At 43.1% G+C, this 258890-nt stretch overlaps 1 protein-coding gene across 2 annotated transcripts; it reads right to left on the bottom strand.

The window, feature by feature from the left end:
- Positions 1-15672: 15672 nt before the first annotated feature.
- On the bottom strand, positions 15673-188221 carry tenm4 (teneurin transmembrane protein 4). Of its 2 annotated transcripts, XM_030109049.1 has the most exons (33): positions 188128-188221; positions 147975-148264; positions 145990-146262; positions 118561-118782; positions 107005-107254; positions 104437-104511; positions 104126-104212; positions 102988-103223; positions 95697-95861; positions 92109-92323; positions 90833-91043; positions 86806-86907; positions 85775-85969; positions 84038-84238; positions 80008-80193; positions 76400-76426; positions 73780-73926; positions 72250-72466; positions 67625-67744; positions 63014-63275; positions 60733-61000; positions 60497-60640; positions 56753-57002; positions 56353-56373; positions 52167-52399; positions 50223-50377; positions 42789-43666; positions 37525-37697; positions 31717-31952; positions 27016-27312; positions 24451-26065; positions 21373-21515; positions 15673-17231 (listed from the first exon to the last, which is right to left on the bottom strand). In XM_030109049.1, the coding sequence occupies exons 2-33, from the start codon at positions 148198-148200 to the stop codon at positions 16473-16475; spliced, it is 8589 nt and encodes a 2862-aa protein (XP_029964909.1). In that variant the 5' UTR covers positions 148201-148264; positions 188128-188221; the 3' UTR covers positions 15673-16472. The 2 variants fall into 2 exon arrangements, with proteins under 2 accessions (XP_029964909.1, XP_029964910.1); XM_030109050.1 differs by lacking the exons at positions 56353-56373; positions 188128-188221 and having other exon boundaries at positions 147975-148255.
- Between the last annotated feature and the right edge of the window lie 70669 nt (positions 188222-258890).

Raw genomic sequence — 258890 nt, 5'->3', positions numbered from 1 at the left:
GAATGATGCCTTTCTTTTTCCTTTTTTTTTTTAAAATCCTTTTCTTCTTTCATTCAACATTTCGTGTGTCTACAGAGCACCGTGCAGTGTCTGGGTTTTTTTTTTTTTCCGTTAAGCCACATCAAAGACAATTTTAATGCCCGTCACTTTGTGAGCTACTCTTCTCCGAACTTCTTTTCAACTTATCTGAAAAAAAAGAGCAAGAGAGAGAAAGAGGGAGAGAGAGAGAGAGAGAGAGAGACTCACAGTTGTGAAATTTCTGTTGCTAATTCTGGGTCAGACTTGACAAACTCCCGTGGAGCTGAGCTGGATCTTCCTCCTGGCGTTTGAACATCTTCATAATTTACCCCTGAAAGGTTGGGGACGGAGGTGCGCTGCCGCGAGGTTTTGTTTCAACGACTGACCCATCAAATCCTGCAGCAGTTCCAGATGTGTCAAACTTTCACTCGTCTCGTCTTCCCTGACAGCTTTGGGAGGATATTTTCTCCAGTTTTGCATTCGAAAGGAGATTCCCCCGGTGTGAGGAGAAGACAGAAGAAAGCGACAGGAGAGTCGCACCATTAGGAGAATTCACATCATAACAGTTTGAACCTCAAAAAGTCTCCAGTTTACCACTTGAACCTCCTCTTTTATTTCACTGGAAGCAGTCAAAGCCCAGCCTCTCCTGAGGTGGCTAAGAATAGATGATGAAAAATAGAAAAGCTGAGAGGTAATTTCAGACTATTGTACTCTATTACATAGTGTTCTCCTTCACACACGGGCCGGAGCCAGATGAAACGATTCATTCTCATCCACGCTCGGGTCTTTAGGCCCGAGGCAGCATCACCCGTCAGTGTCGGCCGGAGGAGGATACAGCGTGGGCTCTGCTTCATTTCCCCAGGTTCTCTCATTTAGCTCCCCGTGAGGACGCGGCTCCCTCTTCCTCATTTACACCACATCATTTGCGCAAATGATCCCAAATGCGAACTCTTAATTATGATGCTGGAATTGCAGTTTTATTGATGTCATCCCAGATAAAACCTCAGATTTGTTTGACCTGCTTTCGGGAACCATATTATACATGAAAAGCACAATAACATGAAAAGCTTCTGTTGCAGATTTACATCCTGTGTTCATTTTGTTAAACTGTGCTGAACTCTTGAAGTCATTAGGTTGTCCTTACGCATATAAAAAAAACAAGCAGATCACAGATATTGGGTCAAAATTATAAGTAGGGAAAAGTTTTTAAGTAAAAAACAATGCAATATTGTGGTTGACCATGTTAGTATCATCAGGATCGATAGGGGATAAATAATGTTGAGAAACGGGGTTCAGCTAAACTCCTGATTTCTCCTGCTGATGCATCCCCCAAAGCCCTCCAGAGGAGTCCTGACCCACACTTTGAGAACCAATGGTGGGTGGAATTGCAGTTTGCAACAGTTTTGGGCATTAATATAACATTATACTATTGTCTTATTTTCAGATTTATCTGTTATTCTTACAATGACATTAAAGCGACACTTGATAACTTTTCAACCTTAATATTTTAATATCTTTTGTGATGATATATCGACTTACAACTAGTTGAATGACTCCTCTGTCACTGGCTGAGGGCGTCAGTGTTGCTTTCACTTGGACTAAGCAACTAATGAGGAGGGTGGTAGGAACCCTGCACACTAAAAAACTCCAAATGTGCGGACTGCTTTACGGCATGGTCTCCGAGGGGGGGAAAAGCGGTACAAAAACAAAGTTACGTTTACCAAAGTTAAACGTTTATTTTCAGCATCATGATATAACATTGTTTAGCCACCATTAGATTCATTACCTCGTCGCTATCCGTCCTTCACACAGCCACTGGAAACAAACGTAGGCGAGTTCAGTCCGACAGCATGCCACCGGGAGCAGCATTTTACTGCCTCATGGGAACTGTGGTATTCGTTCAGGCAAAACACTACCGCTTGTGTCCACTGGCGCTGCCAAAATCAACGAAAACTGAAAGTTCCTTAGTGTCGCTTTAAATTAAAAAAAAAAAAAATTGAAAATTGTGTTCGGTCACTGTTTTCATGGCAGCATCACTGATATATCAGCTCAGGTCTCAGTTTTGTGTTGCAAATCTTAAAAAAAAAGTGGGAAAATGTTGGAGCCTCTTGCAGGCACCCCATGCGTTTGTGGGATCTGGATTAGAATCCCACTGAATAGAGATCCTGATCATATCTATTAATCTGGGAGAGCATGACAGAACAGAACAGGTATCAAATGAGGGTTAAGTGGAGGGTAACACTGAAAATCACACACAATTCAGACAAAATTAAGATAATGAAATAGGCTAAATCACGAGTGGTACAGTTCTGACAGATGCAGAGCAGAGAAATCCTGTGTTACAGATCGATGGATACATCAATCAATCAACCGGCTGATTGATAGATCGATGGTTGTGTTTAACTATAGCAGTTTGTTTGTGTGTGAAACAGACACACAGTGTGTACAGTATGAAGCTCAGGTCAGGACCTGATCTGGATGAAACAAGTTCTTCACCGAGGAATAAACCAGAGATTAAGATTATATATTTTGTTAATCTCCTTGGGGAAATTATTCCTCTGCATTCAATCCACCCTCTTCATATGTAATCTGCACAACATTCAGGCATTCATGTAAATATTGTGAAAAGACATCTTAAGTTAATCATCAGATGAACTGCGAAGAGTAGTGTAATGCGCTCATGTCGACATACAACAGGAAGAAAAACAATCTTTGAGACGATTTTGAAAAAAAAAAAAACCCACTGATTTGATACTTCACTGATCAAATCTTTAATCCTCTGGTGTGCAGATAAAGCTGAAAGAATAACTTGATCTTACTGAGATCTGTTTGTAATATTCTGTTATGAAGGAGGCCAGAACATCAGAAACACATGTGAGACTCCACTTGACTCTACTTACTGCACCTTAAAGACGACCGCGGACTGAAGTCACCAGAGTATTGGCAGGCCTGGTGTTCCAGCTGTCAGACCGGATCAGATCAGCTCGTACGACTGTAACAAAGTGAGCGCAGTCCAGTTTGGGTTGTTCTCCACCAATGTCACTAACCTTGCTCTCTCTTTCTTGTGTTGTTTTTTTTTTCTTTTTGCTGTTCTGTAACAGCTTCACAATCCATACTGTACAGTAATTTGCAATTACCGGTTAATTGGTGAGTCTCCGGACCCAATTCTGCTCAGTGGCTCCTTGTTTAACAAGCAGGCTGCTTCCCAGGCCAAACACAATGTCCTATTTGAAGAAACCCAATGAAATGATCAACAATCCGCTAACAGCAAACACCAAATGAGCAGTGGAAGCTGTTCTTTCTTCCTTTTTTTTCTTCTTCTTGTGTGGGAGCAATTAGATGGCTGTTTCATTAATCTTCCTGGCAATGCACAAAGGACTGACAAGAAGTGAATGATAAGCTGATTCATGCCTACAAATAGTGACTGAGAAATAGTTTTGTATTATGAGTCACTGTTAAATTAGTCTGAACTTCAGTTTTCCTCGGGAAGACGCTCTGAAATCTAGAAGTTTCTGGTTCACAGATAAATGGACTGATGGTCAGAAAGTGAACCAATAAAATGGACGAGACAAACTACCAAGACAAAGACAGCTTTTTTTAGATACAGCCCAATTGTGAAGTCAATTAAAGACAGACATGTTTGATGGAGTTAGTATCAGGAGTTAGTTCAGGTGAAAGAATGAGTGTAGTTTTAGTGTATAATTTGGAAGTTTAACATCATTATTTATGTAGATGAGAATATCGTTCATCGTTTATTCTCGAAGGTGAGCGGACTGGAGTAAATGGCGTAATACCCCTGGGTCAGCTCGCTGTCTTTGCCCAGGGCACTTTCAAAAAGTCACATTATAACACTTGGGCTCACACGGTAACACATCCGCGTGTCCTTGCTGTGTCCTCCTGTCCTGCTCCGGACACCTGAAATCATATACTTTATCATAACACGGCGGCCAGGCTGTCTCCTTCCACTCCTCACTGAGGCATTAATCCCTTTTAGTGGATGAGAGCAACTGCTCTCCCAGCATATGTCCAATCATAAATCTATGACTAATTATTTTAGTTTATCCAGACACAGCAACCCTCTAATTAGCCAAACAATGGATGGCAATGTCGCCGGTTTCCATGTGGGCTTTTGGAGTTAGACTCTCTGCATCAAAACTGAAGATGTGCTTGTTTCGCCGCAGTATTCCTTATTTTTCTGAATATTTATGAAGGCGGTGGTGTGTGTCCATATGCTGTTAATTATACACCAGTTAAGGCCATCCTGAAGTATCCGCTAAACCTGAGGGGGCATCTTTCTGCATTACAGGAAAGGTGTTTGTTTCCTAAATAAGCATTAATCCATCCAGCGCGCAGCACAGCATCTCATTTGTGTGTCAGATTTATTCCTGCTTCAAACACCTTAGTCGGAGAGCAACACAAAACCTTGAAACATCATCACTTTTGTTGTTGTTTGATGAAACCAAACACATGGAGAGTTGGTGCGGTTGCTGCATAATGACACCAGGTCTGCAGAGAAAACTATCGTCTACGTTATTTCTTTATAGATCCAGTCATTTAGGTGACGGGTTAGGTTCAGGCTGCACGGTATATCACTAATTTATCATGACCTCTCCTTATGCACATATGAATTTTAAATATGAAATACAAGTATAACACTTATAGTCCACAAAAAATTATGCAAGTAAATGATTAACCCTTTCATGCGTGGAGGTTACAGCAGAGTGAAGCTCTTCAAAAGCGATTTGCTTGTATATGCATGAATTTCCATGCTGTTGTATTATCTCATGTGCCGACTAACAGTTCCAGTAGACACTCTTTGCAATGGGGGGGAAAAAAAAGAGAATTCAATTTACTTATTGATTAAAAAAAACCCATCTTTGCCGGTTAGGAAAATTATCAAACGTTCATGTAACAACGATTTCTTTTTCACAGAGTGTAAGCAATTATGATTTAGTGGACATGATAAAACAATGCTATATAAAAGATGGATTGAAAAAAAGTGCAGTTCAAACCTTGTTTTTTTTTATTCTTAGTAATGAGTGAAAAAAAAATACTGTAAATCCAGAGGGAGATGATCATGATTTATGTATGAAAGAGTAGAAAAAATGCATTCATTCCATCGAAGAAAGAAAAACAAAACCCTTTGATCAAGAGAAAGAACACTGTTGTCTAGAAGAACAGATCTCAAAGCAGTTGGTTTAAGGCAAACACAAGTAAAAATGGTAAACTTTTATTCTGCCTTGGAGGTTAGTTCACACAGGGAGGGGTATTTCAGAGAACAACTTGTGCAGCTCATTCTTCTAAATTTAACATCACCTCTGAAATGAAGTCTGCTTTCAAATCAGTTCAGTTTAATTTAAATGACACCAACAACAGAATCATTATCTCAATAATCAAACTGTTCTGAGGCCACATTTACACAGCTTTTACAAGATAAAACAGAAAATCTTTGTTACGTTAGGGGTCTAATCACACACGACCCCGTGTGGAATGACCCCCAGTCCATGTTCCCCTGGGATTTAGTGGTTTTATAGTTGACTTCAACTTAGTCGTCTGTCCATATGAATGTTCGTGTAGTGTACCCGCATAAACATACACGGTTTTCAAAATGTTTCCTTGTAAAATGCAGAAGTTTTCTGAAAATAAAACAGCAAAACAAAACATTCTCATTTGAAAAGTTGTATAAACAGGGCCCGAGGGGGCCAATAGGGGGAAGAAAGACAGCTACAGGCTTCTAAATGTTTATATTGTACTGTTTTATGTACATAGATATACATGGTTGTTTTACAAAAATGCACAGTACCAACTACAGCGTTCTTTCTGTTTCCATGTCAATAAATGTGTTAATATTGCTGTCTGATTGGAAATGACTCAGTTTCTCATCTCTGTTTTTGTGCAAACAGGACCTCGGGGTGTTTGCGATGCTATATTTCACATGTCATATATTTTCTCAGTATTATGCAGCCCTGTTATACTGTGTGTCCCACTTTTAAATCAACATTGTTAACAAGTTGCAGTGAAAAGATGAACCAAATGTGGCAGCAGCTCATATGTGAACTCTTCTCTGCTTTAAGATTGTGTTTTGTCTGGATGTGCTTATTTCTGACAGCACCATTCATTCCCAGTAAAACCTATTTTTGTTACTGGGGCATCGCTTATCAAAACTGACTATCACTGTTTTTTTTATTTACAAAAGCTTGTGTGGGAAGGCAAAATTGGGATCGCTGCACCGGCAGCATAATAAGCAAGAATAAATACAACATTCCTCATGTGCATAAGTGTTGTATTATAGACACTTGCGAGAGGAGAATGACAAAAAGTAAACCTGCATCAATCACTGGTGTAAGATGTCTCAGCAATAAACAAAGAATTTGCGCACACGAGAGTAAATAAGACTTCACATAAGAAGGAATCAAGCAGCAACAATTTTTATCAGCACTGCATTCAAAGGAGTTTCGGTGGGTGAAACCATTCAAAGAAAAACAAGTTGCTCGGTGAAATGTGCTAAAAATTCCTCCATAACTTTAAAGCATTGAGACTGGCAGGCTTATTTGTATGGGTAAATGAAATGAGAGGCCAGCCGTGTCACAATCCAAATGCACAACGTGGAAAAGAAATTCCCCAAGGCTGATCTACATAATAGTATTCGTAATGGGCCCAAAGGTTCTGTAACCAAAATAATTCTGTCAGACTGACTTGGGGCTTTGTATTTCAAACTGAAAATACACACAGCAGCAGATTCAAAAGAGCACAAAGGAAACAGTCTGCGTCTCCTGTGGTATTTTAAAAGAGACATTTACCATGGATTTCTGCTCTCCGGGTGAAAATGTAAAGCAATCTCCAATCACCGCCTCCATAATATTCACACAATCCCCTCTCTGCATTTTCCCAGCAGCTCAGAAATGTTGGTTTGACTTTTAACTCGAGAAATATCTGTAGGTCGGTGTGGTACAACACATATAAATGACATCAAGACTGGATGTAATCAGTGCCAGTGGTAATAATAAGAATATATCTGTGGCAGAGAATGCTTTGGGGGTTTTTTCACTCCGGGGACATTACCTGATTTCACACATAAGGGCAGGTAATGTAGCACAATTATGCAATTTGACAAAAGCTGTTATACCTGCACACCTGCAAAACTTCCCAAACTAGCACAAACAGTCTTAGGGCCCATTTACACAATGTTTTCAAGAGAAAATGCAAAACTTTGGTTATATTTGGAGTGTCTATTTAGACAACAACACACTGAAAATGCAACTTTTTGCCAAGGTGATGCTTTTCAAAAGCGCTCCAAATTGGCAAAAACACAACTTTCTGGAAAAATTCGGCCTCAGTTTCTGTGTAGACGGTGGAAACACTAATAATGCTTACTTTTAGGAATTTTAACAAGTAGCATGTTTTCACTGACTTTTTGTGCATGGAAGATGTACGTCAGGGATTTTTAACATGATGACCAAACCTGCTCTGGTTATCACGTCACGGCCGGGACAAACAGGCAATTCAACGTTTCAGTGGTTCGTTGTTTATCAAGGGACTATTAAGCATGTAATGAATGGACTTCACAGAATACTGCCGCATATTACTGCATGTGACGTGATCCCCAAGAGGCTTTCAGAACGGCACAGCTTTCAGTTCACCCATAAAATCCCCAAATTACAGGCTCTGCTTTTCAGAGAAAACTAAAAAAAACACACACACACACGTACACACATTTTTTTATTGTGACATAAGTGTTGGTTCTTTTTCATTTCTTTAGCTTTTATCTTTGTAGCTACAAATACTGTTATTTTTGTTTTGCAAGACTTGAAAAGAGAACCTCTCTTTCTGAGATATTTTGAAATGATTGATTTTGAAAAGGGGATTCATTTATGGCATAATTTCAATTTAATAAACCCCAAACATGATAAAGTGGCATCAACTTACCTTTATTAAGTTGCAGGCAATATTCCAAAGCAACAGATCTGTCAAATATTTTAATTCCCAGTGTGTGTCACTCAGCATCGTGTCATCTGCATAGTGTTGAGTTGATGACTCCAGCTCTCCGTGGGTTAACCCTGGATACATATCAGATGGATGGAAGTTCACCCCATCTTACTTTTTCATGTCTATTTTGTTGCTGCTTCTATTCTTTGTTATTAGCTGAGGAATTTTATTTTCAACAACAGAAAAAAAAGTTCTGCATTAGAAAGAAGTTTCAGGAAACCTGAATCGAACCCATCTGAGGCAGACACCCTCACTTCAACATACAGTATGTTCTGCTCACAGTGAATACTGCGATCATTACCACATTCATCCTTAATTTTCCACTCACTTAATTACCGATGGCGTGCTAAATTATGCTAACGATACGTGACGAATACAAAGGGGAACTCATGATGAGCTACAACTGCACAATCAACCTGTCAATCAATTTGAGAGTAATCGCACTACCTCTTTAAAGAGGGGACTGGTAACTCATTGATTCAGTAAGTTGAAAAGCAATGAGTGGTTCTGAAACATTCTCTATTAACTGTATGGATTAAAAAATAAAAGCCAGATTGTGCATTTCTGTAACAGAAACATCTTCTTCCTTATATTCACCGATGTTGCAGTACCCTGATGAATTTTTGAGAAATTAAACCACCAAAACATAACCGGCAGATAGACTTGCTGTTATAGTGACAGTTAACTCTTTAATTACTGAAGCTTTTTTTTTTCTGGTTTGCTAATTTTTCAGTCCGTTGCTCAGGGAATATTGTTGGGATTGAAAACAAATGGCCATCCATACTGAATTAGACCCTGTTTACTTGACAATGACAGAAAAAAAACGCATCATTTTTACATTTTTGTTTCAGAAAAATTTAGCATTTCCAAGGCAACGTTTTGAAAACAGGGAGTCTTAAAGGGGCTGTATCATGCTTTTTTAGCTCGTCCAAACCCTAGCTTTGGCATTAACATGGTAATAGTTTATTTTTGGTGCTAAGGAAAAGTCATTTTGTGTGAAATAAAAGGGCATCTTCTCCATGTGACGTCAATATGGGAAACAGACCGTTTTCATGGGTGAGGGAGGGGCTGCCTCTCTGAGCAGCAGAAAAACGAGGAAAGCTCAAACACAGGCACGAAGGAAAAAAAAAACACTCTGGAGGTGTTTCTGATGAGTGCATAACTTTATAACAAGGTTAAAACATACAAAAAGTGAGTTTTGCATGAAACAGCCCCTTTAACACTCTGAAGGCCGCCATTGTTACTGTCCATCTACTTGCAGATTTGCAGAAAAAACTATTCACCACGGCCTTGATGTGCATGTGACCACTAAAGCCTTTGTTGCAGTGTGGTGATCCTTTAACGTGACATTTCCACCTAACCCATGAAATAAGAACATTAAACTTTCATCCTCTATTCACCCAACAAAGAGCTCCAGTCATGCAGATGACAATAATAAGTGACACACGTTTGGCATGAAAACATTTGTGAGAAATCATTTGTTTTGGAATGCTGCCTGCAGTTTCATGATGTTAAAATGAATCAAAATCTGACCAGCAGTTTATTTGCATGAGATGTTGTGAAAGCTCCATGACATGGAGCCACTGGAGACTCTGGAGAGCTGCAGGAACAGATAAAACACACATCCCGCTTAATCCGGTGACCAAAAGAGATTTCAGAGTCTATAGGCGGAAGTATTCAACACATAAAACAAGGAGGGAGTCTGAATATGCTAATACCTATATAACCTTTTGACCGGAGGAAAGCAGACCAATTTAAGGAATATGTAACCTTTTCCACCGCTTCATATATTTTTAATGCCGATAAATGTTTTTGCTGCAGCTGAAAGTTATTAAATATACATATGAATAGTTTCAGCCCTGATAAAAGATTATCTGTGAAGAGGATGGACCTTCTGTACAACCTTTATGGTCTCTCTTTGAATGTGTTTGTGATTACCATGCAGACGGATGTTTTCAGACGCCTTGCTACACAGAAACTGTACAAATAACAGCATTTGAAGACACTTTGACCGGTCATCACTGGTTATTTTACCATTCAGATGAATTGATGACGTGCAGTGTCTTGTGGAGATGAAGTGCGACACGACAAGCTGTCCTGAATTATTACCTGTTCTCTAACCTTTCCGTGCCACGAGGCCCTCGGTTTGAATCCGTTCTGATCCTGTGCTGTGGACGGATTCGACCTCGGGCATAATTAGCCTAATAAAAGCATTAGATATGCTGTCAATATGATTTGCATAATGTGCAGAGGCAGCCTCGTCGTCATTGCTGAATGCGAGCCGTGCCCGAGTGACTTAAAAATGCTGCAGTGACATTTCTCTGTGTTCTTTGTTCACACCTGTCAGGGGAAATGTGATGATGGGAGACGGCAGCTGCAGCTGCGGCTTTTCCACCTCCGGTGAGTCCAACAAGTCCACCCGGACCCCGGCTGGAGGCCAGTGTGCATGAAACACACACACACACACACACACACACACACACACACACACACACACACACACACACACACACACACACACACACACACGTCATGTTTTCAAGGGCGCTGCATTAACATGACGACTCCTTTTATACAACCTCACCTGCGGCCAACATTAATACACATCTTCAACTACCGTATTTTCCAGACGACGAGTCCCTCCTTTTTGGATGTGTGGCTGCTTATTTGATTCATCCTCTGAATTATTTCTTAAAATTAAAAAGGTACATACAATCATGCTGCATGTTACAGTAAAACAACAGAATGCTGGTACAGTGACAAAAAACTGTTTTCTACTTATTTATTGGCTCATTTTTAATTGTCTCACAGCAAGTTAAAAAAAAAAAAAAACAAAACAATGAAATATTCCCTCACACATGAAGCATGGCTTTGATTGTGTTGCACTACTAAGTCTGGAATAAAATGCTGAAACAGGGCTCAGAAACAGGAAAGACGCAGAGAGTGATGCTTTTTTCCAAGAAGAATCTTATTTTTGAACCAAACCCCTGATACCCGATCAATGTAAAATATATGGGCCCCGAGCCAGTACCCACCGATCTGATCAGGACAGAGAGAACCTGAAAATGTTGAGGTAAGCTGACAAAACACACACACACACAAACACACAAACACACACACAAACACTAATTAAGAGTTTCAGTTGAAAAAGTTTTCCGGAGACGTGTCAGCAGATGAAAGCAGATGCAGTCTGGTGTTGGATGACTCCCAGTAAGAAACCAGATTGTGAATTCTGCTTTAATAAGCCTCCTCATCACAGATTATTATTTTGTTAACGTCTCCCTCCAAAAAAAAAAACAGTCTCACCATGTTAGTCAGTTACAGGGCGAAGCTGTCAGGGTGTGTTGTTCTACAACTGAGCACTGCAGCCTTTTTCACACGGCTCTTAAGTCCAGTTTTTTTTTTTTTTTTTATTGGAAAATAATGCCTCTCATATTACCAGCATGCAGCATTGTGCCGCTTAAGGTGCCAGTGCTGCACATTTTCCATCATCTCCTTTTGCAGGTCAGCCGGCGTGAGAGACGGCGCCGGCCTGCGCGCGACCCAGAGAAATACGACACTTCCAGAAGCATCGCCGCCGTTTCATTCGCATCGCATCGAGCTCGCTCGTCATCCCAGCCAGAGGGCTAAACCTTGAAGGAAAACTCCGCCGCGCCCCTCTACGGCCAGTTGGTTCACCATCCCCTGCCCCATTAGCTTTTACGATCGGCCCGCCATTTGCATAACCGGCGGAGAGGGCAACGCGGACCTGAGTGATTAGAGGAGTGTGTGAGGCCGGGCCGATGCGTCCGGGCTCACGGCAGATGTGGACCATCATACCAAACAGCAATTTTATGGAGTTTGGGGAAAAACCGAACAAGCATAACCAGTCGTGGCGCGGCGGCGCGTTTTTTAGGAAAGCACGCTGCTGATTTTCAGGGAAATAAAAGCAGCTGGTTGTAATTACAGTCGCTGAGATTGACAGAGGGAGCCGAACAAGAGACAGCAGGTGTTTCATTTTGAGCGGTTATTTTCGGACTACGTTAGCGGATGCGTTCAGGGGCGAGGACGGCCGGGCCTCGGCAGAAATCAGCATTTTGGGAAGGTTTTAACCAGGACTTGGGCTGAGAGCCGTTAACGTTTCCAGAGTGAGGGAACAGATGAAGTGTGAAAGCTTTGAAGATATCGCTCCGCATCAGGCTCAACACCGGTAATGAGAAATAACTCATGCAGGATTCTGTACGGGGAAGTTTTAGCTTTATTTCACAAGTACCATTCAGCAGCGGCGGACAGTCAATCAGGCTGCTTTTGATGAACCATCCTGGAGAAATTAGGCTAAAAGCAGAATGTTCAACGCAGACATCTTCGAGGAATTTATCAAATCTGTAGGCAATCGTTATTAGTAGGTGAAAAGGGAATTAGATTCTGAAAGCCTGAAATCAATTCCTGCAGACTTAACTGTCAGACATACAAAGAAAAAAAAAATTTAAGTGTGAGAAAAATGAAAAAAGAAAAGTCAGGTGGATTTTTTTTTCTTCTTCTTTTGAATCAAACCTTCCTCAAGATCATCTTAGTTCATATTCAGCCCAATTTCATGCAAACAGTTACTACTCTACTACATGAGGAGCTCTGGACTCTTTGTGTTTCATAATAACATGGAGACTTGTGTTTTAGCTTTTTCTCCTGGAACTGTGTTGTTTCAAAGCATCTACTTCAAAATACTTTCACAAAGCTCGACAAAGCAAAACACACAGTGGGTGCATGTTTTCAGTCGTATATGGAGGGTTTTTCGTAAATAATTCATGGCATTGAATGACAGCAGTGCTCAGTAGTGTGTATGAAGGGGAAAAACAGTTGCATAACTTTCCTAATAGAAAAATCCAGAAGAGAATTTATGGTGTGTACAGAAATTTGTAGAAAAATATGATTTTAGATCATAAAATATCCTCCAACGACACCCCAGGGCAGAAATGTGCAATTCTCAAGTATTTCAGCAAATGCTCTGTGAAGGGTGTTTTTCTTGTTAAATCTCTTCTCCTTCTGTTTTTTTTCCCACAGTGATTCTTGGTGTGTTGCTATGAGCGTGTTGAATATTATTGAAAATTTCAGTTTTATATTTTCTCTGATTGACTGCAGAAGCCATCAAGGTCTCATCGCAGTGTGAAGGGTGACAGAAATGTGTGTTCTGCTACATATGAAGCTAAAACTCCCTCGCCCTCGTCACCGTGATGCGCTGTGGCGTCCTCCTCTCCGCTATAGGGGCTCAGCTGAAGTTTCTGTTATTCTCATTCTATGGAAATACGACAGTCCTCCAGGCTAAAGGACACGTTGCATCTGTGCAGCAGCTGAATTCAGCCTCTCTGCACGCAGGACTTCCTCTGCTCACTGTAGAGAAATCCTCTTTAGCAGGGGCGTGCGGGGCTCGGGGCTCGAGCTGTCTCAAGGAAATTGAGAGCCGCGGATTTGAAAATTCCTTTTGTGTCGCGGCGCTAGCTGAAACAAACCGCCCAACGTGATTGTTTCCTGTGATACCCGGTGCAGAGAGATCGCTCTCTTTAATGCAGAGAGGGAAAGTGGTCTGCTCCAGTAAAAACAGGCTCTCTTTGGGTTTCTGAGCTCTGCAGTGAGTGTGAGAGTTGCCGGTTCCCTCGCCGCCGCCGCCGCCGCCACATCCCGCCGGCTAACAGGATTAGCCCCAGAGCTGCACTTGTTTCACCAGAGTTATCAAGTTTAAAAACAGTCTCCTGCTGGCTTTTCCAACATCAAAGAGTTCATCCTCAACTCTGACAGGTTCATTAACGGTGAAGTTTTGCACAGCATCCCTCGACGCTCGCAGATCTTCTGACAGCCGAATATATTCGCCGTGGAGACGGTTTTTCATGGAGCGACTGTCCTCGATGTGAGGATGGTTTCTCCACATGTTCACTAAGTCTGAACAGGCGGTAGATCATGTCTGACTGAATAACGGCGCCGTTAACATCATCAAAGTTATTACGAGTTGTTTTTAATCCAGATGAGATGAGACATTTCCTGCCTCATCTTTATTGATCAATTGAGTTTTTTGAAAAGTTCCACCTTGGGAGATGTTTAAAAAAAATGCATTTTTGCTCTATTCTCAAATTATAACTAATTTTTCTTACTAGTTGATTATAACTGAAATATTCAGAGATTATTAAAGGATTCTCAATCTGCTCAAGGATGCAGAAAATATAAAACAAAAGACAAAGCGTAAACACAAAATATTCCCTTTATTTTTTTTCTACCTTAAGACTACACAGGGTCACCAATGTAGCTCTAAGAGGTATCTACATTTGCATTTTATTTACAGCTTAACCGGATGTCTTCATATGTACACAGTCGAAGAGAAGCGCTAAAAACACAGTGTTGAGAACAAACCCAAACTCAAAATGAGTTCAAAACTTTAGAAAAAAGATACAGTCTCATGACGCAACAGTTCTCAGTGCAATATTCCACAATGCAAATATCCTTCATTCATATTATGTAGAACATACATCTTTTTTTTTTTCCTTTTTCTTTTTGGGAAACAAAATGTCACTGAATCAACCGGCATCAGAAAAGAAACAACAACAACAAAAAAAACATAAACAAAAACAAAACCATGTTTTTTATCGTTTGTACAGATTGAGACGCTCGGTCGTGCCCCCACCGGCTCTACACACACAAACAAGTTCATGTTTGATGAAAAAGAACAAAACAAAATTATAAAGTCAGGAGTGTTCAGTGGCTTGGCATAGTTCAGAACGTCAGGTCAATCTCACCAAATCTAAAACGGTCTCGACTGCTCGTGAGTTTTAGCATCTCTGTGGGATCCAGGGAGGGAGGAGTCGGGGTGGGGGGGTGGGGGGGCTAGAAAACGTCCACGTGGGTCACTTCCGAGTCGGCGTGTGTACACGACCTTTAGTCTGTAAACGGGAACTAGTACACCTGCAGGTCTGATGCGTTTCAGCCAGCCGGGGGACCGAGCCGAGCCCCGTTCCGCGGAATGAAAGCACTTTCCATGCCGACCTGCGGGCAGCCCTGAGGGCGAAGGCAATTTGTATCTTTCATCTCACCCGCAACACGACGCGGAGCCGGGCCGTCTCGTGCTGAACGCAGCTCAGATCAGCGGCGGGCCCGCTCCGTCTCGCCCTCTCTGCCGTCTCGCGTCTTAAGAATGTTCTGGTCCCGGAGCCGGGCTGGACCGGAGGAATACTGACTCACAGACAAACACTGCCTCTCGTATGCAGTTCAGACAGGTAGAACGCAGGCGGTCTAATGAAAAACACAGTCATTGATTTAACTAAACCACCTTTCAGAGTTTATTCCATGTGTTCAAACACCCTTAAGCATTGTTCAAGTACAACAATTAACAATAAAAGGGACAATATTTCACATTTTTTTTTAAATTCACATTTGTTATACTGTTAATTCATATAGCTATTTATAAAACAAAACTAAAATAGAATTCAAAACCATTCCTGTAAAATACCTTTTGATGTTTAATACAGACATTAGAACTCCACAGGGTTTTCTTACAGGGTGGCTCTTCACTCTTTTCAGGATCGAGTTGTTTGACCACAGTCAAATTAAAAAGGAGGGAAAAAAAAGAATTTGTGTCTTATTCTCTGTATGGAAATCAATCCAGATTTAAAAAAAAAAAACAACAAAACAAAACAACAACACACACACCTAATAAAAGAAGTGACCTCAAATCCCTCGGTTGGCTTCACCCCCCTCAAATTTAAGCTTAATTAAGCAGTTTTGCTAATTTGGTGGTTGATGAGGAAAGGCCGACATGCACAGTCAGGGTGCACTGAAGCCTTCCAAGCTCAGACCACAAATGAGCATCAAGCCTCCTCGTCAAGAAAAATACAAGACATCACACAAATGAAGGTGCTTTGACAAGTTCAGCTGGGGTTTTGATGAAGGGGGCTACCGCCAACAGAAATCTCTCTCATTATTTATGGATGACTGGGGCTATGAGGGTTTCAAGTATAAAAAAGAAGTGATTAAAAGAGAAGGAATCTCCTTGGCTGAGGCGCAGAAAAAGGCAGAATGAAGCGAGCTTGTGAATAACAATCTGCAAGTCTGGCAGCAGAGTTAGCCAGTGAACATAATGCATTACCGATACTCCTCTTGGATTCCTTTGAACAGAATCACCAACAGGGATGAGGAAATGGAGTCACAAAAATGAGTCAAAGACATCGCAGATTTCCATCCTCTAGCAGTCGCACTTGGAGGGCAAAGACTGTTAAAGAATCTTCAAAAGGAGAAGGGCACTCGTCTATGAATACAGTGCAACTGATTGCAACCTTTCTGTTTTCTCTCGCTTTGTTTTTTTCCTCTTTACAGTATATTTAAAAACTAAGCTGAGCACAGTCAAAAGGAAAAACAAACAAAAACAAAAAGTGGTCATGTACACAACTGTCTTTGGCAAGAAGTCCCGTGTCCCACATGTGAGTCTGTCAGCGCAGAGCCTCGTGTTCATGTCACCTTCGGCCCATTTCGCTCTGTCTCATGAAGTGGATGTTGTTGACACTGTCCGCCAGCTCGGGGTACTGGTCCACCGAGACCACGTAGTATCCGTCGTAGCCTTGCACCTTCCCCGAGCCGAGGAGCTGCTGCTTCTCCCCCTCGGTCCAGGTGCGCGAGCCCTCCTCGCCGTCCCTCAGTCTCTGGCGCTCCCGGGCCCAGGCCTGGGCCACGGCTCTCTGCCGGGCCAGCTCCAGCACCCGGGCCTTCTCCTCGTCCACGCTGCCGCCGTAGCGCGTGTTCAGGCACAGCGCGCCATACTGCAGCTGGATGTCCGTGATGCGCCTAGTCCTGCCGTTGAGGACGGCGTTGACCTGGGACACCGTCACGTTGACGCCGTTCTCCAGCGTGCGACGGCCCACCGTCATGCCGATGAGGGCCAGGTCGCCCTCCACCGAGCCCAGCTTGACGAAGTAGTGGGTATCCATCCCGGTGATGGTGAAGTGCAGGTTCTCCAGGTAGACGGCGTCGTTCAGGACGGCCGCCATGCGGCGCCCGTCCTCGTTGGCCAGGCTGATGATGTCCGTGCTGATGCGTCCCTCTCGGATGGCGAACTTCACCCCCTTGCCGAAGATGGAGCCGCCCGAGGCGAAGATCTTCTTGTCCTCGGTCTGGGGGCATCCCGCACTTTTGGCTCTGTAGATCTGGCCGAAGCGTTCGAGCTTGACGAAAGCCTTCAGCTGCCGCTGGACTTCACACTGGACGCCCAGCAGAGACTGCAAAGCAAAGACAACACTGTTTAGCTGGGAAGCGTCTCTCTGCTTGTTGTCTTAGTGGGAAAATCGATTCAAGCTCCATCACTTGCTATGAAATCGGTGTTCCCAGTATTTATTAAATTTTCAGTTCTGATAGCTTGATGCTTTAGATTGTATCTGTTATCCGGGCTCCACAGCTTTCTGCTTTCAGTTAAAAACATTTCCTCATTAACATTTCAAACATTTCAGAGTCAAAGCTAACTGATGTTCTCTGGATTATATATGAGTGAGTGAGAAAGATTTGACACTGAAAAAAAAAAAAAAAAGCAAAAGCAAACATCATCCTTCTGTATGACACAATGAAGCATCTTTAAAAGTTTTATATATATTCACAACTCAAACAGTAATCCCTTTTTTCCCCACAAAAGACAGTACAGCAAATATGAAGATTCCCTTGATCGCATGCTTGCTTTTTTGATTAGACGTCTTTATTGTGTTACACAGGGAAATAATGACGAAATTGCTTCTGTTATCCACGGCAAACAAGAAATCAGGGCTGCTTTGAAGCTGAGAATGTATCACACGTAGTCAAGGTAGGGGCAGAGGTGTTTGTCAGCAAATGCAAATCTCTGTGATCATTTGTGACAGGCCTGATATTTGAAAAAAGGCTAAGATTGCCGTCTTCTGACAGCCATGCTGTGTGAAATATGAAGCAGGACTCTCTTGGTTCCCAGTGTTTGTCTCTCAGACCTTCGGGGACCGGAGCTCTGTATAGACACCACACACCCATCGGCCAAAATTAAGACTTTGTCGGTAACACTACTTGACAAGAGCTGTTCCCCGGGAAGAGAGAGGGACGTTAAAACGGGGGGAGAATGATATGAAATGGAGGCGGGCCAGCGTCCGCAGCGAGGCCGTCGCCCCGGCCGCTCTGAGCAGCGACGAAAAGGCGAAGAAGACGGTGCCTTCCTGCCGTCGTGCCTGTGAGCATCCTGATGAGTTTTTGTCAACCAAAGTCTTCCCGACAGTTTTCTAATTTTATCCTGTGTTGGGGGGCGGCTCGGGGCTGGGGGGGGGGGTTGGATGGGGCTGGGTGGTGCCGGGTGGTGCGCAGCAGGGGGGCGCTGACCGGCACACGCCTAACTCCTCAACCTGACGTCAGGATCGTGGAGAACGGGGGCGGTCGGCGGCGCTGCCGGGGCCTCGGGACACTTCACACCATTCCGCTCCATGTTTGTTTACGGAGCCAGCGCGCGACCCGATCAGCTGTTCCAGAGGTCGTGGGGGGACGGGGGTGGCGGTGGCATGTTCTCCACAGCTTCCTGTGGCACTCCCACAGAAGCACCGTTCACGTCGCGCCGGCTGCAATCAGCCTCCGGCACAACCCGGAATGAGAGATCAAGCCTCGCGCAGCAAAGACCTCATCCGTCTGGCCCCTCTCGGCATTTTTCAATCTGTGTGTGGATTCAACAACTTGGCGAAATGGGGGCTTAAGTGGACAGAGATAGAAAAGGCAAGGCACACTTTTCCTCCAGAATGAAATGAAGAAAAAAAAAAAAGCCAGCCAGTCGTACAGGATATACCACATGTAGTTTTAAAGTTAGATTTATGCTTCAAAGAATCCAGCACTTAATTGGGCTGTCTGGCCATCTGTGGCGAAGATCAACGTGGCATCTACCATCTCAGCACCGCTTTTTAAAGCCAGAAGTGGAGAGATGAATATCACAGTTTGGCTCAAAGACAGGACACCCACTAATTATCTCAATCTTCCTGTACATATCATTTACAGTACACACTCCAGAGGTGTGCTGCCAGCTCACACACATGAAAAACTAAAAAAAACACACCTTCAAATCTAGGCTAACCTTGCTATTTAAAGCCTCAATTACAGGAGTTTTCAGATGAATTACAATCCATCGTCGGCATTCTTGAATGTATAATTGAGTGGTTGAGGTTGTAGATGAAACGTTCCCTTTGAGTGGCATTATTACTCAAATGGACCTACTTATATTTAGTGCTTCAGAGTGAAGCAATCACAGACAAACTGAATATAGCCTCAAACTCATTTCATCTAAGCATAATTCAATTCCCATGCAGTGTGCTTGCAAGAAACTACTGAAAAATCTAAAAACCCAGACATGAAGGGATAAACGCGAACTTATAGTGTCAAGTTTTAACATTAACCTCTTCAAAATGAGAAGTAACGGAACTAAAATCTTACTCATCACACAAATTATATTCTGAATAATTTCGTTGGTTGAGGAGGCCAGGTGATGGTAGATAAGGAATTAAATTTATTACTTTAAGATAATATTACTCAGGTAAACGAAAAATGTGGATAGAATAATCCCCTCGTCTTCAGAATTGTACTCAAGTAAATCTAAAATGTATGTTGCACTGAAACTACTCTCACAAATATAACTTATCATAAAAATCCCATAATATACATGAAAGTGAGTAAATTTGACGCATTAATACAAATCATTGAAAGAATTTCCTCTGGAATTAATAAAGTAGCTCTACTCTATTGTGTTCTATTCCATCTTTGATACTGAGTAACTTGACTTTAATTACATTCAACGTCACCTAACAGGTGCATACTAGCTTATTGTTTTTTTTTTTGTTTTTTTTTTGGTAACCAAATCCCTGCCTTTGCATGCATAATGAGGATTTGATAATAAAATTAGTCTTGAAAATACAGCGTTGAAGCACGGCTGCACAGTGCAGAGTTCAGCATTCCTTCACTAACAGTGAGAACATCCCCGGTTTGAATCCGAGGGGCCTTTCTGTGCTGCGTGTGCATGTTTTACTTGTGTTGTTTTTTTTTTTTTTTCCTCCAGGCACTCTGGATTCTTTTCACGGTGTAAAAACATGCCTATGAAGTTAATTGGCGTCTGTAAATTGCTGCGCTGCATGTGAGACTGTGTGTGTGTGCATTTGCTGGGGCGACCTGTTCAGACTCTACCCTGCCTTCTGTCATCCTCAGTTGGATGAAGCAGTAGAAACAACCACGACCACCACCCTACACCTCCAATCACACCTACAGCTGGAAGCCAAAAGCCAATAAACCACTTCAATCATGTCTTTGAACTGTAGGGGGATGCTCATGTACCTGGAATAAAACTCCCGCACATACATAAAAATATACAAAGGCTTACACTGAGAATCCTATCAGCACATTCATTTATTTTCTATAATGCTTCACGGCAGGAGACCAGTCCATCACAGGGCAACCACAGGGAGACAAACAACCGCACACACTCACAATCACACCTGCCGGCAATTTGGAGTCGCCAATTAACCTTCGACGCATGTATCTGGACTGAAAAACCAGAGAGATGGAATAAAGCCCATGTTCAGAGAGAACATGCAAACAGGGAGACCCGGCCTGGACTTGAACCCTCGGCGTTCTCGCTGTGAGGCGAGAGCGCTCACTCAGCCCCAACCCTGGATATCCTTGCTGTAAATCATCAATGCCAAACACGGCCCCGCTGTGCCGCGCCTGCACTTCATCATATTATAGCAGCGTTTCCCTCCCCGGCCTCTGCGCTCACGATGCTCTCCTGGTGGGCATTTGTGCTTAATGCGGGTGGAAGGTCGGATCAGAGGTCACGGATGCCATTTTACATATTATTCCCAGCAACTTTCATCCCTGCAGATAGATGAGAACACACTTTCACCGTGACAAATACCCACTATGTTTAGATGGCAGCCAGAGTGTCAGGAAACATGAATCTGGCCTCTGATGGATGGCATTCACCAGCCGGGCCGTAACCAAACCCAGGAAAACAACAGTGGCCTCTTCAATAATTCAGGTGAGTTGGAGGCAACTTAAAAGGTCTGATAAAAGCGAGAATCAGAGCATGTCTACTACTTCTCAGACCTTGGCTAACAGTGTAAAGCTGAGATGAAATCAATGACCAGTGGTGGAGGGAATGGAGAGTGAATTTCCCTAATGGCAGGACATTTACAAGAGCTGTTTAGCCTGACCCCATTCCCCAAGATGAGCCCCAGCTCACTGCGCCATGTTTAGGCCTGATAGTTGGCAGCTCCTCTGGGAGTCAGCCCACACAAAAGCCCGCCTATTTGCTAATGACGTTGGATGAAAGAGGCTCAGAGAGAGGGAAGATGATCCGCGGCGAGATGAGGAGAGAGCGGCTACCTTGGTGCTGTCCCACTCCTGCGTCTTGATCTGGGTGCGCACCAGCTCGTAGGACGGCTCCATGGTCTCGGTGTTCGGCTTGCGGTAGCCGGGGATGACGTTGTACAGCTGGAAGCCGAAGGTCACCAGCCAGCTGTTGACATCTGCAAAGGGGCGGAGACGGAAGGCGGCGGTGAGGACGCAGGCATGCCCGTGCTTTACGTCAGCGATACACGCAATTAATATTCTCGACGGCTGACACCCAGCGGTCAAGTGGCTGTCTCCTCGACACCCTCCTCACTCAGTCTGAGCACTTTATTTGTTTTGGGGAAGTGGACAAGCTATTCCAAACACTCGAGATGACGCTGATGAATCATGTCCACTCCTGCAGGTGCCACGCTAATGACACACAGCTGGGTCCAACCGGCGCCAAGTGACATCTGAGGGGAGCGTCTGCTGCGCTGATAATTATATACTATTATTTCATGTCATTTCAAGACAGCTAAGACTCCACAATGAGATATTTTGAAGTCTCGCTGCAATATTGGGCAATATTTTTTTTCCTAATGAGATGCTGGGAAGGAGGAAAATGTCTGAGGTTTGAATCTATGCAATCATGCTAATGTGCTTCGTCAAACGGCAGCCACACCGCGGTTATAGGTGCCGCCGCTTCCCCGGTAATAGGTTGTCAATTATTCCAGCTATCACAGAGAAGGTGGCAAAGCACAGGCTGTTGAATCTGAGCCGTTTGTGTCTTGTTGCTTTCAGTGCATATTTGTTACAGACGGCAGAATCACTGCTGTGACACTTGAGGTTCAAGTTTTTCACAGATTGGCAACGCCACATTGTGGCACCTGACAAAGCTTTTTTAAATAAGAATTTGTTTGAGGACAATGAAAGGACCCCGCTAATTTAGTGAGAGGAATGTAAATGTCAGAGTCATCAATCACAGTTGAGGCAGAGCCACTACAGTACATCTAGCTAAGAGTCTGTTTAGCATTCAAATGCCAGTCAGCCCCCGATGGTGGACTGAGAAGCTGAGGGCCCTCTCTATTGGCAGCCAGCTAAATGGATTTGTTGCACAAAAAAACAAAACAAGTAGCAGGCTGCATTCCACCTAAACAGAAAAGTGACTGCTTACAATACTGTCTCAAAGTGGCGAAAATAAAGGAAATCTGCCAACGTGAGCATTACTGAGTCGATAGGATGCAGACTCAACACATGCTGGAGCTGATTGGTGTAACCGCCGTGTATCCATGGAGTATCTTTAACGGTGCTGTTTTGCTTCCAGCTAAAGGGACTGGCACAAGCAGCCCTCGCCATGGTTTCTATGGATCCATTGTGCTGCGATCTCCGCTGAGGTGCTCTCACTGCCATTCACCTCCTCCTCCCCGCCGCAGAACACACCGGAGGTTTCTGAAAAGGGACCCCGGGCGATGAAAAAAAAACGGGACGGGGCTTTGCCGTGCGGCATTGTTCCCTTTGAAACGCCGTTCGAAACGGCGGCCGCAGGGCACGTGCACATTCACGTACGCACGCGTGCACGCACGCCAGCGACGCGACCTCGGTGTCGCGGTGAGGAAGCTCTCAAAAACCTCCCGAGCACACGGCCTTTCCGTTTAATGAGGGAAGGGTCTGTTCCTCCAAACGTCGCTTGATATTTAGAGTAAAAACACAACAAATATGATTTAAAAAAAGGAAGTATTGTTTTCTGCAAGCAATAAAGGAAAAGGAGGTCAGAATTTGAGGCCTTTCTGCGGTGTGTTGAGGTTTGGTGAACATGAGCTGATTGAGTGCGACTCAGTATTTTCAGATGTGATTTACTATAATGGTCGAAATACAAGACAGCCTTTTTTTTTTTTTCTGGAAATAGTTTTGGAAAAGTGGGCTCATTTTATATTCTGAGTCTTAGTCAGCACACAGTGTTTTGCTGAGTCCTGTATAATAACAGAGCGATTGCCTCAGAAAGGAGAAGAGCGGGCCGGGTGTGATCTGAAGACCGAGCCAAACGTCAGGTACACAGAATGAACGGAGATTTAGTGATCGCACCAGAGGGACGCTGCTGTTATTAACAAACCATTCAGAGGACGAGGCGCTGCAGGAGGAGCAGGCGAAAACCACAGCAGGAGATGCAAATATCTGACAGCTACGAAAAATCAAGTTTATTTGTATGCATCTGTAATTTCTTTTGAAAAACGTGTGATCAATGAATGGTACAGTATCAGCTGCAGATGCACATTTATTCCAATCTAACTTTGACAAATCGATGGCAGCCACAGATTACATGATTTATAGCTGCGCAGAATTTTGAGATATGTGTTGCTTTTACAATTTTTCTATATTTTAAGAAAAATTACAAAAACCTTGGCTTGTCACGCACAAAAAGTCCAAAACGCTGGTGTTTGGACCTGTAGCTGACTTACGCCCAGAATAATACAATCAATACAATTAATGACATTGTACCAATTTTCATTCCTATCACATCCACCATGAGTGCATAAACTACATTTATCTCATTTAAAGAAATACTAAAGGATATTAAATTTTGTTTACAGTTCTGACTTTTGCACAGGAGAAAATGAGTGTGTTTTTATCCATTTTATCTTGTATCTACTGCCTTATAAAAAATATCACGGGAGTTAAAAAGCCTGATTTGCTAAAGCCTTGAAACGGCTTTCAATACAATCAGCGGGTGAAAGCATTAAGGTTAAGCTCCTTCCAGGATTAAGAGCGTTTCTCTTGGAATTATCTTTTCAAACAATCATAAAAAAATATATATATTTTCTTCTGATGAAAGAGAAATTAATAATTACAGCATCTTCCTGTGCTCCTTCAGGTAAAGTAATAGAGACTAAAGGTGTGAAATGTGGCCTTGACAAGTTTACAGCCTGCTCCATTGCAGAGGATGACAGCTGTGGTTTTACAGGTGTCTATAAATGTTTCTTTTAATTCTTTTGCCATGACTCGGGGTTCTCACTGGAATACTTTGTAATTAGACTGAGGACAAGCTGCTGCCTGCTGTTTAGAAGGTTAGGCGGATTCATTTTGTTTTATTCAATATGAAATAATTATCTCTGTGAGGAGAAGGAGAGAACGTACCTGTCATGTAGCACTTTATTTCCTCGTTATTGCTGAGCGGGTTGTTGTTCTTGAACATGTAGAGGTTGAACGGCACGATGTGGTTGCTGTTGAGGCGTTTCCAGATCTCGTGGTCGGGCGTCGTCCAGCGGCCCGCCAGGACGTCGTAATCCCGCCTGCCCATGTGGACCAGCCGGCTGAGCGGCTCGTAGAGGCCTCCTTGGTAGCCAATGATGAGCTGGAAGCTGGGGTTGGTGTCCAGGTAAACCTCCCCGAACGCCGTGTGGAGGATCTGCTTGATCATGAGGCCGGAGCCGCTGAACACAGCCAGCGGCGTTCCGATGTTGTCGCAGGCCACGTAGAACTCGTCGCCGCTGCTCAGCTCCATGGCGAACAGGTGTCCCTGCAGGTCGTAGTACAACGACGTGATCTCGGAGCTGGAGTGGTTGTACATGTGGGTGACCCGAGTGGGGCTGGATAAGTCGGCATAGAAGAACTGCAGGTGATGGCCCGAGCTGCTCCTGCTCGACACCCTCCGGCCCAGCCCGTCGTAGCGGTACTTGATGCTCCAGCCGCTCACCTTGTTGTAGACTTTAACGAGCAGGCCGGCTGAGTTGTACTCGAAGTATTCGTTGGCCCGCTGCTTGAGGAAGCCGTCCTCGTCCATCCTGTACTGGGCGTCTCCCAGGCGGGTGATGCGGTCGCGCATGTCGTACCGCAGAGGAGTGAGCCTCGCGCTGTTCCCGGGGCTGAGGAGGTGCAGGTTGCCGTTCAGGTCGTAGCTGTACCTCCACAGGGGCTTGTCGTTGATGGAGACCACCTGGAGCTGGCCGTCGGCGTCGTACTCGTACATGTAGCGCGTGGTGTTGGCATACGGCCCCACCTTCAGCTCCTTGGCCACCACCCGGCCCATGTTGTCGTACTGCACCATCATCCAGTACATGAGCGAGCGGAAGATCTCGTACTGGACCTCCTTCACCCGTCCGTAGGCGTCAAAGTGCTTGGTGTGGGTCATCACCGCCGTGGTGATTATCTGATTGATGTCGTAATAGATGACTCCAAACTTCCCAAACTGCTCCGTCTTGCCGGACACGTCGTCGTAGCGGTACAGGTCGATGGGCAGCGGCGTTTCATTGATGACGGCCTGCATGCTGGTGACGCGGAAACTGTTGTCGTACACGTAGTCGAAGCGGGCGTTGACCATCCCCTCTTCGCTGAACCTAAAGATCTGCCTGTCGATCAGGGGGCCGATCTGCCGGTAGCGGATGGTGCAGGTGAAGCCCTCGCTCTGCAGGTTGACGGTCTTCAGCATGCCGGCCACCTCGTCGTAGGAGAACCCGATGCGGGTGGTGTCGTAGAGGATCTCCAGCAGCTTGGCCAGCTTCCCGTATTTGTAGATGACCCTGCGGCCCGTGCCCAGGTAGGTGGTCTGCAGCAGCTGGCCGTTCTCGCTGTAGTCCTGCAGCACCGAGGCGTTGCCTTCGGGGGGGCGGTACGTGTTCCGGTAGTAGCCAATGGAGCGGGAGGTCTCCAGGGTCTGCCGGGCCACGTTGGGCATGGTCACAGAGTACAGTCGGTCGTTTTTGTCGAATTCAAAGATGTACTGTCTCTGGCTGGAAAGCAGCAGCACCATGGACTGTAAAATAAGCAAAAAAACATCCCTTTAAAAACATCATGTCAGATATATTTAATGCTACTTCAGCACAAAACAATACAAAAAAAAAAGTACTTTGAACTATAAACAAGCTCTTTCCATTACATAAGCATTTATAAAACACACATTCTATGTAACTGATGCCCACATAATTAAATGAATCCAAATAATCTAGTTGTTCTGTTCAGCGTTGTGTAGGATGGGACTGGACGCAGCGCCGAGACGGTATACCACGAGAGGAGAGCCGAAAAGTCAGAAGCAATAACGGATTCTGCAAGCGAGTGTGAGTCAGACTGGATCTAATTTCCATCATGAAAGTGGAGTTGTTGGTATTCCTCTCACGTCAAGATTTCCTTAAGAGATGATTTCACAAACAAGCTGTTTCTCATTTCTTATTTGTGAGATCGTTTGATCCACACAGTATGAAGAGAACTCAATTTTTCACAACTCAGCGGATAGAACGTTTCCATCGGTGCCCGTTTTTGGGGCGGATGAACGACGGTCTCAGGTTGCCGGATCATCATGACGGGCTGCATCTTGGCTCTCCGAGGTTTCCAAAAGACCATTAACAGGGTGACTGGCTGCTGTTTCCATAAGACATGTCAGCAGAAAGAGAATAACAGCTCCTCACCCCCCTTCCAAACAATCCTTCCTTCAATTAGCGAGCAGAAAGTGACATTTCACTTTGTGCTTCTCATCAGAGCTATTTCAGCTTGAACTTTGCTGTCAGACTACAGTAACAAAGTATAGCGTCTGCAGCGCAGCAGACACTTTTAATTACATTTTGGCTGATATCTACGCTTGAGACTGATAATGCAGCAGGAAGGCTCCAGAAGTTTTAACAACTCAAGCTGAAAATCTCCCCTCAAGTTTCTCATACGAACGCACCTCCCCGGTTTATCTATACGACGGGAATCAACAACAGCGGCTACCTTCTCCAGGTAGGTGTAGCTCCAGGATTTGCCGTCGGCAAACATCTGGGAGGTGATCCTGCCGTTCTGGTCGTACTCCATCCGGACGGACATGGTGCCTCTCTGGATGCCGGCCACGTGCCCCCCGGGGGAGTACGTGACGTTGACGCCGTTGAGGCGGCTGCTGGGCGCCCACAGCGTCGGCCGGCCCGCGTGGTCGTAGTGGATCCGCAGCGTGAACTTCCGGTGGTCGTCGTACACCTTCTCGGTGCGGGTGATCCGATCGAAGTCCAGGGACAACAGATTCCTGTTATGGACCTGGGGGAGAAGGAACGGAGGGAGTCAGGAACATTCAATGTGACCGGAGCAACTCAGCCGAGCGGAAACAAACACGGTGGGAAGGATAGGGAGCAACCTGCGCTCGACTCCACTGAGGTGGGAGACCTTTAATCACAAAGTGATTATTTTATATTCTTCTCTTCATGGCTTTTAATTATAGCAGCGGCGCTCTATCTCAGGACTGCAGGAACCATTGAAGTGATGAAATTGTGGGAATTACCACATTTCTTTGTTTGTGAGAAATTTCTGCAGAGTCTTGGTATGAGTATGCCCATTCATCCAAGAAGCATTAAGAGTCACATTGATCATTAAATTCATTTTTACTGCTTACCGAAAAGAATCGCTAAATGCAGATGACTCTCATTTTATTTAGCCATTTCAGTAAATTGGAAACGAGGAAAAAAAAAAAAAAAAAAAAGCAGGTCTTCACTAAGGAGACTGTTTCTTTTTTCACATCCATGGGGCTGAAAACTCCTATGCAAAAACCAGATGATCAATCTTAGAGCTTTTTTTTATATTGTCTATAGGTTTTGCAAGCAGAAGACCGAGGTTTGAGGTTTTGAGTTTAAATTAAGTAGACAAGAGCTCAGACTGCAGGTCAAAATAAATCAGAAAAATTAATCCTTAAGCACCATCTGGGGAAATTTGAGAAACTGGGGCTTTAGAGCTATAATTAAAACCACCCTTTCAATCAGCATTGTTTGCCTTGCTTTTTTTCCCCCTATTATTAATAAGAGTTTCTCTTGAGGTGTGCTATCATTCTGAAGCTCCAGAAAGCTGCTTCTTTCTGTAAAGGCTGGAAACTCTGGCAAGGTGAGAAAACCTCACTTTTTCAGTCTCACATTAAGTAAAGCATGCTTAGGCCTCTCATCTGTGAAGGGACAATTACACTCCAGGCAATTAATGTCACTGATACCGAACTGAGAGGATTACTGTGACTGAAAACCAACAGACTCGTGAGGGTGGGGGCCGGGGGGGGCAAATCTCTGGACACTAGGAGCAGCATGGCTGAATCTGAGACGCAGGGCCGAAGGGAGCAGATGGGAGTCGTTCTCTGGACCCCTCCTCCTTTTCCAGTAAGCCACACAGTGGGTGTTTTTGACTTTCACTTCATTACAGGCTCCACCATGCAACATGAATCTAATAAACTCATCAAATCAAGTCAAGTTCAAGTCACACAAGTTAGAAAATACTGTTAAACCTGTTTTATTTAAGAAGAGACTAATTGCCCCGATTGCAAAATTTGTCCAATTTTACGGTTAAGTTGCTGCTTGTAATTATTGTTGATGCGTATTTGATGTTTTTTCTTAAGTGAGCTGACCTCGAGTGATGATGGTAATTTTTGGTTATTATTATGTAACAATCTGAAACCATTTATTTATGTGTCAAGGTAGTGGTGATAACTCACTAACTCACTCATTTTATTGGATATTAAGTGTCTGTAGGCCGGAGCTTCAGTCCCACGATGAGCCCTGTGATGTCTGTCTATATTTTCCAGATAAAGTCTCAATCCAATGTCGGATTATCTCGATTCAGGACACCACGACAAGAGGTGTCTGTGAGACTCTGACTGTGCAATGAAAGATCATTGTTTGTAAGATACAACAACTCAGACTACAGGGGAAGGTCAACAGCAGGTGCTGTCAAACGTGTGGCCCGTGGGCAAGAAGGGAGAGTTAAATTTGGCCAGAGACCAGGGGTGTCACTTATTTTCTTTCAACTTTGATTTCCGATTACACAGATCACGATCAGTCACGAAGCTTGAAGACATGATAGAGGCTGAGAATGGATCGGCAAGGGAGGAGGAGAAGAGGACGGCCATTGAGGAGACATCGTATTGCGAGAAAATAATGGAGAAAAAGCCAAAAAGAGAAGAAGCCCTGAGCGATCCTGCACATCCTCACACTGCATTCAGTGTTTCTGACACTTTCACAGGCAGGAGAGACTTGTACTCTTTCCACAAAAGTCCTTTATTGCAGAAAGTACTTTCTCATAGACTGCTGTTGTCAAGAGTAAAAGAAGGATCCTACAGCGGTGATCCTAAGATCCCCCGAGAATGGAAACCCATTCAAGGGGAATGATTTCAAATTGGACATCATCGCTAAAAGAAATTTCTTCTTAGAAAGTAGGTGTAGGAACAGAACGGCGTTTGTTAGAGAGCGCCGGACTTACCGTTTTAAACTGATCGCCACATAAAACGCCAGCACAACAACGTCTCGACTCACAACTCTCAATCGATATCAAAGACTATGGTGTCAAATGACAATCTCAATCTGTCTTTTCACAGCCGAAAAAGCCTTTTCATCGGTTCTCATGATTAATTCAATTCAGCTACAGTTTTCTTCAATGACACAAGTTTGTTCTCACTTTGCAATCAAAGGAAACAGCTTTGTTTTCAAACCGCGTCTCTTTTGAACGAACACATAGAGAAATGCTAATAGGGTGACGGTGTCTGCGTCTGTTCTTTTTCCGAGGTGAAGCGGGAAAAGAGTGGCGCGTTATCCACAAGGGTCTCTAATTACTGTACATTAACAAACTCCTCCGACGACAGGGAGGCTTGGTTTTCGTGTAACGGAACAGAGTCTGGGTGAGTCAGCAGCGTAAATCATGAACGCTGCGAGCGGCTGGGAGGGCGGGGCCCGGCGAGCAGAAAACCACAGTGAAAGAGGGAAAGTGAGGACTTGTGTAGCCTCAGGACAAAACAAAACAAACCCGAGCGCGTGACGTTCCGCCGAGCGACACGCGCCGTCAGAAAAACAAACCGAAACACAAACAGCGATACTTTTCTCCATCGTCTCTGCTTACAGCGCAACGCGAGACGGATCTGTGAAGTCAGAGCCGCGCCGCCGCCCCCCTCCCCCCGCCGACCGTGTGCTGCCGCACACTCGCCCAGCCACCCACGTAATATCACTTGACATGTCACTCAAGGTCGCTCAATGATTCCAGCTCCGTTCATCCCCTCTGTTCTTGCCATTAGGCTGCTCCCATTTCCCATCTCACCCCTGGGGCCGTTGTCTGTAACGCACATTAGAAGCTCTCACTTCCAAAGGGACGGCGAAGCCATTAAATGAGCAGCCCATGACAGACAAAGTGGCACCTCCCTATTAGCTGCGTTTCATCGCAGGGAGCGTCGTGGACGACTTTTTTTGAAATTACCATTTGCTGTTCAATACCAAAGAAAAAAAACAACGCACGGAGCTCAATGGGGACAGACAGCACGCACATCAGGCAGACGGCTGACGGAGGAAACCCTGAGTGGACGTTACGTAACCAGTGGGGCCAGTTGAAAGGGGCCTGGTAATTTGCAAAATACAATTTAAAACATTCAATCACTGAGCATAATTTGAACGTATAAATCCATCTGATAAAGAAAATAAAACCTGTAATATTGTGGCTGCTGGATTTACTGTTGAGTCAGACTGTTGGACACTACATGACTCAAAAAAAAACCCCCAAAAAAACTTGTAATTAAAACTATGAAGCACAGTTTTTGGGGTTGTAGCACTCAGAGTAGCAGCGTGATTAAACATTTACACTGTGTGGTGTGTCAGTGGGGAGCTGCTGAGGTTCGGTCACAAGATTCAGTTTTAATAAGCATCAAGGATAAAAAGTCTCAACATCATTTATGAGGAGAAGTTCAAATATTGGTCACTTTGAAGAACTACAGTTTAAAAAAAAATGGTGTCAAGTTTATTTTTTGGTGGGTTTTCTTGAAATTTGCTGTAAAGTATGTTGTTATTTAATGTGCTGGTCATGTCTCAGTTGGTAAAGCATGGAAGTAATTCCAAAGCCGGGGTCCGGACCCCTGAAGGGAGCGGTGCCAAATCCTCATTGGGAGATGACAAAGCCCTCTCGATTTTAAATGATATATTATCTTTTTTATGCTTTAACAATAGACAAGTTCACATTTATATCATCCTTGTCACAAAACTACTTTGTCAAAAGTGTGCCTTTTATGTAGAAATATAAAGATAAACGTGTCTGTGATGTACACAAAGGAAAGCTCGCAAAGTCAGGAGCGGGAGAAGAAACGGCAGCGCTCCAAGTTAAAGAAAAAGATGATTTCAAGTTCGCTTAGTTATATCATAATGTAGAATATGGCTTCATTGAAGCGACAAACTAAATTCCAGCTGAAATGATCTTCCGTGGAGACAAACTGGGGAAACTGAAGTTTGAAACATGTGAGCTGAAGCTGCACCGAGACGGTGTGTAAACCCAAAGAGACGAAGATGTACGGATGGATGACGACAAAGTTTTGGGAATCACAAACCAAGGGCAAAACCCTTAAATCCCTCAGGTCGTCTGCAGTGGCAGAGAAACGTCAGCGAACGCTGAGGTGGTGGAAGTGCGCTCTACAGCACCTGTAGTTGAAAACACGCTCACCCGTAACCTGCGCCCGTACACCGTGACCTGGCCCCGGGCCTGCTCCTTCCTCTGCCGCCACTCCACCAGGTTGAGGCCGTTGTCGATGGCCAGCGTGACGTTCCTCTTGCTCACGGTGGGGTTGACGGTGCCGGCCAGCAGGTGGGGCTCGGTGTACAGCGACACCTCCATGCCGTTGGCCAGGACCAGCCGCAGCGAGCCATCCAGACCGATGAAGTAGCTGTTTCGAACTTGATCTGTGTAGGCAGCGAAGCCACAGTGGAGAAAAAAAAAACAAAAAAAAAACAAGGATGATTAGGATAAGAGGAAGCGAGAGGAAAACAATCAGAGCTTCCTGTAGCTGATGCAAGAGCGCTAAATCTAATATTCATCTCACAGAGACGTAAACATAATGACCTAAAATGGCTGCTCAGCAAAAAGGAAGCCTTTAGCAGCAGTATTTAACCGAACCGCTGCGATAATGTCGGGTCTGTGACAACAAAGATCAATAGTGAGAGGTTTCACTGCGCCAGTAAAGTAAAGTTTTACAGCTGTTGCAGCAGCCTGGAGGATATGGAGGAATGAAAACTATCAAAGCTGCTCGCTTGCCTGAGGCCACAGGAAAGGCAGAGTGAAACACACACACACGTACACGCGCACGCACACACACACACACACACACACACACACACACACACACACACACACACACACACACACACACACACACACACACACACACTGCACTGCGTTACTTGTAGGGACTCAGTGACAAACCTTGATTGCTAACTTTAACATAAACTTGTTTACAGCCTCATCTTTAAAACTAACACTTAAATAACTTTAAATACATTTGCACATTTTTTGTGGTCGGTCCAGTATTTCGGTCAGCAAATGAAGGGTCCAGTAAAGCCCATAACAATAGGATAAAATTGATACAAACACACACACACAAACATGTATAACCTTGGCAATTACCCTAACTTCAGTCTAATCCTGTCATCTGCAGTGTAATCCAGATCATGTCTCGGTTATAAAGTCAATTTTTTTTTGTCTTGTTTTAATGATGGACACTATTTTCTGGTCCTCAAAAGTCTAGATATTGAGAATTTGTTAACAGATTTCAGTCCTCACTAAAGCAATGATTCGCACTGAAATACACAATACATACACAATCCTGATACACACACACACACACACACACACACACCCACACGCATGCACGCACATCCACGCAAAGCAGAAACACTTCTCCACGACTTCAAAGCACATCACATCGACTCAGATTTATTTCCAGAGCATAAAACTGCTCCTCACGCCATACGATCGCCTCTTTCCTGCAGCACGGATAGCATGACTCTAACGTTTTGGTAAAGATTCTCCTTTGTCTGCATAAGAAAGAATCACATCTCTGTGAAATAATTGTGCAAACAGTCCTTACAGCATTAGAAAAGCCTTTCCTCCTCATACGCATTCATGCAGCGGGGATAAATCTGAGCCTGTCTGCTGTTCTCCCCAGGTGACAACCGCCTGTGTTCCAGCTCCAGACTGGTGACTAATGTTTCCACCGAGCATCTCAAACACTTTTTATCAGAGGAAGCCTCCTCCTTGCCTTCTGTCAGCTGACTGACAGGCAGGCAGGATGAGCTTCATTCTCAGTGAGAACAATGTAAAATTAAAGGTCTCTAAACCTCTACATCAGCTGACTAACAGTCTGAATATAAATATTGTTATTTTTAAGCGCTGGTGAAAACACAGCAGACAGATCTGTCATGGCGGACGGATAACAATAAACATAATGTGGCGATACGGAGTGTTGCGTCCGTCTTCTGCACAAAGCGCCGCGGGGCGAGCGGTGCATTAGTAGGAAGAGAAATGGGCCGAGGAGGCAGGCCTGACCTTGCACTGGCCCTTACCTCTCTCCATCATGCAGACACTTCGGGGGTTGACCGCAGACCTCTGGGGCAGACCCCACTGAAAGCAGGCCTCTGAGACCAGAGCGGGGCCGGAAAATACTGCTGAAGTGTGGAGTTTACACTAATGCATTCATACAGTTCATCAGGACGCCGGCCTGCTGGACTGTGACATTTAAAGGAGGCTGAGAGCTGCTGAAAACCACATACAGCCCAAAAAAAAAACAAACACGCGTGATTAACGGGACACGGTTCAGCTTTCTCAGCAGTTCCAAAACATGTTCAGGAAATTAAAAAAGACGGAAGAGATCCAGTTTGTTAATTATAAGTATTTTATGCAATGATGCTTTTGTGTAATTTCCCGTTCTGCATAGAGCAAAGAAAATCCGCAGCACTCCGTCCCTGTACCTGTTGGCAGCAATTAAACTGGGTCCAAAACGAGAAAATGCAGCTATATTTACAATCTATACAGTATTTCGCACCTGATTCATACTGTAACTGTAGGGTTTGTCTCGATCTGTTTGCGTCCTGAACTTGGTAAACAGGTTTAATTGAAGGGGAGGAAAACAGAGAGGAATCCGTGACATTAGTGCAGTCATGTGTTATGTGATCGCCCGGTTGCCAGCTTACAAAGCAGACAATGCTGAATTAATTACCAGTCGGGTTCCTGGCGCCACTTTTCTCACAGGCTGACGTCTAAGACAAGGTCACGACGTGGAGGTGACCACGCCGGTAAATAACAGCGGGAAACCAGAGATTGTCATCTACTCCTGTCGCTTCGCAGTGAGTCAGTGGTCTCAGGAAGCCGGGGGAGGGGGAGGGGGGGCGGACATCCCAATCTAAATCCAATCAGGTCTTTAGACTCCGGAAAAGGTCAGAATTATCAATGAGTAATCAATGAAGCAATCCGTTAGACCAAAACAGGATATTAGAATTCTTGGATGTTGATATTAAAAAGAAAAAAAAAAAAAGAAGAGAGAGAGAGAAAAAGCATCTTTCCCACAAGATTTCTCAAACCTGAAGGATCTTGTACTTGACCAGAGGCACTGTATTTTATGATTTATTTTTACGACAGAAAATCAATATTTCTTTCATTTCTTGGAAATGGGAGCAGGTCTACACCTCTTATTGAAAACAGAGGAGCAACAAATACTACTGTTAGTAGTTTTATAATTTCATAGGTGGAAACCTGATGCCTCTGAACCCCAGACGCAGCCATGCAGGTGGGTTTGATTTTATTGACCCGGACTTTGATTGATCTGTATCTGATACGTTTCACACTCCGCCGCTGTGAGATGAGGGCAAACTGCACTTCGACTGCCCGAGAAAAATCACACGAGGAAAAGGTATTTTTCAAGAAGCATGCTGGATCATTTCTAGTATTAATTACTCATGGTTTCTACATGAGAGTTCCTGAGTAGTGTTAGCCGAAGCTGTCGGTGTCAGGAGCCCCGGGCTGCTTCCTCCTCTGCTCCCATTACAAGCAGCTGCAGCCCAGAAAAAAAAGGCTTCTTTCAAAGTGACAGTCCAGGAAAATGTCTGAACTGCCTTTTGTCTCGGGCCCTATGTGGCACCAGACTGCCGCAGGGTTTCTGAAAACGGGCTGTAGTCCGTATAAAGCACAGCTTCCCAAAAATCAAACGGGCTCAAGCAAGGCTTGTTTAACCTTTTTAAATGAGGAAACTCCATTTTACTGATAATCAAGTCAATGACTGGAAGCAAACAGAAGTCCGATTAAGGTCATGTTTACACGACAACATTTCGAGTGAAAACTAAACATTAGAAACATCAACAATGGCTAGCGAGCAGACATTCATATGGACAGAAAACCAAGTTGGATTGCTTTTGTTGACGGTCAACAAACTACAAGTCCCAGCAGAATCTGGAATGGGAGTCAAAACATCGTTCTTGTCCTTCTACTGAGCATGTGCAGAAGAACTATTTAGTACGACAGTGGTCAAAGTGTCGTTTTTGCTCGTCTACATGGCAACAGTGTCTGAGCGTTGTTGAAAAATTCCACTTTGGGAGCTGTTTTCAAAAAGTCGCATTCTCAGGTCCTCCGAACACCGATGTTGTGCAAAATGGACTAAAGTTTTGTGCCACTACTGTGTAAATAGTCTTGTTGAAATGCTTTCTCTCTTTTGGGGAAATTCACTGATTCCACACTGATCAATCCTAATTCCAGGATGTGGAGGAGCAGCCACACTAACAAGGAAACATCATCAATAAGATGATCCTAATGATATTTCACCTTTGCACGAGTCATTCTGCTGAAACAAACACTTTACAATTTACATTTTACCACAGACCTTCTATGCTATTATCCCCTTTATATTTTCAATAACACTAGTTTTCATTAACATTCATTCATAAATCAATAATATAGAACTCAAAGCACTCCACAGTTAAGTCTTTTGATGTTAAAGTCTGTCAGAAACATGCTTTTTTCACTATTTTAGCGTTGAGGATAATCCGTCACATGACGCAAAATGCAAAAGAGAGAGCTCAGTATTTAAAGCAGCATCGCTTCTTCACACAGAGAGTGAAGGAGACTGTTTGAGGACATGTTGGAGGACTGAGCTCTGATATTCAGTCTCCTCTCATAGACCTGGAGATGAGACCAGGACTGTTCTGAGAGGGACGCAGACCATCACTTCCAGGACCCCTGATTCTTCTTAATGCTGGCGGCGGCTCTTACTGAACGCTCGCTGTGTGTGTGTGTGTGTGTGTGTGTGTGTGTGTGTGTGTGTGTGTGTGTGTGTGTGGGGGGGGGGGGGGGGGGGGGGGGGGGTTGTTTTCTCTGCTGTTGAATAAATTTGGAGCCCTGCTCCTGGTAATACATGATGGATTGGTACCTCTAATTTCCTCCTGTCTGAAACTTCAGCACAGTCCTGGTTATTGACATAAATCATGGACGTGGCTGTCCTCTGAAGTCATGTCACTGTGCTCTTAGTGAAATATATTTTACACTAGAAAAACCAATCACACTGATGGCAACAGTCAAGCTAATAGAAGAAGAAAAACCCTGCCTTCTATGTTATGCCTGGAGAAGTGAAGGCTTTTACCAACTTTAGCAGAAATAAAATCACTGTGGAAGACATGATTTTTCAGATTGGAAATTGTTTAAAAGGGATTTCAGGTGTTTCATGAAGGGTTTTTAGAAAGTGCATCAATGTATGACAGGGAGGTCGAACTCATTTTCTTTGGGGGCCACAGCCAGTGCAATTTGCTCTCAAGCTGACCAGACCAATAAAAAAATAAGCATCCTAATCTAGGAATAACTAGAATTCGAAATCTCTGTGTTACAATGCAACAAAGTAAAAATATATCATTACAAAGATCACATTTCAAGAACTACCCTTTAACAACACATGAAAAATGTGAAATGAGAATAAAAAAATGTGCAACTCCGACAGTTTTCTGCCTCAGTTCACCCTGTGATCTACAACTCACAGATCACAGAGGATTTGTAGTTGACTCTTCAAACCATTCAGCCACATGTAGCTGGATTTTAAAAATATAGTAGGCCAGCTCATATCATGATCACAATAATTAGTCCGGTTGATATTGTCCATCCATCCAGAAAAGTTACATTGCAGCCATTTCCGTCTCGACTTTGTGCTTTCAAAAACTTTTTCACTTGCACTTGAAAACATGCAAACGGAGGGGCCTTATGCTCAAATTTAACTTGTATCAGAGGACCAAAACAAAGAAAAATTGTGAATTTTCATTCCACCGGTTGAGCCCAAATGAGTCAAAATGGGACTCAGAGTTAAAATGAGTTTGAAGCCCTGCTCTGAATCACCCATAAATAAATAGCGGGCTTCATTGTCGAGGCTCTCAGCTCTTCACCCGACACAACTTACTTCACACAAATCAGCCTCTCCACTCGCCAGCTACACAAAAAGACACTCACCCTGCATAAGTGTGTAGAAGGTGCCAGAGGCTGACAGGTTGGTGGTGACGGTGATATCCTCCTTGTTGGAGCCCTCCGTCTGGATGCGGACCGAGCTGTCTGCGTCCGTGCGGTAGCTGCTCACTCGGCCCGTGGGGTAAGTGACGTTCGTCAGGCGGCCGTAGCTGTCATACCTACAAAGAAACACACAACAGCGTGAAGCAGAGGACGCAGGACGAGGCACGCCGTCCCAACGTGTGTGTGCCTGTGAGCTGGAGCTTTGACATAAAAAAAAAATAAATGTTGTGACGCTGAAATTTACCGAGCCTTGTGGAGAATTGTTAAATCACAAGAAAGCGAGTCATAATCATAAATGCAGGTCAGGGATGCATAAATGCATGTAGGTACATAAATGTGAGTAATGAGCTGCTCTGTCATTTCAGATTTGCAGTGATTATGAGTTGCTCTCAGTAAATAAAGTGTGAGAGGATAAACTGTTCCGGGGGTAATTACAGGTAGAGATTGGGAGATTTTTTTTTTTTTTTTTTTTTTTCCAGGAGAGTGTGATATTTCCTCCTCAGTGTCACAAATTGTAAAGACGTGTCAACACAGGCAGTAAACACAGCCGCAAATCCATCAGCGGCGGCAGCCCGCAGTAATAAAACTCCAAACTCTCAGATTTAATCACCGTGGCACAATCAACACAACTTTCCAAAAGTGTGAAATGTTTGCTCAAGTTCTCTTTTCATGAATTAAAAGTTGGACAAGGTGAGCAGGTTTGAAGTCTTTGAGCTTTTTAAGCACTGCTGACGGAAATGTCTTTAAGTCCCTGAGTGCCTTTCAATATACAGAGTAAGAAAAACTTCAAAAGAATGAGAATAGACACACATATACATTTGGAAAAACTACTTATTAGCTAAAAAGATCAGTGATATGACCTAATCTCATTATACAGTGTATGAAATTGGGCGAGTTCTTGGACAGATGAAGCGTCTATGGAGCCTAAAAATCAGTCAGTTCATCACACACAGAGACGCGAGTGGCCAGATTGTTTCGTTTTGCTCAGAGAGCACATCAGCATCCAACAATTTGAAATCACCCCGATTGCCGGGTGTTTGAGAACGGGAGTGAGTGAACGGTACATTACTTAGAATGAAGACTTCTCTCTGTGAACTGAATACAGATTGGAAAGCCCTCTTCGATGTTGCTGCCTGCCATAATAAAGCCTCTAATAAATGAGATGGCGGGTGCTGGTTTACAGATATTTCCTCGGTGCTGCCATCTCGAATATCCAATATGGAAAGGAAGAGTGGGAGAGGAATCATCTCCTGCAGATAAATGTTATCTGATCTCGGCTGTACGAGGCACCGGGATTCATACTGTAGATGCATTTCAACGTTAAGTCCTCCACTTCAGGAAATGGCAGAGTCATTTATATCTACGCCTTTGATTTCTTTTGATAGTCTTAATTTCTTTCTCAAAAACATTGCGCTCATCGTGCAATCAGCGGCGAGAGCGATCCGTGTGGCGCGCTGTCAGCACAGTCGCACTCTGAACCGGTCGACACGGAGCTCCTGCTTGTCCTCAACGTCGCACCAAAGACTAAATCCACATGACAGAAATCTAATCCCAGGGCTGTGCTACGGCTTGATCACTGACCCAAACTCTCTCGGTCTCAATTAGAGCCTGAAGCGAGTTCCATTCCTTGAGCCTCGGCGCTGAGCCCTAATGGCTCCGGCCCGCTTCGGCTCAGCTGCTTATTAGCTTGCTTTCTGCGGACATGAGGGGGGCAGGCGGGGGCAGAGGACCAGCTTCCCCCTGGACGACCACCAGTCTGTTCGGATCGCGTCACCTTTGTGACACATGCACGCTCCGTGACCTTTCAAGCCGCGGCCCGACAATAGGCCCGGCAATTCGTATTAGCATCACCTGATTTCTACAGTATTTTCATATTTTCTCTGCTGCCTGAAGCTTTCCGATCCAATGCCACTGATTCCTTTGTTGGTCCAATAAAATCCTCCCAGGATCCTTTGTTTAAACCTTGCTGTACTGATAATAGGCCAGACGTAGGTGCCTTTCAGAATTCAATTCAGCAAACATAAAGACGCATCGTGACAAGAGACATAAAAGGAGCGAAGCAATGCTTACAATACATTCCTGTGCGTTTTTTTTGTCCTTTGTTCTCGAGTCAATTGTTGTGTCGTTGTTGTACCATTCAAACACATTTTCATCTATAGACCACAAGACGTGAGTGCACACATAATTAATATGGCTGAAATGTTGAGCAGTGCACTTTGTTGGGCAGAGATAAATGGAGGTTCTGACGATAACAAATTACGGTTTTGACCCTCGGGTGTTGGAGTGACCTTCAAAGCTAATTATTCCAGAAAAACAAACACTCCAAATGAAACACGGACCAAATGATTTGCTGTCGGTAATGTGAGATGATTGCTTAATTTGAAAGGGATATTTTTTCCCCCCCCCATTATACCTTTCAATGCATCAATGTTTTATGATCAACAGTGTTATGTTGATATTGTTTTAATCCCCCAGGAGTCAAAAGAGAAGTTCATTTGATAAAATATAGACATATTTAAATCACATGTCTCCTATTAATTTAATTTTTTTTAATGTGGGAAGACAACAATAACACTTCAAATAAAGGTATACGGATCAGGGTTTGGGTGGAATGATTTTGTGCTTCAGGATGTGTTGACATGGGTTTTAAATTTGTGACTGTAACTTTATGTAAAATGTGCGGCTGCTGACCAGGACCTTTTCATCTCAGTGAGGCTTTTCAGAGAAATTCAAGGGTAAATCATGAATACATTCTAAAGGCTCATTTGTGCAATCTTATGCACACACAAGCAGTTACACCTCAAATGGTGTGATTATAAATGCTTCGATATTTTCACACATTGAGTGAAAGGGAGCGAGCCACTGGAAATCAGAGGGTGTCATTTCGAAACAACATAAAGAACAAATATACCAAGTAGAGAGAAGAACAATAATCCCTAGAATGGTCAGCACAGCTGAGGAGGTGGCATTAATGTTGAGAAGAAGGAACAATCAGAAAACGATCACAGGTGTGTGAAGCATGTCACACAGGCTGCCTCTCTGCCGTTTCTGGTATTCACCTCTAATTTCAACACTATGTATAATGTTCAGTCTATATGTGGAAGCTTCCAGGAGATGGACAGAAAAAAAGACGGACTGAATGCAGGGCACCGACGGAGAGCTCTGTCCGGGTCCCAGGAGAATCAGGACACTGGAGTCAGCCATTGTTGTTACTGAGCGCGTGCAGCAGATCTGTTTACGACGACCACGGTGTGCAGGAACAGCAGCAGCTTCTGCAAAGGGACGGAGTCCGAGCATTCCCAGGAAGCTTCATTATCGCCCGTCTATATGACGGTGGAGCCGAGGCGTTTTTGAAAAGCTGAGTTTTCAGTGACTCCAAGCACTGTTGCCGTGGAAACGGACACCCAAAACTCAACAGCAGCTTCGAGGTTCCACTGGAGACCACTGTCGTGTAAACAAGGTTGTAGAGAATCACTGAAGCTTCAGATCTAACATTAATTAACAAATTGAGGTTGATGTGTTTCTTCCTCGGGATTTCCTGCCATAACGCTGTTCTTCACAGTTGATGGAATTACAGTAATATGTAGGAAAAACACGATGGAGGATTCTACCTAAAACTGTTGCATTATTTTTATAAGAATGTAAATGATGCCATGGTTATTACTTTATTATATATTTTTTCTTTTATATACTTATCATCTATTGTTTGTATCATATTCTTTTGTTGCTCTTCTATTTTTTTACCGTCCACTTGCTGCAGTAACAACATACATGTCCTCATTGTTGGACAAAAAAAGGAATATCTCATCTTTAAATCTGTTGTACTTACAAGCCTATGCATATTATTAAAATCTGTTTATACCTCTATAAAAACAAATTAAATATATTATGTTTAGAACAGAAATATATATATATATATATATACACACACACACACACACACACACACACACACACACACACACACACACACACAGACACACACACACACACACACACCCTCCTTTACAACAGCCAGATGAGCCTCCTTTACAAACTAAACATATTCAAGATTTTTTCTTACATGAGGGTCACAATCTTTCATTTTAACAGATTATTAACAATAGCTCCTTTGTCTTGTTGAAAACCTACATGGAGATTTCATGCAAGGCTGTATTATACACACCTTAAAGCCTGTTTGTTTCCCTGGTACACAGCCTCTGTGTTTCTATATAGGTAAGAGTATTTTCAAACCTCATAATAAAAGCAGCCATTTTACAGACATTCGGAGAGAAATAATTCAAAATTCCAACCACCCACTGAATCTGTTGAGGCCGCAGGCAATTCACTCCACCTTGAGAGATGCCTATGCATGGCTGCTTTAGTGCCATTTCCACTGCATCGTTTTTTCAGCACAACCGTCTCAGATGACAAGCAAATCAAACACAGGTGATAAATGTCTGCTCACATTAAACACAGCGTCTGATTATGTGTCAGAGTTATATTCCTCCAGCGAGGTGTAACAGATGTCTGGCCAGCCAATCTGCTTAATCACACTTTTTGGAGTGACACGCAGTTAGCACGGTATCCCTTGGTACGTCGCATTAAGCGAAGGGACAGATTGCGCCACGCGCGAATCACAAGGACGTGAAATCCTAACCTGGAACGCCGAAGAGAGTGTTTTCAGCGGCCTCCCCCCCCCCTCGCTATACGTGTGGTTCAACCCAATCAATTACTACCTCTGGCTATTCTATTAGACCTATATTGCAGCGCCTCGCTGACGTCCTGTGGGTAAAATGTGCTTGCCTGCAGATATATGTTCTCCCTGCACCCAACGAATCCAAACCGGCAATGGCCTGCAGTCTGTCACTTTAAGCAAGGGTGCAGATGACTAACATATCATCCAGTAATCCTATTTGGTATGATAACAGCAAATAGGATTACAGCCATGCTTCCACAGGTCGTGTATTGTGAGTGACATAGACATCCAGACATAAGGAGAGAGCTTATATGCCAATATACTAAACTCAGATGACAGAGAGCTCCAAAGTCTTGAATGCTGTTCAGCTTCTGGAGAGCTTCAAGTTCAGATACTAGAGATGACTTTGAAGAAACTATAAATCGGATTTCAGAGATTTAACAGATTTGAGTTGTCCCTTGGGGTAAAGAAGTAGTCAGCTCAAGAGGCATCTAACATTTAAGGTAGAAAGATTAAAAGAGAGACTTACTCAAAGAAGGTTGTCCATCCGTTTTCATCTGTCTTGGTCGCCAGCAGTCCCGAGCTTCCGTGGTAGGTCATGACGGCCAGCTCCTGACCCTGGGCAGCCACGGTTTTCAGGGCGTTGTTGGTGCCGATAGTGAACCAGAACGTCTGTCCGTCGGGGACCATCAGCCACAGAGGCATTCCTGTCGTGTCTCGCCTTATTGTCACCATGTTTTTGTTCTTGTCGGTGATGCTGCTCAGGTCTCCCACCCCCGTGTAGGTTAGATTGTAGAGGTGGTCTCCCGTCGTCAGACTCTGAGTGAAAATGTGGCTGCCGTTGGAATCAAACAGATACAGCTCATCGTTAATGGGAGAGGACACCTCATACATGCTGAGCGGATTGAGATAGGGTTTGTTTTTGCGCACATAGCGGATGCGAATATTGCCCAGATCTGCGATATAAAGCTCTCCATCTGGACACACAGCCAAAGAGGAGGGGGCTTTCAGCTTGGCGTCCTTGGCATAGCCCTCATCTCCAGAGTAACAATCACAGTTGGCATCGTTCTTGCAGTCACAGCCACTCGGTGCCCCTGCGACGAGGGAGATCTCTCCATTGGTGGACACCTGCCGTACTCGGTTTATTTTCTTTTCATCTGACTCAGCGATGTACAAAATGCCCGTGTGCGACACGGCCAGGGCGTTCGCAGACTCCAGGGTGGCGTGGACCGCCACTTTGCTCATGAGGAAATGGTCGATGCCGGGCACCTGGCAGTGCATCGGCCGGCCGGCGACGATCCGGACCTGGTGGTTCTCTGAGATCTGAAGGACGACATTGTTGTCCAGGACGTACAGGGAGTTGTCCATGGGGCTCACCGCCAGATCCGTGGGCCACTCCAGGCGCACCTAGGAGGAATAGAAAACAGAAAAATATCAGCTTCAGGTCACAAAAACAGACCATCCTCCTATTGATCGGCAGAGTTTTCACTTCATCAGAGGGACAAAGTGACCAAACAGAAGAATCCTTTAAAACTACTTATAAAGACACACTGCGGGAAAGGAGGAGCTGAAAGCAGAGCGATTTATTATCTGATAAGGAGGAAAAAAATAACAGCTGGCACACCGTTATGAGCAGGAACAAAGACATAATTTTTTAGATCAAAGATGATAACAATAGTGGTAAGAAGGGCAACAGGAGGGGAGATGATTCAAATGATCAGATTAACCGAGAAAAGTACACTGCAATGGATCATAAGAAAAGTGGACACCTAAGGACAAAGCTCCTGCATCCTTCACCTCTGCGGAGCCGCTGTTTTCCCTGCTTTGGGTTATTAATTTTGTAATGACAAGAGATTGCATGAGTCCTTGAAAAGAAACTGGAGCACACTTCCCAAATGAAAGCCGAGTCTGTCTCTGGCCGCCTAAATTATGACTTATTGTTCTGCTAACAATGTATCAGGCTTTTAACAAATTGGAATGATTGGCTTCATCCAATTTACCGGTCTCCCTCTCACTTATGATCCCAGTGGGATCTCTTAGAAACATAATATGAAGTGCCATATTTCAATAGAAGCCTTGGAGCTTCAACAAAGGAGACTGATTACAGCCTGGACCAGATTACAAAGACATGATGGGAATTTGGGCAACTTTATAGATGGGAGAAGCCTCAGCATTGTTTTGGATATTTTTTCCTACTAGTTGAAAATATTTTTAAAAAGGAGATAATTTTTCATAATGACCTGGAAATGCAAATTGCATGCAGTTTTACTAGAACAGCCACCGCAACATCTCCTGGGAATCATGTAATAAATTTGTGTATTAAAAGAAAGTTATTGAAATGAAATAAAATATAATAGTAAAACGAATAAATAGAACACTAAAGTTTTGCTGAAAATTGACGCTTTGAGTGCAGTGTGTGAGTGTATCACAGAAAAACCCAACAGCAGATGGTAAATTGACTTCAGTTGTATAGCATGATTTCACCACTTTAGCAGGCTCAGAGCACTTTACACAGTTCATCACATTCACACACACACACACACACACACACACACACACACACACACACACACACACACACACACACGTGCGCCAGTGGTGACAGAGCTGCTGCAATGTGCCACAGCGCAGTACAGAAGACGAAGAATGTGCTGATGGACTGCATCTGATGCTTTCCTGCCACAGTGTGTGTGTTTTTGCATGGACGCACTAACTACTCATAGCAAAAACTTATTTAGACTTTATGCAACAACGCTGTAGAAGAAACCGAAGCACGTCATGTGTTATTGCTTCCCCTCTGTTTATGAGACAGTATTTTGCCAAAAGCATTCGCTCACCTGCCTTCACATGCATATCAACTTGAGTGATATCCCATTCTTGAACCTTCTTGAGGATTTATTATGATGTCGGTCCACCCTTTGGAGCTAGAACAGCTTGTGTTTATGGGCATTTTGGACCATTTATGATTGCAGACACTGATGTGGGATGAGAACACCTGGCTTGTATTCTAATTCATCCCAAAGGTGTTCTGTTGGCCAGTCAAACTGGATCATCCAGGTCTTTATGGACCTTTCTTTATGCACTGGAGGAGTGTAACTGGTCCCTCCAGAGAACACGTGTCCACTGCTCTAGAGTCTAGTGGCGGTGTGCTTTACACCACTGCATCCAACGCTTTGCATTGCTTCAGATGATGTATGGCTTGGATACAGCTGCTGGGCCACGGAAACCCTTCATGAAGCTTTCTACACACAGTTCTGGAGCTCCCCTGAAACGCGTGACAGAAAGTTGTCGACTTCTGAGCACTATCTGTCTCAGCTGACTTCGCTGTATAATTTCTCATGGCCGACCACTGAGTGGCTGAGCTGCTGCTGTTCCTCATTGCTCCAACTTATTATAGTACTAACTAAGGACAATTGACCGTGAGGAAATTCCCTGGCCGGACTCACATAACAGGTGACATCCTAGCATTATACCATGCTGGAATCCACTGAGCTCCTTCTTTCACAAATATTAGAAAAAATAGTCTGCATGCCTACATGCTTGGTTTTATACATCAGTGGCCTTGAAGTGATTAGAACACCTGAATTCAATGATTAAGAGAGCTGAGGAAATACCTCTGGCAATGTAGTGTATGCATGTGTTCTTAAACTTGAGTCCCAGCTACATTTCAGACAACTTTCATAAAAGAAGGCTTTGAATGATTTCAATCAGTAGAACAGTACTGACGGAGTGGGAAGGGTGTGGGTGGGTGGCGAGGTGTTTCATGACTTTTGATGGATGCTCTTCTTCCTCCTCTCTGAAAACCCCTGCTCTCTGCGAGATTCTTCAGTAATGCCACTCTCCACGATGCTACAAGAGCATAAAGCAGCAGGTTAGCAGCAACTAACAGCTTTCAGGTTGAAGACTACCAACCATAATAAGTTTTTTAAATACCTGTTATCTGCACTTTTTACTTTTCTAATTTCCATGTTCATGCTGATGCAACAATTCATTTAAGACTAACCGGGGGCTCCGTGGAGATAATTATGCTTCTGCAAGGTTTGTACTGGTCATATTCTCAAATCCCAACCTTTCTTTACAAGTGAAGTGTTCACCTTTGACTGAGAAACAGATCTGCGCGCCGCGCACGGCTCGCATCCCATAAAACCTCCCATCATCCCCCACAAAACGGAGGAGGTTTACATAACAGGATCTATCTTTTGTGGGCACATACAACAAACAGGAGACTGGCGGTGGATACATGTCATCTCTCAGTGAGCAGAAAATGCATTTACTTGGGTAATGAAGGGGAGACTTTCAATTTCTTAAAACCTATTTCTTGTCAACACTGGTGGTTAAATATTTCATGAGCCAGAGTGTGGAGCGGCTCGGGGGAGCTGCCTGTGAGGAGGTTTTCACGCCACTCTGACTGATGAGGGGGTTATTTCTCGAGCTGCTGTCCCACATGCTGTAACCCGATCATACCCTCCTCTTCATACGGTGGGGCGTCTGTCGGTGGTGGCAAGTTTGACACCAGAAAAAGAAAAAAAAAAAAAAAAAGACTCAAAATGGGCTCATGGGCTGAGGAAGCGAGCCACGGATCTGCACCAGCACAATCCCAACTCTATTTATAAATGCATGTATATGAAGCATCATGGCATTTTTCATTAGCAATTTCCTCACTTTTCATGTGAATCAGCAGGACGCCTGCCTGGAGAAAAGTAATATGTCATTATTTGAAGTTCCCCTCAGATTTGAATTGAATGTCACAGTCAGAAACTCGATAAAGCTTTCTGAAGCCCCTAACACCCTTGAAATATGCTCAAGTGATCTTGTTTTAAGACATGGGTTCCCTCTGTTTTAAGTCTGAGCTCAGCAGGGAGCATGGAGATTTCCAGACTTGAGGCAGAAAATGGAGTCGATTTCTGAAAGCAGAGACAAAGCAAAACCCCCAGCCTTGGCATAAACAAATTAAAAGATTCTTAAATGAGGTCAAGCTTTTGTCCTTTTGAGTGATAATGCAAAGATAAAAGAAAGGTTGCAGAGCTGTGCTTCAAGTTATGAGCTGATTTTAGCTGCGGAGTGCTCAAGGCACAGAGGAGGCAAAGACAGAAAGCCGGCATTTTCTTTCTTCCCTAAAACAGGTGTGGTACGGCAAAAGTAATGACCAGTGTGATGAGGCTTCTCCAGAGGAGCTCCACTTCTAAGTGAGGGGTTGGGGAGTGTTTGAAGTAGGAAGCTATGTGCTCCGAATGAATTTTTAATGGATGCTTTTTACTGTCTGAGTGTCTCTGGCAATGCTTGTGTGATTTGTCATCATTCTGGAGCTGCAGTCAGACTGCCTGTGTCCTCGTGCCCGTGCAGCTCGGATGACGAGCAGCTATAGGCGCCCGTGTGCGAGGAGCTGAGGGAGCGGTGAGCAGGGGGGTCATGGGGGGGGGGGGGGGGGGCAGTGTTCCCCCGAGGCTGGAAAAATGGGCAGCTGGAGGCTTCCGCTTCCTCCAATGAATACATCATCTCGCGCAGGCAGAAAAGCTTGCGAGGTCCCCGTCAGGACCCGTTTGGCGGTCGTACTCGACAGCATACACAATGGAGCAAGTAACAGAGCAGCGTATGCACGGAGAGCATGGCCGAGACATCAATCTCATCTTATGATCAAGCTCAGAATATCCTCTATTCATCGGGCTGAGACTGAAATGATTCTAAATAGAGCCCAGACACTGCAGCAGCAGGTATGACAGAGAGGAAAAGCCTGCCGTGCCTCCACCGCTCGCCCAGAGCCAGGGCCAGAGTCAGCACAGCCACGTCCGAAGGGAGCCACTGAGCTGGAGACTGATGTGACCTCAGTGCGGCGTCCTTGCCTGGGGAAGGGGGGGGGGGGGGGGGGTGTCTGCTACACGTGCACGTGTACAAGTGCTCATGTGCATCAGTGAACATGTGTGCATGAATCCAGAGCCTGCGAGGGGGCAAAGGTCGTCCTCGTCACACCCCTACAGCTATGGGTCAATGGCTCTCTGCATTTGGGGACTTGTGGCCACTTGACACAGACATGAAAGTTCCCGGGACTGCAGCGCCCCCTCTGTTCGCAGCAGTGGTGTGTTTCCTGTTCCAGTATGGAATGGAAGGATTGCAATTAGCTGCTCTTTTGCATCTCCTATTTGTACTTGCTTATTAGGTGGAAGAAAAATCAAATGCATTCTGGAATGATCAAAGCCATCCCAGAGAGGCTCAACCCAGGGTCTGCAAGTCATTTCCACTAAATGAGACACGCTCAGTGTTTTGCTAGGTTAACCAAAGCCGCAGATTATGATTGCATGTATGAAGGTAAACGGTTTTAATTGAAATGTGTTTGAATGTCTGTGGTGGTTCAGCTCCTGGAAGAACTCGCTTTCTCCTCCTGACAATTTGGCAGAATATACGTTACAGTCTGTCTTCCTTTTGTTATTGAAATTAAAATTAAAGAATCTCCAAACCGCTGACGTCGCTCCTCTGGTCTACCCACTGCTGACATTGCTGACGGATGACGCCACGGGTTGCACCGGGGATCTTTACTCTGTGCAGTATCGAACTAGATGCTGGTATTGGTATGGGTTCAACCCATCTGAATTTATTTTTAACTACCTTTTAACTTCCAGTCATTTGTGTGTGTTGTTTCTGAATGTTTTGTCATGTATTTTAATTGTGCTCCATCAGAATTGTGTAATTATATGATTTTTTTTTTGCCACCCAGCTGCAAATTAACAAGTGAAAAGACTGATGACAACTATTTACAAACAAATCATAGATATACCCTGGCAAGTCATTCCTGTCCCCCGCGGGGTTTCTAAAACCTCTCAAGTCAAGAACAATTTATGCAGAGTGAATGAGTGCGATCATGATTTCGGATTGCTGCTGACATCTCAGTTGTGACTGGAAGAGCAAATGACTTCCCTGGAACGCAATGCACAGTTTACATTTAATCTGCATTCTCGCTGTTATCGTGGTGTGTCTCAGTGAGAATAATCCAAGTCCAGGCTAAGGAGCCATTCTGGTTGAACTGAACTGAACAGCTGAACAACCAATAAAGTGATATGAAAATAACAGATGCTTTTAAACTTGTGTTGAAAAAAAAATGCAGAATGTGACTTGGTTGAATAAATGTCATTTTAAGTTACATTCATGCAACATTGTTGTACAAACAAGGGAAAGACGATCACTCTGAGTGCCGATAGGACCACCAAAACATAAGAAATGCTAATGCTTATCTATGTATGCAGAGTTATGAGCCTGGTCTCATTGCAAAATGTGCTTTCCTATAATGTGCTTCCATATAATGGACATTGTAAAAGTACATTGTACTTTTCAGTCTCTCTTTGCACCTTGGTACAAAATAATCCGTAAACTGATCGGGGACCCAAGGCCGAGGTTTTAGTCCAGACCTTGTGTGAGAAGTTTATAAACTCTCCCTGTGCCTGTGTGGTTCGTCTCCGGGATGGTCCGACAACTGGAAAAAAACATGCATTTCACTCCCAAAGCTCGCTGAGACTGAACTCGGTCCCTGTGACCCCAGCTCGGATAAAGCAGGTTTGCCAAATCAATGGATATTTCTTTAAACCGCTGTGCTTAGAAAAATCTAAATAAGTTTCCCTCTGGGTCTCGGGAGGATAAAATCTGCTGACATGGGCTTAAGTGAGCATAAAAACTGTGTTCAGCCTGAAAACTGACAGTGGGATCGCAGAAAGACTGTGAAAATGCCCGCGAGCGCTATCTGCAGCCTTCTTCATTTGTATCCTTTGTGAATCTTAATCGTTTGAGAAAGTCCTGTGAATATCAAGCGAAAGCCCAACAAAGGGTCACTGCATCCGAGCCGGGAGCGGGCAGATATCGCAGCAAAGGCTTCACAGGAGGGCGCAAGCATCCTGCCGATCGGGGTCATTCAAGGAGACCGGCGCGGGCGGAGAGGCGGCGAAGCACCCGCCAGCTGCGCAGGTCGCCGGGGTCATACCTGAGAGATGTCCATCACGGCGTCGCAGCTCAGGGGTCGGGCGGATGCCAGGTCATTGAAGCCCAGGAGGGTAGAGATGATGCCGTTCTGATCAATCCTGCGGATCATGGTGCCGTCAACAAAGAAGATTACGCCGTACTTATCCACGGTAATGCCTGCAGGTATTGAAGAGCGGAAAATATTCATCAGTTATTCTGTTTATCTGCAGCCTAATGTGAGGACAGAGCGCCACTAAATGACAATTAGGAGGTATTCCCTGCAATAAAATTACAGACTAATTATGGCAATGAAAACCGATTGATTTTTTTAATCAATATTTGCGAACAATAGAAGCATCAAAATAGATGAGGAGCAGCTGAGTATTGATTTCATCAATACAGTCTTTCTTGCTCACTCTGAAAAAAAATGAAGCGTGCTACGCTAATCTTAGCAACACGTAGCTTTGTGTTGATTCAATTACCTCAGAGTTAAACAACCAGTATGAAAGCAGCTCCTTTCCGCAGGAGTGAGGACAGATAGCTTTGTTTTCTTTGCATAACTCGAGCACACATGTGCACATTTCTGAGGGACAGTGTTATTTCAGTGCATGTGACTCATCATGTCATCCCTGCGGAGGACAAAAGCAAGCATGGGATCTAATGACTAATGCATCATCCCAACATGAAGGCAGGAAGAAGAAAAAAATCCCAGAAAATACAAAAGAAAGAAGAAAGACTGCAAAAACAAAAGAAATTATTCTGAATATCATATATTGACAACAGTAAAACGACATTCTGACGACATGTTGAGCTGGTTCGGTCTTTCAAAACTAGGTTTGATGCTCATCAATCTACAGATCAGAGAGAATAAAAGCCCTGAGTTGGTCAGGTTTACAATAACTGCACACCAACAGAAATGGGTTACAATTTCTGAGTTTAGTTCCCCTCAAACATTGAAGACATCTCGATATGCAGAGCACAAATTGATTTTAACATAATCAGTCTTATTTTGTTTGGAAGTAGGACCGACCACCCTTTTCCTCATGCTTGCACACATTCATCTGTAAAATCAGTGTCCTTGTTTACCAGTCCTTTTCACAGGACTCACAAGCAGTAGCAGGAATTCATTGAGGGAAAGGTTAAGTTTTTTAAAGATTCACTGATGTTGTGTGAGATTGTAATAACTGTGATCCTGAAATAGTAAATAGTGTTAATAGTTGTAAGAAAACGGATACAGAAATGGCCGACACATTAAATATTGTCTGTAATTACGCGGTGATCCTGCAAGTGCAATGTATTTATATGGGTGCAGAGCATTATTCGTCTCTTTCTGGCTGTTTTTGAATATTTTAGAAAGCATAAACTGTCTAGATCAGGGGTCTGCAACCTACGGCTCTGGAGCCACATGTGGCTCTTTAGTCCCTTTGTAGCGGCTCCATGAAGCTTTAACAACGTGAAATGTGAATAAACATTTAACTTATTTTTATTACAGTGACATGTCACAGTACTTTCCAAAATGATTAGTCACTCTTGGTTCAAAAGGAATCCAAAAAAGGTACAAGCAAAATTGGGAAAAATTACTGAAACCACAAGAAATGAAGGGAAAAAATTTATAGAACAGCTGAAAAAAAACCCTGAAATGTTTAGAATTCCTTAAAAAAGAAAATTAAATATGGTTGGAAAAAGCATGACAAACTGTTTAAAAAGAGGTAAAATAATTAAAACTGCTAAAATTTCAAAATTGTCAGCAAAACCTTCAAAAAGAGAAATGAAACTATTAAAACCAGCTACCAAAATAGGTTAAACGTAATAAAATGTTCACTATTCTGTACAGTTAAAACTTCACAAATGCATCATAATAAGACATAGTTTTTGTATGTGCATCAAAACTATTTATGAAACTTCACATAATAGGAAACATATTTGGAAATACGAGCAATGACTGGCAACAGCATCCATGCTTGACCTCTGGGGTTGGTGAGCGTGGCCTCCGCGGCCTTCCCTCCGTCCCCACAGCGGGTGTCGTCGTACGGCAGACACTGGTCGCCGGTGCCCGCCACCAGCTCCAGGTTCTTGGCCACATCCTTCACGACGCTGAGGGACTTGACCCTGAACACCTTCCTGCTGCTGGTGTCCGAGAGGTAGACGGCGTTGTTGACGGGGCTGGTGGCCAGGTAGTACTTGAGCGCGGGGCTGTTGCTGAGCGAAGGGAAAAGAAAGGAAGAAGCTGCAGTCAATAACGCCGGAACGGCTACAGCGCTTTCAATAAGAGACATTGTGTAACACAATTAAAATGGATTCAAAAGCCATTTAGAGAGTCAATTGGGTACAATTATAGTTTAAACCCAGGACATGGAAAAAGAAAAATAGAATGAGATTAAACATGACAAAGTAAAATGAGATTAAACCTGACATAATGGTGGAGCTCAGAACTCATCTACAACACAGGCAGCTCAGTTAGAGAAGCGTGTTGACAAAAGAGTCTGCAAACATACAGTGTACAGCAATCAGTGGAAACATTAAAACCCCTGACAGGTTAAATGAAGGGCGCTGATGATCTTGTCAAGAGGTGCAATTTCTCAGGCGGCAACAACGTTTGATTCGTGAAGACGAAAATAAATAAATAAATAAATAAACGTGACAATGACAGGATTGTGACTTTTAGCTGGCTTAATGGCTGGTCTTTGTACTCTGTGGTTAGAGAGTGGTCTTGGGTTAAATCAGGGGGGCTGAAGGCGACAATAGCAAAAAAAAAAAAAAAAAAAAAAAAAAGTTAAAAAAAAAAAAAACCCACCACACTGTTGGCTGTGATTGAAACGTGTCAGAACAAACAATGAGCTGCAGCCTGACGTGTCGCTGCAGGCTGATCTCAGTCCATACTCACTCCAGCCCAACAATACAGGCTCTGCAGCGGTCATGTGAGCACTGAAGCTGGACAATGGAGCGATGGCGTGAGTCGACAAACACGGGAAAATACAATGGGCCTGGTCGATAAAAGGTTTGAAAATAGAAAAAAAGTGATACATACGCACAGTGTGATGGGATCTACTAATATGGCAAAAATAACACACACAGTTGTGGTGTGCTTGTTGTTATGAATTTGAAATAGCGCGTCTCCTGGATCGCGCCAAACACTGGGAGAGTGTGGCGAGAAGCATTTCTTCAACTGGCTCAACGCGAATTTTGTTAGCAGATTTTATTAGCAGATTTTATTATACCTTATCATTTGCCACTGAATTCATCTTCAAGTTTGCGACCGATAATCTCAATTTTTCAATTTGAGATTTCTCTCCTGTAACGCTCCAGTGTGTTTGATAACTGTCTCCTGGGAGCAGTTTTTAAATACATTCTTTTTCTGTAAATAGTCCCCTCAACAAAAGTTTTGTTCTTTAAACTTTAAAAACCTTCAAAACTTAAGTTTCCATCATTTGTCTACTGAAAAGGAAAAGAAAAGAGAACGTAACGTCCTTGGTAATGTCCTACAGGGAATTAAATCCTTTAAAAAAAAAAAACACACACATTCAAGGTGCTGACTTGACCTCCAGTTTCCACAGATCATAGAACGGTCTGGTCAAAAAGGTCTGATCCAAAGAGGTCCCACTAAAAGGATCTGCTGCAGAGACCTTCAGAGGTCCAGTAGAGTTCATGACTCAGTGGGTCTGGGCTGGTCTGACTGCAGCAGCAACACCTGCAGAATACTAAACAACTGGTCTTATTGCTCTGGCTGAAACGAAGATGCACTTGTAAAGATAAAACTCTCAAATGACAGTGAGTGACATGCAGTCCGTGGAAAAGAAAGCAGGACCAGACTCTAAAAGCTTTCTGGGTGTTTGAGTTAGACATCTCATTAGTGACCCAAGAAAATATAAATGAAACTATCTGCACAAAGAGAGTAACCTCGTTATTGCTAGAAGAAGTACAAATAACTGTGTTTGCTTTTTCTCTTGGGACTTTTCAGAAAAATAACACAAATGCAAAGCTGAACCAGGGATGCAAACACATTATGGCACCATCACAGAAAAAGATATCCTATTATAGTCGCACTAAAGTCAACAAAGTAATCCTTCATATCCACAGGAGGTGGCCCAGGCTGACAGACAGACAATAGAGCCAAATATAACCAATCCTGCTGCGGCGGGACGCATGCAATCTATTGGTAGACTCAAGTCAGGGTAGGTGTCAGAAAACAAAGATAGCTCTCTGCAACGGCGAACAAACGAAGTGACAAAGAGGACGATTTCCATTAAAAATCTGCTTTATAAACCGCATTAAAGCTGCTGCTGAAACTCCAAAGCGAGACAGATTGTAAGTAAGTCCATGACACTGGGCTATAGACTGCTGTATGGTAGAAACCTTATATGCAGGACTGGCCTTATTTTAAAACTAACCTGACAGGCTCAGCTGTGCTTCCATGTATATAGGACAGCGGAGAAAGGGTGTGTGTCGAAAAGGTCTTTTCCCGACGGGCTCATCCTGGGTAGTCTCCCTCAACAACTTCCACTGCTGAAATTCACCTTCATCTTGACTACCGATACACATTTTGTCCTTTTTTTCTTCAAAAAATATTGTCCAGTTTATCCTCTAATTCACGCAAAAGTGAGCTAAATACTCTGAAATTAAAGATCACAGACTTTCTGACAGCCGGTTAGAGGAAGAAAAACAAAGGCTGGGTTTTGAAATGCAGCGGCTGACGCCACCTTTCACATGAGCCGAGTTCTTAGGGCACGACGCAGCACAGTTCTGCCAGACCTGATAAACATTATGGAAAAACCTGTCAGCAGGGTGTCATTCAAAGTGGATTAAGACTGTATTTCAACTTTAACCTTGAGGGCTCCTGTGAGGGCTCCGCGGTCAGCGTGACAGTGCCAAAGCTCACATTTTTAAAATACAACACCAAAGACAAGCGGCTGGGTGAAATTGTCATCTCCGGTACGTAATTTTAAATGACAATTGACCTTCAATGAATCAGCGGTGACAGGACAGCGCGGCGGACCTCGGGCGTGGATGTCGCGGTGCGCCTGCTGACCGGCGTGACTGATAGACACGCCGCTCTGCGGCGCGTTCCAGGTGCGACTGTGCAGCCGGGAAAAATAACTGCCGCTCTCGAGTAGGTCAGTAGTAAATCTCAATACCTGGGATCTGCTTTGCATTCTATCTGCCGCGTGCAATCAGTTGATACCTTATCAGCTCCTAGTTGCATGTAGAACAGCGTTAGTCCCCCGTAGTATTTGAAACTGCGAGGCGTTTTTTCTTCCTCCCCCCGACCTTGAGCAATGGCCGCAAACTCCATCTATATTCACTGACAACATCTAGTTTGTAGAAGATAATTGGATTTTGCTGCATGCTGTCGTGAAAATGGTAGGAGCGGATGGGGACATCCTTAGTAGGGGGTCAATGAACATTGCGGCGAGATCACCCACCTCCCTGTCCTATCGCCGGCTCACACATGAACAGGAGGCAGCCACCCGTTTTATACAGACACATGCTGTGTTTTCCCGGATAAATCTCCTTTTTAATATGCAAATGTGTTTGGAATACAGACACCAAAGGGACGGGGCTTTGACGTTAGTCTCGCTCTCGCAAACAGAGCATGCGTGTGCATGGGATGGGCAGGTTAGTGTGTAAAAGCATAATGACATTTCTCTGGCGCACTGAGAAAATACAGCAGCAGAGAGAGAGAAGGGGGGGGGGGGAGGAAAAAAAAAGCTGAGTTTTCTGTTAGTGTGGTCAGTCTGGAGAACAAGGGCAAGTGACCAGCATTACAAGGCTTTTCAGCCTCCCTTTGACTACACGCTTTCTCGCTAAAGTCATGACCCTGCGATAGAAAATCAATCGATAGCCCCTCGCCTGAGACACGACATCTAAAGACAGCAACACACGCAAAGCCAGTCTTCTCTGTCCACCTCCTGCACTGGAAAAATAACTCTTTATGTTTCAAACTGCATGTCAAATGTAAAGCGTTTTACTATTTTAGTATCTTATTCAACACACTTACAGCTCACCAGACAAATCACAACATATTGCTGAAGCACAGTCACATTTACATTTAACAGCAGGCTATATGTTATCTATAAATGCATGTCAGAATTTATTCAGCAGTATTATAAATGTTCCCTTTTCAACATGTGTGAAGCGAGTACTGTTTGGCTTACCTATGCCTGGAGTCTTTATTTCTGTCAAAGTTTGCCAAATGCAGCAAAAATGTAAGAAAAGGAGGAAGAGAAAGAAGAAAGAGTTGTTAGTTGATAGTTAAAAGGAAACTGAAAAGTGGTAAAGAGAATGGGACAAAGGCAAATTATAAAAAAATATATGTTACGTGCAATTTAAACTCGAAGCTCATCTCCTCTCACGTTACTAAAGAATCAATCTTTTCTGCAGGAACTTCTGGCAAGAAGTCCATTAGTTGGCTTGGAGCTCCTCTGAGAGCTGAACTCCAGCTGATCCAGGTGAAAGTGTGAGACAGGACCATCAATCCTCTGCCTTTAAGGTCTACCTCCATCCACCTCGGTGCTTTACGACCTGCGTGCCGGCGCCGGCAGGCCTCTCTGTTACCTGAGCTCCAGCACGCTGGTGACGTTCCCCGTGGTGAAGATCCTCCTCACGTAGTTGAAGTCGCCCACGTACAGACTTCCGTCGGAGCCACAGGCCAGAGCCACGGGAGCCATCAGCTTGTTTCCGTCGGCGAGGCCATTACAGCTGGGGCAGGAGATGCTGCGCCGGCGCCCGTTCCCCATCACGCTGCCGATTACAGGGGGCTGCTGGGAGATGAAGACGTTCTCTCCGTTGCCCATGTGGAGAATACCTAAAGAGGGGGGAAGGAGACAAGGCAACACCTGCAACTTGTTTCGGATGATCGGATGTTGAAGACTGTTTAGCATACATAGTGAGAGCAAAGCCATGTGGTCAAGTAGTGCCTGAAAGCAGCGGAGTGTCTCCAAATAAGTCCCACAATTTCAGGAGGAATTCATCCATGCCGGCTTCTCTCCCCAAAATAAAAAGCAGGATAGGAAACATAATTGCAGAGCACCTCAACTATGAATATACAACATTGGAAATTTGCTTCTCACATTGAATTCAAACGGAGGAGGGAACAGTAAAATGCGAAAAGGCATGCACAAACATGCCCATCGATATAACTTACATTACTGTTCACAGAAAACATGCAGAAACCCAATTCTGATGCCCATTTCACTGTACTTTACACCCGAAGGTGGAATTATGTTGAGGCTGCTGTATTCATTTTCAATCAAAGTTGCTTAGTTTTGTGAAAATATATATTTTCATCACACATATTCGGTGCAGCTACAAGGAAACATTTTGAACATTAAATTTAAAGGTTATTATGTCGCTATTTTACCAGTTTGACTCTACCAAGATGGAGTAAAGCTGCATGTGGCCCATGAACTAAAATGAGTTTAACACCTGTGATCAGGTAGGTTCACTGTTCTGAAATAATGATAATATTAACACTACTAAGAAACCAGCAATGGTGTTGAATATTATTTCTAACACAAATACACTGTGCATATGTATCTCTTTTTATTTTTTACCAGACAGATTCACACCCCAGTTTCACTTGTACGTTAACTGTACGTTGTTTTTATATCAATTTTTTGATTCGGTAGAAGACACTGGAATACACTGGGATTAAACAAAATCAAACACAAGCTTCACACAGACTCCCCTCAGACTGTGGGTAAAGCGTAAAGTCTTCTCCCACAATGCAGCCTGCGTGTTGATACACACCGACAATCAAGACAACCTCCGTCAGCTCATCATCCAATTCAATCAGGACGATCTGTTCATCTGAGCCATGCTCATAGTCATGCCCCTGCATTTATGTTCATTCATGGTACTTTATGTTCTTGATTGCCTTCCTTTCCTCGATACGGTTAAATTCACCATTTGCGATCCCTCTTTGTTCCCAACGGCGTTTTCACCTCAACATTTTCAGAGCAAATCAGCCTCTGCTTTCTCCTCGAGACTCATTCCCTTCAAACCTCTGCTCTGTCACCACCTCCGCCTTTTTCGTGTTTATTGATTTTATTTCCGAATACAGAGCACTGTAAACACCGTTGATGCTGCTTTCTTTATTTTCAGATGGTGAGACACTGTGTGTGCATATATACTTGTTCCGATGTTCTTATTTGTGCCTCCTCGTTGCCTTTTGGACAGATTGTCATTGAATTTACCTCACAAGTAAAATATGGTTTCTAAATAAATAAATAAATAAAGTGATTTCCTGGTGACCTGTCCAGGGTTTATCTGCTGGATGAAGATGGATGAACGGCTTGAAATCAACATGCGGTGGTCTTTCCTCCTGTCTAATGAGATCCGTAAAACAATCACTCCAGTGTTTAAAAGAACCCATATCCGGCGTGAATGCTGTTGAAATGACCTTGATTCTCCAGTCACCCGTGAAACCAATAGCTCATTGATTTTCGGAAATTGGTCGCGGGCCGGCCGTTGCTCATGTCTCTTCTAAAAGATTCAGCCTCGTCTTCACAGTGGCCCGCTCCCTCTTAAGGAGGCATTTCACAGGCGGAATTCACCAGAATCTGCAGCGCCACACAGAGACAAGCCCGCTGTTGATTTAAAATAGGTTTCTGTGTGTTCCTCCATTAACTGGAGCCATGAATACCACTCTGTGTGTTTCTGTGCTTGCATTAAGCAGCAGATGAAAACACAGGCACAATTTCACGTCGAAATGGGAAACGAAGAACCCTTTGGCACGAGAGGAATCTTGTGGAGTTAGAAAATTACCACACAAACACAATAAAGAAAAAAAAAAAAATGACTGGCCTGTTTTGTAATATCACTGCAGTATAGTTCAAGTTCATGTTTTAACACTCACACTTTCACTGATTCACTGCTGAAGGTTTTCAGATATGGAAATGTGAAGGTGTTCCTGCGGCCCAATCGATATAATCATATTTGAAATTCAGCATCTGGCATGTCTGCGGCAGTTTTTTTCTGCATGTGACGCGACTTCGGTGACCTGACTTCTTTGCAACATTTGGCGTATCAGAAGCGATCAGGCAAGCGTCCCCTTCCCCGGGACGAGATTTAATCTCGGAGACCGCGGCTGCTGGGAGTCGCAAGGCTGACAGCAATTAAATTATAAGGATGAATCTCAAAAAAAATATTGGCCGTGGAGAAGACACGGAGGAGCCAACGGGTGTGGCGGGCTGGAGGAACTGAGGGCGGGTAGCAGCTTTCCGGCTCCTCCGGACTCCAGATTCAGACTCAACAGGTTCATGGTGACAGATCAAAGTGCCACCTTCAGGACCACCATCAAGTATGGCTCGTCTCCTCTGATGAGCCCTTCCAGACGCAAACAGACTGCGAACCTCATCGCGTGACAGCTGCTGCCCAAACTTTCAGGAGTAATTCGCTGGAAATGAGAAAATTGACCCCCTCTCAACCAAAAACGGTTGGTAGTGATGAGGAAAAGAAAGAAAGAAAAAAAAAACAACCTGTCAGATCTATCTAGGGCTTCACGCCACTGCTAGACTGAAAACGCCTGAAAAAGCGAGGAGGAGACTCGTGGTAGTGTTACGCTGAGTACATCATCAAAGGCGCAGGGGTAAACACGAGGCACAGATCTATGGTTTCCGGCACATTCAAAAGGATCTCTGCAGAACGTAATGAGGAGGGGGAGACAATTCAAAAGGTTCAACTTTATGGAACCAAAAACAATAGCTTGTTAAATACGATGCCTGTTTCCAATGTAAACAACTCATTAGAATTTCCTGAATAACAATGCAGTCACCTTCTTTATGAAGCTTTTTTTTTTTTTTTCTTCTTGTTAATCAGATGGCACAAAGTGTGCAAAGCTGCTTAAATCAGCACAGTGGGGCTTAAAAAGCTGGGTTTATTGTAAATATGAGAACATCTGCTTTGAAAGTGTAAAGGCTCCTATGGACTTTAACATTACCGGCCTTCTAGGTTACACTGAATGTGGGGTGACGAGCGCCTAATCGTGCTTTTGAGCAAAGTTTCTCAACCTTCTTCTTGAAGGACCTAAATTTTTACCATTGTAAACCTTAATTGAAATGAAATTGTACATAGAGTGGACACCTTCACTTATTTATTTTTTTTTTCAAATCAGATTCAATAAGTTTTCCACAAATAACCAAATGAATCACACGACCATCCCACCTGACTGTGTCTGGAGTTGAAATGAAAATAGATTGTGACATAAAACTGCATTCATAGTAGGTGTTACTAACAGACAAAGTGCTAGGAATAGGATCTTTTTTTAAAAAAAAAAAAAGGAAATGCAAGTTGACTCACCACTCTGGATATTTAAAGCGTGGTGCTTGTCTATAGTCCACCCTCCCAGTTTGGAGGCCGTGGTTTCGTAGCCTTGCAGAACAGCCGTCCTCTTCTCCCACAGAATGAGGTCTGGACATGACTCATACTCGAAGCCCACTGAAACTAGAAAAGACAGCAAGCGCTCGCAGGAGGGAACCGCGCGTGGAGAGAAATACGCGCTATATGTGACACAGATTGTGGTGTTCAACACTTACTGAACGCTTCTGACAGGCCGTAGACCTTCTGGCTGTACACGTCAGTCTTGTCCCACACGAAGTCGTAGGCCAGGTTGGGAGCCGCGGGGAACCACTTCCTGAAGAGCCGGCCCTCCACGGCCACCATGAGGTGCACCTTCATCAGATTGAAGGGGATGGTGGAGTGGGTGAGGGTCACCCTCAGGATTGATTTGTAACCGGGCGTCCTGCTGCTTAAATAGCCCAGCTTCATGTCCGTCCCCGGGATGGGAACCTCCTCCTGCAGAGACTGTGGACACGGTGAGAAAACACATGAATGGCGGGGACACCGGACTCCGTCGTACCTGACAGGATGGAAATCTATTTTCTTAAGTGGTTGAGGTCTAGGATTAATAACATACCTCCTCTGTATGCTGTTTGTTTCACACACATAATCAATTCGTCAGGCCGCCGGTCAGAGGCCACTGCTGCCTTTGTCACATAGCTTTTATAGCCTTGCCCGCAAGCCAATGTATAGACCCAGGGGGCGATTTGAAACTCTAATTAGAGCACAATTACGCTCCTGCGTCACATGGCATGTGTTGAAGGATTTATTCATTATCGACTCCGATGTGTATTTTTCATAATTGATTTAATAATAGCAAGTCCTTCATTAGGACAATAGTCTTCCAGGCAATCCATATGACAAAGGCCCTGGGGTCCAGAGCCCGCACGGTCTAATATTATGCCAAGCAATAAAAGTTAGTTTGGTATGAGACTATGCTGCTGTCTGAGGATATTTCTACTGAGGTCAGGTGGAAGCTCTTGGTGAAATAACATTGGATTAACACTGGATCAGTAGGACGAAGGGTTTGATTGACCAACTCCTCTCTGCTATAATTAAATCAGCCTTTGTTACTTGTCTCCACAGCAGAGAAACAAGATGTAGAGTCACAATTAGAGCAGGTACTCAGGGCGACATTGGTCAGAGGACGTGTCGCCGATGTATTTATTTTTAAAATGTACACACGCTGCAGCTGTTCGTGGCGGACTGATCAGAATACCTCCCGACGAGCGTCGACGGGATGTTCTCCCTGTATGGTTCTCACAGGGCTCAAGGAACAGCAAAGACAAAGGGACTAAAAATAGTCCCAACTGCCTAAATTCACTAATATGCCATCAATCTTACGCAGCGGACTGGGAGGTAAAGCGATGAGGGAAGGGCACCGGGAAAACGGCGTGACACACGGCGGCGTAGCGTTCGGCACACACAGCTGCCCAGGTGTGCGTTTGCACCAACATGACAGGTACAGACGGGCACGCGGCGTGTTTACCCTCCAGAGGTAATGATGGCGAGGTAAAATCCCTTCAAGAGTGACATTTTATTTTTTTTAACTCCACGTCCTTGAAATCAAGCCGTAATAAAGCAAGGCTTCTGACTGCGCTCAGTTCCTCCGTCGCCAATCACAGCTGGAGATATTTCACGCACAGCAGCGATTCGCTGAGGGCAGACTGACTGACAGGTTGAACCCTGTCGCTGTGGCGTTACCAGCCAGGCAGCACTGGTATCCTCTCTCAACACGCAGCACACTAGTGATTAAATGAAAGGTGAAATATTCATGACGATGTTAGCAAAGATCCAAGGTCACCATGAACCCAGACGAGGAAATGAATAAATCCATCGGCGGCCTCTTCATTTTTATTCCACAACAAGTAATACCTTAGGGTTTAATGTCTTGTTTCCAAATTTCTATAGTGTTGTTAATGGATTTTGAGATCCATGGACCATTCTAAGTAGCTCTAGTGTTAAAAAACTGTGCCTACTGTAGATCCTCTGCAGTATAGCGAGTGTCAAACATAAGGCTTGTGGGCCAAAATCGGCCCGGAAGAGGCTCTAATCCAGCCCTTTCTCAACCATAGTTTTCATTTTAAATATGAAATTACTCTGAGGAAAAGGTGCGTTCTGCAAAATGCTGATCAGAAGTGAAAAGTGGGGCACAAAGATCTCTGCAGGGAATTGTAAAATCCGATTAAGTCACAAACACCAACCAAAAACCTCGACATTGATTTTGGCGTTGAAGACAGTCATCATCACTCTCCAGGGTGACAACACAATGCACACTGTAAATCGCCCAAAATCTACACACCAATTATACACTAAAGAACAAAAAAAAAAAACATCCATGAGCCGGTGGCACTATCACTTGTACATGAGGAATGGTCCTTGCAGTCTCTGCCATCTGTTTGTCATGAATCACACTGTACGTGGGTGAGAACCACGTGGAAACAGCCTGTCGGAGGGCTTGGGAGGGCAGACAGTCACCTGGATCTCCGGCACCACGGTTCCTCTCTCGGTGCAGGAGCCGGCGAAGGCGGTGAGCGGCGCCGGCGACACCACGGGCACGGGCCGGCTGAAGCTGCTCAGGTCGCAGCTGGGGATGTCGTTCTCCTCGTGCCGCATGACGATGGTGTCCATGACGAAGAAGCGTCCCCACGGCAGCCAGAGCGTGTGCTCCTGCGTGATGAATGGGGCGCGCTCGAAGTGCAGGGCGATGGCGATGCCCCCGTTGGTCACCAGGTCGAAGCTGGAACACAGACGCGCGGCGTCAGAGACGATGAATTGATTCACGCACCTTGAAGATGGATTATAGATTTCAGCCAAAATGCCCATCGGCAATTCAACTAATTGCGAATACAGAGACAGATTCTTGTTTTAATAAATGGTGACTTTTCAAAAAAAGGAATTGTTTTTATTACACTGCATTATCATCCAAGCACATAATAGCATTATTGATCACAGTGCTAAAAGCGCTATTCGACAGTATCTGAATATTTTATTTGAAAAATGCAGGATATGAGAAATGAGGCATGACTCTTTCACCTCCCTCTGCTTGCAATGCACCGCTGCTGTCCTCACATTTGTATGAGAGAGAGAGAGAGAGGCTTGTGCTGCAGGATGGAGGCAGCCGCCACTTCTTTATTGATCGCCCCCAGAAGAAGGCTGTCCACTCTAACATCAGTCTAAAAGCCCTGCAATGCAATCCCATCCACTGTTGCATTAAAAGGGGCCTGAGCCGCCGGCGTGGCCCGAGTGTGTATCAGTAAACAGGCTGCACTCTGGCGGTGTCATTATCTCTCACTGCTGCATGGTGACAACAGCATGCCCGCACCTGCGCCGGACGTCTGCGGCGCCTGTCGGATCTCGCTAAGAGCCAATTAGCACCCGGTCACCTGCTGGCCCCTGGGACCGGGCCGCATCCTCACTCCGGACGCAACTTTTCCAAATTACAGGTAAAAGAAGTAGGTCTAAAGCGCGCCCTCCAAACGAGGCAGTCTCCCTTTTGGTTTAAACGGCTACATTAGGGCTTTGCTTCTCCTCTCAAGGTAAGCACCCGATTGGCGGCGGTGACGAACAATGGCTCGCACCCCCCGCAGTGCTTCGCCCCCGGCTGCATTTCTGCAGAGTGCTTTTTCTCCAGCGGTCCAGAGGCTGCAGGAGCAGAGATGTTAGAGCGGCGTTCCCGGGCAGCCGCGATCTGTCAGAGCCCATGCAGCTGCAGCCGGGCGGCTTGCATGACACCTGGCAGGCTCAGGCAACGCACGCTGAAAACACCGCCGGACAGAAACCCACGGGCAGCGCAGCCAATCGATGAAGGGATTCACTGCCTGTTATCAATCATGACAACAGCCTTAAGCCATGTGACAAAACTTATTAAGCTACCTATAACAGCCTTGCTTGCTTGTGCCCTCAGGAAATGCATCAGGCTCAGAGAGTTAACCTTGCCAATGAATCTGGCACGGCTAATACAAATTATACACAATCATTTGCCAGCTAATGTATATTTATAATGAAGTGGGTGATGGCTACCTGGTGTTAAAGACAGTCAAGGACACAATAAAAAGGAAAATTAAAAAGGGACAGAAAAGAAAAAAAAAATCACTATTTCTTTTATGTTTGATCCCAAGAGAAAATGTTTTAACAAATTGTCCAGTTATTACACGTGCACTGGATTTCCAGTACATCCCAGAGAGGTGCTTCAAGCATCTAATAATGTAATGAGCTGCAATCCATTACCACACTTGGTTTAGAATTTCTGAAATGCTCAAAAGCAAATGAGTGTGTGTCAGTGCTCAGCTAATCAACGTTTTGTCACACAGCTGTAAAGAAAAACCAGTGTAGCCCCCGTTGTTTGGGCCCGAAAACTTCCCAAGATAGTGGAAAAGGTAATTTGAAAAACTAAGCCCTTGGACAATAAAGAACACATCATAAAAATGAGTTGAGACAGCTTTCCCATTTCTAAGTGGCTGAACAGGTGCATTTCTGATTTCACGCTGCACTGAGTCTGTTTACAGTGATTGCAGGGGAGTTGCAGGAGACTGGGCATGTTTACAGGGGAACCTGGGAGATGGAGTGGTGTTTACACATATGCTGGAAGGGAGAAAAGAGTATAGAGCTTTGCAAAGAAAGAAAGGAAAAAAAAAAACAGAGTGATGCATAAGAAAAATGGGACAAGCATAAATGAGGAAAGGATAGAGATGAGGGAAGTCAGTGCAGTGGAAAGGACATGAGACCTGGACTCAAGGAAGGGAAAGCACAGAAAATAAGTAAAAGAGAAGTGCCCAGAAAGGAAAGGCTTAAGGGCAGAGGGAGATTAGAGGAGGAAGAGCGTGAAGGGATAGAGAGCAGAGGAAATAAGTGAAGAAGGTGAAGATGATGAGGTGGAGATGAGAGATTTTTGTAAAAGTGGGAAGAAGAGAAGAATGACAAGGAGATGGAGGGAGCGAGGGGGGAACGAGATCAAACCGGCGGCAAAGACGCCAGCCTTTGGAGTGTCAGTGACTGATAAAAGTGTCAGGGGGAAGTGGGGCTTGGAGAGCAAACACCAATTCCTGCTGTGCTGCGATAGAGGGGGTTGCTTTGCCACGAGGCCCCACTAACACTCCGACTATGAGACAAACAGGGGAACTGAGGGCTGTGCGCACGCACCGTGTGTTTGTGCAGTATCATCCACAGAAAAACAGAAATCAGGAGGAAAAAAAAAAATTATTGGAGCTTTTTCCTCCCAGGTCTTTCGCTTTCACTCCAAGAAACATATTCAAATCAGTCTGAGGCTTTTGTCTGGATTTCTGGGTGAAATTCTCCTGATGCCAAAGCAGCTTGAACAGACTCGTACAAAGAAAACCACACAGAGAGCTGAGATGTTTTCCACTTCCCTATTTAGAACAAATCATCGCAGCGACTTATCTCCCTCCAAAGGAACCCGAGTGATGCTGTAACAAAACCGAACGACGACGGACAATGATTTTTCACTTCCAGTTACTCGAGAGAGCAGATAATATGTTGACAACAGAAGTCTGCAGTGGCGGTCGGTGTCAAACAGAAAACAACCACAAAACTAATTACAGACATCGTCAGGAGTCTTTTTTTCAGTCCTGACTCCTGACATAAAAGAAGAAAAACCCTGAGACTTAGGAAATAAGGAGAGGACATTAGCAGAATAAGTTAATTCCAGGTCTGAGACCTAAACTTAAATGTGTGGCTTCATTCTCTATATCTTTAATGGTCTAATAAATAATGTCCATCTGCACTGTGTTTTATAGCAACAGTGAGATGCTTTGAATTGGCATATTTTATTTATTCCCCTCCCTGCTGCTACTGAAGCATAACTTATGAGTGTACCAGAAGGGCTTTGTTTGATTTCTCTGGGAATTGAGCCGAGAACTCCAAAATTGGACCAAATGAAAGCACAAAGCAGATCAATGGCGGCACAGTTTGCTGTGGCAACGGCGTTCACCATCATTAACAACCCCCCCCCCCCCCCCCACATCAATATAATGCAGCTAAAGCAGATCATTTGACATTACTAGACATATCACTGTCATGCCTCTGTTCAATACACACATTCATTTGAGAGTTCCAGTAAAAAGGAGAGGTGGGTTAAATTTTAGGAGAAAACATTAGTGTAAGGTTGAAATGAGATTAAGGCAGCAGTTTCAAATTTACAGCAAACTGTGATATCATTGGAGGACATCTTAAATGTCTGACTACTACTACTACTAAAAAAAAAGCACATTAAATTCTTAAAATCTGTTTTTTCATGTCAAATATTGTATCATAATAACACAAAACTGCACACAGTCGGTGCAAATGTTTTTGTAAAATAAATCAATCAAAATAAATTAATCTCTTCTGAAAAGATATTAAGCTTATGCTCATAATTGTCTTCATATTCAACAACAACAACAAAAAAAAGAAAAGAATAAACATCATGATTAGACTGCCTGTGCCAATAGTGTTAAAATAACAACAACTGCTCTTCTCCTTTTGCTTCTTGCAGGGCATAAAATTACAAAAGGAAAAGAGAAACAAGATTGCTCGGTATTTTTTGACATGAAGTGGCCTCGACTTTATTCTGCTAATGTCCTGTTCCTGTTACAGCCTCGGATTCGTTCCAGGATTCGGTCGTTTGAATTCATTCTGCAGGAACGGAATGTAAGTGGATGCAATGACCCTGTAAAGCAGGGGTGTCAAACATAAGGCCCATGGGTCAAAACCAGCCCTCAAGAGACTCTAATCTGGTCTGCTAAACCAACCAAGCATTTTTTTTTTTCGAAAAATTCAGAGAAACCATAGATTTTTGGTGAATTCACAAACACGTTTAATGCAACAGCTACATGTATTTTGTATTTTAGCACCTCATGGTATCATTAAAAACATGCATCTTCATGTTGAGATTGTAGCCATTTTCATCTCATATATTTTGCAACACAAAAAAATGAATAAATAAAACTTTAAAACTCTTTTTTACTGGTCTGGATCATGATGACAGTGGGCTGAATGAGGCCCTGAATTAAAACATGTTTAGCGTCCCTGCAGTAAATCATGAAACAAACAAACAAACAAAAAAAACCATACGCATCTCTTGACTCTTACCTTCCGTCCTGCCTGGTGACGGTGTGACCGTAAGACGGGTTGTTGATGAAACTGATGTTGACTCCGACCAGCGGCGTTCCATCGGAGGTCACCACTTGTCCACGAATGACACAAGCATGGCTGCACAGGAGAGAGAACCAGCGACACAAAGATGAGCGCTGCATTTATATCGACCGGGTTATCGGACAAGAAAATGGCAACAAAGCATACATCTGGCGCAAAATCAGACAGAAGGCAAAGAACTAAATACAGGAACACATCCGTGTTATTCCAGCACCCCGCAACTCAAACTTGGACAAAGCAGAAGAAGAAAGTGGAAACATAAGACGAACCAATATCACTCAAACTTAAAATTTCCTCTTCTGTTGACTCAAGTTTCCGACAAAGTGGGATTTATAGCAGGCCGACTTATTAGATAACACTGGACTGTACAGGAACACCTATAGGCAATTCAATGTACACAGCAATAACAGAAATAAGAAAAAGCCGTGCATCTTTCTTTCCAACAGGGGAAATTCAGCCAGATCAGTGGAGCGGGGAAAATATACAGTAAGTATGGATGTTATCAAGAGCAAATGCTGTACACATTCATATGAACCAGATATAACTGCAACAGCACAAACTAACACCTCCTCGGTTGTCTCTTAGGGGGTTTTCCGCCCAGAATGGACGGATAATGAGATAAGGAAGCTTTACTTTGCCTTTTGCTCTAATTAAAAAAAGAAGGATTTATCTTTTCCATTAAAGAATGCAAGAGAGAGAAATAATAGGACTGCAGATCGGAGGACTTGCTTGGCTGATTATCAAGACCTCAACAGATTTCCAGACTGACATCAGGTCTCCAGAAGGTGCATAAATTAGATCTGATCATCAGTCCCTACCAATCAATAGTGGGAAAGCATCCAAATTCACCTTCTAATCTGAGTGAACTGATGAGATGGGACCTTGCTGTAGCACGTCTCCCCCGCCGACTCCTGCCCTCGTCATTATCAGGGCCCGGCTCATGGTCAGCCGTTGTTTCTGTGGTCGTCTGCAAAAATTGGTCCCCTAACAAATGCCTTCCTGCCACTTCTTCATTAGACCATGGCTATTTTTAATACTTTTGGGTCTTAAACACCGCCATGCTCTGGAAACAATTAACACCAGCGTGTTAGCGGCTGCCCTCAACATGTCCTTACCACAGGCAAGATCATTCACCCTACACTATCCCCGTCCCCAGAAACCCAGTTTTATGTTAATTAGGCCAAGTCTCCTTCACAAGACCTTGGCTGTCCACTACTGCACTGTAAACAAGCTCTGAATCTCGAGGCCTACAACCGAACATCTACCTGGATGCTTTTCCAGAGAATTACACGTCCAGGTGAACCCAGAATTTGCCTGGCTGTCTGTGAGTCGTCATTCAGGCCAAAGGTTTATTTTAGAGCCTTGTTTGATGAAGCAATTATCCACATTTTCCTCAGATGGAGCTGTGAAAGTGGAACTATCTCCTTCCCGCCTGTGTTAGCCACATGGGGAGACGGCTCCTCGCCATCAAGACAAATGATTTAAATATTGACATCAAACAGCAGAAAAGGAAGGAAGAATGAAGAATTCACAGCAGAAAGTTTTGCTCCGGATGAGATTTCACTCTTCCAAGGAGATCTGGAAAGTGGAAAAGGGACTTGACAATATTTCTAACCTCGAGTTTATCATGCATCATCTGCGGAGGGGACAGGGAGGACATGTTGTGAAAAATAAACAGGTGAAGCCCCTGAACTCGGTGTGAAACCGTCTCTGGGCCTGTTCCTTTCATTTTGTGAATAATAAGACGTCGGCAGCTCCGGTGTCAGAGTGGACTTTGTCATTGATGTTAGTGTCACCCATTGTATATGCACCTTTGACACAAACAGACCTTGAACCGACTCCACAACTGAGAACAAAGCACCAAACTTTTATATATCAGGAGATAAAACTTACTTTTTCAGATGTGGCATGACAAAAGTTTTATTCAGTCGAGGGTTGTGGAGATGATCCCAACACAAACACCTCCTGTACATTCACACCTCGGAGTCATCAGTTAATCTCACATACTTTCAGGCAACATCTACAAGTTTTCAAGTGAAAATGTAACACTTGTGCTGTGTTTTGGGTGTCTGTTTACACACCAACGGTGCTCGGAGCCACTGAAAATGCAACTTTTTGAAAACACTCCATGTTGACAGCGGGAATGCTGCTACTGAGCACACGAATCATGGCTGTGAAAAATGATTCTTGAATTGAAGCTATTTAAATATGCAGGTTTGCTGTCACTGGCCAATCAGCAGCCGGTAGCGTTGTCGCTCCTCCTTATGAACGGAGGGGTTATGAAATATGGTAACAGTTGGGTACGGTAGAATAGTACAACGTTCTAACCAGAGGAATTGGCTTCAATTTTAGAAAGTATCCTGTTACCACCACCAGAAGAAAAAAACACTGAAAAACCTGCAGTGCATCCCCACATAAATTCTTCATCCAGATTAAAAAAGGAAGAAGAAAAAAAACATGCCAGACTTAAGTATAGAGAACTTGCACAGACCGAGGCTAATAAATAGCACCATTACCAGAGAAGCTACAAAAACATCATTACCCACGCAAATGACTTGATTATAGGGATGAAACCCTGCTGCAATGTAAGCATGTCACTGCAGCCCCTGATTCTCCGTCTGTACGTTACCCAGCATGCCAAAGAGGGGGAGCTCTCTAAATATACAATGCTGCTAAAAGGGGCAGGGCACACCAAGAGGAAAACAAACAGGAGATTTTCTGACATTAATGGCCTAACACTGATAAAAGAGCTTTAAATAAAATAATAAAAGCACACGCCTGTAAATGAAGCGAATGGCTTCTGCCTTGCTATTATAAGCCAGCTATCAATCTTTGCCCAAATTGTTCAGCGGACAAAGTCCCTGTTTGCTATTCCGGTCAGCACCCACTGCCGGGGCCTCGGCGGTCTCTTGTATTATGTGTCACGGCGGAGAATCAAGAGGTTTTATGCAGTGGCAGATGCTTTATTCAGTGGCACCTTTGCAGCTTTTTGTGGTGGGAAACATCTGAAATAGCAATCCAACATGTCTACTAGCATGAGGAAGTGGTTAGCGGATCGATACTGAGATGATCAGGTGACCGGGGGAAGCATATCAGAGAGGGGGATGCTGGGGCCTCGCCTGTGAGGCTCGTCTGAAGCCCAGAACCTCTTGTCATAACTGCTCGCATCTGTCAGTGGGTGGGGGAATGAATACCAGGCATGAATAATAGATTATCACTGATATTTTTAGGTGAGCCGAGGCCTCCAATCTTGCAGCTCATCGGCGGATTCTTCATTTTACTTATTTATGGTGGCATCTTGTGAGAGAGACAAGAGTATTACTCAACCCTCCACGTCTCTTGCTGTGTCCAGTGAAGACCTGGCAAAATGTTGAGTGGTTCTTGAAAGACCAGAAAAAAAAAAATGTCAATGAGGGAAAATGTCACAGTGCTTCTCTCAAGTATCGGCTGACACAGCCACAAGAAGTTCAAAAAACCAGACGTACTGTGCACTTGACCACAGCGCCTATAGATTTCTTTCTTTTTCCGATGATGAGCTGATGTCTGAACTAAATGAAACACCGATAACTCAATAAGAAGAGACGGCCATGCGCAAATTTAGCAGTGTACGGACGTTAATGGTCTGGTGTAAAATGAACAGCGCTGTCTGATGGCATTTTCTGTCATAAAAAGATGCAACGACCCAAAGGAGCATCGTTCTTCACATTATTTTAAGAGAAATAAACAAAAATATCCTCGGTTGTTTTGTCTGTTGTCTCCTACGTCACATCAGCAGAGAGAGAGCCATGATGGGAGCGGTACACAGAACGGGAGATGCAAATAAGTGACACAGCTTCAAAAGCGATTAAAGATGAAAAGGAGAAACAAAGGGAAACAGAAGCTAAGGGAAATCTTCTGGGACTTTCCGCTGCTATTCTGTCTGATATGAAAGCATCTCAGATTCCGCGGCCGGGGTGTCATGGGCTCTGCCTTTGGGAGTGGGCCTCAGATGCATTACAGTAAAAGTAATCACAATACATGAATATGAGATGCCCCTCTTCCTCGGGAAAGCTCCTTGCTTTCCGCCACATTCTGTGTGTGTCCATCATCATCTGTCCATCATCTTTTTAGCTGTGCGCACCGTCAGTCGCTGCCAATTTCAGCCTCCGTTGCCTTAACTGCTTCCCCTCTCTTCCGCGCACGTTTTGGTGGAGATTAGAAAAAGCAAACACTTTGCATTTGCTCTGATCTGTCAGTGTAACAAGCACAGAACTGCGATTTGAAGTGGCCTACTTTAAGAATAAAACTCCACTGATCGATTGGCGCTCGCATCTAAAATGTCATTTCCCAAAAGAGAGGTGTTTGCTAAGTTACAGTAAAATGCAGCAATTTCACAGTGGAGCGTTGAGTTCAATAGAGCAGGTATTAAAAACACAACCAATCCAATTGGAACATCTGAATAATGGAAACGCATGAGAGACAAAGAGCAATGCAGAGAAAATAAGAAGCCACTCTCAATCATTACGCCAGATGAAAAACACGCCGGTCGGAATCGGGTGGCGGTAATACGCAACGTCACTCACTTGCCATCGAAGGGGTTGGCTCCGGGGATGACGTGGGTGCTGTCTCTGCCCACCAGAAATCGCACCCGATCGTAGAAGGTCTGCAGGTTGCTCTGGGAAGTGGACATCTGTGTCTCCTGGATGATGTCCAGAGGGTCCGGGGAGCCCACACACAAAGAGGTGGTGTGACAGGTTGCCTGTAGACAGCAGTCTGGATCCATGCAGTCCACCAGGCCATCTGACAAGGTCAGACAAGACACACACACACACACACACTAAACCACTGCCTCATTACACAACAGCTTGGATACACCTCTGGCAAAAAAAAAAGAAAAAAAAAAACTTCTGAAGTTTTCTGCACTTTTGAAACTATTCAGTGGAAATTCTCTTGACAAATAATATCACACATAATTTTTTTTTTGGCAATTCACTTACAGAAAGCTGTAATAAACAAAAGAAGAAAACAAAATCACATTAACATTCAGTGTGGTCACTCCTCATATTTATTACCAGTTTAAAGTACGGTGTGGCAGGTATTGTTCCAAGCAATTTCTCACACTTATGTCTTAACTGTTGTCTGCTCAAACGCTCCAGATTCCCGTTGAACAAACCGCCATGTGCTGAATTTTGGCTCGTCAAGCGAGTCAGGTCAGAGCACCTTCTGCTGTTTTTCTTGCATTTCTTTTGCGCATATGTGAGCAGATCACGTCAGAAACTTGGCTTTTTGGCTGCTGGAAATCCGTTGGGTACACCGCCGAGTCCCACTGATTATTCAGTTTGACCTCTGTTGTCTTTTAGCCACTTCATGTATACATCTCATATTGGGAGAATATTTGAACATCCTATACTGTGCTCTTGGTCCTCTAGCTGTAATTTAGAAAAATAACGCTGGGCAGAAAGAGCTGCTGTGCAATGCACTTTACTCTGCTGAAGTGGGTCATTGGACTCCCTACCCTTTGCTTTCAGAGGCCTATCTGGCCAGATGGGTGATAAAAATAAACCCCGCTGTCAGGAGTCAGTCAAATCCCCAGCAGCACCCTGCCTTTGCCATTGAGAGTCGTCCCTGTACAGTGATGGGGAGACAAACAGTTCCTGCATAAATAAGGGATGCTAGCACATAGCCAAAGCCCCGAATAAGGTCTGGAAGAAAGGAAGTCACGTCTTCCTACTTGGCCCCGAGAGTGGTGCAGCCCTCTGGCTGGCTCTGTGTGTGTGCGCCTGGCTCAGCTCAGGGCTAGTTAGAGGGCAGAGCAGAGACTTCCTCCTGGGGCCAGTGAAAGTCCAAAGCCTTAGGCCAGGTACTCTGCTTTATAATGAAGAAGGGAAAAAAAAAAGAAAAAAGACTACGTGCAGGTGACTGGCCAAGAGCCATTACTCATCCTCACCTGTTTAAGAGTACAACAGAGTCTGGAAAGGCTACAGCAGGTACTGTGTATTCTCAAAAAATACAAAAAACAAAGGTGGCAGTTTTTACAGTCAAATCATGTCTGGATAAGAGTCCCTGTTGATGCCCGGCAGTGTCGGAAGACGTGTTGTTGTTTGTGATTTTACCTCCATCGTTGTCCTTGACATCACTGCAGGCGGTTTCCATGGAGGTATCACAGCCAGTGCCCCTCCAGCCCAGCTGGCACACACAGTACCAGCCATTGTTACCCAGAGTGCACCTACCATTTCCATTGCACAGGCCGGGGCAGCCCTCTGTGTAACAGAAAAGGACAAAGACAAAGGTCGGCGCGGAGAATGAGAGACGGCAGTTTTTCCATTGGGTGTAGAGATAAACTGGGAATGTTCCAAACACCAACAGTACAACGACATCGAAGATGTGAGCTTGTTGATGGGAATGGTATGCTGCTAATATTTTCTCTGGAAGCAACGGAATCAAATCATGTAAAGATTTTAAATGGGCGAGGGCGGCGTTAATGACCCTCGGATGATGTTGATTAATTTGATACACCCTTTGTGAAGCTTCTAATATCCCTTTGCAGTAAAATCAGATAAAAGGGATCTTCAGAATCAATATTCACTCATTACAACAGCAGATTGGCCTCTTGTATGTCCAAGACACTACAGCTGGACCCTGAAAGCAGCGCACGGCGATGTTTTGGCCTTTTTGCACGTAGCTGGATGCGTTTTATATGATTCTGGATATTGACCATAATTATGATGGCAGTTTTGCTGCTACTCTCTTCTGCAAAGCTTTACCGATTGAAAAAGAGTGGATTATTATTATTATTTGATGCATTTTCTCCCAGACTTCTTGTTGCAGTCAGAGTCATTATTCTAAAAGAGAAAACTGTAAGCTCTGTCATTAAAGAAAACAGACTAGAAGAACAGAGTACAGAGAGTGCTGAGCGGAGCCGGGCCACGTTGTCCAGGAGCGCCGGGCTTCTCCTGAGCACGGGACCCCGGGGGGAGCGAAAGGAGGCCGGAGCAGAACGACAGGTGGAACATTTCACCGCTTCTCCAGACAACGGGGCTTCACGAGGAGGCGTAGATCAGAGGATTATCTCACCCATCCCTCTTCTGCCGGTTTGACATTTATCGGGCACCTTATGATTCGTATCCTCCTCGCCGAGGCGGAGGGCGAAAATCTCCAGCTATCAAATGCACAAGTCTGTCACAGTCTGTGTTGATAGCAAGCCGCCTCAAAAGAGAAAATGCTAAGCTGACCCACTTTGTCAACTACAGAGAGTGGGGCAACTGTTTCTACTGTACGCTCTAACATCACACAGGGAGAAGAGGAGCGGCGAGGAGGAGGAGCGAGCAAACAATCTGAAGCCAGACAGGTGTGGAAGGATGGGAAACAGGAACCATTTGGTGGACTAAACCGTGATGAGGAAGAAACAAGAGAAGTATTTAGGAGGATGAAAGGTAGAGGCAGTGCCAAAAATAGATGAGTGTTGTGGATCACGTGGCGAGCTGAGTCAGTTGCATTGTGCTTTTTGCTGCGGCGGGAGCAGGAACACAGCCCCAGATCAATGAACGCAGTCACACACCAATACTTCAAGTTAATCCGAATAAAAACGCTCAAAAAAGACTTTTTTAAAGGCTCGAGCACATCATCCTGAAAAATGTATTTTGTTTAGGCTTTAAGTTTAAGGAATCCATTTCAAAAGATTTCAATATATTTTTCAAAAGGAAAAAAAAAACTGCATCCTCAGTTGCAGCACTGACTGCCATGCAAACATTAGAAAAATAGCTAAATGAGCAACAATTTAACAATCCGATCATATTTCTGAGCAGTAGTTTATGAAATTACACTCTGATCTCTAATATCTTGTTGGAAAAGGGTTTCGGTGCCACAGGCCAGTGCCAGAAGACAGTGCCTCGTCTATTAGACAGTGCTGAGCATTAGTCATTCTTTTATTGAGCAAATGGACGAAACGACGACGGTTAGACCAGTGGAGACGGACGATTAGTAAGCTCAGAATGTTTATTACGGGGATAAATAAAGATCCACTCTCTCTTGGCACCGGTCCAACTTAATTGGCATCCCTTTCAGAACGGAGCCCTGCTGCGCGCCGCCCGAGCCCGCCTGAGACGGCTCCCAACGCCGGGCTGCGAGTGTTCGGAGGACTCCTCTGGCAGCCGCTCTCGTGCCAGGTGGTCCATTACCAAGGACACAGCGAGAGCGAGAGAGAGAGAGAGAGAGAGAGCGAGAGAGAGAGACAGAGAGAACGAGCGCTGGAGGCGGAGAGGCAGGGTCGCAGCGGAGCCTCCGCCCCCTGCCTGCCCCGCACCAACCAGACCATGAACTCTTTTAATTAGAGAGGATGCGGCCTCAGCACCTATCGGGCCCCGCTCGCAGCTGCACACTCATCCATAATGCATGGCACAGGTTATGAAGCCCCCCCCTGCCCCCCCCCCCCTTCCAAGATCACCCACTATTGAGAAAGCAAGGATGCACACAAGCTAAAATATCCGGCACGTAAAGACAACTTGACTCACCAGGTGCGAAAGTGCTAAGTGGAGATTACTGTGTGACAATATGGCAAAAAGTTGATGGGAGGTGGAGGGTCTTCGGAAATGACTCGTTCGGGGGCAACAGGAGGTGCAGTGTGCTGGCATATGCCGATGGGGGAGGAGCATGGTGTGTGTGCATGACTCGTTAATGCTGAGCTGGAGGTACAATGAGAAGAGGGCAAAATAGAAGGAAGGAGGAATGCCATACCTTTCACTACCTTATCCAGATAGTGAGCTTGGGAGATAAAAGACAGGACATATAAGGGAGGTTTGAACAGCGCCACTTCCGTGACAGGACAGCAAGGCAATGTGTTAGTTTACAATACAAAAAGTAATTAAATAAACCAAGGTGGGGGGGGGGAGAAAAATGTAGTCATGAAGCATTACCGGCATGCATTACAAGCAACGGAACAAACACGATCCAGCACAGAGGAAAGGGACTGAGATGGGGGGAAGAAAAGAGGGAGGTTGGAGAGAACAGATGAAGACAATGACAGAGAAGTATTGAAGAAAAAGAAAAGTATAATGTTCAGAAAGGACATTTCAATCTGTCCCTATTTATTAACTGTCAGGATGGGCAGTCTGCCTCCGGGGAGTGTTTCCAAAGCAACATGATTGATGCACATATGACCGCCCTTAAATCTCTTAAGCAGCATCGCACAGGAGGTCAGGATGTTCGGCAAAAAGCTCTTCTAGTCTGGAAACGCCTCTATCGACGGCAGGGTCACCCGAGGCTCCACCGCCGGTGGCGAGGACAAAGCGGATCGCCAGCGCCCCCGCTCCACGGCGTGGGGGGCGCAGAGCTCTCAATAATGAAAATTGATTTAAATTGAGATCTTTGCCTTCTTAATGGATGACACTGAGGAATTTTCTTGTCGAGTGGGGATCTCAATATGGCACTTATAAAAGTCCCATCAATAATGTAAGGCCGGCATATAAAACATTCACAAACTGAGTCAGGGCTCCGTACTCATGCAGATCTGCTCAAAGAATGGTGTAAGGAGAATTATCTTCATTGATTTGAATGTGGAATAAAGCTCACACCTTGGTATTCTTGTATTTTCTTCAATTTTTCATTCGAGTCAATTGTGTGGGAGTTAGAGCTTCGCCCGCTGAAACGCTGAAGCGGAGGAGGAAGAGATGGCAATCGCATTCCCACTTCCTCTCTGATGCTTGAATGATCATAAATAAGTGAGCTGCTGTGGGCCACTGTCGGCGGAGAAAAATGTGGATCTCCTACTTAAATTACTTGTACTATTGTAATGGTTAAAAGAAAGTGGAGACAGGAAACTGGACCATGTAGAACTTCTCTTGAACCAGTTTTCTGCTGATAGATTTCACAGTTTCTGAATAACCTTAAATTTACCAGTATGAGAAGATAGTATCACAAAACCAGCAACAGATAGCTGAATTGAGTAATCAAGTTTTCCTGACAATTAAGTGAAAAGAAAAGAAAAAAAAAGGGAAAATGGGAGAGTATTGATGGAAACACGGAGTGAAGAAGCTGCGATTTAGCGAAGCAGGCGTCATGTAGCATGTCCTCTGATGTTTGGAGGAGGTTTGACAGCACTGACATCAAATTTCATCGGGCGAACTGCAATCAAACAAATGTCTTTAATGAGGCTGTGTTGCACTCACACGGTGAAACTGTCAAACCTCAGAACATCCATCGCCGTTAATGGGAAACATTTCCATGCCGTCCTTTTAGCATTTCAAACAGAGGAAATCGGTTCCGCGCCGAGGTCAACTACAGCTTAGCTGTGATCACAAGTGTCCTGAATGATAAATGGACTTTGGTAATTTCCCCCCATGTTTAAGGCCTCGTTTACACGACGTCCTCAAGTGAAAATGCAAATCTTGTTTCTTCACACGAGAACAGTGTTTGGAGCCACTCAAAACGCAACTTTGTGAAGTCGGCTCCCAAGCATTTCACAAACGACTCTGTCTCCTTATAAATGAGAGAGAAAAGCTACTTTATGAAAACTGGGTGCCAGAAAAAAAATGTACATCTGAATCGGAATCAAGATTCTGAATCGATCCCAAATGTTCAAGCATCGATATCCAAGCCACGCCTGCTCTATGCCTTCAGCCCGAGTAGATTTTTGTTTGTTTCTTGATCATCCTGATTACTCCCTCTGTCATCAGATTCAAATATCCAGCCAGTTTACAAGTCTGAAATTCACTCAGAGGTCCCCCAAGCCCGCCCTCTGAAAAACCTGATTGACATCCATAGACGTCCACGGCAGTGTTAGAGGTCAATGTAATTTAAACATTTCAGATGTTCTCATATATTTATTTTTTAATCTACTGATAAGTGGTTGTTTCTGTTTACTTTTGTGAACAGAAGCTGATCAGTTTATTCATTGTTTTTAGGAAATGATAAATGAGAGTTCAGTTTCCGTTAGTTGTAAGAAATCTGAGACGTTCACATCATTTGTTGAAGTTACTCGTCGAGTCTCAAATGTTAAACTTTGCAGCCACAGAAACTTGAAAATGTTCCCTCTTTGTCATAAGACTGCCTCTCTGTCTTCACAATTTCAGAATCACTTGATTAAGCTTCTAAAGCTGCAACTTCCAGTTTTGTTAAAAGTAACAGAACCATCTTTCAGAGCTCTTCCCAGCTTTCAGAGAAATGTAGTAAATCCTTTGTTACTAAAAGAGCATTGATTATGAATCGATTGAATTGAGTCTTGATACCTAATAAAATCATCACCTTACGAGTCGGAACTGAATCGTGAGTTGTTAGGAGAGATTTTCGTATCCCTACTGAAATCGTTGAGGCTGAATCTCTGTGGGCTGTGAAAGCGCTGCTCCTATGCATGTGCACCGCGGCACAAGTAAAAGCTTCTTCTGTACATGTGAGAGTCGATGGACAGTAACGGCGTCTTCCCCCAGAGAGTCAGGACTCTCCTGGGATTTGGTGGTTTTAGAGTTGAGAGTCACCCAGAATAACAATCCAACCCGGCCATCTGTCCACAGGAATGTAAACACCAGAATTACTAAACTGATGTGTTTTCACTTGAGACATCGTCGTGTAAACGTGGCCTTAAAAACGGCAGGAACACCGCTACTGTGGTAAATACAAACACTTCAGATAATGAAACTAAAATATGCTGCATGTGGTGTGACGCTGAGGAAACTCCTTCAGCTTCACTCTGTTTAAAGACGTCCGGCAGTCTGAGAAGATCTCCGAATTATCAACCGTCTAAGCACCGCTGACATACTCTGCTGAAGGATTCCCTCTACAAAACACACAGCACTTACAGAGTTTAGTCTCTGGCAACACAATGGAAATCCATTCACAATCGCAATCTTTTTTTTTTTTTTTTTTTTATGTGGATTTCAAGAACATGCTTGACTTTTACTCAAGGTCTGGAACAGCTAACTCTTGCAGGTGTTTATAGGTGAGCTGTTGTGGGGCTAAAAGCGGTGGTTGACCTGCTCACAATGACTCGCATGTCTGCGATTGAAATTAAAAGTAAATGTGAGGGGGACGAAAGAAAAAAAAATGAAGAAGAGGATGAGCAAAATGAAAGGACACCTTAGCACATTCCCACATTAAAATGCATGAAGGCAAGCCTCAGATCCTTGAGTAAACCTGTTCATGCTTTACCGAGTTGCACAAATTCAATTAAGCATGCTTTTCTCCCGTCTTCTCCGACTGGACCCTTCCCCTCACAACCCAGAGCTTCAGACACGGGCAAGCAGAATGTCAGCCTTTGCCTTTTGTTGGCCCCCTGAACCCCCCCCCCTCCCTCCCTCCCAAGCACACACACGGTCCCCCCGCCCCGACCCGGACCTCTCCTTCCGTCCTACCGATGGTGCAGTGCTCGCCGTTCCACCCGGGACTGCATTCGCATTTGCCGTCCCTGCAAGTGCCGTGCTCGTTGCAGCGTGGGTGACACGCCCTCTGGTCACACCCGGCGCCCATCCAGCCGTCGTCGCAGCGGCAGGTGCCCGAGACACAAATGCCATGGCCACCACAGTCCGCTGCACAAATCTCTGTGGGAGACAGGGACAGAGAAAGAGACAAAAAAAAAAAAAGAAAGAAGAGACAGAAAGGAAGGGAAGGGGGATGGAAAGGGGAGACGAGGAGTGGATGGGACACGGCAACAGGGGTGAAAAAAAAGGCAAATCCAGAAGTTATTGTCAAGGGAAGGCGGACACGCTCCACTACCTTGTCTGATGGCAGCTGAAAAGAAATTCCTGCACCTCATAAGGGGCAATCCTTTTTGACAATACAAATCTAATAAGTCCATTACCAAGAACAGACAAGGATTGTGGCGGCCTTAGCCGACTTATTCTTCCCCCTGCCTCCTCCCCTCTTTGAAAATTCGACCCTTTGTGCCGGAGAGGGGGTAAAGAGGAGAGAATACACAGCTGGAGCTGCTTGTCGGAGCGGCCGTAATACCAACACCACCAATTCCGATTAAACTGTAAAGTGTTGTTTTCCTTCCCCCGGTGTACAGAGGCGCTCCTGGCTTTGACACATGCTCCGTTATACGTTACAAGCAGGAGGTAATGCTCAAAAGAATCGGCGAGAGAAAGCATAGGGTGCCAATACGTGTTTTTATTCCCTCTAAGTGCTGTGCACCGGAGGAAGGAGGACATTCATGAAGCCGAGGCGAGTGAGAGACGCCATTGTGCGGCGGCTGAAAGACCTCCCTGACTGGGTGTGATAGACCCCGGGACATTAGCCCCCGTCTCATGAACTCCAGGGACAGTGCGACATGCCGAAAAGCTGAAAGAAATTAAACGCTGACAGATTACTTATGAATCTCATTCAATGTTAACCTCTTCATTAACTATTCTGTAATAAAAGGGAGCTTAGCAGTGTTGGGCAACAATGAACAATAGTCATGTACTCTTGGCTTATTAGCCAGGCCAATTCAAATGTAACCACAGGGGACAAAGGGAGGTAAAAATCTGTTTAATAAGTCAATTACTGCCTTCACGGCGCTTATTTTGTCATCGGTACAAATTTACAAATTAAAAAATCTGAGTGGTGTTCTTCAGCCGCAAACTATAACATGATATTAACAGCTTGAAAAGCTTAAAAAATAAAATTTAAAAAAAAATCCCTCGTCCTTGCTAATTGCAGTGCAGCAGTAACTATGGAAATAGTCATTTTCCATGTGAATTTTGATTTAAAGTTACGGTACATCAGCAGCATATAAATGAGGGCTCTCCACATAGAAAAACAGACTAAAACCATTCAGCGAGCAGGAAAAAAGGAGTTTTTAGGCCGGCTCTGTGCACAGTGCACACTCTAGCTGTGTTTTCTGCATCCTCTAAAGACAATACTGCTCTCAAATCAGAGCTGCTAATGAATTATGGGAGTTATGAACATCCAGTGTCGAGAGGGAGAAAGCAAGAGGAGGAGGAAGGGATGGCAGCAGTTCGTCTTCAGAGTTATTAGAATGCACAGTGGTCAGAGGAAACGGACTCAAACGGACTGCGAGACAACTGTTCACTTGGAAAAAAACAAAACAAAAAGGAGAAGCCTTTAACGTGATAAAGATGCAATTACAGCCTGCAGGCAAACCCTCATTATCCCCGGCCAGAGGAGTCCGCAGTGAGAAATACCGCCATTCCCATGATGGCCGTTACCATTTGCACTAAAGGACCGTGTAAACAAACTTTCCTCTGGGTGAGAGAATGGCAAAAATGGCATAAAAAACACACATATTAAAGGACATAAAACCTCAGGCATTGTTTTATGGCTGGTAACAGCATTACTGCCAACTGTGCAGCACCTAGCCCGCACTGTCCCAAAGCCACACGAGAAAATTAGTTTGTGACTTTAAAGCATCGAGGAAAGAAAGGGATTAAAGAATGGTGAAAGATATATGGAAAGCTTTCCGTCTTTTTCCTCTCCTCTCGGCGAGCGAGGTTATAGGCTGCTCGCTGCACCACCTCACCGCCAAGCTTAGCGTGATATTAGACCACAGAAAGCCCGACAATGAACAGGATAAAGGAGGATAAAAAGCCAACTCATCACCATTTACAGAGCTTGTTTTCCGCAGAGCAAACCCAAACTAACTGCCCATTTCCCCCAAAATCCTGTGGATTACCTAATAGGTCATTGTGTCTGCCTGGAATATAAAGAGATTCGTGGATCAGAGCGACCGCCGCACTAAAATCTCACATTTCAGAAATATCTTGTGAGAATACAAATGATGTTGTCTGGACGGACTCCGATGAAGACTCTCCAATTGTCTACAACAGCGGCGCTGATGCGCTGATGATCAACACATCATACATGCTCAGACTGAGCCAAATGAAGCTTTAATCTGCTGCAGCGTCCCCACAAAGAGCAAATACACTTTCATATAGTGCAGTCATACGTGTGGAAAATTGCAGAATTTGTCAGTTGGCTTGCAGTGTAAAGAAAAAAAGGGTCTTTTTGCTTTTGCATCTGCCAACATGGCAATTCGGAGACTTGAGATAGCTTCATTTGACAGCTTTTTAGCAATCTACCGCTGAGTTCCCTGAGCTTTTTTTTCACTAAAATACTTTGCTAGTGAGCGTGAGCAGACGAGCTGCTGTCAGAGCTCAACCTGGATTGGAGTTTTTCAGGCTTAGAGCCTTAAGAAGGTATATTATGAGTGTAAAACTATATCTTTATGCTAAGCCAGGAGAAAAAAAAAAAAAAAAAAAAAGCATACCCCATGGACGAAGTACGCAACAGGGTACTGAGGAGCATTCAGCCAGCAGGGAACAAAAAAACACTATCATAATGGTGAATCAATCAGAAGTCAAGAAGGGAAAATTAATTTGCATTGAAGCATCTCTCTTTGTATGTTTTCTTTTCAAATTGAATCTCATTTTAAAGACAGATACTCGGCGAGCTGTGGACCTCCAGCTGACCAGCGACTAGAGAAATCCAGGTTTCACAGGAGACAGTTGCTTTTGAGGAAAATCACAAATATTTACCTCGGTCAGGAGCTCGGCAATTACCAAAAGTTAGATTGCATCGCACAGTGAATTGCATTTGAACACAACAGTGCGGAAATTATTAGAGATGATCTGATAGGAATGTCAAGGTTATTACAGGGTGCTATTGTTTACCGTCACTTTTGATGTAATAAAGTCCTGAATGTTGATGGGCGAAGGAATTATAGCGGTTATTGTTAAATATTCGCTGTGGGGGAGATTATATGACAAACATGTTATTACAACTATCAGATTTTCATCTTAGCACAGCGATTATTAAACGGGAAGAAGGCTTGACGCATGTGTTTGGACTGTGTGAGGAAGCATGGAGAGAACATGCAAACTCCACACTGAGGCGCCTGAAATCTGGACTCCAACCAGGGATCTGTGGCTGTGAGGGAGCGGACCTATCCTCTACACCACTGCATCATGCTTACCTAACGAAATTAATTTATTGCCTCTTTTACCCACTGCACTCATGAGTGCAAAATAAAATGGCCAGAATTCTGCCTAATAAAGCATAATATGTGGGTGACTGAATTTAATTTGTTAAATCATCCTCCACTCACAGATTGCAAATACTTTCCTTTCTGAGTTAACTGGAGCCATTTTTGTGGGGGGAAAAAAAAAAAAGTATTTCAGAATATTTTTTTGGTGCCAAATCTCTGTAATACATTTTACACACATTTATCCAGTTAATTAAGCAAAAGGGAAATTTTGTTTTGTTTCTGATGTTAGTGCAGGATGGCTTTTCTATTGCAGAGCCTGTTCTATAAATGCATAATTTCTTTCTTTTTTCTTCCTCTCTCTCTCTCTCTCTCTCTTTCTCTACTGAATCAGAGCAGAATCAACACTGGCCGGTGAAAAGGAATCACGCCAATGTTTACTCTCATCTTGGGGAAGTGCTCACCTGTAGAGCAGTCATGGCCCGTCCAGTTGGGATCACAGCTGCAGGTCCCTGTGTCTGCCAGGAACGCTCCGTGTCCAGAGCACTGATCCATGCAGGAGGCCCTGGGACTCTCGCATCCAGGCCCGCCCCACCCCACAAAGCAGTGGCACTCTCCCTGGACGCACACCCCTCGGCCGGAGCACGTCGGATCCAGGCAGTCCACTAAAAGGTGTTCCAAAGGAGGAGAAAAAAAAAAAAACAACTGTGAGATGCACCAGTCACCTGCTGTTTTCCCCTCGCTCGCTCGCTTGCTCGCTCAGAGGCAACCCGGCGTCTCTATTTCAGCCTGAGCGGAATGACAACTGCAGTGGGCTGCGGCTGAGCTGCAGCCGGCTCTGGCCCGAGTACGGTGGAGGTACAGGAGGGAGCGTGCAAGAAAATGATGCAAAGAGGCCCTCTCTTCTTCTAAAAGCGGAGACAAGACTTGCAAAGAAGGAAATTATCAGGCGGTTTTCACACTGAGGCATTATGGCACAAACCTGCAGGTACTACCCACGCTTCTGCTGGCATTCTTCCATCATATCACAGAGAAAAAAATACACCCCAAAGAGGATAGGTCGCTTAGCAGAAGCATGCTCCTTTTTAACAAAAGCCGCAATGAAGCGCAGTTCAAAGCTGTATGCAAAACCTGCATTAACAAAATGCAGAGGAAGGGTAAAAAACAGAAAAGCCTGGGGCAACAGTCAGACAAGAAAGCTGAACTCTAAAGTTTAAAGACAATTTGAAGATCACTGCTTTGCACTGGCTTCCATCCTTTCTGTGCATTTGATCAGTGCAACCTGTATCAGCTCAGTTAGCGCGCAAAACCTGAATACTGCCTCGCTCTACAGCTTCTCTTCTGCTGAGGCACGAGTCCTCCCAGTCAAGTTAAATTCGTGCATGTAAACACAATATTATCATTCTTGGTACACACAGATGGCAAACGGGCGCCGCGCAGGAGCAAAGCCTCGCCACCAAGAGCAGGGGGCCAGCTCCCCTCTACCATGACATAAATGGGCATAAAGGCCGTTATAGTGAGACAAACAGGATCTCTCAGCTTTTAGCAGATGGTTTGGGCACAAGGCACAAAGATCAGAGGCTAACTGACAAGAAACTCTCTCCTGGCAATTAATCATTGTGGCTGAAGGTCACATGGAAGAAAGGTAAAAATGTTAAAGGGCCTTCGTCCACATTCCCCTCCACTCCTTATGGCTAACGCTTCACCTAAAATAGAATGGGGGCCTACGGATGTCACAAGCCCCCATTTATCAAACTCCCAGGGTCCATTTTTCATCTTGAAATGAGAGCCTTCAAGAGCTGACAAACACAATGGCTCCTTCAATCTTATCTGGTCGGGCCTTATCCGGCTACGACTCAATGCGGAGTTCCTAATAGATTAACACTGGACTTTGTGCCTGACTTTCTGAAAATAAATGGACTGTTTCCATTAACTTAATGCCTTATATCCATGATTTATGCAGGAAAAGTCACCGAGGATGCTTCTCGTGAAGTGTTACGGCCATAACGCTCTTTATGGAGGATGTCCTGTCTTTACAATAAGACAGACTGTGAGCCACAGCAGCTTAATAGCTGCACCCATTATGAGTACACTTTTAAAATGTCAGCCCACTAACAAAATAATATGGTGGCTACAGCAGCCATATTATACGGCACTTTATTGCTTGAGGATACATTAGATCGACTTAATAAACCAATCACCTTCTTCGCAGTTTTCCCCCTTGTAGCCGGGGTTGCAGATGCAGGTTCCCACGATGCACGTCCCGTGGCTGCTGCAGGTGACGTCGATGCACTGGTTGGTGGGAACGTCGCACTCCGAGCCCTTCCAGCCGCTGTGGCACATGCAGCGACCTTTAAGGTATTGACCGTTCCCGCTGCACAGCACCGGACAGGCGGCTTTGAAAAGAGCAGACGGCATACATCCATGTGAATGGACCCCTCCAACCACGGCTTCAAAGGACAGCGAGCATCTGTTAAACCCTCGATCTGTCAATGAGCTCCAGTTGAAAGCTTCCCTTTCTTCTGTGCAATATCTAGCAAACGCTATTGTATTTTGGCACCTAGAGAAGATGTGACCTAAATTCTAATAAAATCTAGCACAAAAAAAAAAAAAAAAAATCTAACATCTCAACAAAGGCTGCTAAAAAAAAAAAATAAAAATAAAAAGAGGGAGTTGAGAGAGTTGAATAAAAGTGTCAAGTGTGGTGCCGATCAACACATGGATAGCAGATGGTGGTACAGTATGTGTAAAGATGGAACCAAAACAAACTAGCAATGTTCTCCACACTGCTTAAACTTGTTTTTTTTTGGTTTTTTTTTAATGTGATTTTAATATGAGATGAAAAAACTGGAATATTGGTTTTAATTGCAGGAATCATAATGTTTTTGTTTTCTTCTTAAAAATCCAACAGTATTTATGGAGTGATTTTAAATGGAAAAAAACCACACTTAATAACACACAATAAAAAAAAATGAGTAGAAACTATCCATCCATCCATCCATCCATCCATCCATCCATCCATCCATCGACATTGCTAATCATTACACCACCCTACTGTCTCTTCAACTCTCTAATTTAATTAAAAAAAAATTAATCTAGCAAAAAGCCATTGCATGATTAAAACTGCTTTGTTCTGGTCATGTGGTGAATCTAATTTTGTCAACACCCCTAAATCTTATGCATCTGAATGGCGGAGATTATTGAAGGCATTACGAGTGCGGCGGTGACTCACCTCGCCCACAGTCAGGTCCTTTGAATCCTAAAAAGCAATGACAGGTTCCAGCGACACAGTCACCGTTCCCGAAGCAGTTACTGGGACAGTCGTCAATAGATTCTGCAAGAGAGCAAAGAGAGGAGAGCTTCCTGAGCAAAAACAAAAACAAATCAAACTATCTTCCTCTTCGGGTTGATTATTATCCCGTCTGGTAATGACAATGATAAGCTTCAATCACGTCAACATTTCTATTTCGCTGAAAAACATTTTTGAGTGTGACTAACATATCGCTCAAATGTCATAATAGACGAAACAAGTAAACAAGTTCTGATTACCCAGGCTTCCTCCCCAAAAACATTGCAGTGATAAAATCTGCAGAATGGACGGGATACTGGAAGCCGCACGCTTGAGTCAACTAATAAATCTGGTTCCACTCTTTCATGGCACGACTCAAACAGACCAAGTGCACGAGTCCCGGGAGCCATGCGCAATGCTACTGCTTCGTACTGTCTGCTATATGCACTCACAAGATATAAATTAATGTACATTATCTCTACAGATGATCAAGCAGGTACTTTGAAAACAGCTTGTTTCTCTGTAAAAAAAAGAAAAGAAAAGAAAAGAAAAAAGCAGGACACAGAAACACAAATCAAGCAGTGTGTAATTTACCAGAGACCCACAATAATTCACGCTGATCCAAAAGGGTGTTTTCTGCTGCCATGTCTAGGCTATGTGAGCTGTGGAGAACATTCAACACGGGCAATCACAGAACACACTGTTGTTGTCTTTAAGCCCGTCATTGAGCAGGAAGGTTCCTGTGTCGCGACTGCGACCCCTTAAACAAAGCCTGCAGGAGACCTTACACACTTTCAAAATTGCAGAATAGCAAAAGGAAATTTTGAATCTGAAGTAGTCCTGATCGAAAGATCTTATGATAACAATAATAATAATAATAATAATAATAATAATAATAATAATAATAATAACAATAATAATAATAATAATAATAATAAAAAAGACACTCTTTTCAACGCTGAGAGAAAATTGCTATTAAAAGCATCATTATACAGCACGGCGTTGATTGGGTCTGATCTCGGTAATTGCTAGTGTGGCCTTAATATATAATTTCCCACGGTTTCCTAAATGCTGGGCATTATGGTGTGACGTAAACAATCACAGAGCATGCACTCTCGTTCACCCTCCATCATTTCCTCTATTGATTCCTCAAATTGAATCAAATAAATTGGTGGGTGAAAAAAAATATCGTTCTACTCTGCTAACGTGCTTTAATGCTTTTAAAAATAAGTACGACTGACCACTGATCTCCAAGGACGGCAGGATAACCCTGAAACCCGACGCTCAGTGAATTAAGGCTGAAATGGTGCTGAAAATATTCAATCTTGTCCGCTGCCTTGAGGCTGCAGGAACTCTCAGGCAAAACTTACTGAACAAAGAATCTCTTGTGCTCCACAAAGGGCTCGAAATGTGAGCCGTGGATTCAGCTTCCCTTTACTCTAGAGAGTCAATCATCACTGAGGATGCAATGCAAGACAGAGAGGAGGAAAAAAAAGACAAAGAGAGAGAGTGAGGGGGTGTTTAGGCAGCGAGCGGAGAAATGCTGCTGATGTTTTCTCTGCTCCAGGCTTGCCTTTGCCATGTTGGGTTAGCGAGGAGGTGCAGGGGAGACTGTCCTCTGGCGTGGTGGAGGCAATCAGCACTTCGGTGGGCTTTATGGCAGCTTTCAACAGGAACATCTCGCTATAGGAGATGGCCTCGGCTCGGTTTTTTATTTTCCCTTTTTTGCTTTAAGCTAGGGAGCAGTACGTGCGAAGCGCGGTGGTTTATGGCGAGGAGAACGGGATGTGGCCTCCGTGCACGCCCGTCATTACAAATCCCCACCCAGAGTTACAATTATGCGGGAGCGATTCCTTGCCGCTCGTGGATGTGAGGACACAAAGGCCCGAGTGAGGTTGTAATTTACTGCACGCCGAGAAAGCCTCCACTGCTGCCGTAATAAGCTGACAGGTGTTCTACATCAATGTGGGTCTAAGTGAGGTTACCTTTATCTTTATCTATGAAGGACTTCTCTCTGGCGCACAACAAACCGTCAATCAAACGTGTTTAATTGAGTAATCATGAACTGCGTCGGAGCGCCGATGCAGTTTAGCCGACTGCACACCGACCATGTCTATCCGGCAGCGAATCCTCCGAGAGCAGGGAGGGGAGGCCATGAATATCTCTTAGCCGCACACTCGACATAGGGCAACGCATAAATCATGGATTCAAGCAGAGCTTCATTGAAATTCATTACCCTTCATATCAGGGGAGCTAACTATTGTGCGAGTCTCTCCAGTCGGTGAGGACAGAGCAGTGTGCAGTCGGCAGGTTTAATCAGCGGCTTGCCGCGCTCTCCCCGGATCTGGACGCCGCTGAATGATGGGTGATTGTGTACAGAAAGAAGCCCCGCTTCAGACCGAGATGGGATATAGAGTAAGATGTTGGTGCTGGGCCTGCGCCTCACGACGCTCTGCGGCCCCGCAGAAGAAGCTGGGTCTGGGTGGAGGCGTGCTTGGCATCGGGCATCAGGGACAAATGGCTTCATGCTCCAGAGGCTTGAGATACAAAACATTCACTAGGACACATTTCACATCGCCATGGAGTCTCAGCCAAGTAATGAGGACCAACCCAGACTAAAGACAAGAACGCTCTGTTCACATAAGCATATCGCAACAAGAAAGGCTCTCGCTGCCTGCAAACAGCGAGCTCACATGAAGCAAAATAAGACATTTTTCTGACTCCGCCTGTCAGAAGCACTGAGGTCAGTAATCCTACTGTAAATGTCTCTTAAACAATGTTGCTTGTGTTTCTCCGTACGTCTGTTCTGGATATCGCGCACATATATTTCTATACCTGCGCTGCTCTGTTTGAAGGTCAACTCCATCCTTCCACGGCTCAATACAATCCAGGCAGTTGGTGAGATTCAATTTCTGCTGAAGGGCACTTAACTGGTGACCCATTTTCCAAAAGGCCCCTCTGCCTCCCTCTGAGCTTCTGTGAGCAGATCAGCTCCGATACAAACGAACAGAGGCAGAATTCTGGCTTTAACTGTGCCCCCGCCCCATCCGCTGCACAGAATATCTTATCTGCCTGTGTTCTCTCTGATGCAAACCACAGGAGGGCTTCATGCGCGCCCAGTCAAGAAGAAATAAGCAAAAGTAAACACGCCGCCTGACTCCCCCTCCCTGTGTCATATCATATATTAAGTATTGAATTACAGCTGTTGTTGGCACAGCAGGGGGGAGGGGAGGGGAGTGGGGGGCAGAGTGCATCTCTTGCCTGTCTCCACTTGGTGTTACACTGGTGTTCAGGACAGCTTCTCATCGATCTGCCGCCTGGCACGGCCCCTGTCACAGATGGACTCTGGCCCAGGAGCTTTTAATTAAAGAGCATGTGAGAACAGCTCCCAGCTGCCATCCCTGTGAAAGCCGACACCTCGGGCCCTCTCACACCTTGCTTGATACAGCAGCGCTAATCAAAGGCGCTTTGGGGAGAACAAAGAGGGGCGTACAAAACGGAGTCGCCTCCTCAAAGACGGACGCCAGCCCGAGACACGGACGTCGTGCCACGCCGAGTTACAGTCGGAGGGAGGGAGACATCCTTCCAACTTTGATATATGGAAAGTAGATGGAAATTGGAGCAAATCGTGATCAAAAATGGCACTAGCAGGAGGGTACAATCATACTTTGAATTGTATGCAAATGGTTCCCAGAAGCTGGACCCCTGATTCGCTTGGAAGACACTCAGGCTAATGAGGATATTATGATCTCTCAATGCCCTACTCAGGGGCATGGCAGGATAGCACTGCTGTCCTGATTTTTGTTATATTCAGCTTCACCTTGATTAACCTGCACTTTCCTAGGCTATTGAAATCTAGCAGTATCTCTGACTCATGCCCCAACTCTGAGCTGTTTGCCGTCGAGTGCTCCTGGTTGGTATTATAAGGATTACGGATCGGCATTACAGGTCTGGGCGGCAGAGCGCTCACCTATGGCGGTGGTGAAGAAGGAGACCGTTTCCGTCTCCTTCCCGTCGTTGTAGATGGCCAGGTGCCAGATTCCGGAGTCCATGTACTGGATGAAGCCCGTGTCGTGCGTGGTGATGGGGACCAGGCTGCGCTGCATGGCCGCCGGGCCCTCCAGGCCGTGGACGTCTTGAGCCAGGAGCCGCCGCCCGTCCAGGAGCTCCACAAAGTCAAACTGCGGACAGGAGCGCAGAAAGTGAGAAAGAGTGACGGACGGACCGCAGACGCGCCATTAGAGTGACACATGAGACTGGAGTGCTTTCAGCCCTCTTTATAGCGGAGCATCGTTTGGTCTGCATGAATAACTCATCATTCCAGAGCAGCTTGAGTTAAGTCTCGACTTCTGATCACTTCATAAGTCCAGGCATCTTATATGAAAGCCTTGTTTAATGCTATTAAAATGAAAGGAGGGAAGCTGCGCAAATAAATGTAAAGTTACTGTTTACCGAATAACATCTGCACCAATTTGCTTTATATCAGTAGCGAGCGAGCGAGTCGGTGAACAGCGATGAGAGGACATTTCATTTTCATCCACATTCGGACGGGGAGTTTAGACTCATCTGCCACTCTGTGTGTAATCAGTCCCAGCAAGAAAACTCCACTGTAGATTATTTCCTTTGAAGTAAAAATAGAGGATGGAGCAAGTTTGATCTTCTGAGTGAAAAATAAATACCGCCGAAGATTACTGCAACCCAAAAAGCAGACTGTGAGCTACAGTAGCGTTTACAGCTGAAATCTACAGTCTGTGAAGGAAGCAGTCACATATGATTAATAGCACGATAGAGCTCGTTCTGTGCTGCACATAGATGGGGAAATTAGTGCAAAGAAAAATCTCCTTTTCTTGGCCCCTGAGCTCCATATCTTTGTGTGATTCATCGATGGTATTGAACCTGTAAGAAATTTGCCATAAATCCTCTGTGCAACAGAGAAAGTCATTCATAATACAATGGAGAAATTTATGAATTGGTCTGTATTCACAACACGTTCCATATGTGGTTAGATATATTTTTTTAAACAATGCCCCAATTTAGATTCTGTGGCGGAGCAAGAAAGGGGGAGGAGAAAAAAAAAGCTGAAAAGCTCACATACAATGCAGAAAATTATTATAGATGGCTTTGCAGGTTTACAATTTCAGCTTAGTTTGAAGCAGAAAACATTCAGAAAGGCCAAATGAAAGCAGCAGAACAATCAGACTTTCAGCCGACACCAAAAAATACGGGACAATTTAAATATCACCAACCTGTGTGTGTGACGGAGGAAGGCCTCTCCTTCCGTAGATCCCCACTAAGGCATCTTTGCTGAGCGACACATTAAACTTCAGGTACATGGGATGATCAATGAAGACCTGGGATCTCCAGAAGACACCGGGAGGAATCTGCTGCGCGACCTTGCGCCCCACGTCAATCTCGCCCATATCTATATAGCTGTCATCTGGGAACAAGCTGTCCAATTTGCCTGCATCGCACACAAAGTAAATCGGTCACAGAGATCACGCCATTAATCCAGCATGTGGAGGGCAGAGGGAGTCAGTCCGCTGAAGCATGATAGTCTGACCATATCACAGATATTCAATCACGCCGCTGACAGCCAGAGAGGAAAATATAATGAATGATCCCTCTGACCACGGCCAGTAATTCCAGTCCCAATTCTGCTGCAGGAGTGAGGAGGAGCTGGGTGACGGGAAGTTCAAGACAATGTCGTGATGCATTCAAAACATGTCCTCGCACCTTTAAGGGAAAGCTTGAAACCCACGTCTGTAGCTTGAATTTTAATAACAAAAGGCTATTTTAGCAGTCTTTACAATCATTTTTTATTCAATATTTTTGGTTTATGGTGAGCTCTGTGTCATTTTTGACGCAACTTGTTCCTATTACGGTAGTTTAGCATTTTTATTGTTTCATGTATTACTTGGCAGGACAATTATTAAATATGATTATTGAATATTAGAGGAGGGGTGGGATTAAATAGGCTTTGCTTCTCCCTTCCCAGTTTCGGACATGCTGAATTAGATATGTGTGTGATATGTGTATGTATGAAAATCTATGTTGACACAGGTCCGTATGTACTTGGATATTAATTATTTATTTTGTGGAAATTTGGATGTTGTTTGTTGTATGTTTATTCACTCATATACATTATTTATGAGGGATTTGTGTATGTGTGTGTGTGTGTGTGTGTGTGTGTGTGTGTGTGTGTGTGTGTGTGTGTGTGTTGCAGGCACACGTGTGTACACAGGTGTAAATACATTGATAAATTCAAATTAGTATATACTGTTTGAGCTTTTGTATCTGCATTTTGTGCATGATTTTACATGGAATAATAAAAAATTATTTTCCTCACTTAAACAAATCCATATTGAATTTACTATTAGCATAGCTTGAAATGTTTTTTTTTCTCCATCTTTATTATAATTCTGTATCTTTGTTCCCTCCGTCTCACTTCTTTGATCTTGACAAAATGTTACCAGTGAATAATTTCAGATATCAGATGTTAGAAAGCAACGGTTTCTAACATGGCATAACACTGTTATGGCACTACTTTTTGCAGTGACCCACTATTTGAAAAAAAAAAACTATGTAGTTACAATTACTTCAGTCTATGTGAGGCGGTTTGCTCTGTCTGTGGAGGTGAACTGTTGAAAAGCTGCGAGAAACCCTGAGTTCCCAGCAGGATTACGGATCCTTAAGTTTCATTCAATTAATACTATTAGGGAATTTAAAAAGAAATCCCTTTCTGTTTGTTCATCTATCTAATCAGTCTTTTAAGAACAGGTGTTATTTAGAGGTTTTGTGAGTGAAGTGAGACATGCCACTCTGAAGACTGACATTTATGATTGAAAATCTACTCGCACATGTGCAGAAGGACTATTTACTACAGCCATAGTGGCTCCAGTGTTTTCAGAAAGCTGCTCTGAGCGCTGTTGTCGTGTAAACGGACCCCTGAAACGCGTCTTCACTTGAAAACATTGTATCAACTGAGCCTGAAAGTAGCTGCTTTCACTGATTCAGATATTGGACAGACTGCGCTGCCAGTTCAGCTGATTCATCAATACAGATACATGCACACTAGAAAGACATCCTGGACATGACAGCTTAGAGTAAGGCAAGCAGCTAGTTTGAGTTTAGAGTGTTAAATAAAAGGAGTAACTAGAACAGATTTTTAGTGTCTTCTCCAACACCGTCTGTGTAGAACTACGACCTCCATGAAAGATCGACTGATTGATCGATAGATAAATAAACATCTGTGGGATCAAAACCTTAAAGATTATAAAAAAAGGAATATGAAATAAAAAGATCTTAACAGATGGAATTAAAAATCATAAAACACACTTTGATACCAGGCAGCACAGAAAATTTTAAAAATGTAACATGAGTAAATATTTGGAAACACTGAACATATGGCGTGGACGAGGCACAGAAAGCACCTGCGAGAATTCAACGCTTCCAATACAGTGATAGAGAGAAGTAGAAGCAATAAAGTGAAAATTGTAGGTATAGTAGAGATGGCTCGTCTAATGCTACCACCGGCTCAGGTATTAACACAGCCAGTGCTAAAATTGTCCATATGCTCCATAACACAACTCGCATTGGACTCAGTGGAAATGGCAACATCTGTTTGCCCATGTAAATGAGCTAATTTCAGCGGCAATGTCTGCGAAGGCAGACGTCCATACAAACCACCCCCAGGACTGAGCGGCAGACACAGCTTTAGGTTACACGTGGCACAGCAGATGGAAGTCTCCTCAAAAGTCCATCAGCGCCGATGGGTTTTATCAGAGCAGACAGGACACACTCCCCCGTCTCCTCACACACGGCTGCAGCGCACAGGCTCCGTCTCCACATGTTGGGGTGTGAGTGTATTTTTACGCGGCACTTTAGCTGTACACTCATTCGGCTGTGTAAATAAATCATAAGCCCAAACCAGTGATAATGGGCCTCATGGTTAAATAAATGTTCCTTCTTCTGAGAGTGAAACTGCGATATAATGCTCAGATGAGAAGACGCGAGTCAGAAATGTTAGTCATTGTCGACACTGTACACATTTGCATTCGCTTGATAAAACATAAGAAAGCCGTGTATTGTTTCTGGTGACAGCGCCGCAAAATGAAACTTATTCAGAAAACTATGGCTATTGATTTCCTATCAGCCACAGCGGGCGCGCAGGGCCTCCGCTCCGCTGTAGCCACGCTTGTTGTTGGCTAAATACACTTTCTTGCTGTCTGGTAAATGAAAAAGACAACTCCTGGATTCATCTATATGGTAATAACCCCATCTTCCACCTATTGTCGCCCGCCAGTGGTAAATCACATGGCCCATTTGTTGAAGATTGGAGCGCAGCAAACTTTCCTTGAGTTGAGCAGTTGGTAGCGTGGGGCGAGCACATGCTTTCTGCGGCTGCCAGGAAAAGGCAGCCCAAGCCAGGAGATGAAAGGATCACATCCGTTCTGAAGGGGGACAGAGTGGCTAATCCCCCTGCAGCCCCTGGATACTCAGTCCCTTAAGCTGTCCTATTTTCTCCCTCCAGGAACAAATAACACTTTCCCCACTTACAACAACTTTCAAAGGATTACAATGCAGATCTCTTTGAATACCACGGAGACACGCGGACACAATGTGCAACCAGATGACAGAATAATAACAAACTCGCATGAGCTCCGAAATGTCATCTGTAAACTTGAAGATTTGAGAAACTTTCTCGGTTCTTCAGTTTTGCCTGTTTTTTTTTTTTTTTTTCCTTAGGAGAAAGTCATGCAAATCGCCCCGAACAAGAAGAAGACGGTTTGTTTACTGATTTCAAGTATGAATAATGCGATAAAATTTACACTTACTGTCGTCCTTTCCTCTCCGGTCGGGTATTTCCAGGCCCGTGTTGCCCAGAGGGGGCAAACTCAGGTCTGTGGGGAACGGTAGGCCACTGGTATTGTCCTCTGATAGCTGGTACATCTGTCTCTGCGTGGGCTGCAGGTGCCAGTTTAATCCGAAAAGGTGCATGGCTGAAATATTAAACACAGGATAATGTCGGCATCAGTGTCAGAAGATTCCAATTCAAAGACAACGTCATCACAGATACTTTGACATGATATGGCTCGTGGGAACCTTTAGCTGTCCCGGCTGGCCTGTATGGGGTCAATCACTGCAATTACACAAGTAATACAATTAAGGCTGATCCCATGAAGAAAAAGCATCCGATCATATCGGAGGAGTGGCGTAACCTGGTTTATGATCTGTGTACGAACCGTGTAAAGCAAGGGTGTCAAAAATAAAAATAAGAATGCAAAAATAGCTCTAGGAGAAGTGTTTTTTGTGTATTTTTCACTGGGAAATATCATTAAAACTGGCTTTGTGCTGAGATTGTATCCATTTTTTGAGGTAATTGCACAGCTTTGTGAAAATATAGACATATTCATCATTTATACTCTGCACCACAACAACGAAAGGCTTTAGAGTTTCAATTCTAAAGTTATTATTGCACTCCAGTCCATTACCAGTCCGACCCACTCAAGATGAAACTGGGCTGTAAGTGGTCCCTGAAATGAAATGTGTCTGACACCCCCGATGGAAACGGTACATCAAATCACCTCCAGCTGTCTGTGTTTTGTAGGCATGTTTGCTTCATAAATGTCCATCATGCTTGGTGTGCAGAGAAAAATGTGTAGATTCCAATATACCATCATAAGCACGGTACCATCTACTGTGCTTGAAGAGTCAAAATGTGCAAAGGAACACTGACTGGACCGTCTGCGCGAGTCCAGATTTTCCATGCCCCCACCCAGAAGAATGACTCAACCAATCCCCGTTCTGATGGAACAATCAAATTGTTGCATGTTTGGAGGGTCATTATTCTGAGAAGGCAGCTGCGGAATGGAGAAACAGAAAATAGATGGACGAAGGAACAATACATGGTTTAATGGTTAATGGCATTTTTCCCAAAAGTGCTGAGCAGAAGGTTTACAAGACGGATGCTGTTCTGACCCCACGGGACAACATCTGTCTCGCCGTGCCAACGTCGGCACCGACCATCCTCAGCGTCTTGTCACGGTACCGGCACCCATTACCTTTACACTCCCCTCCAAAAAGTAGGGAACAAAACACACACAAAAAAACCCCACATCAGCAGGGAGACGCCAGGGGTGTTTCAATGTGACCGCAGCGGACGGAGCACACGGATATTTCACAAGGTCGACAAAAGAAATGTCCTCTGGAACAATGGCAGCAGAGCGCAGGACAGAGGAGGAGGGGCTGACCATGACAGATCACCAATAAGAGAATGGACAAGACGAGCTTAGCAAGGCAAAAGCCAACTCAGAAGTCAACAGTCAGCAGAAAAGGCCCAGAAACTCAATACAGTCATTTTATTGTTTTGTTGGGTCACTTACGCTCCTGGAGCAAACAGCCATGCGGTTTAATGAAAAACAGTGAAATGATGAGTCTTAAGCTAAAGCCGGGAAGGCAGCGTCTGCATTTTAATGAAGCTGTTCAGGTCGACGTTTCAGCAATTAGTCACGCGACAAATATTTTTGTCAGGACTAAATATAGGAAGAAGCTAAAACTGGGATGGAGACGTCTGGGAAGCAACTCGGGACCTGTTTGCAACAATTTCAAGTCAAATCGCATAGCCTTGTTTGCCTTTTGAGTGTCCGTTTGCATGACTGCCGTGCTTGGAGTTTTTTGAAAACAGCCTCCCAAGGTGGAATATTTTAAAAAATGACACTTTCTGAATATCAGTTTGCAAAATGTTGTCTTGTAAATGTGAAACTTTCCTTAAGAGAAGTTTTTTTTTTCACTTGAAGCAGGGCATAAGCACAGTTAAAAAAAAAGACATATTAAAAGTGTTCATCAAATCAGAGCTTATACGTTTCTGCGCTTCAGCTGTTTGAATGTATTTTTTTCATGAGTTTACTGAAGCACCTCGGAACAGAAACAGGAGTGGAATAAAAACCTGGAGGCTGACGATGTGCCGATTCCCAAACTACTCATCAAAAAGGATAAAATGACAGCAGCAGTCGTCCTTATAGTATAATTTAGTTCACTCTCTAACAAGAAACACCACTTTAGCCCAGCGTCTATCATAACTGTGGCCGTAAACAAAGAGAATCCAGCTCGGTGCTCTTTCAAACACACTATTATAAACTTCACTAAAAGAAACCGTGAGTATGAGAGTACAATTAAGTCTTTTAAGACATAATTTGCCCACAATTATGAAGGAGTTCATGAATGTGAAAAGTGTTATTTCCATGCGTTTTTTTTTTTTTTTAAAAGAACAGATTGATTTACAGCCTGATATTTTGACAAGGCTGTGGCGAGATAAAAGATGAGTGTCGTATTAAAAGATAAAACACCAAACTGGAGAGGCTGATTTGCTTCATTAAGCCTCGGATTTTAAATGTTAAACTCCTGTACTTTGACACGTTTCTGTTTACTTGTCGACGCTCAGCCTTTAACTAGAAACGGGATGCGAGGAACCTCTTCAGCGCTCCATCTGAGTGGATCCTGGAAGGATCACAGGACAGACACTGAGGCCCCATTTACACGGCATTTATACAAATGTGTGAAATATGATGAGTTTAATGCAATTCTGTTTAATTTTCACAAATCTTGAGGCACAGAAATATTCTTTAAAATTTTGGCAATTTCAATCATTTCTACAGATTTCCCTGTCAAAGTTGAATGCTTTCATGACGGAAACTAGATCTGTTCAAATATTTAGATGGCTTCACAAGGCAAACACTCCTTTACATGATGAAAGTTCAACTGGGATACCAGCATCTGTTGTGCGCCTGTCCGGTGTTGTTGAAGTGACTGTGTCAGTGGAAGGCTACCAGAGAAGAGACAGATGGCTTTGTTTGTCGTTTCGTAAGCTCCAGAAAGGCATTCCTTTTGATTTGTAGCTCCACGTTGACTGGCAAAATGGAAAAAGAGCCCGTGTATGCAGCCGAACGATCGTAAAGTCACCAGGCAGAGTGGCGTTCCAAGTGTCCTAGTAATCACGTCTTTGTGAGCCCCGTTCTTCATCCCGCCCGTCCCTCAGGCCGCCAGTGGAAAACGCTTCAGGAGTCCTCCCCCCACCCGTCCTTAAAGATTTACTCCAGCGCCTCTGTGGTATCTGCGATATGCAGAGCGCTGGAGCCCGGCCAAAGACGACTCTCCTAATTTTGTTTTGCTTCCTTTTCAAACTTTGTAAACACTGCAATGACACTCAGATGGCTGCTGCAATTGGCTGCAAAATGAAGACAGGTTGTAGGAATAACAAGGTACTTCTAATGAGATGGCCACTGGCAGTGACAAGCTGTGTGTGTGTGTGTGTGTGTGTGTGTTCCAGAGATTCCACTGACCTGTCAAGACTACTGCACTTTATTGCATTGCCCATTTTGTCCTGGGCACATGTTGTGCACTCCTTTCACTTATCTCTTGGCAGGAAGTAGGGTCACGCCATGTGCCAATTAGGGAACAGAGGTACTGTAGGAAGAAGACTTCTCGGCCAAACCGAGGAAGTCGCAGCTTATTGCTGTGGGTCATCTGAAGCCGCTATAACCGCCTCTGCCATCTGATCGGGGCCCTTTCCAGCTACGGCATGCTTCAAGGGAACCCATGATGAGACGGACTATTCACTTAATATCACTGGTCAAAATCCTAAAATACTGGCAGCATGGGAAAACAGAGCACAATGGAAGATATGTTTTGAACAGAATATTGTGTAAATCATTGCAGTCACTGTTCTCCAATGCCATGTTATTAAAATCATAGTTTCTCAAAATATATGTATAAAAAAAAAAAAACCGGTATAACACTACACATACTGAGGACTTGCATCTTTAAAGTCCGAAAACTGCAGTAACTCCACGATCATCAGCAACAGTCTGAGGAATCAGATGATTATAGGTTTTACTGGGAAGAACAATGTAATCTACCTGCTGTTGCTACATTACAGCAAACCCACGCTTCAGGTTTCAATTCAAAGTGTCCAAAATGAGTCATAATACATAACTCTAGCCAAATTTAATCCATGCTTAAATTATATCTTATTTCTGCTGCTGTTGAATGCATAATTAATTAAAAAAAAACAAAAAACTAATTCATTAATAAATTAAAAAAACGTGCTGTTTATAAGACACACACTGCCCAATGCTGCTACTGAATCTTTTTAATCTGGATCAATGGTGCAGTGATGTTGCTACATGTATTCCTTTGATGGCGGTGTGTTCATATTCATATACATACATACAGTATATAAATATGCAAGCTTCATCTCAGTGCTTCGGCTGCTTGGATACTGTTTACCATGGAGATCCATTAATTCTACAATATAAGTCATTATTCCTCATTGTGGCCTTCATTGTTTATCAGAGCACTCAATCATTGAGATTTTAATTCAGATGGAAATGCCTAACAAGCTTCCTCTCCTTTTGTTTTTTTTATTTCGTTCATAAGAAAAATGTTGTATGTTAATATATTTGCTCTGTGTTCTAATCACATGATTCTGTCCAGAAGTCATCTTAAAAAGGGGAAATTAGGGTTTTAGATAAGCTTAATCCATTACGTAAACTTTCTTATGTGTGTTTCTGTGTATCTACAATATGTTTGTAACTTACTGGGATTGTTTCCACCTTCTCCATGGAGAAGGAGCAACAATACCCCAAACACTGAACAACAGGCAAGGCAGACAAAGAGCTGAAAGTGTTAGGTTGTGAAATAAAGACAAGCAGGTAAGATCAGGTCAGAGCGTTTCTGGGTTGGATGATCCTGAACTGGAAATCTGTTCTGCAGCCCAACCTCATTGTCCTTGGCTGGATACCCAGGGTGAGTGGAAGTGAGCACAGGAGGATACTGATGACCTTAAAATGAGGAACATACAACAAAATGTGCTAATGAGATGGCCACCGCAGAGAAAATAGTGCCGTCTTAAACTCTAACCTTTTCACGCTTCAAAATGTGCCCATTTCCACAGCTGTGCAGACGTAAGACGGAGCAGCGAGTCAAAACATCTGTCACCAGGCTAAATTGGGCTCATTAGACATCTCACCCAGTGTTCCCAATTACAGGCCTCAATAATTAATTGCACTTGAAATTAAATGTATTTTCTCATCAGATTTTAATTAAATATGGCTCTCCTTCTTGATTGGAAGCTCCGATCTCGGGGTGAGGTTTGGTCTCCAGCATGTTTACTTGCGGTGCATCGGGAGATGGTCTTAGCGTTGCAGGGTATAATTACAAAGTCTGATTAAGCGCCATCGGGCTGATGAGTCTCTTTGGCGTTTGGCCAGGGCGGCAGTAGAAAGACGCACGCTGTAGCTCCACTTCAGGCGCCAAACCGCACCGTCAGTGCCAGCGCCAACTTCAACCACAACTTTATCACAGTCATTTACTCAAAACTGCTGCGTCCACCGATAATCGACAGAAACCAGTTGATCTTTTTTTTCTTTTTTTAATGAAGAATCAGCTCTGCGCCGAATTTCAAATGAAACTATTTAAATTGTTCTGGTGACAAAAAAAAAAGAATAATCAGACTTAACTTCATTTAGCCTGGAGGAGAAGCAGAAATGATAGCTTCTGTGATTGGTACAGCCTAATGCATATCTATAACAAATGTCCTCAATGAAGAATTAATTTATCTCCGTGATGAAGGCCATGCAGGGAGATCGGGCTTTTCTTTCATTGACTTCATGCAAATGAAGTACAATGTTCCCACCATCCTTCTATTTGAATTATTTCTTCTTCTGCATGAGGCTCAATCCGACTGTGCAGCCATTTATATGTTAAGCAGGTATTCAGAGTCAATCAGATGTATATAATATGTTAAATATATAATATAGAAATGCTTATCAATCTCATCTCTGAACTATTACAATGGATCAGTCTGAACTTCTATTACAAAAAAGAAAGAGGTGCCGCTGGTTTTATTCATGTAGATCCTCCAAATCCTTGATAGTGTCAATATAAGAGCTCCTGATATGAGCTGATACGCAGTTTATGACAGCGAGGGAATTTTCTGCTTACTGTTTTAGTTTTTTTTTTAATCTCTTCCTTGAATGCATTGTTCCATCAGAATCTGTCTATCAGAATCACTAAACGTATTCACATTCAGAGCAATGCAGTGAACATGTGATTTATTTTCTCCAACTATCTGCTTTGAGACCTTGAATCTTCCAAAACACGTCCAACCGGAGGTGCAGTCTTAACATTTGCTGCTGTTCCTGCTAAGAGCTGATCAGTTATTCTCACAAAGGCACATTATTACAGTGATTCTGTCCATAAATGTGCATTTCACCGTGCTACCGGCTGAAATGTTGGAGAGTCTGAGAGGAATTTTCTGCTCTGCAAACAATGAATTTTACAACGCTGGCAAGAGCAACAGCTTGCCTGGAATACGTACAAGATGAACTGAACAGAGACGCCCAGCGTGGCCAAACAGGGCAGAAACAAATCCGAGCAAAACCCAAGTAAGACCGCAGCTTTGGGAGCAGAGTTTAATATGTCCCTGAGAAATATGGAGCAACATCACAACGTCGGTCGCTCACGGATTTCGGCTTTTTAACTCTTTATTTCTGACTCTTTATCAAAATGCTTTCCAGCCGCATTCGACATCGATCAGGCAGATGAATAGAAGACAGTATTTCACATATGAATATCAATTCCTCGGGGGCTGACAGCAGTATCAAATGAGCAGAACTGATTTAATATCAGGACTTAACTGATCGTCCTTGCCCAGCTGGGACCTGCGAAGGCAAGTCGGGGAACCTTAAATCAAATAAGATGAATCCTCTAAATACGCGGCCCGCTCTCGTGTGATTTCTGATGTCTTTTTAATTTATTTCCAGTCCATCCAGAGGAGCCAGACTGGATTTCCCATCTGCAGATTTCACCGACGTAATCTATAAATGATAATGTTGCTTTGGACGGATTGTCTGGGCGAGGAGTCAATCTGCGACTCCCTGTGCGACTCCGCTCGGATGAGGTGCACAAGGACAGATCCAGCGCTGTTAGAGCGGATGATGGAAGCAACACAGTGGCACAAGGATTGACTGCGTGCCTGCATCTAAACGGTGGGAGGGGCTGGTGGGGGGCTGGTGGTGGTGGTGGTGGTGGTGGTGGTGGTGGGGGGTGTCGTCGGAGGTGACTCACCGATGAAGTAGGCTAGCAGCAGCAGCAGCGTGACTGAGATGAGGATGGCACTGAGGGCAGCACATTTCCAGTTGCAGTGCTTGTAGGGCTTCTTCAGGCTGAAGGCAGGTCGGGAGAAGGTGTTTCGGGGCAAAGGCCGCGGGGGAGGCGAGTACACCGTGCTGGAGGTCAGGGGGTATCCCGGCGAAGTTGTGCAATACATCGGTGACGTTCCGCCTGGCTTGAAGAGGAAGTGCCTGGAAAAAGTACATTTTCTTGTTAGCGCCGACGGAAGCAGTGACTTCCCAGGCAGGTCTGAGGTTATTATCGTGTGGGTTACTGTCTAATGAAGTGCAGTCCCTTCCACTGGTAGCTGATTCCACAACGCCGCCGCAGTCATGCTTTTGCTGGATTAGTGAGAATACTAAAGCACACTGTGTGGAAGGAGTGGAAACTGTGAATCAATATTAAATCTAATTTACACGAGTAGTGATTGCAGCTGGCTCTTGTTTATATATTCATGCCAGTGTGAGAGGAGTAATTCCCCGGAACCATGTGTCAAGGCTGTCCGGAGGAGACGCGGAGTTCATAACGCTGCGGCGTGGAGTGCAGCAGATTTATTCGTCCTTGAAGAACATGGCCGGCTCCCTCAGAAAACATGTGTCGGGCTACATGTCCAAGAGCCGTATGATCAGCCCATCAGAGAGTCAGCGGCGGCGACACTGTTGTCAAGGCCGTTTTACTGACAAGTTTACAAGAAGCTCCCGAGCGACAGTGACATGAACGTGATTGAATGTCATATTACAATGTATGATGCGGAAAGTCACCAAGACCATATTTTATTTATAAATATCAGGACAAATCTGTGACAAAGCCAAGATGGGAAATATATGTGGCGTCATAAAAGCGGTCAGGTTAAACATTATTTCAAACAGAATACAGCCCAACAGTGCGACTGGATGCAAATTGTTAGTCATATTAAACGGGAAGGGGACGAATACAGCGAGGACTCTAGCAGTGCAAGAGACATACACCCATGATTGACAAGTGTTTCACAACAGAGGATGTGAGATGGAAAAATAGCGCAAGGCATCAATTGTTGTCATGGCAAAGCAGATTCTGACAGAGGCCTGAGCCAGATAGCAAACATGCAACATACCCGTCGTCGTGGCGCGCCGATGCCAGAATGTCCATCTCAATGAGGTTGTCCTGTAAAGTCTCTAGGAATGTCTGCTTTGCTATGTTTCTACACACAGGTGGAAAGATGGATATGAGGCTGGTGTGAGATGTGCGTGCAAACCAACAAGGCAATGCCAGTTACAGAACGTGAATCGACACAGAACGCACAGATGAGGGTCGGAGATGGGACGGCATGGGGCGAGGAGGGAACCAAGGCCCTTATGGAACTACTTCTACGAAGGTGTGAGACAAATACGCTCTTTACTTCTCCTGGTTTGGACACTGGCATACCTGGTTTTGTACGAGCCCTGCCCTTCTCTGCAAGCGTCTTGCTCCTCTCTGATAAACATTAGAGTATTCTGGCTCCTTTAAGGTTGTGATTGGAAGAAAACAATGCATCACTGACATGTTAGAATTTTAACTTCAGACAAAGAACTAGCTCTTCACACTGGATCGTTTCTGGATTCACACAGATGAAACACATCGTCTACAGGCCTCATTTCTCCCATTCAGCACTGCCCGACAATGAGAGCTCTGTTCCATAAGGCACATAATTGCAGCAATGCAATGGAGAAATGCACGATCCACATGCAACGGGCAGGCTGAACACGTTCGGTGGTACAAGAGAAAAGCCTTGTTTTTGATCTCTGCCCCTTCGAGGCCAGGCAGCCAAGCCGGCTCCTGCCCTCTCAGGTCTGCTCTGCGCGGGGGAAGAATGCACGTTTTTAATGAAGAAGAAGAAGAAGAAGGAGAAGAAGAGTCGCTTGGCAGAATCTCTGAAGGGAAACGGTGAAGCTGGCCTGGGCCAGCCGACCGCTGGCACGTCTCCAGAGGCAGAGTTTAGATCCACCAGCGCAGGATTTATCGCCGGCCATTTGTTTCAGGAAACGTGACAAGAGGGCAACGTTGTGATCGTATTCAGAAAGTGAAAAACTTACTGAATTTTCCAGAGTTCATGTGAATATTAGGAAGAATTTCACATGTTTTATTTCTCTCCCTCTTTTTATTAAACCTTAAAAATTATTCCAAAAGACTGGCTGTCGGGGTATTCTGGCTTCTTTTCACCGTTTTCTTCTCATTGGGGAAAACCTGTGCAGAATTAACCGGAGCTGGATGAGGCATAATCATCCATTATACAACTAAGTGCTCGACCAGATGAAACTGATTCTCAAAAAAACAAAAACTGAGAAGGAGACAATCATTCTCTTCATGATTAGTTATTTAAGCATGTCAAATCAGCAATCACTCACTTCTCTGTCAACATCAGGATTAATTAGACTGTTTAATACAGATGATTTCTGTTTATCATCACCAAAATCCATCAGATCATTTTGTTTTCTAATTTAAATCAGTAAATTATTGTATGTGATATGACACAGTGAATAAAAATGCACATATGTCAGCCTAAAAAACATGTTTCTGAGTCTAAGAGGATTTTTTTTTTTTTTTAGCTCAGCCTTCAGATGAAATGTGACCTTCATGGAAACGGTGAACTGAGGGCAGAAACGCTGACACACTTGATCTGAGGTGGCTGAATTTAAGCTGACCAACCTAAGTGACATCAGTCTGAGGAGTGCTTAAGGAGCGGCCTAACGAGACGGCGATCGATCACCGTCCCGGCGCTGAAGCTGCAGCGCGGCGCCGCCTGTGCGTCACACATGACGGGGAATCACCTGTCAGAGGGTCGGAGCTGCGTCAGGGAGCCTCTCGCTCTGCATAATGCAGAAGATACTACAGAAATTGTCTTTATCTGACTTCAAATTGGCAAAATTTGCTTTCATTTTGGGCAATTCGTGATAATCTATTTCCAACATGGGAAACTGATGTCAAGCGAACTATTTCCACTCATTTTCAAGCAAGGACGAAGGTCAATTAACCAGACTGGCGCTCATTACAATACTGGAAAACTAAATGTGTAAATAATCAAATGCAGCTATTTTAATAGAGTGAGTGCAGTTTGTTTGTTTACAGTGAGCTCTTTAAGTTAAATTAAAAGCTCTACTTCATTGTTAAATAGTCCATTACACTCTGGCTCTCTGGTTAACAGGATTATATTATTGTGGCCCTCACTGTGATCGAAATAGAAAATCTGTAATATACAGAACAGACCAGACTGCGGTGTAGCGGTTCACACTCTCGCCTCACAAAGCCGATATCTATAACTACTAATTACGGAGCATGCTCTATTCTTCTCGGACTGAACTATTTTGACTCATTCGTTCATTTAATTCACATCGAACTGAATTGAGAAATTTTCAAGTTGTCTAAAAATGAAGGCTCCAAAATCTATTCAAGGAAAAATCTCAGCAGGTGATTCTGCATTGCGGTGAAGTTCGTTTTCCGACCACACGAATACACGTGAATGTGAACCTTGGTTTCACATCACCTCAATAAGAGCAGCCAGAAGAAACAGCAGCAGATATTCATTTTTGTTACAATAACACTTGACAGATCTACTTCACACGAGGGCTTCCTATTGCGAAATGTGCCAGAGAACCGGATTCTGATTAACCTGAAATAAATAAAACTCAGGACTGAAGTGGAGGAGCCATGAAGCCTGCTCGCAGGAGCCGGGATGCAATCTTGCGCTATCCAAAGTGATTATAATTACTCCGCTGTTTAAACTCGATAGCTTCCACTGCTAATATTAGACAAACATCCAAAAGCAGCACTTTTCTCTTGTTTGCCACAAAATCATGCTCATCACAAACGCGGGCCTTTGCCCTCCGGCAGGATATTTCCCATTTTATTGCTTTGCTTCTTGATAGCACCGTGATAATTTACGTATAGAGCAAACAGCATGAAGACTTCAGCCGCAGCGCAGCGTGGAGGGCGGCGCCGTGCGGCGCGGCGCCGTACCTGGTTTCCAGAGGGATGTTGCTGTTGAGGAGCCAGTTGTCCTGCGCGCTGCCGGAGTCCGGGCCGCTGGCGGGACCCTCGGGGGGCGCCGAGCTGTCCGTGGGCGCGGGGCTGGGGTTGCTCCGCGGCGTGTAGTTGCCCCTGTTCAAGGAGTTAATGGAGGCTGCATGGTGCTGATGGTTGGGCGAGTGGGAGTGGGAGAGGGGAAGAGGAGGCGTCCGCAGCCTGGAGTGATTTTGAAAAACACCGTCTGAAAGTGGAAAACAAGACAGAAGTGTAAGAGATGTTCTGCTGTTCGGAGGCACTTTTGGATCTGGGTCACGGGGGTGGCAAACATTAGGCTCGTGGGCCGAACCTGGCACGTAGGATCAAATCCAGCCAATAGGACGACGCTGCTAAGTCAAATGGCAGAAACTGCAGGATCCAAGTCAGTAACAGCTACTGAGAGCGTTCCACTGGGGATCGCATCCACAGAAACTACAGCAGGATGTCTAATTCCATCAACGTTCACGTCAAAACCTGCCCAGAAACTGTGCAGTCTGAGGAGCAACAACTTTTTAAAAGCACTATTCTAAAGCAAGGGTGTCGAACATAAGGTTTGTGGGCCAACATCGGTCCTTAAGAGGTTCTAATCCCGCCTGCCAAACCATAAAGCAAACTTTATTTATTTATTTTTTTTTCCTCCAAAATATTTAATTATTTACTTATTTTGAGTAGCAGACGTAACTCAAGACTGAGATCCCAGCTGAGATATCCTTATGAAAGCGAGCGGCTCAAAGCCATGCTGTCAGGATGAGTTTGTAAAAACATGCAAAGCACAACAGTTTGTTGGACATGTCACTGCATTTTGCACCAGATGGTTTCATTAAATTGGCCTGATTATAGTCGTTTTCGGTGATAATTGCTTGATTTTGTGAAAATAAAGACATTTTCATCACATATACTCTACATCACAACAAAGACAAATGTCAAAGTTCAAATTTAGAGGTTATTATAACAGCATTTAACTCATCCAGCCCACTCAAAATGGCAATGGGGTGAACTAAGATGTATTTGACAATCACTGCGGGAAGAATATTTCAGATCGCAATTAAATATAAATAAATCAATACAAATCTGACATTTTATTAGAAATAAGAAGACGCTATTATGTGTTAAGTGAGCATATCTGCCACTGTCTGGCCTCACCGAAGTGCTTGGAGAACATTTCTCTACAGCCTCATCAAAGACACACACTTTGTTTACCAGTACAGCAAAACCACAGCACATCCATTCAAGATACTTATAAAAAAAAGAAAAAAGTTTATGAAAGTAGGAGAAGAAGGAGGGGGGTGTTTTTGTACGTCGGTGCGAGCTCAGAAATGCTACCTCTTATTTACTGCTTCGTGGTGTTATTTTCACTCAGTGATCTACGACATGTTGACGCCTGATTAGCCGTAGTTTCGCCGGCAGCAAGTAAATTAACACCTAAGCTAACAACTCTTTTCGCTGACAAGCTACAAAGACCTTTCATGACCCGGTTCCTCAAAAAAAAAAAAAAAAAAAAAGAAAAAAAAAAAAAACCCTCTCTTCTGCTCATTATTTCTCCTTCCTCATCTCTATCAGAGTGCGCTCTCTGCCTCCCGCTGACGCCGGTGACAGTTTGCTGGGATCAGACGCTGGCTCCAGAGTAAACAGATGCTCCGGCCTCCTCCTGGAGCTCATCAATGCTCCGGGACTTTCTGGACATTTATTAACCGGGGGAAGGTTGTTGCTTTTAAAATATACAAGAGCTGGCTTCGCTCTCGACTTCACTCTCATAACCGCCGCAGCTCAGTGGAAGGAAATTTGAGAAGTGAAACATAATCAGGAGTATATTACCCACTCGCATGACGTTATGAGAAATTCGGCGGACAACCTGATTAGGAGTGATTGTAGCAATCATGCGGAACTCCAGAGCTTTTACATAAAAATATCCATTCGTTCATCCATCCATCTTCCAAACGGACTCTGCATAGTTCGAGGTAGTGAAGGGGCAGAGGCTGACGCGTGCAAGGCAGAATACAACTCGGAGTAACTAGGTAGATAAATTGTTAGCAGTCGTCTTGCTAAACCAACATTATTTGGGAGGATGTTTATAGGTGATGAACACATAAAGTAAACTGAGGGCCCTTAATTTTAACATCTTCAATAAAAATGCACCATTTATTGCTTTAATTTCAGATAAGTTTTGCATTTACACAACAACGTTCAGAAAACGATGTCCATTTATGCAGAAATAGCAGGCTGCCATTCATTGTTGTTATTGTCCGTCTACTCGCATGTGCAGAAGAGCTTCTACTACGACTTCGGTGAGCAGGAGCAGCATTTCAACGTTTTCCTCCGTTTACACAGAAACCCAGACAGGGCTTTGTCGAAAAGTTGTGCCTTAAACAAACACCCAAAGTACAACAAAATGTTTCAGTTTCACTTGAAACCAGCCTAAGCTACTAAGAATGATGGGTACTATTCAAGTTCAGGCTAGTTTGACATTAATTAAAGATGGCTTTCACAATAAACCTCATTTCAATATGAGAAACATCCATCTTGGAAAAACAACACACAGCCACGCCCTTGGCCCAAACTTTCCCTTTTCCCATCCTTTACCAGCTCTGCTGTCACTTTGCGTCAGATGGATTTAAAACTCTCAGATATGAAGTCTCAAAGAAAAGATTGTCCCCCGTGGTCCTGAACTCAACCATTTGATGCTCGGTGCACTTCATAAAGATGGAGGACCGATGTCTTTGTGCACTCTGTATCCATTTATTTCCACATCTGCGAAGCCATTCATCAATCAATGAACTCCTGGCTTTACACAGAGTGGCTTTCCTTTATAGCGGCGAGGCTCCTTTATTTCACAGATATCCACAATGCTAAATTGCTAATTTACAAGCACTCAGAGTCAAATGCAGACACACACACACACACACACACACAGGGCTTATTTAGTCTAATCAGCTCTTTCATCAAAGCGATACCCACTCATGCCCGTCAAGAAGCTCAGAGTCACTCCACATATTTTCGGGGTGAAGAACATGAAGCTCCCACATCTACATGTGTCAGTCAGGCAGGTTTGGCAGCTGAAAGCACAGCAGCTTTAAAAAGCACCGGAGCATGTTGGAAGTGGAAAGACGGCCCTTTTGTGTTCACAGGTACTCCGCTAATGATCAGCCCCAGAAAGGGGAAAAAATCAAGACAGAAATGTATTTCATCTCTCCTTCTCCAAAGACTCCGGCGTGTGCCGAGCGGCGAGCGCGCTCATTTTATACACACCGACTTTCACAATGTTTCAGCCATGTGCTTCGGTTTATATTCTGCACAACTCATTAACCAGAGACACACACACACACAAAAAAAGAGGCACGTTTTCATCTTCAGTCCTAATTTCGAATCTGGCTCGCCGCCACATCATTCACATATTTAGTAGGAGGAGCCAACCAAAGAAATCATTTAGTCTCTTCTCCCTTTTGGAAAGACTGTAATATCATGCATTCGCCGCACCGACAGATGGTTCATGAAACTAAATTCCACAGTTCTGCACAATGCTACCCTCATAATTATCTGGGAGGAGAGAAGAACCCCAGTCCACATCAGCAGCGGCGGCGGCGGCGGGCGACCAGAGACCGACCCCATCCTGGAAGCCATTAATAAGGTTATGCTAATTTCACATGGAGACAGAAAAGACACACACAGAAAATAGATCACGAGGACAAATGCGTCGCAACACCAGAACAAATTTACTGCAAACAAACACGGTGACGACTGGTCCAATGCAAAGCAACAGGTCTTTGCTAATTTTGTTTTTTTTTTTTACTATGGAATCCATAGTTTTTTTATTAACTTTGTTTATCCATAGTATGGATAAACAAAGTTAATAAAAAAACTTGCACCTTTTACCTGAGCAGAGGTGCCGCTACGTTATGAAAGGCCCGTCATACAAGACAGCATTTCATGTGAAATTGCTTCAATTTAGCGTTTTCGCTTAAGAAAATTTTGCACTTTTAGACTGAAATGTTCTGAAAATGACGTCCTTCTACATGGAAACAGCAGAAACACTGAGAGCATGTTTGGCCACTAGTGGGTGCTGTTGGGTGTTTTTTGCAATGACGCACACACACATGCTAACAGAGAAGAACATGCTAACAACAGAAGCACACAGACATTCGTAAGGACAGACGATAACGTTGGATTGTTATTGTTGGAAACTAGCTACTAAAAAACTATCAAATTCAGGAGAAAATGGACTGGGAGTCATGACAAACAAAGTTGATATTGTCTATATTCTCTATTTACTACGACCACGGTGCTCATGCACAGCAGCAGCAGCAGCGTTTTCAACAAGTTGTGTTCCTGTTCTCCCCACAATGGACAATAAAATCATTTTAAACGTGCCGCCTGATCGTACGCACACTCGCCTCTGCGCGAGCCGGAATCCCCTGACAGCAAGGTGAGTAATCAGTGTTATTTTAGTGAAGACGAGCAGAAGGACGAAGCTCCGCCGTGGTTGTGAGACAAAGTACAGGGCAGCACGACCCCCACAGATGTGGTGATTCAGCAACAATTATTCACTGCTATCCAAAAGGATGAAGAGAGGGAAGAAATAAATGGTTTTCCATTGACCTGCTCTGCACAACAAAATTGCCACAAAAAAAAAAAGAAAAAAAAAAGGAGGAGATTCATTTGTTATCGGAGGGACAGAGAAGGGCGGCCGGGCTTCAATAGCCAAAACATTCACATGGCATTCAAACAGAAACCCCGAAGATCCCCATTCAGTCTGGGAATGTGGACTTTTCATTTTTCTTCCTAACAGATGTATGCGCTGGTTCAGGCCTCCCGATGCTTTTCCAGACAAGTAATTAAGGCAGATTCACTTCATTAGCTTGGACCTCACATCCTCACCGCGCAAAATAACAGGAGTGTCTGTCTGATTGTGAGAAGTCATAATGACTGCATGACAATTTGTGACGAACGGCTTCAACAGACTCAGGCTAACCATGAAATGACAAATCAGGTTTAACTTCGCATCTTTAAAAAAATTTAAATTAACAACAAAAAGGAAGAAGTCCTGAAAATCCTTTCCGCCGGTAAAAACAGAGCAGAGGATTCAAATTGTACCTTGACACACAAAAAAGAACATTTTCTTGTGAATTACTGAAATTACTCGAATGACTACAATCTGCCACGCTGATGATTCGTGTCTCGCTGCGTCTTCTTTCTGAGAGCTCCCTGTTTAAGGATTCTTGCTAAATCTTCCCAGTGCATTTATGAAAACTGCATTGAGGACTGTTCATGGAAATAAAGAAATGATGATGAAAAAAAATAGAATGTGCCTTTTATTTAGGAATTACCATATTTTACCTGCTCAACTGTGGACACGGTATTACAGTGGTTTGCACTTTCCCCTCACAAGCATCCCTGGTTTAAGCCCAGGATATATGTTTGCATGTTCTTCTTACTTGAGCATTGTTTTCTCTGGATGTGTGTGTGTTTAATGATTAAAATAATGATTAAAAAAAAGGATTATAAAGTCGGATAAAGCTCTATAGAAGATGTATGATAGACGAAACTTTGTCAATATGTTTAGTGATATAAGCTGGTTACTAAATTACTTCACTTTAAATGTAAAATTAGTGACCATGAAAGCTACAACCTTTTTGTTGTGTCAAACTGTTCAAGCACAGTTTTAATTCCTCATAAAAAAAAAAAAAAAAACACTTATAGGAACAATTGATAAGAAACAGTTAGTTTTACGTAGCTTTTCTTTTCTGCTTTGCCAGTTGAGATGACCACCGAAAAGGAGGACGATGTTGAAAGTCTCAGCTGGTGTATTTTCCACCTGACTAAAAATCGGCAACAGTCGTCGTCATGGAAACAGCTCGCTGAACAGTGGCGCGGCAGTAAATAATCACTCTTTAACTCACCAAATGCATATTTCATTGACTACTCCGCTGGCAGATGGGTGCATTTGTAAGTGTGTGTATAATCATTATTTTTTTTTTTTGGGGGGGGGGCACAACAAATGTGATGCCAAAAAGATTCTGACACTGACAAGTGACAAGTTCAGATTTTGAACTAATTGTGTCGTCTGTGTTTGGAAAACAGCTTCTGTCCATCAATCTGAAATGTTGAATCTGGATAACAGTGGATGAAGACTGGAGCTCAGTGCTGACGGCTCCAGTTCATACAGGAGTGATGATAAAACTAATGATGAAACGCAATGTAGCTCAGGTCGGATCAGTAACACAATAATCTTTAAATTTTAACTTCAATGCTTTCTTTGCTGTGGCGCAGAGTGTATGTGATGAAAATGTTGGTATTTTCACAAAACCTACAATCTCTACAATCTCCACATAAAGCCAATTTTAATGAAAATGTCTGCTGCAAAATATAATGAAATGTCCCCAAAGAAACTTCTCTAGTGGCAATTTTCACAATTTGCTTGGTGGTTTGTCGGACAGGATTGGACGCCCTTTGTGGACTACTTTTGGTCCAGGGGTCTTATGTTTGCCACCCCTGCTATTGACAAGAGGAATCTTGAAAACCAATGCAGGCATAGGAAGAACGTGCCAACTTCAAACTTCAAGCCCTGGAATCTTTTTGATCCCCCCTCCACCCCCCAGACACTACAGACAGTGTTAATCACTGATGCAGTGTTCCACCCCTTATGGTGAGTTTGGATTTCCGTCCATCCATTTTCTGGAGTCCCTCCCAGCTCATATTGGGAGAAAGGCAGCGCAGCACGGACGGTTCGCCAGTTCATTTCAGGGCTGAATGCACAACTTCCCAGAAACACACAAACACACACACACGCGCGCACACACACTCCGATAGAACCATTTTAAAGTTGCCTGTTAACTTAACAAGCATGTTTGGAGAAAATGCAAATCCTGAAAAAAACAAAAACAAAAAAAAAAAACAGCCTCGATTGAATTTGTTTTGCAGTAAATTCCAAATATGGACCATAACGCACAGCCATTTAAAAAAAAAGTTTAAGTGGGAGGAAGCCGGTTTGCACATGCGAGCTGTGTGTCCGACTTCATTCAGCACTCAGACAGCTTCTATTTTTGAACAAGGCCAGTGGATAAAATCCACAGCGCTGATGGTCACACCTGATGAAATAAAGTGATATGACATGCCCCGGACACCCGATCAGTGCAGCGAGCTGTGAACTATTCGATACAGAATTAATCAAAAGCTATCCAGTGCCCACATAAATCATTAAATCTTGCTTACTGCTACATCCCCTATGGCTAATCACAGGAGCAAAATTTCCAGTTGAGTACCATTTGTCTATAAAAATACAAATAGAATTTGTCATGGAGGCAGTGAAGCTGCACTCTTTCCTGGCTCTGTGAAGCCGCTTGTCTCTCCTGGCCCTGCCGTTTCGCACACCATTAGAAAAGCCTGCAGATAAGAGACGTGCGGGAATTGGAGCCGTCTCTCCTGGACCCATCTGAGAGGTAACAGGTACCACTAATAACACATGTTGGGCACAACGCTCGGCTCTCCACCGGTTGTCTCTCCGGGGGGAAGAAAACGGGGGAAACACCTCCTGGCATGTGGATATGGCTTCACCTTCATTAACCAACTGGAGGGGGGAAAAGAAATAATGTGCCATTTCATAGGAATATAGCATCCTGCCAGCAGCTTTTCACCCAGAACACCAAATGAGGTATGAAACTAGAAAACAAGCCCGTGTCTATAAATATATGCATGCACACATAGTTTCCGTCTGTGAGAGTATAAGCCACAGTGAAGGTGTATTTAAACATTTGAACATAAACAACATAATGAAAAATTAATCAATTTCTCAGGTTTACCACAGTCTGCAGCCTCGTCTATTAGGACCACTCCTGGCATATGCTCCTCTCTCCCTCTTTCTGAGATCTAATGGATTTTCTGTCATTCTTTGAGCTGCCGGTGCAAGAACAAGACAAGTGGTTATGCATGCTCTGTTCTGTGTGTCACTCCGCCGCGTATCCATCAAGAGGTTGAAGATTTTGTTAGCGGGCACAGATGGCCTCCAATTATCATACAATGAAAGTGATGCATCTCAATTCATGTCAATGGAGAGAAGATATGTAGGTATGCAAAATGCATTACCCTTGGTCTCTGTGCGCCGGCAAACAGCGGGCTGAGAGGAACCGGACAAATCGTCTGTCGACTCCACTTCACTGATAACTCCACGTAAACACTGATTCCCTCTGATATGTCGACTCCGAACCGGAATCTCACGTGCTCGCTGAGAGGGGGCAGAGCATGCCAACGCCATGTGCTGCTCATTAAATTATAATCCAGTAGCCTCGGATACTTCCATCCCTCATGGTGTCTGTGGTTAAATTACTTTCTGGCGTGACCTCTTTTAACCACATTTCCCCGATCCCTCCCCGGCGCAGGGGGATGATTAAGCGCTTCAAATGAAGACTTGTTCGCATTCATCGGCGGCCGCGTCCCCGGGCCTTCGGCGGGGGCTCGGCATTCCTGCTTGGTCAGCTGTGAGGTGGTGGTGGTGGTGGTGCGCTGCCCTCTTTCACCGCGGGACCCCCGCCTGCACTGAAAGCCAACACCGGCCCACCCCATGCTGCTTTGCATTAAGAGATGCTAATGCCGGGAGGCTGCGGTGTCTCGGGTCCCGCGGCACAGCGTGGCAGCGGGCCCTCGCTGGCAGCCTCCCCAGGAAGGAGGCCCTCGGAGAAAGCCCCGGGGCCACGCTGAAACACATGCTGCACAAAAGGACTGCAGGCTCCGGCGAGCAGCCCCATCATCGGCTTTGGAGAAACCATTGCTCAGTGTTCCTGGAGATGAAAACCAGACCCCCGCACCCCCCTCCTCTTTAAAATAAACAGCGCAGCCTGGGAGGTTACTAATGTGAATAACGACACGCTGCTGAGAGCGCTTACTTGTTGGAAATCCAGCAGAACATTTTAAGTCCTGTATGTGGGCTCGGAGACGACCTTGAGCAAATGTAATCTGAAGCGATAAAAATACCACCTGTTTTCCAGAGCAACAGATACACCCAGCCAATTATTTAAGGCCTACACGTTTTCTCTGGTTTGTTTACCCACAATGAAAAAAGTACATCTTTCCTGCGCTGTGTCAACTTCAATTTCGTGTATTTCCTCAATAGCTGACCTGCATGTCAAAGACACGTTGATTTGAATCCCAGTCATTTTTGCCATGGCGGCTTTTAAATTGCCTCTTTTTGCTCAGGTAATTCCCAACGGAGGCCCGGAATACATACTCAGTTCACGTTAAGATCAACTTATTTTCCCCTTATGTACAATTTCCAAACGCTACAATTCATTTTCCTGATGTCTGACTAAAAGGACTGATCTTCGGTTCCTCCTTCGTTCTGCGCCACGCCACCCTGTCGCGGCTCAGATCAGCTTTGCCGTCTTGTAAAGACGGGATTTGAGAAGCTCTCGCTAACTCTTCCACTAAACACTGAACAGGTTTCAAAAAAGTCTCTTAATTCTGCTGTAACCAGCCTGAGTTGACATAACTATTTAGTTAGATGTAATATCTGCCACCGCTGAGACAACGCCGTGTTTTTTAGAGGAGATATAAAAAGTTATCCAGTTTTTAATTGAGCACAAAAACCTGACAGCTTAAATAAATTTGCACGGTTTTGACTGCTCCTTGCTGGACTCTGTGATTGGGAACAGGGACACTTATTCATTTCATTCTTTCCAGTGTGATTTTGGTGTATTGTGAGGGATTTCATCTTAATTTTAGATTTCGGGAACACCAATGCAATTTTGTTGCAATGCTGGCAAATGTCGTGCATTGACAATAAAACGATGTGAATAATTTCCATGATCAGGAATCCTTTGGTAGTGTTATTCAGATAGGGGGGGGGGAAAGCCAGAACAGGGACTTGAGTGTGACACAGCCTGAGGACAGCCAAGGCGCTAATATAAGGGAGATATCACTTCAAAGTTCCAGACCCCTCGCTGACGGCCCGGGGCCGACCTAAACGACGCACCTATGCAAATCAGTGTCATTGTTATGAGACAAATCTGCTGCGGTAAAGGCCGTTGTGGCCCCCGCCCGTGTCCCCTGAAGCACCGCCGCGTCACCGCCGGGTGACCACAGAGCTGCGAGGGAGGAATTAGTGTGGAGGTCGGCCGAGGGATTAATAACTCACTCTGCAGGCAGCCGGGGCACTTCTGAGTTTGATGTAACTCCACCCTTTGGGTAGTTAACTTGTAGGCTCGATCAATTATTTAGATCTTTTTATTTTGGTTTGGCTTGGCTGCACCGGTGGCTCAGCAGCAAGTGGCTGCAGCTGTGGAGATAGCGCGCATAACCACATCCAAACGCCATAAGACACCTCATTCTGCATGCAAATGCAGGCTTGTGGGCGATATGCATCACATAAATCACGAAGTTGGAATGACAACATTTCATACTTTCACACAGATGAATCATAAACAAGGAAATATAACTTGCCACACTTCCAAGTGTGATACTTTGCGACCATAATAGTAAATCTGTTTTCCTGCCTTGAGGAAACACTTGAGATGGTCTTATGCCCATGCATTTTTCATATGCATGAGCACAAGTGTTAGTGCTCTTATAAACAGAGTACACTGAATTAGTGAGTATGAAGGCCTTCCAAGCCAGTAATGAATACACAAGAGTCTCTGAATCCGCCGCTATCAGGACAGACATACAATATATCAGCAGCACAATTCCACCCAGCAGACCGGCTGAGCTCTCCTGTTTACCACACACAGCTCTCTGCAAACAAAACACACTCCACAATAATTATATAACTGAGTTAAATGCACACAGAATTCATAACAGATCCTGACTGCAACTCCTGCACATGTTTTTCAGGCTCTCAGTCTTTCTTTCTTTTTTTTTTTTTTTGTCGACTGTCAACGCCATGTTAGCAGTCTGAGCACAAATGTCATCCTGTCAGTCTGGATGAGGAGTCAGTCAACAGCAGGAGACGCCGCGTTTCATGAGGAACAAGTGGCTGGCATTTATTAATGAGAAAGCACCAAGTGAATCTTCAAACCTAATCAGACTCAACAACATGTGCTTGAGCTTTGACCAAAGTTCAGACGCGTGTTTGTTGGCGGTGTTTTGGCTGTGTTCGCGCTGGCCTGTGACGATGCCGCACTGCACCCGCTTCTAAACACTTTTCCTTCTTATTTCCAATCAGACTTGCATGCAGGCTGCTGTTTCTGGAACTTCTACAGAGAGTTCGTGGTGGACGATACTCCCACCATCAAGCATTGAAATTGAAGAGAAATATCAGTGACAAATATCTCCTGCTGAACCAAAAGCGTCCGTCTCTTTGAGCGAGGCTCTGAACTTTGCAGACCTTGCTTCAGAGAGTTCTGTACATTTCTTCGGGCTACATATCGACTCAAAGTTTCTGCACTCCCTCACACTGTTCAGGAAAAAAAAAAAAAAAAAGGGACATATTCTTGCCGGTAGCCATCTGCGTGACCTATAGCACAACACATCCGAGAGCAGGGGAAAGCTAACCTCTAGAAAGCAGCAGTAGTTTGAAAACCAACTCACCATCAGCAGTCGCAGTGGCAGGAGCATACAGGTTCCCTGAGCCAGTTTTAACTAAGAATGAATTGGGGCCAAACTCATCCTCAGAGTCAGAGTCCTGGGCTGGCTGAGCCGCACAGTTACCTAGCAACCCTCCCTGGCTCTCATTGGCTGCAATGCAAGGGGGAGGGTATGGGAGCTGCTCAACAGGGGAGGAGGAGGCGGATGAACAATGCAGCGGAGGACCTGTGGACCACAAACAGAGACAACACATGGAGGGGGGGGATGAAACACGCCCAAACACAAGCAACATCACACACACGCGCACGCACACACACACATGCACATATGCAAGACTTAACTCTGACACTTCAAAAACAAACAGGGACACATCTGCCTTTGTCTCCGCCACCTCGCCCCAGCTGGTGGGAACAATACAAACAACTGAAACGACTTTGAGACAGAATCTACACAAAAAAAAACAAAAAATAACAAAAAAAAAAAAAAAAAACAGAAAGGTAAAACGCCTGGCAAAGGTTTAGAGGACTGAAAACAACAAAACCTTTTCAGATGGATTTCCAATGTGAAATAAAGGGGGGGACAATTTGAGGTTTTTAATGCTCACAATTGAAAAGCAAACAAATGAAACAATAGTTAATCCGTCAGTGTTTGTATATATCACATCATGGATTAGGATCAGAGCATGAGCATAGGATATCAGATATATTCAAAACTACTTTATACACACTCCGGATCAAAGACCTTGTCATGTTTTATCATCCATATTAAGAATATCTGCACCGGGCTGAGCTCTATGCTTATGAATTGTATATAACCCTAAGGCAGCCACCCAATGGCCCTTCTTCCTCTCTATGTTGATAGTAGCAGTTTTGTTGTGTGTTTATTCTTTCTTCTGCATGTAAACATGCGGGTGTGTCAAACATGTGGCTCGTGGCCCGTGAGACGACTTTACAAAGAGTTATAGGGCACATTTAGAAGACAATGTTTCCAGTGAAAATGCATCGTCACCGGAGCGTTTCTAAAATGTTGCATTTTCAGCGGCTCACAGCAGCGTCGTAATGTAAACAGACACCCAAAACGCATGGAAAGGTTTGCATTTTCACTGAAACGGAGCCTAAATCACAAAGACCAGCGATGCTGCGGTGAAAAGTGACCCTCCTGTTCTGGAAGCAGCAGCGAAGCCATGCTGTGAGGGTTAATTTGTAAAAACATGCGAGCTGAATGGTGCCGGCAGCATGTGTCCAGACAATAGGAATGTTCCTCTGTGAGGAGAAAAGGGAAGTCAAGTCATTTATTGCATTTTTTTTTTTTTTTATTATCAAATGAGAAAAAAGAAAAATCCAAGAATGAAGGACATTGCTTTTGAACATCTTACTTTATTTTGCACCTGGAGGCATTGTTAAAGACTGGACATTGTTAAAATTTCAGTAATTTATCTGAATCATCCGTTTGAGTCTGGCTTGAAAATAGGAAAATGCTGGATGTCCCCAATGGATATATAGCACTTTCCCAGTCCAATACTTATGCTGCTGTTGTTAAATTGCAAACATAGAATAAAAAAAAAAAAAAAAATGAACAAAGTTTTTTTTTTAAATCTACATTAAATTTCTTGTAATCTACACTGAATTTTATTTTGAAAAACATTTAATTTATTTATTTCTTGCACTGAACTCCATCACACGCCTTTTTTTTTTCTTTCTTTCTTTTTTCATACACCGTCCTGCCACTCTGTGGAAAAATTGAATTGCTTAAAATTGGTCCGTGGTGTAAAAAATGTTCGGGAGCAGCTCAAGGCTAAAATCTGGGACCACGTCTGGAAAGTCAAGGTAGAGCCGTCCTTCCAGACCGCTGACATGTTGTACTAATGCGGTTTATTTGTCCATTTCGTCCTGACTCAGTGGACGGGAGCTGATGTGAAAGACGATCGGCGACGTGACCGGTTCAGAAATCACTAACAGCCCCGATCCGACCAGGACATCCCTCGCACTCACAGCTTTTTACAGAGCTGTTGCTATTCGTAGTTCAATATGCTTTCATTGAACTGGTCCGACTCAAACATGTCAAACTGGGCTGCGTGTGACCTCTGAACTCAACCGAGTCAAAGCTAGCTTTATTTTCAGTTCTACTGAACAAACAAGACACACAGTGGAATCAAACTTTTATCTCACCCGGATAAACAAAAACAGACTGTAGACAAAATATATCACCTACAATAAAATAAAAAAATAAGAAAATAGAGACAAAGGGCAAGAAAAAGAGTGCAACAATAATTTAAAATAGAAGTTAATAAACCATGCAGTACATAATACAGAGTAGCCTCAAAACAGGTGTGGCTGTTCATGGACCTGAATGTGTGTAGGATCTCGCTGAGGTTAGATGATGAACGCTTCCTGAAGCAGTCTATTAAAGTGAATAATGTTACAAGCTTCTAGTTTTCATATTTGTCATATTTTAGTAATATTCATAAATGGAAACTCAATAAGCAGGAATCAATCCTTACAATTATTATTATTTTCCATTGTGATCACTGATTCCTCCTTCTCTAACCCTTTAATGCAGAAAGTCTGGCATTGGTTTAGCGCCAAAGCTCTTTTTTGTTAATTAATTTGTCTCTATTACACTTAAAATAGTCTTAGAATTAAAAATGTGTGGTTCATAGCTTTACAACTTCTTTTTTTTTTTTTTAATCATGATTTATTTGCAAAAATCAAAAGGGACACAGTAAAAGGCGTAATCCTGACTCCCAGACTCCTGCTGGCCCTGCGGCTCCATGGCACCCCCCGGGGGACCCGCGGGGCCCGCCCCACACTTTAAAACCCGCCGCTCTGATGTACAAACCGACCTCTCGCACACCAACATCACACAGTATCTTCTCCTTCCAAGGCTTACTGGCTCCAGTCCCATGCTGTCTGCGAACGTTAAATCACGGCACACAGCTCCTATTAATGTGTGATTAACTCGTGACGCCGCTCTGCACCGCGCCGAACATTCGCTGCTTAAGTAACGTGACTGCGGCGCGCCGAGCCATCAGTCTGGAGCGCTCCCCCCATTTTCCCATCAGTACCTCAGTCCTGATGTCGAAATTCCTGCTGACCCGACCGTCATTCATCAGGAGAGATGAATTTCCTCTCGCTCAGTAATGATCCCTGAAGAGTATTAAAGCACGACTCACTGACTCGCATCTAATTAGGGGACAATTAGCGATATTAACATATCAGGCTCGGCCCCTACACAGGCAGTAAATGTCCACCGTCCCAGAGAGTCACAGTTTGTGCTTCACACACACTTCACGCCGCACACTCCATTTCTCCCCCAGCCCTCCGACGCCGGCGCGGTAATGGGCGCGGAGGCGCAGTGGCCCTGCTGCGGGTTAACGACCCCGACACGGCCGCGCTCCGGCGTACGGGAGCGGAGGACTGCATTATCGCAGCCGTTCCCAGGGATCCATCTGAGACCAGAGGCAGTCGGAGCATCCAGACAACAAAGCCGTGCCGCCGCCGCTCGTCCGGCTGATGGACGACGGGCGAGAAGACGAGCTCCTTCCTCGCAGAGAGACCTCATCAGATTAAGAGTCCTCTAAAACCGGTCAAAGTCAGAACCTAAATGAGGTCGGGAAGGTCGCGTTCGGCCGCCGTCAGTCTTCCACACGCACCGCTCGAGATGCCCACAGAAAAAAAAAAACTTTCTGGAGCCGCCGGAGCTGATTGCCTTCGCCTTCACTCACTAAATAACGGCGGCGGACGGGGGACTTTTACTTAGCAGCCCTTGGACCATGGCGTCCCGCTCCAGCTTCTGACAGCTGCAGGAAGTGCCACTCAGAGAGCCGCTAACACACATCTCCATCCACCGTGTTCGAGCGCCTAATCAACTCATTAGCAAGCCAATTACAAGAATGGACAAATAAATTGGACGCCGTGATCTGTAGGTAAGGATATTTGTTAATGATTTCGTAGCATTTAGTGTTTTCCTCCCCAGAGACAAAAGGCTGAACACGTCTTTTAATAGGTTCTGTAATGTACTTTGTCCCCATTCAAAGACCAAAAACTAATCTAAGAGTTTGATCCAACACGCAAGTACAGCAAACAGAAAAGAAACACTTGTTAAAATGACACATTTCCAGTTATAAAAGACAAGTGAAGTGGCTCAGACAACAAGAAACTTCAAAGAAGTAAAGTTTACATCAAAGCTGCAGTTCAAAGAATGACATTTATTTTCAAAGGATGGAGAGGAAGCAAGCGGACGTGCGACTCGGATGACAGACGGAAGCCGAACAGCAGGAGGAACATGCAAATGTGGGCGGACAGCCATGCATCAATTCGATTTTTTTTTTTTTTTATTTCCAACTCACTCACCCATTTGCAATAAATAAGCAAGTAGGTGCACGAAGCAAAGCTGAGAGAAGGACACATGAAAGACGGCGGGCACGCGCTGACCTCTCTCCAGCATGTAATCATTTAGCTGCACATTATTTCACAAGTGATCATGAAACTGTGCATCGGCTGCTGGAACTCCGATTACACATAATGACAAAGTGCACGTCATTTTCTTCTCTTGTTGAGGTCAGATCTTTACGAGTACTGTGAATAATGATTGCATCTTTCAGGTCCTGCTGGAAAATATGGAAAATATATATTTTATCATGATTCGCAGAGTTTTACGTCACAGATACGTCTGAAATACTGTCAAGTTTAGAGATCATAGTGTTTTCAGGTAAGTGTGGAGAACTTTGCTGCATTCAGGTGGGCGACTCTGGGTGTCAGAGAGGTGAATATATGGTGCAAGTATGATTTGTATGCTGTGTTTAATGTAACACAGGGGTGTCAAACACCTTTTAGTTCAGGGGCCACATTCAGCCAAACATACCGACATACTTTCATGTTTCTTTTTGTTGTGGCGCAGTCGTGATGAAAATGTTGGTATTTTCGCAAACTACCAAGTCTCCCGCAGGCCGGCTTTGGCCCACGGGCCTTATGTTTGACATCCCTGATGACACGCGTTAATCTGATCATAGTTAAGGAGACAAATCAGAGTCAGTCTGCGTTTCCAAGCTCTGCACACAGATGATTCTGAGAGGGTGACAGGTGTCCGGGGCGAACCGCATCAAGGTCTGCATTAAACCACCCTGATTAAAGGAAGACGGGGTTAATATTTGGAAAAAGGTTTTGCATGTCAAACCTTTTGATTCTGTTGAAGATGTAAATCTTATTATTTTACAGAATAAATGTCCTTGACCCAATCTACTGCTGCTCGTGTGTGTAGGTAAGGTTAATTATGAAGAGGCTGGGTTAAATGCAGAGAAACAATTTGTTGAAAGATATCGACTTAACACTGGTATACAAGGACAAAGGGGCAAGCGCGGCTAACGCTGTAACTTTGCCACACTTAAAAAAAAACACCTATAGTAGCAGTAGTACTAGGAAAACACTTTTTCAGACCAAATTCCACAAAAAAAGAAAGTCTGTCTAAAATTTTCACAAACATGGTCAATAGAGAGAAAAAAAAAACTTTAATGCCCCGTTTACAAACCGTCAGATTGCTGTCGTGTGAACTTGTGCACAAGTTTTTCAACCAAACCAAAAATGCACCAATGAGGCTCTTGCTGTCCTCTCCTTGCCCTGAGTCTGCATCCACTGCAGGTTTTCTCCAGTTTAAAGGGAATTCTTTGTGTTTTCTCCATATTTCAAAGTCAAGTGTCCCATTCTGTAATTGGCGCCGCATCTTGAAAATTAAATTCAAGTGAATTGTTTTTGCCGCCGCGCTGAAGATTAACTGTGTGTTCTCAGAGGCAAAAATAAAATAAACCAGGCTTCTACTTTAATTAAAGGTCTGCTTTAATTAATGATCCTGGCAATTATGCCAAGTGATCCGGATCGAACGGGCTCGCCGCGCTGCACCAGGGGCCAACAGGTGCAGCCTGCGTCCAGCCCGGCGCCCATGGAGGACCTTCCATCTGCGACTTTCACGCTTTCGCATGACTTGGGCCTGGAGTGAAAGCGTGCAACACCTGTCTGCTATTTTTGACTGTTCCTGTTGTGTCGGGCCGCTTGATTTATGTCTCTTAATATTGCTTACACAAAACCTGAGGACGCCCGCTGCGGTTCGTTGTTGGACATTTTTTAATTAATTGTCTCCGTTTTGACCGCTTCTCTGTTTACCCATTAAAACCCGGGGCAGCGTTTACATGTATTCATTTATAATTGTTTGTGTGCTTTGCCCTTTCCAGATTAATGCATGGTGATTTCGCTTCCTCCCGTTAGTAATTATTCAGGTAACAATGCATTTCATTGGATGAGAGTCTTTTGACAGATAACATCATCTGAAGGCCGATTTATCTATGACGGAGGGAAATAAAATGCGGTGCGTGTTGTCTCTGGTTTTAATTGGAAAATTCTAGAAAAAAGCAATGTGACATTATCTATTGCTATCTGCTGCACACACACACACACACACACACACACACACACACACACACACACACACACACACACACACACACACACACACACACACAGTGCAGATGTGTTTCCATAAACATGAATAAAAAGGTAAACGGAGAGAGATTGCTCATTACTGAGGTGGACAACGTGCCATGTCTTCTTTGAGACAGTGACCCTTCAAACAGCGGGATTCAAACCTTCCACCAATAGACCTCAATCTGGGATGTCAAATATGTGAAGGACACTAAGGGTCTGTTTACAGGATACACATTTCAAGGGAAAACACAAAAATTCTGTTGCAATTTGTGTGTTTGACGACAGTGACAATGGTATTTCAAAGCCACTGAAAACAGTTTTTTGGAAACTGCTCCCAAGGTGGAACTTTTTGAAAACGCTCTTGCTCCATTGCCATGTAGACGGGCGAAGACGGCACTTTCTTCTGCACATGCGTGAAGACAAAAACAACAATGGCGGCCTCCAGAGTGGCATAACTCAAAGCCCATGTTGTAAAGTTATAGTCTATATTGGTAGTTCTAAATCTGAGAACCACTGTGTAACCTGGTTGTCCGTCCATATGAATCTACTTGCCATCGTTAGTGTTTTTGAATGTGTGTGTATCCAATTTACAAAAAAATCCAACAACTTATCAACTCGTGGCCTGGTATGACAACCGCCAAAACACTGCTGTGTCAGCGTGAAACGTCTTCACTGGCAACATCACGTAAACAGGGTCTGAAATCAAGAAGCATTACCTGATCACAAACATTTCCAGAGGTAGCTATGTGAAGGATCTGGATTAAGTAATACTATGATGTGAAAAAGAAAAAAAAGTCATCCAGTCTCTTAGCATTGTTTTCACTCGATACGCTGTCGTGTAAAAAGGGCATAAAGCTAGAAATACTAAAAGTATGCCATAAAAAGAGGAATTCATCAAACAAACCTCATCTTCTCTGGACTGAAACTGCTCTGTAGTCAGATGAAGCTACATTTTTAATTTATTGGGGAAGCCACAGATGTGACGTCCAGTAAACTAACGGGTGAAGAGACTTCCCAGCTGGGTTTTTTTTCAAGGACGCGGTTCAAAGCTCCTCCGATGGAACGGGGGCTGCATTAGCGGCTCCGGCGTGGGCAGCTCGCACATCTGGAGAGACACCGTCCACGCTAAAAACACCTGCTCCCGTCGAGGAAACAAACCTTTCAGGGACATCTGAGTGCAGCCGGACGGTCTTTGTGTGAGTGTTGTGTGTCCGTTCAGAAACCTGCGTGGGAGACGCTCGTTTGGATGTTCATGCGGAAACTGTACAGCGGAGCCGGATCAGAATAATCAATGTATGTGCATGCAGGGGAGGCTGAGGAAGGTATTATCACTGAGCAAACAAGCACGTTTAAAAAAGTTTATTTAGGCAAGTTTTTCTGGCAAACAATGTTAAATTAAAAAAAAAAAGGTAAATAAAGGATATAATCCAAAATGTGGAGAAGAAAATCGAGTGAGAAAAGTCAACATCCACCCTGAGAGTTTTGATTTTTAATTCCCTCCCTCTCTCCAAACCAAACTAATCTTCCTGATTTGTAAAACCTCTCATTTTCTACACACAGAAAACGAGACAAATTCAAGAAGATGAACAGCAGGATTAATAGATGTGCCGGTGAAGCAGACGTGTGACAAGAAGAACGATGTCTGCGGGAGGACTACAGCTGCGGGCAGCATCTATACATAAAGCAGCATGTTTGCAGTTAAGCAGTGGAGGATTAAAAAAAAGCCCAACATCTTGGCGCCTGGACTGACGGCCCGGGACGGGAGCATGACTCAGAGTCTTCATCACGGTCCAGTCGCAGCTCTGCAACCCGGCGTGACGGTATCTGCACTCCGATGGGAAACCCTGCGCTCGCGGACTGACTCGGGCAGCCGTGTGGTAGCGCATGAAGAGGTGTGCGAGAGGTTGGCGGCGTGTCGCTGGCGGATCGGGGGAAACGTTGCGTAATTTTCGCTCGTGGGTGGAGTGGGATCGGGTTCAAGATGCCATGGCACGAATAAAAGCTTTTGTCTAAATTTTTCTGCTGGATTTTACTCGAATGCTGCGCTCCTTCGTGGCCTTGTGCTGTTACTGTGCTTGAATACTGGAGGTCAAACTGACATGGAGAGCTCTATTTGTCTGTTGGCATGTACTCTGAGTGGAGTTGTACCCTCCATGACACTCCCGGTTCTGTAACTTGCCTGTTGGCTGTTGTGCAGTACAGAAGAAAAAAAAAAGGCAGTGACAATAAAAGGTAAATAAAAGGTAATAATGAATAAAAACTGCCGAAGAACTAGCTTTACATGCAACTGGGTATTAAAGTGACATTTTCAAGGGACTAGAAAGTTGACAGAGGAGTGGAGTCTCAATTCCCGGAAGGTTTTTGCCAATACCATTTAGTGATTACGCTGGAAATCCCACTATCTACAGCGCATAATATCATCAAACAGTTTAGAGAGTGTCTGTGCACGCGGGACGGCGTGAGCGGTTAATATTGGATGCTCGATGCACAGCCGTAATTCTCCACTGTAAACACTGCACGGGCTCAGGAGCACATCCATAAATCACCGCGCCTTTTGCACCATTAATTAAAAATCATATACACCTTTTAAGCATGTTTGCCAGTCTGCTTCACTTTCATTGTACATTCTTCAATCAGCAGAGATCTAATTACCCAGACTCCTTTTTTTTTTTTTTTCTTTCCTTCAACTTTGATTATGAGAGCGATGCCAGGAGGGCACGCTACAGATTAGCAGCTTTCGTGTATGAAGGCCGCTCTTTTCAGCCGATTAACTCTCTTCGGAGCCATCTGAAGGCGGCAGGTATGTGCACAGTCTAATTTGAGTGGCACATATTGTGCTGGTGCGATTGTGCACGTTTACGATTCAAAGGAAAACGAAAATCTGCCCAGGACGTGTTGGATCCGACCCATTGTTGTTGTTAATCCTACACGGACCATCCTCTGGAAAAACTAAACTGTGGCACGCACCTGAGTGAGCATCTTCAAAAAGTTGCACTTTCAGTGGTTCTGAGCGCTGCTGTCGTGTAAACGGACGCCCGACATACAAAAGCTTTTTCTCACTTGAATTCATTGCCATGTAAATGGGCCCAGAGCCATGAGAATGAATATCCACACTGTCGCGCCTGCAGTGTTACTTAAAAGCATTAAGGAGACACATTGAATCAGTTCAAAGTGGAAACAGCTAATTTTATGAATGAGTCTATTATGCCAACTCAAATAAAATTAATGGTCAATTGATGGGGCTTTATTTGCCGACGGAGTACTTTGGCCAACATTGCACCTTAATTGGATGTTTAACAGCTTTTAAAGCACCCGAGAATCATCAATTTGCTTTTTGGGGTTTGGAGTTTGTGTTTTTTTTTTTTTTTTTTCCATGAAATAATCCCCTGTTTTAGGCATAAACAGTCAGAAAAACAAGAAAGAGGCCAGATGTGCTGTTTGGATTATTTCTAAGTGTTTGGAAACGTCCCAGCCCTGACTGGTTCAGCGTGCCCTCCTGTGAACTCTACCACTGGCTCTTGGTTTGAAATGACTTTCGAAGGCTGTGAAAAGGTGGCGTTAATCCTGCCTTTGTGTCACTGACAGTCTTAGAAACTCAGCGTCTGTGTGAGTGAAGGCGGTAAGTCCCTGTCGAGACGCGTTTGCCGCGTTGCGTGAGGCGAGAAAACAACATCATTCAGCAGGTTTGGGACAAGAGGCTGAATCAGAACTTACAGCACTTTCTCAAAAATCAAAGAGGAAACAGATCAGATCAATGCCACAGCTGATAACTGATGTTAACACAGTTCATCAAATGAATCTTTTCCTCTTCAGTGTCTAATCATCTCGATGATTTTGTGACTCAACAATCCAAACAAGCAAAAGATCAGTGAAAACAACGCATTTTGCAAAAGGGAGCCACAAATGATGATAAAATGGAAGTGAAGATGAGGAAGCAGGTCCTTCATATCAACATGGACGAGATACTGACAGCGTTAGTCAAATTAATTCAAGTTTCTCTGTTTTGACTTTGCGTTGAAGTTATTGTTGTGCGTGCTGCTCAGGTAATAATTAAACTTATCAGAACTCTCCAGGCAAAACAACAAAATGACTTAATTCTTTTTTTTTTTTAATTTCCCAAATCAACATAACATTATGCTTATTGCACAGCCGCCAGCCAGAAACTCACATTTTACGGAGATAATGCTTGATGGGTGATCTTATTTCAGTGCAAAAAATAATAATTAGAAGTGAAGACGGTGTGAAGCTTAAAATGAAAACTCTGATAAAGGCTTCATCCTGAATGAGTGTGAAGCTGTCTGACACTCCCGTCTGCCATCTTTTTAGTATTTTTAATCTTTTAATCTCGACCAGGGGTGTCAAACACGTCTTAGTTCAGGGGCCACAAACAACCCGATTTCATCTTGAGTGGGTGAAATAGTAACGTGCTAACCTTTAAATTTAAACTTGAAAAACATTTTGGGAGTGTGGCGCTGACTATATGTGATGACATTTTTTTAATTTTAGCAAAACCAAAGGATTACTACTAACACAATGTCATGAATAAAAGCTTTTTCCTGGTTTTTTCTCCTGAATCTTATTCAATTTAGACTATTGTGCTCCTTCATGGTCTGATTGCTTAAGGAAATTCCACAGAGTTCTGCGCCCGACTCCTAAGAAATGCACACTGTAAAATTCAAACAGAGGAAGTGGGAAACGAGCTTTTATGAACCGACATAGGAAAACTAATAAATACTTCTTTGGCTGTACCGTTTACCTGCGAGGAATCAATATCATAATAAGAGGGTGAACGTAATGTATGATTGAAGACAAATTGTAAAGACCCATAAATGCTTTTTTTATAGACAAGGCCTGGCCATTACTGAGAAAATGGAAATTATATTTGCTCGTAATAAAAAAGTATTACCACAGAAGGCACAATTCCATTTAAAGCTGACCCGCTACTTTTCCAGCAGCACTTTAAACCCAGCATCCATTACTTACAACTCCTGCGTGCTCCGGAGGAGTCTTCCAACGCCAATTTATAAACTGATAGCAAGAATAAACTCAAAATCAAGCAAAAAAATCTTTGGCCATAAACACTGCACTGCCTCCAGCGATGGTAGAAATTGGTGATTTATATCAAATTAGCAAATGTCATAATTTCCATAAGCATGTTTTCAGGCCACGGACCTAAAACAGATCAAACATCTCGCCTTCACTCCTCATTAAATTACACACTCGCAGTGATGCTCTCATTCAGTGTTAATCTATTCAGCAGCATGGAGGGAAGGAGGGAAAAACCGCATCCAAGATTTAAGAAAAAATATTTTAAAGTCAGCAAGAGTGCAGAAGCAGACAGCAGAGCAAAGACAACCGCTGGCATCCCAAGGTTTTACCTCGGAAGATGAAAAGGAGGCCAGAGCGGCTGGGACTGAGATGGCACTTCTTCTCCGGGTGATTATAAGCACGGGCTTTCTCCCCGGTCTTCCTCCACACACATCCCCGCCTGGCTCCTGCCACTCGCATCCATCCAGTCCACTCTACTCTGCGCTGGAGAGACAGCGTGCCCCGCCGTCCGGCCCAAACACACCATCTGTTTCGACTTTTGTGTGACAAACATGAGTGAATCAGACTGGAAAAGCAAAAAAAATGTAAATCCTAAACGAACGGAGTGGAAAATTTCCCTCTGTTTGAAGGTTAACTTTAGTGCTCGGCGAGCTTCGATCCAACATTCGTGGATACGACGCAAAAGAAAATCTTAATCGAGTCAAGACTTCTTGGTTCTCAGGACTTAAGCCTGTCTCTTTGTTGGACTTTGTCTCGCTCCTATTTGGCCTGGATGTTCTGAAGCGGTTGGGTAAATCCCTCCAACACAGCCCCGATCGAGCGTCCCTTTGTTCCCAGATGAGAAGTAAACGCTCCAATCTCCCCACCTTTCACTGTTAACAACATCCTGCGGACGTGTGATGGCTGTTTTAAGGCCCGCCCGGCCAGCGCCGGCGTTCGTAGCACACAAAGTGACAGGACGTCTTCCCTCGCCTCCACCAGAAAGCGCCGTTAAAGCGGGCTCATGAATGCATCCGCCGAGCCCTCTGCGGAGGACTGCCGACTTCAAAGACGAGCACGCGATAATCTGCTCTAAATGGATGTTTCTGGGCCTCTATCATAGCTCCATCATCAACTGAGCCGACTTAAACCGTGGCTGGAAAAAAAAAAAAACAATGCTAATAGTGGATAATTATCAGCTTTTACTGGGTCTGCACCGGCTGCTCCATTCCCTCCACCATCACACACACAGAGCCTGGTGAATAAACACAATGGCATGAATAAATAATGACCCCACAATCCTCTTAAGGTCCCCGAATAGTGAGGGTGGAAAAAAAAAAAAAGAAGAAAAAGACAAAAGTTTACTTTTGGTGTTTGAGAGCAAGCGGAGCCTGAAATTGTAAGCGACTCATTAGGGCTACATGTGGCTTGCCCGGGGCCTTGCTGAACAAAGATGGCACCATCCCCATCCTGTCACTCCTCGGCAACATTCCGGGCCTGGCCTACTAAAATTCTGAAACATACCCTTAAGAAACAGCTACATTCCCAATGAGAGACAGTAAAGAGCTTAAGCACTGTCTCGACTAAACAAAAACACTCACATCCATCAAACTTTCTTCCGGGACTCTCGTCGACGGAGAGAAAACACCTTCCGAACGCCGTGTGTGGAAATCCGAGTAATGTGCATGGTAAAAGAGCACGCCCCTGTCGCACCGCGATTTCCTCCTCTGCAGATATAGCTTACATTAAACCCCACTGTTTTTCATTTCAGACACTTTGCCAGTGTTGAAGAATTGATTTGTGAGTGTGTGTGTGTGTGCGTGTCTGCAGATCCCACTGAGTGCATGACAGTTCAAAAGGCGATCTAAAATACATGCTGTCAAGGGGCCCGCGTTCCTACACTAAGTGCTTATATAATTCATAGCACGGTATAACTTAAACCACCCGGAGTCAGCAACACGGCCAATTAGGTTTGTTTAGAAGAAGTTCCAGCAGCTCCAGAGTAAAGCGAGGCTGGTGTGGAGTGAATCACTCCAACAGGTAATCCCGATCCCGGCGTGAAGCGTTTAGGAGCACCTCATCACTCCATTTCCTGAAATAAATCCCAAGTATGTGTTCAACACTGAGGTAGGGCAAAAAAATGTAATAACAAAAGATAACATGTGCAGACAGAATACACTCTTTTTTTTGAGGGAAATTGTTGAGGCTTTTGGTCGGAAAGCCCATTTGTACTCCGAATTTTCTAGCGAGACGATGAATAGAAATGAAGTTGCCCGGGGTAGATGGAGCCCCAGTAACTGCAGATAGGCAACAACATGAACACTGTGATTATCCTTTAATACGCCGTCGAACCAGTTGAAGCTCTGTATGAGACTTTCAGATATATCTTTTCTTACGGCTGAATGCCGAACAATAACTCTTTCACATGCTAATTTTAATATTGGTAACTTCAGTCCAAGAATGAATACTCGTCCACATGCTGGGTTTTTTTCTTTACTCCAACCTGATTTTTTTTAAGGTTTAAAGCTATCTTGCAAAGAGAACGTTTCACAATATAACATCTCCGACATGATAATCAAATGTTCTCTTTGGATTGTGGAGAAAAGCGATGTGGACGCAGGTTAAAAAATGCTAATGCCAACCTCTGCACCACTGCGCCACGCAGTGTGTAACACTCCTCTATCCGCCCATCTTCTGGAGCCAATTTATTCAAATTAGAGTCGCAGGGACCGGAGTCTCTTCCAGCCTGCAGTGAGCGGAGTGCAGGATGCCCCCCGGAGAGGTTTGGGAGTCTGTCACAGGATTAACACACCTACATATCCGACGGGCGCCGTGTGATCTGCCCGGTTCGGCGGGGAGATAGGCAACCTTCCTGTTCTGCTTAACCAGTTTTGCCAAAACGGATCTTCTCTTCACTGCAATTTTAGTATAAACCTCTCCAGCAGACCAAACAAATCACAACAAATCAATGTGATTTAAAATCTAAACGCAGCAGATTTATTATCTCTCCTGCACTGAGAGAGGAATAAACATGACTAACCATCCATGCACTCGCATGTCTTCGCTGATCATCCACATGTGTTGATCGGCGCAAGTTAAAGGCTTCCCAAACATCATCCTTAATGTCTCCGGACCAGCTTTGAATCTGTAACTAACACGGCAGATGGTTATAATTCAGTTGGTATCTGACCCGGGAACTGAAGTGTCAAGCATCGAATAAGCGATGCCTGCAGTTTAGTGCAGCCACTCAGACATTAGGTGGAACCGGGGTCACGGGGGTCGTCGCCCACATACGAAAACAAATCCTTTCACCAACTATATAAACAAAGTGAAGCACAACACGCTTCTTTGTCCATGCTTCCCAGGTTCAATTCTGCAAAAGAAAAAAAAAAAAGAAAAGAAAGAAAGAAAGTCTGCTGACTGCAATCTCCGCCGTGCACCAGCTGTCTTCTGTGAGGTCGGAGAACCGATGTATTTTTAATGTAACTGTTTATCAGGCTGCTGACTGACATAAGACAATTTATTTCCTACTTCCCGAATTAAGCTGTCCGACTTGACATTTTGAAAACAACTGCCTCGGGGTGCCATCCCAGGCTCGGCGCTCGCCGGGGAAATGTTTCCGTCTGTCCTGAACTGTATTTCCCTTTGGCACAAAATGAAAAACTAAAACTATTACATTCCCCGACTACTGTAAACAACTGTTAGTAATAATGCGGCTTAAATTGTCAAGAAGTGCCTCTGCACCAAAAAATTAGGTAATCCACACACAGCAGGCGCGGCGGTGTAAAGACAGGCAGAACTCAGCCCTGTGTGACCCGCAGCAGAAACTGGCAATTCATACAGCTGTGATAAGACCGGTGTTTCCAGTGTGACAGCAGTACTTTAGGGGGATCCTCTGAAGGAAGAGAACGCAGGGGAAAAAAAAAGTCAAGCTTATATCCTGAAATATTTTCTTCTGAATTCACAGGCTGTGAAATTTCACTGTGTCTAGCCATTTTCACTCGGGGGGAGGGGGGGATAAGAAAAAAAAGAGAGAAAGCAGGAAAAACCTGAGCTGGCCAGCGAGGTCCTGACGCCTGTGAAAATTCAATGACTAAAGCTTGTTTTGAATCACACTGCATTCATAAACTCCTGGAACAAAAGCGGAGGCTTTGTCAGTAATTAAATGTTGAGCGATCGCCACAGATTGGGTTACCAAACACATGATCCTGTTTTTTTTTTGCACACAGTTCAAAGCACACAGTGACATCTGCTCCTCAAACTGATATTTTTCAGGTCCGTGAAAAGCTTTGACTTCTAATGTGATCTACTAATTATTATCATTATTTTTTAAAGGACAAGCACAAGTACCAGTGCTGACACCAGGACTTATCAAACACCATAAAGCGTGCATGCTATGATAGGTAAAGGTGATGCATTGCTCTGAACTCCCTCTGCACTGCCTCTGTGTCGACGCTACTGGCTTCTCCAACAGCCTCACAGTCTACAGTATGCAAAGGGAAGTGTGTAGCGTCTATCGAAGCACTGTAGGCTGCAGACTGTAGGGATGGAGCGTGTGTGTTTAGCATATGGCATCGCTGTGGTGTGAGCCCCGAAACACTTTAGCATGTAGATATGTAACACAGCTGCTGATACTCATTACTGGTACCAGTATTAATGCATCTCCAGCTCACGTTTCAAACTGCACATGCAAAGCAATACATTAACAGCCAATGTGTACAGGAACGTGTGAAAAAGTATCAAGAACTTCTTGGAAAGATCAAATTTCGCACACATTCTAATTAAATCAGAGTCCTGGCAAACGCTTATCACAGAACTGGGAGCGTTAGGATTAATTACGTCGCCCCTACAGGCTGTATCGTTACATGCATGATGGTCTGACACACAGATCAAAGGTGCAGCTGCCAGGTTTTCTGAAGGAACGAGCACAAAAGGCTGCACAGTTGCTCTCAGTGGTCTTTGTCGTCCACAGCACATAGCGACCGATGTACCACTGCGTCTTCGACACTAAAAGGTTTGTTTCATGTTCGGTGTGGAGGCTTTCATGAGGCCATACTTCACACCAGATGGTTATCCACCAGCAAAGCACTTCAAACCCAACAGCTATCCGCTGAGGTTATCTCCACTGGCGAAAGCTGCAGCGAGGAGGTTTGAACTCGGAGTTCAAATCATGCGATCCGTTGGAAAAAAAAAAAAAAAATCCTAGTCTTGGTGAATCTCCATTTCAAGGCCCCAATTACACAACATTTCTAGGTGAAAAACGCAAAGAAGGTTTTGAATTTTCACGACACTGAAAACAAAACTTTTTGAAAATGCTCCGACTACATCGTCATAAAAACAGAGAAAATGCTACTTTTCTGAAAAGCTAAGACTGCACATGCACAATGCGACCGTAATAAATAGCTCTGCACATGCACGAGTAGATGGAAAATAACATTATCCTCCAGTGTCATGACTTCCAGTCCATATTCTTCTGGAACTTGGTAGTTTTGCAGCTGACAGTCAATGGAATAACAATCCAACTCAGTCCTCAAACTTCAACCCAGATCTCGATCGGACGAATGAAGCCAGACTTTTCCCTGAATACTGCCATGTTTCTCCGTTTGCATAGCTGCAGGATAAGATTGTAAAACCAGAATTATTAAAAAAAACAACAACACAATTTTCATATCAAATCATTAGTTGCCAACACACTTTCTAGCTGTCAGGAAGCAGGGAAAGTTACAGGAATGACAACAGAGAAAAGAGAAAGAGTGAGTTTGGACTCTTATTGTGGTATGTTTAGTATTTAGTACAGGCTGGTTGCATGTGTATGCATAAAAAAAAAAAAGAAAGTGTATTGCTGAATGTAGGATGAGCCGCTCTTCTTTGAGCTCGAAGCAGAAGTGATCACGATCCTGTGCACATCGCCAGAGCCAAGCGAGCCACCAGAGGCAGATTAAAACGTGAGCGACACACCCTGGAAGCCTTGTGAAGCACCACTGTCTGTCATGTAGTCGATGCGGCAAAATTACAAATGCTTTGAAATGCTTTTGAAGTTAACAAAAACCACCTGAAGCGTGGCCTGCAGTTGAAGGTGAAGTTTGATGACTGCTCAACTTTCATTTTAAATGCGCAACTGGCAATTTTTTTTTATTTCTATTTTAATGCTAGGTGTTAATGAGTGAAGGCTTTGACAGAGCAGCAGTGCAGCATGACAGTCTGTACAGGAGCGTACGAAAGGCAGTGCGGTTCAGGGTGACGGGACCACGGACTCACATCACCACAAGCTCTGCGGCTGGATTTGTATCGTAAACTTACAGGTAGCAAAGGTGACTGCTAATGAGAAAAATCTCAGCGTGGAGGTTTAATTATTTTTATCTCGTGCTATGGCAACCGCATGTTATGATCTCTGCTTCCTCAGCCTCAACAGCAGCCGCTAATTGCTTTCACTAAAGATAATCGCTCGTTCAGAGCTATCAGGGATATTTTTGCGGGACTAGTAAACAATGTCAGCTGCTGGAAAATAGGAAGGAAGCAGAACATTTTGCATCTCGAAATTATATATATATTTTTAAAAACTTTATAAGAAAAGGTGCTAAATAAGAGGGATGGTTCTCGGCTGAATCTGGCTGATGTGCTTCAAAAGGTCTGCACGTGCGCTAATACAGACCCAGAATACTGAATGAGGGCATGGCTACTCGCTTGCCATTTTAAGCAGGACGGCTACACCCGGAGACCAATATAAATATAACATGAGCATAGATAATTGACCATGTTAAATGGATACAGCGAAGAGAGGGACAGAAGTTGTAAGACTAGGTTGAGATGATCCTCAGCAGAGAAGGGCTCATCTGGCTCGGTGGCGCGCTTGGAGCTGCAGCGAGGCCCCGGAGCCTCGGCGGTAAGATGGGCCCTGATGCGCTGTTGGTTTACACTGTCAGAGGCACTGGCGGGGAGCGGGGTATGCAACTCCGCAGATAACAGCCCAAAACTGTCCACAAGGGCCTCTAAAACCCAGCAAATTAGCCTGCAAATGAGCCAGAGAATATCTCTGCTAATCCACGATCTGAGCAGCGCCTGTGCCAAAAAAGTAAACAAATAAATAACTTCACAAGAAATACTGGGGGTGGAAATCACTACGGCTGCGAGCTGGGAAACCACTGGTGATTTCTTTGAAGCATCATTTTGCCTGATACTCAGCTGCGAGGATTGCTGCGTCCGCTGCAGAGCGAGCCTCCATGTTGTGCTCGGTGAGAAGGCGGTGAAATTACAGAAAACACAGCGCCTCCCCACAGTCGACGATCACAGTCTCCATCACACACGCCAAAAAGGCAGCGAGGCACCGAAACACCATTGTTTGACAAAAGTGATTATGCTTTCTGTTTGCAGGAAAAGTGCAGGAAAACTGACAATAGCTGATCCTGACAAAATGTCATAATTGATGGAAAAAGTGTGCAGAATTTGTGAAATCCACCCCTGTCATCACAATGTGTGCCACTATTCATAATGACACAAAGCATCTTTTACTTCTATTTCGGCGCACAAGATTAACACAACTCATTAAAAAAACACAAATGTATCAACAAATCCTGCTGCACGTAATGAAACTAGTGCAGGAGACAATGTGAACATTGTCAAACACACCATACATGCAGCAGACCACATCCAGACTAACCTACTTTTTCTGGAATCAATGCAGCATGTAGACAGATCGTAAAATTCAATAGCATAGAAGTGTTCGATCGAAATCCATTGTGGGATTATAGAACTTGTAAAAGCTGGAAATATTGACTTACGTTTGATAAGAGTCTTGCTAGTTCGATCAGACTGGATAAAAGTGGCTTAAATTGTACTCTATTTTAATCGACCATGTTTACACTGATTTTTAAAGAAAACACTTTTTTTTTTTAATAACAAATGTCTTAAGAGTGGCAGACACAGCACAACAGTGAGACCCGAGCGGAGATATCAGTGATGCTGCCATGAAAGCCTAAAAACTAACATTAACCTTAAAGAGACGCTGTCAGGGTGAGTTTGGAGAAACCTTTTCATGGACATTTCACTTCATTTTGCTTCAGAAAGTTTCATTTAAATTGGCTTCATATTAAGATTCTCCTCATTTTCATTAGTAAAATATAGAAATCATGTGTAGCCTGCACCACTATCTTAAAGGTTATCATGTCACTATTTCACAGGCACGGCCTTTTCTTGGCGAAATTGAGCTGCCCGTAGCCCCTGAGCTAAAACGAGACTGACACCCCTGTCGTGGAGTTTTTAAAGGGTTCAATCTTCACAATGGAAAAAAAAAATTGAAGTTAATTTTAAAGCACTTTGCACATTTTGGTTTGGAAATGATCTGTACCAATAAAGTTCCTTCAATTGAAAGTTATCTGTAGGGAAGCACAACAGCAGGTGTGGGAGAAAGCACGAGCGATGTGAGCGATCTGGAGAATCTTAGAATGACAAAAGTGAGACAGTTACTGCGGACGAGGTTCACGGCCTTTATACGTCATTTCAGGATGAATTAAGCCTTATGGCATTTAAATACTCATATCAGTGCTCAGTGTTGGTAAAAGGTTAATACTTGTTCTTGTCCTTTAAAGAAGTGGTGTCTGTGCATCTCTCATTATCTTTAATATATAGTTTTCTTTAGTCTTGACCCTGTGAATGCGCTTCGATCTGGATTCTTTCTTCAGTGTCTCCAAACTATCACAGTTTAAATCAGTGCGGCAGTTGTTTACAAACAGCACACGACGCTGCGGTATGACTGTGCATATTCTGTGCATATATTTTAGATTTGAGCCTTTTATGCTTCTTGTCAAATTTATTACAGTACATGTACAGTAATATAGCCGAAACTTTATGGCTGAACATTAAGTACTAAAATTTAAATGACTGATCTTACAGTGTATTCTGGAGCGTGCGCACACACACACACACACACACACACACACACACACACACACACACACACAGAATAAAAAGCCAGGCCAGTGATTAATAGTAAAACCCCGCAGGGCAGCAGCACAAGGTAAAAAAGAGCCGCTCCATATAGTCTGTTCAAACATTCAAGGTAAGCTGTCTCTCTCAAAATGTGCCACTTCATTTTGTAATTATTCAGTGCCGCGCACACACACACACACACACACACACACACACACACACACACACACACACACATCCAGTCCACCAGAAGGTGATTCATGACCGCTTCATTCAGTAGAAACACACAAAACAGCTCCGGTGCGACAACTAGCTAAACACATCTCCACCGAAACCTTAAAAAATTAAAACAAGAAATGATTTAAGAACCATATTAAACGATTCATGAATGTAAAAAGGTTAATTTGCATGCAGCTGCAAATTTTTATCAATCTTCAAACCAATTATTCTTTAAATCCCCATGATTCTCTTTCCTTTATTTCATGTGCACATTCATGTTGATGCACGTGCGCAAATAAGCCACTTCTCTGACAATGAGAAACCTAATATCTGTGGTCCCACTGCACTCTTATAATGCTGTGAAACAAGCTCTAATGAATCCGGCCCTGTAACACCGAATATAAAAACATCTAATTGGAAGTGTGAAGCCACCTCACACCAGCGGCTCCTAACATGGCGGCGAAGCTCCAGAGACTCGCTTCAAAGTTACCGCGCATGTCAAATGTGGCCGGTGCATCAAAGACCGTCTCCAGGGCGTGGCCGTCTGCATCGGGGTTTGGGTCTGCACGATCTGCGAGGTGCAGAGATTAAGGTGACACTCGCTTCTGTACTGCAGTTGAAATGTGCTCCGTGTTCTGGGTCTATTTATAGAAAGAAAAAAAAAGCTATCATTATACAGTAGCTACATTTCTGATGTGTCTTCTTTTATTGTTTCATCTGCTGGAAAGCATCAAGGGTCCAGGGAATAACAATAACGGAGAATATTAGGTCATACTAGACGACAGTGAGCCGTACACAGTAAAGATCTGATTTAAACGTGATTTATGGAGATATTACGTGATTCAAGTGATCATGTAAACAGTATAATGTGAGAGGCTTCAGCTGGACATCACTTGACCACACAAACTAACATCATACTGCATTAATGACTGATGCGTTAAATAAGAAAGTAGAGTTCATTAAACCAACAGAGTTTTACACACAGTGGGAAAGTGTCCCGAACATGGTAGTTTAAAGCCTCTTTCAACACCTGGATCAGGGACGGGTTGAAGTTCTCCCTCCTGAAGCCGGATTCTCTGAGAGTTCAGCTTTTCCGAGCCCGACAGCCTTTCGGGGGCTGCGACTCGTTTCCACGAGGAACTCCTGTCCCTGGCAGACAGTAGTGCTGCGTTCAAAGACTGCGTGACTGAGCGCCACCCTGCAGCTCTTAACCTCAATCTTTCAGCGGTTCAAAGTTCCTGCGCAGCCCTGAACTTCCCACAAAGCGCCTCCTACGAGGAGACGGGGACTAAATCATTGTCATTGTGGAGTTTGCACTTAAGAGGTTTTTTTAGGTCGTAGTTTGTTTTAACGATCGTCATTATCTGAATTCCTCTCAATACGTTTTTGCGGGTATTATTTTCATTTTTCAGACTGGTTTCAGATTTTTTTCAAACATATTGCCATGCAATTCAGTCCTATTTATGTGCATTTACATCATGGACAACAATTATTCTTAAAGGATTCATTTAATTTTAAATACTGTAATAACTTCTTAAATTGGCTACATATTTTATTACATTATTGGCTATTATTAGATTGTTTTGAGGCACATCACGGATAACTCATCAGAGATGAGGAAGTAATGCAAATCCATGCAGAAAAGCCCCCGTGCTAAACATCATGACAAATATATTTAATATTCTCGCTGTGAGGAGAGAGAACTAACCACTATGCAACTGTACATTTCACCTCTCTTCTAATCTTTAGTTGAAATGCTAATTATTACTATATCCCAATTCAAACTAAACATAGTTTAAGCAGTAATTGGGGGGAAAAGATAAAGAAGCCCAGTACTTGTTTACACATAATGAGTTTTGCTTCATTTATGTTTCTTCCTAAGTCTGCAAGTTCTGTTTTTGAGCCTACTGAATAAAAAAAAAAAACCACACAATTCCCCACAGTTTAGCTTGTTTATATGAAGCGTGGGGTATTTTTAACTTAAAGCTACCTTCTTTTTTCTTCTTATAATAAAGTAACAAAAGTTTAATGCTCTTGAAGTGCTTCTTCAAGCGCTTCTTCTTCTTCTTCTTCTTCTTCTTCTAATTCTGTATCCAGTAAAAGTTTTATGCATCTCCTCTGCAGCAACAGCCGCATCAGTTTATCATCTCCAGTTATACTGAAGAGAGGAGTGTCTCACTCATTCAGCCGTCAGCTACATGCAAACCTCAACCAAACCTGGAATACGTTCCCTGTAAATAATATAAAGATAAGCAATCTTTAATGTTCTTCGCGATGCAAAACCGGCCAAATTTTGTTATCTTCTGCACGACAATGCAGAAACATGATGAATCCACATCAGAGGCCACTTTTCTCCTGCCAGTAAAAATGGTTTTTACCCCAGCTGAGTGCATGATCGCATCATCACATTAGCCTAAACGCATTTAGAAGGTGAAAAAAAAAAAAAAAAAAAGAGGAAGGTGATTGATGACTCGACTTTAATCATGCCGAACAAAAACCAGAAGTGAATTAAGAAACATCATTTATCTTCAAACGGCTTTCCGTGCTTGCCACTTCAAATCGTTCACAGAGGAGACTGAAAAGTGCGTCGATGTGGGAAAGACGTGAGGAAAAAGACTGAAGGCTGTTCCATTACAAACACGCTACTGAGATATACCCGACAATTATTTATTTCATATTATTGTATTTTCTACAACTCTCAGTAAATCGAGGAAAATATTCCCCTAAATTAAACCAAAAAAAAATAAATTGTTTGTAGGCTCATCATACTATGTCGGCTTTAATGAAATTCCCTTTCAGTGACCAAAAGGCAGCTCTCTTCAGCTCGGCAGACACAGATTTGACTGGCACTCAAACGAGAACATGCCACATTGGTCCTTGCATCATTTCTTGGGGCTCCTCTGAGACTTTTCGATTCGTACCTGAGGGTTTATTGAGCACTTCTGCTGCACAGATGTGTCCATCACTCACTGGATGCAAACGTGCTCGGCGTGCTCAACTGGACTCTGGAAACGTGCTGCGATCGTTGCAAAGGTATATACAATAAATAAATCTTTAGTATCTATTTATCTGAGGTGACGCCTGCGGTCAGAGTGAGTTCCCACTCTCAACTCTCAACATTCTGTTTTGCTGAATTAGCTAAAAGTTACTGTAAAGTAGCTGAAAAACAGATATGCAACAATACTGATTTTTTTAAAGTAAAAGTCCTTTAACCTTTAGCTACTTGCTCCAGCTAGCTGTTAATGATCGTACCAGTCCTACTTTAATCATGTTGAGCCTGTAATGCCACTGGTGTGTGAACTCTTTAGCATGTAGCATATAGCATGTTGCATGACTCGACACGAAGCTAATGAGGAACATCAGGCTAACTCTGCTAATATCTCTGCTGATTACGTTTCTGGTATCTTTCTTCATATTTTAACAGAACATAATTTACAGGCCGTCTTACTTTCGTCATTTTACATAATATCCTACCAAAAACTCAAATGTTCCTGGGCCAAAATAGTGTCTGTGTGGAGAAATTCAAATGAAATGAAAAGAAAAGAAAAAGCCCGGGACGACTGAGTGATTCGGAATGTTTGTGTGAATCATCAGATTACTAGTGACGGTGCAGCCGAGAGGCCGTGGAGGGACTTTGACTGCAAGATTTCACTGGAGTTCCTGGAGGCTTTGCCCTGAAGCGATGCCTACAGCTAGCAGAATCTGAGTAATGAGCATTATGATTTTCAAAAATAATAATAATGGATACCACACATATGAGTTTCCCTCCACACTGTAGGCTTAAAGCTGAAAGGAAAAATCGGTCATTGTGAAACTAACATGTAAAAAAAGTCTTTGTTTTACATATATGTGTGTGTGTGTGTGTGTGTGTGTGTGTGTGTGTGTGTGCGCAGAATCAGTCGAAAATTAACCACCCACTGGAACTAATTACATTTTCTCCTAAGGAAAATACAACATCATTCACACAAGTGCTTTTCTATCAAGAAGAAAAACACGTGAACCTCAGTCACATTATTGTCCTCTGCAGGTCTTGAAACACATGAACTGCCCCCGCCGCCTCCCCCCCCCCAACCCCCAGCAGGCGTCTGCGGCCATCTCCGCTGCCGGTTCTCATGGTTACGGAAATGTAATAGCCCGGCCATGACAGTGGGGGGACGTTGGGATTAGAGCTCACATCTGGATAAGCTGTTATTGGGTAAAAACCAAGAACAGCAACCTTCTCCTGAACCCAGCGGTGCGGCCGGCCTCCGTGCTGCTCGGGCTCTGTAGGGCGTGCAATGACTCAGCGGCCGCGAGCGGCTGGAAGTATCCTCAAGGGGCTCCCCAGGGACTGGAAGCAGCATGTGTGGGATACGCACAGGTACCTGAACAGGCTGCCTGCTGCTCCACGGATGTACGCGTGTGTGCGTGTGTGTGTGTGTAGTCGCAAGTGTCGTCTTCCAATCCAAAACATGACAAAAACACCATAACTGAAAGGGATCCGTCTGCAGTGTGACTCTCATTTGTCCTGTTTTTAATTATCATTTAGATCACAGCACTGGCGCGATGACTCCCAATCACAGCGTACAGAAAAATGTTTCAAAATTGCTGATCGCCTATTTGCATGCATCAAAACCAGGGTCAAGCAAGTCACATGTGAGTTGGTTTGGAAGGGGGGGGGGGGGACTGCCCAGCGGCGTGAATACATTAAAGCAGAGTAAATGGTTTGTTGATTCAAAGAGATTAAAGCACACACAAGCAGGCCTGCTCGATGGATTTTAATTAACTTGCCATATATAAATTGTATGTTATCAGGCATTACTGAATTAAATGCTGAATACAAGTGCTCTTTCTGCTTGGGTGAGTGGAATAAAAAGCTACTTAGAATCTCGATTGGGTCTCGCAGATGCATGATGCTGCAGCTACGGGTGCTCTGAATATATTCCAGCATACCAACACCCCCCCGTCCCCACCCTCGCTCCCTCCATCTTCCATCCTCCTCCTGCTGAACAGCCATCCAAGGAGATTCTCTTTAATTATGTACAATACAGCCAAATTCAAGTCCCCTGGCATCTCAGATGATCAAGCAGAGGGATGCCACGTTCTCTCCCTGAGTCATTCGGGCAAATGGATTCCACTTCCAAGAGTCATTTCTGTCAGTTATAATAAGAAACTAATACATAATGTGACACACTCTGAAATGCAAAACTATTCACGGGGTTCTCTGCGAGGCTGCGCGGGGGCAATTAGAATTTCGCCGCGAGGCCCTTGATGAGTTCCCGCATCTGTGAAGCATTCTGGGAAAAGTCTGATCAATCTGCCAGTTAAAACGCGAAATTTACGTTGAACCTCGCGACGCGCAAAGCAACTTAAATTTCACCACGTAGCACCTCTGCTTCGGGAAATTTAAATAATTCGTTTTGGCAGAAAGTGAAGTAAACAAATGCAGAGGGCGGTTGATATTACAGACACAAACAGGGTTATGAGCGTTAAAGAAACCCGTCGACTAGTTTTAGCCTCCACGCTGTGCTAAATTTACACCGAGAGCTGCTTCTTCTTCTTCTTTCTCCAGAGTCATACATGCACACTGGAGGATTGGAAAATACATTCTGGGATTTAAATATCAATGCATGTCTTCACAAAACATGCAGATATGTAAAATCTTAAATAAATGTAGCTAAGAAGTCTATTTCTAATGTAAAAGCACATAATACTGAGAAAACCTTTGAACGTTTAACTTCAAATACATTACAAAATATTTTTTTGGACTTTATACACCCAAAATATTAGGTGGCTTTCGTTACACGTATCTGTGAATCTTTATCTGATGTATAAATTCTTTTTTAGCTCAAAATCTCTGCAGCCAGAGCTCACCATCATTTTCAGACAGTCACATCTGAAGAGGTGAATAAATGTGATCGAAATATGCCGAAACTACCCGGTTTTCCATCAGTCCGTGTTGTAACACAAAGCAGAAGGTAGCTGCACGGATTCGAAGGTGTTGAAGCTGCAATAACTGTTTTTATGAGCTGATACATGCATATGATCACGTCTATTTGTGCGTGCACTGGATAAAGTATTTGTGAGGGAAAGCATTCTTATAAATATATGTGATTTATTTTTTTATTTAATCATTCTGTTGGCGTATCTTTCAGCTGTCATCCAGCAAACAGGGGTTTCAAATAAACACAAAAAGACTTCCCACGATATCAAGATTCAAAAAGCCCTAATCTGCAGTGTGACAGGGATCCTGCTATTGTCCCCTGGCCTTTTCTGGAAAACACACATCCGCACCATGTCCACCAGGGACAACATACAAACAGCTGGCTGATGTCCAAGCACTTATGGATCCTAAAAGGTGACTGTACACCGTTTTAATGATGGTGATTTGAACACAGCAACTCAAAAAGAAAAGCGGAAAATGTTCCAGGAGTGAACTGCAGAGGTGGCGGCCAGCGGTCTGGCTGTGCTGCTGCTTTCTTCAAGAAGTCAAGCAATGTTTATGTGTCAGTGCCAAATATTCAAAATACGCATAAAAGGGTTGCAACTTTAACTTAGGCAACGTTTAACAGGGTTTCGACGGTTTTTCTGTTTCCGTTTCAGGAAAGTAGTTAGCACATCGGGCCACTAGTGGGGGCTGTTGTTTGTTTTTGTGAATGAAACCACACACACAAACACACACATGCTGCAGAAATCATTACACCATAAACCCTGACAGTGGCTAGTACACACACGCATGTCAAAAGGCGACCAACTGGAATTGCTGTTTTGTTTTTCTTAAAAAGTAAAAAAGGGAGCAGCGCCTCACCGTTCTCCGTGTTCTCGTGCTCGGTGTCGGTGAGCGTCAGATTGGAGTTGGCCCTGCTGGAGAGGCACGAGCTGCGGCCCGACTTGGTGTTGCTGCGGCCCCATAGCCGCACGGCGTGCTCCGGGGACATGATGCCGTCCATCTCCGTGTCGGCGTCCGAGCCCACGCTGACGGAGTAGTCGCGGTGCGGCAGGCCCAGGTCGGTCCTGTACGTGGCCACGTGCGACGGGAGGCCGTCTCCGAAGCCCAGGTCTCGGAGGGAAAACTCCGCTCCTTCCAAACGCGGCAAAAACACAAAATCCATGTCATTAAAAATGGCACTGCAGCGCAGCTTGACATCATGAACTGCAGATGAAAAAGAAACCGCTCACAGAAACACACATTAAGCTGCAGGTACATCCAGTAACAATAGAATTAATAAATCACATGCCTGATTCTCAGATAATTACTGCATCTTTAAACGTATTGCTTCGGCCAAACACAGGAGCCCCTTGCTGGCTGTGCTCAGCAATTTGGTGAAAATTAGCAATTGATTGCAATTACTTCTCAAATAAGTGCTTCACCAGCTTCTGCAAACAGGGAGCAATTAGATAGTGGAAAAATAAATTTTTCAATACGTTTAATTGTCTCCCTCAATGTTCATATAAATGCGCACGGAGCTGTATTATTTCAGGATAACTGTGACACATTAGCTGAGCTGTCACGACTCTGTGTGTCAGTCTAATGACTGACTCACTCATTAAGGTCAGCTGAAATTAGATCTGCTGGTTTGGACGAAGTGCGCCACAATCTGGGAGCTTCCTGTCTGCATGTGTCAGACCGCCGCTTCTTCCAAGTCCCATTCGTTTTGAATCATTCCTCTGTGAAGCCGGGTGTGCATGACAAGCACGTCGGCTCCAACCTCAACATCTAAAACACTCTGTGCTGCATTTTATTATATGAAAGTCAAGTTCTGATTAGATTACAGCAGAATGCTGGGGGTGTGAGCGTTACAGGTAGGAGATCTTTCACACAGCTGTCAGGAAAACAGAATCGCACCTGGATGAGAGAGTGAACAGAAGTTTAGAGAAACTGTAACAGATGGTTAGCTTAAATGGGGAAACTGGCACATGGGCAGAACAACTATTTATGAAATATGACGTTTCATGGCGTTTGCAAGTTCTACCTTGGCGGTTGTTTTCAATAAGTTGTGTTTTTGTGGCTCCAAGAACTGCCGTCATGCAAACCGACTCTCCAAATATTTTAAATTTGGAGAAAAAAAAAATGCATATAAAATCCATTTTACAACTGGCTCCTACAATAACAAAAAAGGCCAGGGGGTCCTGGAGGGACTCATTATTTGTTCATTCATAACACCCAGGGCCGTTTCCAAATGCCAAATTATTATATTCAAATGCCATTTTACAATAAACACAGACAGGTAACTAAAAATTACAACCAGGGGTTGTGAGACTCGATATGAATAAACTAAACTGGACCATTTGAGAAACTGAGTGAATTCTACCTGCTGGAGAAAATATATCAGAAATAATTCAAGGAGGATGATGTTTTCCTCCTTCAGTGCACTTCTGGGCGATGTCTGCACCATGAAAAATTCATTTTTCAGTCAGATTCGACACCTATGTTTCAGCTGGATTTAAAGGCGCCTCGCCTCTGCCGTCACATTCGGTCTGAACCTTGATAATCAATAATGCATGTGAGGGAACAGGTGAGAGGGCGCATGTTTTCCATGCAGTTTTTAACACGGCGGTGATGAGTTCGATCCCCGGCCACTGTCTCTTTAATAGCCGGGTTATGAGGAATGACCGCTAATGTGACTGATATGAATAACCAAGAGGCTCCTCATTAAAAGGCAGTGGCATATTCCTTAAGAGCAGGCAGCAACACGACCTTTGACTGATAATCAGCTGCTGCTAATCTATTATTGGAGGAAGAGACACGTCTAATGACATTAATGAGATTTTCTTCCCGCCGCGCGGCCTCACCTTGCCGACCGAACTCGTCCACTTCGTGATGAACCATTTCCTTGACACGGCTCCCGTACGCCATCCTGGAGTCGTGGTCGAAGACCTTGAGTGTTTCGCTGGAGCTGTAGGACTTGGGGTTGGGCTTGCCATCCTCGCTGTCTGCCGAGGAGCTGGTGTAGCGGCGCTCGGTGTCCTGCCGAGCGGCGGTGAGGGAGCGGTAGGGCCGGCGTTCCTTCACTTCCATGGCTGACTCCACGCTGCTTTCGAAATCAAAGGTGGCGAACAGGTCCAGTTTATTTTGAGGAGCTCTGTTGAAGGAAAAACACAAGAAAGGACACTTAACGCTGGAAGAAGGTGACTGGAGAGCATCGATTGGCACAGGAGGAGATCCCAGCTCAGTACGGCGGCTTTCTTGTCTTGCCCTCAAACTCACCTAAAAGCCGTCATGTCAGGGTGAGTTTCGACTAACGTGCATAAAGAAATGAGGCAAATGGGTTCACTGTATTTTGCAGCAGAAGGTATTATTAAAATTGCCTTCACGGTGAGATTGTTGTCATTTCTGGTAGTAATTATTTGGTTTAATGAAAATATAGACATTCTCATCATGCACACTATGTGCCAGAATAAACTTGTGGTGAAACTTCTGATGGCCATTATGGAACGCTGAGATCCTCCACAAACAAGAAAATGCTGCATTAACAACCACACATATCTGAACGTTACAGGAAATCAATCTGAATTGGCAACAAATAAACGCAACTCTTGTGATGATATTGAAACCAGTCAGAAATAATGAAGTCTGCGAGCAAAAGTGGTGGAGACCAGTTAAGGAAATTTCTTCTCTGAACAATAACGGCAGCGTCTCCGCTGACGGCGGAGCCGATTCACATCAACATTTCCAACAAAGTGAAAACAGAAGCAATCATCAACAACTTAAGTCTTTTCAGGCTCCGTGACTCACATTAAACACTGTACATTATCCCTGTGCATCTGAGACACGGTCATCTATATTCATGAAGGAAACTGAGCTAAATTGAGAGCGAGTGTTATTTGAGCCTCTGATTTCCAGTTAATACATCAGCTTCCACACATGTGTGTAATGTCATGTTTAAAATCCTCATTATACACAAAGTGTTAGTAGGTCAGGCCCACAGTGACTAACTCCACATTTGCCCTTTAATGCAATTTAGAAAAACAAATCTGCACTCAAGTGCATGTTTTTTAACTGTTGAACATGCAAACTCCACAGGAACACCACCAAGATGCTCAGACTGGAACCCAGGACTGAGTGCTAACATTAGTATGATTGTATTTCACAGTATCTGAAGCCCAGGCTGAGCTAGAAACGTTCTAAAATGTAGAAAATGAACCTAATTCTGAGGATTAAAGCCACATGAAGATTAAAGTAAAAAAAAAAAAAACAACAACAAAAAAAACACACACACGAAGTTGAACATTTTAAATTAAAATCCCTCATATTAACAGAGCAACACACTCAACCGAGCCTGTAAAAATACATAAAATGCAAATGCGTGTTCCCAGTCATCGTATGCATGGCTCAGCACACACTGAGAGCTCAGAGCACCGCCTGGACCAGATTTAATAAAATATGCCGCAACAAATCTTGCACCTATAAAGTTTACAGCGCAGGGTCTCCCCACAAATATTCCATTTTATGTGCCGCGCAGAAACGCTGGGTCACCGGCATCTGTAAAAGTGGCAGGTGTCCTTCCCTGAATTGTGTTGTTTATAAGTTACAAATCATCACCAGTTGGAAACTGATGTGCCAAACAAATCCAGGACTGCTCCGGACCAGCAGAGATGATTAAAATCTGCAGCATAAAACCACAACTGCCGAACAGCTCGCCAGGCACAAGATCAATAGCGGGAGGAGGAACTTTTAGCGGTTTATTTTCATGCCTCCAAGGACAAAATATTAAAGTGAAAAAAAATGAAGATAAAAGCAGAAGACTCTGCTCTCAGTGAAATAAGACACGGATTGGCGCTTATTTTACAGTAGCTCCAGGATGATGATGCTTTTCAAGCAGCTCATTGGCGGCGACCACGTGGCGTGAAGCTTTTGAGCTGGATTAACAAATGTCAATGCGCACGCGAACTTTATTGAATGCTTGGCCACTGTTTACTTAAAAGCTCAAGTGCTCAACATGGGAAATTAGATGAAGCAATTTAATATATTATCCCGCTTCTTTCCAAATGCGGTTCAGTGATGATATACTGATCACGTGACCACAGGGGCAGGAGTCAAGGAGACGGCTTTTCCTGTTGCACCGTTCGCCTGAAAATGTTCGTCTGGACAAGAGAACAATAAAATAAAAGAGATGAGAACTACTCCGGGCACATCGGAGAGTTTTTACTGACAGTATGTCCGCTGTTCAGACCAGGATTTCTCCTCAAGATAAGCTCTTTATGAATACTGTATGAAGATTTGTGCCAGACAGAACAGTAAACAATAATCCTCAGTGAACTAAATTTGCCCCGTCCCCTACAAAAATGTTTTATTTAAGCCACCATTGTTGGGTTGGGGGGTCTCTTTTTGTACGTATTGACAGCTGAAAAGATCCCAGTGATTAATGACTTGAGGCCTCAATACCAGGACCTCCGCCACACGGGGAGGCGGAGAGGAGGGGAGGGGGTCGGGGGGACACTCCATCTGCAGCCACAAGAGCACTTCAGCTGCTCCATAGATTTCACATGCAGCTTGTATGAGTTGCATTTTTTTTATTTTAACTCAAGATCCTTGATGCTATGCAAATGTGAGAGGCAGCTTTCTAAAGTTTGGAGAATGTCCTGTAAAAATGCATTGTTTATGTTTTGGGCTCTGCGCCTTTATCCATCCCTCCCCTGCAAAGCTCTCTCCTCCTTACTATTCATCAGCCAGTGTGCACTGAGATGTACTTCGGAGACCATGGGAAACCCAGTGGAGTTCTTCAAAGAGGCCACAGGCCATCCAGAGCGACAGATGATACGGGATGCAAATGCTCTCATGTCGAGGAATCATATTCTCCGTGAGTGCTGCAGTCAAATCGTCCTCAGAAACACACTGGAACTCTGAACAGCTCCATCTGACATTATCATTGTGTTTCTGTTTTTTGTTTGTAACTGAGAGCAGTGCAGTTTCCTGAGCCTCTGTTTGAGTCTAAATTCCAGTGAGACGGAGCCATAACGAAGGAAATGCCACCAATGCATTATTTTAATGTACAGTAAAGAGAACATTTTACTAAACCACCACGTTTCATCGCTCGCTGAGTAACGTGAGCAATAGGTGATGGGAGGATTATTTTAAAAGTGCCACTATCATTATGGTGAGACACCGGGGACTGGGAGAAGTGCCTCGAAGCACTCAACGATAAGGCTAATGAGGTCACGTTCACAAAGACTCCGTCGGAAAACTTATTTACAAAGACCGGTGAAAAATAGCTGCGGTGAATGGAGATCTGGAGGCAGACGGAGATAAGGAGCCTGCTTTTATTTCAAAGACAAAGTTGGGCTGCGGAGCTCGAGCAGTGCCAAAAAGATGCTAACTGGATATCTATGCAATGATCCAAAATCAATCCAGGTCTCTCCGGACAGACAAAAGAAATTATGGATGGTCTGTTTTTTTCTCTTTAAAGCAATTGCAGACTCCACATTTTTCAATTACATTGTCTCCAATTGGCCGCTGTGGATTCAGGTTTGTCTGTGGCTGTAGAGCAAATGCAGAACAGCTGTGAGCTCCGCAGCGAAACAATGAGTTGTCAATACGCCGCTTCGGATAAAGTGAGATAATTGTGTGCTTGTATGTGGAGAAAGAGGCTGCAGGCTTACAAATATCATGAATAATCACTAAATAAACATCTCCTGACCCACTGTGCTGCGAGGTGTCTACAGTGCATCCAAGATCACAATCAATAAATGTCATCAATAGGTCATCTTAGGTTGAAATCAAGAGCTTCTGAGCGGCTGAAAAAAAGTTAAATTAGCTTTAATTGAAACTTGAGTCAAGCAGATGCATATACTTTATATGCAACTCTGGAATCATTACAGATGGAAAGGTCAAACAGCTTGTCTGTTATTGACGGTTGGTTCTTTACTAAGCTGTGTGGTCAAGATAGCTCTGCTCACCAAGAACGGCTGAAACCACTTCAATATAGTGGACAAAACGCAGAGCTCATGCAGCAGCAGTGAAGGAACTGAGAGCGGAAAGCACCCGGCCCATTAACTGCCTTCTCAATGAGCTACCATTTAGATAAAACCTGCAGTTTTAACGCAGACTGGGGCTTCTGTTACAGCCTGTTAAAGGAATTCTGCTTATCATCAACACAGGACATGATTTACATCATCTGACATGATGACGTAGTCTCAACATCTTCAAGTTGTTTAATTTCTCAAACATTCAAACATTTCCAAACTAGATGAGAGTGAAGTACATCTATGATTGCCTCAGCTAAAAGCAGGGATTGATGTAAAATTTTGTAATATGTTTCCCGAATACCCTCCAGCGTATTTTATCGTCCCAAATTTGAGATTTTCAATATGACATGAGCAGTTCCTGAACTTCAAACCCTCTCCGCTATCTCTAATTTGCTCATTTCAGGGAAGCCAAACTCTCACCAACATACCAAAGTAAGTTCCAGACACTTTATTGGTCATTTTATGTCGCCGTTAGCGAGCAGGCCAGCAGACGGCTGAAGTTTCAACACAAACTTGACAATATTCACACGGACACCCAAGAAATAAAACACTTTGTTTCACGCAGCTCAAAGCCAGCCTTCTTCTTGAGGGACCTAGATTTTTCCCATTATAAACCTCGGCGACCTCCCAGCCCCACTGCACCTTGGACTGTTCAAAAAACAGAGGAATGAATCTCATAAACACACTATATGCATATAAATGCAGCGTCTTTGTTACATTCTGAGACAATGAGCTCCTTCACTGTTATGAAGAACTATATTATGTCATTTACTGAACAAAATCAATTAATGTTATGTGCAAGTGTAACTAATTTTAACTTGTTTGATATTGTGAAGATATCATTTAAAAAAATATATACAAATAATTTTGGTCCCACAATTGAACCCTGTGGAACTCCACAGTTTACGTTTCCACAGTGTGACTCAGCATCACTGGTGACAATATACTGGAAACGGTTATTCAAATAACTTAAAAGCCATTGTTGAGATGTTCCTCTCATTCCATAATGTTCTCGTTTGTGCAATAGTAGAGAATTATCAATTGTGTCAAATACTTTATACAAGTCAATTAAAAAAACAAAAAAACAAAAAAAACACCTTAATATCCAGAACACATATTGATAATCGCCCAGTAACTTGTATTTTTCAATGAAATTATCCAGACTGGTTCCAAAACAATTTCAGGTATTGTTGGAAACTGAGGTATCAAAGAACACTAAGACATTATGTAAATCTTTAAACAGTCAAAGAACACTTCGACAGATAAATAGTTCTAATGTAAGATTCCTCATTGACTTGGTAACAGGACCTTTCAGAAGCGTCCACCAGAGAAGGCCACGGGGCCGCGGGTTTGGAACTAATGTCTCGTGCCTTCCTAAAATCTATCCATCCATCCTGTTAAAACAAGACACCCGCAGAGCGCACAGCGGGTTTCAGAGGTCGTTGCACAAAAAAAAAAAAAAAAAACACTTGTTGAGGTTTTTGCAGAGCAGTTACTGTGACCGTTGCTCTCGTGTCAGGAGTTAAATATGGGATCTAAATAGGTGGGAGGCATTTGGGGTACAATATAAATGCAAATGGCTCTGTACTATCCATCAAACAATTAGCAGTGTGCTGAGAATTGCTATTCAGCGCCGGTGCATATAAATCTAACCTTCTCTCTGCACAGCCCTGTTTTCCATTATAATTAACTGCTTGCTGCTCTTTACATGTTGTGGATTGCTTTCATGCAGAACCCTGAACTCAATGCGGAATCACAGAAAAACGACAAAGCAGCACACATCCACAAACTCTGCCAAAAACCCTTGCGGATAATCTGAAGTGATTACAGATTACTTGTCTGTGAAATCACTTAATTAATAAGGAACAATGAGACATAATGTGTAACTAATGAGTGATGGCAGTTTTTATAGAAACGTCAGCTTGTAATGCACATAAGCTTCATATTTTGTTGCTACGACAACAAATGTAATGAATACTATAGAAACAGCAGGTTAAAAAAAGGAGTAAGAATGCTTTTAGGTATTTTATACATATATACTTTCAATATATTTTTCTCTTCTGTTGTTTTAATGATCCGGACTTGGATACACGGAGTCACAAAAGGCTGAAACCCAGAGGAAATTTGGGCCAATATCAAGAACATTGTCTGCGAGCCCCATTGAGGGCGAGTAAGGCTCCACACAGGCACCACTTATTTCTTTTCTGGAAATGTTCACATGCCTCTCCTCTATAGAACCCCCCCACCCGCCCTCAGTCAACAGAAAGGTGTGTTTTCAATAGGAGGAGAAAGACCGGGGTCGATCGGTGGAAGGGGGGGGGGCTGAATAGCTTGCCAAACAAATCTGAATTTAGGAGCACTAATGCGAGCTGGGGAGGAGAGGAGGAGGGGGAGGCGAGCGGCCACGGTGGGGTATCTCAGCAGCCGCCTCCTTCCGGGATCAAAAGCGAGCCCCGCCAGCGCATAAAACAGAATGCGTAAAAGCCTTAACATAAACAAAAGTAGCCTGGGACCACTGCTGCAGCACGCTCCCCGCTACTAATCACTCTCAGCAATTCAGGGCTGGGTCCTGACAGGGCGGGCGGGCGGGCGGTGGAATCATGCTTTTAAACCAGGCTGGTAAATAACAGGCAGAGGCGGTCTATTCATTCTCTCTCCGTACTGACATACACCGCTGACCTTGGCAAAATACAGCATGTGAAGATTGATCCAGGGTTACATTCCCTAAAACGAATTAATAGAAATAAGTCGCACGTGCTTGTAAGCAGTCGCCGCAGTCCCGATGAAGTGGAAATAAATGTCCGCTGAAAGAAGGACCTCTCCACTTGGGTGGAAGCCGTTTGCTGGTGACCTGCCTCTCATTAGTCTGCTCATTATCCCGCAGAGGCTTTACCTGAATGAGATTTATAGCGCGGCCTGCAGTGAAACCAAACCTAACGCCAGCTCAGGAATAATCAACTTAATGTAAACATGCTACTACAGTCAGACTCCCAGCTACAAATATTTGAGGTTTGCAGCTGGAGCCCGAGGCCGGTCTGCAGGACCAAAAACCCTCCGAATAAATGATGCACCAAACAAAAATATTTTAAGTGCTGCTTCCATGCCTCGAGGCTTAGTGGCACACCGGAATTACAAAAACACCTGTTCTACCGAGTCGAAATGTTTGAGCTTCGTATGGCAGGCTGTGAGATGTTCTCCTGTGAGAGCGCAGACGCTATCTCTAACACGAATTATAGGGAGTGCTGCTCAAAGCTTTAAGGATTTACATATATAAAAAAAAAATATGGATGGGGAAAAAAAACTCTGCAACATCTGTTACGTCTCTAATATTCTAATAACTGTCAGATCTTGTAAACATCTCTGAGAAAGCTTTGCTAGTTGCTGCAAGAGATCATTTTCAAACACGGTTTATATATGTTGTCATGGAGCAATAGTGGTTAGCACGCCTTTCTCACTACAAAACTAAACTGAAGTCCGGGCCCCTGAGGCCACTGTCTGTGGAGTTTGCATGTTCTTCCTGCAGATATATGGGTTTTCTGCAGGGACTCAGGATTCCAACTATGCATGCTAGTTAAATTATGACTCTATAATTGTTGTAAATGTGAGTGCATTTTGACATTGTTAATGCTTTCAGTGTATTGTTCACTGTGGACATGCGTGTGGTTTCACTACAAGCATGCTAACTATATCGTTTTCAGCATTTCTGCTGTTTCCGTGTTAATAAACGATGCTTTTTAAGTAGAAGCGTTAGGTAAACGAGGCATCAGTTTGGGCATGGGGACCTTTCTATATGGAGTTCGCATGTTTTTCTCTGCAGGATATCCAGTTTCCTCAACAAAAAAAAGTACCTGAAGTTAATTGGTGACTGTAAAATGGCACCTCGCTGGGACGTCAGTGTGTTTGGTGGTTTGTTCTTCTCTGTTTGTTCTGTCATGGACTGACAGGATGTCCTTGTGTCCCCTGCCTTCATCCACAGTAAGCTGGAAACAGCTTTAGTTTCCTGCTACCTTAAATTGAATATATGAGATGGATTGACTCCTGCTATACTGAGTCTTTTCCAACTTTGTCTCGACTACAAAAATCATCAAAGAGTTGCGTTCGGTAGACGATCTTCTTTTATTTATGGAAGCAAGGAAGGGCTCCAATAACGTTTCTCTTTCGCCAGTATCAACTGGTTTTCTAAAACACGTACAGGTATGAGTTTGTAAACATGTCTGAATGTTCCTATTAGCGTCACAAAAACCTCTCCGGTGATTTACCCACAATTTCAACAAATGGGACTCGCCTTGGTCTTGTTACAAAAATACCCGATTGCACTGTCACAACCTGTTTTTTTTGTTTTTACTGGCCTCAGAAGTAATCATGCAATTGATGTTGCCACTTAACAGAGGAGACAAAACGAGGTGAAAGCTAATGTTTATTGTTTTTCCCCAGCACTTTATTAGTTTTCCATCCAACCCTGAACGTAGACTGCCTGGGTAATTCGAAAGGGGCTGAGGAGTACTAAAGCCACGGAAATGAAAGCAGGTGACTTCCACATTATCTTGATAGAGTGGAAATCTCCAGTTTCTTGGGAATCAAATATTTACACAGTGAGTCAGAGATGTTGTTACACCTTCACGCCACTAATGATCCTGCAGTTAGTGCAGCCAATGCATGAATAATATTTGGGAGTGTAACACTGACTTAAGTGTAAATCCCATTAATCCAGTTAATATATACAGATTTACACACCAGAATCGGAATAAATACAGGAATCTTTGAGAAGAATGGCAGATCGCTGATATTAATGCGATGTGAATTGAAAGGTGTTTGTTCTAATCTTAAACAGCCAAGAGCGAAGAAACGAAGGCAAAAAATTCAGCTTCACGGACATCGCTGAAAATGATAGAGTTAGCCTGTCGGGCCACTGGTGGGTGCTGTTGGTTGTTTTTGTAATACATACGTATTTGTCCTGTGAACGGTGAAGAGACAGAGCTACAAAAATTCAGCTTTCCAGAGCAAATCGTGCCTGAGAATCAAGGCCTATTCTGGGTGACTCATGGCTTCAGAGTTTGTCCCAAAATTTGTCTCAAGCCACCTTTTTTGTTTGGACTTTAAAATCCCATTTCAAGATGCAAACAACCATGCAAATCACTTCCATTTCTAAAGGCCAGAGCGAAGCGAGTGCAGCTGAAGTCTGCACACATCAAAACACACAGCACGCTGTCACACGCCGCCCGAAACTCCCTGCACAAGTGGCTCCGCCGCACCAGCTATGAATGAAGTAATTACCAGTTGTAATCAGATCATCTAATCCATGCTTTTCTTCAAAGCGTGATCCCCTCCGTCGAGCTGCCCTTTGGAAATCCAATGAGCCGCCTTCCCACCCCCCGTTTGGTGGCAGGTTAGGAAAGACAAGGCTCATAAATGGCCGGCACGTTGAGCATTAAAGTGCGGCTCCGACTGGAAGAACTCCCCTCAAAGAGACTGCTAGATAGTGCCCTTGTACTACTGGGTACCAATTACAACCCTCTCACAATGGGGGTCTGAAGATTTCCCCGCGATAACTCGTGCGGGCTCAGAGTGAGGGAGCGCACTGCCAAGATCACAGCCTCGGTAAAAAGGTCTTCCAGTCTGCGATCACCGCTGTCACCGACCACGCTCCCACCTCGGGGTACAACCAGTTCCTTTTTTTTCCTTCTGTGAAACATCACCTCACACAGAATTTCTGAGTGAGATTAAAAACCCAGAAATTAGCTTGAATAGCGGTGATTAGGCCGATGTCCATCAAATCACACTGAGTTAACTGAAGCAAATTACACCAAGAGCAGCAGATTTGTACACAGTGCATATACAAATACGTGAATAAATACCATAATCAAATCCCCCCTCCGTGATTGAAGTAAAGTACTGAACAGTAGGGAAACACTTTATACAGTAAAAGCCTCAATCAATCACATAAACTGGAGTAATTAGGTTTCCTCACAGCGGCAATAATATGGATCTGAGAAGCGCTTTGCTAAAACGAATCAGCTCACATTTTGGGCCGGAGAAGAGGCGGACACAGGAAGCATGTGATAAAACCTGATGCTCAACAAGCAGCGAGGACGACTGCGCAGAGACCATAAAACCGGCGGCTGTTCGATACCAACTGTAACAAAAAATCAGCACACGCAGCAAAGCTCGGCGAAGGGGTTCCTGCATGGTAATGATCTTACTCTAAGTGCTTAACTGAGTCATCTCCGCAAGCCCCGCTCTGACAACCACACACCTCCCACATCTCCCGTCCCAGCAGCCTCTGGGTGGGGCTAATCACTCCGGAGCTTCATCATCGACCGGATGACAGCTCCGGCTATAAAGATGCAATGTTTCAGAAGGCGTGGCTGCTGCAGTGGCCGGCTGTAAACACCGAGTGCCTGCCTCCCAAAGTTGAGAAGAGAACAGAGCATTACTCCACTGCATGAAAAAAAAAAGAAAAAATGTGCCTCTTTAAAAAGCAAGAAGAAAGAAAAAAAAATCTGCCATCCTCACAGTGCAGACAAAAATCCTAAGAGGATTGTCCCCGGGCGCTAAGGGTTGGTGTATGCTGATTTGCCCCTAACTGATTATGACATGAAATGGCTGACGGGTAGCTTGGCAGTGCTGCGTTGACCTGCACAATTCCCCCTTCCCCTGCCTCCGAGGCACCAGAGGTCTGCACTCTCTGATCCCAACGGCTGAACATTAGACAGTGCTGAGGCTTGCAAAAAAAAAAAAAAAACCTCGTGAACAAACGTCTGTGCTTTTTCTCTTTTAGAGTCATCTACCATCGGCTGCTAAAGCGGCTTTTACTCCCCAGTGGGAGCCCGGAGTAACATGTTACTCAAACACAAGTCAAAAATATGTAACCACACGTTGTATTTATTTAATTTCTTTTTATGTCGTCTGGACTGTTTATGCATGGTAGGGAAATGCCCTTTCATCTATCAGGCCAAGGCACTGCATCCTCCTATATATAAATTTAATCCTCCAAGTAAATTAGGATTGATCACCACAGCTCCAGGCCACAATCAGCATCCGTGATCTAATCAGCGCTCGGCCCGAGACAGAAAAGGATACTTCCATAAATAAAAACCATATGAGAGCCAGCAAGTGCCTATAACACCGGGGGTAAATTTGATTACCCTCTCTCCCTCTCCACAGGTGAGCTTTTAGCTCTGCACCTCCGAACGCTGCCGGCCTGACATAATGTTCATCCTCCGTGTTGTTTTCCTTCCAGGAGCGGGCTTTACATCATACTTGCATCAGCGGATGTGAGCAGCGGCGTGCTGCAGCCACCGCCAGGCAGGCAGTGCCCATGGAAGCCCGGCTGCTCGGCGATCCCGGGGAGACGGAGTCTGTCGGAGGCGCCTCGCCCGGCGACACCCAGGGTAATAAATTAACGGGAATTAACACGTCATCCTCCGCGCCAAGCCGCGCCGCGCTGCTCTCACAACACGCAGCTTAATGGAGCTATTAACCAAACGGAGGACATCCACTGCAGCGGCGAGTCAGAAACATAGAAAGGCAGGTTTTCAACCAGTTCCATGTTCAGGTTTTTTATTTTTTTTTTTGTCTGATAACTGAAGCCACACTTCAGACAGAAAATCTATGCAAACACTGAGCGCTGCAGAAAGACGGCGTGCTCCGAAAGCCACCCACAGGCCGCCGCCCCCCTCCATCACCTGTTTGGGGAGGCCTCTGAGATGTGTCACTACGGCTATTAAAAGGCACGATCCCCTGTTGATGCCTGTCACTGATAGCAGGGGATGTTTAGCGGACGATTCAAGCATGGCAGTTGCATCGTTACATCTGGGGCGTCCAGCCGGTTCGGCTGACAGCGTGGCTCACAGCAGCAGGCCGTTTTCCTTCTGACCAGTGCCACTCATCGCACAGGTAATTGAGAGGAGAATGCTATATTTAGATTGAAACTTTGTGAATAAACCAAAACGTAGCGAACGTAAAGAATTATACAGACGACACAACCAACAATCCCCGCTGCCTTTATCTCCTTGCTATTAGGATTGCAATATCATTTCTTCTTCCTGAGCTTCATCTTTCCTTTTTCCCCCGACTTTTTGCATATTTTGCCTGCATCAAGAACAAAGACCTCTGGAGCCCCGATGAAATTTTTATGAGCGAGAAAGCACGAAACCTGAAAAGCATAAAACTATGAAATTTCAATGAGGAAAACCTCACTGAAAGAAAAGTTAATGCATAACGCTGGAAAGTTGTTGCAATATGAAAAACGTAATTCGCGACATCACTTGGCGCACAGCGTGGAGAAAAATCAATCACCTGAACAAAGCTGTTGTCTTCCGACATATTTCCTTTTAAATCTCACTTAATTCAAGATGTTTTGAACGAAATAGAATATGTGTATTTTGTTTTAATGCTGTTCTACCTGATATTTATCTGACAGTCTTGTTGTCAGGGCAAACATTTTACTCATATATTTATACATGTGCATTGTGGGCCATTTTTCTAACACAGTTTACAGTCGAGACGTTTAGCAAAGCATTACAAGACCACAATTAAAAGAGAATCATCTCCATCGCATAAGCATTACTGCGAGAAATAGCCGGGCAGACGTGGCTCTGAACACACTGCCAACCTCGGCCGAGCTTGAAGGGATTCCAACCACTGCTGCCAGTCAGACCTCATCTCATTTGTGGATTGTTTAGTGGTGATTGACCGCCATTAAAATCAACTCTTTCCAAAGTGAAGTACATACAATAACTGATTCAAGCACTGGAAAATATCAGCATATGAAAGATCTGCGACTTTCATCTCTATTTCAAAACATGAGTCAAGGGTCAGATTAGATTTCATCTAATATCAACTGAATACACAACAACCACTGAAGAGGCATTTTCTGTGCATGTCTGGTGTCGGAGCCAAGCAGGGATAAATGATGGGGGGGGGTGGAGGAATATGACTGAATGCACAGTATAAAACACGACTTTTAAAACATACACGACATACAACATTTTTTCCTCTTTAAAGAAACATATCAGGAGTTTATTCACCATGAAAGTGATTTAAATTAAATTTGGTCTTTTTTTAACACGAGCAAAATTTAAATATAGTACTTGTCTTCTTCCATGTTAAAAAAAAAATGGAGCAGGAGGAAGTTCATGCTAATCTATGAGTCAATGTTAAGGTTAGTTGTGTTAAATCACGGTCAGTTTAAGGCACTTTAAATTATGATCACTTCAGTTATGTTAAGTTACGATAAGCCATGTTACGTTAAGTTATATTAAGATGAGTTAACAAAAATCACATTAAGTTAAACTGCCTTAAGTTACATCACGTTAAGTTACAGAAAGCTAAATTGTGTTACGTTACGGGAAGCTAAGATGAGTCAGGTTAAATCAGGTTATGTTACAGTATGATGCCTTGTGCTACATTACACTAACTAATGCAATAAGTTAACTAGATATATTAATATAGGTTAAAATACGTGAAGCTGCAGTAAGTTACCTTACGTTACCTTATGCTAAGCTATGTGAAGTTAAGCTAGGCTAAGTTAAGTTAGGTTTAGTTTATTTAGCGAGAAGCAATGTGCTAAGATGTGCTAACCTCGAAACAGAAAGCAGCCACATAGAATAATCAAATATCTGTTCAGAAATCCAAGTGAAAGGTTAAAGTTCAAGTAAGTTCTCAAGTGAATACATCAACTTCATTCTGGATGTGAAGTCTGTCAGTTAAAAAATGCTTTGTTTTTTCTGTCTAGATCAAACCAGAAGTGTTTTAGAGAACAACAACTTCACTGTTCTCTCCAAACTTTCTCACAGCAAACTGAGGAGCGTCGTAAAATTTTCCTTTTTTTGCAAAGGTAGAAAGCAGCGCGGCTTTGAGGTTCAGGAGAGGGGAAGACCTGCTCAAGTACGCCCATTGTCTCCCGTTTAAGTGGGGTCAAGACAGACCATGTTGAGTCAGGAGCATGAGGCCTCGCAAGCATACCATGCTACATCTCTCCAGCACAAAGACCAGCTTTATCCCCCGTGCACTCAGGGTGCGCTCTCTCCTCAAGCCTCTTGTGAGGTGGACTTTCTTAAAGTTTAATGGGAAAGTTGGTGCAGAGTGGAGGACCTAAACTGCAGCTCCGGCGGCGGATCCGACACGGCGTGCCGAGGACGCGGCGCTGTGGAGGCGGGCGGGAGGAAGGAGCGAATAAAAATACTGAACAAATAACACTTAATTGAGGTCAGTGTGATTGAGCGCTGCGAGGCTGAGATGGCTTCAGCATAGGTTCCAGATGGCAGGCTGTTATTTCAATGTGCCCTGCTAATACTGCAGGATTCGACGCCGGTAACCTGAGTGTCCCCGGGGCCCCCCGGCACCTCCGCCGCACTGAAATCAGTTCCAAGCTCCCTCCGCTGCTTCTCTGCAGGTTTACTCAACTTTGAAAAGGGGGTGTGTTTGGATATGGGAGTGGAGGAGGGGTGTGTGTGTGTGTGTGTGTGTGTGCGTTCTTGTATTTCTATCCTTGTCGGGGCCAAATGTCCCCACAAGGATAGCAAAACGTGAAACGACGTGCCTTGTGGGGACCTTTTTCCGGTCCTAAGTAGGAGAAACAGTGTTTTCTTGACCATGTTGTTGTTACTGAAAAAAGTAAAAGTGCAAAAACATTTCTTTAGGGTTAGGCTTTGTTTTAGTGTGGGTTAGGGTTAGGGTAAGGGTCAGGGTTAGGGGCTAGACATGAATGGGAGTCAATGGACGGTCCCCACAAGGATAGAAATACAAGACTGAGCGTGTGTGTGTGTGTGTGTGTGTGTGTGTGTGTGTGTGTGTGTGTGTGTGTGTGTGTGTGTGTGTGTGCGTGTGTGTGGCTGGGGGTGGTGCAGTCCTGCTGGAACAAAGCACGTTAACACCATCGCTGTGTTTAACAAGTTTGGAAACAAGCAGGGGTTTCCTTCAAATCCTCACTGGTCGGAGTTTCACCGCTTCCTGAGAGCAACAGAGAGAGAAAAATCCCCCCAGTTTCTTTCTTTCTTTCTCGTCCGTGCTGCCTCGCACCAAACTGACAAACCGGGCTCTGTCATTTAGTTTTCCAAGACATGCCATGTGTCAATATCACTCATTGCTAATTCCATAGGAAATTAGGAAGAGAAGCACAAATCGATGACGGTCGTCCTTGAAAAATGCCTGTAGAGCCTTTAAATCCATGCAGGGTTTTTTTTTTTTTTCCCCCGCAGCTTTAAGACAAAAGGACATGTGAGAGTTGACGCCACTGCTGAGACCTGGTGCAACATTACGCTTGTGTTTTCTCTCACCTCAGTTAAAGCTGAGCGAAAAAAAAAAAAAAAAAGCTAAAAAAATAAAACTCATATCCATAATGTAAATCTTTGTGTAACTTAGATCCACCCCACTGTACAAAGTAGGATCTGTTATAAAGAATAATATATATTAGAGACAGCACCTTTTTAATTTGTTCGGGAATGGTTTAGGATTTACACGGTAAGTTTTTGAAAATGAAACACTGAAAACCATGCAGTTGTCATGTTTGGTCACTAGTGGGTGCTGCTGTGTGCTTTTGCTGTGAAACCACACACACGCACACAGAGAACAAAATGCAATGAACATCAACAATTGCTATCATCCATCCAATCATGCATGTGCAGAACAAGGAGTTGCTATGGTGCACGATCAGTAGCAATAATTGCCCGCCATTTCCATGGCGACGAGTCTGGTCATTTTCAGTTTCCAGCGGCCATTGTCTTGTAAACTGACCACTGAAGACAACGAAAGTTCTTTTGTTTTCATTGTCCTGTAAACAGGGCCTGAATTGGATGAAACGGTGCAAATGATGGATCAATTATCTACCGATCCACTGCCCATGTGGAAACGTGGATCTTGTCCACATATCATTATGTCAATTTAAATCAGAAATAAACCAATTTCTAGCATACAAACTCAACAGAAATGACTGTAACTGTCCAAACCCTACCCCGGATAAAGAGGTATTGAATGTGGTTGGAACTCTGTTATATATACATTTAAATTCAACCTTTGTTTGTTTTTTTTCTTTCTTTTTACACATTTTCTCCTTTTACACTGCTATATTCTCTTTTCAGTCTCTCTCTTTTCTAATGTTGTCTCTGGAGTTGCTGCAACATCTCCGCAGCGGGGATCAATAAAGTGTAGCTTTTCTTTGTCACAAGGTTCATGTTCAATCCGAGAGGCAAAATGAGATGTAACAAAACACCTTTTCAAACCTTTTATGTCTAAAAGCAAGATATTAGGCCAAGCAGAAGAAGAAATGCGTCTATACAGAGCATTTCACATATCAGTGTCCTAAAGTGCACAGCGTTTACATTCAGGACAAAACACAATGAAAGAGGCATAATACCAAATCCAGGTGATTGACTGAAGAGAGAAGATTGACTGGAGGAGGTCAGAAAAATAAACACATGCTTGATTGTGCAATGCTGTGCAAGGAAAAGTGAGAATTTACAGCGTAACCTGAATCAAAGAGGGAGCCGCTGAAGAGATTTGAGTATGAAATCTGAGCCGAGGCAAAGAAATGAACCTCAGTGAGCTTTTTAGTTCCCGACGCAAAGATGTATTTCAATGACAAAGCGGAGAGTGAAGTTTTATAGACAATGGCGACCACTACTTCACAGCAGTTGGCTTCTTCTGCGCTCCAGTCAAATGCCGCTAATCTTTCTCTTTAATCTCGGCCGGTCATTTGTGCTTCGACTTCCAACGCAGGAAAAAAACAGAATGAAAATTATCTCCTCAAATCCAGATTTGGAGTCCGGACTAATCTGCTTTTATCCGGTGTGAAAAATCACAGGATGATCTCGGGCAAAGCGCTCACACACAAAGGCTGAACCGGGGTTTTGTAGATCAAGAAAGAGGATTCATTCAGATAAAAGGACGCTAACCAAGCCCGGCACAGATAGAAAAGAAGGTTTTTTAAAAAAAAAAAACACGCAACAGGCTTATTTCAGCCCTCTTACTCTGTAGCAGTAATATTAAACAATAATCCTGAATGCTGAAAAATAACATTTGCATTGCATCTAATCTTGGGGTAAAACTGAACCGTTTTACATTACATTGTGAATAATGTGTGTTGCTTTGGTTTTTTTTTTGTACATTCTGGTCAGTATTTACTGCACAACCATCCATTTGCGAGTGGGTGTCGAGCACAATCCCACATATATTTAGATTCAAAGTTCTCCTAAGAATCAATACAGACAAACATTTAAACCGTGGTTCCACTCAGTTGGAGGTGAAAATGGAACTCTTTCGTTTCACTTTACACCACTCGGTTGCTCGGAGACACTGAAGATGCAATTTTCGTGAAAACGGCTCCCGAAGTTTAACTTTTTAGCTGTTTATAGCTGTTTAGTAGTTTTTCGTTGAGTCACGCGCAACAGCAATCCATAATAGCGACAACAACAGGTTTCCATCTGAAACGCCATGTGAGCAGGTTTTAAATGCATCTCGGTCCGACTGTCCATTTCAATCTTACGTTTCCCCTCTCCTCTTTAAGTCATGTTTTTGTGCTAAAAAATGGTTCATTTATGATTCAAATTGACATTTGCGGTTGAGATCCTGCACGCTGTTCTAAAGCCATCCATCAATCGATTAAACCCAGTAAATCATTGGCGGTTCAAGAGGCCATAATAGGGCAAACACACACACACACACTCGCATTCACACATTCAGGTAAGTCTTCAATTAACCTCAAACACGTGTTTTTGGACTTCAGGAGTGCCTGGAGAAGAAAAAATCACACATACACACTCACACACTCCATAGACAGGTTTCTAAAGAAGGTTTTATTGAGTTTTTATGCTATAAAATGATTTATTCATAGACTGAATTAAGTTATTGATGAGTAAAAGAGCACTACTCATATGCATGGTTAATTGGTTTTGTACATCACTGAGTGATGCCTCCAAATTGATGAGATGCAGTGAAAAGGGAGGAAAAAAAATCTTTACCTAGAATTACTCTTTTATGTTTCATTTCTTACTCAATTTTTAGTCTTTTCAGTGAAAAACTTATAAACATGGATTGATGTCGACCCGCAGACCAAACATCAAGTCCTTGAACCGACGTCGCCTCATAAAAATAAATCAGTAAAGTCGGGTGTTACGATCTTGTCCGCTGACAACAATAAATAATGGCGGCTGCGGGGCGAGCCGTGCAGCTGCAGCTTTTCCTCTCGCCCGGCGCAACGGCAGCCGTCCCTCTCATGATCTGAACCACAAAATCTCCCTCAGTGTTCCCTCTCGTGTGGAGACACACGCAGGAGCAGCCGCGCACGTTCCGGACCGCCGCGAAGGTGGCGGGCAAGAACGGAGAAAGGCTTGAAAGGGAAATACAGGTAACTAATGGCGGTGAGTCACAGCCGCACTATCGCCGCCTGCAGAAGTTCCATCCCAGCCTTTTCATCCCTCCTCCTATCTCACTCTCCTTTTCCACTTTGCACATTTTATTAGCACATATTTCTGAGGCCCATTCTTTGGAACAGCATCTATATAGTGCTGTGAACAACACATCTTTATGAGAGATTTACATGGTTTAGTGCCATCTGCTCTTTATTGTTTCTGGGAGTACGCCACATTTTAAGACTTCTGGAATATACTGACCTTGGGTTACTGCAGTGGAGGCAAAAAGATGAACCATCAATTTACCGCTCACAGCTCCAACAATTAGAAACAGGATTCACAGAGAATCATACATTAAAATCTAATTCCCTGATCTGGATGATGCAGTTTTATTCATTTCAATTACACTTCACTTGTTTTTGTCTTTCTCTTATTTTTTTCCTCTTCCTCTCTCGTGTCTTTTATTTCATGTATTCACACCCCGCAGTGGCACAGTCACAATAAACCTCGGCTCTTTCATTTAAAGCCTGATGGAGAGTATTCATACCTGCCACAGTTTTGTAAGTGTCACATTAAATCAAACGCATCTGGAGAAGACATGTTTGAGATCGCTTTATTATAATTCTGGTTCACGTTTGAGGTGATTCAATTTAAGAAATGTTAATAAAAATGTCAAATATGTAATGCATGAATACTGAAATTCAATTTTTTTTCCTCCTTTTTTTTTCACTTGAAGCAACTGATTATAGTTTTTATTCAAATAAAAACTAGAAAGTTTCTCATTTTTCTGGAAGGCAGCGCTTCTCTTTGGCCCATGCAGTGACTGCAAATGTCCAAGTTTGCTCCTCAGAATGTTACAAACAAGCTGGGCGAAGCCAGAGAAGGGGAAAAAAGGAAATCTCTCTGCTTTCAAATGAGGCCAGAAAGAAAGAATGTATTTCCACCAAGTTGTCATTTTACACAACGCTGCGTTGAACAAAGAGAAGCTGAGCAATAGAGACACAAGGCAGTGTGTGGGTGGCACAGTGGGCAAGGCGGGAGAGGCAGCGATGAGCCACAGCTCCTTTACTCCTGATTAAAACTGGTATTTTTTTTTAATTTAATACTGAAAAATTAAGGGACAAAACTGCAGAAATGACTTCTTTACTCTCCAATCTTTGGGCGGATCATAAACAAGCAGCCTCTCCACGGCAGCTCCATAGATTACACAGTCATGTTTATGTTTTGGCAGCGGCGTGACATTTTGACTGCGCAGCTCTCAAACCGGCTTCTATCGGACATATTTTTGGGAGCAGACAGCTTCTGAAGCCTGTTGTTCTGCGAAAATACCCTGCAAGCAGGAGCAGCTGAATATGCAGCGACTTTAACAGCAGATTTAACACCTAAAAAAAAAAAAAAAAAAGAAAAAAAAAGAAGGAAAAAGAAAAGAACAATGCAACATGGGAGTCAACTGAGATCAAGAGCTGGTAACGTACACAACTCACCAGGTTCCACTGAGGCGATGCATAAATCGCAGGAGGCGCGGAACCAGCAAGCAGGGAGGGCAAAATGACATTTTAGCTTGATAAGAATAAAAGGCAAAAAAAAAAAAAAAAAAGCTTTACATCAACATTCATAAAGTGATATCAATACACAGCTTTTACACAAAGACTGGAGGTCTTCCGTCTCCTCTCAGCAGAGCTGCAGGTCTCCTCTACTCCGCATCGCCACTTTATGATTTAGGCTGATAGGTCGCATGTTTTTCTGCATAAAAGGAGGGAGAAAAAAAAAAAAAAAAAACTTTCTGCAGCTTTAAAGCAGGTGCTTCGAACTGGAAAAGGCTGCGAGGGCGCTCGGGAGAGTCAGTGGGTTTGAAGTGCGCGGAGCGACTGTGTTGATCTGCAGTGCTAATGCATGCACACTGTGGCGAGGCCATTACTTATTCAACACTGCACATGTACTACATATCAGAACGACGGCAAGTAGTTGAGCCGGGGATTGGGATATGTGAAAATGCAAGCTGGCTGTGAAATTAAGAATATGCTCTGTGATCCAAGAACACACTGCATCATTGTGGAAAAGGTCAAGCGCCCATAGACGGAAGGATCGAATGATTTCTCCGCTCAGTCACTTTCCACACCAGTAATGCACAGCTTATTATTATTTTCTCACCAAAAGGCGTTCATTTATTCAACACAAACACAATTATTTACATCCTTCTCACAGCTCTGAGCGAGATTTATCAAAACAATACATGCTTAGCATGAACAATTAAATCATAGAGAAGTAAATCTATGCAGCACATGCAGATAGAGTGGCTGTGAGTGAAGGCAGGAGCAGCCATGAAGGACATACTGAGACAGAAATCTGCATGAACCTATAGCGTATGAATAGTTATGCAATGCAGATGTAAATAAGATTTCTATTAGAAATGCCTGAGTTCCAGTTAGATCCCCGTGCCGATCAGAGGCGTCTCCGTGGCACAGGGCCGACACTTCTCCTGCTTCCCAAAAGGACTTTGGTTTTTCTTCTTCTGCACCTCGAACAAGGCTCTGTCGCTTCAAAACAAGGAGGTCCCTGGATTGAAACTTGGAGCTGATGGAGTTTGCATGTTTTCCCTTTACAAAACTACTAAGTGATATAGGCGTCAACCAGATCGTCTAAAACAAAGAGTTACTGTATGTATAGTTAGATGCATGTAACCAGATCACCAGTCGACTACATCTTAAGACAATAGCACTGTTTGTGTTTGCATTCCCACTAAGAAAAGAAGAAAAAAAATCTGCTCAGCTTTGGTTGCTTTTATTGTTCTGAGAGCTATTTTCTCAGCTGGACCCCCAACAGCCCCAGTTTCAGATTTTATCAAGAGATATTTTGTTTTGTTTTGTTTTACTTTCTTTTCAGGTCTTTTTTCTCCCCTCCTTGTTGTTTATTTCATGGCAATGACTTTGTAAAAATAACATCAAGCCCACATATTGCATTTTTCTTTCTTTCGGCCAAATTCTGATCTCTCCTGTAATGCTGTGATACGCTTGTTTATTTTCTCCATATTTTTCACATATATCCAAGCAATAGCAGGAACGGCTCATTCTGCTGGCAGTTGATGTCAGGCACGTTATCGTTCTTAGTTGTTTAGCCTCAATACTCCAGCAAACTGAAAGTAATCTCTTCTGATGGATGTTCGATGAGTCATTGGCAACATGACTGGAAAAACCTAAAGCACTAATATTTCTCTATTCTCACTTGTAAGATGGATGTTTTTTAAGTGACCGCAGCGGCACGCCTCTGATTTTGGAGGTGGGGGACATTTGAAACCTTTACAAGACGACAAATAATATTTAAGTTAGGCTTTCTGAAACTATCAATCATTCATGGAGACGTCTGTCTACAGGTTCAGCTCAAGTTTGACACTAAAACAAATAAAAGAAAAGGTTATTTTTCATCTCTCCTTTTGCTTTTTGCCTGAAAAAATGTAAGTAGTGCAGTGTGATGCTGAAGTACAATTTATCATATCACATCCAGATGCAAATCTTTTAAATCGAGCCGCCTGAGAAGCAATCCCGGCCACTTTCTACTTTTAATGAATTGTTTCATACTGTTTGTTCAGTGAGATACAACAAGTTTTGGGATAAAACCAATTCTGGTATGACTGCGTCTGTCAAATCCACTTTAATTCCCCTTATTCATCACAAGATGCAGGCAGAACTGTATTCAAACTGTTGATGTGAAAATACAGAAGAAACAGCTCAGATTTCACTACATAATGCTCCTTCCTTCGCAGCGTCTTCTCATCAAACTTAGCAATTTAGACACAAGCGGCTGAAAATTAAAAAAAAATAAATAAATAAAAAGCAACATTGATTGCCTGTTACTGTGTTTTTATTCATTTTCACTAAAAACTTGCTGGTTGAGACCCTCAGGCTTGTTTGTATTAAGTCTCGCTCCAACTCCATCATGTCTTAGTCAAGACAGCGAAGTACAAATTAGACACAAACCGTTTCTAAGCTGCCCTTTTCTCTGCTTCCAGCCGGATCTCTAATAATCCAACTTTTAGTTTTGACACACACAGAAACGCTGCACCTCACTGGAATTAAAACAATGCCACTGTGCTTTTCCAGCCCAAACAGATCACAGTGAATGAAATTAATTTGAATCTATAAAATTAACTGATCTGTTTCTTATTTAAAGGTACGACTTGTTCTCCTCAATAAAACATCACAAGGAAAAAAAAGAAATACTTCAGTGAACGTTTCCAACAAAGCAGAAAGCGATGCAGCAGCATAAATCTGTTGCATTTTTAATACGAGGCGAGGCTCTCACTTCGATCTGCTTGGCTCTGCTGGTTTGTTTTCTTTCTTTCTTTTTTAATTTTCTCCCCACATCAGAACTTGGCAGCCGCAGATTGAAAAGCGGCTGATGATGTGCGACTGTACGGTTGTTGTTTGAACGCCGGCGTAACGCAGTGGATGTCCACAGTGGCGGGGCCGGCCCCTCTGAAGCGCCACATAATGACCCCGGCTCGGGAGAGGGGCCGGGCGGTGACGGGCAGCGAGGACGCCACGGGGGGCGGGCTGGCATGCCGCGATCAGCGTGTGGTCAAATTGCGTCTTTGGACCTCCCATTTTGATCCGTCGTCTCGTGGGGGTTTATTTTTATTTTAATCCTGTATTTTCAATTTCACAGATCATGGCGACAGCTTTTCACCGCTCTGCGGTTTGACCTTTGACCCGTCGTGAAGCGTTTGTGTCGAAGCTGCTCAGTCCACTTTGGTCCAGAGCTTCAAAAAAATATGAAATTATGATTCATTTATAAGTTGCGTCTTCTTAGTCAAATGTATAAATACAGATGGAAACCAGTTTTAGACAGTCCAAGAGTCACAGTCATAACAAGTCGAGTTTCTGAGATATTTATTTACTCAGTAAATAAAGAGGCCCGCTGAGCGACGGGGAGGTGATCTGAATCCGCCTCTCTGCCTTCGGACTCCTACTGGGAGCCGCCGGCAAATATAAGTGGTGAGGAACCCCCCCTTCCACGATCAATCGTTTGCCAAAACATTTCAGTGAAGCCCGGTAATGCTGGATGCAGCCGTTCTCTCATCTGTCATCCCTCTGCTCGTCGTTTCAGACTCAGCCTTCCTCGGTTCGGGTTGGTTTCTCGCTGTCAGATCCGTTAAAGACATGGATTCCTGAGTTGACTCAGTGTTCTGTCTGGAGGACGTTTCAGATGATCCGACAACTGAGAATAATTCCATAATTGGTGCTATTGTGTGCCTGTGCACTAGAAGGCACATGTATGGCTTTAATTTGACTGTACCACCCATTAAAAAAAAAAAAAGAGAAAAAGAAAAATTTGATAATTTTGAGACGTAAAAAAATTTCAACTTCACCATCAAATCGCCATTTTGTGACCACTGAGAAGTGGGACCAGCGGCGAAAAAACAAACTGATCAAACTGACTGTTTATCTCTTAATTAGGCTGATGAGAACAACACGAGGGGTTTTTCACACCTTTCCTTCAGCAGTTCGGGGTTTGGATTTTTCCAGCAGCAAAGCCAGTCAAATGATCAAGCTCAAAGCAACACTGCCAGTATCCACTTTCTACCATAAACTGTGTGTATTATTACAGTAATTACACAGTATTTATAATATCAGTTCAGTATGTGATTAAGGCTCCATTCATATGACGTGCTTTCAGAAACAGGAAAGTATAAAATCTAGTTTTCCTTTTTCTATTGCAACAAGTTACAACTAAGCTTTGGAAAAGGACGTAGGAAATGAATTTCAACAATATCTTTATGTGAAAACACTACTTTAGTTTCAGAAAAGAGTCTCATTTACAGTGCAATGCCGTGAGAACAATGTCTGTTTTATTAAGAGTGACTGAAATGTTAAACTAGCGAGTCCAGGAGAACATGGACTGGCAGTCCTGACACTCTGGAGGAAAACACAGTTTCTGTCTACTCACACATGCGCTGCGGCAGCATTTTAGGAAAGCTGCATTTTCTACAGCGATGGGGCCTTTGAATTTTCAAGAACTCCCATTTTCAGTGGCTTCAACCATTGTTGCTATATAAACAAAGAACTTTCGTGTTTTCACTTGAAAGAACAAACTTGATAATGCAACCAAACAAAAAGACGAAAACGAAAAGAGAAAAAAAAAATAGAAACAGAGTGAACAAAGAGGACAAATTAGCACATGAAATTCATGAAAAGTAGCCCCAGGACGAGGCGCCTGCTCTCCAGGGTTCGGACAAAGCTAATCTCCACATGATCGCCAAAGTAAGCAGCATCCTGACTTTCGAGTGGAAACAATGGCGGTGCTGTTTCTGCACCGCCGTCACGGCCGCTCCCGGGCTGACACAGCCTGATGAATATCTACCATTAGAGGATCCACCAGAAACTTTAGAAGCGAGCGAGAGGGTGAACGCGGGCTGGGGAGTCGCCCTGCCTGCTTTGTATGCACTTAGTGAAAATGGGGTCTGCTCCCTGTGCAGCAGGTAGACATCCTGCACGGGGCTGGACAGAAGATGTAACACTGATTGAAGACTGTAAGAATGACGCACAAAGCTTTTGAGTCCTGACGCTCTCAAACCAGAGAGTACAGCACACTGTACACCTCCTGCGCAGCACGCTGGAAACTGCTCGCCTGGACGACCTGTCACGCTAAATGCTCACTGAGCTCTTAAATATCACAGCATGACCTGTTGTGTATTTCACTGTCAGGGTTTTTCTTTTTTTTTTTTTTTTTTTTCTTTATTCTAGCCTTTCATAAAAGGAGTACAAATAGCCCGGCTCGTTGAATTGTACCTTTCATGATTTCCATAAATTGTACTGCAGTACTTGTGATACATCTTTAGTTTTAAAGTGGGCCGCTTCGTGAGAAATGGTTTCTTCTCAGCAGAAAAAAAAAAAAAAAAAAAAAAAAAAAACACACACACATACACACACAGACACAGAAGCAATTATCTCCTCCAAGTCACAGACGCCACCGCGTTCCTGAGCATGACGTGAGCGAAATAAGAAAACCTGCAACACTTCTGGGATTTGAATATAAATAAAAATTATGTAGAGGGACACCATCGCCTTACAAGTGTTACGCCTTATTTCTTATCTGTTTTCTTTGAACTGAGAAATGTAGCAACCTCATCTCAGACCAGAGGGATTAAGGGAGGAAGGGAGGGAGGAAAAAAAAAAAAAAAACCCTCCTAGAACCAAAAAGATTTTTGTCAACTAATTAACACCCTCATCTTGAATCTTAAATAAACTGCTTAACATCAAAGCTGCTCAATTTTACACCTTACCACACAGGAATCTCTCGTCTCTGGTGTGAAATGCCACCGATACAAAGCGCTGTGGATCCCATACGCTGGAGGAACGAGGCTCCTGCTATAATGGCTGCCGTATTGAAGGCATGTCTGCAAATGCAACTGTTTAATCTGCGGATAAGGATGACTGAGTCACGTCTCAATGCAATTCATAAAGATAATGATGGAGGAATAAACCAGCCAGGTCATTACAGACCTTTAATGACAGTTTCATTTGATTCGGTAATATTAATGCGACATGGGAATGGGTCCAGGGAGAAGTCGTATTAAAATATCAGTGTGCGGCCCGCTTTGGCTGCGATGCAGCTGCATCTCGCTGCTCGGTGCGAGATGGGGAGTCAGAGATGAGATGGGAGTCCGTTTGGCTGGAACAAATCCATTTTCTTTATGAAGACGGATTCAGTTTAACAACACAAACAACCATGAGAGAAAAAGTACTGTAAATTACAGGGCAAATACAAAGAACAACCCCGATCAGAAGAAGCATTTAGGCTTTGTTTAAAGCACAAATGTTGCAAGTTACTATTAAATCAAGGCAACAATGGACTGGAAATCACTCTGTTTGTTTTTGTTACAGCAACATTTGGCAGGAGGGATCAATACGGCTGATATCTGCACATCCGACAACAAAAGCCAATATCAGTGCCACTGCCGATGTGCTACGAAGAGGAGACAAACAGTCGCACACAAAGAATTTATCTCACTGTCGAGCACCATCACAGAGACGCACACAGCTTCATCATCGCCACAAGTTAATTCAATTTCCTCTTCATGTTGAATATGAAAATGTATTTTCCACTCAGGAAACCGATCCAACAGTTTTAAATAGCAATTACATTTAAAAGATTCAAAGAAAGACTTGCATATTTAATTCATGCAGCAGATCTTTTACTTTGAAAAGGTCCCTTAGAGCCACACAGCGGCTGTATGTATGTACGTATGTTTGACTTCTGGCCTCACAAGTCCAAGCTTGAGGGCAAATTCATGGAAAGTTTCCCACTGCACAAATTTGACATCATTTCACTTTTATGTCAATTTAATTTGCAAATATTTTCATTTCTCCTGAATATGGTTTGGAAAGAATTTCGTCTGGAGTTTCAATTTAAATCTGCAGTAAACGTGCGTGTTTTAGTGACACAGACCTTTCAGAAATGTTGTAGCACTGAGCTTTATGTATATTATTGACTTTTTTTATTGTCCCACTTTAGAATTTGACAACAGAGAACATCCCATTGACACAAGTTGTCAACTTATTTAGCACAGAAAAATTTTAACCATAAAAATCCAGCTATAACTCCATAACTCCATACTGTAACTCACTTTCGTTGTGCTTGCTGTTAATTTCATCCATTCTGTGTGTGTTAACATGTACATTAATGTTTAATATTACAGGATTTCCCTCTGAGATTAGTTAAAGTATTACGTTTCTATTCTCAATTTACTTCCTAAGGTAAATTTTCTCACATAAAATATTAACACGATTATAAAACAGACCGAACACAAAGCACTTAAAGGGTGAATCGAGCTGTGTGAATAGGTGTGACGCCGTATTTCCTGTTGCTTTGATCCAAGTCGCCCACGTGTGACCTTCTCCCACGATGTCGAGACACAACTTGTGTGCATCGTACTGGGAAACAACAACATCAACATCCATTGATTCATTCATCCGTCCATCCATGTTCCTCTATACCTGCTGCCTCCAGAGCGAGGTCGCTCGGGGCTGGAGCGCATCTCAGCCAACACACACACACACACACACACACACACACACACACAGCACAGGTCACCATTAGATCACAAGGTTAAGACACACACTCACAGACCTTCTGGCAATTCAGAGATCCCGATGTAGAAGCACGCATGTTGCTTGTAAGATGAAAACGAAAGCACGTATAGAGAGAACGTGAACCTCTGCACAGAGAAGCACCATCAGCCAGAGGGGAAACAAACGCTTTCTATATAGAGAGAGAGAGATAGAGAGAGCCTTTCAAACCATAAAATACAATTCAAGTTAATAAGGACATTCTATAGCACAAAAAAGAATTGTGCTCAATAAAATAGAAACCAAAAGAGAAGAAGATGAAATTAAATAAATGGAGAATAATCTAGGTTAACAAGTGAATATTTTTTTATGGTTTTAAAAAAAAATACTAATATGATGGACTCATCTGCGATCTGCTGGAAGCGTGATCCTCTCAGTGTGAGGCGACGGTGTCAACCACTGCACCGCTGTGCCCATCAAAAGAAGTATTAAGCCACCAAACATGCTTTGGCCTCCAGAAGCTGAACGCCCGTTGGCGTCGTGCCACGGCGTCCTTCGCTCGGACCGTCTTGTCTGCCGCTGGCAACACGGTTGAACCTCCAAAGTGTCTTCTGCAGGGCGGGTTTAACTCCAACGCGGGGGTCCGACTGAAACCCTACCGCGCTCTATAAAATCCTCCCCGCATGTAAACCAGCCGCTTCATTACACCGGCGCACACGCAGCACGTGTTAATGCAATTTTCTGACAACCAACGCAGATTACATGCATCCGGCGTTCTCGTCTCAGAGAAGCAATATCTGCATGTACTGTAGAGCTCCGAAGAAACAAAGCAAATGCTCTGCGTCCGCCAGCATGCCAAGGCGCTGTGTTGCTGCTAAGTCTTTGTTGCACACAACAAGTGCGTGTTGGCAGCGCGGCGCCGGCAGCAGCCAAAACCTTCTATTCTCGTCTGCATTCTGGGTTCCATTCGTCTTGTGGTTCTGCGGCCGCGCGGATGAAGTGGGACGCTGGTAGCGAGAGATGTACAAACCGCAAAAAAAAAAAAAAAAAAAAAGCAGATTGTTGAGACTCGAGCAGAAATAGGTCAGACACAAGGTTACACGTCAGATTACCAAGGCATGCGTTTGAAACAAATAAGGCAATTACACTGTGAAATTAAGTTCACTATCAGGATTTTGCACAGAAGAGCTAATAATGCTTGTAGGTGATCATGTAAACACTGTTCTCTTCATTTATCTAAATGCCCCATAGACGTCAGAGACAAACTAATCTCAGTGTAATCTGATTATGAGGACTATGTTCATATTTTGTGAGAAATTGAATTTAGAAGTGATTCCCACTCTTCTAACAAAACTACCTGAGGACAATAATATCATTGTCTTAACCGCGACGGCAATGGCGCGCGTGCTTGTTCCTCCATTCATAATTGATCTGCCGAATGCTTTTTAGCAGCTTCTTCTAATAATTTATGGAAATGTATTTTGTTAAGGTGCTCGGTGCATAATAAACAAACACAACACTAACTGCCGGTATTGTTTGTAAGGAAGGGGTCAGCACGCTCCGTTTCTGTTTTCACTGATGGCATTTCATGTTTGAAAAATGAGGCCTGTCACTAAATGTCACCTCACCACTTCTTTGTCATCTCATCACTCTTTTCACAACTCGTCAGATTCTGTGACACCGGCAGACTGTGAGCTTCCTTCCGGGCAGGCTAGTGGGATTTATTAATATTTATAGAAAAGCACCTTAAGGCCGTCCCCCCCGAGACCTATCACTCCACTTTGCCGCCTAACACTTCCCAAATATATTGACAAGTGCTTTTCAGCGCTCGCCGGCTCCCGAACGCCTCGCTGTGCAGGTGTGCAGCAGGTTATCAAAATATGCCAGTTTTCTGAAGGAAGCCTTTCGGTCCCATTTGATTTCATATCTTGCGCAACTGGGAGAAGCTATAATCAATTTTTCAAAATGCTTGAAAGGGAAATTTTAAAAAAGAAAGACTGATAGATAAATACTTTATTGATCCCAGAGGAAATTGAAGAGGAGAACCTGAAGTGAAAAATGATGTTGGGGAATTTCAAAAAAGAGAAAGACTGGAATGTCAATCTGGTTTCTGATTCAGAAAAAAACAGGAGGTCAAGCTGACAGCATTGGTGAGGTTTGAGGCATGTTTCCTCCGCGTCGGTTTTCGAGTTCGATGCTTTTCATGCTTGGAATGTGAGTGTTTCTGTGTTAACCTGGCCATGTGATCAATGGTGTAAGTCAGGGCACGCACAGGTATACGGCACACACACACTTATTTTCCAGTCGGTATTACATCCACTTTCCCTCCCTACCTCCCTTCTGATCCACAACGGTCAGTATTTTTGTCCCTGGGATGTTGAAGCCATGGCCCACCCGATTCTGCCTCTAACTGGTCAGCACTTGATTTGATCAGCTGATGTTTATTGTGCAGCCAATCAGAGGCAGAGCAAGGCGGGTCATTACGGGAAAACACTGCAAATCGATAAATTACAACCAAAATGATGTGACAATGAGCAAAGGCTCTGGAAGCTGGTGAGGAAGTTCTGGACAGGAAGCGGAAGGAATTGACTGGACTTCAGTTTGAGTTTTTCACAGATAAAGTTAAGATTTATCTCAATTCAGAGAGAGCAGTCCCACACAGAGGACTTGCTATCCCAGTTCTGGGGAAACGTAATCATGAAGAGACCCAAAGTACATGAAATAGGAGGTATCTCCATCAAGACATGTTCGTACTGTCCGCAGGTACTTTGACTCTGTTGGGATGTGGCGACATGTTTCCAGGGACGGAGTGACGGCCCTTCAGACTGTACGACTCCTGACAAGTTGAGCAAAAACTGTCTTTAATAAGTCAGACCAAGCTGCTGGGGATCGACGGATCTTCACTAAATAAAGTAAATACAGTCTTACGTGTCACTGTTTCTTAAAAAAGACGTGTTTCTGGGCTGCTTTGGAAGAAGCCAAACACCAAGCGTATGCCCACAGCTCCAAGGACCACTGGCAACCTCTCCAGGGTGAAACCCAACTAGAACCACCTCCAGCTCCCCGCCAACCCAACACGGGTGGAGAAGATGGAGGAACAGATGGACGCCAGCACTCTGACGACTCCCGAGCATAGCCAACCCTTCGTACCAGCCTTCGAGTCAGCAGAGGATCTCCTCCTGTAACTCAAATATGAAGTGACACCCACATGGACACAATCACAGAGGACAGGATCCTTCCTGAGACTCTATCTGATTGGATGGATTTACAAAACCAGCAGGATCCAGACCGCTGGATTATTTCATCACTCTTTTTGCCCGGATAAACATTTCCAGAGTCATCCTGATACCTGAGGTCTGAAGTGAGCCGCCGATGCTGCGTCACAGAGCTTTTCTCCTCTAAACCTGTAGATCCTCAAATCCGTGCAGATTCACGTGTTCGTTGGCAGCTCATCCAGGAGCTGAATTAACATACGTTCGAGCTCACGTTCACCTGGAACTGGGAGAAGAATATGTATGTGATTCTGCAGCCAGGAGGGAAAAGAGAAGGAAAGTAAAAACCTGCCCCCCTTTAATCACTGCTAGAAGCATATAGTGCAACAGAAACAGCTGAAATGCTTGCATTGCTTATTAATTAACTTTTGCCACAGTTTTAAAGGCATGTAAAATTACTTGCATGTAATCTGGAAGACTAAACGCGAACAGATGCTGTCACAGGAAGCGGCTGCCAGGCTCATGAAAACAAGTATGAAAAGAAAATGTTTTAATTTCTTAAGAGGGGGCTTAATCAGCGAGGAGAGCGATAAGCTTCGAAATGTCCTGCACCTTCCCTTTCATGTTCCTCTAAATCGCACCCATTAAATAAAAATGCCTCTGTCATAACAATCACACGCTAAACACAAAGCAATAAATTAGCAGTTAAATCTTGAAAGCAGTCTCTTGTTAAACAGATTTCTCTAAAAATAAAGAGCACGAGGAGGGTTTTTTTTTTTTTTTTTTTTTTTTCATGATGGTTTCTCTGACCTGCTCTCAAGAACTATTTCCTATGGCTGCGGTGTGCATAAGCAATACAGCAATTTCAGAAACATGCGTCTCACACAGCAGGATTCCATCGGATTGGCCAAATATGTTACTTGTAACATACTTGTACATATTTTTTATATATTATAGCTTCTGTTATATTCAAGATTTATGTTGTGCATAAAATTCGATGTTTACTTCTTCAAGATTTCTATCATTGTTCATATTGAGATTTGCACTATCACTTATTCTTATTCTTTATATGCACATTTCATTACTTTTTTTACATCCCACTGTGTGTTCTACGAGCCTCGGTAACTATAGATTTCTCCGTGGTAAATAAATAAAGTCTGTTCTATTCTATGTTGACACGTAGGACTTGAAACACATAAATGAACACAGTCCTTTTGCAATATATATAATGCATATACCTTACAGTGTTTCTTAGGATCAGGCCAATAGAAATCTGTTATTAGAGTGCAGGAAAATAATAGAATTGGATGCAATTCACAGAGTGAGTGCACAATCACTGGCAAGGATGTCTACATGATTGCGCAATAACCCACTGGGAGTTATGTCACTGTTGGGAAATCGTTCCCTTTACAGGTGCAGCCATGTCTCAATGTCAGATTAGCAATATGACGACATAAGTAACAGTTAAGACCGTGTGTGTGTGTCAGTGTGTGCATGTGTGTGTTTCAGCCATATCATAACAACCAATGCGTGACTTTTGTCTCACTTCACTTAAAATACACAGCAAAGCATTAAATAACAATGAAATCTGTCCTGATGATTCTCCCAAATATCCACGTGTCTTGCACTAATCTAACACAGCTGAGCCTATGGCAATCAAATAATCTGACTTTATCTGGCTTACTTACTAAATGAGAAACAGCACTGATTAAATTTCATGCACAACACACTGCAAACTCAAACTTGATTGTTCAGCACTGACTTAATATCAGCACTGTTTGATCCAGATGGGACTCCGTGCAGATGCAGTTTTTCACCGGAATGCAAAATCACATTATAAATATACACTGTGCAAGCAAACCAAAGCCAAAGACGCCGTTTGCTAAGCCAAACAGCCCCGTGCTCACGCGGAGCGGACAAGCACAACGGCAGAAAACAAAGACATTACGCCAGTGTATTAAACTCACCACTCACTGCTGTGACAAGGGAGGCTCAAAATTCAGAGCTGGGTCTCAGCACTCCGCTAAAAACTCCCTATAGCTGTTTAAATAAGGGGGAAGCTGGCAGGGGCCGCAGCCACATTGTCATTCAAAACATTCCGTGGCCATATTGACTGCACTCGGTATATGTTGGTTTTTCAACTGTAAATCACTGGGGTTTAATTACCTGCAAATTAACTGCTGTTTCACTGTCTTGCATAAGATTATCCTGGCCATGATGAAACGCCACTGGGGACGCTGTTCTGATGGGAGGATTCCACGATGCACAAAACGCAAGATGCCACTTTGTTAGTCTGATGGCGGCGATGAACGTGATGCGTGTCAGTTAAATTGCCTTCATAATGTGACTTTCAAACACCGTGAGGACATCTTATTATTACGTTTGTTTTGTTTTTTGTTTTTTTTTTCATTTCCCCACTATGTTCAACATGAGTTGAAGTTCCATCTTCAAATTACTTCCTTTTATTTCTGTGGCGATCAGCTGCAGCGGGACACAGCATGTACACACAACAACGTGAGTGGGGCAATTTGCTGCAGTGCATTTAGCTCAAGTGGTGTGAAACGCATTGACCCGACAGTCGGGCAGAGTCAGTCTGTGAGCAGTTTTTGGGAGCAGTTTGAAATGGTCAGCCTCAATTTCTCTCCATCACCGTGGAGTTTTTTTTAAGTGTGTGATGGCCAATCAAACATAAAGGTTTTGCCAGGCCAGCGATGCCAAATCTGCTCTATTAGAGCAAAATGTCTGATGATTGAGTTCTTTGACGTTTCCTTCTTTTTTTGGGAGGGGGATTTTTAAAGTTTACAACTTGGTTCCTGCCACAGTTTCAAAAAACAATTTCCTTGTTTTTGTGCATAATCTGGCCAACAACAAAAGTAATTTTTCTTAGTCTAATAAAGCAGATTTTGATTTAACAATCTAAATATCTCATTTTGATCTTTGTGAAAGTAAGAGAGCTAAAGTTAGAAGCAGAAAAATGGCAAGTGTAATTGTTAGAGTGACTTTAACAAAGGCCTCATTGTATAATGGCGAGATGGGTCCAGGACTGCAGCACTTGTGAGCTGTTTCCAGTCTGCAGTGAACTTCAAAAAAAAAAGTTCCAAGGAAAGAGAAGTGGGGCGAAGCAGCAGCAGGTTCACAGGCAGCCAAAGGCTCACTGATGTCCGGGGAAGTAAAGACTGGACCGGACTGTGTGGTCCGATTCAACAGCAGCTGGAACGACTGCAGAAGTTCTGATTGGAAAGTGACAGAATCCACAGGGAGCTGCAGTCTGGCCCGTACGGGACTATAAAGGGGAGGGGAGTTACATTATATCAGCTATGTTGGCCTAACACAAGTTGGTCCTGAAGAATCCTTTGTAATGAATTCACACACACACACACACACACACACTGCGGCAGAGAAAGAACACATTATAAACAGTAACAATGGTAATTACAGGGTATTTGTATGGACAGACAGTCAAGTCTGACTGCAATTACAGGTGACTCTCAATGATAAAACTACTAAGTCCAGGAGAATAAGGAGTCATGACATTCTGGAGGCAAACATCACTCCTATTGTCCATCTATCAATGAACTTCATGGTGTAAATATCGAAACAACACGAAAAAAATGTAAAACTGGTGCCAGAATTTGGATTAAACCAAATTTTGTAAACCAAAAAGACTGAAACTACTCCATCATGAAAATCCATGAATCAGTGCTGAATGTGTTGCACTACTATCAGCTGACGGATCAGGTCCAGGAAAGTCTTTCAGGTTCTTTCAATTGTCCTATTTTAATCTAGACAACAAATACAATCTACAGACTGCTGTTCCTCTCAGGACCTTTCCAAAAACAGGCTAAGCGTGGTAGAAGGAGCCTGCCGGTTGAAGCAGTTCTCATTTCTGTGACTCATTCAAACAATTAGAGACGACGGGTCAAGAATAATGTGTTGGTGTTTGTGTAAGTCGGTTAATAGCACCACATTTAAAATCTCAATAACCAGGTTTTTTTGTAGTTTTTTTTTTTTTTTTAACAGCTCTGGAGAAGGAACTTGAACTAATTTCTGAGGTGATTCACTAGCTATAGAGCCGCTACCTTGGTGAGGTTAGCCACACTTTCTTTTAGTGCTATTCAATATTAATTTTCACAACTGCTTGGCTCTCCAGCCTCTCACAACAGAAATAAAAAGCTGTGTGTTCCAACTAATTTCCCTCCTGTGAAACTCTTGTATTTCCCTTTGAGCTCTCAACAGCTCCAGCAGCTGATACAACCATCTGAAAGAAAAAAAAATTACCATCTTATTGATTCTTTTATTTATTACACGTGGTCGGACTGAGCAGTTGCCGTTTCTTTTCCATTTGCGACCGCGTGTTCCACTGCAACATCAAACAATAAAAAGAAAGAGAACTTGGGTTTGGCCTTCAGTGTGAAAAGAATACCTTTATCTATTATATGTCAGAGATAGGCTACTGCTGGAAACACAAAGGGATAAAAGTTTTGCTCTACCACAATCTGTAGCTTTGAAAAAAAAAAAACTGTTCAGGAAATGTGAAAAACTTTCATGTTGATTTAATAATCCAAATTAGGAGACATCCAGGTAACCTGCTGTGTGATTTCAGCCAGCAGCACCAACTAATGGCCCAACATGAAAACTGCTTTGCTTTCGAAATGTCGCCATGTAAAGGCGAAACTTTTCTGAAACAGAAACGTAAAAACGATGAATTTCCACTTAAAATGTTATCATGTAAATGGATCCTCAGTAGAATCAAACATCTGTACATTACAGACAAGAAGCCTGACTGAAAGGGTTCACAGTAAAGTATGGTTACAGCATAAAAAGCAGCTTGTGTAACTAAAGATAAGTACCTGTTTTAGCTCCCCTGTTACTTCAAGGATGATGAGACTGCACTGCCATCTCAAGTAATATCATACATGAGGGATATCAGATATTAGAGGGGGGAAAAAAGAGAAACCTTCAGCAGTCTGGAGTGCTGTTGTTCCCTCTGAGCAGACAGGAATATATCAAAGTGGAGGATGTCTGGATAATGAGTACCACACCTGCAAATTGTCATTAGCTTCAGCAGCAATGAGAGTCATCTTAAAAATTGCTACATGCGTGCTCGGAAATGTCGGACACAAAGGAGAGTCTGTTGCTGCGAGCCCGGGAAGAGAAACACTATCCTGCGTCTGGGGGCTCAAGTGCATAATTTCAACCTCAATCTCGCTCCTCCGATACTTTGAGTGATTCTGACTTTCGGGCCACTAAACAGGTGTAAAATTTCAGACGTTTCACCGCTTCCTTTTTTTTTTTTCCTTCTTCTTCTTTAAACAGGAATGTTTCAGGAAAAAAAAAACGTGAAAAATGTTCAGACACATCGGGTTATCCACTGAAATTATCTTAATGTTTATTGCTACAATTAAGGTGGTTTATCCTTCATGAAAATACAGAAAAAGAAGCTGAAGTGGTTCTGTTTTGTGAGGGTTTTAGCACATTTGATGTACGATTAAATGTTTTCCACATTTCATGAAAAAAAAATAATAAAACATCTGCGAGTACAATTCAATGAGGGAAGAGCGAGCGTTTCCTTCTATCTGGGATGGAGGATTTCTCTTTGTTTACTTTCTGATACGAGCCCTAATGCAGTCAGTACACTGATGTTGCTGCAATAATACCTCAAAGTGAAGCTTTTGAGTGATGTTTATTTTGGAGCTAACAACACCAAGGTGAAACCGACCGGGGACCGCTCCGCATCGCAATTTTCAATTTCTTCAGTGATTTAAAAAAAAATGAGATTGTCTTTAGCTTTTTAAAATGTTTTTAGGCGCTTGTCACTTCACATTAGTTTTGATTCAGCACCTCACGCTGAACCCACGAAAGCTCTAAAAACACACAACCTAAAAACAAGTCTATTATTAAACCCGGGTCGAGATCGCAATGGGAAGAATATGCAGCAAAAATAGCTTTTTTGTTTTTTTACATCTCTGGTTCAGTCGGAAGGATGTAGGCCAAATAAAAAAAGTGAAAAAAAAAGTGGTTCGATCCCCAGCTCAGCCAGTCCCTGAGTCAAAGTGTCTTGGAGAAAGTGTTGCAGACACTTGGAGGCTTGACAGCTGCTGCTACTGGTGTGTGTGTGTGAATGTGATACACACCGATAGTATGAAACACCGTTTACAAGGCAAAGGTTTCCACTGAAAATGTAAAACTGATTTGCGCTTTCACCCCGCGGCCCTGAAAAGGACAAGCGGCTCAGAAAATGGACGGATGGATTTGCACTTTGGGGGTCTGTTTACAAGACAACGGCGCTCGGAGGTACTGAGAAATTTCTGAAAATGTCCTCCAAGGTGGAACTTTACAAAATTGTCACCCCGTCACCCTGCAGACGGCAGAAACGCTGCTGCTGTGCATGAGCACCATGACCGCAGTAACATAAATGGTTCTCCTGCACGTGCAGGAGTAGATGGACGATGGCAATGTTTCATGACTTCCAGTCCAGATTCTCCTGGGACTTGGTGGTTTTACTGACTGAAATGAAAACTCAAAACGATGCCTTTTCATTCAAAACGTTATCGTATAAATGGGGCCTGAGACTTTGATGAAGAGGTGCTGCTGCTGTATGTTCTAACCAGCCTGAACGTCTGCCGTGATTCACAAAGACAAACTGATCTGCAAAGGCTTGCTGATCACTTGGTAACACGGCATGCTTTCGATTTCTGCAGCGTCCTCAACTCGTCACACAAAGTCTGCAGCTTTCCAGCCAGCATTTGCAATAAAAGAGAGAGAGAGAGAGAGAGAGAGAGAGAGAGAGAGAGAGAGAGAGAGAGAGAGAGAGAGGTGTTTGTCCGTGTGTGTGCATATGAAAGTAAAAGAAAGCCCGACAGTGCAGGCACTGCCCGGCTTTCATGTTCGATAAAGTGGTGTAATCGTGACAGCCGCCCATTAGTTCTGTATGTGATAAATCACAAGATGACAGAATGCAGCTTCAACTAAACATAATGCTCCGGGCTCCGGCTGCACTCGCTGCCACCGGGCAGAGGAAAGCAGGTAGGCATGGATCGCTGGCTGCACAAATTAACAGGACAAACTGATAACTGCTGGCTAATTCAAACTGAATCATCAAGTATAATATTATTCGCCGTCCTCAGATATAAGTCAATTCATTTTCCGCCTCTGATTGTCCTTTTTTTTTTTTTTTTTCCAGCATCCCCTGCACTGTCCTGCTCCACCCTTTGATCAACAGGACCTGCTCCTCACTATACACAGGATCCATTTTCCTCATCCGCAGCCATCGCCTCCCTGGATGACTGTAACGCTTCTCACAACAATTATTACTTGAAATACACAATACCCCTCTGGAAAACTCCTCAGGGACGGAGGCATTTCATTGTTTCCTCCGTCATCTTTCTGGCCCCGTGCACTGCCAACGTTACTTCAAACACAACGATCGTTTATGGAATATAACAAGGTCCAACTGCAACTAACATCTCATGGTAGCTGTTTGTGTTTTTTTTTTTACTTCGCTCCAGCAGTCTGTCCTTTGGAGAATAGCGGCGTGTTCGGTTCACAATGAAACGACAACTAAGGCGAAAAGACAAGCAACAGATTTTTCATTTGTGACCACAAAGGGAGGGCTGTTTCCCCTCTTATCATGCATAGAAGTAGCGTCGCGGCTGCTCCTTGGACCTCATCAGCACCACAAAGACGACCGGGAGAATGCAGCCTTGTTCTGCAAAGGTTAACCTCAACGGGACCTAACAACTCCAGCCCTCTCATTTGGTGCTTCCAGCAGACACTTGCCACAGAGGACGGAGGGCCCCCGGATTCCCTCGGATTTAACCTCTAATATCTGAGGTCAGGCGTCCCACTGCTGCCAATGGCGGCACGCCACCCCCACGCACACTAAGTACCTTCTTAATGATCTGGAGGTCTGCAGCTCATCCTGGGAAAAGTTGGCCGACAAATACGCACCGGTCAATTCCGTTTCCCACCACATATTCAATTCACAAGCGCTAATTATAAGAGTATTGGTCCATTTTAGAAATGCATAATTAAAAAGACGAGGGAAAAAAATAGCAACAGCTTAATAACTTTCACATCAAGGTATCACAATGAAAATACTGTTTTAGTGCAGCTGCAGCAATGTTCTATGTTTGGATTCCACCAATAATTCATGACACTGTGATGTAGCATGAAGCCTACTCTACTAGCTTTGTGTGTGTGTGTGTGTGTGTGTGTGTGTGTGTGTGTGTGTGTGTGTGTGTGTCTGTGTGTGTCAGTTTTACAACTTGCCCACTGGCTCCAGCAATGACTCCCCATGCTGGTACTCCGGTGCAGGAGAGGACGTCTCTTCTCATGTATTTCACTCTACTCCACTGGTCTGATGAAGATCCTGACTGTTACTGATATTTTCCTTCTTCTTCTTTCAAGAATAATTAAATGAACTTGAGATAATTAATCAGTGAAAAGAAATAGTGTTTTGGCTTTATGGAGAAAAAGAGCATGGTTGCATTTTGGGCAAAACAAAAAGTCAATTTATGACTTTTAATCATCAACAATATTATTTATTTTCCGTTATAAATTCTAAGCATTACACTGCAGCAGAACTATGCAGTTTTCCTGGGCCTTGCTTCATCTGAAATAATCCAGAGGGCTGCTGCTGCTGAGACATGAAGGCTACAATAAAGTTGAATATGAAGCCACCTGTGAAATCCAGGCGGTGGGGAGGAGGTTCAGGAATCTTCTGAAAGCTGCGTGTTTTCCCACGGCTTTGGATGCTCATCATAAATAATGCAGTGAGAGGAACGGGGAGCAGCGTGAGGCTGGTCCTCCAGCCGAACATCAAGGTGTTTTAATCTGCCCTAATCCAGAAAGCGGATTGCGCCCTTATTTATCTCCCCTTTTCACATCATTTACGACGCGCTGCAGCTCGTCGCATTCATAAACCTGGCCGGAAAAGCAACTATATGCTGTTTTTTTTTTTTTTTTTTTTTTGTTAATCCTTTAACAGGGGATGGAGCTCCGCCCGCCCGGTGCGGCGTGTGGAGTCGGTCCGCAGAGCAGGTAACGCGCCGCGGCTGCACCGAGCCGCTCGTCTGCCTCAGTCCCGCCGATCACACGCATTTGCACGACGTGCACGAGACGCAGGGACATCATCATCACACACAAGAACCAAGACACGAGTCGCATGGCAAACACACAAACAAACCAACCAACAAACCTCCGCCCGTGGAGTGAAATGTGACCGCGGCTCCGTTTAACGCTCCGCGGACCGCAGGATGCTGATGTGCGGCAACGCCGGCGCACACACACACTCACACACACACACACACACACACGCACGCACACACACGTTCCAGTCAAACATCAAGCTTACCATTCTGAAGACACATCCACTGTAGCAGGCCTGTCCCATTGAACAATTCAACCAGTTCAGCGTGGGATGCCCCCTCCTCCAAAAAAAAGAAAAATAAAAACCCCGCACAGCCCCGACGCTTCTGCTTCGCCTCCTGCTCCTTCCCTCCTTTTCGATTTGATAGTAGCCAGAGCAGGCGAGAGTATTTCCACTGTGCACGACACGGCACGGCTGCAAGAAATCCTCCTCCTCCTCCTCCTCCTCCACCTCCTCCTCCTCTCCTCCTCCTTCAGCTCCTCCAAGGTGCTGCTGCTGCTGCGCACGGCGCGCTCACGGACGCACACATGGATGAGAGAAACGCAGAGTCCAGCACGCACGGTCCGTCACTCGACGCTAAGAGAAAAAAAACATTTTAATAAATAAATATAAAAAAAAAAATCCTGCGGGAGATTTGGGCGAAGCGGCGTGGAGCCGGAGGAGGAGCGGAGAGGTGACACACACACCAGCCGGGCTGCGCGCCTCGCTTCGCCTCGACTCACGCACGACTCGCGGCTCCCTCCGAGTTTGGAGCAGCAGGGATGAGTGTGCGGCTGTGCGTGGTCGCCCCCTTCGGTGCAGGCTATACATCCTCCACTTGGATGTTTTGTTTTTTTTTTTTTCCTTCTCCTTGGAGAATCTATAGCTGTTCTCCAGAGCGGGGCTGCATTGTTTAAGTAGTTCTGTTACATCCTCGACCTTCGGTTTACTTCTGATCACGTCGTTGTTGTTTTTTATTTATGTTTCTTCCAAAGACGCACATCAAACAAACTACAGGGACAAAACACATTTCTGAAAAAGAAAGAATGACTCATGTCTTCCCACGTGTGTCTGAAATCATGATTTTCATCAATGACGAGGTCAAAAACAAATCATGTACCAGCACAAAACCAAGCCAACAACTGAGTTTACTTTTTAAATTCACATCATTTGATGTCACGTAGAAGGTTTTTGCTCAGAAAAGTGAAAGTGTAGGGGCGTTCAAATGGCATGACACATTTCAGTGAGTGTAAAGAGTGACTCATATCCTCCAGTGTTACATGAATTTCAATAATAAGGTCGAAACCTTAAAAGTGAGAACCTCATCACATAAAGTCCAGTACCCCCTCCTGAGTGGTATGTATCATAAGGCCTGTTCAGCTTAATAAGAAACATTCCTTTATTTGCCTTCACATATGGTGTTTTTTTTTCTGAAAAGACTTCCAGACATCACTATACATAAAACCACATTATAGAAAAACAAATATTGAGATATCTGATCAGACTGAGAGTTAAAACAAATGTCCAAAAGACAAAGGAAGCATATGGAAATGATCATACTTATCGTCCTCTTATTATACACAACTGAAATTATGATGTAGTGCTCAGTAATTTTCATCTTTAACAAGATGAAAATCCAATTGAAGGTATTACTGAATATTAAAGGCTTAGTATGAATCAGTTCGGTTTACATTATCAACCTTAAGTTGTTTTTTTTTTTTTCTCTCTCATGCAATAAAGGTGTTTTTCCTTAGATGGAGAAATGAGAAAGAATAAAAAAACTAGGATCCAAGTTACATTCTTGAAAGGTTTAAAGAGTGAAATCCAAGTCAGGATTATGAATATATTGCTGCATTATTATCAGATATTTAAGTGGCTGGATAAGTGGTTCATCTGCACCTTTATTCTCAAATGTGAATCTGATTTTCTTTTTTTGACATAGAGACTAACAAATTAGAAGAACGACACTTTTAATATGTAGGGGCATTGAGGTCGGTGTTACACGTTGCTTTTATTTCCTTCTATACATCAAGAAATGTCCATAAAAACGTATTTCTGTTAATGGGTTGAATTGATACCCTCATCTCTTTTGTAACGTGGTTATTTTCCTCATATAGGGAGGATTTTTTTTCTATTTGAAAGGCACTGATTAGATTAGAAGGACAAGCACTGACGAAGATGGAGAGCTCAAACGTAATTATTCTTCACAATATCTCTGAAGAGTGACTTGTGTCCTTCCTGTAAGAACAACTGACAATTATGCATAAGTGCTACGTGATTATTACGAACCGCAGTTATTATAGGCTGTTTGTGTTTTGTCGTGTGTTTACCACATGTCATGGATCAGTGTAAGCTTGTTGTAGAGAGTTTATATGTTGTCATATATGAAGATTCTTATGAAGAGCACTAATGTCAAACACAGTTTAGTTAAGGGCCCTCTAATTTCATGTCGAGTGGGACGGACCAGTAAAACAATGATAAATCCTACCACTGTGGCATTATGTATATTTCTGCATCACATTCAGTCAAAGTTAGAAGTTAGCTTGTGTTTCCTCTTGAAAGCCACATCAAACAGTTACATTGAATTCGTGTAAAATTTCATCAAACAGCATTTCTTTGTAGTTATCAAATTATTAGTTTGAATAATAACACACTGGAGGAGAGAAAGGTGCCAGGTCACAACGACTGCTGATAAAAAAAAAACCCCTCAAATTTCTCTCCAGTATTTCATTTTTATGATGTTTTGTATTCTCTGTCAAATCGAATTTTAACTAAGAACTAGGGATACAGTGATACTGATAAAAGCTCCGCGTTAGAGCCCAGTGAGTTTTACGTGACGACAGTCGTCTAACAGCCGAGTAAATAATGTTATTTTATAGACTTGATATGCAGCGATTTCTCATAAATATGTTTCAAGAATTAATATAATGGACATTCTACTAGACTCTCGTTAAATGCTTTTGTCATGAAGCATTTAAAAAAAATATTATCAACTTCTTTAGTGATATTAAAGCATTTTTTGTATAAGTAGCTTTTGGAAGATTACTTTCTTATTTTAACTCATCCTAAATTGAAATTGAAGTTAAAGAGAACCGGAGAGTGCAGGTAAGATTGAAAAAGTTTTAAAGAGGATCTCATTAAACACAATAAATAAATAAATCACATAAACAAGAAGGTGCCTAGATAAATGCAAATTAATCACAAATATAAATAAAAAGAATTCATGAGTAAATATTGAAATAAAAACATGAACGTAGTAATAAATGAACCATTTTTTGTGTCATCTGTTAGCCGTTTTAACAATTTCATGTTCTTTATCAGTTTTCATCATCGTTTGAAATACTGACAGAATTTATTATTGTAATTTATTCTCATGTTCGGGTGGGTTTGGCGAAAGACGGTGTCTGCTTTAGAGTCATTTGCAGCTCTGTGGACAAGAGGACGCAGCCATGCTACACGCTACATGCTAAAGGGTTTCGGGGCTCACACGCCGGCGATGCGACATACGAAGTGTGATTAAAGTATGACTGATACACTCATTAACAGCGAGCTGGAGTGTGTGGCGGAACATACGACAAGTAGCTAAAGGTTAGGAGCAAGTTACTCATCCTTTAAAAATGAAGTATCGGTGCTTCCCTACTGAAGATATCATTTCTTACTGGAGTACTGCAAAAGATAATCATGCTACTGGGTTCAGCTATCATACAGAGAGACAAGGAGGCTCCATACGATTTACTGGATGAATTGGACGCGTGTTTGTAAAAAAAACTTTATAGTTAGATTGGTGGCTTATCACCAGCTAACTTTTTTTTGATGCAAAGGTACATAAATCAGAGGTGAGTTGACCGTGTAACTTCCACAGCGGCCCAATACATCTTCATGTGGCCCTCAATAGAATTACTTGCTCGTCTACGTCTTTGAGTATTTTAACGTTCTCTGAATTTTTGTGTTTTTACTAAAAAGAAAAAAAGAAAAAAAAAATTCTTTAAAGAAAAGTATTTTTGGAGAATTTGCAGAATTGTTTCCAATGTTGTTGAATTTCTTGGTGATTTCTCTGTAAATATTTGAGGAGGAACAGCAGCATCTGTTCCACATTTGCTGCGACGTCTCAAGTACTCTCTGACCTGAGCTGCGAGGCCTTTAGAGAAACGAGCTGCATTACCGTTCTTACATATTCTCCTCTGCATGGCCGACTACTTGTGTACAGCTCAGCGGTGCAGAATCGCACCGGAAACCCATGTGTTTTACCTTAACCTGAGCCGAAGCCACTGACACTGGAGGGTTCTGGGTTAACGAGGACACCATCTGTCTTGTTCCGTCTGACAACACTCTTGTCTGGCCGGGTTCAGATCCCAAATCCGCCGCCGTGTACTTATCTCCGAAGCCTCGCCTCTCCTCCAGGGTTAAAAAGACTGGTCAAGAGTTCCTGGCCCTGGAAGTGTGTTTGGTCACCCAGAGAACAAGAGAGGGGGCCATGTGTGGCCTTTAATTCACTGCATTGTCTGCCAAAAGCTAATCTTGGCTGGGCTCAGAGTCTTACTGGTCACGGGCGGTGAATGGGTGAGTGAAAAGTTAAATATGCTTTCAAATGTAAAACCCAGGACCGGGCCTGGCATTCTGAGTGCGTGCCGTTGTGGGAACGGGAGATTTGCCGTTGACCCGGGCAACGGGAGGAAAAAGAGGGCCAGTTTCATTTCGGGAGGCTGCATTCAGGCTCGTGTTTGCAGGTGGTAAGCCGTAATTCTCTGGTTATACACCGATTTCCATGCTGCCTCATGTGAGTGAACTGCATTGATGGCTCGCAGTGGAAGCCGAAACTCAATCACCAAACTGAACTGCTGGAGTATCAAACACCAACATACACACACATTACAGCTCTGCTTCAAAACCTGGTCATGATATTAGACAAACGCGGCTGTTTTCATCCCTAAAGCATCAAGTACACCCCCCTGTTTGATCAGATCTCTTGTTTTGAGATCATTAGAAGACGTCGACGTGACAGGAATCACGATTTTGTTTCGGAGACACTCTGTAAACAGTGCGGTGAATGGCGTTGCTCAGCACTGATTTCCACGTGAATCTGCAGCGACCCTCAGCCTCATTCACCCCTCACTCATTGTTTACCGTTCTGGCGCCCTCTCCCTGCTTTCACAGTGCCGATCGAGCCACAAAAGGTATAGACTGAGCTGATAATGTGGCATTTAGTACAAAAAGAAGCTGGTGGAGACCAAATGCAGAGCTGAAAAAGAAGCAAAGCCTGAGCTGTTTTCACTCAGAAGTCCTGTAACTCTGACCTCAATATGACCCTTCATCACGTCGGCTTCTCGTCTGTTTCCCACTCCGCGCCTCATAAAGTCCCCATGATGCCGTTCTGTCATGTGATCTTCAAGAGGTGTGTTTTAAGTCTGGTAACAGTGTTGGTGACATGCAGTCATGTTAATGCTCCCAGGATCCATGATGCAGTATCCACACCTTCCAAAGGCTGTTTAAAATGGGACTTTACTCATTAAGTGTGCAGCGTTGTTGCGTGCACGGCCTCAAAATATGCCTGAATTGTGAAATACCTGACAATAGCAGCCTGGAGTTACTGTGCTGCTGTCTTCAGTCACCAACTTGTTAAACAAACTATCTTTTAAGACAAGAATGTGTGTGAAATGTGGAAAGTACATTCTAATAAATAATTATAATTTTGTATCGCCAACCATTTAGAACCATCTCAATGTTGTGAATGATCGCTTTTCCTTAGAAATGAATATACAGAAGCGCCAACTGTGAGTATTTACTGGACTGGCCCTCTGATCTGAAAAGAGCCGGATTGTGACTTTGGAACTTGTGAGAGCAACACAATGATCATTGAACAACAAGATGAAGATAAAACAATAATAGAACAGTAAAAAGCCACGCTAAACCCAGAACAATATTTCCCTCGTTCTCTCCAAGCCGCCGCTACGCTGCTCAGACATTTCCTCTCAGGACTGAACTGTCCGTCAATAACAACTTTTCCTGTTCTATCCGAGACGCTCAGCGTTTAAATCTTCTTCCCACCATCTCAGAAGTTGAAATGCGTCCCGTCGACTGATGTTTGAACACGAAGGAATCCTTTAAAGCCCGCTAGTTCATCGGTGGCTAACAGCTAAGCTAACATCTGACTGAGACACAACGGCGTCTATCAGCAGGCTACTTTTACGAAGTGTCTCTGAAGGCAGCACGGTGCACGGCACAGGTTGTTCACTGAGAGGGTTTCAAGGTGTTTCACAGGTAATGAAGGCGGTTTAGGAGGAGATGGGTACTGACAGGTTAATGGACAATGTCAGTGCCTCCGTGAAGCAGCTGCTCTCAAAATCATCTGGCGGGCCAGATATTATCTTTTGCGGCCCACTTTTGGCCACCAGGCCGCCAGTTGCTGATCGCTGACTTACAATTAACACAATTTCTGGAATTCTGGTTATAAATTAATATTGTTGACGTTTGATTAAAAAAAAAAAAAAAAAACATCCGAGAGCAAAGAAAGAGCTTGTATAGATCCTATGACCAGATCAGCTTTTAATGTGAAAATACAGAATAAAGTAGTCCTATTTAATAAGCTGCATAATTTTACCAACCCTTTTCAGATTTTTGGAATTATCTTGCATGTTATCATTTGTGTTTTTTAACATAAATGAAAAATTGAAGAAAGATCAGTTTTAGGTGGTAAAATTTTAAGATGAGGGTAAAATATTTCTGATGGTGAAGTGCAGCTGAACGTAAGGCAGAAAAGCAGTGAAATGGAAGAAAAGAATATAGATAAATGTGATTGTACCTGCTCAGAGCAGCGACGGTCATGTAACATAATTTTACACGGATGTCCGCCCTCATAATCAGTGTTATAATTAGACCTTGTCACACAGATGGATGGAGACAGAATCCACTAAAAAAAAATCTTTTAAATACGTTACTGAAAATCTATATTCCGTCTCTTTGTCATCAGATAGAGGACTTATCAGATATCAGATCAATACCTGAATTATGTAACCGTGTGGCGTTGTGCTCTGGATTTCATCACTTGCATATAGCAGATTTCAGTCTGTTTGTTGAGCACTTATTCCTCTGAAATCTTCTGATTTCAGTCTGCAAGAGTGCGATCTTGTAATATTCAAATAAAAAAGAAAGAAAAAAATGTGTTAGGTTTTGAATCAAGGCTCAGCGCTGTGACTCAAATTATATGCCCCATAAAACTCCTAATTAGGGAATGCTTGGCTTTGCTGTACCACCACTCCCTGTGTCCTTGTTTTCTCCTACTATTTTTTTAACGAACAAAGGAAATCATTAGATAACATAGGCGCACGCTGCATGTGGGGCTCATCATCCTTTATGTTTGTGATGCTGCTAAATGCACTGCATCTTATCTGCCACTGCAAAAGACATTTTACTTTCAACATATATATGTATAAATTCCCGTCTTATCAGACTTCAGTTACTTTGTTCAATCAAAGCAACTGGCACATCTTGCCTGCAGCAAATAATAAACTATGCACTAAAAACAGCAACTCGGAGTTGAACTGAATTAGCTCTTTTGAGCACAATGTGAGGCAGCTTGCAGATATCGCCTAAACTTGAATGAACTTTCAGGCCCCGGCCACCTTTTCTGAAAAGTCACATTTATCTGTTTATTCTCTTTGGGTCTGTGTGCATCGTGAATAGATTAGCCTTGTTATTTTTTACAACAAACATCTGCACTTTGAATATGTAGAGAGAAAAAGCAGCTAAGAAACGTTATCCTTCAAACCCTTCTCGGTTCGGTACATTTGTGTAATTGAGGTTTCTGTGTGAGATTATCGACTCTTTTGATCATCAGCGGATTGGTCATGAGTTGGAAGTCGGTTCATGTAAATGACATTTATACATCGTTTTTGTGATTTCTTTTCAGAAAAATTTCACGCTTACATGGCACTGTTCTGAAAACGATGTCCGTTTCCATGGAAACGGAAGAAACAGTGAAAACGATGTGGTTTTCATTCTGGATGCAGTTGGTTGTTTTTGTCATGAAGCCAGACACGTCTGCAGAGAACAACGTGCTCTAAACATGAACAATGGCGAGAACACAGCATGTGTCTGGATATTTTCAGACATTAGTACTCAGTAAAGTATGAGATGTGGTGAAATAATTATATAGCCAGCTACAGAAATCCACAAAGGGATCTGTTTGGGTTCCAAATGATATATATATATATATATATATATATATATATATATATATATATATATATATATATATATATATATATATATATATATATATATATATATATATTTGTGTGATTCTTTTAACACCTTTGAAAGTCTTCCTGCAACATCAATTATGAGAAACTATCAAGTATTTCAAGTTATGTCCTTGTAACTCAGACCTGGGCAGTGTAACGGTTTGAGAGCCCCATATGTTAATTTAGGTGTCCTAGATAAGCCTGCAAGGGTTCAGTGAGAATTATGACTCAAATGAAAATAAGTGCACATGATCCATGCTTTTGAAATGCTTCCTTTTTTTTTTTTTGGGGGGGGGGGGGGGGGGGGGGGGGGGGAATAATTTTCCTACACCTGCATTATTAAGTAAAATGGGGTTAAAAATGCAATGTTTTCCTATTTGTGATCAAGAAGTGGAAATATAGTGAAAGGTCACAAGTTCGTACATGCAATCATGACAGCAATGGTTTCATGCTTCTATCATCAAAGCATAAATAAGACATTTTCCCCAAAGTAATCAGAGAGAATAGTGAAATAAAACAGTAGTGCTTTTTGTTTTTTTATCTTTTATCTTAAAAAAAACAAAACAACTTTTTTGAGTCTCTTGCAACGCTTATCAAACTACAGGCCACAGTCTAACGTCCAGTCGAGAAGCATTAAATATTACCTACATTTGACATGTATACTGTTTTTTTTTTTTTAACCGACCAGGTTTGGGATCTGTGTAATTTATGCTTGTATTATGAAAAGCCAGGAGAAGCGCCCCGAGAAACACCATTATCCTAATTAGATTCCACAGAGCCAACCTGAGGCAACAAGTGCGGCGCGGCGCCGGCTGCAGTACAGCAACACCGTCTCCGTAATAAGAAAACCCTTATTTACTCTGAATCACCTTTCCAGCTCATTGGTCTTGATTTGGGAGCACATTTGGGGCCTGAAATGTTTGCTGAATTACCATCAGCAAAACTTTCAGCCACCATTATTCTTGAGCTTCATTCCTAAATTGGCCGCTTAGGAGCAGCTCCAGCCGAAGACTCTGAATTCCGAGCTTGTTTCGGGTTTGCATTTCATTTTGACCCGGCCGCCAGAAAACAATTCCTGGAACCTTCTGCTCGTTTTGACGTTCTCCTACGATCCCCGTGCTGACAGCCATCGAATTGCTGCCTCCTGTTTGTTTGCTTCAGATTCAGTTTGAGGATTTTCTCGTTAAATTACCGAGCGGCGCCCGGCTTCCATGACAACTTTCTCGCGTGGCGAACTTTCCCCGCGCTGCTCACGCTTGTCAGTTCGAAGCTTTTTCCCTCAAACTGTAATAGGATGAGGGCTCCGAGCTGCTTCCACATGATTGATGAAAGATTAAAAGGATTGTTGAGATTGAAGGCACATTTAGCTCCCGACTGAGGTCCAATTTCTCGTCCTTGTGCGGGGAGTGGGGTTCCCGCCATGCAGATGAGGAGATCACCGCGACGAATGCCAATAATGCCGAGGCGGCGGGGGGAGCGTCTCGGGGACATGGCAAAAGAGACAAGCAGGCAATCATTTTTAATCTGGCTCTTCTCTTTCCTCGGGGGAACGGGGGCCGCCGGCCGCCGTGCAGGTGAAGGAGAAAATAAAAAACTTGGTGGACAAGGAAAGAACCTTCAAACGGCTCTGAATTTACATGACTGTGGTGTTGATTTTTGCTGTCACCCATCATGCACTTTAATCCATCAAGAAATGGTTTGCAGCTTTTCCAGACGGAGGACGGATGGCGTTACGCAAACCCAATTATCAACTTTTTTTTTTTTTTTTTTCCCCACAGAAAACTCGAACAACGCACCCTGGCTTTGTCCTTCATGCATAAATACATTTAGATTGATTTATATTATGCTATGTCCCGAGTCTTGTGAGCGTTTCCTTTAATTTCGCCATTGCGGTGACCTCCGGCAGCCTGCGCTTCCATCAAAATTCCACTTCAGGATTAATCCACTCAAAACAGGAATGCAACACTTTGGTTCTCTCTTTCATCTGAACTGAACCATCTCCCAACTTTAGCTTTAGCCTCGGCTTTTGTCTCAGACAGTGGTGTCAAACATAAGGCTTGCGAGCCTAAACCAGCTTCAAGAGGATCCAAAGGCCCGTCGAAACATCAGGCAAATCAGGAAAACTACAAAGAAAGCACTGAATTGTTAGTACAGCTTTCTTGAGCATAGTGGACACAACACTGACTGACATATCGGTGATGTCTTTATTAAATTGAATAAACTAGCATTAGCCTCACAGCTGTGTTGTTCTGGTGGGTTAGTTTGTGTTTATGTTAAGATTGCAGTAATTGTTCAGATTTGGAAAAATATTAAACGAACACTCTGCTCCACAGCAAAGAAAATCCTCAAAGTTTAATCTTAAAAGTTATGATAGAACTGCTGTACCAATCGGGGCCTCTCAAGATGAAGTTGAACTTCATGTGGCCTCCGAGCTGAAACGCGTTTGACTCTTAGCTGTTACTATTTCACTAAACTTTTATTTATTGGATCAGAAAGCCAAGAGAATGCAGTTTAAAGAGGCTTACAACAAACAATGAACAGATAAACAAGCTGAAAACTAGAAATAACAAAAACTAATGCAAGCTGCTTTTTTAGGATATGTTACTTTACCACAAAACTGGCATTTTATGCTTTTTTCCGACACATTTGGAAAGTTCACAGTTTTTTAAAGGCATAACTGCATTCAAATCCACCTTTCCAGTAACTTGCTCGACACTGCTTACATGCCATTGACATACAGTCAGCTCTGTTCACCTGCCGCCTCTCCGTAGCCAGTGGAAGGTGTGGGAGCTCTGTAATTAGAGGTAATACTGCTAAATGAAGAGCTGCTTAGCTATACGGTGGGAGGTAGTAACTTACTATATTTATAGAGTAGCAAGTTTTGATCTGTGTCATATAATTATGTGGGGTGTTTCACAATCGCAGCACCTCCAAGTGTCAATTAGTCACTCCCAGCAGACGGGTTGGATCGCTCCAAGTGCTTTCTAAAGCTGCAGTGTGCTGCAGCCTGTGTCACCGCAGCCACACTTTGCTACATGCGATGGCTGACACGCCGGCTGACCTTTCCATCCGAAACGCAAACACCGGGCAAATTTTGCCCTTGAAACCCGCCCCTTGCCTGCGCCCTGAGCCGCGGCGCTCACGGAGGCATGTGATTAGTGGTGACCAACAGCGATATAACGACCGCTGCACGCCTGTCAAAATCAAGCTGCAGCTCCAGCGCTCCGGCCGCGTTGTCTTAATACGAGCTGAAGTGTGGTGTCAGGGTCCGGGGTCAATTTACCAATTCAGCAGTGCATTAAGTTGTTGCCGAAGCCAGCTCACCTCCACTGGCAATTATTAATACGTGGCCCTAAGCAGAAAATGACTGTAAGGTGTCGCCGGAGACACCGTCAGGAGCGAGCTGTTTGGAAAGTACAGCAGTTTATGCACTGATGCATGCAAATACGCTGGATGCCACACAGCTGATGAATTATAAAGTAGGCTTAGTTTGCAATATATTACACACACTCATACATCAGTGCAAAATGCATGCACTGCAATGACAATATCTACATTTTTGTCTTGCTATCAAGTTTCCTCCTGATGCAGAGAAGAAGCAAGAATCCTGTTGAGTCATCTGCAATTGATCAAGACCAATTCAAAAGAGGCTGTCTCCAAGCAGAGCACTGCCTCCTTTCAAACGCACAGAAACAGTCCTTGATCAGTTCAAGGCGTACGGTCTGAATATGAATGCAATCAGAACACTTTGCATGGATCCCACTTTGAAGACCACTCAAAGCCATCAGCTATTATCTGGCGGCGCGCCGCGTCTGTGGTCTGACCTCATCCACTGCACTGTCCCTCACAAAATGGCTGAGTTACGACTGGTGTAAGAGGGGGAGCCGAGCCGCCTGCTTGTAAATGAGGACGGCGAGAAGCAGAGTCTCCATGCGTGTCACGAACGGCCCCATCATTACTTTTACAGGGGTTGATTTGAGTCACAGCCTAACATACGGGTTACGATGCCTCACACAATAGACACAGTATATGCACTGGAAGAACAGATGGATTCCAGAAATATGATACTGACGCAAGTGCGTGCTGGATAAACACAGAGGACGGCACTGACTGGATATGAGTTACAGGAGGAGAGAAGTCAGCTTACAGCAACGTCCAATTTTCAGTCCGATGTTTCGAGAAATTTATTTATAATTTACATCAATACATGTATTTGCAAAATTTGCATTTAATTCATTTACAACAATATAAACACACCAAAAAAGTATTTGTCCTCACAGGAAACTGGTAGATGATTGTTTTTTTCTTTTTTAATAAAACCAGTCGGGGCAGCTGACTTTTCTCACTAACAAGAAACAGAGTAAGTCTTGTTTTTTTCCCTGTTTTAATAAATGTAGTTGAAAATACTAGGGAAGCACCGATACCACTATTATTTAAAATACAAGCAGGGGTACTTAACATCTTTAGGTACTTGCCGATACCGAGTACCGATATGAGTACTTATAAAACGCCATAAAGCCTAATTCATGTGCATTCCCGAAAACAAACACATTCAGTGAGAAAGTGAGCTTTCAGAGTTGATTCTTCTAGTTTGTTCTGTTTTATTGAGACGATGTGTTGATGAATCAACTTTGTTCACCATAAAGATTCTTCTAAAGAATTTCCATCTGGGTTTAAAACATATTTCTGTTCTGTTCTATTCTGGACTGTGTTAAAATAATGAGGCCCAAAGGGCGATACGCAGGTCAGAAGACGCGCTGTTTATCTCACTTTCTGTTTAGTTTTCAGTGAAAGCCACTGGCATGAACTGCTTTAAACTCGAGGAACTGCAGAAGACTTCAATCCAAGAGAGGAAATGACACCTCCTGCGGAGTCACCGTGACTCAGAACACGTGGGTTGATATGACTGCTTCTGTAATTGAATCTCCAAATAAAACACTGAACAATCAGTACGTCCTTGCATAAATAAACCTTAATCAAAGTTGTTCATCAGGTTTGTTTGCATTAAATCCTGGCATTTCATGAAGATGTAAAACAAAGTAATTAATCTCTTTGCTAATGTTGACATTTCCGTACGATTCTGCAGTTTATTGACTTTACTTTATAGAAACTGGACTTTTTATGATCGTATTTTTTCTTCATTTCCATTAGACTATGACATTTATTTCAATATACCAGCTCCACTTAAAATACTGTTGATTATTTTGTTTTGATCTAATTTTTGAACCAAATATCTTTATTGCTTTTATAAAAGCACAAAAGCCCTTTGGAACCAATGTGTTTAAATTTCACTATAGACTATGCATATTTGTATGAGTATTTTATAGTATCAGTATCAGTATTAGCAGGAGTAAAGTATAAGTACTAATAGTAGTAATAGTGGTGGTAACAAAAACAATGATATACAATGAGCATCACATTACTCATTCTAAGCTAACACTGACTTCTTTTTCTAAAAATCACATTACATCTGTGAGAGAACCACAACAAAGGTTCCACATTTTAACCGCTTTGCATTGAATGTATTATTCATTCTAAAGATGTTTTTTTTGTGTCTTTAACAGTCACACTAACACATATAAATAACCAACCCAGCGGCATTTGAAAGTGTTCCACATGAGGATTGAGCCCACATCAGACGACCATGGTTGTGAAATGATGAGTAAAACAGGATTTACTGTATATTTGTATCCTGCAGCTCGTACCTTCCAAAAATCCTCCTTTATGTGTTCAGGTCCTGGTAGTTAGTTGAAGGTTTTCAGAGACCTCTGTTTTTTCCTCTTAAAGCTAAACACAAAGCTAACGTTAATAGCCTATTTCATAAACCACAAAGTAAAAACCTATCTGCATACACTGAAAAAATTACAAATTCACGCATTTGTGACCCTGACTTCATGTGAATGAGAGACTGAAAGACCCACTTGATCCCTGTTCATTTGGAGCCCAGAGAAAAATTTAGTTTTTTCGTTATGTTTTGTTTCTTTCTCTCTCACAGTTGGTGTAGCGCCCTGACCAGACAGAGCTTCAGCTTTCGGCATCGGGAGCAGCTCACACCTGCCTCAGAAAGTTCACATTTTGATGCTTAGCTCACACCGAGTGCTGAGATGTCAAGTTAGGAATATTTTTACATTTAATTCCCTGGTAGAAAAGCTCAAACATAACCTTGTAGAGCCGGTCTAAATGTTGCAGGCTCAGATATTCCTGTGAAGTGCCTGCCTCAGAAACATCCCATTGAAACCACACGAGTCCTTGCTCCGCTTTAATGAACTACCTGTCGCTTGTTGTCAGGGTGTTTCATTTGCAGCAGCTCAGATTGTAGCGTCGATATGGATTTCTCTGTCAGAGCATTAGTCATTACAAAGAGGCCGTTTGGTGGAATTTCAGTTTCCTCCCCCAGTATAAATATATATTTTAAGTTTTTAGCTAAACTAATTTAGAGTTTTAACAGGGATTTATCAAGGACACTCTTTGCCAAAGTGTTTAATAGTGGTTTTCACTGCGTGACGTCCCTCAAACAGACAGAGTGACCAACACTCGACCAGAGCAGAGTGGCTCTTCATCTCCTTTTCCTCTCTGCATTCAAACTGTGAGAGGTCAACGCTAATTGTCTTTCCCATCATAAATTCCTTAAATTACAGCCCGAATGTGGAGTCCTGTCCTCTCTGTTGATCTCCGAATTGCTCATTATTGTCCAAATTCAATTAAAATTAGATGTTAGTTTGCAGAAGAACTCCTGGCGTGATATTTCTGGGGATTTATTGATGCCTTCATTTAACTAGCAACCAAAAGGGGGCTATTTGTAGGACTTTAAAAGGTTAAAAAAAAGGCATTGATGGAAATGAAAATGGTTTGACTGCACAAGAAAAAGCAGCAATGGGAAAAAAAAAACATATCTATATGTTGGTACCAGTGTTTCTTTTTATAGCAAATAATGATCTTCATAAGAATGTTTAAACTAAATATATCCAAAATCTATATTTTCAAAACAACATGAGGAAATGTGAGTCACGTAGTAAATGCTGTGATAACAATTATTTAAAGAAAAAAAACATAAAGGGAACAACAGTGTTCTAGGGATTTGTACTCTTGCTTCACAACAAAGAAGTTTGTGGGTTCAACTCCAGGTCATGTCTGGCAGGCAGGAGTTTGTTTGTTCTCTGCCACACACACACAAAAAAGAAATGTAATTTCCATCGCAGATTATCATAAAGGTGTGAAAAAGGGAGTGTTCATCCTGAACGTTTCAAAAGAATAAACATGAAGAATGTGAGTACACTGACATTCATATGGACAGAGGATGAAGCTGGATTAAAGGTGCTGTAGGCAGGATTCGGCACCTCCGCCATGCGATTTGACCCATCTAAGATGCAGTAGCGGCCGGTGGCGTGGGGCGCAGGTGGCGAGGGACGCTTGTTTTGTCCGCCTATACCGCCAGCGGCAGGCCATGCGGCGTTAATTCACTTCCGCATTGGCGGAAACGCTCGTTTCCATACCTGCGCATTCCAGGCGGGCAGTGTTGAAGAAACCAGTTTATTAAAAATAATCGTTGCCTACCTGTTGTGTAGTTTGGAATGTGCCGTGAATGCGCAGGTGTGGAAACGACCACCCCCGTCAATGCGGAAGTGAATTAACACCGCACCGCCTGCTGCTGGCGATGTAGGCAGACAAAACAAGCGCCCCTCGCCACCGGCCGCCACTGCTAAGATGGCGATTTGAAACCCAGCACAGCCAATCCTGTCCTGTTTTCTCTGACATCACGCCCTTATGCAAGTTAAGCCCCTCCCACAAGAACGTGTGACGAATGCCCCTCAACCAATCACGGTTAGAGCCTCAGGGGCTCTTCTGATTGGTCAAAGATACCTGGAGCTGTTGAGGTTCCTTTTCAGCTCAGAACAGAGACAGACGGAAACGCTGCGCCCTCGCGGTAGTGCAGTTATGCTACACTCCTAAAGGATTATCAATGGATACTCTAACATTTAATCCAAAGAAAACACAGAAAAATTTGCACTGACTAGCAAAATCCTGCCTACAGCACCTTTAAGCTATTACGGTGACTCAACTCAACTTTATTTCTAGAGCAATTTCTATTGTCCGCCTGCTCGCGCCCGTGCAGAAGAACTGCTGCTCCAGCTGTGCTCCACCGGCACAGCAGCAGCGTTTCCGCCGTCTACCAGGAGTCGGGCACAGAGGGTTTTCAGAAAGTTGTGTTTTCCCTCATTTACATGATGGAGTTGGAGCCATTTTCAAAAAGTTGTGTCTCAGTGTGTGTTGAGTCACATCAAGACTCTTCCTCTCAGACCTTTGTGAAACGTCCAACTTTGACATAATCCAGGCCGCAATCGAAACATCCCCACCTCCCATTTCCTCCTGAACCATAAGTACCACGTAGCAGCAACAGTAACAGCCCCGGGGTTTCTATGACAACCAGTCAGAAAAGGTATAAACTACTTTTTCCTCTCACCAAACCACACAGGATCATGTTTGGAGCACATTAACACAGCTGCCACAGCTCAGTCCTGCTCAGTATTGACCAGAATGTGTCGCGTTTCCGCCCACTCGCTTATTGCCTCCGGCCAAGATTGTGTGAGATGACCCGGCATGTCATGTGACCCCATCCGGGGCGCCACCTGTGAGCTTCCTCAGACAGATCCGCGACTGATGAATTAGTCTGAGGTGACGAGCAGCTGATGGAGCGGTCGGCAAAGGTCATAAGCTCCATTCTGCTCTCATTTCAATTTGGACCAACACCGCCTCTTGCAAATGCTCGATAGCCTCCGCCAAAGGTCGGGCGGGCGGAACCCGGACCCAGCATTCAGCTGAGGTTCTACATTTTCTATTATGTTGTTCAAATGCAACCTGTTGGTTGAAGCGCAGGGAGTTTAAAATAACAGGATGGCATCTAATTCAGTGCAGTGTGTGGAAACCAAATTGGGTTGCATGCTGTTTGCACTTAGGTGTAGCGAGTAAGTAACAAGGCCCCACGGTGCGTTTAGCAGCAATATAGACACTGGAAGCAGGCGGAGTGTTCTGTGTATTTCTGTTTGCTGATGTATCTTCTCTTCCAGGCACCCATCTTGCTTTATCGCCGCTTCACACGCCAGCGTTCAGCCTTCTTCAGGATTGCTTTCAGGATGATAGAGCTTCTAATTTCTGAGAAAATAGCTCCTCAGTACCGAAAAGAGGATTTTAATAGATGCAGAAAGGCTTTTGTTCTTTTCTTTTTTTTTTCTCCAGTTTAGATACACAGAGATGTTTCGTCAGCTTTACACCTTTGCTGTTGTGATATCTGCATATTGCTTCTTAGCTCTTCCTCCCTGTATGTTTATGTCGATGTATATATTTGTGAGCATTTGCATGCATGAGACACACACACACACACACACACACACACACACACACACACACACAGACGCACACACTCCTGGAGAGTGAGAATAAAGAGAAGGGGAGCGGAATATGGACAGAAGTGCAAACACCCTTCAGACCGTCTAGACACAACAGACAATTGACCTGAGCGCCGGCTTCGCCCGCCCATGCTCGCAGCTGAAGATGGTCTTGATAAAATGTCATCTTTGAAATGGCCGTGTGGCGAGCACGGGGGACCCCGCGGCCCGTCTACCCCCCGCCCCCGACCCGAGGAGGCAGGTGTGAATACTTTGAAAATAATGCCCTTTGCCAACTCCTGCAGCTAAAATTTGCATCACAGAGAACAACTGCGAAATGTCAGTGGTCAATCAATTCAAATAATCATGGCTGCAGAATATAAAGCGCAGCATATCCGCCGTGTTGATAGAAAATGTAATGAAATGACCTCTCGTCCCCTAGAAAAAATAGAGCAAAAACTCATTTGCCTCAGTGAGTCAGTTTTAGGACGTAAAAAAGTGAGGGGCAATTCATCCATGGAAATTAAACATATCCCAGGGGTAACAATATCTAAATATGCAGGGAAAATTGTTTCTCTCTCTCTCTTTTTTTTTTTTTTTAAATATCAGTTTTTTTAAGCTTTGCAAGTGGAACAACATGTAGTTCAGGGAGGCTGCTCTATTTTCATTTGTCTGCATTTAAAAATAAAATCCGACTCGGGGCATTGGAACATTATTCACCGGATTTACAAAAGCACCATGAGCTATACATGATAACAGCACAGAGCTGTTGAACAAAGCCATTTTACAACGGCCTATTGAATTCTGCACGAGTAAAGATCCTCCGGTCATTAGGGAACCCCGCGTGTGGCTGGCCGCGCATTCCAAAGCTAGCTGGGTACGATTGTTTGGCTCTGTTCTTTACTTCATTAATGCACATGAACTGCTCCCGGGCACCCTCGTCAATGCTAATGAGCATATTAGTTTGCTCTGAGGCCAGCCACTGTCTTTTGATCAAGTTAATATTGGTTGAAGACACAGGGAACCCGGCACCAAAAGGACAGAGGAAAGAGGGAGATGTTCAATATGTTGCTTTTTTTTTTTTTTTTCCAAGTCAGAGACTCAGGATCTTCCAGTCTCTTCAAAACATAACAAGACTGAATGTAACACCACACAGCTCCGGTTTGCCACATTTCAATCAATTCATACTGCAAGAGAATTAAAAAGGACCGTTTTTTTTCTCTCTATGCCCTTTGGTGAAATACATAAATGATCTGCTGTGTTTAATGGTGCCACAGTTCATTACCATGTGATTCTGATCTGAGCTTCCACAGTCAATTCCAGATGCTGATGAGTTATATTTGCGCCTTATGGCTTGAAGTGAAATCCAAAATGAATCCCCTGTGAATGACACACTTAGCAGCCGAGCGGTTTGTCCAATGAAGAAACGCTTGGTGCCAACAAATGCATTTTCTCACAGGCTGAGACGATCTGAAGGGGACAGAAACGGAGCCATACTGGGGCCTCATCAGGAGCACGTCGCTGGTTTGAATCCAGGAACAGGCACTTTGTAGAGAGTGAAAGTTGTTCCAAAACAGGGATCCTCTGTTTTCTCCATATTTCACTTACAGTCCAAAAAACATGCATATGAGGCTCTGCGATGATTCTGAGGCCCATATAGATGATGTTTCAAATGAAAAATGCTCTTCTTGTTTGTTTTTGTAGTGAAGCCACACAAAGCGCCGTAAACATGAGCAATGGCGAGTACCGACTGGGAGTCATGCGCCGCTGTTGTTCTTCTACTCATTAATGTGAAGAAAATCTGTTTACTGTGACCGTGATGTTCCTGTGGACGAGCAGCGTCTCGGATAAATCATGTTTCACCCTGTTTCCACGGCGACAGAGTTGGAGCGTTTTCAAAAAGTTTTTTTCATCGGCTCCGAGCGCCGCTGTCGTGGAAACGGACACCTAAAACACGACTAGAGATTAAATGAAAAGGGGTCCTGGATGCCCTCTATGTTTGTCCTGTGAAGGACTGCTGACCAACCCGGAGATCAGCTCCAGCCTCCTGTGGCTTAAAGGATTATCGAAGCTCATAGACTATATTCACATACTGATATGCAGAGCCGTCAGCATGTACTGGCCTTCTTCACGTCTGTATTTCTGCTTATGATTATGGCCTGAATTGTGCCATACCACCGAGAGTGACGGAGGCGGTGTTGGCAGAAGAGAGAAACTATTAAACAACATTCACATAAACTCATTGCTTGCTAAAAAAAAAAAACATTTGATGTTGCTTTGATGTTTACTCTTACCCATAATTTAAAAAACTTCTAAACTTCCTGCCAAAATGATCTACGAGTGGAGAATTTAAGGGACGTAGCAGATGATCGAACTGAAAAGAAAGGATAAACTATTTCCTTAGCATGCCTTCTTCCTTGTAATTATTAAGAGGAAATCATAATAACTATGTTTTAAGTGTGTGGTAAATTGATATATGTTTTCAATTTCATGGAAATGTTTGGCTGTTTTTATGGGAAAAGTAGTTTGATAGAGGGAACAAGAAGGAATTCAACTATAGAACAGGGCAGAATACTGTGTAAACCAGTGGAGTAAGTGTGACGTTGTATTATGAAACATAAGCAGTTCAGCCTTGAGCTAAAAACTGCAGCTTCCAGTGAGAATAGGTGTGTGTGGCATCATGATTTTCCAGCCGTATACATGAGTCTCATGCACTTAACTGGGATAGACGGATAAGACTGAGGGAGTGAAGGGATCCGCTGTAACTGCTGTAAATTCACCACAGACTCCATTACCTGTGCAGAATCTCTGATTTTATCACTTCAGCTCTGTTTTGTGCTGATCTAATACGACAAACTCAAAAAATAATCTCAGTTAATTGCATGATTCAGATATGTTGGCGTTGCAAAAACTGTTATCTCATTTATGTGGCTTATTTTGCTGTTTGTTATTGCAGACTACAAATATGTTAGGAAGAAAAAAAAAAGACTCCTTTCAGAGGGTGTGAAAAACTCAATTCTTTACAACCAGCCCACACACTGTGATTCTCAAAAGAGCAATATTGCCATAGGTGGGAGAGAAAAAGCACCCTGAACACATCGCAGAGTGCTGAGCCAAAAAACGGCATATCCATCTCAGCTACTTAAAAACTCATCTCATTAATAAAAGAGAGAGAGAAAGAGAGAGAGAGGAAAAGAACAGACTGATTGTGTTTGATTCATTTTACACCCACTTGCATTTACGGTGGCATGCACACAAGCAAACCCCCACAAACACTCAGGACTTATAGTGATGACCACAGAGCCAGGCAGGCTGTCTGCGCCAGAGTTCAGAACACGGCTCATATAGACTGTGGCAGTTCTCTCAGATTCTGACAATCTGTCTCCCACACAGCTTGAAACTGGTTGGGAACCGGCGAAGGTGTTATAATATGGCGAGGAGCCTCGGCGTCACATTTCTCGGGAGTTATATGTGGCAGGAGCTGGATTCGAGTAAAGAAAAAAAAAAGAAAAAAGAAAAAGATAGAAGGAAAAAAAGCAAACAAAACATGCGAACAGTCATGGTTCAATTTGCTTAAGGGAGTGATATTCCCTCTTTGAGTTCATAAACACACACATATATGTGTGTTTATCCTGGCTCCGCTGAACTATTCTCATCCCTGATGGGGATGAAAACCATCCCCCATTGTTGGTTTGCATGGACGTCTTCAAATTGTGGGTAAAGTGTGGCCACCTGAGAATGATCCATAGCTCAAACAATAGCAGGGATGTATTTTCGCTCTTTGCATATGGGTTCAACAAACCACAAAATTGGCGTATTTGGATGTAAAAGGCAGATGAAGAACGGACAGTATTTTGCAGCAGTATATTATTGTTATTCACATGACTCTAAATCTAAAAATACCGGAGCTGGGAGACATAGAGGAGCTCTGGGTGTGAACACGGGGAGTGACTCACAGCCTGAGAGGAGTTAGCAAGATAACCAGTCAACGCCGTGGTCGGAGGCCGCGGCGAGCTGCGAGGCTTCGTTAAATCATGACTCGGCTCTCAGCACCACGGAGAAGTCGGTCCACTCTTCAGCCCACAGTCGTTTCAGCTCCACAACTGACTGCGCTCAACAAAAGGAGAAGTTTCACACTGGGATTCTTTCTTCATGAATAATACTCCTATTTTAATTGTATTATTCTGTAAGCAATATTCATCCGCAGGATGGTTAAACCAGAACATCTCTGGGGTGATTCTGGGCGATGATGCTTTCCTGTATGGAGTTTGCATGTTATTCCAAAAACGTGCACAAAGGCTGAACCGATGTCTTCACGCTGAGTGAATGTTTGTGAGGATGTCTGTTTGCTCTGTGACTCACTGACGTCTTGTCCTGAGTGGACCCTGCATTTCACCCGGTGTCAGCTTGGATTGACTCCAGCCCTCCGTGAGCCGGAGTGGGATAAAACAGTCCGGAGGATGAAACCATGAGTGGATAATGCAGCCTGACTGAAGGCTCAAGTTTTGTTTCCAAACAAAAAACTCTTTATTTCCCCACTTATAACATTCTGTTTACAGAAAATAAAACAGGATGCACCGATACCACTTCTTTATAAAGGAAGAGTACCAGTATGTCAAGGACCAGCCTTTGTTGCAGACCTGTGGGTGGCATTGCTGATGAATGATCGCATGTTGCAGTTTCCGGGGTTTTTTTTGGAATCTACTCCATGCAGTATCGAACCCGATATCCGATACTGGTATCGGCAACTGAAGACTATTAGATTTGAGACAAAAGGAGCCCTGGGTGATGATAGATGGGATGAGAAAGTACATGAATTTGGCCGGGATCACAGGCGTCCATCCCCACCTGTCAGGGAGTGACAAAGTTGGAAGTGTGAGCCGGAGCAGGCGGGTCAAAGGAGTCGCTTGGGTCATAATGAGGCGCTGCTCCATGCTGGCCGGAAGATGACGACCGGGAGCTTACATCACACACCAGGCGCGCCGCCTCGTTACGCTGACCGTCCCGGCGAAGGAGCCGCGCGTCCGATCAATCACGCAGTCGGCCATCGCTGCTGGTCACACCACGGCGCAGACCGAGTGGCCAGCCGACTCCCAGAAGCAGCTGAGGGAAGCCAGCGACCATCTGTACGGGGGAATAACGCACACTTGACGCTCCTGACAGGAAACTTCCCAAGCACGGTGCAGGAGGAATATTTATTTACCGAGGACATTAGAAATGTTGCTCCATATAACGAAATGCCAAGAATCCATCAATATTAGCAGAACACAGCAGCGTGGAGGCGTTTCTTACAAATACACTGTAATCACTGTGATTCTCCTCCACTCAAATGTCATTAACAGTACAAATAATTACAATAAACTAAAATGAGCAGATCTGTCTGATTATTTTTTGATCACACTCGTGTTATAACTATCCAAACTTGTCTACATTTCTGGTCTCACGGGTAAAAATAACACTACTCAGTCTCACAACGGCACGCAGACCTGCTGTTGTCACTGCAGTTACTGTTGTGTCCACACACACTCGCGCACACACAGACACACACAGGGTGCAACTCGGGGTTCATGAGAGGGAGACGAGTCAGCAGTCTTGGGATCGGAAGGGAAAACAGTTAAAACAGGACTGGAAGTAAGAACACGCTTTGGTCACTCATGCTTTCACCTTCTGTAACAGGGGTGTCAAACATAAGGCTCACGGGTCAAGATCGGCTCACTAGAGGCTCCAATCGGGCACCCCAAACCGAGCAAATTGTTAAAATTTCAAAGAAAACATTTTTCTGTTTCATAAAGCTTTTCTAAAGAGTAGCCAACACAACATAACACAGAACGAAGCTGAGATATTGGTGATGTTGTCATGAAGCTAGCGACCGCGTTATCAAACTAGCTAGTCGTTTAAATTATTTTCACAGTGTTTTGCACCAAAAGGTATTAAAATGGCTTCACGTAGCAACTGCAGTCACTTTCAGTATTACCGGTAATTCTTTTGTTTGGTTTGGAGAAAATACCAGCATTGTCATCCCAAACTTTGAGGAAAAAAAACTTTAAAGGGACTTAAGGCAAGATTTGTGAAAAACTACACATGCATTTCCAGTTTATTCAATGCTAATGGGTCGTGAAGCATTAAAAACCTAATATAACAGGCCAATCCGCGTATCTGTCTGTTGCCTTATACAGGCTGTGTGCCAAATAATTTGTTGCAGTTCGGGGTCCGAATTTCCCGAGCAATCGTGGGGATGTGACGTAAATTGACGCTGTATGTGCGTTGCTGAACAGGAAGAACATGGTCGCCATGGACACGGACTCAAACACTGCATCCTTGGCTCACACGGGACTCGCCGCGCGCGGAAGCGGTAGCGCCGTGCACCGAGTTTCGGATCGGCGCCCCTGTTAACCTATCTGACGGTTCATACAGGAGGCGCGCCGCACGCGAAGTGGCTCGCTGCTCCGCTCCTCTCTATTTTCCCCGCGAGCCCCAAGCGCCATTTGTCAAGCTGGATCAAGCAGATCGCACCAGACAGTAAGTCGGGAACAGAAAATACAAGAGAATCCGGTCAATTTTCAAATTAAAATAAAGTAAAATAACATAAATTATGTTGCTTTTCAGTTTTCCTTTTCAGATAAACACTCACAGGGAGAGGGGGCGAGAGGGCGAGGGGGGGGGGGGTAGAGATTCACGTGATGGTGGGCACTGTCCAGGCGCAGTTCACCAACAAGATGACGGAAAACACCGTGCTGCTTCCTTCTTTTATTGATTGGATGAACCCACAAGAGAGCCAGGACTCTCCTCCTCTCCACGGGCGTCGATGTCTCCGGCGCGCAGAGCGCAGCAGAAAAGGCTTCCTGTATGAACAGCCAAGCGCCTGCTGCCTGGCATCCTGTGTGAACCAGGCGTCAGTATGCTTCCCCGTCGCATCGCCGCCATTGTACGCAGATAGGGCTTGATGCGCACCGGAAGTGTTTGTGCGCGCTCCCGTGCCGCCTTGGCTGGTGGCTGCAGTTCCCCACAGCGCCTATCGCGGCAGTACTGAGGTAAATTTTGTAAAGTTGCCTTGAGTCCCTTTAAATTTAAATCAATTTAAAGGTGATTGTGGCATTATTTTAGCCCACTCAAGGTGAAAATGGACTGAATGTATTTACTTCTCTGTTTCGCTGTAAAGATTTACCATGGTCTTCTCTTATCTACATGTAGAGTAATTAAATGATTAGAAATGTGTTGAAATGGCTGTGAGCCATTGACATCCAATATTTCACATTAGTTTTACATTTTCATCTACGAGAAAATCAAGAACAGGAAGAACATGTAAACTCCACAATTAAAAAAAAAAGCATGGCTGACCAAAGTATTTTTGCTTTGACTCAACAGCGCTAAAAACTATATGACATTCAGACTTTTTCAGTCTTTCCAGAATTAATAAGAAAAACTTTATCTGCTTCCAATAAAATTCGAAAAAGAAGCCCGAAGGACGAAACGCTCGCAGCTCAAGTCTGTGGAAAATACAAAAGTAAAAGACAGAAAAACATAATGAAGTGTCTCCCAGTGAAGGAAATCAGGCTTCTGTAATGAAACAGACGTAATAGTGAGAGCTGCGGGAATAACAGGCGGTAATGAGTGCTTTAGTGGAGGGTCCTGTGACCACCCTGATAATAAACTGGAGCACTGGACCAGAGGTGAGGAGGCTCTGAACTGGACTGAAATTACATCCTCCTCTCCTGCTCATCAATACTCTCCTCTCTTCTTGCTATTATGGAAATAATGTGAAAAATAAAATGAGTTTGAACTCTGCTCTGACGGTGAGGAGACGGTCATGTTGGAACTGAAGCAGGATTTTTATCGTTCACTGAATCTGCATGGCTGCCTGCGTTATATCGACCGACGTATTGATTTGGAAACATGTTATTTATTGTCGTCAAATCTCCACTTTCTCCCGTGTTGCATTTCTTAGCTTTCGCCGCCCTCGCATCATCGACGTCCGGATTGATCCAGAAGACGTCGCCTCTATTGAAAAGACATATAAAAGACGAGTGAGTGTGAATCACGAGGATCCGGCTGTGCAGTCAGTTAAAGGGAGTGTGTGACTCCAGGCGTCAGCAGCCTCGGGCACTCACATGTTAATGATCAGGTTTACGAGGACGTGCGACTGTACAGGCATGTAACAACAACACTCTTCTGATATTTAATTATAATTTCAAAGAATCTGTACATCTAAAACAACACCTCCCCCCCGCCCACAGGCTGAAAACAATCATTTTTCATTCAAGGACAAGTATTTTCTTGTCGATTTAAAACCTTCAGAAGTTCATAATTGTGACCTTATGCATCCAAATTCAAATAACTCGTCAATGTTTTAATTGCATTAATCCTATGTCGTATATATGGTGGGGCAATGAAATCCAGCGAGAATTTCACCCCACTTTTTTTTTTTTGTTTTTACAATAAGTTGTGAAAAATTCTCCTGTTGATCAGTATTAGACTTCCAAAAAAAATTTATAATGTGGCATGGATGGGAATCTGAATGAGTGTCCTGAAAATTGATGAGGAAATGGATCATCTAAAAGCACAAAATAATAAAGGTTGATAGACTTGTGCCATTTACACAAACAAAAACAGTAAACACCCGGTCCCCAGTTCCATGTTCATTTAACAGAATGCTAACCTTTTTCTTCAATAAATATGTAATATATATGTGTAACTAACAATTCACAGAAAATATAAAGCTATCTATTTGGTTGATAAACACTGAGACATTAGTAAATTATCCAGCATGTATTGTATTGTATTGTATGTACAGTTCAGTGAAGTGTTTGAATGCTTCTTGTAAAGCAGAAAACAGATCGATGCATGAAAACATGTATTTTTTTTCCTGACGATTTATTTGTTGAAAGTAAAGGTGGACTATGTCATTTACCTTTTGTCAATGAATACTCTTTTTTTAACCTGTGTAGCTTAAATTTTTAAATGATCGTGGTTGGCAATAGAAATGGAGACGTTTGCTGTTTGATAATTGTTTAATCTCATTGACGGTGAGAGTTAAATTGGGATTGAAATCAGTCGCTCTGGTTGTAAAAAAAAAAACATCTCGGTTATGTTCAGCTTTATTTGGGCTTGAATGGCCGCAGTGAAGACAGCGTGTTATTTGCTTGGAAAACAAACATTGACTTGACTCTCCTCTCTCTATATATGAACCCCGGCTTCTTGGAATAAATCCCTGTGAATAATCCATCCATCCGGCCCGGCCGTGTATAAAAGGAGGCTTTCCTGCTCCTTTAAGCTGACACTTCAAATCACGTCAGTTCATCCTGATGAAAAGAGCCACTTGAGGTTTCAATAAATGTACACATGAAGAAGTTTTGCAGCTTTTACAATTGATTGGTGGGTTTTGACATGAGGACATTTTTTTTTTTTCCTTTAAGGAACTCCTTCCTCTTTGGTGGTTCAGACATCTTCCCAGCCGTTCATGATCAAAGCTGCAGTCTTTAACAGACACTCCTTCACAGCTACTAATGTGTTGAAAGCAGCACATCCAGTGTGATTTTGACCATATAATTGCATGTTGCAGGTTTCAGGTAGGAACTTTACCCCCCAGTTGTAGCCTTCACTTCGTTCTTTTGATATTTTTTTTTGTTTTAACCAGTGAAACTGCAGGACGACCCTCCAGTTCAATGAAAACAGAAAGAATCCATGAAAGCAGCTCAGTCGACCTGCAGTGAGACGTGCGTTATTTACTGGTTAAACAACTGAATATCAGGCAACACCTACCCGACAACAGTTCAGGTGGAAATGCATCTTTTTTTTTGTTTGTTTGTTTTTTTGGTGTTGTTGGTATAATGAAATCAACAAAAGTTGCGTTTTCAGCGGCTGCAGGCGCTGTTGTCACAAGAGTTTTTGAAAACGAGTTTCTTGTTTCTACCCATGTTCATTCAGGACAAGAATAGAAAACGTCTTCTCTTGTTTTGATGTATTTCAGTTCAATATGAACAAAGAACTGCAGAAGATATATTAATCTATAAAACTGTCCAACATTTACAAATAGGTGAAAAAGACGTGTTACAACTCAAAAATGTGAAAATGTCAACACATGCAAACGTGTGGTAAGTATTTATAGAGCGATGTGCAATTTAATGTTGTACTACAGGAAGAAAAGACCTACAGAGTGGATAATTACCTGGAATTATCAGGCATCTTTGACAGGAAAAGAAAAAAAAACTTGTTGGGAGTGAAAATGTCACACAGTACGAACGTGCGATGTTTTCTTCACTGCTTCATTCCTACTGTAACACTTAAAGGCTTGACAAGGTTCAGAAGACAGCTAAATAAACAGATGGATCAATGTTCTTTTCTATATTTATGAGTAGAGAGCGTATTTTTAATGAAAATACAGCCAGGAAGGACGAGACTCTAACCGGTGACCTCAGATCAGCGTAGTGCCCGACTCGCAGTGCGATCGGAATCAGTGGGTCTAAAGGGCTCCTGATGATGTTTAACATGCCTAATCTATCAATTGTTTTTGTGCGGAGGGATACGCAGTGTCTCTAACGGCGTGTTTTATACGACTGTGAGGCGTATCGGCGGAGTGTGACCTTGTTTTTACAGCGCTATGATCACTCTCCACTGACAACAGTCCACACGGTTCTGGATGGTTGTGTCATCTGCTCACAAACAGGGTCTCCCCCCTCTTAGTGGACTGATTACAGCCATTTCCAAGGTGTCCTTTTGTCGAAAGCATTCATTGGGCTCCGGGAAACTCTTTTCAAGCCTTGGTTGTTGTTTTTTTTTTTCTTTTCTTTTTCTTCTCCCACTTGTTTCTGTGAACATAAATGTGGTGCGACATCAATGGGAGCATTTGGCTATAATTTTTAAATAAAGAAAAGAAAAGAAAAAAAAGGGTCATGCCTTTCTTGAGGGTGTGAATTACGTCTTCATAAAATGAGCCGCAGATATTCCTTTCAAAACGTGTTCATGCAATTACAGTCGGCGCAACGGGCTGCATGTGATAAGAGCCGGCGTCCATTTTTAACAGCTGATAGGTGACCTGTGACCTCTCCTGAATGAAACCAACTCAAAATGCTGATAAAGAAAAGAAAAGCAGATCGTTTTCGTGTAACATGTAAACACAAACATTTTCTAAACAAAAGCACAAAAATGATGTATTTTCACTTGAAACGTAATCTCAAGATGCAGTAAGACACATATAAGGCTGTCCTCTAAACAAGGAGGCAGAAGCTTCTGGAAGAAAGATCCCACAAGCACAATCGCCCCGAAAACAGAGGGAGGGGGGAGAAACGGCGTGCTGAGGTCAAACTCTCCTGAGGAGGGTGACTCTGCAGCAAACTGTGTCAGTGGCGAGGTTACCCAGCTCCACTATTTCAGCCTCAGACAGAGACGACAACATCCTTTAAAGCAGCTTAATAAGCCGAATGAATCCCAGCAGCTCCCGGGGGTGGAGGCCGGGGGCCGGTCCTGCTTCTTGTCCACTACCGGGGGTGTGTGTGCGTGTGTGTGTGTGTGTGTGTATGTGTGTGTAAAACGCAGAAAGAGCAGCTGAGAAAACACTGCGGCGGAGACGGACCGTCCCAACCTGTCAGCTCCCAACAGCTGGAATAATAAGTGCCCTGATTTAAGACGGTTCAAATCTACAGCTATAGAACACAAATAATCTGAGGCTGTGGGGAAAATGTCAGCAGACTGAAGCCTGTGTTCTGTCTCGGCGCCTTAAATCATGCAGCAAGTCATGCATTCCAGGCAGCTTTATGAAAGATGTTTTATGTAAGACATTAAAAATAAAGCAGTATAACCTGGAGTAGAAATACAGAAAATTGTTTTTTTGTAGCATGGCAACGTCTTTGGTGTTAAATTGTCAATGCTTTTTATTCCCCTGGGATTGGGGCTCTGGTGGGAGGTGCTATTTTGGGTTTCTTCTCAGTAATTGTTGCAGTTACCGCTGACGTTACCACTAACTGTTTCTTATTCCTCCTCGTGTTTATTAAGGACAGGAATAGCAGGCGCGTTCTTCTGTTTTGGCCGTATTTTAGTTCAATGTGAAAAAAAGAACTGCAGAAAGGACGTTTAACTGAAAATATCCAACATTTACAAAAGGAGAAAAAGACTTGTTGCAAAATGTGACAATTCAAAGGTATGGAGAGTATTTATGGAGCATCGAGCAATTTAATGTTTGTCTTACAGGAACAAAAGTCCTACAGAGAAGAAAATTACCTGGAGTGATCAAGCAGCATTTGCAGAAAAAAAACTTGTTAATGGTGAAAATGTCACACAGTAGGAGCATGTTTAAGCTATAACACTTAAAAAGTATTTGACAAGGTTCAGGAAATGTTTGCATGAACAGAAAGACTGAAGGCTACTGCACAGTTTTAAAATGGCAACGTGAATCATATGTTTATATGAATTTAAATCGTTTATTTATTAAAACAAGGCAAAACCAGAGGGGTTTTTTTTGTATAAACCACTATGTATTTCATTTGAGTATAGTTAGTATATCACCTAAACTGTGTGATAGTGATAAAAGCTGACTTTTCTGATTAAAAAAAGAAAAAAGAGAAAGTTGCGAGGCCTCATCCATCCCCGATAATAACGCTTCAGCGATCACTGGCAGTGACTCAGCAGTCAATTACAACAAGGCCCATCACAGTTTTTTTCAACACTTTTACTTTTCAGAGAGTAAAACTAGTGAGTTTCTATTTCATCTCACCGTGTTTGACCCTTCACCGTGACACCAGCAACCTGACAAACAGCCGTGAATCCAAAAACAACACCGCTCCGTGGGTTTCAGACTCATTTCAGGCTTGTTAAAATTAATTAAAATCGGGTCGATACTATAAATTTGTGAAAGCTTTCTGATATGACCCAGCGAGGATTACGATGTATCATTCATCGGAGATGCTCACAGCAATGCATAGGCTTCAAGTATCGTTCGAAGAAAAAACTTCACCAAGATATTTATTGATGGAGACGACAGATTGTTTAAAGGGAATGATTCTTCAATGACAGGTGAAAAACGGGAATTTTTTTTTTTATTGTTTTTATCGTAAATTTCTTACTTAATGCACCTTTAAAGGGACAATAAAAAACACTGACACCCAAGTGTTTCAAATTGGAACTGCAGTCTAAATAAAATTTTTAGAGAGCGTTCGTCCCCCCTCCTCGCTTTCAAGTTGCCAGTTTTGGAGAGAACTCCTTGTTTTATTCCACCTTTGATTGATCACCTCTTTTGAAGGATGGTGAGACTTCTTGTGTTTGGATTAAATTCTTTTTGGTCCTTTTTTTTGGCTCTTCTTTTCATTTTCTTTTTTTCACTGACATAAAATACCATATGCTGCACTCCTTGGACACTCACATATGATTGGCTCTGGAACCAGGAAGTGGTGACGGGCTTGTTCCTCTCAGTTTGAAAGGAGAAAAACTTCACCAAGACATTGGGGGAGAAGACGGAAAATGTTCCTTCCATACCTACTGGGCAATAAATGGGAACGTTTACATTTTTTTTTTAACACTAAATTTCTGACTCATTGCACCTTTAAAAAAAGTGTTACCGGTGCGTCCCTAATTACTCCATAATATATTTGAGGGTGCTAGTATAACTCCAAACTTCTTTATGATTCATCCAGTAAACAAACTGTGCTTTTCACCTTTGATGGTTTCCATCTAAAAACTGTACTTTCTGTTTATTGCCCCACTGTGACAAACCCAATATAATGAAATTTCCGTCCTTGTGTGCAATTAAAACACTGCAATATAGTATTATGAGGTTTAATCAAGTCAACATTGGGCAAATTTTACAGACAAATAACCAGGGAGCAATAACAGCATGACGCGCAACAACACCTAAAGTAATAATACGTACAGGATGACTTTGATTTTTAAGTCACAAACACTTGAGTTAATATGAGCCATTAACCTAATTTCCTTCCAGATAAGCATCTTGCTACAACATCCTTTTAAAAACAGAGAGCTCTCAACCTGCCCAGCCAATTAAAGGAGTCCATTTATCAGCCAGGAAAAGGACATCGGGAGTAGACTGATGGGCCAAAGGGAGACTGAATGGAAAAATGTCACTAGATCGGTTCCTACAAAATGACCCGAGCACCGAGTTCATTTTCATTAAGATGTTCACGGCAGAAACCTTTTAACTCCTCTGTGACCGGCAGAGATGAAGGAAGCACAACGCGATGAAAACCCTGGCATTAAGGGCTCTTTTTGGTGAATGCATTACTGAAGTCTTCAGAGAGGCGAAAGGCAAATTAAACGTGAAAAATCAGAGTGGGTTTTAATTATTTTTCATGCAAAATAGATCAGTGAGAGTATATTCAGTAATGTGTGTTTGTGTAGGTCAGGGAGAGGCTCCGGTTATTAAACTGACCAAACAGACATGCACAGAGCAAAGGAGGGGAAATAAATATATGAGATGAACTAAAACGTAATTAAGGCCCAGAAAATGGATTTGGTCGCCTTTGTCTTCTCTTGACTGAGGATTTCTATTTCTACGTGTTGGAAGATCCAGGGACAAAAGGGACATGAAACCACAAGACCGAACATCAAATTACAACCATTCCGCTAAATGTTGGCCAGAGGTTCGAGAAATGGTTTTGTGTTCAAATCCCACAGATGATATTTCATCACAACATCTCTGTGGGTCCCTGAGAATGACCCCTGACCCTCATCAGCCCCCTGGAGCTCTGCCATATGGATGCACATCCTCGAAATACGATTGGTCAATGCCCAGAAATGAAAGAGAAAATGGAATTTCCCCAACAGGATTAATAAAAAGTGTTATTAGTTTTAGTTTATTAGCTTATAGGAAGGGCCAGATCCACCAAAAAAATGAACATTTCTTTGATTAGAAAATTCAAATGCATATAAATAATTTGTTTTGGAACTGACTGAGTAATGAGCAGAAGTTTGAAAGCCATAAATTCAGTCTGTAACAACCGCTCAACAACTTCCCAGACAGGTTGTTCAGCTTCAGATCAACATCATAGACATGAACATGAACATTAAGACCCCATTTTTACAATGTTTTCAAGTGAAAATGGAAAACTTTAGTTTCATTTTGGTTGTCCATTTATAAAACAATGTTGTCCTGAGACACTGAAACCATGTTGACTGCATCTCGTAGTATCAGCCAAAAAATCATGTTTTCAGCTGAAATGTAATTGATGCTATGACTAACTTTATTGTTCATTTAGTTCATATGCATCGAATAAAGTTAGAATTGCTTTATTTTGAGTATAAGGATCTATCGAAAAAAGGTCTGACTACATTTTCTCACATTCATTTTTTAAGATTTACTGCTTCTCCTGGCTTAATACCAATCAAGCTGCCTTTCCTTTGGTCGGCTGAACACACATCCATGGTATCTAAAGGACAAATACAAGCGGTAAAGGCAGATGGAGTGATATGAAAGGAGAGGCAGACATAAAGAAAGAGGCAGACCATGAGGGGAAGAGGAATTGTGGCGATATCGACGGTGCCAGAAGCATGAAAACTGATGGGAGGTAAAAACCTTGCCTCCGTCAGGAATAAAAGAAGTGGGATTTTCAGGTGGGTGGTGAAATTGCTTCAGTAAAAGCAAGAGACAGGTCTTACTCACAATTGATGCCCCTCACCTCTGAAACTTTATTCAACTCTGATAGAGTCACTGTCATTGTGAGACTCAAAGGCCACCGAGAGAGAGAAAAAAAAAAAACACTCAATATATCTGTAATAGAAACTACTGGCTCCCCGCTCGCTGAAACGGCTAAAGCGGAGTGTTATTGTTGGTTTCCAGTGGCAGGCGTTCTCCTGTCACTCCGATGAAGACGCGTGCTCCGCACTCTAATGATTCCAGACACTTTTTAATGTAACTGCATCCATTTTAAGCGCCCTGCACGTTCAGATTCATCAGATAATTTCCAGTGGCTGCGCTAATGCTAAGCTACCGGACCAGCCATGAGATAAACAAATCAATCACATTAATGCCATATATGGTCAATTATAACGCAGCGGAGGCTGTCCCACTTCCTGATTCACACAGCGTAGCCTTGAGCGTGTCTTGTTTTGCATGGCTGGTCAGAGTTATTTAGCGTCTTTAGAGCATGTGGCACATTTCAAGGCCACAGGCAGGTGATCTCAGCACATTGTGTCCCGGCGAAATTCACACAGTTCCCATTACAGCCGCTGAAAAGCCGTCATGACACCAATCTACAAGTGACGGCATGTTCTGAATGCTGTGTGTCCGGACAGGCCGGACGGGCCGTCACACGCACGGCAGACGTCCTCATGACGGTTAACAGCCCAGCTGCTGCTTTCATGTCGTGAAATTCATGCTCAATCGCTGCTTTTACACTAACTTCAGGTTTTCTGCTTCAGAATTCATGTTACTGCTGGTTTGTGAAGAGTTTCATTTTTTTATATTCATTTTACAATTATTATGTTTGTGATGTTTTTTTTCATAACTAAAACAATTGAATTTGTTAAAGCGATATTTTGTGTGGCTTTTTGTATTTAGTCTTTAGCTTTTTGGCTTCATTGCACATGCAACAGCTTTGTTTTTTTGTTGTTGTTTACTTTTGCATTAGTGTTGAAGTTTTACTTTGTTCTTGTGTGTCTGCTGCATTGGCTTCATGTTATTTTTGTTGCATTTCCGCGTGCTTTTCCTATTTTCTTATAGTTACATTTGTTGCATTCGCATTATTTTGAATTAATGTTGCAGTTTTGTTCAGCAAAAAAAAAAAAATGCCCATATAGTTTGGATTTTATACTCAATTGTAGAGGAAAATTAATCATCGTTGACACACACACACACACACAAAAAAAATCTGCATTTCTTCTTTTTTTTTCTCGCTTCAGTTTAAAGCAATAACTGTTTCAACAATGAAGCCCGACAGTAATCCGCTCTGACATTTAGCCTAACGTGTGTGGATGATGCTGATGTGTGGGTGTGGCGGTGTGTAATGCGAGGGAACGGCGGCACCGCTGACAGTTCCAGCCTCACACTTTGCTGCCGCCGCAGCCGAGCGCCGCGCGAGTGACGCACGTGCGAGAGACGGATCGCTCCAGGAGTATTAATGGGAGTTCCTCGGCCGGGGAGCCTCGCTGACCTTGGTCTTATCTCCGCGACCTCATGAATGATTGATAAATAAAAATGAAACCCAAGATGCCTCCCAAAGCCGAGCCATCTAATCTCATTACGAGCCGGTGCCTTTTGGTGAAAATGAGAGCGGACCTGTTCGGTCTCGGCTGGCAAGTCGTTTAATTTTGCAGCGCTTCTTGTGTTTGCGCTGAGCCGGACAGGGAGTGGAGACGCAAAACAATATCTCTGCCATTCGTCTACAACGCTCTGGCAATCCGATTCACTGATGGGTCAATAAATATTTCATTTTCCAAGTAATAAAACACATGTATTAGCTCTCCAGTATACATTGGAGGAGCCCAAAAATACAAAGAAAAAATTAAAATAAATAAAATAAACAACCTAAATGTTCATGTGGGCTTTAATATCTATATGCAATTCCACCTCCGCCTCAGCAGTTTGTTTACAGTTAAAGCTCATGAACTATTGAAATAGGGAGTGCTGTGTTTCCACTTCATATCAGCAGGCCCTTTGAAGCTCCCGATCTGCAGCATATGTCAACATAAGTCTCATCCAGTTGACACATCTGCATAAGAATGCCTCAGCCGCATGAGCTCCGCTGCCTAATGCTGCACAATAACAACAGTAACACACTCCATTGTAGTCGACTCGTTACCTTTTATAGCTCCACGTGAAAGAAAACAAACAGCCACTGCACAGAATCGAGTCTTACATGTAGCCACAACATTAGCAAACCTAACAGCTCCGTTACAATATTGCTTATTCTAAAACAGTGAGTATTGTTTTTTTGAACTGGTAATCAATAATGAGATGCTTATTCATAGATTCTCATATTCCTTCTCAAGGCGATCTCAGATCACCGATAACCTCAAGATGAATCGCCAGGCGGCGGCCCATGTGACCCACCAGAGGTTCTACCGGGCAACGGGGAACATAAAACCAGAGGAATTGTTTTCATGTCTCTGCATACGGTCTGCCTGTGAGTGATGATTACCCGTGTAATTACTTCCATGAGCAGAACTGAAGAATGTGCAGCGTATTAGTTTACAAGGAGAGACTGAGGTAGATTTTCTTTGGTTTGACGATGGCAAGTCTGTTGTGTATCATGGGTTTTATGTTGTTTTGCTATCAGCCACTGAAAATACACATGAAGTAAAGCTTCATTATGAGTCCAATGTGATTACCGTGAAGTTATATTATATATATTTACACTCTGACTTTACTTATATGGGGCATTTTCACTGCTTCTTCAGTCTGTTGCTGCATCATCCATCCATTTGCGAGCCGCTGTGGAGTTCCTGTCTTTCTAACACTCTTGACTGTGAGGACTGGTCACTGATGGAGGGTTCAGGGTGGTGTGTAAACTCTTCAAACTTTGTGATGCTTGGCTCTCACTGATAAATTTGATGCTAATAAAATATCACGATTTCAATCTAACTGTAACCCTTTTATTCAATGTTAAAAAAACAAAGAAGCATCCATCTGCAGAGATCCTTACTGTTGCAATTCTGATGTCTTCAATTTCAAAAGATGAATAAATAATTAGTATTACAAGTAATTCTGGGTGGGGGTCATTTTAAACATACAGACAACAATTGAAAATTCTTCAAATTATCATTCCAACTAAGGATAAAATATCAACTTCATGCATACTGATTCAAATAAGTGACATGTAATTAATCACTTCCATTAAATTAGGTTTCATAATTTTAAGGAATTAAAAGTTTTTGGAACTCCCAATGATCAGAGTTGACTCAATATGACACAAGAACAGAGAAGCGAGCGCAGAACCAGAACCCTCCCAGTCCTCCACACTGGCTTCTCATTACTATTTCAGTTAAACGAAGAACAAACCTCACTGTGCTACTGTGTATTTAAAAGAAATTAAGGAATTTATTGTTAAAAGATAACATCTGGCATGCATAAGGAGGTTTATTAGCCCATGATTATGCTGTTGGACTTTAAGTACATCCACTTTCATTGACATTAAATCCACACTGATGTCTTTCTTCTTTATGTACATTTGAGCACCACCATCATGACCCTCATTATTCCCTTTATGATTCAGACTTACCTTTACAGTTCCAGATGACGCACATGCAAATCAAGCCTCACTCTGCGGTATCTGATTGCTTATGTTGCTTCAGTGATCAAGGACAAAGGATTGGATTTCTCTCCTGCTCCGTTCCCACCAGGACTGTTTTTCTCTGTTTAGGCACGAATAAAAACGATATTTTAACTGTGGTTGCACAAACTAATCACGCAGAGACCCCAAACTACACTGTTTTCAGAGTTTAGAGAGCGTAATCTAACCAAGAGGAGAAAAGGGATTAGAGAGGAGATGATGGTTCCTGATTCTACAAATGTTTTCAGCTGCTGTTTACAGTACCGGCAGAGCAAATTACAGTAAAAAGTGCAGATGGATCTGTCACGCTCGGCTTGAGTTACAGGAACTGGAATCTGCCGCCAGCAGAAATATATCTCGTTTCGGAGGTTTACAGGTTAGCAAAACTCCACCAGTGTGTGATCACGGCCCTGTAATGTCGTGTGTGGGATCCGGTGTCACACGGCGGAGTTTTGGTGTCCTGCGATATCTAAACACACATCCAGATGAAAAAGGAGAGAGCATTTGATCTGCGCTGGCAGCAGCCGGCTAAGTAAACGGCATGGTTTTTGTTTTTTTTTCCTCCACCCGAGGACTGGAAGGAAACACTCACGTAGGTGAGCTCCATCCGTCCTTTGTGCCCTGCTCTACTCGCACATACACACACACACACACACGCATGTTACCATTACTTGTAATTTAATTTCCTCTTGTATATAGCTGTGCGAGTCCTGTTTGTCATTCGGAATCCGCTTTGAACACATGGCCGTGAACCATTCTGACTTTGTTGCTGTGTATTTGTTTACTTGTCTGTCTCTGAGCTCCTTATCTCACTCACACAAACTCGGTCATTTGTATGCCTTCCTCCTTGATGTTACTGCTGTACAAACACACCAGTTAATCTATTATAAGACGACTGGTACCGTGGGGGGAAATAATGAGCAACCAAACATCCTGATCCCGTCCTCCCCAATATCCAGGGATTTTTCTTTTTTTTCCTTCACTTACTTCAACATTCACAGACATGTAATGGTATCATCCTGGAGGCTGCTAATAATCTTTACAAAGAACAGTAAATTCTGATTAAATTGACTTTCATGCCAAGCTCGTAACAAAAAATATTTGACAGCTGTTGAATAATAAGCAATGCTTTTATATTTGAACGTTGTATTTTATTACTACGTCTAATTATTTTAATATTCTACTGTCATGTTTAATTAGTCTGTGTTTTCTTTAAATGGCATGCTGTGTGTGTGTGTGTGTGTGTGTGTGTGTGTGTGTGTGTGTGTGTGTGTGTGTGTGTTGCACTCTACTTTGTTTGGGAAAATGCTTTGCGGACAAAATGGAGTTTTGTTTTTTTTTTCCCAGCAGGTAATTGTTTAAGTTTTTTTTTTATTTATTTATTCCATTCAAAGACTTTTTCCTTAGGCCTTAAGTTAGGCCTGAGGTTCGTGCTGTTGCCTCACAACCGAGATGTTCTAGGTTTGAACCCCGTGACCTGCCGGAGTGTGTTGCAACATGATCAGCGTCATTTCTGAGCAGCCTCGTTCACATCGTTCAAATGCGATCAGCAAATTCAGTGACAAGGAACAACTTAAGATAGCCTGCTTCCCGGTATGCACTTGAACGCATCAGTTCACGCCCACACACACACACACACACACACACACACACATGGTGGGGGCACAATCAGGGGGAGGAGTTAAATCCGCTTATTTCAGGATAAGTGAACCAAACTCAAACTCGACCGTTTCAGCTTCAGTTTCAGTTTCATTTTCAAAAAATGTGGTGCAGCAAGACAGAGAGGAAACACACAGTTTTCAAATGTGAACATCATACTGAGGCTAAGGCAACACATACTAAGAAACTCTTCACAGTGTGAAAAAAGCATAATACGTCCCCTTTAAGCCACCTGAATTTGGTGATAAATTAATATTATTGAAGTTAATGTAGAAAGTGGACTTTAACCACTGTTTTTATATTTTCTGAACCTCGCGTTACAGGAAAATATTTTGATTTAAAATTCTTGAAAATGTCTAATCTGTATTATTTTCATGACACGTGTAGCTCTGTGTGCTCTGCTTTTCTAAACTTAGCCCTTCACGAGATAATTTTGTGACTGTATTTCCTTTCCAAATAGAGGAGGCACATTTTAGAATATTGTAATTCTAAGTGACTAAAATAAATGTAAAGTAAGTGTAAAGCGTGACTGTGAGCACAAAGCGTTGGAGTAAACAAAGCATTGTTTGTTCAGAATTGTACTCGAATAAAAGTAAAAAGTGCCTTAAAACTGCTCTGTGAAGTAGAATTTCTATAAAGATTTGCTCAAACGTAATGGGAAAATGTCCTCAGCAGCCACTGCTTTGATCTGCATATAGATGAAACGGCGTCGTTAAATGTGAAATACATTCAACTGGAATTTACTACTTGGTGTGAGACAAAGCATGTGTGTGTAAGAGCAAATGTTTAACGTTAATCCCTCTTCCCCGTTGTGGCCAATTACTTTTCCCAAGAGAGCCATAAGAAAGACCAGCGGTGCTGTGGAGGGCCGCGTCATAATTCCTACTGTTCTGCTCGAGACGCAAACATCGCCGAAAAACAAGAGGAACAGCACTCTGGTTTGATGAGCTGCTGTTTGTACAAATGTTTCCCTTCATTAAGGACACGGCGGGGATCGAACCGTGCGTTTGGAGGCGGCACCAGCTGAGAGACGGCCTTTCCCCGTCTGTGGTGAAGGAGACTCCTGTAACGGCGGACGGTGGTGTTTTTATTGTCTTCTGACTGCGTCCCCAAACAGCTGTTAGGGGAACGAGTGGCAGAAAATGGTTCGGCAGCACTGGAGTGTGTGTGTTTGTGTGTGTGTGTGATGGATGGCGAGTGTGTAGCCCTCCACACTTATGACTCCGACCTCGCTGGAGCAAGCATTGCATTGCAGGCCTGTCCTGACCCTTCATGGATAAAAAAAGAAGGAAAAAAAAAAGGCCAGACTCATCAATGTATCGTCCCCGGCAGCAAAACGTCAGAAGCAGAAGATCCATCAAGTCCAGAGATTCAAGGCCGTACAGGCCACCTCGATCGGTTCACCCTATGATATTCACAGAAGCAACAGTTCATGTGCAGTAAGTAGAGCGTTAATAATACAAATTACTCTCAATCACATCAGATTGATCATACAATCCTGTTTAATGTCAAAATTATTGGAGCAGCTGAACTCTTTAAATGAAGTGTGAACTGTGTTAACTCACCGTTTACCGTGCACAAAGCAAAGTTTCCACATTTTTTTGTCAGAATTTCAGGGAAGTTGAAACCAGGGATGTGCGGAGTGTGAATCAGGCTTAATGGCGTTTAACAGGTACTTGTATCTGTACTCGATATCGGCAAACAGCTAAAGGTAAGCACTCACGCTTGTCCTCTGAAAAAGTGGGCTGAGCGCATCCCTACAAATCCCACGTTTACAATGCAGGAATAACAACTTCTGGACATTTCCAGTTCACTTCATTCGCTTTATAATCCAAAACATCGCTGACGTGGCTCCTGAACTGTTAAACTGAACTTATTTTTATTCATGAGCTGCCAACTGCAAAGGTTACCTCTGCAGGTGACGGGGCACCGCGGCCATGTGACCCGCAGACAGACGTTCTTTTTTGATTTCCTGCGGTGTCAGATTTAACTGAGCGCCCCACCACGGTCTCTGGCACACACTTTGACGTATCGTTTGAAAAGGAAACGCCGAGGAGGAACCGTGGGAGACGTTCTATCTGCTGGAGTCCAGCACGCAGCCCTCCACACCCGGATTAACATACAGTTTATGTGTTGAAGTTACGATATCGTAGATCTTTTTTAAGATCTAATGTGTGCCGGATTCATTTCATGCTGCTCCTGCAGAGCTCTTGATTAACTTGCTGAAGTTGTGTTTGGGGCAGCGCAGAATTTAATCCTGCAGATAAAATGAATGAAGAGCCAAAACGTTCTTGGACAGTTTGATCAATGGAATGAAATCAGGGAATCTAATATCACGAGATATAAATATATATAACAGCATGTCAAGTGAGTTAAACCCCGACCAAAGTTGAATTTATAATGGACAGAACGAGATGCTGTAAATATGTCAAAAAAGCATCTAATAAAAAGAAAAAGTAACTTTCAGTGCTCGGAGAAACTGAAACTTTTTGAAAACTGTCCCTATGGAGGAGCTTTTTGACAATCCTCTGACTCCGTTGTCATGTAAACAAGTGATAATGCAACTTTTTGAAAATGATCTGCACGCTGCGCACCACAGCTGTAGAGAACGAGTTTTAATCAGAGGCGCAATCCTTGGATATAATGAAACCACTGAGTGCTTTGAAGGATGTTTTCCTACTTTGCTTTTTCTGTACTTTTTGTTCCTCACTTGTCTGTTTGGCTCCACTACGGCTGCTTGTGAAATAATGAGATTAATAATAATAATAATAATAATAATAATAATGGTCTCACATGGAAAAACTGCAGAAACATGAATTAATGGACGGCACAAGCGCTGCCATCACGGTGAGGAATTAATATTCCAACACAAAACGCACTCAGTGGAAAATATCAGCTAAATGAGGACGGTGAGGAGGCGCTGCCCCAAACGACTCTGCTGTCATAAAGTGAAACTGAGTGATAAGAGTGCTGTATATATTTTATATTTTCACTAAGGTAAATTTTCTGCCAGCATTCCGTCCTGGCGAATGTGTGGTTCAGGCAAACCAAGTAATGGAGAGAAAGCTTATGTTAAGCCAATTTATGGAAATTCTGGAAAAAAAACTTAGCCAAGGCAAAATATGAACCATAATAAAAAGGGGGGGTATTGAACGAAATAACAGCAGAGAGAAGGAAGCAAACATTTTTGAGAAGCGCTGGACAACTTGATCTGAAATCATAGAAGAAAGACACCAACACATTCCAACCATGTTTATGGAGTTTTTACATTTAACTTACTCCAAAAGTGTAGAAATGTATGTTTTCAGAGCAGTGTGTTTAATTCAGTCCCAAAATGTGCAAAATGTGCTGAACACAAAATGTTGACTTCAGTATTAAGTTTTTACTTAGGTTACCCCCTTTGGCCATAAAACTGTGAAAACAAACTCTGCAAATACACACTGTGCATCATCCTTTCACATTTATACACACACATGTCCACACACACTTTAAAAAAATGCCCTCAGTAAAAAGAAATGGTCAAAAACCATGTGCATTAACCGAGTAACAAATCGATTTTCTCTAATAATAATAAAAATACCAGCGTATGGACGCTTAAGGCATAACTTAAACTAATCTTTCATTGTGTGAATAATCAATATCAGTAATGAAAGTGATCGGTGTGATGCAGAGAGAGAGAAATATGTGACCGCGCCGCAGAACGCACATGTCTTAGCAGCATGAAGTGGGGGAGTGAACGTGTGATTGATTCTTGTCAGATAGCATCGCTGTGGCTTGGCAGAGATCACAGAGTCACCCGGCGCCAGGTTGCATTCTGGTAGCGAGAAGACGGACGGGATCGCCGAGTCGTTTGGAAAAAAGAAAAAGAAAGTGGGCATTGTGAGCACTGTGGAGACCGGCCGGCGCTGCCGAGGCTGAGAAGTGGCGGTGCGTGGGAGGACTGCAGTCTCACAGGGTTGCAGATGATGTGAACAGTAACAGATTGTGCACATGGCACTTCGTTAATAATACCCAAGTGGATTTTTGCACCGTGAAACAGAAGAGACATCCAGCACCTCACATTTGATCCTTTCTTTGAAATCAGAAGCTCGACAAATGTCACTTGACAGGGCGATATTGATTAGATACAGAAAGCGCTGCAGTTATCCATATCTGAATGGAGGGGGGCTTCAGGGAATACAGCTAACAACCTGATTTAAATCCTTTTTTTCTTAACAACTGTCAGTGGAGAAAGAACCAGCGTGAATTAAACAACACAAAGCAGAGTATTTCTGTTGGTGACATGTTCATTCATATTTAAAGGGATGGGATCGAAAGAATCCTAAAAACCAAGGGACTGAAGGCAGAGTTTAATTTACAGGTAAGAAAGCCTCTCCGCTACTTTTACAGCAAGTCGGATGAAACTCATCCAAATCTCACGGTGAATGAAACTACTTGATCAACAGTTTGGACAAAACCTTTGGAAGGATTTTCATGAATTCAGCTTCACTCGGGCCTCTCAATGAGAAGTTTCTCCGTTTGTTTCCCGGCTTTCTGACTTTTCTGTCTCGAGTCTGTTGATTTCTCCTACTGAGCAAAAATTAGCACAAAATGAAAGCTTTAACCATAGGAACGAAGACAAACCCGTGTTTTCCTTGTGATGATTTGGTGTCCCATCCAAGGTGAGGATGACATTTTCTCAGAGCCAGGTTGGACAGGGTCCAGCTTCCCGTCGCCCTGAGTTGAATAAAGCTGTTTATAAGACAGATGGCTGGAGCTGTCCAGATTACACTTACAGTATGTTTTATCAAGCTCTTAACAACCAGGCTCAATCGACTCTTCAAGAGCCGTTAGTCCCACATTACCATCGCAGAACGCTTGGCTCTCAGGGTCCTGCTTACTGGAGGCTCCTCGCTTCTCTGACAGGAGAACAGGAGGCCGAGCTTTCAGCTATCAGGGTCCTGTCATGTGGAACCAGCTCCCAGTTTCTGTTAGGGAGGCTGACACGCTCCCAACTTTCTAGGTGAGGCTGAAACTTTTCTATTTATTAAAGCTTACAGTTCGGGCTGCTTCAGGACACCCTGGACCGTTTTCTAGTGAAGCTGCTGTAGGTTGACACTGCTGGTGGACCTTTAATCCACCTTCATATAACGTTTTGTGAGGATGCCCTGTGTTCTCTAATCAATCCCCAACATGCTCAAAATGGTCCTTTTCATAACAACCGACAACCAAAGAAGACTAATTTATGTTTTCATTCTTATTCACGGGGTCAGGTGCATGTTCATGACTGCAGTACAATCAGTTCACAGCAACCCTCTGCAGCGGGGGCCAGTGTGGCTCCTTAATGGGCCACCATTGTGCCAGAGCAGAAACCTCATCTGTGATGGCCAAACTGGCAGCACCATCACGTACTGAGTGCCTGTCCCGGCATTTTCCTGGGTAGTTCAGTCAGCCAAAGATGATTACATTTAATTAGAACTTTTTTTTCCTTTCTTTTTTTTCTTTTTTTTTTTGTTCCAGCCAGCTGTACATATTTTACTGTTGTATATAAAATTGCAAAAACCACCAAATGTGCTGCGGATAAACAGTAAAAATTTATTACGCTCGGAAACTCTGGAGGCCCCTAATTTGTGCCAACTGCGAAAAAACAAAGTAAATGGATGAATTCAACTTTGCTGCGGATGGTTAGAAAGCAGATCAGAGGTGGGCGGTCTCCACGCTGCCATTGTTGGGGGCTGAAATGGAGCTTTGCCAGCGTTGCCAATCTCAGTCCCAACCTGACACAATGCAGCACAGTTGGTGTTCATTTGACTCAGGCGAGCCAGCTGGTGCACCGAAGACGCCCAGCAGAACCAAACTAAACACGATTCAGGCTTCAGCTCACTTTCCCCCACTGTCACTGTGCGTATGTGTCCTTTAAACGATGACGCATCTGACTAAATACAATAAGAAGCAGTCCAGATTCAATATTCAAATGATTTCTTTTGTATCTGCTTTTTTTCCGTGATGATTTCACACATTTTGCTTGTTCAATGAAACAAAAACTTCTGAACATCTGACTGGCACAATCCTACAAGCCAGAGACACCATGTTATAAACGACTCCTCACAATGTGGACTGATTGGTTATTTCTTCATTGTGTTCTTCAAATGTAGTTTTCAGATGATTTGAGCACATTCGGTTCCACTGCTGTTGTGCTGGCCGCCCGTCCAAACTATCAATTATGCATGTGACCAAAGACTATATAAAAAAGCACATTATGCAAGAAAAATTTCCATTATATTGGAGAGAAGCTGCTAAGAATCCGCAGAAAATCTGTAACAATTCCTCCCTTTAAACAGCCAAGTACTCGGAGAAACTCTTTACTTTCAGCCATGGAGTTTGATTTGGTTGGATAACCACTGAAAAAACATGGAGGTGATTTTCTGGTTTCTGTCCAAACTGCACTTTGTAAGAAGAGAACTGACAAATTAAAACGTGTTAATTGGTTTTAAAGCATCATTAGTCATATGCTACATGCAGATAATGTCAAGAAAAAAGTTTCAATTGAAATTTAAACCTGTCGTCTGTTTGCAAAAGTTTGTTTTAGCATCCATATATTCATGTTATATATCTGCTTCATTCAATTCAGGCCTGCTTAATCCTTTATTTATTTATATTGTGTGTATGTATGTTTATAGATAAAATACAGATTAGTGTACATACAGTTTTTGTGTGTGTTTGTCATAATTGGCGATGGTTTAATAATAAATCAAACAGATCTATCGTCACGTTAATCGCATCTCGCTGTTCATCTTCAGCGTGCAAATTTCCTTTTTGCGTCCTCGACTTCCACTTATTATTTTCCACCGTCACGCCGGCTGTCTGCGCTCATGACTCACTGCACAATGAGAACAGCTCCTAATTGCAGCCTTTGTTAAATCCTGTTTGTACCTGCGAGTGCACTTTAACACTCACATGTCACTCTTAAACAAACCTGCCATGCCAGTGCATACACTGATCAGAGCAGAAGGCGGCGGCGCTTTTTACAAAGCGTGCAATAGATCAATCTGGTTACGCAGGCTGACACCTGCTACTGGAGGAATGTTATTTTCTTTTAAAGGTTTTGATGGTTTCTAAAGTAGGACTTGAAGCCCTTTGTTAGTTTTACATTCAGACCCGTATCACTTAAAACAAGAAGCAATTTCTGTATTCAGAAAATACATGAGCTCGAACTTTTCTTTGTCATTAGATTTTTGGGCATCACCTGTTTTAAAAAACCCTTAGAATTACTACAGTGTCATAATAAAACCAATTATAACAAAGTCCTCTGGTGCAGAATATAATGAAATATCCCAAAAACTTACCGATGTCCTAAAAAGATTGAAAAAGAATCAATGTTTACTGTGGAATTTTTACAGTTTACTTGTTTAGCGGCCTGATTGGAGCCTCTCATGGGCTACTTTGGCCCATGGGCCTCATGTTGGACACCCCTCCTGTGTGAGCTTTAACGTTCTGCTTTGTGAAGTGAACGTTATACCATCTGAACTGAAAAGATCTGAATAAACTTCACCGAAAATATTAATAACGGAATGGAAGTATTTACCACAGTTTTTCACTTGTCTTGTAAACTGAGTCTCAATTTGAAATCAAGGAAGTCGACAGGACTCCGAAAGCCAAGCTGAATGACTTCAAACCGTCAGAGGAAGAAACAAACTGTTTTCCCAGGAAATTTCATCCTGCTTAAAAGGGCTTGATTATCTGTATTCCCATGACGAAGATTCAGAGAGCTGCTTTAATTTTCATCAGGTAGCTTCATTAGCAGCCGCCAGGTCTCCTGCTTTAAAAGTCCGTCATCAAGGTGCACGTTGTTCACAAGCAGGTGAGACTTGACTCGGGAAATTCAACATCATTGAAATCCGTCTGCGGACCTGAAAGCAGACCCCCTTATGGGGTTTTCATTTATTTATTTATTTTCTTGATGTGGTTTTGTGAAACCGCTGTAATTTGCAGGGGAAGAATGAAACAGTCCACAGCTGCTAGATAGCTGATAGAGCGGCCTCATTTTCCCTGTCCTCAGTGCAACCAGGCTCCCCCTCCGTCTGCACTTTCACTTAAGGTTCCCCTTGAGTTTAAGGCACAAAATGTGAAAACTTCAATTTTTAATATGAGAGAGCTGCTTAACCACCACTGAGCTGACATTTCCAGAAAGTCACCAAGACTCTGACTGTACAAGTTCAATTTGATTTGCAAAAAAAAATAAAAAAAGAAAAGAAGTACAGGTGCAGAAAGACGTCCCTCTCCGGCTCTCTGAGGTTTTGAGTCTGACACTGGAGTGCAGGAAAATTTGCTGTCAGGAGTCAAGTGAAGAGAAAAGGTCAGTTTGTGTTGAAGTTGTAATTTGCCACCATGGTCTGATCAATGCTTTAATGTCAGCTGCCTGGCTCATCAGGGGCTGACGCCTCAAACCTTTCTCCCTTTTTAAGACATTTTTTTTGCTCTTATTATTAATAGGACAGATTAATTTGTCTCAGTATATTAAGAGAAGATTATGGAGAACCCTGGATGGAAACATTGGAATCTTGAGTTCATGAACTGGTCCTGAATTGCTCAATCAGTTAAACTAACGGTCGTCTTCATTCCGCACATATTGCCTTCTGTGTGCTGTAACAAGTTTTTCTAACAAATCCTGGCTGTGAAAACACCTGCATGCTTCACTTTGCTTGACTCCTGACAGTTTGCTTGCTTGGTTTGTTGAATAATAAATGAAAAGACATTTCTTTGTTTGGAGTTTTACAATGCAGAACTGAATTGGATTTCATCCTCTAACAAAAAAAAAAAAAAAAAAAAAATCAATAAATAATATCAAACAGTCAGATGAAGATAGTTGCAAAGATGTGAGAAAAGGTTAATCAATTGAATGCATTGTGGCTGATAACAAAATAATAATTATCAATTATCAGTGGAAGGTTTCATTTGCACGTCGGCTGACAGTTATAAATTAATATGATTCCATTGTCCGTCCAAAATGCTAATTTAAACATTCCGGTGAGGAAGCGGGGAGTTCTGAAGAGCAGCATCACACAATACCTTAATTTCATCCATCTATTGGTTTGTGTATGTGATGAGAGGTTTGATGGCTGCTGCTCATGTGGCTACTGATTTGTTCGCTGTTCTTCGTTGTTGGATGAACAACTTAGAAAACAATTAGAACGGAGCCACTGTGTGAGTATTTAACTCCATCAATTCACTAACTGGGGCCAAGCCTAACATAATCATGAAAGAAACCAGCAAAAACAGAAATCAGCCCAGTGTACACCTGCGTCTGGATTAACGCAGGTCTGACTGAGGACACAAACAATTAACCTCAATCAATAAGCTTCTGAAAACCCCGGTATGTGAGCGACTCTGTCCAGGTTCCTCATTAGACTCGGCGGTTCGTGGCGGAGTTCATGGAAACCTGTGACTCCAGCTGCTTCACAGCTCCACTGCTTTTGTTGAGCTAAATGTGGCTTGATTGCTGCCTGATTGCAGAAGAAGACCGTGATGAAAGCTGAAGGCGTCTTGAGACGGATCAGCATTTGTACCTGAGAGCCCAAAACAGGAGGAACATTTACAACGTTTCAGGAGAGAATGTATTGGTTTTGCGTTTTCGTTTCGGAAAGGTTTCCAAAGTACTGTTAGTCTAACACAGAACTACTGATCACAGCCGTGGTGTGCATAGTGTGCAAGTTGCATTTCGTTTTCAAAAAGTTGCATTTTCAGTGTGAACAACGGTGTAAACGGACACCGAAAAACGCAACAGAGGTTTGTGTTTTCGCTTGAAATTTGTTGGTCTCCAAAGTCCACGAAGAATAAAATCCACAGCTTAGACAGTTACAGTTAATCTTGTTTGCAAACAACACACAAAATTGATCTCTGTGGCTGAACTATATCAGCTCTGCTCTCGGCTTGATTTCACTTGTAAAAAAGTCACCGACAAAAAAACTTGTTTTATTCTCCTCATAATGTTCTGTACAGAATTCATGGTCTCATTTCAAGCCTCTTTGGGGAACGAGTTTTTTTTTTTTTCCTTCTTTTCTTCTCAGCAGAAGTAACATTTGCTTAAGACCTTATCTTATTGGATACATGAAGTGCTTTCCACTCAGCCTTTCCATATGTGCTCGCTGTTATTCTGCGGGTAGCTGCTGCACGTGTGTGTGGGAGGTTTTTATTTTTGAATGAGTGTTTACGCCTTTGTTTAGGCAATCATGCATCCAGCCTGCGCTCTACTTCATGTGCTTCAAGCCACAGAGTTTGACAGTGAGGCAGCAGCACAGCTCAGCTGGTCCTGTATAATTTACAAGCTGCGGCGTCTAGTCACACGTAGCCTCGCTGTAATTTTCATCGGAGTTAAATGTGGAGTCAAGGAATCCTCCGAATGCTGCAGTGGCATCTTGGGAAGAGATCAGTGCTGCATCAAAACAAATGGATGGACTGTCAAGACATAAACTAGCAGCGTCCATCATGCCGAGCTGCCAGAAATCCAGCTTTACAATCATATCTGCTCTCACATCCCAGCATCCACATCTGCTAAACACTGAAACGTGAACTTCCACTTAGTTTCAAACAACATTTGCAGTTTTGCTCTCCTGCTTTTTGGTGCACTGAATACTGTTAATCTTATTTAATTTAAAACACAGCTTCACTTCCAGCCAGACAACTGCACATTTTTCATTTGTTTCTGAAGCTCAGGCACTTTCTGGAGATTTGTGACCTCTTAAGCTGTCACCCTAATTAGTGTTGTTAATTAAATTACCATTACACACCATTCCTCTTCCTTTCTGAGGAACATTATATTCATTTCACTTAAAAAGAAACATGTGCATATGTTAAAAAAAATGTTATCTGTTTGGATAACATGTTTTATTTCATGCAGTTTGTGTTATGAATGTGTCCTCTGAATTAAAAATAAAAAGCTGCCGCTTGTTAAATGGTGACATTAACATCTGCATGGTCACACCTCACATGTGCCGGGCCGTTTACATGCAAAATGCTTTTGACCTGAGCTAGAATATCGATCCTCTCTTCCTGATGACAACCAGGAGTCAGCTGTAATTGATCCGAATCAATTAGAGCGCCAAGTTTCCTGATAGCCATCAGGAAACTTCACAGTGTGAAAGTCAATAGTATCTGAAAAGGCACTCATTTGCTTCTGTGCACACATACACATCTATGGGCCGATGCCAGAGCTCCAGCGCTGGTAAATTATCCATGAGGAGGAGCACGGAGGGCAAAATAACCACAGCTCTGAGGAGCACCTCCAGACATATTCCACTTTTTTTCCAAGTAAGAATATTTATTGGCGAATTCTCCATGTAAGCCTTTACTTTTCATTGTCCTTATTTTTTATTGTCTGTCATTAAAAAAAGAAGCACACTGTAGAGTACACTGTAGTGTATTTCCACATTGCAATTTTGAAATTTTTTGTAAATATTGTGGATGAAGTGTGTTGTGATGTAAATTTTGTATTTTGTCGTGATGTAAAAGCTGAAATCAGTGGGAGAAATGAAGATACGTATATCTTTTCACAAAGCTCAGGGAAGCTCAGATTTATCTAGATGTTTAAGAAAAGTAAAATTATGGCAGTATAAAAACAAATTTAATAAAAAATACTGACTTAACAGGATTGCTTTGGAATGCACAACCTCATTGAAATCAATGTATTTGGACATTAACCTGCAGCAAACAACGGCTCTTTCTGCTTATGGTGCTCTTCATACTCATTTACTCAGGGACACGAACGCATCTTACTGTAAAACATTCCTCCACCTAACCTTTGCTTCAACTATCGCCCCTGTAGCTTCTCTGATCGACTCAATACACCACCTTGTGGTGAGAACTGGAATGGCAGGACAACCAAAGAGCTTTGAAAAAATTTTGGACTGGATTTTTAGAGTAAATTGACAATCAGAGCACAATCTACTATTTTCCTGCCTACATGAGTTTCATATTATGTGTCAACTTTAAGTGGAGTAAAGTAACCAAAGCATATTCATATCTCAATGTTCCTTGAACTCGATACATAAAGAGTACATGTAAAGAATTAAATCATGTGCTTTACAGGCAGTACAACGAACTGAAAGAAAGTTTGTGTTACATATTAGCGTTTCGTGAGTCTATGGACAAACTTATAATGTGAGCGAAGGCGGGAACAAATAGAAAAAGATAATTGCTTGATGTCTGCAGTATAGATCACCTCGGCACAGATGCAGCACATTAAACAAAGAGCGAGGCACATAAATGATCTGACATTTACAGTTAACTTCAGGAAATATATATGTATTCAGCTGCACCGCAACTCTTATTATATCATAAATTAGATTAAATAATGACATGTTTACAGACAAAGGCTTTTTTCATCTGGGATATTAGGTGTTTATTTCTGTATAAATGAAACAGAAATGCATGATTTAAATTGACCGATCTTTTTCTATGACGCAAGTTAACATGCCGAAATAACTTCTCATTTAATAAAGACGGATGGCTGTATAGGAATGCTCTCTGGAGGCTACAGTATTATGAAAACACACTGCATTTTCTCAGTTTCATGAGTATAAAACAAAAACCTCGAGACTCTGGTAATTTTCTGCCAAAACACACACAAACACTCCAGTCCTGGCTGCCAGAGACATTAACTGTTTTTAGTACCATGATTCATCCCGTCCCATATGTTAATCAGTTCTGCTTGCACAAACATTTTCACACTTACTACTCCTCGTGCTCGAATTACTGCAAGTTCACTCTCTGCAATCTCAGATACGAGATTGGCCGCGATTTCCACAATGAAACATTCGGCGAAGACGAATCCTTCCTATACTTGTGGGATCCGTCGAGAACGAGCAGCGACTTTGTCCCACTCGAGCACAGATTGCTGCAGGAGCGTTGGACACGGCGACACGCCGCCACAGGCTGTCCATTATCATTGTTTTTGGCTGGTTTCACACGTCTTCAGGCACAAAATATGTTAGCAGGGTCAATCACCTGCCACCTACTCAGGCTGAGTAATTGGAAATGACAACTGTTACATATTGCATTTCTCGCCGAGGAGAAATTTGGTTAGTGTCTCTGCGCCTGGGTAAATACTTATTGCATCAGCGGGGTCCTTCTGCACTTTACATAAGCAGCTGCTTAAATGACCTCAAGATGTTGTTGCAACAAAAAAAATAAAAAAAAATTGCATGCTGCCTGTGATGGCAGCCAGTGACAAAACTGAGAGGAAGTATGACAAATGGCCGAGTGGGCGCCTCGCCTGCAAATAATAATAACATGATGGAAAGATGCAGATAAATGTATGAATGCAGACCGTCAGATAACAATAGCAGAGCCTCGTTTGCTTTTAAACTTACGTAGGTGTATTATAAGGAAGTGATTATCAGGAGGAATTTCATGGCGGAATCGGTTCAATGCACACGACGAATGCAAACAAATATTTGCAGAAGCCAGAGTGTTTCAGTAATGAACATCGAGAATCAAAAGAAAGCAGCATTACGGGGCCATTAACTGGGAAAAAAAAGGCAAAAAAAGAAAGCTGGGCGCAGTGTTTACGTGCGCTTTGATTCGCGTTTAAAGTAATGAAAGCCGTCCACAATGCCTGCGCGTCCTTTACAGCGCTGCATTTAAACAACATTAACGGCGCCATTCAAAGTGAACAGCGGTGCTACTTGTTTCAATTAGAGCTGCAGTGCCATTAACAAAAGTAATGAGAAACACTCTCTTCAGCGGAGGCCTGTGCAGAAGAGTCGGCTACAAAAACAGAAAAAAAATTATCATGAATAATGTAAGTGAATGTATTTGTAGCGAAAATGTCGGTGGGGATTTATAGAGAAAAACAGACAAGGCGCTCATTGTTCGCACAAACGGAGATGGTCCAAAACTATTTATATTAAATACACATTTTTAATTCTTGTGTGCTTGGCTTCAGAAGCTGCTGCCAGTAGCAGTGGGCGTGTTAGAGATGGCGCCGCACGCATGGATTAAACCACGTCAATCATTCGACACACGTTCCGTAAACAAGCCCAGACTGCAGAATAACACCAAGTAATCTTCATGCAGCAGGTTATTTTATGAAGTCAAAAGGGAAAAAAATCAATATTAATATTAATATAAGGCATGATAAAACGTGGGAGGGGAAAAAAAATTAGATGGAATGAACTCTACCAAACTTAACAGTATCCTGAGATTCTCATGCTATTTTTAACCGGGCTGCTCTCTCCTCCGGTCGGCTGTGTGTCAGTAATCTGTCAGCAGTGTGAAATAGAGGACATCACTTCACTGCTCCCTAATATATAGTTAAGTCCTGTCACATGATATCATGCAGAGGAGGAAAGAAATACTGGAGGACCGTTTCTATCGGGCACATATTTTGTGCAAATTGCCACGTTTCATAAGGGAATCAAAGCAGTGTGCATACATGTGACTTATTTTTTAATGGTTAGAAGAAATGCAATAAGAACTGAGCAGATACATGATAAAACAGAAGAGCCGCCTCCCATTAATCCAGCGAGACCGGCAATGAAAAAACAGCTTTAGGAGCAGGAGATGAGTGAAATAAAGTGGACTTTATTCCCCTGGGGAAATTACTTCTCTGCATGTTGCTTCTCCTGTTCAGAATTAACCTTAACTCTGCATGCGAGGAGCAGCTGGGGCGTAGGGTCCTGCAGCAGGGCGAACTCCTGATCCCAGGGTCTCTCACCTCCAGGCCACAAACACAAGCAAAATCTCAAACAGCTAAAAAAAAAAAAAACTTTCAGAATACATGTTTCAGGTCTGTTCTCACTACACTGGAGGAGAAAGCAGCTTCAGGCCATTTCAACTCAGCTACTCTACAAGCTGTCCATCTACTTGCACATGTGCGGAAACACTGATGAGTGTGTGCAGTAGCAGCTTTTGCATTTCCACCTGACATTATGTAAATGGATCCTTAGTGCAACTGATAAACAGTACAGTACCCGATGTATTATATTTACAATCACACAGAGAATGCAGAGTATTAATTAGACACTGAGTGAAAATGAACATTTACCTGTAAAACACAGAAATAAGTCTATCTCGGCTGGATGCTCCATATGTATGAATGAAATATGTTTACAAACACTGTCATTTCAGTAGGTTCAAGATATTTTTGTGATCACACAAATACAGTTCTCGTCATGAACTCGCTTTTGTAGTTTGTCCCTAAAAAACAAAACAAAAAAAAAAAACAAACAATCCAAAGCAATACTTTCAATGTCACCCAATTTCACAGGAGAAGCAGAAAGCTGGCAAACTCGGCTGTAATAATGAAAATTGAGGTGTAAAATGGAAGAATGATTGTTGACCTGGTTATCTGTGATGTATTTTCAGTATTCGGTCGCTCCGTATTCACAGTGCTGTACCTGTGCTGTTAGCTGCTGTACGCCCTCGCTCATAGAAATGCACTATATGAACACCAGGATCTCAAACGGGACAGTCGAAATTAGTCCTGTTGGTGGAACACAGCAGCTACAGGAAAAAGAAAATTAACTCTTTTTCAGTTTTGACCTAAAGTTGTTCCTGAGAACTGAATGGATTATAATCCCTTCTTTCCTTTTCTGGGAGACGTAATGTTCAATCAGTTATTGGGGCTAGTCGTCAAGGAAACAGACTTTAAAAAACTAAATGGGAGTTTTGAGATTTCAGCGCCTACTGGTGGCCCCACATGAAAAATTTCTCATTTCGACACTGTTTTCAGAACATTGTTGTGTAAACGTGGAACTTTTTGGAAACACAGTGTTTAAACAGGGCCTAAATCGGCCCTTCCTCTTAAATAATATTAAATGAAGATGACTGACGCACGAATGGATATGAAAAAGCAGCAATAAGAAGAACAGGAAGGAAGCCTCTGCTGAGCAGCCAGACAAAAACAAACGAGCTCCAGTGTGCCAGTGCATCTTCCAACGCTGCTTTTAGGAGGGAGTCGGGCTTTTAAATAGAACGTCTGAGATGTGCGCCGCAACTGCTGGGGGATTAACATCTTATCTAATCTTAATGTCAGCACAAGATTAATATGAGCATCAGTGTAAGAGAATGAACCACATCCGAGCACGGACAAGGTCGCGGCAACCTTTTCAGCCGGATCGGGTGTGAAATTTTAAATAGCTGTGTCAAGGGCCAAGCTGCCCTGCGAAAATGCACTATTTTCAACGTGAGATGATGGAGAGCGTGTAGCACCAAGGTGATATTTCACACAGGGCTGCTGATTTCCAATTTACAAAAAATAAAAAATAAAACAGAGCCTAAAACAAGCAGCATGGTTTGTGAGATGATTTATGGCTTTGTGTTGGGTTGCATGAGTCATCATCTGCGTTTTCTCAGCTCCTCACTGTCTCATGCACATCCAGCTGTGGAGCCTCGGCGCCCATCAACACTCACAACGCGCGCAGACGAGGCCCGGCTCTGCTTTTACGCTCGATTCACTGGGATTAAGAGCTGTTTTTTTTTCTTTTTCTCTCACTCTCTCTCTGAACGGCTTGTCTGCTCCACATTGTTAAAATAACAAGACTGTTAGCAAGCCTTCGACGGACTGTGGAAACCCATTTGTCATCCTCAAATAGTGAGAACGGCACGTCTACGGCAGCCCACGCGCGCACAGATACATGGAGATCAACACGCGGGCCTCCTTCTGCGACTTCGAAGCATCTTCTGCGCTCTCTGCTCGTCCAGAGCAGCGAGCTCGCCGCACCCATTTTGTGCAGAGCGTCCACAAAATGCTAATGTTCGCGTGTCTTCCAGCCACGCTTTGCATTCTAACAGGCATTGCTGGTCAAACCTAAACCAAAAAAGAAAACAACTAATTTATGCAAATTTCCACATTGTTAGCAGCCTAATGAATTTTAATGCAGGTTATCAATTCCAGAGCAAGCAATTCACAAGAAAATAAGAGGCTTTGGCTTCCTAAGCTGCCGTCTGCTCTGCGAGCTATCAGTCAGGAGGGATGTTCGCAGAGCAAGAACAACCTCTTTAATCAAATTTAGTCCAGCAAAACAACACGAAGATCACCTCCTGTCTGTTTTTAAGCTTTTTTTACCATCCTTGAGCCAGGACATAATTCTTTTATCTGAATTATGACAACTGTATTCATGAAGCAAAAACTCGTAAGAACTCATATCGGTACTCTGTGTCGTAAGATCAGCTAAAGATGAGGACTCGTGCTTAAAAAAAAGTGCTATCAGTGCAATTCTGATGAAAATATCTATAACCAAGCACTTCGGAGGAGTTGACGATGGGGAATATTTAATGAAAAGTAAATATTTTGCACCAGCTGCACCGAGTTAAATCCCCACAATATAAAACTGATTTAACAAACTGATTTAACACATGCTACAAGCAACAAAAAGAAAAGCTTTTCTTCCCCCTTTCCTCAAATTTCAGCAGCGATTCCTATGTAGATTAAAAAAAACCTCTCTCCTTTTGAACAAAGGACTCCCTGAAGCATGTAAACAAGTAAACAATAAGTCATTTTCTAAACAGAAAGTACTGATTACTTGTTTTAATTAACTCAATTTTTTTAAATCTTTGCCTAAAGACCACAAGGGAAGCCAAAGTCTTTTTTTTTTTTTTGTTCTGTTTACCCAGTAAAGACCAAAAGCCTGAAAAGAAAGGGAGCGTGTGTTACGGAGGCTGTGGCGCAATGGTCCAGAATACTAAATGTAAATAAAGCTGCCGACCACTTAATCCCAGAGGAAAATGAGAAGTGAGTTAACGGCGGCGGGGGAGCGGAAACACGTCCTCAAGTTGTGACCGTGCATGATTATCAAGTGCGATGGAGAAATTGGCCAGAAGATGGCCTCTGTTATTTATGTAGTTTAATTATCAGGTTTTGTAATGGATGAGTTCACTTTGTGATATTGTAATAAACTGGAGAAGTGTTTATTTAGCTCTCTGAAGTTTCAGAAAATAAAAAAACCCTACTGATGACTGTGTGCTTGTTACTGAGCTCAGGTAAAGTTCACCTGAGGGTATAAACAGATGGTGTTACCTCCTCACCGCTTTATTCCTGGCTCACACTCAGGAACTCACAGATCCCGCTTTTTAAAGTATGAATATCAACCTTTAGCTACTTGCTAATACAGAGTACAGATAAGAATATAATGTCATAAAGTCTAATTCATACTCCACATGCAAATGAAGCATAAAGGCTATGCATTGAAAATAATTTATTGCATTTCATTCAATGCAAAACGCATAACTTATCAATCCAGACTGACATTTATTAGATGAATTAATCAATAAATGGACACAACATAATCATGTTTATTCGTTTGCACATAGTTTTTTAAACTAAAGCATAGCAGCTGCTCTGTGTGTGTGTGGGCACCTCTTGCATACTCTGTGTCACAACAAATAAAAACTGTAAAGCTCAAAATTTGTGTAAAGTTTGCATGTTTTGCCTGTGCATGCATGGATTTTCCCCAGAGACATGCTCGCACCTTTCTGTGATCAGTTGACAGCTGATGAGCAGATATTATCTGGACATCTGGACCAAGTGAAGCAGGTGCAAACAATAGAGCCAACTTCTGTAGAGGCATTAAAAATATTTATAGTTTGAAATCTCATCAAAATGACACTTAAAGTGAGCAGATTTTTTCTTCGTTTAATCGTGAAAGGTGAGTTCAAGCCTCTAATCTGACCACTCCTGCAAATGAAAGACTGAAGAGTTACAGCATGAAGGCTTAGAGCAACAAGCTCCACCATGATTTATTTCGAGCTGCTTTCATCAGTGATTTCACATGAAAAGCAGACGTAACATGCCTTCATGACTACTTTTCAATCACTTCAGACAACTGAAGAGTAGGAAGAATGCAGTGCAAAGGCCGTTTTAACTATTTAGCATAATGCAAGGCAGCAACACCCTTGGATTGAATAATTTACAGGGAGTGTGCGGTCGGACGTATCTCTCGCTGTGATCTAACGGCGGAGCGCTGCCGTCACATGATCGGTTTGAGATTTATCGCTCTCTTCTGTTTGGAGGTTATACTGCTGATTCACAGGCCCAAATAAAATATACTTATATAAAAAAAAGTAAGCATTGTCACTGAGAAGCCAATGCTTCTCCTCTGACATGCGGATGATTGTATATTGTCTATACTCTTCTCCTCCAAAGGCATCATTTCAGTTTTATGTTTACGGCGTGGAGCACTTTACGCCCACGGCGCTGCTCATTTTGCACTCTAAATAATGAGGCCAGGACATCTGATTGTGTCGATGGAATAAAAATCTATAACTCTCCTGTCCCGCCTTGATTAAAAGGCCACGCGTTTTCTTGTCCCGGCGTCCGAAGATGAAAGACTTGTTCTACTCTGCTTAAGTGCAGCTATGCAAATAGTTGGATTTGTCCTTTAGAAGAGCGCTTTTGGCTCGCGCCGTCCTCCCCTTTCTCCCGAGACGCGACCTTTCCGTGTGTGTGAAGCCAATCATCTGTAGCACGCTGCTCCGACATGAGAGACAAATGATAATGTATTGATGCTGCCGAGCGAAACTTAGAATATAACTAAGACAGAACTGAAAGGTCGGAATTGAGCTTGAACCAGTAATAATGAAAGTACTTGAATTTTGTACATTTTTGCACATCAGCCTCTAGTTTTTTGCCTCAGTGTTCAAACATTAAATTCTCACACACGTATTATTTATCAGTCCATAGTTTAAATAAACAGTCTCAATAAAGCAAAATGTTTTGTGGTTTATTGACATTTAATCATGACTTTTTCTCTTATGTGTCTTTATGTATCTGGATGTTTGTGTACATGTTTGCATCCATTCTCTTTTTTCAATCTATTGTAAATCACTTTGAATTAACCGCCTGGGAGGTGCTCAAGCTAGAGTTGATATAACTTCCAACTCTTCAAAAGGTTCAGTCAGGAAGTCCGTTTGGAAACTCGTCCACTTCTTCTTGTTTCTGAACTTCATGAAATGGTCGCAGCTCAGAGAGATTTTTTTCTTGATCAAAATAATAAGTGATGACAGTGAACACAGCACAGTTTTTTGGACATTTCACTGTGTGTTACCCCAGAAGGTATCATTAAAATTGACTTTATGTTGAGATTGGAGTTATTTATGGAATTAATTGTTTGACTTTTTGAAAATACAGACATTTTCATCACGTATACTCTACAGTTCAAATTAAAGGTTATTATGGCGCTATTTTGTGTGTTTGATACCCCTGGCTTAGTTTTTTAACAAAATTCAATTAGATTTCAATTTAATGTTCCTTCCAGAAACACTATTTCTGTGCTTTAAGTCAGTTCCACTAGACTTTAACCATCTCAGGTGGTTATTTTTACTATTAACGTAGCAAATCTAAAGAAGATTTCTAATACATTCTAAAATTCAAAGCACTTGAGTGCATGCCCTTTAAATGATTGAACACCTTTTCTATGAGCTCGGGGGAATCGTGTCAAGTAGCAGTGACTCCCTGATACACTGTAGTTCCCAAAGTCAAGTCCTCGGTATTTTATGAAAACTGCTCCTAATAACGGACGCAGAAGGTGCCATTACGGCTCGGCCTGATGGATGAGCTGCTGGCTGGAATGTGAAGCGGCGCTGGCCTCTGTTTTTGGTTGGAGAAAGTGCTATTCCTCAAGGGGAGCCGCGCTGTGATTGAAGTATTTACGACAAGACAGAAATGTGATGGCATAGAGAATGTGGGTGACAGTGACGCATGACTGAACAGATTACTGTGTACAGACTGCCGAGCGGCCTTTTGAATCCTGATGCCTCACTTTATTGTGCCGGGGTTAAAAGGCTCACCTCTCGGGGAGCCGCATTACTCTATCCCCCCCCCCCCCACCCTGCTCTTTCTGATATAGCGGTCCACAGAACAAAGAGCGTGTCAGCACCGCCACCCCCCCACCCATGCAGACAGTTTGGTTAAAGTAGAAATGACCACGAGGAAAGAGCGACGGCCTCTCGTGCATAATGAAACACGTCTGCTTCAGAACGCTCATTGGTATGCACAAGCACCCAAAGTCTGTTCGATTAACAAGGGCGGTGGAGAGAAGAGCTCTCCCCTCCACGAGAACCTGCTTTAAAAGCAGGAGATCCTCCTTAATGCAGTGCAGCACTTTTAGCAAATGCAGATGACTACTCGAATGTGCAGTTCCTCCTTCTCCACGCTTCACATTAATTATGATGAGTAGCTTCACAGTTCTCCATGAAAGCAAACAGGGGGGAAAAAAAAAATGTTCGAGCTGCTCTCTGCTTTCATTTATCAAACTCGCACACATTGATTTTCCTGAATCTTTGAACTCCCAAAAAATATTTAATAAAGATAATAACCTTTCCCTGATATCTGTGAGGTTTTACTGTCGCCTAATGTGGCTGCATTAGCTGAGTGTAAGAGGTGATCAAGAGACATATCCCATTACCCCATTAATCTATCCATCCATCCATCCATCCATTCATCCCATCTACCCATCAATCCACCCATCCATCCTCCCATGCATCCATCCATCCAAATAACTTTCAGTACAAAAATGTGATTGCGTTTCTTTAAATAAATTTAATTGAGCAAACTAAAATGAGGAATATCCATGCAAGGCAGCATCTCTCGCTCTCTCTTCTTCTCCTTCATGGATATTCATGATACATCATACCCTTTCGCCAGTATTCAGCTGAAATCAGATCCTGCACCATACGAAGAACAGGCGTGTCAGACATGTGGCCAGAGAGTCCAGTCTGGCCCATAACATGAGATCTGGCTGCTGTCACAAAATATGACATGAACTGCAACATGTTTATTTAACCACCAGGAATGCACTTCAGTGTGTATTATGAGGTGGTCAGGGTCACTTCACCGATGTAGAAATGCATCTCTTTGACTGTATGTTTGAGCTCCAGCCTCATGTAGCCAAAAGAATTAATAGCTTCAAAAAACTGAGGGAAGACATTGTTGAATTTACAGTTCTTTTAATCAAATTTCGTGTTTGTCATGTATTGTAAATAGAACACTAAATGTGAACTTGTTGAAATGAAAATATTTGTTGGACTCAAACAAAGACAGAGATTCATAGTTCTAGTCACTTATTTATCATAATGTAATTACGGATGGATGGATGGATGGATGGATGGATGGATAATAGGTCACTTAATCTCCTTTTGTACTCTTATCCCTACAGTTTTTATGGGGGTTTTTTTCCCAACAAATATTAACTATGTGTTTACAGTAAATGCTCCAGTACGTTGTTACATGTGACATTAATTCTACGCTCCTACTTTCACATATTTAGGCCCTCTAAATACCAGCACAGCACTTGAGTGCAAGTTTCCAGGCCTCTTCCTTTCTCTGGTTATAAGCTTTCCAGAACTAATCAGAGCTGCATTTTCGGAACTGCCAACTAAAAGACTGCACTGGGACGGCAGGCGGGCAAGCAAACAAAGCCCTGCAGGTCCCAGACGAGTGCCAGCAAGACAGATTAAGTCAACAAAAGACTGGAACAAAAAGTTAACTCAATCAAATGAAAGCATGTCTGACAAACGGAAACTGATGTGGCTGATAAAGACGGGAAGAGGCAGGTGATACGTGTGCTAAAGAGTTAATCTTCAGCAGCCACAGACTGGTTATCTCCCGTTTGAGGTGACACCCGTTCACTTCTCGAGTCAATGAAATCGTGCATTCAGGAACAAAGCAATCTGGCCACACACATTAAGCCAGATAACCCCGGAAACAGGGTTAGGCCTTGGTTTGTGTCCTGAATGCCTTCAATGCAGCTGCAGGCGAACGGACACAAGTGGATAGTAAAGGTCTGACATTGACCAAGGGTGATAGGGAGCAGAATGTAAATAAAAAAAGCAAAAACCTGCAATATTCCCTGAAATATGGAATATCCAGAGCAATATACTCATGAATGTACATTCTGTAGTACAACAGACAGCCTGACAAATGTTCAGTATGCAATATAATATACAATACAGACGTGTAAAACCTCCACTGACACCATGTTTGACTGACAGAGGAAACACTATGTTGTCAAAAAACATAAAACTACAGTGACAAATGAAAACAGAGTCAAAGAAGAGAAGTTCTGAGTGTCTGAAAAACTGGCGGGAGGCTGGAGAAAAGCAGAGAAACTGTTACTGTTGATGAAGAAAACAAAGAAGCGAGATAAAAAAAAACAAAAAAAAAACACTACGACCAGAGCAGAGGAACAAATTCACAGGCGGCTCTGAAGAAGCGTCTGCTGGCTGAAGATTGCCAATGGAGCAGTTATGTCGAGGCATCAAAATTAAACCTGTCTTATACACCAGTGGACTTATATATAGGGTTTTTTTTTTCCATGATGCATTTTCTGACTTTTACTCAGAAGTGACCTATTGTCCCAACCAAAGCTTAAATTTAATGAAGGTAGCTTTAATTTCTTTAATGCAAAGACAAACTCTTGGCAGATATCACTGTTTTACCTTCATTCGTCCTAATGCACAACTTAAACTTCTGCACCTTCAGGGTTCATCGCCTGAACACATGCATCTGACTAGAATCTGCAAATTATACGATGATCATGTCGAAAACCTCATGCTGCGCCTCACAGACAGCACTGCCAGGGTTTGATAATAATCAAATTTCTATGATAATTTGGCCCTCTGTACAATGCATGATCAATATCATAAAGTCATCCTGCTCTGGCACCACAAAGCCTGCGCGTGTCTGGAGGATGACAATAAATACACACAGCGGCTACATATCAAGGGCTGTCCAATAATTTCACCAAAATCACGACATGTTTTAATGCCCTGGTTTGACAGCAGTACATTTCCTACCTGGCGATGCAGCCTGCAGACGTGATGAACCCATCGACCGAGACAGCAGTCTGATCTGTGCTCAAAGCAGCACAAAGAGCCGGCTCTGAAAGAGTGGAGGAAACATGAATGCCAACAAACAAATGACTGCTCACCCAACTTTTTGTAGTTTTGTGACTTTTTGTCTGAAAGACCTGCACACACCAAAAACCCTTTATGCCTACAAAGTTTGGTTTGATATTGAGCGGAAAGCTGATTCCTCCTACACGTTTAGAAATGTGAAACCACTTACTGAAAAAAGGTTCTGAACCAGTTCATTTCAACACAGTCTCCCACACCAATGCCTGGAACACTCCCCTCCTCCTAACATTTACTTCTTTTCTTGATGTAATGACATTTATTTTTTCAAAAATAACTGGTTATATGGATCTAAACTTGTAACTTGATGTCAACTCAAAGCATCAGACACCCCTCTGTCACGCTCAGAGCTATATATACATATATATAAACATTTCCAGAGAAATTTATCACATGAATTCAGACAAAACTGTTGCTTTTTCCCCCTCAGTGTTAATGTAGCACACTTCTATACTTGGGAGTTGTCGGCCCTTGTTTTTCATTTTAATTTTTTATTTTTTTTCCATCAGCTTCACCTGTTGCTTCTCGTCAGTTTTTCTCTGCAGTGGATTCTGGCTCCATGCAGACTAAAAAATGGTTTTTCAGCTGAGTGAAGTGAAGCAAACTTGCGCTAAGACGCTAAGACGGTCAGATTTAGAAGTTAGAGAGAAAGAAATTCAAATCCTCACTCTGTCTCAGTTAAAGCTCAAGTTTATTCAGAAACTAAGGCAATGTTTACATGCTGTTTCAAGTGAAAACACATCAGTGTTGCATTTTCGTTTAGATGGCAATGTTCTCAAAACGCCGTCCGTTTGCACGGCAACAGCAGAAACAGTGAAAATGACGATGGCATGTCAGAACACGAGGGGCTTTCCTGCTTCTGACGTTTCAGATCACGTCAGTTCATCCTGATGAAAGGAGCCACTTGAGGTTTCAATAAATGTACACATGAAGAAGTTGTGCAGCTTTTACAATGTATTGGTTGGTTTTGACATGAGGACATTTTTTTTTCCTTTAAGGAACTGCTTCCTATTTGGTGATTCAGACATTTTCCCAGCCGTTAATGATCAACGCTCCAGTCAGACGTTGAACTTTCAACAGATACAGCAACTAATGTATAACTACAGGGGAATGGGTGTTGAAAGCAGCACATCTGCTCGACAACTTTGACAAATTTTGACAACTGAATATCAGGCCATGCTTACACGACAAGTTTCAAATGGAAATGCACATTTTTTTCTTTGTTATCTTTCAAAAAAGTTTCACATCCACTTCATTTTGAAAATAATTTCCCTTTACATTTAAATGGAAGAAATGCTGGAACGGTGTAGTTTCTTCTTTTTTTTTTTTTCAATGAAATCATGAACATACGTTATAAACACTAACAATGCTGAGTACATGGACATTGATATGGACATTACCATGACTCTCAACTTTAAAACTACCAAGTTCCAGCAGAACATAGGCTGGGAGTCGTGACACTCTGGAGGCAAACATCCTGCATGTGCAAAAGAACTGTGTGTTCACAGTAGAAGCATCTGTGCCAACCACATGGTGATGAAGACTCAACATGTTCCACAAGTCGAGTTTTCTAAACTAGACTAAAAGCACTATTGTCATGTATACAGACCGCCGAAACACAGCACAAGATTTATGTCTCCACTTGAAAATGTTGCTGTGGAAAAAGTGTTAAAAAGTGTAAAATCATCAATCAAAAAAAAAAAAAAAAAAAAAAAAAATGGAAAACTTGAACCGGCTCAGCGTAAAATAAAAAAATAAATGCAGAGTCTGACCTTTGCTCTGCTGGTCAGTCCAAATTCCCCTTTGCTGTTTCTAAATGAGATTAATGGAAAATCCCTCCATCTTTTTAAACCTCATTATGCCTGAGGTTATTCCAGGTGAGCAAAGAGAAGGAACACTCTGTCCATCGCAGGGCAAACACACAACTCAAATACATGACTTGGACTGTGATGGGGAAAGAACTTCCAGAAGAAAAGTGGTATCTAAAACTTGGACTCTTCCAATGTGAGGTAAGAGTTCAACCCACAATGCCGTGTGGCCCCTTCATCAAAAATGAATTTGGTAATTATTTACCCTGGCTTAATCACACGAGCATGAAACAACTGAGTGGATAACTACAATAGACACTGTCAAGAATGACATAACGGATTAATGAGCGCACCTTGTTAAGACCCGATTCTTCCCCTCATTGTCTTTCTTGAAGAAAAGACCTATTTACTGGGTGAAATTCAGGCACCGGTGAGCTTCTAACAGAATTACAGGAACAATGCGGGACAAGAGGCTAAATATTTTCCGTCGTTATATTAATTTCATCTTCAGAAAGGCTTTATTATCCAGACAGAGCAGAGGCTTTATGAGCTGATGGAGCGCCCGTGACGGATGGAGCTGACATTTCTCCGTCTCGGAGCCTCACCTGTCTTCGGGACGGGGACGTTTTGGCCCCATCTCATGTGTCACAAGGTTGTGAACTACAATATATGGTGTCTTCCAGAGCGCCGCCCTCCCTTCATGAGGACAAGTGCACCTCTTTGTGGGGCTGCTCACAGCTGCAGACACATATCAGTCCGGCCCGTTTTAAAGGAGGCCGATACGGAGTGATGTACATATCAGTGTCAGGATATAAATCCGCCTGTCAGTCTCAGCTGCTGCTATCAGTTTATATCCTGTGAAAATGAAATGGTTACCTGAGCACATCATCACTGTTTGCAGTGATTGTACACACTGTTACACAGCTGTGAAATCATCTTTTTTTTTTTTCCTTTCAGTGTGGGGCACATTTTAAATACTGAATAAAAACAGCCTCAACCATTTTCACAGACTGGATGATCGACGTACGCCTTTTCCCAGAGTTCACAGCTTTCCAGTTACAGCGGCAATGTCTGCTGTAATCATGCACTTGCTGAAAATTCGGGGCTATTTTGTGAAAAACTGGACAAAATAAATCACTTGATGTACGTCCGACTCAGCAGGATGCTGAATTAATAGACTCCATGGCAGCTGATTTATCAAGCGGACAACCGTGTCTTGCTGACCCTTTTTCCTTTGCCATCCCCATATTACAAAAAATAATTCAATGTTCTGATGTATTTTCATGCTTATACATCACCACCCTGTAACACTGAGCTCATTTTAGGAGGAATTCGGTGATTAGCATTTGCAATTCACTCATTTATTTCCACTTTCTCCTCAATCTGCACTTCTGTTCATCATTTGGTGCATTCTCCTAAACCTGCGAGTTTCCTGCTTCGAACTGTGGGCGGTACGAAGAGGAGGGAGAGCGATAGTGATGGCGACAGCGAGATGAGAGCAAGAGATCAAATTTCTCCAGCAGAGAAAAAGTAAGAGTCATATCCCTTACTCAAATTGTATCACGTCTTGTGTCTGGATTGCATTATGGTCTATTGAAGCTACTGTCAGCAGGGAAATTGGTATCTCAGCCTATTCCGCCATGGATTTCCATCCTGCTTGATAGCTGCACATCAGAGCGGAGCCACAAAATACATAAGAACCCCTTTCAACCCCACACTGGAGATAATCTCAGACGTCTTGTTCGGGGTTTAAGAAAATTATTTCAAGAGCTCAATAAAAATGGATGCAGGGTCACCTGACTTCCATGTGTTTCCCTCAATATCTTTATAATCACATTAATTGAAATCAAGCATAAAAAAGGATTTAATATTAAAAAAAACATAACAGAAGCATGCAAACAACAAAAATACACAGTTATATTCTACAGGAGGACAACAGCAGAAGAGCTTTCAGAGAAGATTTGTTTAGTTTTTAGCCTGTGCCCTTCCTGCCTCAACGGTGATTAGAATCAGTGTGGTCCAGTCTGAAACTCAACATGGTGGTTTCTTAAATGTGGGGCGTTCGTTCCCGGAGAGACACTGGAGGGGTCTGGATGGGTAAAACAACATTTTGAGATGCCTTGACTGAGTCCGGTGTGCCACCAGGGACGACCTCCAGCTAATGAGTTGTGATAGTTTCAAGTCTTTCTGCGCTTCGTTTCAGTGGAGGGGCAGAAAGTTGAAAAACTCTTTCATCTGGTTCGGACATCTGGATCATATCCTGAGATCACTCTTCATCATGGCGGATGTTTCTACACATGTGGAAGCATGTCTCAACAATGAATCAGATTATTCACAAGTCTATTAATCTGTTTCTCCTTTTTATTGGAAACATTCCTGAAATCCTTTTAACAAACCCAACAGTTTCAAAGACAAGCAATCCAAGCGACTTCATCTCTTCAAGTGACGCTTCCTACAGACAACAAGCTCCCTCCACCTGTGAGTCCTGCCCTCCATAGCTAGTTTCTCCACCCACAAACGACCCACTGGCAGAAATATATTCTAGAGAAACAAGCAAATAGCCAAAATCAGCAGATGTACAGTAAAGTTCTAACTTTTTCAGAACTTCTTTGTGTGGGATGCTAAAATAAACCTTTCAGGTTTATTGAAAAGTTCGTGGTAACTTTAATCAACACTTAAGGTTGAAGTAAAGTTTCATGTGTGATTATTGAATACTCATAAGCTTTGACTTGTTCTACAGCGCCATTTATGGCGGTACAGCACGGTACAGGTTGGACCCGGGTACGGGTTCAGCTTATCCGCTGCGGGTCTCCACTGCGATCTGAGCGTAGGTGGGGTTGTGAACGGCCGTGTAAGGAGAAGAGAGGAGTGTGTGAACATCGTCAGGGGACCAATGCTGTGTGGCGTGCCCACATTAAAAAAAAAAAAAAAAAAAAAAAAAAACCCAGTTAAAACCACCAGTGTGTGTAAAGCGTCACATGCAGACAACATGCCTAGAGTTTCTCCAGCTGATGAACTTTAAACACGGCGGGTTTGTCCAGAGCTACGGTCGTTACGACTAATCAGCTGACGGCAGAGTCGTAGCTCCTCCCTGTGGAACCAGTACCAGACCACCTGGAACCTCGACGGAGGAGAACCAAGAAGCAGTCCGGGTTGAGTACGGGTCTACATCAGAACCTGACTGTACCGTGACGTGACACCAAAAGAGGCGCTGTGGAAACGAGGCTTTTATGTTTATCAATGAAATGAACACATGGAGTTTATGTAGAAATCTGCATGACCTTCAACTTAAAATTCATTAAATAAAAAAATGATGTTATATGTAGTTAACATATGCAGTAAATGTGACAGTTTTACTTTGAAAACGTCAACATGGAAATACATGAAAATGTTACATTTAATTAAAACACATAAAGACCACATTTTCAGCTTAATTATATTTTGGTATGTATGACGTGTGATCAATTGTTTTCTGACTCTAAATTTACTGACTTTTATTTCTAAAGAGAAGAAATCTAATAACCGAAGCACAGCAGCGTGACTGCTTCACATGGAAAGACAGCTGGTGGCGTCGAAATGACAGAAATATTAAAATGACCCAGCTTTATGATTCTCGTCTCAATTTGCTTAAGTGCCAGTCATGATTTTTGTTAGTTTTTTTTTTTTGGGGGGGGGGGGGGGGGGGGGGGGGGGTGGCAGTTGCAGCACTGTTACGCTGGGTTTTTGTCCACAGCTGTATAAGAATACAGAGCTAGATCATATTGTCGTCGAAATAAGTCTTACAATCTCCGGACCACCCACAAAAAAAAAATCCTCCAAATCCACACAATGATTTCTCTGTTTCCTCAACCTAATATGTGATGATTCGTCAGCTCTGTGCCTGCTGGCTCTCCCATAATATTAAGTGAGGCTGCAGTACAGAGGCCTGCATTCTATGCTTATAGGTCCCACTGCCAATCTTATCAGATCGGGGCAGGAAACACAAGATAACACAATCTGTCACGTTAGCTCACGATTTGTCACTGTTCTCTTTTTTCAGCCCCATTTCTCACAATGTGACAAGCTGACAATGATATTTTTGGCCCCAAGACATATCTCCAGGTAATTGGTTCCTCACCTCTCACCTAATGGGAAGTGTGAGGTGTCATGCCGGCACATGCTCACAAGTTTTGAGGTGAGCAGCTATGGGTCAGGAGCACGCCAGCTCCCCAAATCTCAAGCATGACTGCTCATTATCCGTCCAACAATGTGTCTGACGCCATGTTATGCAACTGCAAGTAATTAAGTAATGCGTCCATCTTCTGTAGCATCTATCCACTTTGGGGTCACTAGAAATGGTTCGAACAGACTGTGGGCCGAGGCAGGGCATCTGTAGTCCACCTCAGTGGAAATACAGAGACGCAGACAGCCACTCAAACTCACATGGACAGATTTGAGTCACCAATCAACTCCAAACATGTTTTCTAGACTGTGGGAAGAAACTGGAGGAAACCCATGCTCACACAGGTAGAACATGGAAACTGCACGACACAGTTATAGTTCTTGAGAGAGGTCTTGAGACCCAATTTTTGAGGTGTTGGTCTTGATTCACTCTCAGTTGTTAGTGATGTTTTGGTCTTGGGATGATCTGGTCTTGGTCTTGACTCGGTCCGGGCTCCTCAAAGTCTTGGTCTATTCTAGTTCTTGAGTTGGTCTGGTTTCGGTCTTGAACTGGAATTAGCACCTAAAGTCTTTGTTTTGTCTTGGGATGGTCTGATCTTGGTCTTGAGTTGGTCCCGGCTCCTCAATGTATTGGTCTTTCCATGTTCTTGGGATACTCTGGTCTTGGTCTTGAGTTGGTCTTTGCCCCTAAAGTCTCAGCCTTGTCTTGGGGTGACCTGGTCTTGGTTTTGGGTTTCGTCCCGGGCTCCGTAAAGTCTTGGTCTTTTCTTAATCTTGGGATGCTCTGGTCTTGTTCTTGGCTCAGTCTCGGAACCAAACAGTCTTGGTGTTGTCGTGGTCTTGAGGTGCTCTGGTATTGTTTCTTGACTCGGTTAGGTAGTCTGGCCTACAAGTTGTAATCTACAGGGAAAGACCCAAACTCTTGGACCTGAACCAGGAATAACATGGCTGTGAAGCACGACTGCTAACCCAGCTTTTTTTTTTTTTTTTTAAATAGCTATCTTGTCCTATGTGGGTGAATTTCATATTTGTTTTGTTTGTTTTTTTCCTGAATATCATCCACTCTTCCATTTATACATCGATGCAGTTTCTTCAAGCTGAAGCTAATCTCAGCTGGCATGGAGCAAAAAACACCTACACCTACAATATGTTGCCAGCCCATTGCAGGGTTAACGTGGCGGGACGCACAATAGCACACATCAATGCTAATACAGAAATAGCCCCTAAAGAGGATTAAAACTGTTATCACTACTTAGAATGAAAATATCTGCAAAGCAATCCTTGTGTGGGGTTTTAGCAATCAATTAACAGATCAAAAATCACCACCAAAGCACCGTGCCGGACTTACACATCTTCAAAGTCTTTCACTTTCATTAAAAGTACGAGTACAGCTGTCTCCGAAGCGAAAGCTGGGATTAATTCTGGCACAGACGCAGCTGTAATTCAACATATGTTTTCTCGTTTCCCTTTTTATTAGAGTGCTCTCGTGAAGCGGCACAGATGGACAGGGAAACATGAAAATGCATTACTACTGCGGAAGAATCTTCAAAAAAGAAAAAGCACGCAGTCATGTTCTGTGCATAGAATTTTGTTGGGTAAATTCATGGTGGGAGCTGGAGATCTGATCAGACCTTTGGAATGGGTGATCTGCTCTCATTCTCGGCCTCAGTACAGGTCTGAATAATGCATTAGCTCTCAACAGGATGATGTGAGGGAAACCAGAGCATGTCACAGCCCTGTCTGCTGGGTTACCGGCCTGATTCGGTCTGGGCTGTAAACACACCTAGATTAACATGGTACCATACTTCAAGAATTACCATTTTTGCTGAAATTGCTTCCTGTTTTGAGATGCATATGTATATTATTCCACCTGTGTGTGTGTGTGTGTGTGTGTGTGTGTGTGTGTGTGTGTGTGTGTGTGTGTGTGTGTGTGTGTGTGTTTTAAAACAGGTGATGTGAGAAATCAAAAGGAAAATCTGAACATTTGAATTCGATGCGTTATGAATTTACACAGAGCCAGAAACACGACATATGAAGTCGAGATGTCTGGCTTGCTTCAGAAAAATCCTGCAGAAATGACAGCAATCTGCATCCCATCCCTCCCTCCTCCTAATCCCTTTACAACCGTTGTCTCATGTTGACATGCACTGACCCACTCAGGCATGTTCTCCTCTCCTCACTCAGTACACATCGTGCCGACACAGACAGAGAAAATTCAGCTCGTCTGGACTAACAGTCCTGTGATATATTCCAGATACAGAGATTTATATGGTCACACAACCACACATGTACATGACACACACACCCAGACACACACCAACCATATAGATATACATAAGATAATAATCCTTCATTAAACTCACATATTTCAAATGGAATACTGTGATTCAGCATGCAAAATTCAGCATACATAAATTGAAGTTTTCTACAAGTGGGATGTACATACATATAGACACAATAATATATATGTGCATCACATATTATGTTTGATATACTGAAAATTGAGACCCTAATTCAAATAAAAACTACGATTTATAGAAACTTACGAAAAATCATGCAATATGCAAAAAGTAACATGATACAATACAACATATTATATTATAATATATATGCAAAAGAGATCTGTAAAGTCACAGAATT

This window comes from Salarias fasciatus, chromosome 14, assembly GCF_902148845.1.
Source record: "Salarias fasciatus chromosome 14, fSalaFa1.1, whole genome shotgun sequence".
Classification (NCBI taxonomy): Eukaryota; Metazoa; Chordata; class Actinopteri; order Blenniiformes; family Blenniidae; genus Salarias; species Salarias fasciatus.
Note: the sequence above shows the minus strand (reverse complement) of the source record. Positions and strands in the feature narration are given on the sequence as shown.

Excerpts from the sequence above, each read along its gene's own strand:
- tenm4 (XM_030109049.1), bottom strand. The coding sequence starts at position 148,200 with ATGGAAGTGAAGGAACGCCGGCCCTACCGCTCCCTCACCGCCGCTCGG. Across the intron at positions 104,213-104,436 it reads CAGGGCTCGTACAAAACCAG|AAACATAGCAAAGCAGACAT; the intron begins GTATGCCAGTGT and ends ACCTGTGTGTAG. Across the intron at positions 95,862-102,987 it reads GCTGCTAGCCTACTTCATCG|CCATGCACCTTTTCGGATTA; the intron begins GTGAGTCACCTC and ends TTAATATTTCAG.